Source organism: Manacus candei, unplaced genomic scaffold (assembly GCF_025592945.1).
Source record: "Manacus candei isolate 608988 ecotype Guabito, Panama unplaced genomic scaffold, ASM2559294v1 h1tg000043l, whole genome shotgun sequence".
Taxonomy (NCBI): Eukaryota; Metazoa; Chordata; class Aves; order Passeriformes; family Pipridae; genus Manacus; species Manacus candei.
In genome coordinates, this window is record NW_026138091.1 from 6,890,135 (window position 1) to 7,172,756 (window position 282,622).

Genomic DNA, 282,622 nt, shown 5'->3' on the forward strand with positions numbered 1-282,622 from the left:
GGGAGCAGCACATCATGGACCTGATCTTTTGATCTGTTGTTTACAAATAATCTAAAAAGCAGTACAGGCACTGAGTTTGCTTTCCCTCAAAACTTCTTGCACTTTTGCCTGGATAGGCCGCTCCTTCCCTCCTCCCACCCTCTCCATCCACATACATCATTTCCCATGCCACTACCACATCTGTCCACTTATTTGTGGTAAGACAGTGTGGTTTGATAAGGTTTTATCAGAAGAAGACTTGGAAACATTTGTGGTTCTTTTTAAATCTGTGGTGAGCCACTAAATGCTGTGTGCTGCTTGTAGGATGAAGCACAGTTGAAGCAGCATTCTGCAGGCTAGGGGAGGCTGGGCCTGGACATGGTCTGACACTGCAAACCACTTCTATGTCCTAAACCATGTTAAATATCTTGTGTCAGCCAAGTCAGCTTGTGCAAGCCCTGAAGGAAGGCTCTTCAATGGGGAAGGATGTGCAGAAGACACTCTTCACATAGGCACTTTCCTGCCGTGTGCTGGATCCACCCCTCCCACACATGACCCTCCCAGAGGAGTACACCTTCCCAAGGATGCTGTTAACAACACAGAGGGGGTCAAAGGTGTCCAAGCAGCTTCTGGCTGCCTGAGAAACCACCCACCTGGCCAGTGTCTGCTGGCTGATGACACATGGGCTGAAGGCACTAGTCTGGGATGACTGCACATCTCACATCACTTGCAGGACTCCACAACAACCCCCTGCCTTGAATGAATCTTTCACCAACAAAAGTGAGTAAAACTGGAGCAAAGAATTGACAAGGGTAGGGATGCATTACGATGAGTTTCTGTCTCTTCCTGCTTCAGTGGAGCTGGTGTAAGATGATATTGGTTCCCTGCCACTCAACCTGATGTAACTGGTGCCCATGGATGGGCACAAGGTAACTCATTGCAAAGAATGTCAAGGAAAACCACAGTATGGTGAAGCCACTCACCTTGTTTCTGTATTAACAATTTCACATCATTTAAAATACATGCTGTGGAGGTTTGAAACAGTTTTTTAAGTCTTGAATTTTGAACATGAACATCTACCTGAATTGGAAATATCAGTGTAAAGGGCTGCATTTTACTTTTGCTTGAAATAATGTTTTGTTGCTTTTCTAGCAATCATTTAGGATTTTTTGAATGGATTCAGGTGGGATTTTTGTTAAGCACATAAAATCGAATTTTTGCTATAGCTGCAGTTGAGGATGCATTCTCAACTGTTTGCTGACAGTAATTCTGAACAACTGATTTCTACCATATACTATTTTTACCACCCAAGTGCAGACAATTTCAAATAACCTCAGAATAGCTTTGGACCTGTTTCCACTTGGAGGACTGTTAAGTGTCCTCAAAATAGAATCAAATGCTCCTTCCTTGAAAGTATTCATGTGATGATGGTGAAACACATTCTCAGAAGGTCAATCTGATCCTAATACTTTCTCAAAAAAAAAAAAAAAAGTCATATGGAAGAGAGCATTAGCACAAGGAGGCCTCAAGGAGAACAAAATATTTATGGAGCAGTGGAGGAGAATCCCACCAACATGCTTCACAACATCCTCAGTTCACCATCAGACCTCATTTGCTGAAGGGAAAAATAAGGGAAACTTCTCTGGAGTTCCCTAGACCTCATCTTAATGTTCCATCTCAGTGCTAAGTGATGAAGCTGTCTTTGTTTTATGTTCAACAGGCAGATTTCAGAGGGAGAGTGAACATTCTTTGAGGTAATGAAATGTATCTTTGAGGTAGCTAAAATGAAATTCTATTTTCCCATCGAGCAGTACTTAAAGAAGATGTCCTGCAGCAAGCATCATCAAACTAATGCACTGAGTTGCTGTGGTTCCTTTGCCTCAATCCTAACATTCCAAGTACAGGGCCCTGAGTGCACACTCATCAATTATCAAATAGTTCTGAATCACTAAAATGTGTTCTGTTGGCTTTCTTTCCCAAGGTCTATATCCATGCAAAACTTGCTGCTTTTCCACTGCTTAATCACTACTTAACATGTTGAAAATTCATGTATGTATTTGCAACATTTCAGCGGTTTTTGCAGATTGACAGTCTTTTTATTTTTACTGGTTCAGCATACAGCTGCATGATACACTGAAGCTAAGAAAAACCGGGGAGGATGATTCACAGTAAAATTTTTGAGAAGTCCATTTCTTCTAAATCAATGCAGAAACAATTCACATACAGTTCATGATCAGGGACTAAATTCTACATTATTTTAAATTTACTTAGCGCTAAAAGTAATCATTAGTGACAACACTACTATAACCCGGAAATAAGGCAGGGGCAAGATCTGATCTACATCTGTTTTATATTTATAGTGTTCATTCTTGAATATTGTTTTATATGCACACGCTTGCATAAAACAGCAAAATTGTTGTCCCCACAACAATGAACAGGGTATATTGTACAGCTTATAAGTTATGGTATACAGTAAAATTGATATCACATCCTACAGGTTATGGGATACATTAATAAATACACAATAATAAATTAATTTTCAAATTTAACAAAGACTTTAAAAAAGGAAGTAAGATATTACATACAGTGGGGTTGATTCATCATCACAGCTTTTACTCCAGTTTCAAATTATGGCCCTTCCATGCTACAGAAAACTTGGAAGTAAGGTAATGAATCACAGTCAGTACACACAATTTAGCAGAGCTACAACATTTTAAGAGTAATCTGAATTTCTTGGAATTTGAGTGCTTGATTTTGCAACCCTGAAGTTGAATTATCCACATTTACTTTCTCTGCCTGCCTCTGTAATATATATACATACACACACACACATATATATATATGTATATATACACATACATAGTACTTGTCTTATGATATTCACCAGCTTTGCACTTTTTAATTTGGAAGTAAACATTCAGTTTATCACTTTGCCATTTCTCTTTCACACCAAAAAGGAACCAAGCCATGGAAGCCCATGGGTCCATCCCATTAACATACTGGCTGATGTGTTGGCTTCTAATGGGAAGTGGCACTCTAAGTATCTAATCACTCTATTTAAAGATTTTAAAACCCTAAACTACTTTGGAACATTCATATATTTTACCTACTGGTAAGCTGGCAATTATTATTTAACTACAAATCTAATCTAGATAATAGCTTTTAAATCCACTGAAGCCAAGATGTGCCATAATAATAATCATACAACTACACATATAGTTGTACCTAATTCCTAATTTTACAGTGCTGCAACTCTCCAGCAGTAAGTAACAGAAATTTATGTATGTATACATGTAACAGAAAAGGAGCAAATCAGTGTTGTGGATGGACTTATGTCTGCTATTCTCATGCTCACTGACTACATTTATATTAAAAACAGTATCAGCAGAGAATTGCTGTGGGAAGAGAAGCACAAAATGCTGCTTAAAGAACATCTGAAGCCAGATGTCATGAAGTGATACTTTTGATTGCTAGGATTGCTTGTGCTTCTGTTAAGTCATGGCTTCTTTGGCTCTCATGGAGCGTGAGGATGAGGTCTAATGGGGAAGCTGCGTAACAGTCACGAAAACTGTTACACCCGTCTGCTGCACTGGACAATTTGTCCTTCAAGCTCAGAAAGACAGGAGGCAGCCATGGGGGGCTGAAGGGCTAAAGGCAGCTGGTGATTTAATATCTGAGTTAGATTTAAAGAAACAGCATGCTTTGCACTGCAAATTAATGTTTATTTTACACAGGACCATCAGAATTGACAATAGGGTGCCAGAGCACATTTTCACTAATCCATCCCATAACAACACAGGAACACAATTTTCAAAGACACCTATTTATGCATCTGGTAACCACTTTTGTCTCCATTACTTAAAGATTAGAAACACTCTGGGATACACATACACATGCATACATTAAAAAAAAAAGGTAATACAATTTTTTTGTAGTTTTTGTATTCATCGTTTCCTGGTCCCACTGTTTCCACTGGTAGACTTATTGAAACTTCTGCTCATTTGTGGGAAGTGTACAGTTGGCGTTCTTTCAGTGGGGCCATACAGCCCTAAATTCCTGGCTGTAGCTGACTTTCGAAGAGGCTTGACACTGGGAAAAGGATTGAAGACTTGTGGCTTTGGGTTCCCAGGTTGGGGCAATTTAGCCAGGTTTCCACTGTCTCTGGATGAAGTGGAGGACTCTGATAAAGGTGGCTGGCTGGACTGACGGGGTGTTGACTCAGCGTCGGTTTTGCTATCTGAGGTGAGTTCAAGTGCTTCCAGTTTTAGCTGAATCACTGCCATGTTTGTACTGCTGTCCACAGAGAGCTGCTCAGACAACTGCTGATCAGCTTTCTGAGTAGTCCTGTTATCCAAAGCACTTCCTTCTCTTTCTCCAAAGTCAGAATGTTCGGAATTCTCCTCCTTTGCACCAGGACTATTTGTTTTACAGCTCTCACTCTGCTCATCTATCAGTCCTACGGTATCCCCATAGCCCAGCTGGCCTTTGGCCCTAGCAATATTCTTCCGATGAACTCTTATGTGAGTGCGCCATGGAGAGTTCAGTTTTGTTTTAAGATCTTCTTGGGGAATGGGAGACATCTTCCCTGTAGCATGACTTGGGATGTGAATAACAGCATTTTTGAGAGACCTGTTATTCAATTTCATCTTCTTTCCTAAAAGGAGGTGGTTTATCACCGGGGAATGGTTTACCTGAGAAGGGAGGAGGTTGGTAACTGGCCCCTTGTCTGAAAGAAAGCATTTAAAAGAAGCACAGTGTTGTTAAAGAACAAAACAAATTAGTGTTCTAAGGATTAACCACGAAATTTTAAGGTTTTCTTGAGATATAGCAAAGGTTTGTAGGACTAAGTGCTTACTTAAAAAAAAACAAACCCAAACTTAAAAATCATCACTGAATTTCACTAATGTCTTGGAGTTGAACACAAAGCTGTACCTTCTATGATAAAGATTTTCTGTTCTCCCTCCCTGCTTTGCACCTATGGGTAAGTCCTGAGCCAGAAAGACCATAAAAATAAATCATAAAAAAATTAGCTTCTTGATTTTTGGAATTGCACTTCTTCCAACTTTAAGAGGCAATTCAGTCTCCATACAAGGTCAATAAAATAAGCCTCTCCACGACGCTTGTGTGACTAGAGAATGAATCAAAGTACTTTTAATGGATAAACCATATCTTATTAAACCAGAGGAGTGGACTCAGAATTAGAAATTAGCTCAGAATTAGAAATTAGATGAAAGTTTGATTAAACTAAAAGCCCAGCCCTGCATCATGATTAGTAAGATTAGAAAGATTTGTATTTGGAAGGTAAGGGTTGGCAATCCTTGGGAATCAACATTTTACTGTTTGCACTGTTTCTGTTGGATATAGCCTTTGTTCAAAGCAAATACTTCATTAATATTTTTTAAAAATTCCTTACAAATTATGTTAATGAAAAATTGTAGCTCCATGTATTGCAATGCTTCTACTAGCACAGGTTTAGACAATCCAGAATAGAAATAAAAGTTCTCCACAGTGACCTATTTGCATGGTTGAATGCTGACTTAGAAAGATGACACCCAAGTGGGGTAGAATGAGTGGAGTGGGCTGTGTTCAGCTTGCAGGCCCACTGAAACCATCAGCTGTGCTGTTCATGCCAACCTCTGCACTGTTGAGTCTGCCAATAAGGGAAACAGAGTCTGCAACCTGGCTTGCTAAGTCCAGGTTGACATCCAGCTCAGCCCTCAGAACAGTATCATTATAGCTAGGTAAACTGCCAGCCACAATGGAACACCTAAGCCTGTTCCTTGAGCTGCATAATTTGCCAGGCCCAGATAAATTCAGAGTTCAGATAATACAGACCACATGGTCTGAAGCATCCTCATCTCTCCATTTACTTTTTTTCAGTGCTTCAGTATGTCAATTCCAAGAGTACCCAAGATTTAAAGTTTTTAATCAGAGAGATCAACACAATGCACCCAGATAGTAAAGACACTTTTAAATACCATTGTTCAGTTGGTCCCTGGGACCTAAAAAAATCCCAGGGTCATCATCTTCAGATCCTGACAAAAGAAGAAAAAACATCACCTTCTCATTTTCTGTCTGTATGAAGTCATACCCACTTTACTACTAATGTGCTATATATTCCATCAGTCTTTCTTGTTTTGTCTATTTGGTTAAATGTAAAAAACTATCATTTGCCTTGTCTCCACTGATGAAGCTAGCCTGCAATAAATCAGTAAATGAGGCATATTTCGATTATGTTACCTGCTCTGATATATACATGGTGAACCTGCTGTTGCTGCTTCTTCTTTATCCTGGAATATTGCTTTTTCAGTGCATTAATATCAGTGGTCATACGCTCCATCATCATGCTGTTAAAAGCAGCATGATAGTCGCTTCGGCAAGAGTCTATTGCTCCTGGACTTAACTCTGCAATGTTACTGGAACCGAGACTTTGTTCTTCATTCTGATCTGCACAAGGTGGGAATAAAGGGGAGGTGAGGAGTAAATTGGCCTACTCGAGAGTTCCAGATTATTTACAGGGGAATTCTGTATCTGATTCCTATCATCTTATTTACTGTATTCCTAAATTAAAAATTTATTATAATACGTACATTTAACTAAGCCGTGCTATTTACAATAAGTAGTATTACTACTGGTTAAGAATAGCAAGGGTTTGAGGGGAGGTTAAAGAGTACAAAAGTTGATTAACATGGCAATGCCAAGTTATAAGCACAGTTCTTCAAATATCCAAAAGTACATCAAACCATCACTGAAGTAATTCAGTAACTGATTATTAAAGACACTCAGCTGGTCAAAGAAGAGGTCAACAATGCAAGTTATAAAATACCTTACAGTCAAGCAGGCATGAGCTTAAACAACTGACCTAGTGATACCATCAAGAAGCATCAAGAAACAGTTACACCACCACAGGGTGAAAGCTGCTAGTAGTGACAAAAGGGATAGGTGCAGAGCAGCTGAGGGTCAGACAACTTCAGAGTGTCTCTAATCAACAGCTGCAGAGCAGCAGCAGCAGGGCAATTTATTTTCACAGCTGTTTCTGATGCACCACCAACCTGGCACTCCAGGGTCAGGGGGATAATTCTTTTCAAGGGATGTTTATTTGTCTTTGGTTTAGTTTGCAACAGCAGTTTGATGTTCTGACTAAGTGCTAGCTTGAAACAGCAGGTAGTCTTACAGTCCCTCCGGAAGGGAAAAACAAAACACCACAGCAATCAAGAGGAAAATTGCAGCTCACAGGTCTCAGCAAAACAAAGACACAGGAACAAGGAAGTGTAATCAGAAAACAGCAACTGCTACATCAGTCTGGGCTTTTTTTGGTGGTAAGGTGGAGGTGAGTTGAGGATAAGTAACAATGGCCTCCCCCAGGATATTGTGAAATCACTGTTAATCCAGTACCATTTCAGAAAGGTTGCTACAAGTTAACAAATCATCTTTGCTTTTCTTGTATGGATCAGAACTTTGTTCTCCTTGTAGAAGAGGTATGCACAGGTATACATACAATTCTGTCAAGAAACTTTATTTCAATGTGGAGGGATTGGAAAAGTAGTGGCATTTTGTCAGAACATCCTAAACCATACCATTTTTTTTAAAAAAATGTGAATATATCAAAAAACCAAAACAATCTAAAGGTTGGACAAAAGGGCAGTGAAATGACCTGCAGAATTCACTCACTGTGAATACTAATACTAATACTGAGGTTCCAGTATTAGCCATGCATATATGAAAAAAGGTCAAGATCATTTATTATATGTACACTCTTCAGAAAATGCTGACTACTTGACTTCTGTCTTGGAAATATGCATGGATTTAGGGTGGACTGTTTTCCATGCTTTGGTTTTCTGTCGGTGGGCAACATTATGGGGTTGTTTTGTTAACCATTACTGTAGCCAAATCCTTAATTCACACTGTCATTTACTGTATACCTACAGCCTTCCAACTCGACTTTGAGGACATCCTCAATGACTGCAGAGCATGTCATTTGGTACCTGCTGTAACCTCTATGTGCATATAAAACACATTTTCCATAGCAGCTTTCACAGAAGAAGGTACAGACAATTTCTGCAAGGCCATGCAGATTTAACCACATTTTCCAAAATTAACAAAATCACTTTTACCTTTCATCTGTTTTTGGTATTTTTGCAGCTCTGGTGCCAAAAACCCACTTAATGGTCCAAGACAGCCAATTGCATTTGCAATTGAGTCTTCATCATCTAAGTCATTCTCTTCATCACTGTCTCTGGTTCTGCCTAACCTTCTGTCAAATGAGAACATAAGAGAAGTTAAGAAAGAGACATTCTTAAATATGAACATTGCCAAACATCTTTATCTTCTTTAAGAGCATACAAGGGAGGGTGCCACGTGCCTTTTCAATTCTACATAAACAATAACCCTATATGACATAAGCAGTACATTTCAAACTTACCCTGAAAATGAAGTTGATTTTACTGCTGCAGGAAAAGGAGTAATGTTGTACGTGTATTTCTCCCTTAATTCTGCCAGTTGTGGGAAGGGAAACTGAGCCATGGTATAAACAGTCTGGGGGGGGGAAAAGCAGCTTTTAAAATTGTTGATTTAACAAACAGTCCCACAAAAGATTTCTCCATGAAAAGACTTTCAGAGTCTTGCAGGATTAAAGGATGCACATTCTTGCACATTCACGTGCTTAAGAAAACGGTCGGGTTTTATGATTCAGTCAGTACTTCCTGCAAGACTCACTCACTAGAAAAAACCCAGAGCATGAACTGAAGTTTTGCCACTCCATTAAACTACAGTGCTACTGTGAAAGAAAAATATTCTCTAGGGCCTGAACAGTGATAGCCTGCCAGTCTAACAGACAAAGGCATTTTATGATCTGGAGAAAGACCTACCTCTGGCCCAACACTTCTGCCTGTTCATTTGATCTCCACCATACTTTCCTGTTTGGTTTTTTTTTTCCATAAGTCTCAACTCTCTCCCTTCATAGAGAAGGAAGTTTGTATGGAATTTATTTCTACTCTTTATGCCTTTTCAGGTAACCTTTACAGAGGATAGTTACCCTCTAAGTGAAACCATTGACTCCGAGTCCTCCACTTACTCCTTGTACCTACTGTTTTAGACTATGTTTTAGCTTTTGCTTGTCTCCACTCAGTGTATCTTCTAGATCCTCTACAATTTCTTTCATTTAGCATACACATTTTTAGCTTAATTATTTGTTATCAGATTATAACTGTAGGCCTTGCTTGCCACCTGACTAAGAGATCCACAAAACAAATTTTATGCTGATGCAAGTTCCACTGGAAATTAAAAAAATATTGTCAATCAACACCTGGGATATCCTCCCAGCAACATTTCAGTGTCAAAGTATTCTGTTTCTAGTTTGTACACAGCCTTGGAAGCCACTTGGTTAATTCTGGGGAAAACTGCGTCAGAGGGAATTGGCCTATATACACAAAGCATGATGCAGCCAAGCTTAGTATCTTATTTATGGTGACAGGGGACAGATTCTGGGAATAAGAAAAGAGACAAGGAAAAAAACCTCTATTTTCACCTTGAATCATTTTACAATTCTCTGCCTTACTCTAAAAATTCAAAGGCATCTACACCCTCAGCAGCACACCATACAGTAGGCTGCAGCTTCCAAAAGAGAGTAAGCTGTTTTGCAGACAGCTCAAACACACTCATCTCAAGAGCTGACCAATGCTGGTTTAAGGCTCTTCTCTCTTTTCACTTTCATGAAAAAAACAAAACAAAAAGCAAATGTAAAAATAAGCCCAAAAGATAACACAAAAAGTGCTATTCAAGTAGGAAGTTAACAGTGAATACCACCAAATCAGGGTAACTATCTAGGGAGATAGTCTAAAATGCTAGAGTACCATAGAAGGATTAATTCCTGTTCCCCTCCATCCCAGTAAATACACAGGGATGCTTCTCTTTCTCCTGTTGGCTTCTCATCTCCTCTACACTTCAATGTTTCTGGGTGTACAAACTGAATTAGTTTAGCTGCTTATAAAAATGCTTGCTTTCTGAGAAGGCATGAAAGCATGGATTCAGTCTAGCACAGGCTGTTTAGAATATCTGCAGACACCTGGTGTACAGCCTTCTGTCTCCATTACAAACAGGCCAATAAAATTACATTACTGAATACTGTATTTAACTCCTACTCTTGAATAAATACGCTGTCTAGAATCTGATGTATAGCATTCACCTTTTATTTACCCAAACTGTTCAATCTGAAAAAAGAAGAAGCTGTAGGCTTGTCTCCTCCTCCAATCCCTCCACACTCTACTCAGTAAAACATTTTAATAACCCTTGCAACACAACGGCCAAATCTGCAAAAGCTTTAAGCCCTCAATCCAAGGTACATGTACTGCTTGCACAGGAGGGATAAACTTACAGCAACTATATATGCTGGTGGAGAGAATGAGGACAAGAGTCCTCTGACCTGCTTTAGACATCTGCTCTGTCAACACTTCCCTGGAAGGATCAGTTATCCCTCCCTCCTCTAACTCCCAAAGGAAACAAGCCTTTTAAAGCACAATTTGTTTCCCAGTGGTTGAGAAGTGCCTGTTAGTCTTCACTGGCTTAAGTGAGCCTGGACAAGTAGTTCAGATGCAAATGTAAGTATTATGCAAGTCTAAAGAAAAGCGAGATGATTGCCACTAGCAAGCTTTCCTGAAACACAAAGTGAAGGTAGAGCAGGATATTAGTCCTTTCCTGCAAGGCTATTAATCCTTGAGCCATCTTGTAAAAAGTATTAGATGTAAATTCATCATTCTGATTTTTATTAGAGGAAAAGAAAAAAAATGGAAAATAAAGCAGTCCAAACATTCGTCTCTGTCTGATTCTGCTGAAAAAGTTTAAAGAAATTTAAAAAGCAGTGTGTTCAAGCAGCCTAGGTGTTTTCATTAATGCAGTGATTCATATTTCTTAATTTTCTTCTCTAACCAGATAAATATGTGGTAGCATTCATCTACCCTGATGGGTAGAGAGTAAACTCTTGTAGTGCCTATTTCTCTCCACTTATGGTAAAGAGGGCCTAGAGTGAAGACCTCAGAGATGGCTACACTGCCAGTGTCTGCCTTTGACTTGAAGAATGTTATCAAATTATATTGTGGTCTCCTCAACTAAGAGGACACACAAAACCCAAACACATTTCTTCTCTATGGACAAAACTTCAACCTGCCACACCCTCCATATCAATGGCAATGCCTTCCTACCTTAGCATTCCTGTCGGTGTCACAAAATACATACATATGCTATGAATACACACATACTTTGCACCAAGTACTCATTTTTTGCTGAAGCACAAAAAGACTGCTAATTTAGTGTACCTGTAATTGCAACAGTTAAAAAACAAAAACGATCCTTCCGTCCCAACAACTAGTAAGTTCACTATGCCCTATTTTCTACTACACACAACTGCAAAGAAAGAAATCCACACTGAGCCACTGAAGTCCACTTTTCCCAAGAATATTCTTGGTCACAAATATCACATCTTGATTTTGTACCACACTGGAGACCAGGAACTGAAACACAATGAATATGAGAAGGCTTCAGCTTGTACTGCTCTTCTCACAGATCCTCAATATCTGAACCGCCTTGAGAGGAACCTGAACACTCCTTTTAAAAAGCATGTGAGTAGCTCTGACCAGCTGCATTTCCATTTTTGAAGCAAAACAAAGCCACAGCGCTCACCTCTCCCATTCCTAGAGCTTTCTCATCAGACAAAAGAACAATAACCAAAACAATAAATCTGAAAATAATCCTTTACACTTTGGGGCAGTACTTTACCAGACTAGGGAAGTGTATTATCCCAGACAGTAAGTTTTGCTTCCAATAACGGGTAACAGAAGTAACCTGCTAACTACTGTTATTAAACTCATGCAACTTCATAGGCCAACTTTTTTCCTTCCTCAAGGTAGGTACAAAATTTCAGGTTTATTATTTGCTCTGTACTTGCACCCATTAAATCACAATGCTCTAACTCATCAAAAGGAAAGTTCTAGGAGTGTAGCATGAAATCTTCATAAAACATCTAAGTAAACAACACCTTAAAGATATCACAAGAATAAGTGTAACCATGAATAAATAAATTTTATCTGCGATATTAAAGGCTCTTTATTTTTCCAGAACAATGTGGATCTTCATTCTCATACAATGATGTATGCTATGAAAACTCAGGGACTGCAATTATCTACAAATGTCTTTGTTTATAGTTCACTAATGACTGTTCATGGCCTTTCACTTTTTTTTAAATCATGAAGGATTTTTTATTCCCTTTTCACTGCATAAACTCTTGCTTCCCACAGTGTCTGCAGAATGAAAAGGACACAGTGTAATAAACAACTGACAAAAACATCAAAATAAGACAAAAGAACACCCTAAAAATGATGACTACTAAAAGATTCTATATCTCACTTTTGTAAATCAAATTTTATTGTACTTTATTGGATTTTTATAATTGGGCATTATAGCACAACAAACTTTCAGATGTCAACATAGAACCAATTTTTATCAAATGAAGTCTAGTGGTTCTCTATATTTAATGCATAAAATAAGAGCTTTAACTGCAGGTCATCTATTTGTTTCATTAGTGTGCCAGCTCAAACCAGTTATCTGAAACTTTTATTCTCGGGAGAGTTTAGGTTTCTGCAGTATCTGAACAAAAATGTAATTTGTTGGGAGTCAACATCTGAAGGATGACACAAAACCCACAAACTATAATTATATCACAATTACTCACCTGCATAAGTTCATTGCTGTCAATCAGACTGTCTTCAAGCATCTCCTGGGTCAGCTTGCCCATGGTACTGTAAAACTCATCTGCAGTTTCACAACACTCTATTTGCCTACATCAGAATACATGTTGGTTTTTATTTTACTTTTATATATGATTATATGTAAACCAAACCTGCTTTTTATCATTATAAAATACACATTTCCATTAGTCAGCCTAACTTTTAAGTTTATTTGCAATCCTGCTTAGACTTCCATATAATAAAATTGCACACATGACATTGGAAAAGCTGCTGCAGTAAAAAAAAAGGACGTACTGAGTACACCTTACTGTCCTGACTGCTCATGATAAGGTATTTATGTATGTCCAGACAGGCTATTCTTCTGTCCCTTTCACTTCTACAACACAAGAATCAGTAAATCCTGTCTCCTATTAGCACAAGGGCATTCTCTCATCGGCCCAAAAAGGGAGCATAAGGATTTCTTGACTGCCTCATCACCCATTCTTCACCATGCACCAGATGGCAAATTCACTGGTTGAACTGTCTTTTTGTCAGACAGGAACATATTCTCTGGCCAGAAACCATTCCTGTGGAATAAATTAAGTATAGGTGTGTATATATACATGTCATTGTGTTCAAAAAGAACTAATGCAGAATGAAGGAAAATTCCCTCATCATATTTGCAAATCCTATTTCTAAATTAAAGATGCCAAGTTTTTTGTTTTGCCTTTTTGTTTGTCTGCTTTCTAGTGTGTTTTTATTCGTCTTGGGGGTTTTTCTTGACAGGGAGAGGAGTCAATTGGTTGAGGTTTTTCCCCCAAAGTCTTCTTTAAATCTCTAAAAACACAGAATCACCCACAGTGTCTGCTAGAGGAAGAGAAATATGAGTAATATGCTTTCATGAGTTGGTGTTCTACATATGTTAAGGGTCAGCTGCTAAAAATCTCTCCTGTCAAGCGAAAAATTTGTTTTACTTCTATCCCAAAGAACTGCATTGATGGCTACATACCGTAGCTGCTCCTCTAAAATACAGCTACTGGAATGATGACAAAAATACAGTGCCATTTTTCTTGAGCTTTAGAAGAGGACGCTTCCTTGATCCTCAGCCTCTGTTCAGAACAACCATTGAACTGTGAAACTCCTACTGAAATCTTAACATGTTTTAGTTAAAATAATGATTACGTAGCTAAAAAAAAAATTAAAAAATTAATATGGTATGTAGCCAATTATCACAAACTTACTGCTTACCTTCCCCGATACCTTCTCTCTCTCATGACCTCCACATACTGCACCTATTCCCCTGCATCTATTTTTAACTTCCCTGTTCTTTCAGCCTCCCTCAAAACAGAAGTACAACTGAGCCACCAACATCTTTAAAATGCACTTCTCACTACATTTTCATTTCTAGAACCAGTCTTGAAAACTATGAACATCATGAGTCAACAATCATTATTTCAGGCCCCACTTCTTTAAATCTCCCCTGTTCTATTTCCAATGGTGGACAAAGAGAAACAAAAAACCCACAATCTTCTCCGAGCAAAAACATAATGCCCAGTTTTTCACCAGACCTTCTCCCATTCACCATAAACAACAGTTACAAAATGTGCAGTCTGATCAGCTTAGTCTTTTGGACATATTCTTATAGATTTCTTGATTGTTTTTATTTCCATTTTTTAAAACATGTTAAATTTTTCTTCAAGCTTTACAGTAAAATCTTCAAAGCAGTAACTTCCTTTTTTATCATGGGTTGTAACACTCACAGTTACAGCTTTTAAGTGCACAGAGACTCACTGCAATAGGACCTTTTGTCTAAAGCCCTATGTGACTACATACAGCTTAATCCTAAAGCAAATGATTTGTGCAAGTTTCATTTATGAACTCATTAAAAATGCTCTCAGGAAATTATTATTACAATTATTATTCTTCAGATTAAAAATTAAATGTACTAAGCAAAGCCTCTTACAATGCTACTGGCTTGCAGTGCTAATTTATTCAGTAAGAAAAATGAAGCAAAACCTCCAAGAACAGAGCCGAACATAAATCCCAGTGTTTCGGTCTCAGGGAAAAAAGGAAGGTGAGTGTTAAAAGGCATCATAAGGAAAATTTGAGGCAGTTGCTGATGCCAGCTGAAAAATGTTTCCAGCTGAACTAACATCTGCTTGACCTGTCAGAGCTCACACCTCCCACTGAAGCCAGCGACAAAACTCATTTCTCTGGGAGCACTGTAAACTCTCTGGAATGCAAATATTTGCTGTGACAACAGAGAAGTTTAGAAGAACTAACCATCTCTTGTGTTTTGGCCATGTGGTGAGTTTCCAAGACCTTAAAGGACTATGACAGAAACTTGGCTCAAACGTGCTTAAAAGCAGGGAATTTCAGGAAAATTTGTTTTCAGTCCTTAACAGAAAAGACCTGTGTCCCACTAAGTCATTCCCTTAGTAACACTGAACTGTTTTATTGGGCGTAGCAAATGGGTTCAAATCCCTATGTCTCCTTAAGTGAAAAAAAGAGAATTAACATCTCCAGGTACCCAACAAAGTTAGTTAGTCACCCTCAAGTCTCTGTGTGTGTTTTTCCAGAGAGTATTTACCAGTTCCTTCAGAAGTTTATGTTCTGGAAAGTCCAACTAACCTTTTAGCACAGCATGAAGACATTATACACAGACAACTCAAACAACTGGAGACATTTCCTGCAGCAAAGGTTGGTTATCATGCCCATTCTGATATGATGTCAGAATAATGTGTTTTTGGGAAACCATAGAGGTCCTTTGTGCAGCTTTTTCAAAACAAAATCATTCTCCTGAAAGATTCCATATTGTTTAGAATTGAGAACAGGCTCTTTGGGAAAATAAAAGTTACACGCGGCTCATACCAAAAAGAAAGATCACATAAAAATGACCACTTACTCTCCGAGCTTCGCCCAGATAGCCAAAGCTACTCTCAGGATAATTTCAGAGCCTTCAAAGAATACTGAATCCCAGATCTTCAGAACTGTATGGTTAGGCAGACAAGTGGCAAAGAGTGTCAGAAACCACTGCATTGTGAAAACATTTGTAAGTGGGGGTTCGTAGCCTCCTGAAGTTAAAAAAAAAACAAACAAACAAACAAAAAACTTGAAATACTACAATTTACTATTATTTTACAAGAAGTATAAACTGCACTCTCAAATCCACCAGACATTCTAGTACCTCTGTCATTACTCAAAACTTACTTAGTCTGCAGCTGTCCAAAGATAAGCTGAGAAAAGCAATGGAAAAATGACACAGTCACCTTTCATTCTGCTGCTGCAAAAACTAAGCAGCAACACTGGGTTTGGACTGTAAACCCTGGAATAAGCTACAACACTTTTTTTCCCTTGTATCAGAAAGATTGCTTGTCTTTCCCAGAAGCCATATGAAATAAAAACATTTATTAAAAAGAAAACTAAAAACTAAACAAACAAAACCAACCAAACAAGAAACCCAAAACAACAACAACAACAAAAAAAACCCCCATCAATTCCCCAATCCCCCCATCAATGCATCAAAAAAACATTTTCTGCATTTCTTCAGCAATTGACAGCATAAGTCTTTATCTACATGATGGTGAAGATGACTGTCTGTGTAAAGTCTTATGCATAATTTTAATATCCTCATGCACTTGTTAAGTTTCAAACAAGATGCAGTATTTCAGCCTGAAACTCTGAAGTTTTGCTTTCTTATTATGCTCAGAGTACCCTTTGTGCATCCCAGTATTAACTGGTGCGCTGAAGGACACAACCAGAGAGGCTGGCCTGTGAAAACACTTTCAAACAGCAAATACTTCCTTGATACCCTTTCTTTGTCTTTTATAGTTTGGACATAGCCACATGGAACATAGTAGCAGATCTTTTCTAAGATGTAACTCAGGGTGCACTTAGCTTCCTGACTGAAAAAGAAACCCAACCAATTAACAAAGAAACCAAAACATGATTCCCAAAACACTCCCAAATAAAAAAACTGAAAGTCTGGAGGGAATGCTACACCAGTAAAAAAAAAAATCACAGTGAAAAGCCAGTTTCCAGGTAGCAACCCAAGACATACTTCTCAGTTTTGCAGCTGTGTATTGCTAAGCATCTAGGTGAAGAAATACTAACCTACCCCCACTGGCTCTCCCACTGTAAATCTTCCCAGAATAGCTATGTAAGCCAGCAGCTACAAGGAGCAATAGTAGGACAGGTGTTTTGAGCTAAGGCAAGAAATTACCTTTTCAACATAGCCCTTGTACTAAACTATGTGTTAGTGTTGTCACTCCATGCATTATATAGTCTTATCAACACAATTCTGTTTGCATGTAGTGGTGGGACCAAATTATTTCCCCTTTTTTTTTTCCTGAAAGCACCACCTATTTATGTTAAGGTTATCAATAATTGAAACCATCATGTTTCACCTTAACAATTTAAAATATATTCTAAGCAATAAGCTCATGTAAACAAACTGTACTTTTAAACCAGTGCTCAGATGAAACAATAGCAAGACAGAGTTAATAGCATTTTCTGTTGAACATACCTCCACTTTCTCTGTTAGCAGCTCTTTGCAAGGTGTCTAAGTGCTGGGACAGTTCAGGAAGCTTCATTTGTAAAAGATCTCGGAAAACAGCCATATCCACCGAGAGAGCACGGAGATTATTGACAAAGTAGCTATCAGGAAGCACCTTATCAATCAGGTAAATCATGATCTGTGGGAAAATGAAAGATCATCATGTAAGACTTACAGAGCCAGTTATTTTCTAGGAATAACATAAAAATAAAACCAGAGAATTTGCAAGTTCTCTTCACTAAAGAATAGCTCAGAGCCAGTGACAATACATGCCTCTGGCACCTCCATTTATATGGGGAGAAAACATTATCATTTTAAGCATCTACAAGTACTCCTAAGTATTCACAAGCAATCAAAATGCAAAGGCCTCTAAAGGCTGCCCAGAATTTATGAACCGTGAATGACTGAAATCAGTGTCACACTAAGCTATGCCCAAATTGGCAGCATTAATTAAATCAAAGGCAACTTTTAGCACTTTTGATGTTGGATGTGTTTATGACATTCTCCACACTGTGGGACAGTTTCAGGGTCCCTTCTCTGGTTAACTGCCACAGCTAAAAGACTGATTGTCCAAATCACCTCTTTTCCCTCCCCAGAATGCAAGATACTGTTCTTTAAAAAGAGATTCTTCATATATTTTACTGTGATGTGTTACCATGCACTTGTAAAAATATGCTTTATTTTGTTCAGATATATTTCAACCAATGGAAGAATAATTTATTAAAGCAACATTAACTTACAACTATGCTATTTCTGCTTTCATTGACTACTTATGACATAAGCCATAAAGAAACCAATTTATAAAGGCTTTTGCCCCCTTCCCACTGAATCATATTACCTAACAGATCTCAGACATATGAAAGTATAGAAAAGAACAGAAATCTTTTTTTCAACACTTACTTCAACAGAACTTCATTCTGTTTCATCAACATGCAAATTGCTTTGAGAATGCTTTTTTAAAAAGCAGATTCATGTATTTCCCAGTTTGCAATAGATATTTTCTTCATTACACATCTCTACATATTTATTTTTATTATTTGACTCTGTAATATTTCCCCACAATAATGTGCAAGAAAAAATATTTTTTAAGTTTCAGTATCTATGAGACTCATATGCACACTTTGATAGCTTCTACACATGCAAGTTGTGATTTTCTTGCTTACCCTAATTTCTCTAGGCTAACTTTAAGGCAATTCCAGGGATTTAACTTAAACATGCTTACCTTAACTAGTGAAGGCTCAAGCATCACTGGCTCAAGCATCAAGCATTCACTGAAGCTACCACCTTGGGTCCTATGCTGTTAAAGCCTCATGGTGTCAGTAGTACCTGCCATTTCCCAGCCTCTGGAAGACGCTTCCCACAGAGCTTTTGTTTGTAATGTCCTTCCCAGAAATGGGACCTGACTGGCAAGCCCTGAGAATGCCCTTACTCCTTTAACTCCTAGACTCTACAATAATTCAAACATAGTTACTCCATAGCTCCAGTCCTGAGGGCACCTTTATAGGCAGCAGCATCTGTAGCTGTTCTGAAGTCGCTCATTGCTTGGTTTAGGTGGCAGTGACTACACCAAAACAGTCACATACTAACTCCCAATTATTTTCTACTCCTCCCCCCGCACCCCCAGTTCCTTCCTCCTTTTTCCCTCTCTCTTCTGGGAAAATTCCAATCCTGCAAAGCCCACACACTAAGTTTGGAGAAGAAACGACTATTTTTCATTCTTGTTTTTATCAGGTAAGACCTGTTTCGGTGCAAACAGCCTTCAGTGCTTTATATCCCTGGGGCAGTCTGGCACCATTCCATTGTCTCCTTCCCACAAGGAGCCCAATACCACTCACAATAAAAGACAATACAATAACATAAGGATGCACACAGTTCTTATAATGAATTGGGACTTCATAAACCTCAGGTGATCCTATTTCCTATATTACCGTAATGCGTTTTTGATATAAAGTAGGTGTATCATGGTATTTTCTTCCTATTACAGGCAGCTCTCTAGAATGCAGGAACAAATACCAGCTATCTGAACTCTACTACCACAAGCTTTAAATTTTAGGAGCTCTGAGTGAATTTAAATACTTATAAAATTTAAATCATTGCCTAAGGCAAACAGCTCAGTATCTCAAGACTCATAGTTATCTTTTACTAATCTGACCCCCAACTCACACACGAGTTTACTTCAGGAAATTTGCACATAACCTTGGCAAACCTTAAACCACTTCCTAGTTTAAAATAAACTGTACTTCCATTTTCTGACATACTATAAATCTCATAAAGTTTTCTTTTAATTAGAATAAAAATGGCCTAAGAAAATAAACCACTGTATGACTAAGATAGCCCAGAAATCAGTTTCAAGGTGATTTACTTGCCTTTTAGATATGTAATGTTTTCCTAGGATTTGCTTTAAAATATAGCAGATTTATTAACTGCCTCGCATGCCACACAAGAGGTTGATATTAGAATTTTAAAGTTTCAGCTACCTATGATGTCTGCAAGCAGACCTGGGAGTATGGAATAAGATATTTTGAAGCAAGTAGCAGTGTTGCCATTTATTTTTATTAATTATTATTTCATTAATTTTTATTATTTTATTACAGCCAAACCCTCATTTGTTTCTGTTGGAAAAAAAATTAACAGTGATAACATTCAAACTGTTCGTTTCAAATAGGATAAAAAAAACCTGCAGATACAAACTGGTTAACTCCTTCAAGTGCTGCTCTTTTAGGCTGACTACAAAATTCATCTACTGGCTTATTCTGAAGTTCACTAATTAAAAGCAATCTTCAACACTGAAAAAAACATTTTACTTACTTTCAGGGCATCCCCTTCATTGCCCTCCATTACTTCCAGAATAAGTGCAGCTAGTATGTTAAATCCTTGACAATAGCCAACAGATTTGTTCCACCTGGCATAAGCCAGCAAAACACGCTTTAATACCACTCGATCTTGCTCTGCCTCCTGGCCACAGTAAGAACTGCAACCAGTTCGGTGAAGGTCCTTTAAAGAAAAAACAAACAAACCAAACAAGGACAGACAAGATGTGTATTCCTTTAGTTCTGCTTATCCCAGTTTTCCTTCCACCTCTGCCCTCCCAATACCTACTCTCAAAGTTGATGGCAATGCTTCTTGTTTAATCTGTAAACCTTTAGCCAAGAGAAATAGTTTCAGCAAGCTCTGAAGTAAACAAGTTACCTAAAAGATGTTCATGCAAAGTTGTCACAGAAGATATTAACAGATCTCTGGGTTTCAAAGAGGCAAGACATAACAGCTGCTTAATTGAACAAAAAAGAGCAGCTGTTTTTATCAAAGTATAAAAGAAGTACTGGGTAACTAAGTTTTCAAAACAAAAATCAGAAATCGTGTCCTTGAGATTTAAGCGATTTATAAGTGAAAGGCAAAACACCTCCTACAATGTTTAATATTTAGTAAGTATTATCTATAAGTTTAAACTACCAAGTACAGACAACAACTGTAATAATCAGGAACAAAAAGTATCTTGCTTCATGTACTCTAATTAGGGCGACTGTAGAACACAATCTCTCCCAAACAGAGTAATACTCCCTAAATAGGTAAACAGACTAATATTTAAATCACTGCAGCAATAAAAGTCTCTTAAGCTCTTCCCTAAAACTGCCGTCTGCTTTAAATATTAAACATCCATTAGCTGAGAAATATATACGGACAAGCATGTTTCACTCCTGTAAGATAACTGAAAAACATTCAATTGCTATATTATGAAATACTATACTTTTGAATCTCAAATTTTTGTGTTTATTTAGCAAGAAAGAAAAAAACCATTTATGTTTCTTTGTCTCCATTAAACTCCAGTACCTCTTTCAAAATTAAAAAAAAGTAAAAATTGAGGAAAAAAGATCATTAATAGCCATTTTTTTCTCAGCTGACACTAACAAGACTAGTGCAGAAGGCCCAAAGCAGCCAAAAAAAAAATTTTTTTTGGTGGGCCAAAGGGAATTAAGATGTAATTTTTGCCAAAGCAGTTGCAGAGAAGAAAATAAAACCAAATTCAAATTTCAACTTTTCACTAAAAAAAACCACCAACAACAAATTAATTACTGGCTACCTTTACTATCTGGATGCCCATAGAGTCATCATCAGGATTACTTCTTTCATTGAATGTGAAACGCATGGTTTTGTCCCAGTCAATTGCTATACTGTGTAAGTACTGATCAGCTAGGGTCAGCCAAACCTAGAAATACACAAAGAAAGTCAACAAAATTAATTATTTCTTGGATTAAAATATAAAGTTTTGATATATATTGTTAGATTAACCTCATCAGCTTCACCCATATGTGATCTCCTTAAAATACACAGAAGATGACTATATCTACAACAATTTTTGCACCATTAAAATAATACCTTGATCCCTAAATCAGAAAGGAAGGAAAAGTTCAGCATTAAGTGTCCAGATCTGTGAACTGCTTACAAAGATGTAAGTCCACTGTCAGACACTGAAATCACAGGGGCCCTCTATGATGGAAGCACAAGGCAAGAACCCTCTTTTTCAGTTCAGCCTTTCTATCCTCATAACCTACAAGGAGTTTTACAAAAGGGTAACACTGCTGCTGGTTTTCCTCAAACTCAACCATGGATACATCTCCTGGAAACTCCACAAAAGAAATCTAAAGGTGCTAGTGCTTCTCTTTACCAGAATTCTCTTTTGATCAACTTTGCAGAAGAAACAGTATCTAATATTAACCATTGGGGATTGATCTAAAGGCATCACTTGGATCAGAGTAACTTACTCTTACAAGAGGGCTTCCTAACCTGTTGGTGCTACAGGGAATTCTGAAACAAACAATTTGACTATTTTGAAAGCCTAATAATTACCAGAACAGATTTATGCATGTGTACCTATGACAAAGGCTGGACCGTTATTAAAGATTTGAAAAATTCCTGAAACATGAAAGACACATGACAAATCATACAACGACAACAAGTAACAACAAAGGATCTTTCTCCAGGTAACTGAAAGATATCATGAAAGCAAATTGATCAAATTTTATATCAGCCATTAATTCACTCAAGTGAGAAAAGCAATTTAGACACTTCCCACAGATTTAAACACTTAGCTGCATGATGAAGGAATTTATAGACAGCTCCCAGAATCTCATGTTTTCTGCATTTAAATGTCCCTTCCCACACTTTTGCAAAGCCACCATGCAGAGGAATGCTGTTGTTCCGCCTCCCAGCAGCTTTAGCTCTGCTGACATCCTATGGTGTTGTTTGACTGGATTCTTTCTCTCTGCCAGCTCCAAAAAAATGAATGTCACATGCCACAGCAATAATGCAGATGTCATCCTGCTCCTTCTGCTGACAGCAAAGGAGGCAATCAGCATGCTGCCAACACAAAATCCTCCCTTTATTTTGGTATCTATCTTAAAATTGTTGGGAAACCAGGGAATGGCAATGAAAAGACCACATTCCTTTTCTTAAGGCTACTTCTTTGGGTAGAATCGTGTGGTCACATGTGAGCAAACACAGAGATGGGCAAGCAGAACAAGAAGGAAAGACAGATCCGAGTTGGATGATGTGGCAGACCATACCCTCAGCAAATCTGCTGATTACACTAAGCCCAAGGGCTCCTCAATAGGGTGCAGAAATTGTCTGAAAAGAGCCTCATGAAGTTCAACGAGGAGAAGTTCAACGAGTCTTGCATCTGGGGAAAAAAATCCCAGGTAGCAGTATATGCTGGGAACCACCCAGTTGCAAAGCATCTCTTCCAAGAGGAAAGGCTGAGAGCTGGGATCACTCAGACTGAAGGCGGCTCAGGGGGGATCCTAACAGCCTGGATAAGCACCTGAAGGGAGGGTGCAAGAAGGACAAAGCCAGGCTCTTCTCAACCGTGCCCAACGACAGGACCAGAGAAAATGAGCACAAATTGAAACACAGGAGGTTTTCTCCAAACATCAAGAAACACTTTTTCACTGTCAGGGTGACAGAGCACTGACACAGGTTTCCCAGAGAGGTTGTGGAGTCTCCTTCCTTGGTGCCCCTGATTGGGCAGAGTGCAACTAGGTGCCCCTGACTGGGCAGAGGGCTTAGACCAGATGATCTCCAAAGGTCCCTTCCAACCTCAGTCCTTCTGTGATTCTGCAACCTGTGCCACTCATGTACCACAGTAAAGTGTCTTGGACACTTTCTAGAGCATGGGAAAAGAATATTTCAGGAAAGAAAAAAGGCTGTTAGAAGGATATAACGATTCACTTTAGGTGTAGGTTAAAAATAAATTCATAGTGGTGTGAGGAAAACAATGCCACTAAGTCTTCTGCTTCCTTCTCCCTCGATTTGTAAGGAGATGCAGTTCAGGTTGGAAAGACAGCAAAAAGAAAACCGAAAAAGGAATTTAGGCTGATGCACCAAAGATGTATGGAACTACATATATTTTATAAAGCTTAAAAAATATTCTATTTATTAAAATAGTGTTTTTAAAGCTGAGACTGTGTGACTCAGTTTTAAAGAAAAGTTGAATAGACATGTCTCTTTTTATGCTAGGGAACTTCAAACATTGTTGAAGAAAGCAATAAAGTAAGTTTAGCAAATTCCCAATGGACCCTTTCCTACAACACTAACTCAGTGTAATTTCCCACTAATAGTGCACTCTGCCATTCTATATCACTCCTGACTCTGAACTTCCCTAATCTTCATTTTCTCCATCAAATGTTTCTATGAGCATTCTGCCAGCATTAGCATCTATCAACTTCACCTTCATAAGTGTGACAGCCTACACTGCAGATTTGTTCTCCTTTCAGTTATCTTCAGCTGTGGGGGCAGTTTCACCAGAGCGATTCCTTGAGACTGACAGAATGAAGTAATAATATCTGCACCAGATTAAGTTACCTAAGCCTCAAGTAGAAAGAACCTGACCATTGAAAACACCATCTTTAACTGTCACCTCCGTTTCTCCAGCTGTCCTGCAAGGTTATCACTGAAGAATGTAAACTAGGAAAAATCCTCAGTACAACTTAAAAGGTCCAAATATTTGTTAAAAAATATCCCAACAGATAATATTGATGTCATTCACCCGTCCTGAGAAACCTACAGGCAATATGGCCCACAAAGCATGCAGGTGTACCTACCCTTCTCCGCCACTCCTTTGGGATGCCTGTCGGCAGTCTGGCCACTGCTTTGAGCGCATCATGCCACTAAAAGCAAAAGCATCCAAAGATGTAGGAAATTCATCATTAGTTTAATGCAACAGTATATCAACATTTACAACCTTGCAGACATGCACATTCTTTTCATCTTACTGCACATATTTCAGAGTTTAACTGCTTAATCCACTCACAGGGAAAATATAGATTTATTTCTTAATGATGTAACAGAAGTATTACATTCTTGGACTCAAAGACTTATGAGATACTCGAGTAAACAATGAAAGCCTATTGCATTTTCTGAATATGAATGGAATAGTTTTTGATGCAATTGCAAATAATATGCTGACATTATGATGACAGGTGCACTTCTGAACTAGGGCAAGCACCTTGACTGCAGAGAACACCGTCCTTCACAAACTCAAGAGGAAAATGAATCAAATTACCTGCTGAAAACCATTCTGACCTAAAGATGGTTCAAGAGTGAATTTCAATTTTGTATCAACCCCTAGAAACAAATAGAAAAAAAAAAGGTCATTATTTTCATTTAGCTCAAAAGGGGAAAAAAACCAATACACACAAAAACCCCACAGGTGAAACAAGAAAACAAAATTCTGCTTCAACAATTACATTTCAACTGGTTTCTGTGAATTTTTGTCCTCACAGTGGATTCAAGGCACATATTAAGAAGTACATGGATGAAGTTTTTTAAAATGCAGTAATATCCTCTTTAATGATGTGGTTTGGCACAACTCATTTCAATAAAATTTGTGTAGTCCACTATTCTACAAACTATATGAGTACTCTACAATCTGTTATATGCATCCACAGAAAAATACATGTACAGAGACAGTTTCGTTTCATCTATGTCAACTTCTTGACATTAAGTCACTCAAAACTCATTTATAAGTTTGGGATGCTAAAATTATTGTTCAGGATGTAATTTTTTTAATAGTTCTTCAGAACATAAAGCACATTTTGTCAGTATTCTCATTTAAGCTTAGATTTTATTTTGTCACGTGAACAAATAATTGTAATTGTTATAAAGCAGGTCTACTAATAGTTCATAAAATATTACATAAAATACCAGGATCTCAAGTGGATCCCAACATGGCACCAGAGTATGCCATAACACAAAGAATAACACGTTTAATTTGCTTTCTATCCCACAATCTGAATGTACAATTCTTTGGTCCTTCAAATGCCGCTGTCCAGAGCTCAGGTGCTGAACACAGTGTTACACTGCATCCCCTCCCTCCAGTCTGCTGGCACAAAGAATAAAGCCTTGTTTTATTTTCCCTCCATAATTTAATAAAATGTATTGCTCCATATTTAAAAACATATTATGCATAGCTTCTCAGCTTTGCAGAATATGAAGCCAAACATTTTAAATATATAAATACCCATATATACATATATATACACACATATAGGCAAACCAAACTACAATCCTGCAAGGTTTTAAGTATATCAAATCCATGCTAACCAACTCACCAGTAATATTCAGTGCTTTAGAGGACTAAGCCTGCAAGTCTGACAGAAATCCAAACTGTAGTGGCATTTGCTAATTATGGAATGTAAAATGCCTTTCAGCATTTGCATACTGAAGTGATGGTAAGTAATTTTAAAGCCTTGCTGTTTGATAATTATATATTTGAAGACAAAGCTGCCTTCTTTAAGGTTTTCTTTTTTTCTTTGTTGGGCACGAGTGAAGAAAATAAAAAAATCACATGAACCCTGATATTGTTTAGAATTTTAGTGTTTTAGAATTGCATCACTGAGACCTGGGGATTGGTGCTCTCATCTCCCTGCTTCAGATCTAAAAGACATGTTTGTTAGATCTAAAAAAATAAAGGCTTATAACCATAATATATATGTCTTGAAAAACATTAAAGGATTAACAGCTAATCCTGGAAGTAACTGTTTATTAGTATTCCTTCCCATAACGCTAAGGCACTCAGCAGGGACTCCTAAAAGATAAATCTCTTCAAAGTAATTCAAAGCAATGCAACAATGCCAGTAACCCACTAAAAGTAAATTGTATCACGTTTGCTGAAATCGGAAAAAGTGAGTCTCATTCCCATGCAAAAAAAAAAAATGTAAGTACTGCAAAAGCCCCTAATACATTAAAAAAAGATACCATGGCAGGGAACTCCTTTTGTTAAGGAAACATATGCTGACATTATCTAACACTATCTTGTAGCAAAGAACTAACAGCCTTCCAAAATAGCCATGTATTTGTTTCCAACTCAGCAACCAAATATTAATCCCTTCACAGTTTTCTAAGACTTAAAGATCCCAGTAACAACTTCTCTCTTTGTCTTATAAGCTTCCTAAGAAAGATGCAAGCAGATACTGCCAGGTCTTCAAAAGATCAAGCACAGTAAGACAAAACCTCAGAGTAAGGAAAAATCTATCTATAATTACATGAACATCATGACCAGGGAGCTCACACTAGGGCCCAGGTAGCTGTCTCTCTTGATTAAATGAGACTAAAATGAGATTCTTGAACCTCCATCTACAAAAGTTTATTAAATTATGGCAGACAATTAAGACAGGTGTGAAAATTACAATAAATGAGAATAACATCACATGGTAACACTAAACTACACAGTACACTGTCTTCAGTATGGTAAGGAATATCTCAGTCGGGCCATGCACTGTGATGTCTTGCAGAAGCCATGGAATCTGTTTTCCCTTATTTGTTCCCTGTTAAAAATATTCTCAAAATCAAATTATAGGACAATTTTGTGACAGGAGAGGAGAATTGTCATGGGGAGTGAGCCACAGCCCATACAGGAGCGGTTCCTCATTCCCACCCATAAATTTCCTAAAACCAGAAAATTACAACCTTGTTCAATAAAAAAAATACAGCAAGTAAGCAAGTAAAAAAAGCTGGAACACAAACAGTACAGAGAGCAAGGCAAGGCTATGCCCACCCAGGGCATCTGCAGGACAGCAACCAGCAAACTGCAGGCAGCATCTCATTGTCTGTCACTTACTTCTGGCACAAGAACCCTCTCGCTACATGCAGTTCCTGCGCTCTTCTCAAGGAATTTGTCCTTGGACTTTAGAGCTTCAAGGAAATGAGAGCCTATCCCTATTCCAATCTCTCCTGGTTTCCTAAACCTCCTTTCTCCATCATTCCCCTTTTCCTAACAAATATCCTACCCCTGCACATACTACTTCATTTTTTTTGCACTGTTTTATCATTTTCATCCTGTCTACTTTTGCCTGGATCTTCGTCAGTCTTTTCCCAGAGGCTTCTTCCACAAAGTCTTCCATCATCTGCTACGTCTTACCAGCAACTCCCTTTAATTCTGCATTCAGTTGCCTTCTCTCCACAAACTAATTTAGATTCCCCAATAGCTTCCTTCCCCCTCAGCACCTCACATCCACAGAACCCTAGCTCAGGTCTGCACCCATTTTCACTGGATTTTCCCCTTTCTGACAATCCTCCATCTCTGGGTCACATTCCTCTCCATCATCTAAACATATGCTTTTTGCAGAAAAGACCCTTTAGGGCCTTAGGAAAACTTTTCTTCCCAGCTCCTTTACATGGACAGCCTGGCAGAAATGTACCACATACGCAGCAATAGTTCCTACTCTAAGCGCTGTCTGTACAACTCAGCCCTTTTACATCAAACCAGCCAGGCTATACTGTCATTTGACATATTAAACATCACCACCAGTTCATACACTTTCAACTGATTCTTCATACTGAGAAGCATATTAGCTCATGTAAGTAGGAATAGACTGGGAACACATTTGAATTATTAGCTCCACGAATACAAGCACACACAAAGGTAAATTTGGCACCAAATTTCTGAAAGGTAGGGGTATGTTAAAATAAGGCCTGTTCGCTGCTCTTGCAAGCAGGTCACCAGAAACCACTGCAGAAAAGTTATGTAAAAAATAAAAGAAAAAAAAAAAAAAAACAAGAAAAAGATAAAACCCCACAAAACCCAGTCCTATTAGCTTTTCCATGTAAAATATACAGTGACTCCTGGCAAGAAAAGGTTGTAAGAGGGAAGATTATCCCCCTAGGATTCCCAAACCCTAGCTGTCTTCCACTGCACGACCAAAATGTAGCACAGAACCACAAGAGGGGAGAAAAGCACCTGGGTGAAGGAATCAAATTCCCAGTTCTCCCGCAGCAACATTAAACAAAAGGATGAGGTAAACTCTGGGATTTTTTGAGAAATTTTAAACCAGAAGAAGTGTAGGAAGATGATCTGTTCTGATGCACATATGTGATCTATAAAGCCATAGCTTTAAACTAAACTTACAAAGTACACTACTATAGGTTCTTGGCTGTACTTCACAGCTGTTGAAACCTCTCCCACAGAAAGCCTATAAATATTTTATAAAAATATATATGAGGAAAAAGGCCTAAAGCAACTTTGTGTGCAGTGAGGGCCCATACATGGGGAAAGAAAAGTGACCATGTAAACTACCACCATACTGTTGCCTGTTATTTCAGGAAGATTCTTAGCCTTGCAATTTATCTCTAAATGTAGGTTTTCATCTGCAAAAAGAGAAAGAAAAGTAACATTCTGAGTAACTCTGCATGAAATCACTTCTATCAGGAGCCAGAGCTCACTGGGATGTATCAAAGCACATCTAAAACTTCCAGTCTACAGAAACTTCTCAATACAGACACTAAGTAAATCTGAAGGAAACTTCATCCAGCATATTTTTTAAGGGCTCATCAGGTGCCCCATCTCCATCACTCTATGGAAGCATGTATCCTGAATGTTACTGTCTTTACTTACATACGGAAAACCCAGTCAGTGGGATTTTTAAGACTATGGCGTTTGTGGTTATGCCTCTGATCACATCCCCTGGTCTTTGTGCAAGTGTAAATAAAAGAATGTCATTATAACCTGTACCAGAATTAATAACAGCCTCCGAAACTCATCTCAGTCACGGAAGTAGTCAGCTTTGTGTGTTTGATGCACACACAGGTAGCACAATGGAAAGTGATCCTCACATATTTCCATGTATTGCTCTATGTTTCAGTGGATCTCTGGCTTGCATGCTTTGTAAATGCTTGTGACTAGGCAACAGATCAACAACATTTTAGCTACAAGTGACAGCTCTAACACTGTAAATCGAATTTAAATTTCTAATATTTCATAAAAAAGAAAATCCAAAATTTTTATGGCAGGCAACTAGAATCTAGCATTCAGTAATGATCACCGATCAATGCTTCTGTTGAGAGCCCACCTCTCTGGAGCAAATATACTTTGTTGGCTGACCACCTGGTTCTTAAAAGATTTTAGTGCTGAAGCAAGATCCAGAAAAATAGCCGCACAGCTGATGCCCTTCCCTTGGGAAAGGCACGGTTGCGAATTTAGACAATACCCTACAGTAGACAAAGGCTGGGTGGGAGGAGGGCTCTTCGGCAGGTCAGGAGTTAGTAGGTTTATCTGGGGAGACTGAGGGGGACCACGGGGAGAGGCTGGCGGAAAGCTGCGGCACCGAGCCCGGGGGAGAAGAGAAGGGAGGGAGGCAGCAGGGAGAAACGACACAAAAGCGCTGCGAGGCGGCGACGCCGGGCGGGAGGAGCAGGGAAAGGAACGGGAGAGCTGGAGAGCGGATCCAGGATCCGCCGGCCGGGCGGGATGAGCCCCCGGCGCTGCCTCCCTGCAGGGCCCCGGCCGCCTCCGGCCTCCCGCCGGGGCCTCCTCGCACCCGCCGCGGTGGCTCCGCCGCTCCCCAGCCCGGGCCCCCCTCGCAGGCCCCGGAGTCCGCGCTCCGCGCACCCCGCCGGCCCCAGGCCGCGACCGCGGCGCCCCACGCCGGCCGGGCCCCGCCGGGGCCGCCGCACCTGCCCGGCCCGGGGCTGCCCCCGGGCGCTGCCCCCCGCCCCGCCGCGCCTACCCGCAGACCGCATCGCCCTCCGGCCGCCTGCCTCCTCTCCACGCCGCCTCCGCGGCCCCGGCCGCTCTCCCGCCCCGCTAAGCCGCTTACGGGGCGGCAGCCGCTGCCTCGCCCGGCCGGCGGGTACCTGGCTCCAAGGTGCACAGCAGGCGCGGCGCGGTCCGGGAGATGCAGCTGCGCTTCTTGAGCACGTTGCTGAGGATGGTGCCCACGCCGCCGCCCGAGCTCTGCCGCTTCAGGCATCGCCCCCCGCGCCGCAGCGAGCCCGTCAGCCTGTCCTGCCGCATGGTGCCCGGGGGCTCGCCCTAGGCCGGCGGGGCCGGGGGCATGGCAGGCGAGGATCTGCACTGCAGACAGCGAAGTCCAAGTGCGGGAGAGAAGAGGGAGGACAAGGAGAGGAGAAAGGAAAAAAGGGGAAAGAAAAAAAAAAAAGCTGTTCCCGCCCACAATCGTAGCATCACTGCCTGAGTAAAGCAGCAGCCTCTCCTCCTCCAGCACCACCTGGGATGCAGCGGGCAAAGGGAAACAGAGCTCTGGTTAGAAATCAAGGGAGCCCCGGCGGCGGTGGTGGGGCTCAGCGCTGGCAAAGGGCTGCAGGACAGCTGCACAGCCCCCCAGGCTGCATGGAGACACTCGACAGCAATACGGACACAGCTCACTTGACGCTTGTTAACAGGCGGCAATGCTGAAATTTCTCCAGAGATTGAAATTAGCTAAATATCCACCAAAGAGTCTTCTCGTGTAGTTCTCTGGGCTACAGCTGGACACATATAGATAGTCCTGCTGCCCCTTTCAAAAAGCTGTCCTGGGAAGGAATACCACAAGCACTACCAGACCATGGAACGGGGGGAGAGTGAAGAATATAACAGCATCTCAATGCCAGGGCAAGCTGGATCAGGTCCTGCAGCCAGAGCTGCTTATGGACAGCCTCAGCAGCAGCACAAGCAAGTGGGCTGTGCAGTATCTGTTTCTGACTCTCCAGCACAGAGCCTTTGGACATTCTCAGCTAAAATAACAGCCTTTTCTATGAATCTAAATTGCAACTGCACTTACAAGCAATGATGTGCCATGCACTAAATAGTTAAAAGAAGCTATTCAACAGCACTTTATTAGATGCATTTTGGTCTAACAGCATCTTAAAAGGGTTTAATACAGAATTTCAAACTAGTGGTTCGATTGACAAGAAGGAAGAACATTTGAAATAATCACAGCTTTTACAACCTAAACCATGCAGTGTTTCTGTGGAAGGAGAGCAGATTTATCACACCACATTAGTCAGGCTGAAAGACCAAACTACCAGAAGTATGAGTCTACCTTCCAATGACTGTAGCTTTGAAACAATTTGCTCCTTTCTTAAAAAGATGTTTTACTCAATCGCATTATAGAGAGGAGAAAACTGGCAACAGATAAGCAGTGAAGCCAATTACATAAAAGATACACAATATAAAACACAGAACCAAGCCTTTTTTAAGATCAGTTATAGCTATCTTTAGAAGTCACTGTTACGTTTTCAGAGAAGCGTGATTTTGATCACGACTCTTTAAATATCTGTTTCAGTTTTGGAGAAAAGTCACTACATTTCAGCTGCTAGCTTGCACTCTGAATAGATAATTAAGTCTGTGTGTCGGTGGTTCTTTTTTTATCAAAGGTGACACTTCCCTGCTGATGTAGATATGCAAATCACTTTCTTTCAGTGCCAGCTGGAGATGATGATTTAGTAGTTAAAGCATCAAATTTTAAATCAATTAGTCTCCCTAGGTGTACTGAATGGACCAACAGGACTGTACCGGCAACATTTAAATACAGAAATAGCCATATTATGTCTCTAATATTATTCTTCCCTTGCTTGAGCACCATCCACAAATAGCGCCATATCATTCTTGGATCATTTCAAGACTGACTAACTCAACACCACATGCCATGGCCCAAAGTCTCAGGAGCCATAGCCAAAGTTTCAGAAACCACTCCTTATCCATACAGTGAGAATCGGTCATCACACTAAACTGAACATAATCATACGTTACCTTCAATTTTTAAACAATTACCAATCAGCTCTAAGACATCAATATTTAACCAATAAGGATAATCAGCTCTCAAAATGAGAATTAGGTATCCCCATTACTGGTATTTCTCCTACTTGTCATCTTGTTGCTATAAGAATACTGGAAACAATCAGGACAATCATTCTGTGACTCGGGACATGGATACTTCCAAGTCTACCAGCATACCATTAAGGAGCTTTCCTGCATGCCAGCCAATAAACACAACATTGAAGAAAAAAAATGCAAAATTGAACTTCAGGAGACAAAATGAAGAAGCCAAACCATACTAATGGGTTTGATGACTCACTGGATCATTAGCACAGATGGATTTTAGAGACAGGGATAACCCTTCCATTAAGCATACATATACATATCTTAAGGGCTAGAGCCTAGTTTCTAGAAAAGTGGATGGCACTGGATTTTAACCACTGATCAGTCAAAGCCTCTAATTTGCCTTTGGCAAGACATGTTTGCCATCACGAATCTAGTTTGATACGCCAATGCACAGAAGTCTTCTCACATCCACAAGTCCTCACCTGCAGTTACTGACAAGACAGATGACATTCAGAAAAGATTTTGAGGGGGAAAAAAAAATATCAAAGCATTTGGCTAAGCAAGATATTTCAGCTCCAGTATTTCGTAATAATCAACCCAAGACTTTGTTTCTCCCCCCGCCCGGTAGTTCATGTATTCCCTCCCACACAATAGAGTCACTTTCTGAAAAACCTTACCTCCTCATTTAGTACCTCTTTGCAGTCTTACCACCATCTGCTACCCATGCCATTTTAAAGCCAGAGAACTTAAGAAATATTAGTTCGTATGTATAACTTGTTCCTTTCTTACAATCAACCTTATGGTGGTCAGTCCTATGATCACTGCCAGGATTTTACAAACTCCATGTACTTTAAACCTCTCCATTCCTCAGCCCTCTTCTGTCTTCACTGGGACAACAAGGTAAAGCAGAGGCAGCTAGAAAGGGAGAATGAGCACAAACAGATGGGGCAGTGACAGGAACAGTAGCAGAAATGGGGCCACAGATCAATCTTGCTTTTAAAGAACATATCTGTTTGCATGGAGCTTTAATACCAACCCCAGGATTAGTGGAAGCCATAGTTTACTGCTTCTCTTCTGATGTGTGCTAAGAAGACTACTGTAATCAAGACTAAAAATGGTAAGACCTTTTTTTAGCTGGGTGACTGTATTTCATTAAGTCCACATCCTCCCCTTCATTTCACAAAAAAGCATACAGATCTCCCTTAATTCTGATTTGCATCACAACATCCCAGTAAAACAGTCAAAATCTGGGGACAAAAAGCTTGTTTGCCACACTTCTGGACATGTATGTTGGCAAAAATGCTTAAAGCAACATGTACCCATGAAAAAATACATTATAGTAAATATATGGTCTGATAATATTGTAATATGTTTCGTCCAAACACATTTTAGAAATTACGCTTAGGCAGCATCACTACAGCAGCTGCCAATACAGCAAATATCAGGAAGAAATATCTATCAATAGGATGAAGGGGGAAAACGTATTGTAACCACAAGGGAAAACCTGTTATATTGACCAAATCATAGCCTCATACGCTACCTTTAAGAGCCCAAAAAATGTACCCAGAAAATGTGACCCCATTACCACTGGGTTTCAAATAGCTCTACAGAGTTAGCAAATAAAGACATTTTAAATCCAGCCAACACATTTTCTGATGTGTAGTGTAGTTCATCATGAGCTCAAAAGAAAAAAAGGATTTCACTTGCAAATTGTAATGTACAAGAGAAAACACGTGGAATGAAATATGTTCATGTTGGAAGGAAGAAAGGGTAAGGCAATTTAAGATTCTCCCAGGAGGCAAAACTATTTTAAATACATTTAGCCCATTAAACCATCTTCACCACTGGAGCACAAGATTCCTATCTTACCCAATTCTGTTTTCTATTAATAAATATCCCCTCTGTCAAAACCAGCCCTGCTTCCTTCTGCTTGATCCTAGAGGCCTAAAAACAAGTACGACCCATTTGGAGTTTCACAGTCCTCCAACGCACAAGATGGAGTCACCTCTGACAGCTTGAAAAGAGGTCTCTGGCTTGTTGGGTTTTTGACACTGCAGGGGCACAGGCACTACAGAGATGCTACAGCACGTGTCCCTTGACCACAAAAGTCTGTGAGGTGGCACAGCCCAGCACACCTCCCACTTCAGCCTGCAAGCAGAGCACGCCCTCCTGCACTGCCAGTACTTCTTTGTCTGCAGGCTGTGGTACTCATATGCTACCTTAGACAGTGCAGGTGAGTGGGTGCTGTGATCCATCACCTGCCTGTAGCTATTGTGTCAACCGCCAAGCACAGAGTCTGTAGCACTGTTTTGCATATCCACAGCATGAGCACCTGACAAGGGAGCCCATCAGTAAGACTGGACGGATTTGTGTTATACAGAAGGAGAAATGGGACTTTGGACTAACAGGTTCTGTTCTGCCACCAATCTGGTTACTGCTGTCAGACAAGTAATCCAGGGTTGTCTTTACTGCACAGAGGATGGTTCCAGAACCAATTAAAAAAATGAAGTTTTGCTACTGTACTTGTGCCTAGAGAAGGTTAATTCTATGCACTTTCAACAAGTAGGAATCGTGAAAATGGTACAAATTGTTGGCAAGCTACAGTCTCATCAACACAGCATTAATATTTTAAACTTTTCCATTGCGTTAGTCATCATTTGTATCACTTTGTATATAAAATGTCACAAAAAAGGTCAGGACCTCACTTGTCCTATACTAGATATCAGAGACAAAAAGCGCAGAGCCAATCCTTGCCTACAAAGACATTCAGTGCAAATTTAAGCTACACAATGGACAGGAAATAGCATCTGTGATTTCCAGAAACAGAGAGCTAAAATTTACATGATTTAGCCTCAGGAAGAGTGCAGCTAGTCAAATGTTTCCTCTTCCTTTAGACTTCAGGCACATAACCTCCTTACTTATTTCCCCCTTCAAAAACTGTCGCACAATAATTACTCTTTAACAGAGCCTTCTTTTGAAGGAAGCCCTAAAACAGCCCACTTGTTCTTGGAGAGTGTAAGACAGAGGATCCAGGGAATTCTCTCACTACAGAGTGATCTCTGGCCATGGGGCTTTGTTTATAGCTAAGATATCTGAAAAAGAATATTGCTTGCACGTTGTTTAGCCATATCTATTAAGGACTGATCCAGAGACCATCATTACAATAGTGCTGCTCACTATAGTATATATCTTTTAACAGGAAATTAATCTACAAGACTGTAACTCCTGTAAAAAGCTCACTACTGTATATGCACTATCCTTCAGCTTATCTTAATCAGGATTCAGCCAAGACAACTTCATACTCAAGATTCTTTGTTATGATCTTTGGTTGCGGTGGTCTGATTTGGTTTTTTTCTAATTCTCAGCCCTTCCTCCCATACATACTATCCACTCCTGCCTTTTGTACTACACACGTGCATACACTAGGACAGGACTGACGAGAAAAGAAAGTCCCCTCCATAGAGCCAGGTCTCCTTGACCCCAGCATCACTGGCCCACAAGTGCACGTTGTAATTTATCCTTCGGGAGTGATGGACAGTTACAACTAGTAAGTGTATTTACAAGTTTAATAATGTTCATAGTCATATCCCTTCTTGAAATTTTTGGCAGATATGCCCTGAGAAGTATGTCAAAATTTTCCAGCATTAGTGAAAACATTTGAAAATATAATACATCCATTAATCAGTTGTGAAAGCAGTTTCTGGCAGTTTACAGCACAATGGGGTGGACCTGTGATGACCAGTTTCCAGTCTAGGGAGGCACCACATTTGTAGGCAGTAAATCAGTGCAGGTAAGGCCATCTGCAGTCCCTTGATCCACTGGTTGTTCACAGAGTTGCACAAGATGCTTATGCAATTGGATCACGTAGGTGAAAATATGAAAGCCCTCAAAAGCACTGCAGGTTGCCAAAAGAGAAGTACACACATACCTGTAACCCCGTGAACCTGCCCATAACCCCTCTCCATTTGCAGTTATATAACTATTTAAATTAATGAAGGAGGTGCAGAAAGACTTGACATCTGTTACAGTACCAGGTCTAAGGGCAGCAACAGCAGAACTGCATGAACCCATCTCCCAGACCTATGCTAAATCCAGTAGAGCACAAAGCCCCTATTTTCCTGAGTTCTTTAGAAAATCACTCAGCAGTAAGCCAGAAGCTTGTCTTAAACCTGTCTACAAGATAATCACATCAACCTAACACTGAATATGTTAATATTCAAATGCTTTACATCACAAATTATTAACTCTCCTATGCCACCAACTCTCATCGCCACACAACTAATCAGCTAGTATTCTGTAGTATCTGGAGTTCCTATGTCAAACTGGTTCTAAGGATAGAAGAATTAAAATTGCTGATAATTCAGTAAGCATGAGCACACAAGTAACAGCAAACCGTGTCAATGTGCTGGGTAATAAGAAAGGGTGGCCTATTTCACTCTAGGCCCATCACTGAGAATTGGCTGTTCCCAGAGCTTAAAAGGAAAGAATTGAAAAACTTTCTGAAAAGTAGAAACTGACTCATGTTTTTTAAACATCGTGCACCACAGATCACAGGCACCTCAAATATTTCAGGGAAAAACAACAACCAGAAAACCCCCTACTGACATTACAAAACAGATGTGATGTGGAAATCTTTACCTTAATGTAAGGTTCAACAGCTGCATGGAAAGGACAAGGCAGAGATTTAACGCAGAACTATCCATGAGGGAAACAAAAAGGGGATTAAATATAATTTTGCTTGATCACAAGACAGAAGTAAGTTCACTTTATTATGCAAATAATAGAGGACAACAAACTTATACAATTGAGTATGCCTGATATTCCATAAAAGCTATCTGTGCTCACTGCAGTGCCCATGAATCCTAATTTTGGGCTGCAGCAGTATTGCAACGCACATCAGAAAAGCGCAGCAGAAAAGCGGACCGCCTGCTTTAAAAGAAAGTAAATAAGCGAAAAGAAAACACATTAGCTTATAGAGGAGCACAGTTAGACAGCCAGATGATATTGAAAAACATGGTGGGCAATAGTCTTAACAAAAGAGCCGCAATTGTTTCTGTAGACTTATGGCAAAGTTGAGTACCAGGGGACACCGTGAAGGCATAAGGTCAATAAGAAGGCTGAGAGATTAGGTTTTAATCATTAGCATGTTTAACATGGTTAAACATCTATAAGAAAATGCCAACATGGGGGGAAATTGAGAAGGTACTTGTTTTAAAACATGTGGGGTGGAGGTAGGAGGCACAAGCTAACCTTGAATACTAAGTAAGAAATTATAAGGATGGGACAAGAGAGAAAAGTAGGTTGTGAAGAGTTCTGGATATTAAAGCAATGAGAGGAAGACATAGAATAGATCTAAAATGATAATAAAGAAAGCATAGTCACAAGCACTCGTGAACACCTGTGATTAATCAAACACTGAAGTTCACCTCTGTGTTTAATTCTTTGTATGTTGTCTTCCAAAAGGACAAAAGGACACCTAACAAAAAAGAACTTCAGAAGCTTTCTATGTCCCAAATGCTCCCAATAAGCTCTTAATCAGAGAAAAATTATAGACAAGTAAGTGGATAGATCTTTCCACGTGGTGAAATTGGGTGTGTGTGCAATTCAACAACAGCATTTAGTTTTCTTACAATCTTTTTCCACTTTGCTTCAAATGCATAAATAAACTCTAAAGTTATAATTTCCACTTGAGGAGCAGTGATCTGTATTGTTCTGATAAAGAAAGTAAAAGGAGGGAGAGAATCAACTTATTTTACTTACTGCCTTCATGTGCCAGCTATAACAGTAAAGCAGATCATATGCAGCTACATTAAGCTGATAGTTGCATCTCATGAACAAGGTAAAAGTAACAATGTATTTTAACTGCTGCAGTAACCAGTAGCATAAAGTCTAGAGTTACCAACTGGAACAAAAGTCGCAGCAATACTTACACGATCGATAAAATATAGAGAAAACACTTTTTAAATTAAATACAAAGCAATGATTTGAAGTCTCAAAGAGCAAATTACCTTCTTTTTGTCAGAGAAATTATTTGACTCTACCAAAGCAGAGAATTAAAAATAATATGTTCCTTACCAAAATAGTAAGAAAAAAAATTGTTGAATAGGCTTATATAAAAAAAAAATTGAAAAGTATGATTATAAAAATTAAGAACTGTTCCTTAGCCTTGTTAAACAATATGAAGTAAATGCATATCCTGGCCAGTATTCACACCCCAGAATCTAGCTTAAATGCTATATTGTAATGCAAAAAAATAAATCACCAAGTCAGCAGAAAATCTAACCCAATACATGAAAAAAGAATTCTGACAGGTTTGATTTGTAGTTATGTTAAGATAATAGTTGCAGAAAAATGAAGGTCATTGCAGGTTCCCAGCTCTAAAACTGAACTGCTCTTCCTTTATTAGAATCTGATTATTTGCTTAGCACCTAGTATAGCAAATGAATTTTACAGTGTGAATTGCCAGCTTCATTGATCTGAACTGCTATTTCAGAAACAGCAAGATTCTAATCCCCCAACATAATGAAAGAAAACAAAACAATCCTATGTCCCCAAGACAAGATTTGTTCAGAGACTGAACACTTTGAAAGATTTTAGATTAAAGAGTAATTGCAAAAGTCAGAAAAATTATTAATGAATATTGCTAATATTTATAGTAATGTCTAGAGAGGTCTCTGTTTCCATATCTTGGAAACAGAAGCAACTAACAAAGAAAAAGAACTTCAAACTACCACCTCTTCTTCCTGAAAAAAGTACATACATTGGTCATTTAAGCAAGTTTGACACAGATGGTTTTTTTGCTGAAATTTGTGAGATGAAGAGGCAAAAATAGTTATCAGTTCCAACAACATTACTACTCCAAGCTTTTATACTCAACAGTTAAATGACAACATTTCAGTTCATAACCCACTCTTACAAGACAAGTTTATGGAACTGGATATGTATTTAGGATTAATCAAAGGCTCATTTAGTACTGAAGCCTTGAGCCATTAAAATTGATTTTGAGCATGTACAACACCATACAAGCACGAGTTTGCTAACAGCAAAGCTCTGTTCGTTTATTTACTACTGCGTATCTTTGGAAGACTTGCTTCACTTCTCTGACTATGTGCTTCTCCTACCAGCCTTCAAGTGGTCTTGTCCTGTTATGTTTTTCAAAGAGCCTTGTACCATGTGTTTGCCCAATGATGTCCAGTTTGTCCAGCTCAACAGGTTCCTGACTTCACTGGACCTCTCTAGACATTACTATAAATGTTAGTAATATTCAATTATTCATATTAGTATATGTTTTAAAAATATATCAGCTATGTACATTGATTACTCCCCCACTCTCACTTCCTTTAGCGCCACTGTATAATTATTTTTCCTTCAGGACCTAAGGCCCAGTACCTATTACTGCCAATGAATGCTGGACAAGACAAGAACTTGGCAGTAACATACTGGGGTGTCCTAGTTAGAACAGCTGGGACCAGCTCATCACTGAGTAGGTGTAACCCAAAACTGTGTATTCTACACCCTTCCATGCCATTTCCCAGAACTGTTATCAATAGACCACTTACAGCAGCTGCCCAGAGCACACCTGACCCCTCAGGCTATAAGCTGGGTGTTAAGAGGCCTGTGAGACAGGAGGATGTTCCTGTCCTCACACTCATTGTGGAACTCCCCGCTCTGAGGGAGGTACTGGGCATTCCTGCCTGAAGCTGAGGATATATAATCTTGGAGTCTTGGGACTTCTGTACCACCTGTGGGATCCAAAGAAGGACCGGAACTTGGACTGGACTGCGACCACCACTCTCAACCACACTGAGACCATCTTGACTGGACTGCGACTCCCACTCCCATCCGGACTGCAGTCACGACTCCCGACCAGACTGCAATCACCACTCTCACCAACAGGTTTTCCCTCTCCTTTTACTTTTGGACTCAGGGGGACCACGTGGGGCTCAGCACGGGAAGGGGGGCCCAACAAACACCACTCTGTTCATCCCCCAGGGTGCTGGGTTATACATATGGGTTTTGTGGGTTAAAACCAATTGTTTGTCTGTGTAATTGTATTTATTGTATTATTTTTATTAAATTGTTATTCTGACTTATAATCTCTTTTGAGTTGGGTTCATTTCCCCTGCCAGTTTACCTTTAAACCAGCACATGGGGGGGGAGGGGAGGACAACATAAAAAAACCAAACAACCAAAACCATACACAAAAAAACCCAGACCACATTAAAAAGTTAGCTAGCTATCAATCCAACCCAAGAACCAAAAACTGTTCATGCTCTGTAGTTTGGCCATATGTATTGTATGGATGGCAGGGAAAACACTGATCAGTACCAGGTTGCTGTGATTTTAGGAAGGTAATTTATAGAGAAATAAATTTAGAGGCCGTCTCACTGTTGGCAAAACATAGCAAGAAGTTTCCAATTTTTACTAAGAAATAAGATACAAATTATAGGTTTGTAAGTAAGATGATGTAACATGGAGATGGAACATAGACTTGACTTCCTTGGCAAATTCCAAGGATATATGAAGAGCACTCATTTACTGCTCAGTAAGTCACATTCAGGTTATTAACAGCTTCAAGCAGAAAAGCATTTTAAAATCTGAGGTTCTCATTTAACTCTTCCTCCAGAGATGCTCCAGCACTTAACTATAAGCAGGACTATTGATCCAAATAGACCAAGTTCACAGTCCATTTTTCTAGCACCTTGTTTTTAAATGTCAAGCTTATCTCACAAAGCTGCAGAAACATAGCTGCTGGTACTGCCTGATGCTCCATAAATCAGTCTGTTCCTAGCACTAATTATTCCAGGCAGCTGTTATCCTCCATTTGATCTTTAGTACTCAGGAAATCTTCTCTTCAAAGACTAACTCACCAAAGAATGTTTAGCATGTGCCACTTGGAGATGAAATGCATCTGTGTTACTTAAAGGCCATGTACCCTGTTGGGTATTTTCAGTGAAGCCCCATTAACCCTCCTACAAGTTCACAATGGTTTAAGAGAAAAAAAAAAACAGAAAAAAGGTTGTTTCAGTGGGAAAAAGAACAGTGCAGTTACTTGTACTGAAGTGTAACACCCAGTAGAATAAAAGAGGAAGTAGTGCTAAGCTAGGCAAGTGTCAAAGACTATGCATACAATCTAATCACACAACTTTTTCTCTCAGGCTGTTTCTACATCCAAATGTTTGTCAGAGGGAGATTAAAGACTGCAATGACATGGTATTGTAGTTATGGAGCTCACACAGCAACCCTTGCTGCGAGCTTATACACAAGAGCAATCTTAACATCCTGATTGTCCAACATTTGCCACAGATGCCATGGCTTTTCACTACCTGTAGGAACTGGAGCAGGATCTACATCAGTTCAAAAGTGTCTGAAGATCTGTGAAATATGAATACACTCGGGCGCACTTCTCGCGCAACTCTCCGTCCCACATGGCCTTTGGCACCACTGGTTGTGCAGCCAGCTTCCTCACAAATTCCCAGTTAACAAAATGAACTCCTAGGTTATACTGTGGATGCTGACAACGCCTCCCAGCAAAGCACACAAGCACTTTTCAGGCTGAGCCCTTTGCTCAGTGGGGGCCCTGCACCCCACTCCTCCCTCCATAGCCAACACTCACCCTGCCCAGACAGACATGCTGGGCTGCAGGATGGTGAGCTGTTTCACACTGTTCCTGAACCTATGTGGAAATTGGCACCTCCTCTCATTTAACCATAATAATCCCTGGGTGACTATATAAAAAGTCTTTTATAAAAGACTAACCAAACTTTACCACTGATCAGATATCCACAGCAGTGCCTGACAGTTAATTCTGATGTCATGACTGACTGACAGGGACTGTAGACAGAGAACAGGCTGTTCTGGCTGTTGTCAGCAAACAGCAGCATCCTCGCTCCAGATGACTGCATGCCTCTTCAGTTTGAGCTAATCAAATCCCACCTTCCAAAGTTACCGCAGTACTACAGAAATAAGACATCACTGTTTTGAGAACTACTTTGAGAACTACTAATACAGGCATATTAGTATATAAGTACTACAAATAGTACTTGATAAGTAATACAAAAAGCCCCACGCACAATAATCTATCACATTAATTCCTGTTTCTAATACTAAGGGAGCATTTTATGTAACAAGTACTGTCCCAATACATCAACTTCTCATGGCACAGCTGTTGTGAGAAGCGTAATTCAGTGAACTCAAAACTCTTCATTAATTACAAAACTAATCCTGTAAAGTTAGCTATGACTTTGCAACAGTGACAGGATTACTGTCACACAGAAGAATACAGAAAAGAAGTTAAGCAGTCAATGTCCAAGTTGTATGCATACCCAAAACAAACACAATCTCGGGTGTAGCACTAACTCAACCAATTTCACTGTTGTCACAGCTGCTAGCACACTGACCAAGAGTAGTTGCAACATCCTATACCAAATGTTGCAGAACAAGAATTTAATAGTGACTCTGCAATCTATACATCCTTATATTGAAGAATCTGCATTTTATGCTGCAAACTAGGCCTAGATTCAGCAGCCAGCCTAGTGCTTACAGCACGATTTACTGAATTTACTGTTTGGTTCCATGATAAGCAATGAAATATTTGTTCTGCACACAATGAAATATTTGTTCTGCAAGAATAATTTTTTATATTGTAACCACATTCAGCTATTACTATTCCATCAAGTTTCTACATTATTAAAAAATACTGCTGAACTATTTATTAGGGAGGGAGGGAAGAAATAAAACTAGTTGTAGTTAGGTAAGCAGTGATTGATTCTCTCACCACCTCAGGTGACTGTCACAGGGTGCCCCTTCACCCTAGCAGCTGGGGCCAGCTATAGAACACACCTACACAACACACTTCAGATGGGTCAATTTAGCCCCACTTCGCCCTCACCCCAGATGTCTGCCATTTCCCAGGACAAGCATTCAACGTGGGGCGAGATGGAAGGATGCAGGGTTATAGCTCTCCATTTCACAGGGCCCACAAGCTTATACAGAAGTGGGACACCACAGCTGTTTGACCAGTGTCTCCCAGATCTCACCAGGCTCCTTTGGGTGAAGGGCTGGTATGTCCCAAACAGTAAGTCACTGCAATCAACATCCACTTGCTTCTGTGTGAGGCACGTTTGGGGCCAAGTTTGATGCTCAATGGGCAGAAGTGAACAGGTAACTGAAAGCTCTCTCCTGTCAGAGGCAAGTGCCTGAGGTCAGATGCTCATTTGCTCAGCTTCCAACTAGTCCCAAACACCTTTCCCATGAAAATCTCACCTCTCCAGACACAGTGGCTTACTGGACTGGAAAAGGAACAGCAGCAGTGAGCCAGGAGGCAGCACATTCCTCAAGGACATAATGGTCTCTTAGTCAGCAGGCTCCACACTGTCTCCAGGAATTTACCAGCAGCAGTGACCCCAACTCCAATGCAGACAATTTCCTATTAATGGCAGCAGTGGAATGATACTTAGAAGAAAAAAAGCGTCAGTCAGGTATAGTCTTATACCCCCCATGCTGATACTGTAAGCACCTAGATCCTGAACAGACTCCCAGGGTTTGTAGCAAAGGCAATCCTATCTCTGGCTCCTGACACCAGCTGAAGCAGCCACCAGGACAGTTAGCTTAGTTAAATCCTGAAGAATGTAGCCAAAGGAGCCCATAATAAAAACCATTTTCAAGAACCGTTCAAATTTTAGTCAATGATGGAATATGACACTTGTTCTGGGGGAGCCAGGAGGTATTTTTCATGAAGGTAAAACATTTCAGTGGTGAGAGTTAGGAACAAAGAAGTTAGGAAAGTACATGACACAAAAAAGTAAGGATTCATATAATCCCTAAAGACTCAGAAGGAAAATATATGGCTTAGGAATGCATGTGGGGTCCTCAGCTCCATAATCAGCCTGGCAATCCCAGTGCTGAGCAGTCAGGGAGTGAGCTGCAGAGATGGCTGGCTGCACAATCCCAGGAAGATCTCTGTAACAAAGTTGGTTGGAACCACTTTAATGGAAAGCTCTGCCATAAAATAACAGCTTGTGGAAAGCTAAGTCCTTTTCAGCAAATTGTCATCTTTGATTAAAACATATTTTCAAATGCTAAAAGCATAATTTTGACTCTTTTTAGGATTAAACATTTTATCACCTAAGTTGAAAATGGCTCATTACCTAACATGAAATGAAAAAGGCATCTGAACAAAGCATGTTGGTTCTAAATATAAGCTTTCAGAATTTTGCTTCATAAGCAATTGACTTTTGTGAGTGGGTGTTTTATTTCATGCTGGAATAAGATATTTTAGTTGTTGTATCCTTAAAGCAAAATTTCCCTCAGAGTAAGGATTCCAGGTTCTGTAAGGGTCTAATCACTTAGTTCTTGACATCTTTTTAATCTGATATTCTACAGTGGCACAGACCACAAAAACTTTTCAGTTGAGATATGACCAAATTAGATAGCAAGCCAGCCTTTCTTTCCAGGAAAAAAAAAATCTTCTAGAGCCATTTGTCCTTGTGCACAGCCCATTCCAAGGGACCAGCAGGTGAACTTCACCACCCAGATCAAAAGAACTCCTGCCCACTGGCCCAATGCATCTTATGGACCAAGCACATAGCTACCATCCCCGCTGAGCCAAGCTTCAGCATTCCTGAATACAGGTTCTCTCCTTTTCTAACTGGTCCATAACTTCACTCTTTGCAAACCAGCACAGGACACAAAACAGATCAGAAAATCCTTGCTAACCAGTGCTCAGACCACTTCCACATCTGGAGTCATAAGAAATAGAGAAAGCCTTTGCTCTCTGCAGCACAACTAATAGTTTGATGAAAACAGCAATAACTAAAAATGAATAGCAATATTCTATTTATTTCCACATGTATTGCTACAAGTAGGCAAGTGACCATAAAGAAAATTCAGCCTATCTTTGGACACAGTTTAAACAAACAAGATGACTATGACATTTTCAAGCTCATGATTATGTTTCATTCCATTTCCCTTTCGCCACCAGAAGACTTCAAAGGACAAAAGATCAGGTAGAACTAAATTAACAACAATTCATTAGGAAAAAAAAAGAAGTAGCCACAAACAACATTTCTTAAGCATGCATTTCAGAAAGCCACAGCATCAATTTAAAGGATCAAATTCATTAGCACCCACAAAGGGTAGGCTAGTAATGTAGCCAAGCACACGAATACACATGAGGTAATAGGAAAGCTACTGAACTGAAACATGCAGCCAACTAAGTCATTTGAGAATGACTCACGTGAAATCAGACTCCATAAGAACTAAACCTCCTATGTTAACTGCATCAAAAGAGGAATGCACTTTTGATAGATCAATTAAATGGCTCTTGCTGTAAAAAGTTACTGAAGCAGATTCATCTGCCTTCAAACATCAGAGCTACTGAGTAAGATTTAAAATCTATTATATCAACACCTTGAAAATGACAAATGATTTTCTAAATGAATGACCTGTTTCACAGCCACTTGGAAATCTAAATTAGAGTTGGAGATCAGCACAGCACATGCATGATAGTCTCTCTTTTAATTGCAAATGCAACACTGGAAATCACACAGACATTAATATTTTTATTTTTTAATAGAGAACATCCTCCTCTTTAATATATATTTCAGATGTTAAAGTGAAGAACATGAAAAGCAAATATGAGCTAAAAAATAGCCCCCTAATTTATAACAGTGGAGATTCAGGGGAAGAAGGGTAGGTCAAAACTGCCATAGTAGCAACATTCATTGAGTAATGCAACTCCTCATAAAGAAATTAAAAAATTAAACCAGAGAAATTGAGGTGTTCCAGGTTAAAGCATATTTATACAACTGTGAAAGTACATCAAATTACTGGGAAACGAGTGAGAAAAGACAGATAAGCCACAGGCAAAATTTGATCTGCATGAATTATTACACATAAATAAAACCAAAACCCAGCCACAGAAACCCACTACACATATACACAAGTGCTTGTCCCATGTTAAGAGGCATCTGATCCAGAGCGAAATCAATCACAGAATACCAGGTTGAAAGAGACCTCAAGGATCATCTGGTCCAACCTTTCTCAGCAAAATCATGGTCTAGACAAGATGGCCCAGCATCTTGTCCAGCCGAATCTTAAAAGCATCCCTTTTTGAGGAATCCAACACTTCCCTGGGGAGGTTATTTCAATGGCTGATTGTTTTCATTGTGAAAAACTCTCCTCTCCTCCAAGAACCTTGTGAAGTTCATATTCAATCAAATCAGTATTAGCTGTGCCCACAGTATATTGTGTTAAAGTTGCTTTCACACCTTTAACCAAACTTTTACCCTACGAACTAAAATTTGTGAATTTCTGCCTTAGTTTTGTAACAAATGCTGAGGGAAGAGGAGGGATGGAGAAAATGTGTGAGTAGATAATTAGTGCATGCAGAAAAAAGACAAGGAAGAACACATGAAGACAACCAAGGAATAATGTGAAGAAAATTCAAGACTGGGGAGTCATCTGGGTAGGCACTGCAGGGTAGACAAGACACAGGGATGGGAAAAAATGGAACAGGGCCAAGAAGTCCAATATTTAAAGACTGAGTCAAGTAAGAAAAGCTAATAAAGAGTTTGGAAGGGAAAAAAAACATAGGACAAGACACAGATGTGGCAGGACTGCAGCTAAATGGAGGAAGGGAATGAGATAGAAAACAGAAGTTTAATCTAGATATGTGAGTACTTTAACATATCTAAATTACACTTTTCCAGAGACATGTGATCACGGTGACCTTGCACAGTTCTCTCCTAACCAAACAACAGCAGGCAATGCTTTCCCAGTTTCCTCTGAGTTCCATAGCCTGTGAGAAAAGTTGATGCTACAGAGACAGTAATTCATTCTCAGAAGTTGAGGAGGCTTCATAGTCCAATCTTCTACCAGGAAACTGTCCACCCCTCGAGGACATGCAGGGTACCAATCTGTGCCCAGATGGTGCAGTTCATGCTGGTTTTCTATGCAATTAAGATGCACTCAAAGAGACCACTAACAGGGCTAATAAGTATAAACATAACCTTCTAAATTTCTGTAGATGGACTCCAAAATATTCAGCTCACTCAAACAGGAGCTTCTAAATAACATTCACAACCACGTGGGAATGAATGACCTCAGTTATAATTAAAAATCCATTTGTCACCGTTTTTCAACCACTTCATATACGGAACCTAATACTTCCTTTGTGAATAACATTTATTTGACAGCCAGATGCTAAATCTTTTCATTCAATTCTTGCCTGACTACATTTGTAAAGCACTTCTCTTCATGTTTAAGGAAAGGATATGAAAGCCATCAACCTATGAAAACCAGAGATACACCTCTATTCCTGCACAAAATAAAATATTCTGTCTCCCTCTACTGGCTCTGCATTAAATCAAATCAGGAGGAGGAAAAGAAAAACTAGAAAGCTAATGCTTATTGTTATCTTAGAGAAATCTATACAGGACGCTATGCTGAAATAGCAGAAGAATAATACTTTAATCATAGTTTCTAAACAAGTATTACAACAGACAATACTAGGAGTCTTTCTGAACATGGCATGAAATCCATTTAAAGTTATTATAGGTACATAGCACCATAGCTATACAGCACCAAATTCATGACATGATGAATGATGTATTTTGGAAATCTTCTACTAAAATTATTTCTTCATTAAAAATACAAGAGAATATTAATTAACTTTCTGTTACTATAGCTTCAGTTTATTTTATATTGAATCATATTTAAGCATTCCTGCTTGCCTCCAGCCAGACTGAGTTACAATTGAGTTGGATTATTTTAATTCTGAATAATTTATAGATAATACATGTTTTTAGTTTGGGTTGTTGGGGTTTGTTTGTTTGTTTGTTTTAATTAAAATGACAGGCAAGGAAATTTTGTGATTCAAGGAACTTCTGGTTTGCAATTCAATCAGTCAAAATATATTTAGTAATGTAGGCAAGTTGGCACTATATAAAATACAGGGAGATAAAAGACAGAGATGCCTTTTGCATATTCTTTAGATGGCAACTGCAAAACCTGAATTTATTTTTTTACTGAATTCTGCTTTTCTCAAATGATATAATTAAGTACATAGAGCACTCTGCTTAGTTTTTAAGGCAGACTTGAAATAGTTCACAATGCTCCAGAACAAACTTATATCTTCTTACTCCAAATAAGTCAAAATCACAAGAGTAAGAGAAACATGTGCCATGTTTGTCATGAGGCCATGACTGTGATTTCTCTCTTACTGATTTTCTTCATTGGAGTATTTTATTTAAATTTGGGTAAAAAGTTATTATTGAAATGGAACTGGTGAGTCATATATCTTGCAAACTAGAAATACAGCACAGTGTACTGATTTTATCACATATCCAGCAGAACAATTTATCTTCCCTCAACAGAGCCGTAGCCATTCATGCATCTGACCAAAATGCATTTCACTCTGCAGTGAATTTTATCTTCTGTGGTAATACCTATTTGTATGCAAAATGCACATCACCTACCAGGGACAAGGGTCAACAGCATAATGAGAAACACAATAAGTTATGAAGTTGTTCCTGGCAACTGCTTGTTCCTCCACATTTACTCTATCCACTCAGGGGTTGAAATGCTGCAGGCCCTGTGCTGGGTATTGGTGGGTCTGAAGGACAAGCAAGTCAGATATGGGCTCCCAAAGCTGCCAGGGGGAGGATGGGGGCAGGCCTCTCCTGTGCACTCAGCAGAGACCAAGAGCCAGCAGAGGTCAAAGACTGAGCAGTGGATGCCTTCCTTTGTGGGCTGTAAAACTCACAGACCCTGAACTTTCGGACACTGAACACCGTTTTAAGCATACAGTTTTTTAAACAGTACCTGGTTTTTTTCTCTCTGTAAAAGCAGACTAAAGCACAATAGATATTTCATCAGAAAATAATCAAATTTATCAGCCCTGTAATTTCCAAACTAACTGAAGTTACTCTTAAGAGTTAATTTGTCAAGCAGTATTCAAAAAGGGTCTGACATAACTTCATGAAAAAGTATTGTTTGCAATGGGTCTGTACAGATTGCTTAAAGGTAGCACTCAAACATAAGGATGTGAACTTAAGGTTAATTGAAAACTAGAGTTCTAGCTCTACACAGTGATTTCACTATGTGGGGGAAAAAAATTCCCAGTGTGACAATAGTATAAACATACCATGAAACTCTATATAAATCAGGTGAAGAATCACTTGTATTTTGAAACATTAGAATTAATGATAATGCAACTTCAAGAAATTTTGTCACTTCTACAGAATGTCATACCGTTAATGCTCAACATGAAAGCACATTATAAAACTTTATAGCACATAACATTATGCTGCAAGTATTTACCTTCATCAGAAAAACCTAGAACAATGAAAACTTCAGGAAATTAATAATGCTTTGAATTTTTAAAAGTGAGAGGGCAGTCTATAGAATATTTAGTTTCCATGGGCTTTAGTGAAGAGAAAAATTACATTTTGAGGCAGAGGGGGAGGTATGCAATTTTTAATGTTCCATCACATTAAATGTTCGGGGGGTTTTTTATGGTTAAGAGATGAGAAAATAGATCTTTCCACTGTTAGCATAAGTTTTGCAGAAACTTTAGAACGTAATTACATATTCAAGCTACTCTAAGCAATCACTTCTCCCGTACAGCCACTTCCACCACCCCCTGAAGAAACTGGAAACAGGGAACTGCTACAGAAAAGAAATTAGTTTACCCAATCACCTCTCCAATTTGACTCATTATATTCCAATACAGGGGTTCCTACTGCTACACAGGAAACAGTACAAAGACAAGAATAAACAGTTGGAGGGAAGAAGATCAGTTGTGCTGGCCTTTGGACAGCTGTTATCAAACATTGCCTCAAAGGCAGGATTACCAGGAAATTTCAAGTTATACATCCTACAGCAAAAGCTTATTATACAGACAATGCAGGAATGTTAGCACATCTACACTGAGCAATAAAAACACAGTCTTGATCTATTCCAAAGCAACTGCAGTTATCAGAAGTTGTTCACCACATCCCAGTGGCTTTGAATTAGACATTAAGGCAAGAAAAAACTAAGTTTTTGGTGCCATGGAACACATGCATCCAGTTTTTGAGAAATATAAGCTGAAAATAACCACTAGGTAAATATTTTAATATAAATGTCCATTTTAATAATTAAAATATATCACTCAAAGAGATGTAATACGCAAATCTACACAGTCTTAAAAAACCTGCATGCATATGCATGGATATTAGGCAATAAAATACATTACTTCAGCTATCTCAGTCGTTACCAGCACACCATAAACATAATGCCCCATTAATTTCAGTGTAAAATGGTACCTGAAACTTGCAAAATCACATTCATATTTAGTATGAAATCCACATCCCTTTCAGTAACATCTTTTTACCTAACAAATGAGGCTCAGACCCCCAGAACTTACAGTCAAACCCTCTAAATACTTGAAACATACACAAAATTCAAGAAGTCTCATTTAACAGGAGACTACAGTATATGCTTACATGCTAATGGCACTGAGGACTTGGTTATCAAGCTGATGTTAATAAAAAAAAGTTTTCGAGAAGAAGAAATATGACTACACAGCACAAGATAGGCAAGAACTTGCGTGCCAGGTTTAAGTAAAACAAAAGAACTCTTTTAAATGCTTAAAAGTGAAGTTTCACATTAACAGACAAGCCCTTAACTAAACTACATTAGCACATGCCACTACAGTAAAATTCTTTTAACGAAATTTTTACATGCATCTCAAAGCTTCTGCAGACATTTTTATGAAAAGACCATGCTTTATTTACTGTACCTGAATATTTCTGTACCTGTCACGCTGCATGTTAATAAAAAAATAAGACAGGGAATATTAGGTTATTTTCACATGTCCTTTCTAAAGGCATAATTCCTATTTATTTTTACATATGACATTACATGCAGTTTTACTTTAGCGGAACTATCGAAAGCACTTCAGCCTATCTTAAGATGACAACTTTGCCAAGTCAAATAAAAAGGTTTCACTGTTCTGGAAAAAAAGGCTAAACAATTAAAGAGTAACTTCTCTCCTCTTTCCCATGCACTCTCGCAGAACCTCCCAAAACACTGGTACTGATAAAGGAGTTTGAGGGAAATAGGCTTGTTTTTATTAATACTCCTCGTCTTTGATCAACTTGACAGAAATGAGTTACACGCTATTAACAATGCTCTGGGAAGACAATTCCATATGCTGTCTATAGCTGCCAGTGAGAATAATTTCTATTTCTAGCATCTCCCTTATAACATATGAAAGCAGACAGCTCCACACAGCAAGCACACCAAACAAATTCAGCTCAGGTTGTCTGTTTAATTAAAGCTGAAAAAACCTGGCAGACAACCTACAGTGAGGGTGCCACAGCACTACACACAGCTGAGGCTATGGCAGCTTACCCAGCCGAGGTAGTTGAACTTTGACTGTTTCCAGGTGCCACTGACATCACTAAGAGCCAGTCATATCCAAGAAATAGCACAGCCTGGCCTCCTGACTTTAAATGAAGTGTGAAGGCTTGAATGAAATACTGCCCATGTTAATGAAATAAACTACTTACACTAGCACACAGAAAGTACTTACACCGTTTCTGGGAAACCGCCTGCAAACAAGCTGTAACAATGTCGCAATTCTTCTGGACTTTTTGTACAAGCCTGTCTTTCTGCTTCAGAAGACGAAGCAACTTTGCTGATTGAATAGAAATTCTGTAATTCAGTTCTTGCTTTATAGTTGTTAATTCATCAACATCTGCCAACAAACAGAGAAAACAACTTCAGTACAGGCCAAAACACTTACAAACAGCCCATTGTAGCTGACATACAAAGAGACGTGCCCCATGGACATTTATATACAAGCTTTCTATAAATTACAAGTTCTACTGACTGGGGTAATTCCCAATTATAAATATTTTCAGGATCTGAGCCAAAGTCTTTAATTTTCTTTTAAACTAAAATACTTCCATTTATTGCACAGCATATGAATCTTAATAATTATGCTATTATAAATTCATAGAATTGTGACAGATGTAGCCAGAATATCCAATAATAGTGCAACCGGGGGTAAATTTTAAATACAGTATCTTCAGAAAGCTGCCTGTGCATGGGGAAGACGTGCATTTGTAACAAAGGAACACATTCAAGAAGCTGCCTGCAAAGCTACAAATTCAAGTCCAGAATGAGTGCAAAGTGGGAATCTCCACAAAGACACAACTGGACAGCTTCAGTCCAGGCCTCAGCTATTTCCACTGGTCAGTCACAGTGTCACCAGACGCCTCTTAGTTCACCAAAATGTCTCAGCTTACTTCTGATATTCCTGTTGCCCCCTATGTGACGTGCTTCAGGTCCAGAAGAGGGAGCTGTTGGGGAGATATCTTAAGTCCATTTATTTTTCTGCGTCCTCTGCTCTGTTCTCAGAGGCTCACCCCACCAGTGAAATCCTGGATCTTGCCTATCACACGCTGACCTCTTCAGCTCTCCCCTGCAATAGCCTGGCACAGCTTGTCACCAGCATCTACACAGAGGTGTGCTCCCTGCAGCTAAGTTTTCAAATCCTATCACTTTCAATGCAACCATGCTCCCCTGATGCTAGAAGGAAAATCAGTGCAAGAAATCCATACTTTGGTAACCTGATCTAATGAGAAAAATATTTATGCACCCAGAAAAACCTACTATTAGTGGGATGGTAAACGGCTCAGCTCATGTGGCAAAACTTTTTCAGTAATTCTGGAGAGCTTAAAGAAAAGGACAAATTAGGCTGAAATGACCATCAATCATGGGCTAGTGAAGAGCAAAGTATGACTGCAAGGGGAGCGGAACCAGTGGTAAACCACACCTGTATTTTATAGACACTACCCTGTTTCAGCACCTGCTGCTAAGCTGAAACTCCCCATCACTTGTACCAGGCAAGGGGATTTAAAAATAAATCCATGGATTTTGAGAGCAAAAAAATTAATTTGCACTCCTATTGACTTCTACAGTTACCACACAAGCAGTGAGCTGAGTTTTCTTCTTTCTCACTCATGCCAGTTAGTTGTCCCTGTAAAAACAATTAACTTTGCAGCAAAAGTAATGAGTTGAAATACTACAAAATATATTCCTCAACAAGCAAGGGGTTTTTGAGTCCCAAGTTGCTATAGGACACACAGAAGAACGTGAGCTACGTCCTAGTAACATCAGATGGTGTCTCATCTCACTAAGAAGCCAAACACGGAAGCAGACAGCTGTTTGCACAGGTCTGAAAAACAGGTGCATTTATTCACCTCTTTTTTTTTTTTCCTCCTCATCAAAAGCAGGAATGATTAAACATCAGGAGACAAGAGGCCTTTGTGCCGCCCTCTTCATCTGATCAACTTGGAGTTGCAAGTCTTATTCCTTCAAAAACATGCCCTGTTGAGGTTCCTTAGCTTTCAGGAGAATTCTTTGAAAATTTCATTTAGATTTTGGTTAATTGACTACAGCATTTACACCTTTTATTACACTTATTTCTTTTCTGGAAGACATGCCAACCTACAAATAAGTCTTACAACTGACTGGTTTAGTTTAGGTTCACTAGAACTAAAAGGACCTGAAAAAACAACTACCTCTTATGACACCGTATGCCTAGCATGTCTGCTAGACTAAGAAAAAAAAAAAGAAAGAAATGAAACTTGGTCACTGATTCATTACTGTGAGGAAAAGCACTGAACTCGCAGAAACACAAAAGCTTGTGCAATCTGTCACAGAAACTAATAGCAGGTGACCCCATTTTTGCTCCTACAGCACCTGGAACAAAGAAGGAAGGAACAGCACGGGAGGCCCTGGTCTGAAGGAGCTCTCAGCTAACAGCGCACGGGAAGCTTCTGGGAGCCATGGCCATGCAGAAAGGCTGCTATAGCGAGCGGAGGGCACCCTTGGTCAGGACTTCCGAGCAGGCACAGAGGGAAAGCGAGGCGGCAGGGGCAGCTCCCAGCCCCGGCAGCGCAGGGCAGGGCAGGCGGGGCGGGCTGTACCTTTCAGCCGCAGGTACTTGACCTGGCTCGGCCGCTGCTGCAGCTCACGGAGGGCGCGGGAGCGGGCGCTGCCCGAAGGGGCGGCCGCCTCGGCGGCGCTGTACAGCTCGGTGAGCAGCCCGCTCACCAGCGACGAGGTGCGGCTGGACCGCCCGCTGCCGGGACCCCCCTCGTCGTCCTCCTCCTCCTCTTCCTCGGCCAGGCTGTCGGCGCTGCTCCCCGCCCTGCCACCCGGGCCGGCCTCCCCTGCATCCATCTTCCACACCGCCGCCGGGTTCCGGGCCCGGCCCGTTCCACAGCGACACGCCGGAGTGGGGCGGGCAGGGGAAAGGGGGGCGGACAGGAAAGCCCAGGCGGGTGGGACGCTCCCCCGCCCGCAGGAGCGCCGCGCCGGGCTCCGCCCCCTCCCCGCGCACCGCGGGCACACACGGCGGGGACACCCACACCGCGGGCAGCCACACACGACGGGCACACCACACCGCGGGCACACGCACACCTCGGGCATACACCCACACGGCGGGCACACCCACACACACACCGCGGGCACACACCGCGGGGAGAGGAGGGCGCTGCACCTGCGGAGGGGTGGGGGGCAAATGACCTCGCCCCGCCTCGGGGCGGTGACACTGGGCGCGGTGCCCGGGCACCATCGTCCTGCCCGTCGTCCTGCTCCTGCTCCCAGCTGGAGCGGCGGCCTGGTTCTGCGGCAGTTCAGTACCTGGGCTGCCGCCGGTCCCTGTAGCACAGCCCGCGGCCCAGAGCGCATGGCGGGATTCTCACGGCTCCGCCTGGGCTCGCTGGGCACCGATGGCGCTGCAGGCCGGCCACAGGCGGGGCAGCCGCGGTAATTCAGGTCAGAAATTTACAGAATCACAGAATGGGTCAGGTTGGAAGGGACCACAGTGGATCAAATGGTCCAACTTCCCTGCTCAAACAGGGCACACGGCACGGGAATGCGTCTAGGCGGTTTTGGAGTATCTCCAGTGAGGGAGACTCCATAACCTCTCTGGGCAACCTGTTCCAGTGCGCGCACAGTAAAGAAGTTCTTCCTCGTACTCAGGTGGCACTTCCTGTGCATCACTTTCTGCCCGTTGCCGCTTGTCCTATTGCCTGGCACCTGAGAAGAGCCTGGCTCCATCCCCCTCGCACCCGCTCTATAGACATTTACACACATCCCTGCAGTGGAGCGCGAGGGTCCCAGCTGGAAAAGGCCCCCGCGCGCAGAGCAGGGCGGGGCCGAGCCCGACGGGGCGGGGCCGGGGCTGTCCCCGGGCCACGTGACGCCGCCCCCCCTCGCGCTCCGGGGTCATATGCCGCGGGCGGGGCGGGCCCGCGCGCTGCTGCTCCGGGACCGGCGGCGCCGAGAGGCACCGACCCCCTCGTCCCGTCCCTCCGCCCGCCCGTCCCGCCGCGCTATGGCCCCTGCCGCGCTGCTCCGGGGGCTGGCGCTGGCCGCGCTGCTGGTGCTGAGCCCGGCGCGGGCAGCCCAGCAGGCGCGGAGGCCCAACGTGGTGCTCATCCTCACCGATGACCAGGATGTCTGCCTGGGCGGCATGGTAACCCCGCCGCGGCGGGCGCGGGGCCGGCGGCTGCGCGGCGAGAGAGAGGGGGACTCGCCGCCCGGCCGCCGAGGCGCATACGGGGCTGTCGGCCGGCGGGACCGGGCTCGGGGGCTGGGCAGGGCAGGGCGTGGGGCCGGGGTCGCTCTGGCCGCGAGGGGCGGTGGGCTGGGCCCGGCCCGACCCCGGGCATGGGCTCCCGCGGCCTCGGGCCGAACTGCCCTGCTGAAGGAGCGACACGGTGGGGCTTCCACGGGTGGGATGAGCTGCTCTGCAGAGCCATTGGAGCTCGATCGGGCTGGGGCGTCTCCAATGCAGCCGCTGCGAGTACCCCTGGAAACTCCCCGCACCTCTGCTCCCTTGGGCCCACCTTGCGCAACCGCTGTGGCCGCTCCAGGCCCCGGCGAGAAGGAAAGGACACTTAGTGTCTTGCCTGCGTGGTGCCTGAAAACTCTGATGGTGGGACTTCTTTCGCGTAGTCTGCTTCAAGTCCCCTGCTTTACCTGGCATCCTTGCCTTTTTAGCTGACACCCTTTGGGTATTTTTCTTCCAGACTCCCCTAAAGAAGACTAATGCTCTCATTGCACAGATGGGAATAACCTTCCTAAATGCAGTAAGTGTTTGCATTAACTCTCTGAGCTTCTGAGGTTGCATGCATTTGTGCACTCTGTATCTCAGGTCATCTGAGGTCTCAAAGCTGGTAATAGTTTTATGAAGCCTGTACCTGTGGTTGTAGGGGGTTTTTAAATTCAATCTCTAACTACTTTTAGGGCTCCAAATGAATATAACTTAAGGCCATGTTAAAATCTGTGAAGGAAAGTTTCACTTCCTGAAAACACTTGTGCTAACTTCCTTTAACTGTAAAGCCATGTAGTCTGAATATTTTTATTACAAACTGAGAAGCATTAAAAGTAGCTACTTGGAACTTTCATCAGCTTCATGCACGATGAAAATCCGTTTCACTCTTTTCATATTCTAGTATATCTCCATGGCTAAAATAGTGGAGTGAGTCAATGGGCAGTTGCTCCTGTGTAAGAACCACATCTAATCTTGCATTGAGGGGCTGAAGGGCGTGTGCTGCAGACCTGAAACTGGTTTCATGTGTAACTTTGCATTAGTGAAAATACTTGGAACGTAATTCTATCTGTCCAGAAAGAAGTAGGTTTTAATGTTGATGAACATTTTAATCAACTTGTTAGCTGATATTTAAAAACTACAAATTTTGAGATAAAATTGTTCTACTATGCCAGTCTTATCTCTCTTCATTCTGTTTTTCCCAGTATGTTCCCAGTGCACTTTGCTGTCCCAGTCGAGCTAGCATTTTAACAGGAAAATATCCACATAATCATCATGTTGTTAATAACACTCTGGAAGGGAACTGTAGCAGCAAGTTATGGCAGAAGATTCAAGAACCATACACCTTCCCAGCGCTGCTCAAATCTATGTGTGGTTATCAAACTTTCTTTGCTGGGAAGTATTTAAATGAGGTATTTTGTGCCTTTTTTTTTTTTTAAAGTTACAGTTTATTTGCATTTGTATATCTTTCTAAAACATTCCGTGATTTTTCTATTTGGTGGGTCCCCAAAATGTATAATATGATGTAACTTGGATGAATGCTTCCCTTTGCTCAGATGAGATAAATATGATGTAAAGTTCAGATCTCTAATTTGGTTAAATTCAGGTTCTGTATGATTCTGTATCAGAATGTTTTTAAAGTTGATTTTGAAAGAATGGTGGAATCCAAAAGCTTTTTTTTAGTATGTTCAAATGTGTTAATTTTTAGAGATGATGATTTTAATGACTGGAGGAAATGGATAGATGATTGGCCTGGGGTGCTGAAGAACCCATCAAACCAATGCCAGACCATGCATGATGTTAGAATAACATTTAAAAAATTGATTTGTCTCAGTATTCCTGACTGACATATCCTCTTCCATCAGAGGACTATTTTTTTTTAGCAGTCAATATGATATTTTAAAAATTAAGTGTCCACTGAGGTAAATTCATTGGGAGAACAGATATTTTCAGAGCTCTTTTCAGCAGTTACCCAACACTTTATCATTAAATCACTTTTATATGTTTGCTTTTGGCTTTTTCTCTTTTTAACTAGCCTATGGTTTCTAGTAGTTTATGGTAAGATGTAAAATTCAGCACTGAAAGCTCTAAAATTAGGTATTCCTCTTGTGTGATGGAATTGGATTTGAAGCTAGATGAGTTACAGGGTTCTTAACAGCATTATTTTCCTTGCATCTCTTGGTGGAAAATGCTGGTGGTATAATAGAATGATGGAACATGAATTTTCATAGCAATGCACGAATTTCTTTCTGCTGATGTTCCTGAGGCAGCAAGGGGAAGGGAAACTTAACTGTCTTCCTCTGAGCATCCCTTGACTCAGCAGTCTCCCATCATTGCAGTTAGGCAAGCCATGAAGATGGGAGAGGGCAGCCCTGAGAAAACCCGTTGTGTTGCTCTGAGGCACCCTCTGTTTTGAGTTTGGCACTGACTCAGCAGCTACTTTCCCTTTTTTGCTGTCTTAAAGGCTGCTTGTTGTAGATTATTTGGCACTGAGGTGATAAGAGGCTATGCCCCCATTTGTGGAGAATGAAGGAAGCTGTTGGTCTACATGAAATTTTCTCTGGTATCTTATGAACTGTTGTCACAAAGCCTAAGATTGTCATGTAGATGTTTTGATCACTTCTCATTACCTGATGGCATACCATATGTTCTCCAGGATTTCTGCATATTTTCACAAGAAAATAGAGAAGGGAATAACACTTAAATTTTTTTGTGATTACCAAGCTTTCAGTTACTGTCTTTCTAGTTATTGAACCCTAGTTTCTTTAACTGGCTCTACATGTGTTTTTATATGTGTATATATTTGTTTTTCCCCATTTTGAAACTGAGTTTGTCCTAACATGGTTTCTGACTAGTGTTGAATAAAGCACATGAATATGAAACATAATTTCTAGCTTTTATTCATCCTAATTGAAACTGTGAGTCATGGTCTGTCTTTTTGCAGTACGGAGCGGAGGATGCAGGGGGAGTAGGTCACGTCCCTCCTGGATGGAGTTTTTGGTATGCTTTGGTATGTGACTTTTTTTTTCTTTTTTAAATACTTAATTCTGCTTGTAATCCAATTTGGTTTTGTAATCCTAGTTGAATTCTAACTTTGCTGATCATGAAAGAGCAGGCAAAGAGCATCTAACAATGCAAATTTTCTTCCCTTTTTTCTTCTGTTGCACATCAGATCCTTGGCTTTCACAAAGGCTACTCCTACTGAGTGCCTGGTTGAAAACTCTGGTTTGTAAAGCCAAAGCAGTGTGAGATAGCACCAAAATAAGTTTTGGTGTTGGAAACTGCTGAGAATTCTTGCAGTATCCTTATGGCAAATGCTCATAGCCTTTTTGACAAATGCTTGTGGGCAGCTCACTTCAATTACTTCAAGTGATCAATGTACATGTTATTTTGTATAAAGATCCATATAACTTTTCTTTTCCACAGGAGAAAAATTCAAAGTACTACAACTATACTCTTTCAGTAAATGGCAAAGCACGAAGGCATGGCGAGAACTACAGTGTAGATTATCTGACAGATGTCCTGGTAAGAAATTTTGCAACGTTTGGTACAGAAGCTGCTTATGACCAGATAATGCCTCATGCTGAGGGCTTGGGGAAGGGTGGGATGATAATTTGTTAGGCTGTATTACTTCATACATGCACAATTATGCTGTCGTGATGATGGGTAGGCATTAATTAGCAGAGCAAGATTCTGAGTATATTTAGACGTGACAGGTTTGTGTTTGAGCTCTGGAGAGGAAAGGGATTCCAGCTGCCCATTTGCCAGCCGGTAGGCTAACTGAGAGGTTAATACTTACTGCTGGGGTGCATGAGGAACACATAGGCAGTGATTTAAATTACTTCATAAAAGGATATGTTTCATTATGTATATGCAACTTCTGTAACAGATTAACTGGGCCAAGATTTCAGTAGGAAGTTAAGCGTGTAAGAATAGCTTTACAGCATGTTTTGTTTCTTAGGTATTATGATGTGTTAGTGTATTGTAATCTCCAACTACATCAGGCTTATAACTTGGAATTATTAGAGACTAATCAGTCTTTCATAGTATGAGAGGGCAATGTGTAGCTGACCAAGGGAGTTTGTCACCTCTTTACCCTCCGAAAATAGAGAAGTAACAAAGGTTTCAAAGACTTAAAGGAAAGTTGGAAGAGTTACTTTAGCTCTCTTAAGGCCCTATTTGGCAAGTAGTGGTAGCTGGGGGGGAAAGGGAGGATGTTGCCCCTTCCTGCCAAGCTGGAGTCATAATCTGACTTGCTGTTACAGTGTATGGGTTGGTACTGCTGGGAGCTCACATGCAGCACTTGCAAAAGTTCTTCTCTGAGATGTCTCCTCGTGCAGTGTTGTAGTCTTTCACGGAGACCCTGAAGAGTTTCGTTCCAGTGGGTGCTAGAACAGGCAGCTGCTTACTAGCAACAGCACTGATTGATGTTTCCTAGGGTACTGAACAGCTGTCTGATTAAATTTAGATTTACATGCTCTAAAGCTAGATTGGAATTGATAGGCCAGAAGTGAGACTATCCTATTACTGGCATTGTACTGGGTTTTTTTGATCCTTCAGCAGCTCGTAAGCATTTTGTCCAACAGGTCATTGTTGCATAAACTGCTTACTTGTGGTATGTTACGTATTGACACAGCAGTGTATTATGATTTTCAGTGTATTGCATTCTGCTTTCTGCCTGTAGTTACCAAACATGTATTCAGCATTTCAGAGCTGTGTTCGAGTTTAATTCACTTGCTGGGCAGTGCACAGGAATAAATTGCTTGTGCAGAGTTCCTGTGTTGCTTGATGTGATGTACAAGCTTTCTGGTCCTGACTAAGGGCACCTGAATCTTTCTACTGCAGTCCTCACATGTTGCAGTTTAAGCTCCTAATGAAATCAAAGTTGGCTACCTCTATGAGTTTACCTACATCATACTGATTTCTGAATGGTTCTTATCCTTCCTTAACTCTGTTGTCATATAACTGAAGTCAAGCCCTACTTACTTAGATGTACAAGTTAGGAGGAAGGAAGAGCGAGAATTCCTAGTGTATTGTTTTTTTCTAGAGAAAGAAAAAGGATATCCAAAATGGGGTATACTAATCAGACAGGAAAGAAAAATGCTGTAAGATTTGAATACTGAAGAACTCATCTACGAGTAATATCTTTGAAGCTGTAATTTTAAAGGCTGACCAAGGGAAGACCAAAATGGAACTCAGTCTCTTCTAACTTGCTACTGGAAGTTGTGTATAGGCTGAAATGAAACTGAAAGTGCAGTGAAGTGGCACGAGCTAGTGGAGTTTGGCACTGTTCTTCACCAGACCTGCTGTCTTCACCCCTTGTGATCTAGGAGCTTGCTGTAGAATGAGCATATGCTATAAACAGTGGGGGTGACACTTTTATTTCCCAGAACTATTGCTATTTCTGAAGACAATTGAAGCTGCTGAACTGGTACCTGTCAAACAGCAAGTGGCATCTGAAAGCCTCAGAAGGATTCTGATTGTATTAAAGAAAGCTCTGATGTTACTTGATAAAACCTGTTTAGTGGATTCTGTTGATATTTGGAATAGGCACAAACTTCTGATGAGCTTTCCAAGTTTAAATAATGCAAAGTTCTGAAGCAGAAAGTTGTTTAGAGTTGTGGGAGAAATTATTTGTTTAACTTGAGCACTTGGGATTGGTTTTATTATGAGCTGCTGTTCTAGACATTTGTAGATGAGCAGACAGTAAGTTTTTGAAATAGTTTAAAAGTTCCCAGTATTACCAAGCTCTAAATGAGTTACAAATGTTTAGTTTGGATTTTTCAAATACTTCCTGTTTTCCTTTGAAGCATGACTTCTCTCCTCCAACAACACTTTGCAGGCCAACATGTCATTGGACTTCTTAGAGTACAAATCTAATTTCGAACCTTTCTTTATGATGATCTCAACCCCAGCACCACACTCCCCTTGGACACCTGCTCCACAGTATACGAAGAGCTTTCAGAATGTCAGTGCACCAAGAAACAGCAATTTTAATATTCATGGAAAGGTAAGCTAACTATTTTAATATTCATGGCAAGGTAAGCTAACTAGCAAGAATCTCTATAGGTTGTTCTACTTTGTGAGAGCAGTAAGCAGTGCCCTAACTTGATGGTTTAAACAGTGAGAATAGGCCAATACCATGACTACTGGTTTTTAATGATTCTGATCAATCTGTCAGGGTCAGATACATTTATTGTGATTTTTAAGATATTTGCATACCAATATCTTGTAAATAAAAAATGCAGTGACAAAGTTATATCGTAGTACAATGGAATTACAACTGATAAATGGAAAAAAGTGAATTCCTTGTCCAATTTCCAGATTCTTGTGAAGCTCTTAAAAAATTCTTTTCTTATTCCCAGGAGTTCAGGAGAACACGTAGGTAGTATGCTACTCAAAGGCTTGGGTGAAGAATGTTGAGAGTCTCGAATTCCTTATGCACATCTGCTGGTGTGGATGGGTGTTCCATTCCTTGAGCTCATGGCAAAGCTGCCCTGAGGTGACAAGCGTGTCAGACTAACCAGAGGACTTAGTGAAATCATGAACCACAGGCCCCAGGGTCACTAAGGACTTTGAGAACTTCCATTTGTTGAAATAACCTGCAAACAGAATTACTGAGCCTAATATTACAAACTCAGACATCCTTGGGACAGGGCAGTATCTTCCACTGCCAGCAAACTTGGCCAGCTGTGGTCTAGCTCACACTAATCTGCTGCAACTTACTCTGCCAATAAGTGAAATTCACAGTTCATCTGGTGAGATACCTAATTTACAGAAAGAAGTTCTGTATTTTTGATTCAAGTAGTTTGAAATAATTGAACAGTAGTGGGTTCTATATTTTACTTCAAGATTTGCTTCTAATCTCAAGACTGAGAGATAACATTGCTTAAATGCCTATCAGGAGCCCAGTCGTACTTTTTCTAAGGTCACTGTGACTCATGTGATACAGAATGAAACTTGTTTTTTGCTGTGGATTGTAGCTTGCAAAATGACCATGTACTTATCAGTATGATATAAAAACATGAATGAAAGGGGAGAAAAGGGCTGCAGGCAGTAATAAATACTTCAGCCGTACTTTTTAAGTTTCAAACCAGAGAGTAAGAATCAGACTGGGATCTTTTCCTTTGTAAAAGGATCCTGAACTTTGGCTTAGATTCCACTACTGTAATAATTGAGTGCTTTTAAAATAGTGACTTAGAAATAACTTGGTCAGTGAAGTCAGCAGCTAGTATACAGTGTGGAGCTCCCTTATGTGGTGCAAAAGCTCTGCATGTGCCTGTATCACACAAAGCAAAACAATAAACCTAATGTTTGGTAATTAATATCTGTGGAAACAGCAGTTTTCTTATAGGAACAGAGTAGCATTACCCTCCTTCCTAGACACAGTAGCTAAGGTCATTAACAATGTGCATTTCTGCAGTTGGCAGTGCTGTAGTCTTGAAGCCTAACTCTTCTTTGAGCTTCACTGTTTTCTAGGGCAAGCATGATTCCTGCAGTAGCAGTAAACATGTACATAGGCTCAGATCCTCACTGATGTTGTAATGCTTGCTGGACAGTCTTGCATTGTACAGTCTTGACTCCTAAATGAATATTGCCTCGCTTCCTTATGCAGTATATGGGCAAGGGCTACTAAAAGGAGCCATTTAGGCAGAATCTCTGCATGAAAAATAGGAGTTAAGCTCTTGCGTACATCACTGCTGAGAACCTGACTTGAATTTCTGCTTCGGATCCTCAGCTATGAACTGTAGGGAATGATGGGCACCTGTCTGGGTTCCCAAGCAGGACTGTTAAATATCCAAATGAGTGTTTTATCTAAGCTGTTCTGAGAGAGAAGTTAAGATATGTATTGGGTATTTCTCTTGCATGCATTGTTTTTCAGGCAAAATCAGAGCTGTGTTCAGATTCTGCTGGCAATATATGGTATACTGTCTCAATCTCCTAAAATTTCTCTGAGAATGGAACATAGAGAGGCAGCAGGACTGGTGGACAGCTTTGTATGTAAATGCTGAGACACTTGACAGGGAAGCATATTTGAGGACTCTGAGTCAGTGTGAAGTTTATTGAAATCCACAAAGGTGCTTAGGTTCTGTGTTAAGTTTTTGAAATTTCAGAGAAAGGTAGGAAAACCAAAATACTCAAGTGAAAGAGGAGGATTCTACTGCAGTTGGTGACTTTCCAGCCTTATGAAGCACCTATCCTAAGTACACCCCTTGTGAAAAGTGGCTGGTGCACAGGTGGTGTTGCCAGCTCCTCTGTTCTTGCAAGAACTTCTGCTGAGCTGGAGATAAGATTTGTGATGTATTCCCTTTTTCCTCTCTCAGCCAACATACAAGTCCCAGATGTTTGGTGTTGATTATGCTGTGTTTCTTGTTGAGATAGTGACATGTTGTCTCACCAGAAAATTGTTTTACAACTACTGTATAAGAGAATCTGAATACAACTGAATTAAAATAAAGTGGACGTGGCATTAAGTCTTTATGCCAAAAATCTCTCCTTTGATTGTCAAGAACAAAAAACAGGAACTGAATAGTTTCAGGAGATGAGTTGCTTTGTTGTGAGTCCCTAAAGGCTGAGCTCATTCAGAGTCATTTGCTTGTGACAGAAGGGAAATTGCATAACAAGAGGCTCGGAGAGGAGGGACCAGCTAAATACAGGCTCAAGCTGAGGATGATGTGTGGGTCATCTCTGACCTACTAAATGAAAAAGTGTAAAGCTTCATTGACATGACTTTCTTCTTTGTTTTGATTCCCACTAATATTAACTTTCAGGTTGTTCACAACAGACCTTCCCTTGTATTTGTACAGCAGCTGACCCAGTTCAGACTGGTGCTTCGATGTGGGAGTATCATGTTTTATATGAATTACATAGTCTTCATTACTTTGGGGGGGTGGATGAGGGGAGAAAGGGAGGAGCTGTTTCTGAAAGTTGGGGATCCAGCTAGAAGAATCGATGATGCTGCAGCTAAATAAATGCTCCTGTTTTGAAGTCAAAATCCAAATAAAATGGTAATGTTCTGCTCCTCTCCCTAGTATCCAGCCCTGAGTTCATAGGTTGCCAAGAATCTGATAGTGGCACTGTTACAGATATTTGTCCTCCCCTGTCTATGACTTAAGTAGTTCCAATTGCTTTTGATGCAGGAGTTTCTTCCCACCTCTCTACTCATTAGGGTACTCATTAATCTTAGTCGCAAAGGTCCATCACTGACAACCAAGTCCAATCTTACAAAGGTGCTCAATACTTTAGATTGTTTTCATCAGACCTGTCTCCTGCTATCACACTTTTACCTCTAGGAGAGCATTCCTAAATCCTTTCACAGTTTTCTTCCCTGAACTGCTTTGAAAAGATCCACAGCTATTTTCTTCTCATCGAGGGCTGAGCATAATGTAATACATTCTGCTCTTGAAACTTTGATCTTTCCTGTTGGTTCATGTAAAAACTGAGTCAGGTCAGTTTGGTAGCATTGCCTGGCTGTTTCACAGGAATAATTTCTATTTTAATTGGTCTAAGAAAGATTTAAAACCTGATATTTCTCTCCTACACTAATCTTTTCTGTTTTTTCCCTTTAGAACAAGCACTGGTTAATTCGACAAGCAAAGACTCCAATGACTAACTCTTCAATACAGTTTCTTGATGATGCTTATAGAAAGCGGTAAGAATTTTCTTGTTGTCAAAGGTTTCTGATCAGAACTTGTAATTTTTTTTTAAAAAGCGTGGGTTTTTAAAAATGTTGTAATAAGTCTGACAATCAAAATCATATTACCTCTAATAGTTCTCTGGCATCTGTCTCAGCCAATCTGACTTTGTTTACTTTTTGCAAATGAACTTGTCATTGACTTCAGAAATATTTTATTCACAAATGGTGCCACTATTTATCGCAAAAAAGACCAATCACACTTTGTTTTTCTATTACTTTTCTTTCAGTGCACTAGAGGTTTTTATTTGAAAAATGGCCTTACCTTCTACTTCACTTAATTCTGGATTCTTGCCTAATGTACATCAAATGTGATTGATCTGTCTGCCAGCTAATCTGATTTATTAACCTCGGCTTGTAGTCTTACATGGGAATACCTGCCTCGCCAAGGGCGGTGCTTGATTCCTTTTTATAAAAGGGGATGTGGAGAGTAATGTCTAGATATGACTTGTTTCCTTTTTTAATAGAAATGAAGAGCATTTGCTTTGACTGCAGTTGTATTTTCTTGAAAAGTTCTGAAATAAATGTTAGTTTAAGTGTTGAACTTCATTCTGAGCAGTTATCAGGGACTTCGGAGATGGAAAACCAAGATTTTTTAGGCTCTTGCTTTATAAAAGCTGAAGGTAAAATTATGCAACAAAATCTTAAATAAAGCCTGGAGAAAACAGCATCCGAGTATTGAATAGCTGTAGTTAATTCAGCATAATACTAGTCTGTGGAAGCTTATGGAAGCAGTCGCTTTTCTCAGTGGCAAACCCCATGACAAAGAAAAAAAGAACTTGTGGCTATTGAAGGCTTTAGATACCCTGAAATAGTGGACCCTGACATTACATGAGTAATACAAAATAGCTGTTATAGTTTTCAAACAGAAAGTATCTCTTATAGACAACTGAATTCATGGCAGTCTTGCATTTTAATATTAAACTACATATAAAGAACTAATAACAACTGACCTTGCAGGAGATAATTGTTGCTTCAAAGTTGGTCTTCACTGTCGCTAGATAAGAAGTAATCGGCATTTTGGTGTCTTTTGCAGACACTACAAAATAAAATTAACAAGAACTCAAGACAAACAATCTTATTTCTATCTTTAATTGCAGCCTCAAAAAGAACAGTGTAGTAGTCTATGAAGTTTGTTTTCAGAATTTGTAAGCAAAATAATTCAATTACAGTGCATACACTGTTAACTGGAAGCAGGATATGAATGGCCTACCTGCAGTCAGAGTTATTCTAAATTTTTCATACTCTAATATGAAGTATTTTTTCTGTATAGGTGGCAAACTCTGCTGTCAGTAGATGATCTGGTAGAGAAACTAGTGAAGAAACTGGAACTGAATGGAGAATTAGACAACACATATATCTTTTACACATCAGACAACGGCTTCCACACTGGTAAAATTTTTACTGCTTACTGAATATTTGTAGAAGATCCAGGAATCACGTAACATTTCACCCTCATGACCACTCCAGAAAATGGAAAAGCAGCTGTGGAAAACTGTAGACAGAAGAAGTACTGATTTGAGTTGCAAAACAATCTGGAGTTGCAGTGTGGGGTGTTTGGTGATTTTATAGTTTGGTTGGGTTTTGTTTGGTTGTGGTTTTCAGCATTAATCTCTACCAGTGTATCCTGGTATACATAAAATTAGAACAGAAATGGAGGAAGGGTCTTTATGTTCTGTAGGAAGAGTTGGCATAAGATAAAAATCTGTTGAAGACCTGTCTGTATCATGTTGTACAACTAAAAGTGCAGTATGTAAGCTCTTAAACTTTTTAACATATGGCTTATACTTTGGAGTTGTCTGTTCCTGTCCTCCAATTTGTTAATGCAGTTCAGGTTAAGAACCTCTTCTGACTTCTTTAAAAATTGGCTGCTGGCAATTATGTGCCCACAGCAGGGAGTTTGGAACTAGGTGATCTTTGAGGTCCCTTCCAACCCAAACCATTCTGTGATTCTATGTAACAGAAGACTTGTAAAATGTGAAACAAGAAGTCATTTAACTTTTTCCATTTTTCTATTGTATAGGCCAGTTTTCTTTGCCAATAGACAAACGGCAGCTTTATGAGTTTGATATCAAAGTTCCACTGCTAGTTCGAGGACCAGGGGTAAAACCAAATCAGACAAATACGGTAAGAAAGAAGTGAAATCAAGAGTATAGATTTATTTTTAATATTTCACAGTTATCAACTTCAGGTAATAGTTTATCCTCCTGCATATATATATATATATATATCAATGAAATTAAATACACAGTGGTAGAAAGTGCAGAGACCTCATTATAAAAAGCTATCTGTTCTTCCTTGAATCAGTGAAATTAAGCACTTGCAAGCTACAGAGTAAATGAATTTTGAACTCACTTTCCAAAGTACCTACCATTGCTTTTTGAATGTCACAGGGTCCATTAACCTATAAAGATGAAATTAAGTAGTGTTTAGATGTACCTAAATTCACAAATACTTGTAATACCAAAGTCCTATTATTACATCTGTTAGATACTGATCTTCTGAAGTTACGTTTTTCTCACTCTGCAGATGCTTGTTGCAAATATTGATTTGGGTCCCACTATTCTGGATATTGCGGGATATGACTTGAATAAAACCCAGATGGATGGGATGTCACTGTTGCCACTGTTGGTAAGTAGATGAACAGGGATAGTAACCGATAATTCTTGCAGGGGTAATTCTTCAAAGTGAATACTACTTCCTTTGATAGACTAGCTTAACTCATAACCCAGATTCTTCCCTTGATATAATTTTCACATGGGATGTTCATAGATTAGTGGAAAAAGTGCGTATGTTGTTTAAATGCAGATGTATTTTCATAAGCACTACAACTTTGCGATCATTTTATAATAGAAAGTTGTTTCATCCTTTGGCTAATCCTGCCATGTGTAGTAATTTCTATTTTGAAGCCTGTGAGTTGTTTCCACCTTGCATCCTCTTTCCCCTTTTCTTAGCATTTCTCTGCATAGACATAGGAGAACAGCAGACTGTTCTTATTAAATCTTTAGTTTGACTCCATTTTCAGTAGAACTAGTGTTTCCTGCCAAACTCTGGAAAAATGCATGTGGTTTTATAAAGTAAACCTGACCTTTCCAATAGGTGAGCAGAAGCCTATTTAAATAAAGCTGCTTGCAGTTGATCTGTTTAGTTTTAATTAAATTTAGTCTATAAATTGAAGGCAGCTTACTTGGAAAGTAAGCTTGGAAAGATCATCCAGATTTAAAACTGTGCTTTGCTTTAAAACCTTGTATCCAAAACCTTAAGCTGTTCTTTAGACAGAAGCAGGTAGAAAGCACCTCGTTTAAACTTCGATGGAATCAAAACTGCAATTCAGTGTTTTGCTGCATATGGCTGAGATGCTGCTGTATATTAAATTTACAGTTTCATCTCCTTTGTCTTTTAAAATGCAGCTACAAATTGACCAGCTTAAAACTTAATTGTTTCTTAAAGGTGTTTTTTTTTCTTATGGCTGGGGTATCTTTTTGCATCTGTTGTGGTAGTGTGATATAAATCAAAGAGAAACAGCCTTGTTTGCAGGGATATTGTCTGCAGGACTGTAATATCTGGCCATGTGGCTCCTACTTGGTATTACTGCATGATCCTTTATAAATTGAAGGTAGTATTTTTAAACCCTCACAAGAAGGTGTACTAATATTTTTGGAATTGAATTCTTGTCTTCCAGTTACACAAGACATTCTAACCCTAAAGTCAATTATTTAAGACTGACTTTGCCTTGTAAGCAGTGGAAGTGTTAGTGTTATACCAAGCATGGAGAACTTTTCTGTTTCACAGTGCAGCAGATACTAAGTTGTGTTAACCTCTTGTTGTAGAGAGGAGACAAAAATGTCACATGGAGATCAGACTTCCTGGTGGAGTACCAAGGAGAAGGATACAATGGCAGTGATCCTACCTGTCCTGGCCTAGGACCCGGAGTCACAGTAAGCAAGACAAGATCTGTTAATGTTAGGAAATAGCTGCTGAATTAAACCTGTTTGCTGTATGGGCTAACCTGGTTCTGTACATAATCCAAGTGTCTTGGTAAGTTGGAGCTCTGTAGGTCCTCTGCAGCATTTGAGAATTGGAGGGAGACATCCAGCCATGTGGAACTAACATCTCCATGTGACCATGGAGATCACAGCAACCCTTTCAACAGGAATCTATTGGGCCCCAGGGCTGGAGAAAGATGCAGGAAGGTGTGGGCTTAGCCAAGTGTGTGGCAGTGACAAAATGTTTTTTCTAAACTTGCAGTGACCTTGTTGCACAATTCTTGTCTGTGACTATTATTTAAGTCACTAGCTACTCTTTGAATCAAAGCAGGTTTGCTTTGCTTTACTTAAGTAAAGCATGTCTTTGGTGTTATCTTTAGTAGTGTGTTGTGCTGTTCTGTTCAGTGTATGTACATTAGCTTCCTGTACATAATGCACTTAATTATACTGGCTCTAATAACACTTTCTCAAATTCAGAAGAGCTGAGTTTTTGCTTAAAATCTGCAGTGGAGACTTGTGTGTATTAAATTAAGATCTGGGTCTTTGTCAGTTAACTGCTGTTGGCATGAGTATAGTATAGTCTCTAGGAAAAGGATTGCTAGTTCACCTTCTTCTCCTGCTCTGAAGTTTTTGTTCACTGCTCACTTCACAGCACTGCTTCCCAGACTGCGTCTGTGAAGATTCCTATAACAACACGTATGCTTGTGTAAGGACACTGTCAACTTCATGGGATCTGCAGTACTGTGAGTTTGATGACCGGGAGGTAAGTCTGTCTGACTAGCAGATGTCAGCTGTTCACAGCTGTGTGTCTGTCTTATCAGCTCTCAGGGTTTCTGTGAAGTACCCTGAAAAGCAGACTAGCATTGCTTGCAGGGTAAAGTTATCTCCTGGGTGAGATAACTACCAAAACTGTAGTGAGGTTCTGGGAAAAAGAAAAAAAAAAAAGAAAAGGGGGCTGTGTGGGAAGAAAGTGAGACCTAAACTCTGATTATCACCTTCTGGTATTACCTAACAGCCTCTCAGGGAGCTTTGCTGGACCGGGTTCAGTTCTCTCTCTTAGCTTAGTTCCGTATGGCAGTCTCTTCTCTACAAATATTTTCTGCTCCACTGTACCTCTGGTGTGTTTATGTTCAGCTGCAACTCTTTTACCTGTGAAGAATTGAAATTCCAGGCTAATAATTTGTCTTCTATTACTCATTTGTTTGGGTACTTAAGTTACAACTGTGCTTATCATAAGTTGTTTGGTTATAAAGGACCTAGTGTCCCCCCTTCAGAAACTGTACAGATCTCACTAGGGGAGCACACACTGTACACACAAAAGGTGGTGTGTTACACAGCTGATCATTACTTGTGCCCATTTGCACACAGCTGCTCTATTTCTAGAGCATGTTGGGTTTGAGGCAGCTGGGTCACAGATCTGCTGTATTGTCAGCAGATGTTTAATAACAGCATGAACAGCAGGTATCCCCAGTAATTGTGCACCACAAACACATTTTATGGTGGTCTACAATGAGCAACTTAAACCAGGGGAGTAAATCCCACAAGATGCTTTTGCAGTTAGATAGTGTGAAAAACTGTACAGGAGACCAAAATGCCAATTAGCTGACCCCGCCCTTTGTTTTTCTGCTTTCTGACAACTCATGATCAAGTTAAATAAGTTTTGCAGCTTTCTTGGTAAAAGTAGACTCCAAAGTTGATTCAATAATACACTTCATGTCATTTTGGTTTTTCTTCTACTGAGGAGGTGTGGCTGTGGCATTTTTGGGTCACTGCTTACCTGGGTTAGCTAAAGTAAGACCAACAGTACTGGGAAGGTGCAGCAATGTGACTTTTATGACCTTGCAGTGAACCTTGTAAAAGCCTGCAGCCAAAGTCTGTCCAGATATGTCTTTATCTATGTTAGACACAACTCGGCCAATTTTTATCAATGTCATCTGTGGTCAGGCCTCCTACTCTAGCACAGACAAAACAGCAGCTGAATTCTTGACATATGTCTGACCAGTATTTGTCCCACAGAATGGTCTAGAGATTTAATGTCCCCAAAACCAAATCTGCCCTAAAGTTCTCCAGACAAACCTCAAAGTACACACATACAGAATAAGCTTTTCTTTTTTGTGGCTATAGCATACTTGTGTTCAGCATATTTTGTACATGAAGTCAAGACACCTGTTTGGGTCTGACAGCTCTGAGTATCTGATGAACCTAGAATGGTGATGTGATGGTCATAAAAGTGTGTATTTTGAGATCCATTAGTGAAAAGACAGCCAGCTTAGCCTTGGTTTCTTACTGTGGTCTTACGGTCATAAGACAGGTTCCATTTATGTGTTGGAAAAGAATCTGCAGTGAAGCAGGTGAGTCCTTCATGTGAAAGTGAAAACTTTTCCAACAATACTGTGTTACTTCAACACTTCTGCTTTGCTTGCACACTGTCTTTGACCACTTAGCTGCATGGCTAAACATACCTTATGTGTGGGGCTGCTGCAGTGGAGCTCAAAATAACATTTGAGACTGTGCTGCCATAAAGCATTTTTCCCAAATAATATGACCAAATGTTAATTAGCATTCAGGACTTAATACAGTGCAAGAACTTTCTTCTACAGGTGTTTGTGGAAGTGTACAACTTGACTGCAGATCCACACCAGATCAATAACATTGCTAAAACAATTGATCAAGAAATCCTAGAAAAGATGAACTATCGATTAATGATGCTGCAGTCCTGTTCAGGAGCAACTTGCCGAACACCAGGTGTCTTTGATCCCGGGTAAACACTGCTCCACTTAATTATTATAATACTTTTAAATATAACTGTATATTTTTAAAATTAAGCTTTTATAGAGGGTATTTGTGATGGAATATATTATTGATGTAAGTACTGCTGTTTAATAGAGACGTTTTCTTGATGCTTCTATTTTTTTAATGCTTAATCTCTATTTTAATTTAACTTACCAAACATAACTTTGATGGTATGAATACTACTACTTTAATGTTGTCAGCCATTGTTGACTTAGAACAGCTGAAGAGTACAGCTGTGCTGAGTAGTCAGAGACAGTGACCTTGGGTTTGCCTGCAAACCAGGAAAAGCTCTGCTGGTTTCTACAGGCAGGCATTTTCCAAATACTTGCTCTGATTGGTCCTGGAGATGCTCTTAGCAAGAACATTTCCTGCAGGACTTAAGCTGTATGTATTAGTCAGTTGTTGTAAGTAAATAGCACTTCTTACCTCAAAACTCAGTCGGTTATCATTTACACCAAAGCTTTTTTAAGCACTATTTAAAATGTCCTTACAGTTGTGCTACAGAAGTTTGTAATTTGGGGCAGCAAAGCTCTGTTAGAATGCAGCTCCTCAGTGTTTGTTATACGTGCCTGTAGGCCGTTGGTACATTGTAGCTAGTATTTATTTCTTTGGAGACCATCCACTCCTTGGTTGCCTAAGACTCCTTACAGACAGAAATTGTTGCTACTGCATACAGTTGAGAAAGCAACTACTCATGTAGCCTTGTACCAGAGCTATTCTAGCAATAAGCTTTTTCTAGAAGTGCTGGTCACTGCAGGACAACTAGCTCAGGCTTGACTGTTCCTTCCTATAGGTACAGGTTTGACCCACGGCTCATGTTCAGCAATCATGGCATACGTGCTCGGAGGTTTTCTACACAGTCCTTATAAGACCATCAAGAGCCTCTTGCAATCAGCTCCTACTGACCAGTTTCTCCAGTGGCTGCAGCAGGTCTGTCTCCGTTAACTCTTGCTGATCACAGCTGGAAGACTTTTAATGGGCTTTTCAAACCTTGTTTGGAAGAAAACCCCTTGTCTTTAGCTGGTTGCCTTGTGCAATATGTATATTTTACAGCTGAACTCTAACTGTAAATCGTTAGACACAGCTAATCTGTCTTGCTCAAATAGTTGATTATCACCTTTGTCTTTCAAGTACCTTTTCATATCACAGGCACAGAGGTATACCTATGCCTATGAATCTGAACAGTTTATTTTGTTCTAAAAAATCAGTAAGCGTGTATTTGAGTCAGGTTAGATAGGCAGGTGCTATTGCACAGTAATGCTCACCCATATTCAGTGTCACAGACTTTATTATAGGTTTCCTGTTATCGAGCTCAAAGCTGTTAATGACAATAGCAAACTAGCCCAAAATAGAGTAGGAAGGCATTAGTCAAAACTGTAGGATCTGACTAGCAAGTGTCTTGTGCAGAATTAAGATCTGTTTGCTAAGTAGTCTCTTTCAGTGAGACAACTTCAAATGAGACCAATGAATTTTGTAGGACAGTTTTGGTAGCGTGCAAACAAGAATGTAATGTCAGGCTCCTTTTAGTTTGAAATGCTGGAATGGGGTACTGAAAAAACTCTTATTGTTTAAGATAGGCTTCCTAGTTAGTTTAAACAAGAGAGTGTTGAGGCTAGTAAGTATTCAAGTAAGTGTGCCTGTGCTTTGAGCTAACTCTTAAGTCTGTTTTTAATACACAAACAGAAGTAATACTAAAATAAACAAAATCCAACAACCAGGGCACCACAGTAGAGTTGATCTGTTTTTAACTTCCAAATGTCTTAAATTGTCTAACATCTTATGTTGATTAGATTCTTGAAGGTAATTTATTTTGAAAGCAAACTAGCTAAAAGTAAATCACAGAATCATTGCTCACTAGACATTAGGCTAAGAGAGCTATTTTAGGCAGTTTAAGTGCTTCATAGTGTTGCTTTTTGGTTGAGACATGACTACTCGGAACCTGCAATAAGTGGCCTTCACACCAAAGGTCTACACGTCAGAAATCACTTTGTTTCCTTCTGAAAGTATGCTGTCTTTTCAACCTTCTGATTAGGCTTATTTGAAATGCAGCTATCACATGTACCCAAACTTGAGTATCTTTCTAAATCTTGAAAAATACCCAAACTTCCATTACCATACTACTTTTGTAAAGATTCATTGGCAAAACACTGTCTGGAAACACTGAATTGTGGATCTTCTGCAAGACAAGTTCCTGTTGCTTGTGGGCAAATAAACTGTGTTATCAGCAAGATAATTGTTCCCTTGTCAAACAAAGTGTGGTGAAATTATTTAGTTTTCAGTTAGTTATTTCACATCTCTTACCCCGGTAGAGCATGATTATTTCAACTTCTGTCACATAATACCTTGTAGTAAGTAATCTTTAAGTAGGCAACAAAGTATGACTCTTTCAAAACTGTGAAGGTGCATACCCCAGTTGTCCTTCATGTAGCTTATAGCTGCAAACTTCTGTGGTGGTCTCCAGGTTAGATATTATAGACCTTTTATTTCAAATCTCTAAAAGTGACCAAATATTTTGAGGGGAAAAAAATTGCTTGAAAGGTAACTTTTCAGCTGGAGCATCTGTATGAACACAGAAGTTTTTTGATATGCAAACTACTTCCATGCTTTCAAATACTCAGGACTGGGGTTTTTTTTCCTTAACTACAACTATAGCTTTATCCTGGTTTTTTGTTTCTTAAACCTTAGCATTGCCCATTGGTATCCTTCATAAACTGTTTTGTCTTTAGAAAAAACCCCAAAGTTGTTTTCAAGTGTTCTCTTGCACACTGAGCTAAACCTAAAGCTCATGTATGTAGTGTTTTGCTCAGAGAATTCCAGCAACTTAGACTTGTTCTTTGTTTAAATTTTGTTTTGGTAGTGGTATGGAGGCTAGTGTGAAATAGCTGCACATTAAACCCTCAACAGTTCCAACAAATCTGGGTCATATGTCAAGTTTCTGCTTGAATTAAGTTTTAGTGCAAGTAATGTGCATTCTGTTGCTCCTTAATAGAAAACAACTTTGTTATGGGTACAGATGTGTAACTCATACAGTCTTTTCTTAAAGCAATCTTAAGCCATAAGAAGGAAACTTTCTTTTGAAATTTACTTTTTACCTAATAAGTAATATGAAAATTGACAGAATTGATGCAGATGTAGATTAGTCTGTATGAGTAACCAGATGTTTTACCCAAATTAATACTCTTGCTATCTGCACATACCTGTAAAGCATTTTATAATGAGGCTCAATAACTGTTGCCATAAAGCATAAGAGCCTCAAATGAACAGTGTTAATTCTTATCTTTGATTAAAAAACCACTATGAAGGAACTTTGACTCTTACTCAGATCTAATTTCCAACTAAGTTATTTTAAAACTAAATGGTCTTTTGGGATATTCCATTTCATGTGTTATTTGACTGTGGCTGTACCTGTACCTCGTTACCAAAGGCATTCATGTTAAATGTACAGTTTTAAATAAAGGGCCTTACTGGTACAGAGTTGGGTTTAGATAAAATGTGATTTTTTTTTTTTTTTTACTTTTTTAAAAATCATTATTAGTGAAAGTAAAGCTGTGAACTTTTAGTGATCTGATCTGGTAAGGTAGATACTATACAGGGAGAAATGCAGTTAATAACTTCATTATGTTACCCTAAACCAAAAAATATTATCATCACTTCAGCATAAGTGAATACAGCTAGTACATGCTTACCCAGCATCAGCCCAGTAAACCGGACTTCATTTTGAGGAATAAAGCTGTAACAGAGACATATATGGAAGCACACAGCCAAAGCAGGTTATAATACCTTTTCAATAAAGTTAAATTTGAGACTGATTCAACAAGCTGAATACAATATTTCAACATAATGAAACAGCTCTCATTTGTTGTGATTTGATTAAAATTAATTTTCTTTGTATTACTCTCTCTGTATGTGAGCATACTTTGCTGTAGCATGTTGTGAGCATATTTCTGCTGTTTTGAATGTCTGTTTAGAAAGTGCCCTTCCAGAGGACCCTGTTCACTGCTGCACTTTTGGAGAAGGAAAAAATAAACTGCCTCTCAAACTTCCTAACTTTGTTACTGAGCTTGAGTTAAACCTTTCCACAGGAATAAGCTGTGTCACATGTCTAAGGACTGAATTCCTGTTTTATAAGCCTGTTCTCTGCTTTACTGCCCTGCTGCCTAACAATGGCTACTTCATATGGTCACAGGGAAACATTTATACAGGACAACACTTGACTGCTTTGCACCAGGAAGAAACACTGAGGTGAGAGGACAAATTGAAATGCAACTGTACTTGCTCAGAGTTCCTTGGAAACTGATGTAGGTGAATAGATGGGAAACTTTAACAAAAAGCACAGTGGAGAAACTGCTGTTCATAATTAAGAGCAGTGTGTTCTGCCTCTGGGAAAGAGGAAGAATAAAATCACACATAAGGGCTTTTTCCAACATGGGAACTGTGAGCAATAGCAAGATAAATGCTACTTACTCACCTCAATCCCTGAGAGTTGAATTCCCTGAATGATTCTGTTTAAAAATATATACATAACTTTTCTGAACTACAGAGGAAGGTGATTTGGTACACCTTCAACCTATTTAAGTCTGATGCTTTCACAAGCTACTGAAACAAGTATTTCTGCATTGTATTTGCATTGCTGCATAACCATTTCTCCTTCAGCAAGGAAGGTAGCAGTCTTCCATTAATTAAGAACAAGCCATATTTGTGAAGAAAATTGCTGCTACAAGGCTAAAGGAGTCACCTGTTTTAGAAAAAGAAACCCAGTGTCAATACTTTATTCAAGGGGTGAGGCAGGGGAATTCCATGATTAGAAAGAAGGGCAGTGCTAATATATTGCTTTCCAGATGTTGCTGTAGTCAGATTCAGCTGTCACTTAATCTTTTGATAATACCCACTGGACTGTGTCTAAAACTGGAGTTCAGTAATTGCTCACAAATCTCAAAATATAGTCACTGCCTGCTTGCTCAAGGTATGGAAGTTGTCTGAACTTATTCCAGCTGCCAAAACCCAGCCATTTTCTAGAAACAGGAATTAGAGTGACTTGACGGAAGACAACTGAATCATCAACTTCAGCATTTTTCCTGTGCAAGTTCTGTGGAAAAGCCAGCTCCATGGCTCTTGCTTGGTAAGAATGGCTTTCCAGACTCCTCTGGGTTGGCAGTAAACAAATGTATCAAGGATGGAACTAAGGAGTCATAGAAATATTCTCAAAGCGTTGATGAAAATCAGTGAAAGCATAAGCAGAGCATAAATGCTCTGGTTTTTTGTTCTGAGGGTTCTGCCACATTATCAGCCAACTAAAATGTTCAGTAGATAAAAGGAAAACATTACAATGGAAAACAAAACAATCCAAACCAGGAAAGTAACCCTTCTCCTAGAGCATTGAAATCCTAAGCAAAAAAAAAAAAGTGTGGGGTTTTTTGAGCTGTGATGTTTTGCTTTGGTTTTGAACTACCAAAATAATACCAAAAATGTGTAAGTTTGCAATATTGCACTTGGCTACCTGCTTAGCAGTATTTTTAATCCTCTGCTTTTAAAGTGTTTAAAGTAACAAGGCAAAAACCTCCCAGAAGTATTCAAATCTTTTGACATGGTATTTGTAATTCCAAAAGCTTCTCTGGAATATCAAAGGAAAAACACAGGCAGTAAAAAATAGCATCCTCCTACCTTTTGGCTACTCCAGGCTTTGAAACAGTACAATGCACATGACCAATCCTAGACTTACTGTGCAACAAAATACACTTTTGGTGTAAAGTCTGTTAATTGTCTGGAAACATTTGTCTGATTTGTCTTTTATTTACATGGATTGAACTAAAGTAGACATTGTTTTTTAATGTGTGTCCTGCATTTTCAGTCAGCCTCGTTTACATTTAAAAATGAGTGCTCTCACTTGGCAGCAGGTGTTAAAAGATACTCTGCACAACTTCTGCCTTTCTGTGCCAGTGTTACTAAAAACCCAGAAGTTCTGACTGTGTCTAATGAGCACTTAAACCAGAGTAGATAAACAGATACAAAAATGTCTAACATTTGCTCACACACATCTATGGAAAAATGTTGTGAGCAAAGAGCAGAGATTTTGAAAATATCAGTTGACAGACCTAGAGTAGAACAGTCTAAGATTACTGGCATATGGAAAGCACCTGTTTATCTGAAGGGAGAACTTTGGAGCCGCTGTTCCAATACAACTACTTTGCTTGGTAAAAAAACAAGAGGCTGAACTTTGGTGTCATAAAATATACTGGTGTTCTAATACCTCCCAAGGCACATTGAAAACAGCTGAAATTTCTGACCACATACCAGATTCTGTATTTAAAGAGAGAAATCTTAGACTTGCTATTTTCTCTCATGCTATGCACAAGACTATGATGCTATTTTTAGGTTTATAGAGCTAGTGCAAAAGAAGGGGCTTTGCACTTGACTTCTCTCATGGGTAGTTGTAGTAAAGTGAAGGCAAAACAGAACTCCTCTATTTATCCATAATATCCTGTCTTATGGAAAACACACTCAAGAAAAACAGGACCAAGACAGTACTTTATACAGCATCATGAAAGATGTTAGATTTGACAGCACTGAGCATTTGCAGAATTAATCCTTGCAAAAAGACAATTTTAAAAAGCACCTTTGAGGAAAGCAGGAAAGAAACAGCTTTGATAAGTCATTTGCTAGTACTGGCTGCCTCAGTGCAAGGTGTTAAGCTGGGTCCCTTCCAGGCCTCCATTGTTGCAACTGAACGCACTTCTAATTTGTTTGCACAATGGCAAAAAAGAACATTACAGATGAGTAACTCTCACCTCAGTAGCGCACAACACAAGGTGTCCTTTCAAACACATCTTGGCCTATGCAATATTTCCTTGAAAAACACCACAAAACTAGCTCCCAGCAGAGGTGCTGGGTGTCTGAACTGCTTGGCTCAAACTGCTCTGGACTGGGAGTTGCCTACTAGCTACTGCAGGAATCTCTTTTATCTACTTACACATCAAGAGGAAAATAATTCCTCCAGAACAGGGTAGTCCTCAGTTCCCAGTACTAAACCTGTCTTCTGAACAGCAAAGCACAGTGTGTCTGTGATCTGTGTCAAGCCTCTAACTTTCAGCACAGTCTGTGCTTGCATCACACTCTGGGTAAGAGAGTTGTTGGGAAGATGTAAAACAATGGCCCTCTGCTTCCCACCATCTGTAAGGTTCCTGCACCTACCGTTTTGCCACCTCACTTCAGGCAACCAAGATGAACTACATGGATAGGTAAGGAGAGATTTTATATTACAGTGAAAAGTTCTTTCATATTCTGAGCTGCTCTAAAAATAGGTTTTTGAGAACTATGCAAATTTTAAAACAACTGCATTTGCCCTCTCTTTTTGCCCTCCATCTGGATGGATGATTCTGCTGCTGAACCAGCCAAAACACAGGAGATTTCTTTTGCCAAGTTGTACTTCTAGTAGCACGTAACTGCTGTAGGCAGAGACACGACGCAGTTACTTGTGTGGTCAGGAACTTGACTGACTCCGCTATCTTCAAAGGCCTTTGATCCATCTCACCCTGGCTAAGTGCTGGACTATTTGGTATTAACTTGGCATTGCCAAGTGCATACACAGCTGTAGTGTGGTTGTTGCACATACCAAGCTGCGAGGTCTCACATAAACCAGCCTTCAAAGCACTGGCTGAGCCACTACCTTCTCCTCTGCTGCAGGGCCGCAGTGCCCAGGGAAGCGCCACGAAGACCAAGGTGAGCAGCACAGCAGCTTCCTTCTACCAATTCAATTAGGGAGGATTAAACTGGTTTTGAAATCACAAAATAAGTACCAGAAAATTAAACACACGTTACTGGAGGAAACCACTAAAAAGTCATCAAAGATAAGAAGGAGTGAAATGCGTTTCCTGTGGAGCGCAGACCAGGGTATCACCTCCAGCCTTGCTGTATTTGCCTCGTGTTTCTGTGAGGTATTTTTTTTTTCTAGAAGGAAACTTCTGGCCTATGGGTTTTCCCACCCAGCACCACTATGTGCCCATGGCTGCATTCCTTCTGTGGTGGATTCGGCTCCATGAGGGGATCTGAAAATCCTGCCATTGTGAGACAAAACGTGGCGGCCCCATTGCCCTTGGCTCCCTTCCTCTTCTTCCAGGCAAACCTTCATTTACAGCTGTGTCTGCCCACAGCATTTATTGCTGCTGTACAAGGAAATCCATTTGGCTTCAAAGCAATCACAACACCAGCATCAGGTAAAGGAAAAACCAAACACGCCACGAAACTGAGTATTGCCAACTTCAACTTTAATAACTGAACCATCGCTTTTTTGCCATTTCAGTAATAACTTTAAGGGGAATAAAAACTTCCCTACAAAAATAAAACTAAGCTTGTCAAAATTATAAATAGTTTAAATGTTTGTATTTAAAGACATACATTTTAATGTTTCCCTGCATTCCCCCTCCCCCTATCATTTAATCATTCTGGTACCATCATACAATTATATGAAAACAGTTTTGCAACAAAAACTTTGATAGTTCAATTTGATGCTAAAATTAAAAAAAAAAAAAAGATAAAACTGACAAGGCATGACCATTTCTTTTAAATTAAAGCTGCTGTAATTGCCAGTGTGTAGAACAAAAATGAGAAAAGTTAACCCCACACATGGCATCTTACAATAATTAACTGTGGACTAAGACAAAATTAAAATATAAGTTTATTTTGGTCCCCCACCCCCATCCCCTCCACCCCAAATCAAGACTCATAGTGCATACAACACTGATTGAGGTTTTTGGCTAAAGTAAATGCAGATGTGCCTACTTAAAAAGACTGATCGTTTAGTTCAAGTAAAACCAAAAAATTCACATATTTTTATACTCCACTTTTAAACTCAAACAGTGTTTGAATCTGAGCAACAAATGATTCAATATTGACAGTGATTATGTAATAATTACATAGCTATGGGCAGATACATAAGTAGATGTTAACAATATCCACCGACATGCTGCTGCATTCCTAGAAAAACAAATTGTAACAAAACACAAAAACATTCCCTGAACCATTATAAAGTGTCTCACTTGAAGATAATGTTACTAACTCACACATGCACTACCATGTTACATGTGAAATTAAGAAAACAAGATATGCCTTATATATACTTTATCGTTAGTACTACTCTTAATTTCTCTTAACCCTTTAAAACATTATGATTGTCTCATAAGCTTGCAAATTCTTTTTACCAAAAAAAAAAAAAAAATCTGTGAAGAGTTTTTAAAAAATCTTACTAAGGAAAGGAAACAAAGGCACAATTACATCAAATTAAGGGGAAGAACAGAAGCATCCTGGAGTTTCACACAGTATCCATTAGATGTCACTAAAGTTTTAACAATTCCTTGGGAATTTAAAACAACTTCTGCTGCTCTTCAATCGTTAGCACTCCTCCACTCCCCCACCCCCCCGTATATAACTCATTTCCTCTCTGGCATGATAATGACTAAAGTATCAGTCACTCAAATCTGCCTCATGCTTCTATTGCACACCCACTTCTTTGGTTTCTTTTGAACATGCTTTTTTAGATAAATAACTCTGAAAGACCAACGATTATATTTACACTAAAGTAAAAAGTTTTCTTGCTACATTTTTCCTACTTTTAAATCAAGTAAATCAGCAGTCTGCAGAATTTGGTAATCAGTTTTTCAATTAAGAGCTTAAAAACTTTAAGGGAAAAACCTTCTGAATTACTAAAAGCATAATAAGCTCAGTCATCAACACAGACTTAAATAAATGTTAATTTTCTGCTGAGCTGGGAATATGAACAAGACATTTTACTTTCTTTGCCTGACTGAGCCTTTAACAAAGAAGCAGAGGAAATTATTTTTACCTTTCAGATATGATAATTCAAAATTATCCAGCCTAAAAATGGATTGCTGAGCCAGAGGAAAGATCTGACTTAAAATAAAGACCAAATGCATCTGTAGTTGTAGCTTATGTCTGAACACTCACTAGAGGGGTATTTCTCACAGAGTTATCTGAGACATGGACCGTTTTTCAGAATTCAAGTAAGCAGCTTTTTAGCTTGTCCACACTTTTCAAACCCCCACTATGCGTTTATGGAACCCGCTTCTCCCATAGTGACTTGTATGTGCAGCTTCATTTCCATTCTTACTTAGCTTTTGCTTCTCATTCCTTCCCACTATTTCTATTATCTTTATTTCTTTTCCAGTGTGGATTTACACAGTTAAAAACCATACACTTATTCACAATATTATAAGCATCCTAAACTTTAACCTTGTAGAATTAGTATTTTAACTTCCTCTGTGTAAATACTATTTCCATTTAAAACCAGCCTTCTCCTCTGTCAGCTTCTACAGTTCTCCTCCCTCAACTCTTACCTTCTTTCCAACTTTCTCTTTACCTTCTCCAGAAAGGCCACTTGAAAGCTTTCCACAAATTTCACAGTACAAACCACAAGATCTCGTGTGCCTTTCATCTATAATAGTTCTCTCACAAATTATACAGTAACTATCTGAAAACAGAAAGGTAGTGCAAATCAATTTCATCTGAAAGATAGTTCTCCAACTAATTCTCATTCAGATGGTTTTAATTTTTTTTAACCCATCAATTTGCACATCCTTACTTGTAAAGCTACCATTAAGCAAAGGAGAAAAAAAAAAATCTTATTTCATAGCATCCTAGAAAATTGCTTACAGTTTCACAGCTTGCACCAAGGTAACTTGGAAAACTCTCTAGGAACACAGAGGATTGCAAACTGATGTACAAACATGCAGAATCCCTTACTTGCGGGTGCAAGATGCTAAGTGACCTGGCTTATGGAACTAAGTCTATAGCAAAATTCAGGTACCCTGGCATCACAAAACAGTCTTCTGAATAAGGAAAACTACTCTCTGCTGCTCTTTGTACGTTGGGTTTGGCATGCTATACTGACATTTGGTAGCGTGCATTTTTCCTGAGTGTCCTTTGGCCCCCTTTTAGCCAGGTTTAAACACTCCTCGAAGGGCTTCTTCAAGTTTGCCTCTGTAAGCTGCGTAACGGTTCTTTAAGATCTGCAGTTGGTCGTTTTCCTCTTTGTCCAGTATACGCAAGAAGTTTTGCAGTTCAGGAATACTGAAAGCTTCCCACTGGAAAGACAAAAAGCGAAAAGAATGGATGAGATGAACAGGAAATACACAAGACACAGTATTTTTAAACAAAACACTCAAAAAAATTTCAAGCTGGAACAGTAATGGGCACCCTCCCTGCACCCCTTAGGGAATCGGAAAACATTTTACTCTTTTAAATATTTTTCTGTTCTGCAAGTAACAACACGTCAGTCTAACTACAAATGAAATGTTTGCAAAAGGCACCAAGTAAATTAACAAGAAAAAAACCCCTAAATCTGTTTCCAAGAAGTGGACTGCCTTGTCAGCACGGACCAAACAGACGCCCATCCATGAAATCACACAAGCCCACCGAACTAGCACGGGTGTTGACGTACCATGACTTCTCCAGTTTCATGCTCACGTAGAACAAAACTGAGCATTTCTGTTCTGGGGCCTGCCACCAAGCGCAGGTAGAGGGGATGTTCTCTGTCTGACAGCTTGCATGTATAAACTGCAGGAGAAGGAAATCACAGTAATTATCATCTTTACCAACCATGTTTCAAACAGTTTGAATGACTAACACTAGCTAATGTGAGAAAACTTCGGAGATATGCATGGGTAGCCACAAAATTTACACATTGTATGTGTTAAGTCTACATAACGGTTTTGAACAAATGAGTTTCAGGGAAGAGCTGAGCAGGTGATTGATGGTGACAGTGCAACACTGCATTCACATAGGAATGAAATGGCCTCCAGTCAACACAATACACCATCTGAATACATGCAGGGCAGGGGAAAAAAAAAAAAACAACACAAGAAAAAAATACAACACAGATCTGTTGCTATATCTAAGCTTTTAGACATCAGAGCTGCAGGAACATTATTCTGATACTTTTTTCTCTTAAAAATCTCACACACAAAGTCTAAAAGACAACTCCGCCTGCCTGACATGGTTGGTGTGACTTGACAGCCAGAAACATCTGGACTCCTGAAACTGCTCTCAATGTCCATGGAAGAAGGTGGATTCTAAGTGCAAGAAAACAATGTTGGCAAAACGCACCTTTCCCTAAAAACACCTATTCCATCTTCTTGTCTTCCCAGTAACAACATACAACGAACCCCTAACAGCAGCCAGTGAACTGGGAGAGCCACGTGCACTAACTGACGCTCAGCACCTCGAGAGCTGTCTGCCAGTGCAAGGATCTCAGGCTCCTCAGACACCAGGGTTTCTTTTTTTTAAAAATCTATCCTGTAATTTAATCTCACAACTCTGCAGTGTATAAGGCTAGCTGAAAGTTAGAGCCTTATAACGGGGCATAAAATAAAATGTATAAATGTTTTGACAGGTGACTTTGTCTCTTGGGAATTATCCTGCAACATCCCCAAATCATTTACTCTGTTACACATGCTACTTCTCATAAGGAAAAAAAGAGTGGGACTGTCACCTCCATTTATCTGAGTCCTTCCACCTGGCTTATTTCAAGTATTACTATAGCACAACTCCCTCACCAAGCCCCTCCACTACTGAAATGCCACAAGCTTGGCTTATACCTTGATCTTCCTTGTGACAGCGTTTATAAAGTGCAAACTTCGCGGGGTTGTCAGCCACAAAGAACTTTTTGAGCAAGGCCTCGATAACTTCGCGCACAGTGTTGGTGCTGCTGATGTGCAGGGTATTCACGCAGCCGTCCGGCAAGTAAAAAGCAGTTTCATTATTGCTGTGAGCACACCTCCCCTGGCTCTGGGAAGACTGCACAGTGATTGGTCTGCATAGTTCCATCTGGACTTTGATGAAGCCAGTGTAAATCCCATTTGCGTTCTGCAGCAGAAAGAAAGTACCCGACTGTTAAAATAAGCAATGACCAATTGTGACGTAACAGTGGAGCAGGCAGATTAAAAAACTCGTAGTGAAGAGAATTTAAATGCCACTGCAATACATGACATCTCACAGGAAAGGTATTGTTTCAATAATTCAGTTATTCTTTCTGGTTTATCTGCTGAATATTAATTTTTCTTACTGAATATTACTTTTTTTCTTATTAATAACTGTTGAATTCTAATAATATTAGGACCTCATCAAGCAAAAGATATGACAAACTAGTGGTAAGTTTTCACATTAGGAGAGAACTATGAAGTGAAAAAGACCATTAAACCCATCTTTAACAGATTTTGTGCAGAAATACAGAAATTATCTCCCATGTTTTAGCTGTGCTTGTCAACTTTAAAGCCTTTAACAGCTCAAATCCTGTTGCAATTGAAAAAAAAAACCAACCCAGAATAAATGCCAATCAACATGTGAAATTATTTATTCCAGTTGCTTCTGAAAGACAAAACTGATCAAACCTTACTGAGCCAGAAAGGTTTGGACAATCTGGTTTTAAGCATAGTAAGTCGTGATCCACATGGAAGCACATAACAAAAATTTATTTAGTTCATAGTCATATTTATATGGTTTAGGATATAACAGAATTTTAAAATTTCCATATACACCCACAGGAATACAGACAGTGTAACAACTGAGTAACAGCTTGTTAGGCAGATAGATGTGAGTTTTATTAGTATGGTCTTCAGTAGGCTTGACTGAGTATTTGACCTGGTTCACAATCCTTGGAAATGAGAAGTCTTATGTATTCCAGTCCATATTGTCTGTGTCCTGGGGGCAGGGGGAAAGTCTCCTCATGCTGAAAACCTCTATGACTACTCTGAAAATTAAGTCTCCTGTAATAAATAATGCATATTTCAACTTTCTTCATTGGTTGAGCATCTTGATCGGAGAGATACCAACAAAAATTTATCTACACAAACAAGATAAATGTATCTCTGTTTTTACCATCTGAGCATTTTCATCTAACAAATTTACTTCTTAGTGTCAACTGACAGTTTATTTCAAACACGTTTCAAATTACATCCATTTGTTTTTACTACAATTTGTTTTGATCCATATAAAAGAATTACATGAATAAGAACATTTCGGACATGAGATTTAATTTCCACAATCCAAGGGAACGTCTCTTACAAAATCACTAAAACAGAGACAGTTTGATATGTAAGATGCTGATACTAAAATGATTTACAATGTGCTACGAAGTTACAGCTGAATTGCTCCTATTAAAAATTACAGGAATTCTATGCAAAACTTACCAAGGTCATCTTTAATTTATCGGTGACAGATGAATTATAGCTTTGTATCTTCTCTTTAACTTCTTCTTTACTGAGATAAACATGAGGTTCCCTCTCCTTCTGAACATCCTTCAAAAACAAGAGGCAGCAGTTTTAGAAAACAAAATAAAAATAATTATTTTAAGATTTTGGATATGACCATTCTTAGTCCAAGTGGTAATTATTCCACAGAGGCTCAACATAACAGTAATTAGCCGTACAGCAACATAAAGGATTAACCCGTTAAGCAAATCAAACACAACACTTGGACTGAAGGGAGATGGTTAAATCAACACACCCAAAAGACACTTGTGCCCTTTTTTTGCCAGCTGTTTTCATTCAAATATTAGCAGCAGTGTACAAAACAGCTCAGCTCATTTTATGGCTTGATTTGTTCACGTCAATGCCATGCCATACTGTTAAGAACACTGCTACAATTTTCATGAGATATTAGTTGGTACATCTGAATCAGTAGCTATTTCTGAACAAATGAAGAGTACATATGAAAACAACAGCATAATGTATTAAATAAGTAACACCAACAATCCCAGCATGTGGCAACAACACCACAGCATCCCTGAATTCCAAGGCCACAGACAGTATGTTACAGGGTCACTACCTACAACATGAACCATCACAAGTAACTCTCCAGATACAAAATGTTACACCAATTTTATGTCTTTTCCATGGAGGGAAGGCCTATTGAGATTTTTCAACTGTTGCTTTTATGAGGTTGCTATGGATTTTACTTGCAGCATTAAAACAAATCCCTAGAATTGGATTTTTTCCAAACAAACATTTGTTCCCAATCCATACTCCTGCAGCAAACCAGTGTTATAAATACACTCCGGTTTGTACCACTAGCACAAATGCCATATATAGTATGAAAGAGTTTCAGCTCTCAGCTTTAATGATTTAAGACTTCACTTAGAAAAGGAGAAGCTTTGAAGAACCTTTACGCTTTCAAAAAGAACATCTGAATATTCATTCACTCTATGGACAAACAGCTGAGTCACAGTGTTCCATCTGTCCTCACAAGCACATCCCAGCAGAGCTTATCCTGAGAAAGGATTTCCCTGACTTCAGTGGCCAGTCTTGTATCACAGTCTACTGGACACTACTCGGCACACACCTTTGCAGGCACTTCAGTTTGCCAGCACGACCTCGAAGATGAGCACATCTGCTGTGGCACTGGAAGCTTCCATTTACCAGAAAGAATCTGCAGAACTTTTTATGTCTCCTAATTTAAAACCAGCTACTTTTAGCTCTTCTGGGTTTAGTTTTTCTTTTCCTATATGGCATTTCACTAAATGACATGCTGGAGCAGACTTTTTTCCCATAGCTATAAAAAGAAAGGTGTGGTCTGAATGGGGAACTGCAAGTCAGAAACCCTGAATTCTGATCTGAGCTCAGATACTGATTTCCTGCATGACACAGAGAACATACCTTTATTTCACAGGTAAGGAAACCAAGGCAAAAAAGAACACTAGTGAAATACAACTCTATTAGTTCCTTAAGCACAACTCTAAGATTGTGTAGCATCTTGCACAGTTGCCAGATCCCACCTAATATATTACAAATACCAGATTACTGAACGTATTCAAAATTCAAATCTCTATTCTTGGCAGAGAAATGAAGCCTTCTTGCTCTTTTATTTTTCACCTTCCCCCTCCCCAAAACTGCCGTAACAAGGACAGACACAGCTTCATCTAAACTGCCCACTTCATCTCTCCAAAGGCTATTATAGCTTTGTAGTATTTTATTCAGGGGGAAACAAAGCAGCCACAGAAGGAAAAAAAGAAGTGGATGCTAAAGGGACAGGAAACAGTCTGCAGGCCTCTGGCATTGGCATATGATGCATTTCAAGAACTGAAGCTTTAACTTGGAACGTTCCTAGTCTGTCTAACCGCAGACAAACCCCTCATATAGACACCAGCCAAGACTCACCTCTCAGAGACAAGCACATTGTGGAGTACATCCCTCTCCAATCTGTTAATACTACTGATATCGAACTTCCAATAATGGACACCTCAGTTTTAATATTTATTATTAATTCTGATATTTATTATTATTCTGATTGTTCAAGCAGGTACCTACCCTGTTGGAGCCGACTGTCACCATGCTTACTGAAGTCATCCACAACATCCACTATCATCAAGCAAAAACACTAACCAGGAAAGAAGAAAAAACTCACCTTTCCTGTGTTCAAATCTCAAACTTTGTATAAGAAATAATTAACAAATTAACAACCACTTCCATTAACTTCTGTGCACCTTGAAGTTTAATTTCTCAAAAAGGACTTTTATCAACTTAGATGACAAAAAGAATCTATTGCCTTTAATGGTAATGGCATAGGGTAAGTTCACAAGACTGACAGCTGGGTATTAAAACAAACAAACAAACAAACCCCCAAAAACCAAACAAACAATCCCACCTTGGTGAATTAGTAAGTACAAACAGATAGCAAGAAACTTTCTCCTGTTTTCATACAAGAGAGTTTTCAGGTACATTTCTGTTCTCCCAAGATGACATATTTTTCTAACAAAGTGACAGATATTTGGTCTGGTTGGAAAAGACACAAGCCCATGAGATCACTCCAGTCCTGGGCCTTGGCCATGGAACCAGCCATGACAGGCAAAACCCAAGCACAGCACCCAAGCAAGCTAATTTCCAACAGACTTGCTCTGGTGATGACTTGCAGTCAACCCTGTCAGGTGTGGCTCTGCCTATGGGTCGTGGGGCGTCACCGGTGCAGCCGTCATTCACTCACTCAACTGAGTTAGACATGATTCCATACTTGGACATACCACAGGAACTTCCGCCTTCTTGCAGTGGCACTAGAGGCTGGGCAATTTTGGCAAAGCTTAATTAAGCACGCAGAAAACACGTCTCTGTGTTTACACAAAAGCTGAGAGTACCTCCTTCTGAGCTATAACTCATTTTCTAAACAACCAAAGCCTGTGCCTCGACTAATTTTAACAGTATGTAGATTATATAAACATATGAACTAAATACAAAGAAGGGCTACAGGGATTAAAACAAATAAATAGAGCCAAAATCATTCAAGAAAAACACTATACATAATAGGCAGAAACGGTGTTTACCTTAATCATCATTTTCATCCCAGTCCACCATCTCTGACCATCAAGACCACTGACAGCAAACAGTGAAGCCACGTGTCCCAGGACACAAAACAGCTTGATGGCCACTGGAAACCTAAGCCTGAGATCTTCATTAATTAATTTGGAGATACCCTCCTGCTCCCAAACAAAAGCTCTAAACACTCCAACTGCTCACACATCAAGACACATAACTTCAAACAAGCAAAGAAAAACTCACCACTAGTTAGACAGCAGCACTTACAGAAAAATCACATTGCTGTCACACAGTTTACTGTCCCACATGACTGCTGTCAAGTGAAAGCCAACAAAAGAACACCTCACTAGGTTTATTATGATCAAGAGAGCCTCAGCCCACCATGATTCACTGGGTCAGCTGCTCTTAGTGGGTATTATTAAGCAGAACAAGCAGATTTGAGGCACCTGTGTATTCAAATTTTCCCCAATTATACTTAACCAACGTGCAAAGAGAAGCCGACAAGATGTTATACAGGTTTTTTTTCCTCCAACTTTCCTGGAGCTGAATTGCTCTCAGTATATGCTGGCACTTAAATTTTGACATACAGCTTTGTTTTAGCCATGTTAGAAGTTAAAATATGTAAGTCTTCTTCCACCAGCATACTTAGGTGGGTGGAAAAAGACTTGGCAACTCATTTTGAAATAACAGATCCTTCATATCAGGACCCACTAAAAGAAAAGTCATCCTCTGCTAACTTGCTTCTGTCTAACAGATTAAATTCCACTTTGTTATCTCAGCAGGTAAATGTATTACTTGTGAAGACCTTGAGTCATCCAATACAACAGCAGAGTAACAGCAGTAATTAATTAATCTCTACCATGCTTTACAATGTGCTTCTAACACCTTGCTCCTGAAATGGCTACCAAGCGGTTGAAGCCACACCTGCTCAGGGTGCAACTACAGGGAATGCCATTACTCACTCCAAAGTCAGCTGTTTGAAACAAAGGAGCCTGGGCATTTTGGAGGTGAGACATGGCACAGCTTCTTGAAGTCAGTTGCGCTGCTGAGGCGCGAGGGGAGCGCGATTCAGCTCCAGGCCGATTCAGATGCAGCTGATTCATCTCCAGCTCCCTACAAAACGCCCAGCACACGCCTCACAATGCCTGTATGCTGGGAATTGTGAAATGTCTTCCTTCAAAAGTTAGGCCTGGTGGTGAGTTTCCTAACCACAGATCCTTGCGTATGTCACAGCAGCAGAGTGAAGTATAAGCACAACCAGCAGAGCAGTTCACACTGTGTCTTCTGTCAGCCAAGACCTAGACACTGCTGGGATTAACAACAGCACTTCCGGGTGCTACTGTTCAAACAAGGAACTTACTCTATAAAACAATGCACAAATTTTTCAATGTTATTTTTGTAAAAATAAAATAAAATATATAGAACTGAAGCTAAGTGTGACACTTCTATCACTTAGACAAATTATACTCTCAGTAATGTCTGCCATGTTTCCCTTTCTCTACCAGGCCCAAGGAAGTGTTTTCCCCATCAGAACTCCCTAGTCTCCTTCCATTCCCCGCTCCTCATGTAATCTGCTACTTCCTCGGCCCAGCACAAATATAGAAGATAAAAACTAATCTCAAGGAGACAGTTGAATACATGAGAATCCATACAGATAAGGACCAACACAGTAATTCTAGTCCGAGCCACTAACTTTTACGAAAATCATGCTGTCCTTTCCAGCACTTAGAGTGTACACCACTGGCAGCCATTTGTATAAAAGCCATTTCTCAGGTCAACCAAAGCAGCATTTATTCTCAAATGAAATTCCTCACCAACAGCTGCCAGTAAGAGGGAAATGAGGCAAGTGCTTTCATTTTCCCAAGGGGAATAGCTGGTCTTTCATTAGAGCTCATGATGCAATGCCTCTTCACAGTTGAGCTTCCTCTCAACAAAAAGGGCAGAAAATGTTTTTTCTTTATCACCTCCACCCCCCATGCTCATCCCATTTATTGTAGCGCAGATGTTTAGAGAAGCAGCACTCTCTTTTCAAACATTTATGCTCACTGCAAAGGCCTAGCTGAGACTAGCTCAGCATGAATCCTCAAGAAACACAACTAAAACTGCACAAATTACAATTAAAGTGAAGTGCAAATCAACTTGTGGTCCCGAAAAAGAAGAATCATATCACATCAGGGACTTTATGAAAGTCCAAGTCTCACGGTTGCTGCCAAACCCTATTCCTTCAGGCAGTAAGAAAGGGCTAATAAACTCAACAGCTAGCAATCTGCTATGGGATGAGGCTGAGAAAAAGTTCCACAAACAAAGAAAACTCCAAAGCCATGAAGCCTGTTTCCCCTCAGGATCCTTGCCTTGAGAGTCAGATGCATGGCTTCCCCAAACTGCTACTGCAGTATTCTATTTATAGAGGGATACAAAAAAAGTCTCTCTCTTCTATCCAACATATTATTTTCAAAAAGCTTCAAGAAATTAGCATTTATTGAGGAATGGGGAACCAAATTCCTCCTAAATACTCTTAATATTTCAGCTTGGAAGACAAAGAAAAATTATAATGGATGAAAAGTTAAACCTATCCCTGGAACACATATAAAGTATTTTTATAAGAAATCTGAAGAACCAAAGACCTATGGGAACTCAAGCCAACTTTTAAGACATATCAGAGTTCCTATCTCCAGCTTTCCCATTTATCCCTCATATACAGTGACCATGATTCAGTCAGATGAGTGAAGATGCCCTGATCTTGCTATAAATTGTGGCCAGGAATAATTTTTGAAACAAAGCACTGAGGGTTTGACAAATGAGAAATGCAGCCTAATACACATTTTTTTAAAAAAGTCTTGTTTAGTCATAAAAATTTCAGCTAGTGCACCCTACTTATATCACGTTTATATCAGAGAAGGGATTTAACTAATGGTGCTATCATACAACAAAGAAAGCCCAACAGAGAATACAGGAAGGAAAATAGAGAAAGGGAATTCTGATCTCAGCTGTTGCTCCTTCTACAAGCAAGAACATTCTCTTTTCTACAGTCTGTCAGCATTCCCACAGGAAAGAAAGAAATTGAAACCTTGCAATTAAACTATTTTGAAACACATTTTGCTTCTCCCTCATCCTAACTTCTAAGAGCAGAGCAGCTTTGCCAGTGACAGCAATCTCTCCTTCCACCCTGGGGCAAGCCTGAACTTAGGATATGTGCTCTTCCTTCATCTGGAACCCAGGTAGAGACACTGGTCACATCCATCCACAAATAGCCAGTCAGAGACACTAGTAGCCAGAAAGGTATGGAGAAGACCAAATGGGGGCAGGGTAACCAGGGAGAAGCATTAACATCCAAACAGCTCCAAGCATTGCACCTCACCACACGGCTGCACCTTGAAATGTTTGCATCCTCCTGAATAGGGTGAGTTTGCTCTCTAGGTCAGGGCAAGGGGAATTTTTCTAACTGGATGGATGTGGGCAGAATAATCTCTGTATCTTCTTGTGATACGTTTGCTTTCTGCACTCAGTAAGATCCAGTTCCCCCAGTGGCACATAGGGCAAGGAAGCAGTCTCTTTTTTAGAAAAACATTTTGTTTTTCTAAGCAGGTTTGGCTGACCTGAATCTTAAACAATTATCCTGACAGTCAGAGAGAGTTCAAGAATATCCTGCATCATGTCCTCCTGAGGGAGCAAGAGAAGTGGCACCCTCCCAGGTGAGGGGTATGAGGGGTACGGTGCATCCACTCTGATATTCTGCCTTCAACAGCAGCAAAAACAAAGGCTATTTCAAGCAAGCACGTGAGCCTTTTCTGCAGCCTCTCTGCTGGCATCCACAAGTGTTGTAGCAGGAATTCAGAGGGCACCTCCCTTCCGAGTCTATTTAGTGTCCATTTATGGACATAGGCACTGATGCCTATGCATGCACATAAACCCTTTTTGAACCTGCCAACACTGCCTGTCCCTACACTTCCTGTGGCAGCAAGTTCCAGACATTCATGACTGCTGTGTGAAGAAGTACTGCCATCTGCTTTAAGCTGATCTTCTACTAAGACAACTTCTCTTAAACACATTGAGTACCCCTTAATCCTAATATGGCAGGACCTCGTGAACTCGAGTTTCACATTCGGTTTACACATTACCTTTGTGATTTGGTAAGCCACAATCACACACACTTCCTTTTTTTCTTCCCCAAAGTGAGGAGCCTTGAACTCCTTAATCTTTACTAAGATTAAGTAGCTCCATCCTCTCAATCATTTTACAGAGGGGTGAGCCCTTCCTGGGATGTGGGGACCAGAGCTGCATCACAACTTGTGACCTAAGTACACCAAAGCTTAGGTGCTCTTTGTTTACACATCTTGCATGCTACAGGTCTATAAAAATCTTTATCTGTGATGCAATGTGAAAAGTCTCCCTTCCAATGCTCTTCCATAGTGGTTAAAGAAATCTCCATGCAACTACCACAGCTTATAATTTTATCATAATTTTACAAGGTACAGGCATTACAGGTAATAAGTTACTTGCAGACTATTTTCAGTTTTTCCACCATGAGGCTAGGCATGCTAATGAAAGCACTGAATGACAAAGTAAAGTATTATGGCTCCTGGCTGACTCCCCTGATGTAAACACTCAGATGTTTACATGGTGAATATTTTTAAGCAGCAGAGAAACAAATTAAGAACTGTGACTTCCCTTTACTCCTTTTAAGAAATTATTTTCCTTCAGAGGCAATACAAACACAGTTCATATTCAGGAATTGTGAAAGGAAGGCTAGAAAAAGGAAACTATTTGTTAGTGACATTAACACTGCTGTTTAAGTTTCATTTAAGTTTATCATGACCTCACCTCTGAAAACCCCTAGTTACAAACCCTGTCATACCCTACATGGCTGTACTTCAACTATTGGGATGCAACCCAGTTCACAAAAAACCAGTCATCTGTTTAAAGTGAAAACCAACTACACAAATAATAGTAACTGAGGTTTAGCATTACATTTTGTCTGCAAAGACACTACAGATTTTACACGTATGTGTACATTTTTCCCCCCTCCATATTATGACATATTTTTAAAGAAATATATTACGTGATTTAAAAAAAATTCAACAGCTGTTTCAGTTTTGCACATTTCAGTAAAACTAGATGTAAGAAACATCACAAACAGTAAATCTCCTTCAGGTCTCCTCTCTAGAAAGTGTGAGTTTTATCTGCTGGCTAATTTAGCTCATAAGAGATTTAATGAACTAAAATGGATTACCAGCCTCTGTGAATTGTACAACAAAATCAAGCTTTTAACAGACAGTTAGGAAACCAGTTTATACAAAGTATTGTATTGAAAACTAATTAGTATATCTTGAAGGTTAAGTATGGTCTGGAACCCAGGCTATTAAAACAAGTAGCGATCAAACACTTAAGTGGTATTAGCGCTCTGGGTTGTTACACCACAGTATTTGCATGTGACCCTGCAATGCAAGAATACAACATGCTCCATATCCAACAGAAGGAAGGAAAGGGTTGTTTGCAACGACAACCTTCCCAGTCTTCAAATGTAGCTACCTACATTTTACATTAAAATTGGTACTGGAAACCAACCAGCCATTCCTGGGGAAGCACAAGCCCCATGCTCGGCCAAGGCATGCAGGCTTCTCCCTGTGCTTACTGCCAGCACTGTCCACTCTGAGGCAAGCTCAGTCATGGGCCTTGTCTCAGCAGAAGCTGGGCAACGTCCCAGCTTTTGCCAAGTGTGTCAGACACCATTTTATCTTTAGAGCAACATTCCCTTCCTGGGCTCGGTTGGGTAGTTCAAAGATTGTGTCACCAAATTATTTTTTAAGCCTCCTGACAAAATCTGCCCGTATCAAGGAAAGGCAACAACTTCATAACGAGGCCCAGCCTTAGGGCTGGTGTTAGACAGAAATGGTGAGTCTGCACATGGTCACAGTCCCACCAACCAAGTCATTTTTATTTGGATTTGTTCCACTTCAAAGCAATTAAAAAACACAAACCTCAGAAATGCACAGTAACCATTCTCATCGAGGAAACATCATGCAATGCACTCACTGGCTCTTCGGACATAGAGCAACCCTGACAGTTTTCCCTCACTGTGGACACTGCAGTGAAAACAATGTTCAGAAAGAGGTCCAGTCTTGTCAAGAAGATACTGGCCATGGGGAGGATGTAGGGGGGAGTATATTGTTTGAAGAACACACAGTCTTCAAATTCAAAAAGTTACTGTTACTGTCTTTATCAACCTGGCACTGATATCACATTTGAAACTTTTCTGAAAGGAAAAAGCCCTCCTCCACCACACATGCATCTCAAAACCCCACAAAATTAAGGAAGTACAACTCTCTCTTTTTCAAATGAAGTCTGCATTTGAAAGGCCCCAAAAGCCCATAACAATAATTTTGGGGAGGGGGGCTGGGAGACGTTCAAAGTTGTAAGCAATCACTGGTATCTTCAGTAAAATACACAACCTCTAAGCCAAAGTAGCAGAAGTATCTTCTTAGTAGGTTAAATATGATCACGATAAAACCACTGCATGCATTTAAAATCAAGTTATGTAACTGCTGCTTCATATATATACAAAACAGTAAGCTAAAAACTAACTCCATCTAAAATCCAATAAAGTTTACAGTGACTGTAGCTCTACTTCAAGTTAGGTTTTTATTAAGTAAGTCCATAAGAAATATTTTTACACCAATACTACATCTCTCACTGCACTCTACACAGTTTCCACAAAATATTAAAAAACCAGTCTCTTCAAAGAGGCATCCAAATTAGATATTTCACATAGAACAGACAAAAGGAGGCACTCCTGCAGTCTAGCCTGCATGAAAAATTTCTTTCACACTCCAGAGAATTTGTATCACCTGCCACATTTAATTAACCATTAAAACTGTAATGACTGCACCCTTCTGTAAGTCTTTATATTAGCATGTTTTATTAAAAATCTGATAGTATTGAAATGGTATTTCTAAAGCAGCAAACTACAATCATTAGCTTTACCTACTACTGCCTGATCTAATCTGGCAAAAATTCAAGAGAGAGAAGAGGAGAGGGGGCAAACTAGGCAACCATCTCAGTACTGCCACCTTGTACTACTGTAGTGTCAAATTAAGTTGACCTTAATGATAGGATTTTACCTCTCTTTTGTATCCCCAGCCTTGAGAGGTCAAATGCTTAAAAATAAAAACCAGAACCCCCTGGTCAAGTACCTATCTCAAGGCTGCACCCTTCGTTCAATTTGACCGGAGTTCCAGTTTGAACTTAGCAAAGCTTCAGAGCTCAGATTTGACTGCTCCTCCAGTAAGAAGGAAAATAAAAGGCTTGAACCAATCTTGGATTCAACTTTGCTGCAGCTCTCTGGTTAAAGTTATTCCTCTCACCTTGCAGACGATGAATGCAGCAGAGCATTCATGGCTCACACAAGAAGAAACTGGTAAGGGCAGTGGGGGCTGCTGGCCTTAGCCATTCAGCCCCATGCCACCACCCGAAGGCCATGTCCTGTTCACATTGATAAGGTGGTACTCGATCCTTAGATCTCTGTATTGTGAGGTAACCGACCAACTGATTCAGCAAGATTATGTCTTGAATAAACTCATCAGCGTGGTAATGCTAATCTGCTTCTGAGGGGTTTTCATCTCATTTTTCTATCACCTGTTTGTTTTTTTTTTACTACTCACTCGCACATTTAACAGGCTACCAAGCACTTCAGTTGCAAGCAGAGCAGGACTGACAAAGGGATAAGGTTTCCTTAAAACTCCTACATTCTCTAAAAAGACAGATGAGACATATTATTGGCATTACAAAAACTGAAAACTGCCACCAACTTATTTGTCTCAACCCTTTTTGCAAAAATATGCTTGCTGCCCAGTTTCAGTATGAATTTATTTTACAGAACACACACATTTATTTCTTACAAATGAATCTAGATGCCTTCCATGCTGGGACAATTTAAAAGATAACTGCTTTTAGCCATATGCCTGCTCCTCTGCTGGATGCTATCACTGTCTAAGAAACCAGTGTTAGCAGTCACAGTCCAGTAACAGACTCCTTTCTTAATTAGAATGAACATGGTAATTTTTTTCTTTTTACAGGTGAAAAAGAACAAGATAAACAAATTGAAAACAGAAGAATTAGCAAAGGTTTTATTTTTGTACAGGTTAAAAAGAAGCCACAGATACATAAACAAGCATTAACCAAGTCTGCAGCATAAGAGAACTACAGTGCAATAAACACTTCAGCCACAGGTCCCAGTTTACCCTAACACTGTGCTAGCCTGATACCATGTGTCAGCAGACAGTTTACACCATTAACATCTCCAGTGCTGATCTGAGTATGCTGCTCCCTCCTCATCAACTCACAATTTCTGTACCAGGGCAGACAATTCCATAGTAGCGAATCACTTCAGAATTACAGGACAATTGTTACACTCATTTTTTTTTTAATGACATCAATAAGAGTGGGGTGATACCAGTCCTAGTTAGATCAATGCTGACAGGATACAGTGGAGAGAGGAGAACAGTGTAGGAGGTCACAACGGGTAGGCATTCAAGGGAGGTGTGAACAGAAGACTTCAGAACACAGTTAACGAATATCCCACTGGAAAAGCTGGATAAACAAACTCTCCTTCTGAGGAAAGGTCTGGAGACCAGCAATTAGGCTGCACTGGAGATCAGGGCTTGCTTATAACCTGATGCTATGGCCCAATTCCAAACGCAAGTTATTTTGCCATCCTGGAGAATAGCCACCAGGAAAACAGAGAAGGGGGAAAAAAGTTTACATGCTTTGTTCTTAAGCAGCAATTGGGTGTTGACTTTACAACAAAAAGTTCAAAAGTCGTTCTTTTTTCCTTTCCAAACAGCTATTTCCCTGCTTTTATGGGCAGGATGTTACAGGCACAAGGAAGTGCTGCCTACTCCACCTTTCCTTAAGCCCGACTTCTGTTTCAGGAAATGTAATTATGAAGCTCATGAAGGTATGAGATCTGTTAGAGCTGATATTCATTTCAGGTGGAAGCAGAAGAGAGTCTGGTAGAATTTCTCATTAAAAAAACCTATCCTGATTAATGTTAAAGAGAATAGGGATAATCAGTACTCACCACACCCTCTGAGAAAACACTCTTAGAAGACAGGACACATTAAAAAGGATGGGCCACCTTATGGGCAAACATCAGCTAAGCAAACAGAATTTCCTCAAAAAAACAACAAATCCTGCAAAGAAAACTCACAAATTGCTTTTTAATAAAAGTACCTGAAATATTTTGTTAACATTTTCTGTACTTTAATGGAAAATAAGCACCTGCGATTTTAGAGGATAAAATAAAGCAAGCAACCTGATTTCAACTCCATTTTGACAGGGGATCAAAATTAAAGATTTTTTAAAAACCCAAACAAACCACTGCCCAACTGGAAACACTGCATTTGCCTATGACTATAAACTTAAACTTGTTAAGTTACTAAATTATACCACTATTTTATATTTTTAGACGTTTATCAATCTTAGGAGCCATTCTTGGCTTACAAATATCCACATGCATCCTTAAACTATATAGTCAAGGAGAGTCTTTTCAAGAGCTGGAAAAATTAGGAACATATCTGGAACTTCTGATGCACACAAAAGCATTAGTCCTGTAAATAGATCAGTCAGTTCACACCCACTCTTCCAGTGAGCATATATAATACAGGTGCACTAACAAGACCTTTCTAACTGCGGACTTCCCACATGTGAGTGAAGGGCCTCAGCTTTACACACCTCTACCAAACACGTAATGAATTACCGTTTTGGTTTTTGTTTCTGTTCCAAACCTGCACAGGCAATTTAGTCAGCACACTGAAATTCAGCCAAATTTCTACCAGTAGCTCCTTTGTATAACGTGACAGCAAAAACTTCTCAAATTAACAAATGCTACAAGTTCATGTAAGAAGTTCCCCTGTAATGCCTGGTTGCACAGCGCAGGGAAGCAGTAGAGGATCACGCTGCTGTTTCCTACGCAGCATCCGCGCCAGTCAGTACCATATTATAGTACAAGGAGCAGACCTGGACTCTGCAGACAACAGAACAGTGCAAAGAAACAATTCAGTTTTAAAAGGGGTTTAAAAGGCATTAATTTAGCATCCAAACAATCACTTCTGTTCCACATTATGAATGCTGAAAGTTACAGTAGCATAGTAATAAGTGTCACCTTTGCACATAAACTACAAGGCACCCCTGAACCTAAGAAAGTTCTCTCAAGATAGCAGAGCCTGGTCCTCGATTATCAGGACCATTCATCAGTAAGCCCTAATGAAATCAATAGGATTATTCATGCAGTCACTTATTAATCACTAAGTTTTAATGAACATCAGTGTAGTTACATAGGCTAAGGTGACACACATTGATGCCCACATATGCAGGAAAGATACGTTTTCAGAAAAAATAACATCACAACATCAAAGCGTGGAAACACAGGACTCTAAAGGAAGCTTACTATGTGCTTTTAATCAAATGATTTTTATTATGCAAGTGGGAGGAAGCCAGCCACAGCTTTTCAGCATTTCAGAAAAAGAGCAGAGGCAATCTAAACAAGCAAACTACAAAGCATGCAAGTGATCCTAAGAAAAGATAATGTTGTGAGGTGTACAACTTGAGGTGCCACCACACCTTCCATTTGTGCTTTAGTAAGTTGCATTTTGTTTGCAATTTCTCAATCTAGTAAATCTTACTAATTTACCTTATTGGAAAATTAACAAGACTCCCAAACACCTTATGGGCTTAACCAGACTAGGAAACACCACATTTCTAGTGAGTCATAAGAAGCTTAGTTCTATCCTAAGCAAAGACACTGATCAAAAGTGCTGTCCCCTCCTTTGTACTCCACAAAATTATACTAGAAATGAAGCACCCCTGCTCCCAGGCACCCTCCCACACAGGTGGTTCAGGTCACAGAGCCCATACACAGGAAAGCCAAGGAGCCTGCTCTGGGATGAGGCTTTCCAAAGCACTCTCTGCATCTGGAAGGAGGGCAGGCACTGCATAGACCCTGCATCATGTTCTCCTCCTGCTGCCAGAGTCCCAGCTCCATGCCCCAAACTGCAAAGAATGAAACTGGGCAAGAAATACCTATTTTTTCCAACAGAATTAACCACACTGAGCTGCCCTCCTTTCCTGCTTGGCATATCTCAGGAGACCATCAGCTACCACTATCTGTTTTTCCTGCCCACACAGGACACCTGAACCCAATCTGATTTCAAAGTGCTTTGAAAGAAATTCATGTGCACCTAAACAGGCAGGTGTAATGCTGCCAGGGGGTCATGCTCTTGTTTTAACAAGTTCAGGTGTTGTCAATAAAATGGGTTAACAGAACAATTTTCACCTCAGAAGCAGATTCTTTTATGTATGTTAATAATAGATGATAAGTAGATGACTGACTGCTCTACCTGGTGACACTCTCAAAGTCAGTGGGTGGAGAGAGGGTCTCCACTGGCAGGCACTGGAGTACAAGCCCTTTGTGCAATCTTGCCCATGAACTGGGGGGAAATATGCTCCTGTGTATTAGGACTGCTCTCATAACCTGCACTCCTACTCCCTCTGGGATCTCTTTGCAAACCACTACTGGTTAAGAGAACAGTTTGCCAGCACAACTGGAGATTCCTGGGAATATTTTGCAAATCAGCTGTAAACGGTAGGCTTAGAAAACCCTTTCTAAACATTACACAGAACAAGGAAACATGATCCCTGCACTCATAACCTCAGCACTCTTGCATTTCAGTTTACAGTGAGTCCCATAGATCTGTTTAACAGGACATTTTGGAATACCAAGTTATCAGGAATGCTGGCAACAGAACACTGATCTTCACGTTAACTCTTCTAACATTACAAGATCTGCTTCAGTTCAGAAAGAATAGTCCCACTGCAAGGGCTACTGCCACCCTCCACCACAACAGCTGTTTGCAGAACGTGATTTCTCTCTGCATCCAAACCCTCACTGATATTTGCTGTTGTGATCCAAGCTGTTTAAGTGACTGCATAGTTGTGAAGTAAAAAAAGCACTGAACAAACGCAGATTTTAAACAAAGAATTAACGTTAGAAAAAGGAGCCAAGAGAGCACAGCAATGCTCAATTAGGTTTATAAATAACAACGCGACTCCCCCCACATCCAGACTGACTTAGAAACTCCCAATCTCCCGCTTGCTTATTAGAAACAAGAGCCATCAAAATGCTGCCAAGGGACACCTGGCCCCTTAAGAGGCCTCCCATTTACTGTCTCTGCAGCTGGATAATGGGAAAAGTCACTATTTTTCACTCCAGCACTCAAACCAGGAATGAAGATCCAGTTCAAATTTTGCAATGAATCTACATGCAGTTTTAATACGAGGTTTAATCTAAAAGACTTTAATTGTGTGCCCCCTGAAAGTAAAGCGCTGAGCAAGTGTTGCCTATAAGTATTACTGTGAACTTGAACACAACAACTAAGTAACGGGTTTAAGTAATTTAACTGGAAATAAAGCTAGGGAAAGGTACTATAAATGCTTTCAGAAGACAAATAGAGCACACATCCAGGTTGCAAATTATTGTTGCAAATTTGACAACAGATTATTTAAAAAGAACACAAACCATTACCTCTATGAACACAAGCGTGTATTGACTGAAACTGCAGCAGATGGCAACAGCTATTTTTTAGTTGATTGCAACTGCAGCAAACGTTAAAAAGGTTGAGCCAGGGTTCAGAATACATTTATCCCCCTCTCAAAACTCCAGCCAGAATTGCTCCATTGCAGCAGAGGAAGAAGCTGCAGGGAAACAGTGGGTTAGTCCACAATAGAAATTCATCTGATTGTCCCTGAAGCAGTTGTGACTGCAAAGGGAAAGCTGTGGAGTCCAGGAGGATGACAGAGGGAACCAGCAGGGAAAGCTAGCACAGGCACAGTAAGTCAGGACTATGTACTGAAGGAGATGCACTTAGCACTGTTAGAATTTCTGCTCAATTCACAGACCACTATTCTTTAAATAAATGCATCCATCCTTTTGAGCTGCATCATTAGACTTTTTCTCATCAATAATTAAACAGAATCATAGAACAAACTAATTCATTTATAGTTTACCATCAGCATATTATTCTCTACACTCCATATAGCACCGTTTTCCTCACACACTTGCAAACACGTGTCTAGACAGATCTTGCTTTTGACTTCATACAAGTTTCTTCATCCACATTTCTTACGTTTCAGCATCCATATGGAATGGGAATATCACCACTGTGCAAGAAAGAAACAGCAGGTCCCAAACCAAGCCCTGGCTAACCAAGGTGACTGCCAGATGAGACCTGCATAGAGTCTGAGGTGAAACAGCAAGGGATCACCCAACTTAACCCCAACACAAAATGGGCTTTAAGTTAAAGCCAGAAACATGAGTAGTGGTGTACTTGCAGAAGGGAAGAAGTTGTTGTTCATATGTTGTTATTATTGGAAAGCACATTCACAAACATTTGTGAAATATCACAGGAAACAAAAATCCATGGTGAATTGATTAATTCTTCTTTTAGGGCAAGCTTTGAGTACCATGCAGGAAATTTATGACCTTATGCCACATATTCCACAATAAGGAGAAGGAGAAAGACTCATCAAGATTAGTATCATTTATTTAGTGTGCTGGATAAGGCACAGAGTCTGTGGGAGGGATGCTGGCAGGCAATAATGTAATTAAAAGCTGTAACCTAACCCAGGGAAACTGGGAAGAGTAATAATGCTAGCTTTTCCAAACTAGAGACAATTTGACTTAGCTATCAGGTGTTTTTAAAAGTACACACACACACACACACCCTTTAAAGTGGTCATTTATAAAGGAATTATTTTATTACCTAGAAAGCACAATCCAGAATTGGAATACCATGGAGCTAGGATTCATTAAGTATCTATAAAGACACTTGAACTTCTTGTTACTGATGCTCTCCTCTGTTCTGTCTCAGCACCATGTTAGTGCATTGTCCAGCCACCTGACAAGATGGGAGCTACCTCAAGTTTAGCAAGACCATAACGTTCCTCTCTCTCCTGTTCAAGTTGCATGAACAATTTGCAAGCACAAGTCTTGAATCTGAAGTCAGTGTTTTAGTACTAAAAACATCTTCAGCTTACTTCAGAGGTCTATTTGAAGCCCACAGAGAAAGCAAGTAATACAAGTTTTTTGCTGCCCTGACTGGAGAAAGTGCAGTCAACCCATCACACATACAGAAGATATTAAAGAGAGCAGCTGTTCCAAGGTCTCTGTTGAGGGAGGAGGAAGAAATCTCCCAAAGCAACTTCCACTCTCCCAAAGAAGTTCTGCTATTTGGAATGCCAGGCTAAGCTGTTGAGAAGCCAGCTCTTGTTTCAACCCACTAGACAGATATCAAATTGTTATAGCTGGCTTTCATTTTGACAGGTCAAGAGAAATCTGCAAATCCTACACACTTAAGGCACATGAAAACTAAGCTATATGGCCACAAAAAAATGAAAAGGCAAGAATTATCCCCTCTGTTTACAACATTCAAGGACAAAGACTATTTCATAACATCTATTTTTCAACTGCAGCAAGCATTAATAGCCTCCTATAAAAGACCAAAAAAAATTTAGAGGGGAAAAAAAAAAAGGGCACCATTTCTACCTGAATATAGGCAGAGAAAGAAATAAGTAGAAACATGGGAAGTTAAGCCCATAATACATATGACCTTATCTAAGTAGGGATACCAGTTAAAGAGTGATCTAAACGGAAAATCAGTTGAATTACCATTCATCTTGCTGCAAAGGATATTAAATAAAAATAAAAATAAATAAAAACACAACAACAACAAATCCACTTAAAAAGACATAGTATGAGCAGATAGGGTATCTGATCAAGAGTTCAAGACTGCATTCACATTTCATGGAGTAATTGGATACTGCACAGAAGCCAACATAACAGGATGCCCTCCCTGGACAAATGAAAAATTATCAGTCAGAAACTAACAGGGTGGTTTCTGTGTTCCTCAGTACTGGGGAGACCAAATCTCGAGTGCCAGGCAATCCTTAGCCAATTCAACATATACTGTATATATTAAAAATACATAGAAACAGCATAAAACCCCACTTGTACACTTGTTTACATTTCTCTCATCTGAGTAATATAGAGTGGTACAGGCAAGAGGCAAACAATTTATGTCTGGCACCACAGAAAAAAGAAACTAAAGGTCCTACAGTGTTTCCCTTGAAGCTGCAAAACAAAAAACCAAAGTCAACTTTCCCTTTTCAATTTCACACCTTTTCCAGAAACATGCATTGATAAAGAGGCTGGTAAGGGAAGAGTTGTTCGAATAAAAATCCACCTCAAAGAATCCCACCACCACCTCTTGCCATTTAAAGCACGGGTGTATTTTAAACCGTACAATCCCCTGAAGCACGCTGCTCCTCGCACTGGCCCCTCTTGTCAGAGTCAGAGAATCCTGCCCTGAGTAGCACCAACACAGCTACACCCCAAGAAATTAGAAGATAAAGATAAGTATCTTCCATTTTATCCAAAGTCAGTGAGTTTCCCTCAACACTTTGTAAATTCTGCTACTGCCCTGATTTTACAACCTTCTGTCAGAAAACCCTTGGGCTGAGGCATGCGTGGAGAGATACTGGATCACGAACTTTTCCTGAGATAAAGAGCAAGCTACACAGCAGGATAGTGATGCTCCAAACAGCTGCCAGCAGATCAGAACAGTAGTATATACTACCAGGGTAAACAGAAAAACCACCCCAGTCATGTCAGCTACAGAAAGACACGGATGAGGAATTCATAATACCTCTCCACTCCCATAGCAGGAAGGAGAGTGGAAGTCCCTTTGATAGCCTCCCTGCGGGAGAGGCTTCTCCTGTCACATTTTGTCTTTACCATCTGAAGGACTTCTCATAGCCACCCACAGAGTAATTGGCTCTGTGCCCACCTCCTCAGATCAGATCTGGGGAAGCCAGGAAGCCAAAGTGCAGGTGTCTGCCTATGATGTGGCTGAACTGACACAGGGAGCGAAGGCTCCTGCAAATACATCTGGTTGAAAAAACACAGTGGCCTCCTACACAGAGTTTCTGAAAGCCACAGACTTCATGAACATAAATCATCTGGTTATCACACACTAGGGCAGGTTAGGAAGAAAGGTCAGATGATCATCTGCACTATCCCATATGGATTAAAACAGAAATACTGGCATTTGACAGAAAGAAAGCAGTTAGAGAGAACAAATACTCAAGGCTGCAAGCACCTGCATGGAGAGCAGGTAAGTAGCTGTGTTATCTGACCAGGGAAAGAAATGCCTCTAGGAGGTACCAGAGATCAAAGAAACAGTAAGTAGTAGAGCAGGGAGGAGATTACAGGCTGGAGCTGCAGACACCCACCCAGGCTGAGTCATTACAACAGCTTGGAAAAGACCAGGGAGTGCTCAGGCCATGGTAGAAAAGGGAGTCCTGCTGCACCCAAGAGATGCGTGAGCAGAAATCATCACAGGGAGCAAAAAGGACCAGCTAAAGTAGGGTTAGGGAAGAGGAATCAAGAATACATCAAAGCCACTGGTGTAAGTGAAAGGCAAACACAGTCATTTTTCCTAGATCACAAGCATTTCCCAGCATCGCAAATGCCTCAGCATCAGGGTGCAACACATGTCACTGCAAAGAGTTACAGTGCAGGATCTAGTCCACACACTGCAAAACTCTCCACACGCCAATTAGCCCTCTCACATCCCAGGCATCTTGACTGGCAAGCTTAAAGCTCCAAACAGAGATATATTCTTTTCTGCTGGCACAGGTACTCAAATGGCCCCAACTGCCTCTTTTTTCCTAGATGAGTAATTGTACTGGAGTTCCCTGATCTCACATAATACATCCCCATCAAACACTGTATCAGTTTAAGTGAGGGATGGATGGAAGCAATGTTACAGTGGGCAACACAGCCATGTCATACTATATTCCTAATGGCTTTTATCTGCTGTGGAAAGCAAGCACTACAGCATTACCATCCAGACTTGGTCAAACATGAGTGTTAAGATATTCCCAGGTGTGACACAACCCAACGGCTTGCTGCTCTCAAGGACAAATGGGGGCCCCTTCACTATAGCTGTGAGGTCTCACCTCCTCTCAGCATTTATTCAAATCTTTGGTGAGGGAAATTTAGCTCACCTATCAAGAAACTAACTTTAGAAGAAAAGCTAAGCTAGCAAAACAAGGTGCAAGCAGTACAGGAGGCAGTACACAGACAGAGTGTCTAAGATTTTTCTTCAGCAGCTGTTCCGCTCAGTCAACAACTTCCTGACCCACTCGCACTGTGTGTGCCAAATGCCCTATAATAAGGTTTCTAGGGTTTGGGTTGGTTACTTCTTAATAGCAAGAAATTAAAGGTATTTCCACGCAAAACTGGAGATAACATGCTCTAGTCTTCACTGGAATCCTTTACATTGCTCTTTGAACCGTCTTCCCTCCCCCTACCCACTGGAGAAGAGTTCAAAATGCTATCTGAGCAAATCACTATGGCAAAAACTCAGTAGGTAAAAGTTTAAAATCTAAGGATGCGGACCCATTAGATCCATAAAGAAATCCAGACTTCAGACATATTAACATGGGTTTGGAAAGATTTGTTCACCACCACTGAAGCTATTTGAAAAATTGCATCAAATTGACTATACACACAGATTTTTTTTTCTTCCTATATTTATTCATTCTTAACTTCAGAGAGATCAAAGGCCTTCAAGAGCAGCTCTAGTAGCAAAGTACAACAGTCACCAGGACTGCAGCTGCTTGTCTTATCAAGAGAGAACCCAAGAGTCCAAATAATAATGAAAGACTATATCAACCACAACAGCCCCTGTGCATGGACAATCCAATCCTCGTCCAGATTTGCAAGCCTGAACTGCAGAACTTGTAATACTGAAGCCATTTGGCACACCTAAGCAGACAACAGACAGCCTTAGAAATTCACTATGTGAATTTCAAACTTGGCAAACCACCTATCCTCAGGTGATTTTTTTTTTACTGGGAGTTAAGGACCTAACAAGTTTCCTCTGCACCAGAGCAGAACCACACCTGTGCAGTTTTGCCCAGTCTGGACCATAATACTTCTTCAGTCAGATGATACATTTCCTCTGCATCCAGAATGAACTGTCAGCTCTCCAGCAAGGGACAGTTGTGAGGTTTATCAGATAAAGAACCATTCCAATTTTGACTTAGGGCCTGCAATGAAGAGAATTAGTATGGGAAAATGCTACTTGAAATGACACAAATCACCATGTGCCCATTAAAATACTACGGGATCACTGAGATAAGTTTCATGCATCCCAAGACTTTCACACACTCACTTAAAAAGATATACATTTAATTAATTTACATGCAAATCTCACATGTCTAGTAGTTAACTATTAACATAAAAAACAACTACTACTGGAAACAAATAATGAGAAAGGTTTATCCAGAAACTATTTTAAAATTACAGAACTGCAAATGTCACACTCCTCCTGCATTCAGAAGTGTTTCCTTATTAATATTTCTAATCGGACTTAATGTTTAAAAGTTTCCTACTGTGCTTCATGATTTGCCTATAAATCACTTGCTTATAATCCACCCTGCAGGATGAACCATCTTTCTTTAAAACACTGAAGTCATGTTATGCAGTTGCTGAGAAGTGACAATGAAGCAACACATTCTCAATGGGAAAGGAAGTATGTCTATAAAAGGCAGATACGCAGAACATACTGAAATTTAGCAATATGATAAACTTGAATATTCTGTTATTTTATTCAAAAACACTTTCCTGCTTTGAGGTATTTTTACTGAAACTACAAATACTCCAGCTTTCCTCAACAGCCTCTCAGTTTACTGACATCCCAGAGTACATTTAAAAGTAAGGTAAGACTTCAACATGTTTCCTATCCACTTGCTGCTAAGGACAGTCATTTGCATGATCCAGCTATAATGAGCTGCTTACAGTAACACAGAACTCAAAAGGAATGATGTTTTCCAAAGATGGAAGTGATAAAAGTAGCAAAGAGGATAAGAAAATACAGCATCCTCTGCTCTGACATATAATGCATATCACATAAGGCTAAATCCTACATCACACAAACTGCAAAATGAAAACCTTTTTCGCTTTCAAAATCCATTTGATGCAGTCTTTTGTAAGAACACTTTGCTTATAAAACACTGTGGGAGTTTTACCCCCACAAAAATCCAAGCTTCCCCCCACAATTTACCTTAACACCAAAAAAAATTTTTCAGACAGGCACATCTCAGTATGGGGGAATGGAATATATACAACTTATTACTATACACAATAGATACTATAGAACCTAAAGAGTAAACAAATACACAGTATTAATAATAATCCTATCACCCCTTGGCCCCTCCCACATCAGTTCAGGAGAGGTCTTCAGGGCGATAGTGGAAAAAAGTCTCTCTCTCATTGAGGTATGAGGGAAAGGGGTTCTTGTGCACCCCCACCAGCCCTCAGCTCCATGCTGAGGTCCTATCCTGAGCTGCAAGGGAAACAACTTGCATCATCAGGATCTTCATCACAAAAGGTCCAGGGAGTCAGCTGAGTCCTTCCCCCCTGGTTTGTGAAGGTTTCCTCCCAGAGAATAAGATGCTTCATTCTCATTCTCCAAGTCGCAGGCTCCTGGGTCTCTGCTCAGTCCTTTTTACCCCAAACAGTTTTCATCAAAAAGTCTTTACCCAGAAAAACCTGCTGGTTTGGCTCTCTCACTCTTCTTTAGTTGCTGCAGCTTTCAATTTCGGCAGCCCACGTCCAAACCCAACGTATGGCACCTCCGAGCCCCTCTGGCCCGTCTCCAATTCCTTCACTAGAGTTCTTCCAGCTTTTGCATATATCACAGCCACTTCTCCAGGCTCCGGACCCCTCTGGCCCATCTCTTGCCTGCTGGGGGGGGTCAGGTCAGATAGCTGCAACTGTCCTGGCTGGCCTCCGAGTCCACTCATCGCCTCTCCTGTGCAGTGGAGGGGGAGAACCGGCGAGGAGACCACCCCGGCCCTGGCTGAATCAAGGCCAAGGAGGCCTGGAAGCCCCCCCCCCAAGTTCGGGGGCACCCCTGGCCACCCCTCGTGTTTCCGATTCTCTCTTACACACAACACACACACACACTCCTACATGCTGCCTCCAGCTCTGGCCGAGCCAGGGCCGCAGGGGCACAGGGCCCCCCCCCAGGTTATGGAGGACCCCTGTCCACCCCTCTGGCTTCTCTCCCTCACGCACGACTAAAACTGCCAACAACTTCCGGCTGTTGTGAATACCTAATTTCACAGGACCAAAAAAGAACAGCTGCAATTAGTCCCTCAGCAGGAAACTCTCCTGGGACTAACCACCCTAGCTCCCCCAGGGGAGGAGCTGCTTAACCTATGACAAGGTTCTCAACCTTGTCCTTCTTACATCAAATGTTGAGGTAAACAAACAAACAAATAAACAAAAAAACCAAAGATGTGGTTGTAATGAAGACATATTTGATCTGTTTTTCCTAATAAAAGGTTTTCCAGGGTTTGCTTCAACTGGAGGAAACTAGCCTGTTGAAGAGCCCTCAAGTCTCTGCCATATGCCACAAAATGGACCTACAAGCAGAGTTTTCACAAAAGGTATCGTGGGTCATTTAGTGTAACAATGACAAATTAAGCTATTCAAGAAAATTAGTTCTGCAAAAACAAGTCACATCCGTTCTAAAAACCATTCCTGAATTCCATTCATCATAGGAAATCATCTCCAATACCTTGCAAAAAGTGAGTGAGGGGATGGAGCACACGGTAATTTTCAAGTAACGAATGAAGCCAAAGCACGGGATGGAAAGCCAGATGCCTGCTTTAAAAGAAAGCCAAATCCTTTGAGATTTATAAATTTGTTAAAGATGCATCTGTCCATTTTTTACCCATGTCTTGTGATAGAAATGATATGGGGAAAGCAGGCATTCATAATCCTTGCAGAATCCAGAACAGGTCTGCTGCTGAGGACAGCTAGCCCAGGAGCTTCACAGCTAAAAAAGCCTTTTGAAGAAGTCATGCAGCACTTCATACCAGAAGAGATGCAGAACTGGAGGATGGGAAGGAAGCTCGAGTATCCACTCCAAATGGAAAGGGGTAATGGGGTAACCTCTGTACTGCAATAAATACACAAAAGTCCAGGGAAAAGGTAATGTTAAGTCTCCTTTGCTGGGAGTATTCACAGCTCTCCACTCTTCTGAGACAAAAGCAGATAGCCTTCTCTAACGAGACAGCCCCTGGATTGTTTAGGGTAAGAACTGAACTATGCCAAAGAACTGTGTAAGAGAATAAGCACACTGACTTCTCCAGATAAACGCACAGAACTGACAACAGCACAGCCGCAGTCAGCAGCAGTGGACACCACACACTTCCCTTCCCTAGATGGAACACTCACAGGGTGCCACCAATCCCAGAGGGAAAGCCAGGACAGACATGTTGAACAATGTTCCTGTTATACTCTGCCATAAAGAGTCCAGGCTGCTGCAGGCCATACAAACACAGTCTTATTTACCCAACTTTTCAAAACTTCCAGGTCATCCTTTATTCTAAAAAAGCAAAGCTGTTCTCAAAACATTTTCTGACTCAAATGACCCAAGGTCAGAGACAGGTCCACTTAATATTGAAAATTCTATCAGTAGCCTCTGAAAGAGCAACAAGAAACTCCCAAATAGTTTGCTTGCAAAGGAACTAATGAAGACTGTTTTGCCACAGTCTTGCATACAACTTGTAAACTAAACTGCATGAGACTTTTACATGGTTGCCTCTAAAGAGGCAAGTTGAGATTGAAGTTCTTCTCCCTTGTATAAACTATATAGCTTCTCTTTTGAGCAGCTGCCCTAATGCCTCAAACTGTATCTCCTCCCACTGCTGCTCTTCTTTTAGCTAGAGCACCAGCAGGGTTTCTCTGCAAAACCTGCTCACATCTTAGGTAAATATCTGTAGAAGCTACAATACCTGCGTGTTTCCAGCCCTACATAAGTCAACATATTATCTAAGCTTAGGAGAGGGAATGAAAAGATTGCAGTAAGTGTCACTTTTGCAGGAAACAGAGCTAAAAATGGACAGTTTTGAAATCTTACCAGAAGCAGCAAGTCAGGAAAAGTTTTGTGTTAAGTGATACCTCTTCCACACCAACAACTGATTTCGAAACAGTTACACACACTGAGAGACAGCACAAAACCCACTCATCTTTCTGCCACCCGTGTTTCTACTTGTGCAGGCACGAAGAACTTTCAGCCTCCCCAGGCACCAGCTGAGGGCTCTGCGTGAATGCTACAGATCTGTTATACCAACATGACTCTCACAGTAATGAAAAGGGACTTCACAAGTTTCAGAAACACCACTCTCATAGCAGCTTCTTGCAAGAGGCTATTATTACATCAGTAACATGGATGCAAAAGCACAAAGCAAAAATTCTTCATGCACTTATGTAAACTGTGCAGCTATTCAAATAAAAACAGAAGACAACTTATTTTGCTCCAAGAATTAATTTTTCCTCTGGAGATGAATATAAGGTGACAAGTCACCTTGAAAACAAGCCGTAAGATTAACACAGAACATTTTCAATCTAAGAGAAAGAAAAAAAAATGACACCATCAAGGTTCAAGGCAAAAGAACAAACCAACTGAAGAACAAGACCTCCTTGAAAGGAGAGCTTTAAATGCATAGCCTTTGTGGGCAGGAGGAGAATTTGAAATGGGACACAGAGCTATAATTGCATGGGCATTTGCTAAGTAGGTCTGCATTAGCTAAGTAGGTCTGTGTACTCTGTTGTGCAAAGGAATAAGAAAAAAAAAATCAAGAGATAAGCACTTCAGCCTGCATAGGGCTTGGACACCTTCCCAGAATTCAGGTCATAAGCAAAGACTCTCACAAGCAACGAAGGGTGCCAGAGCAAACACTTCCACGCAACTGGTCTGTGTTTGCCTGTCTAGCCAAAAATTAAATTATGCACTTTTTAATTTTTACTGGCAAGCATGCAATACAAAAGTGCAATTAGTGGACAGCAGTTTTACAAATTTCAGTCTCTCACCCACTTTTACACAATATCACTGTATGTCAACACCCAAATTTTAAATACTGTTATATTTAGCTTATACTTCATTTATCTGTTGTGTTAACTCAGGGAAAAAAAATTCTGCTTTCTACATTTATTTTCAAATAAGTTCTCTGAAGAACAGCCAAAGCATCCTGAAGCCTGCTAGAGAAAGTCAGTTTGATTTCCAGCACAGTAACACTCTGACAGAAGGGGCTTCAAATTCACTATCAAACTACATCTAAACTCTACATACTTAATCCTGAAAAGGAAGTCAATGGACTGATATTAGGCTCTGGTTACTGAACTTCAGCATGCACAAGTATTTTAACCACCTGTCCGCTATCAGTAACCATCCTCAAACTTCAAGATGCAAAAGGGAGGGATTTACAATTAATTACTACCCAACATACCAGAGCTTACAAATAGGGTTGTGCTTAACAGATGTCTGGTAAGTGGTATTGATAAAAATCATCAGAAAAGCATTTGCATGCAAGGTATTGTTTTGTGACCTCTTCAGGCATCACAGCCACGAAGGAAGTGGTTTAAAAGAACACACACAAGTTAAGTTGATAGTATCAGCATAAAGCCAGTCCAGCCAGTCCTGACACACAACAAAATAAAACAGGCAGTGGAAGAAAAGATGCCAAAAAAAACCCCTCCACCCCTTTCCTCATACCTAAGCTGCTCTCATAAGCATCACTATATAGCACAAACTCATCGCTTCTTCCAGATCAGGTCACTTCATCTCCAGAGCTTCCACCAACCCAACACCTGCACTGCTGCAACATTTACGACCACCTCCACCTGGCCACCAGCCCCACTGATGTTACCCACAGCACCCAGTGCCTGTGCAAAGCTCTGCTCTAGTTCCCAGGAGGAGCTCCCTGGGCCATCCTTCTCCTTGATGTTCAGCTCCCTGGATTCCCCTTGCTTAGGAGAAGGGGCCCAGCATGCTGGCTTATCCAGCCTCCCACAGCGCTAACCAGAATGCACTGAACACTCAAACTACAGGGCTCACAACGTCCTCCCAACCCCAGCATCCCTCTCCCTGCAGAGAGGCTGACCCAGGGCTTGCCCCTTCTTTCCAGGCAGCTTAGTCACTCAGGTGCCTCATGCCCCATCCAGCTCATTGTGGAGCTCTCTGGAAAGCAGACAGAGTGGCCTTTTCCCTAAGGCTATGGCACGAACCCCAGTCCCAACCTCTCCCGCTGTTAAAGCTAGCACACTGCATTGGCACAGAGGCACAGCCTGTTGGGAGTGAAGACTGAGCTGCAGCCACACAGGTGGGCTGGAGCACTCAAGGGGGTTCTTACATCTGCTCCCATCAGCCTTGCACTCAGGGCAGATGTTCTAATTCTTCACATAGGTGCTACACAGAGAGAAGCTTTGAGCCAGGGAAGAAGGAAGAGACAGAGGCCATGCAACGTCCCCTGGCCTCCTCGCCCTGACTAGGACACACCATGTCCCCAGAGGGCTAGACATACACATGCTCTTCCAGTCTGATGGCTGCTGATGGTCACTGCTCCCTTTTCCAGCTCTTAATAAAATACAAAGAACTTTACAATTAACTCCTAAAAATTATTACTAATTGGCAGAACCAAAATTCATTGTGCATAAATGTAAGTTTACATAGACTTCTCAGCATCCCACTGCATTGCATTCATCTAAGTGCCGAGTTCAGAAACCATTACAAAATGAGATTGCCTTGAAATTGTGAAATGCTTTTAGGCCCTGGCAATGTCAGTCAGGTTTTGGTCCTTTTGCTCCTGCTGGTGCTCCCCAGTGCGCTGGTCGCTGTCCATACTTGTTCCTTGTTTACTTTAACAAAGTACCTGAAGCAGAATCACACATTTGTAAGAGAAAGATCTAAGAGAAAAAAGAAAGGAGGGAACGTTTTGTGCCTCATAGAATAAAAACAACCAAGGTAAAAAACTAGATCTAATCTGCCATATAATGAGACATCATTTTATGTATTTTTTAAACTTTATACTTTTCTTACATTAACAGCACACACAGCTCTGCTACTTACCATGATCCTGACAATACTAGTGCCGTACTCATTTGAGTCCTGTACTATTTGTTATCATCAGCCTTGTGGGAGAGATGAAAAAAGAAGAGAAAAAAAGAATAGTGGGGATGCCTTCCAGTTTGTCCAGAACCTTATCAGGTGATGTTCTCCCTCTTTGGAACAAGCAAATTAAATTACTGAACAGTCAAAAGTCAAAATGCTCAAATGTTGCCATTTTGTGAATCAAGAAAGGCAGAAGGAGTGCACAGATCAGTCTTCTCTTCTTCCAATGGTCCACCAGCAGAGCAAGATCTCCTGCCAAGAGCAGCTGCCTCTTCCCTTGCTATAGCCTCTTTTTCACCTGCATTTCTCTATGTCTTCCATCCAGTAAAAGATATTTCTTCCTCTCGAGCAGTTACAGTGTCCAAAAAGCTGCCTGTGTTTACACTTGTGAAAACAGCAGTAATTGTTCATGCTATAACCAATAAACCCAGAATAACAAGTAAAATCATTGGACAAGGTTGATTATGGCAATGATTACCACGGGCAACTGTGAAACTGTTTATGAAGTGGAATGAAAATAGATATTGATGATACACTTGTCAGATAGATTAATAAATCCCAACATTCTGTCAAAACTGGTAAGCAAGGCAACAAACGAAGGACTGAGACTCAATTTCCATTAACAGGCTCACACTTGCATTGAAAAAGTCTTCTAATGGTTGGAAACTGAAGCTGGTCTAAGCACAGAAAACAATGCAGTTACCTTTTGGTGTGGCATAACATTTAAAATACATTTCAATGTTTAAAGTAGTGCCCTCAACTTTATTCTCTAAAAGGATGAGCTGGCCTGTTAAACCTGTTACGGGGAACAATTAAGGGAAGATTCTAAAGCCACGGAAAATACAAAGAGCTAGAAATATGCAAATGCAAAATGCATTTTGAAAATCAAGAACCTGCAAGTAAATCCAAGGTTTATGTTGCAATCCTATATGCTCCTCTATTTTCTCTCGAATACTAAAGCATAAACCATTTTTTCCATTCAACAAGTTCTACTGCTTTATCCTTGTTTATTACCTTTCAGAAGCATTACTCATTTAAAAAACAAAACAAATCCAAAAATGCCAAACTTAAACTATACAAACCCAAAAAGCCCAGACTTTTCTACCTTCTGCTTACCTGCAGCATCTCTATCCACTTAAGAAATCTGTCCGAACACTCTAAAGCACATCTTCACTGTACCATCAACTGAGGCTTTCCCTCCCAAAGCTCAGCTCCACAAGCTAAGCCCAGCCTCTTGAGGTCCCACCCGCCCTGTCAGCCTCCCCATGCGCACATTCCTCCATCTGCTCTAGCACCAGAACTGCTCCTCTTGCAACCACAGACAGATCTGGTTCAAGGAAGGCATCTGAAAAAAAAACTAACTTAACTAGTTTAAACTGAAGCTGCAGTGGAACCACACCCTCTGCTCAAGCAATGACAGCCATGCTCTGAAACAGCCTCCAAGCTCCAACCTTGTAGGCGTGTGGCTGAGATGCAACAGGGCACAGCCAACAGAAGTAGGATGAACTGCTCTGTGATGATCTCTGTGTTCTACCTTGTGAGACATCACTTCCTCCTGGTTCACAGGATAAATCTAGGAGACTGGAAAACTGGCTGTACTTGGCACTCCCTACAAAATGTCTAAACAAAGAGTGCTGTGAGTTGCACCAGGCCTGTGTTTTAACCTGTTACATCCTGTGAACCAACTTATGTTTAACATTTAGTTTACCGTGTTTTCACCAGTGTTTTGCATACATCTGCTTTACCAGAAGTGAAGTATGAAGAAGTTATGAACCCAAAAGAAAATACTACCTACCTATTTACAGATAACCTGTGTGGATTAGCAATCCAATGCCTACTGCAGGTTAGAAGACCTCTTTGTGAGCATGCAGCCTTAAAACTGCACAGAGACCATGAGAATAACAAAGAGGGAACAGAGTGAGTGCTGCCCAGGGAAGTGTGCCCTGGTGTTACACATCTGGAAGAGAAAGGGATCCAATTCCAGCTCAGAGTTTCAGTATGGCATTCCCACCATATTTCACACTTTTTTGCTTATCTGTTGGGAACAGTCAGATCAAAGGTTTGGATTTCTCTGGAAGGGCAGTATTGATGCTCATTTGGCAGCACATAGCTAGGGAACAGGGAAGAATCACACAATGGGTAAGGTTAGAGAGGATCACTGGAGGTCATCCAGTCCAACCTCCCCGATCAAGTAGGGTTTCCCCTAGAGCACATAACTCAGGACTGTGTCCAGAATGAGAAAGGTTCTCTGGAAGTCCAGTTACTTCCCATATCCAGGGAATGGCACCACATTTCTGATGACTGCACTTAGTATACTGTAAAGCTCATACCTACAACATAAAGAAATAGCAATGCTACTACTAATAATGCAGCTTCTATAATCCTTTTAATAAATACTCCTCTCTGCTGCCTTTTGTTTCTGACACAATCGCTACCACATGTGAACTGCCTCCTGAAAGGCTTTTTTTCTTCCCCTATATCTTACAGATATATCTCTGAAGATGAAAACACACAGGTTAAGTCCAGACAAATAGCATGGAGCTCTCATCCTAAATCCTCCACACAACATCTTCATAACTACTTACTGCAGTAAAATCTGTATGACATAATACACAGTTTTTCCAGCATTGGTCATAAAGGTTGATTTAAAACCAAACTAATTTTAAAACAAGATCCTTCATTAAAATTCAAGGGCAGAGAAGGGGAGAAGAAAAAAGTGAAAAAGCAAGAGTGGCATGCTAGCATTCCTTACCATGCGCTTCACCAAGCTGCTTCAGGAGCTGGTTTGAGCTATAAATCACTAAAAAAAAGAAGTCTACCATTAACTGTGGCTGTTACAGCAAAAGTCACTAGGCTTGTAACTTTTTTGTTTGTTTTTTTTTTTTTTTTTGCAATACCAGGCTCTTTCCATAGAACATGTCATTTTACTGTCTTAGGATGCAAACACCTGCTGCACTAATGGTCTATTTACCATCGCAACCCAGAGCTACGTCTTTATATGCCAGCGGTAACTTAAAAAACGCCTCAGGGAGGAAATCACCAAATCATTAAAATCAAATATGCTTTGAAGAATATTTGGGGTCTGTATTCAGGGTGGGGAAAGATGTGCCTTTTAATTATTTTTTAATTAAATCAACTGTGAGATTTAAAGTTCAGAGCATTAGAAACTGCTTTGATGTTTCACTTCACATATCAGCCTTTTAGCACAATATAAAGTCATGTTCCCCCATCCTGAGATAAGCTTCCTACCATGTGAACATGTAACCGATTCAAAAGCAGCTGTCGATGTAGAAAAACCCACAAACTCTACCCATAAAACAAAACCTATGATATAACTCTATTAAACACTCTTGCTCATAAATGTGCAAATGCAGAACATATTTAGAAGGATACTTCTAAATATGTAACTTCTGTTTACTGAAATAATATGTAACTTATTTAAATCCTTCAACATTTGTATTAAGGCATATCTTATCCCCTCTCAGTCATAGGAGAGGCAATGGAACAACACTTTGGATACCCAAAATGCCAACTGCTATGACCATCAAAGCAAAGGTCTTTGCCAGAAGAGTACCTAAAGCCCTTGCAAGTGGAACGACCCCTTGCAGGGGAGAATATTAAGGGACAAAAATTAATTCTTTCCTAGGATTCAGCTTAGCAGGTGCAACACTCCTTCCAAAAGCTTCCATGCCCACTGCTGCCATTGGGGGACAGGGTAATGGCAACTGGAGAACCAAGGACACCCAACAGGAGTGAGCCAAATCAAGGGGGTGTTCCTATAACTTTGCCGGTTGAAAACACACTTCACAAGTTCATCTCAGGCACAGGTGAGCACAAAGTGGGTTTTCTGGTGACAAAACACAGGATTAAACTCCCAGGAACCTCACTGTGATTTGGTGATCAAAAAGAAGTCAAACCAATTTGCATTACACCACCTGCCATGTTTCAAGCCAACTTACTTGATTTTCTGACAGCTGGACACTTCTTTAGGGTTACTGTTTAACGGACAGTTCCATTCTTATTCAGAACTCAAGAAAGGTGTATATCAGGAATTACTTCTCCTGTATTTTATAATAAATCTTCCATCACAATATCAAGGCAACCACAAATGCCCTATGGTTTAACAAACCAAAGGAGAAATCCTGATGGAACACATCCCACTGGCAACAAAGCCACTAGGATTTACACAGCATCAGTGGTTCTCCTCCTTGCCTAAATACTTGGCATTTATTTGGGATAAAGTTACATATGCTGTGATCAGGTCTAAGATGTAGGAACTGTCCACACTTTGTAGTGTAGACAGTGGCTGGCTAATGAGCACCCAGCCTAATCTAGAATATAAAAATCTCATCATTCTAAGCATATGAGATGTCTGCTTCATTTTACAGATCAAAAATTCTGACTAAAGTGACAAAAAGTCAGAAATCCTACAACCAAATCTACTTCATGAAGGGGACATTGTTCACAGGTTTGAGCAAGCAATAAGGACATTCTTCTGATTATTATACTCTTCAATAACACAGTCTACTGAATATTTTCTCAAGAAAAAGTTTGCAATTTACAGCATGGAATTAGAAGTCTTATAGAAGATATTTTCTTTAGCATACTTTAATGAAAATGTGGTGGGTTTAGATAAGTTGAATTTTATTTTGCCAACACTATACTTTTTTAAAAGCAGTAAAAATAGCAAGGGACCAACAAAAGTTCAGAGTAGTGGATGACATGGTCAACTGAACACTAATACCATTTTTCAATTTCTGTGAAAACAAACTTGTTCCCAGGAAGCCCAAATCAGACCTCAAAGCAATACTTTGCAGAGAATGTTGAGAGAAGGTATTTAGATTTGTCAGCAATTCTGTTACAAACCACAGTAGTGCAAATCAGTCTCAGACTAAAAGGAGATGGGAAATTAATTGGTACCCAAAGAATAAAACAAGTTCTCGCTTGGCTAGGACCTTGAAGGAAAAATAAGGAGGGGAAAAAAAATTATTCAGGAATAATTCTTTACATAGTCATAGAGCCCAAAGGAAAAAAAAAAAACTTAAGAAAGGCAACTCTCTAGGTAAATTAATTCAATTTTATATTCATTGAGAGTAGAAAAACAAAGTTCAAAATAATGTGATGATTTGATTCAGAGGTTTATCTAATTGATGTCCAGAAGTACTTACTGTCTCCTCAGACAGCCATATGCACATGCAGTAGTCTCTTATCACTACAATGAATTAAAAGGTAACTAAAGCAATTCAATATTTTAAGAGTCACTTTCCCAGGAAAATAACTAAATTATATTAGCAAATACAAAAAAGATAGTCCAGTCTTTGAACTCTACAATGGCCCCACTCCATGAGACTGACTATCTTAACTTAGCTACTGTGACTTCATCCACTTAGACCCTGAGGTCCACTCACTTGGCTCTCTAAAAGCAGTTGAATTATTTTCATTACAGAAAGAGCTGATTAAGACTCCTGTCATTAGTCATCCCCCCATATTGCATATTCTTTGTTCCCTCAATTCAACAACTAAAGGACCCCTGAATATCAAGTTAAATATTCCCAATTCATCTTAAACTGAGCTGCTAACTCATGCAAAAAAGGCAAGTTCTCCTTAATATTAGATTTTACAACAAAATTAGCTCCAAAGATGTGGATACACTTCTAAATACAGAAAATAAGATTTTAGAGTTACAAGTTTGTGTAGACGCTGCATAAGAAAAGTAACACTGTGCTATTAGGCTTCATGAAAGCTATGACTACTATGACCAGAGAAAGATTTCTTTAATGAAAGATCAAGTTCTCCTTAATACAGTAGATTTCTCTTGTGCAGATTGCATAGGAGTCTGGTTACTGCTTGCATCAGGTTGCCTGCACAAGTGATGTTCCCCTGACTCTGCATCTGGTGTTCTTACACTGCCAGCACTTGTACGTGGGCACCTAACACAGCAGCTGTGTCACGTATGAACTTGTAACTGAACTGGACATTTTTCCACAGGACACGAGACATAGTTCCCTGGTGCAGAAATATGAACAGGCCATTCTTCAGCCTACACTTACAGCAGGACAGATATAATACTTTTCCTTCCTTTTTCATTCAGAACTCCTGAAAGACAAGCGAGTCACAAATCAACTCCCCATCTCAAATGAGACTTTTACCATGCCTCATATAGCAACCAGGATCATTTACTCCAATTTGCTCTCAGCAGTTTGTTAAGTGCTCATATTTATCATTCTGCAACAGATGGAACAAGTCTTCTACACAAAGATTCCTTCCTTCTCCTCCTCTTTCATTCCTCAACTATCAAATATAAAAGCTACACCTACTTCAAGCTTTCAGATGCCAGGTCAATGCCACATGTAGAGTAAGAGATTTCAGCAGTTTTCAGGAGCATTCCCTATCGCAGCATTTACCCCTATACTATACCACAGCCATCACATGGCTCTAATTTTTGGGTCACAGCTACTCCTGCTGCTGGAAATGGGGAGCCTGCATGTTTGGCAGGATTAAAAAGAACTACTCTCTTGCTCATATTTCTGTTCCTTAGTCTTCAACACTTAGGTTCAACAGCCTAGCCTGATGGATCCAGAAATGCTTCTGCAGAAACCCTCTCTCTCCACTGTTTTTTAAAGCATATGGTAACAAAATAGAGACAGATCAGTCTTTAAGGCATTAGTCTGGACAGCTGGGGGATCAGTGCCTGCAGCTGGTACAGCGTGTACCTGCTGTACACTTTAGGCACAGCCTAGGTCACTTACCACATGACAACTTCTCTACAACTAACAAACTAACCGGAGATGCAAAAAAACAGAAGTTTATTTTTTACTCTTTACATCATAAACGGTAACACAAGATACCTGTCTATGCCTACACTACATAACCTTTGCACACATCAATAACAACGTAATAAAAAAATTGTAATATAGTAGTTCAAATTACATCTATTGTGAAAAAACTGCACTGACTCTTATGCTGATCTCACAATAACACTGAACCTTGAACTTACTCATTTCAGACATTAGGACAAACAATGCAAGTCAATTCTCCCATTATGCAACACACAACCACCATATTCTTAATCTTTTAAGCACTGTCAAAGAATATGCTGGTTTCTGTACACATAATCACAATGGCTCATGCCAAAATCCCTAGTGCAGATGCTGGAGTTTATATGGCTTTACCAGATCCTTCTCAGATGAACCATGAAAATACTTTGCAATGAGATGAGTAACTCTGTACAAAAAGATTTTCATATCTCAGCTTATGTATCTAAGTGAACACACTAAATCAAGCTACTGGTGAACTGAACAGCAAGACAAGCAGGTTTTGTTTTTGAGGAGCATAATTCTTCAGAAGAGAGGAACCCGCTAAAAGAAAAGTAATGCTCTAAATGAAACACCTGAATTAAACTCTTTCAAGTTTACAGGCTAGTGTGATTTAGGCACAACTGACTATAAAAAGTTACTAATAACCTCTAAAACAGGTTATTAGCCATCAATAAAACTGTTAAGCTACTTGTGAAGTATAAACAAATTTGTTCTATTACAAACTTCAAGGGGGACAAGACAAATCATGAGATTCCTGCTTCAGCAGAAATAAAATTAAGTACTTAATTATTTGGCAAGCGATCATCTTCAACCAGAGCAGAACTTGATATTCAGTTTTTATTACAACTATTTAGGCTTTAGAGAGACCATACCGATTGTGTACTGCAAACAGAAGATACAAGGGTTGTGCACTACCAGGAAGAATTCAGCATGGTTAGACTGTGTATCCATGCACTCAACCACACCTCTGATCAATGAGGAGACAAAAAACAAGACAAGCAGTCCTAATTACGGACAACAGGGATACCTGTAAAAGATTAGAGACAACCGCCTTTGTAATTTGCCCCAATATATTATTTTATATAATTTCTAAAAGAAACACACTTGCAAACAGCATTTTCCACAATTATTTAGTGGGTAAAGAACAAGACAGAGAAGCTGACAATCAGCATGCCGAGTACTCCCACATTAACACTTGATGTATCCTCTGAGGCAGATGAGCCAGTGCTGCTTTTACTATTATTTTCAGCACAGCATAGGTTCCTCTGCATACACTACTACAAATTCCTCTCCAGAACACACACAGATGAGCAACTAGAAAGCAATCTTAATTGCTACATAAATCACATGTGGCTACTTAGCATAGCCAAATACACGTCTGCATAGGAAGCAGTCTCCTCAGAACTGTCTGCAGTATTTCATCAACATCTCAAGTGTGCCAAAATCAGAAGGAAGGCAGCAATGACTCACCCCAAGTCAATTCGCACCTGTCTATAGAGACGTACAGGCTTTGTTACAGGCACCTGAACCCATACAAAAGCTTGACAACACTGCAGTCAGGTACGTGTTGCACTGAAACTAAGGGATGACAGCATGCTGGGGTAGCTTCAATCCTACCAGGGCATGCCCAGAACACCTGTGGGACTGCTGGTTTTAAGACTTTTCCTGAATGTTGGTATCAAAAGGTACAAATCCGTGTGTGTATGCATATGCGTGTTACATTTAAATGTATTTTTTAAATATTTTTATATAAAATATATAATGTATATATTTGGTTTTTTTCAGTGTTTGTATATGTTTATTTTTTTAAAGTGTGAGTGTATCTATGCATGCATACATAACACCCCTACTATTTCTACCCAAGAGTGAAATGCAGGACATATTGAAGAGCCTAGCCTGACATGCTGTGTGCAGAAGTCCACAGGACTTTGTCTGTCCACGAGAAGAGGTGAACAGAGACCTGTCACTCTCATGTCTATCTTCCTGAAACTTATGCTGCTTGGCTCACTTGTATAGTGTCACAGGCAAATGCTGCACTACACATCTACAACTTCATCTAAAATTCTCTGCTAATCAGTTTATTTAAAATCATAGAATATTCTGAGTTGGAAGGGACCCATAGGGATCACTGAAGTCCAAGTCCTGGCCCTGTACACTAATCACACCAAGTGCCTGAGAATATTGTCCAAATGCTTCTTGAACTCTGTCAGGCTTGGTACTGTGACTACTGCCCTGGGGAGCCTATTCCAGTGCCCAACCACCCTCTGGATGAAAAACCTCTTTCTAATGTCTAACCAAAACCTCCTCTGACATGACTTCAGGCCATTCTTTTGGGTCCTGTCACTGGGCACCAGAAAGAACAGATCAGTGTCTGCCCTCCTCTTCCCCTCACAAGGAAGTTGTAGACTTTCATGAGGCCTCCCTTCAGTCTCCTCTTCTCCACCCTGAACAATTTAAGTGACCTCAGCTGCTTCTCATAAGTCTTCCCCTCCAGATCCTTCACCATCTTCACTGCCCTCCTTTGGATGCTAATAACTTTATATCCTTCTTATAATTGTGGCTCCAAAAACTGCACACAGCACTCGAGGTGAAGCTGCACCAGTGCAGAGCAGAGCGGGACAATCCCCTCCCTCGACCAGCTGGTGATGCTTTGCCTGATGCCCCCCAGCACACTGTTGGCCCTCCTGGTTGCCAGGGCACTGCTGACTCATATTCAACTTGCCATTGACCAGGACCCCCAGGTCCCTTTCCTTGACACTGCTTTCCAGCATCTCATTCCCCAGCCTGTACAAACATCCAGGGTTGCCCCATCCCAGGTGCAGAATCCGGCATTTCCCCTTGTTGAACGCCCTATGGTTGGTGACTGCCCAGTCCTCTGATTTGTCGAGGTCTCTCTGCAGGGCCTCCCTGCCTTCGAGGGAGTCAACAGCTCCTCCTTCGAGTCCTGTGTCCAAGTCATTAATGAAGATGTTGAAGAGAACTGGACCTAAGATGGAGCCCTGCAGAACCCCACTAGTGACAGGTTGCCAGTCTGATGTTACCCCATTCACTATAATCCTTTGTGCCTGACCCGTGAGCCAGTACTGTTTGCATGTATTAATCCAATAGTGATGCACTGGCTTTTTTACACAAGGGATAAACTGCAGTATCAGTTTCTACTTCAGTTTTTCTTCATAATTTTGCTCTTGCAGTGGCTAAATGTCAACCAGCAAGAACCTCCTCCAAAGTGGTCATTCTGATATTATTCTTATACACTAGTCTACAGTTGAAATAATAGATCTTGAAAATGGGATTCCAAATTCTCTACTTCCTTAAGTAACTGTTTATGCATTTTTTAAAATCTCTTTAGTGTATTCAGATGACCTTGAGCTCTGTTGTTCTGCAGAGCACTTTCCTGGATTCACCAGATTCTTCAGTTAAAACAAAACTCCTTGTGTCAGCAAGTCTACTCACATGTGTCTAAAGAAGTCTAAGTCTAAACATTTTGGACCATAAGGCCATAGGTGCCCAATACCTTCTGACTTCAGTGAAAGTCCAAAGCTCCAGCAGCTCTGCCCTTCTGCTTTGCACTTAAAGATGCAGGATTATCCCAACTCAATTACATCACTTAAATCACAAAACACCCGTACTTACTAAGTACTCCTGATCTTACCAACGTGAAGCCTAGCTACTGTACTCCAAGACTCAGACAGAAGAATCGAAGCCTTATTTTCTCCAAACAGAAGGAAAAAAAATCCATGTTTATCTGTTGATATTCAAATAAGTATCAATAACAAAGATAGTAACACATTGTCTGTGCTTCCAAAGCTTATGCTAACAGAGAAGTAACTGCCTGAGATGCATCTAATACAGTATTAATACAACAGACTAAAGAAAAAAGTAGAAATGTAAGAGTTTGTCACCTAGTCTGAATACTGCCTGCCGCTGGTGCTGCACTCATGACACTTAAACTGCTGAATGCAACAGCACTCAGTGACTTGAACTCTACTTGGGACAGTATGTTAATCCAGCTCATCTGAATTGTTTCTCAAATTTTTGTATGCTGGTAGTTACCATTTCATACAGTTAGGTCCCCAAAATTTAAACTGATGATTCCAAGAACCAACTGCGATGATAAAGCAGCATACAGCAACCAGCATCCTCTGCACAGAGCACAAATTTCATCTCGCCTCCAGAGGCTGTCAGATATCACAAGGGGACTCAAGAGTTCACCCCAAAATGGCCATCAAGCCCCTTCAAGCTACTGACACACACATGCCACATCAACTGCTCCAAGAGTGAGGCAGAAACACAAAATAAGGACCACTATTTTACTTTCACAGTAATGTGAGCTTAAAATAGACACAATCTCTACTCCGCTCATTCCTTCAATTCTTAACTTTCAAGCATTTTAGTTGCGACAATGTTTATCCCATAGTACTCACAGACTGCCAAATGGATTTAAAAAAGAGAAAAAAAAAGAAACATTACTGGATATTTTTAGGGGTTTTTTTTATTTTTTAAATAAGTTTTACAACTACTCGTCAAACAAAAACCTAAACTTTTTGGCTCCAAAGCAAGCCTATAATTAGAAACTCATTTTTTCTGGTAGTCAGGAGAGCCATTTTCCCTAGGGAATGTTGCGGAAAGGAAACCCAGGAAGAGTCGTAATGGTCAAACAACGTGAAACATTAATAACAGCCACTGGTAACACAAAGCCATCTTAACTAGATTTGAGCATTTACAAATTGCATTTTATTCCTAGAAACTGTTTTCTTCCCAAATAAAATGCCTTTTTTTAATCTGTCTTCCTCTCAATGAAATGCCTCAACCTACTGTGCACATTCATGTGTATCAGACCTAAAGAAAGGCTTCTGAACCCAGAAGTTTGTCCTACTTTTTCACACTTGCACGAGCTCGCCCATTAAAAAAAGTTTGCTACACCTTTCCCTGCAAACCTCCTCTTCCAACAGTGAAATGAGAGATGGCTGGTTACCTTGCCAGGACTAGTTAGGGATGTTACTTTCAACCTCTGCCTTTTGCCTTTCCCCTTCATACCTCCTCTGCTCTTCTCTATCCACTTTCCATTTCCAGCTTTCTTATGAATTTCCTTTCCCACCTCCACTACCACACCTGCAAATTCAGCTGATGGGCAGAAAAGACAGTCAGAAAGCCAATGTCATGGCAGGGGGCACTGGGTGAGGGTGCAGGGGAAGGAACTTAGACAGCGGGTCTGGAAGCCATGAAGACTGAGACCAGAAAGGGGAAGAGAGAGGGAGAAATCAGACCTCAGACAGAGAAGGACCAGTGTTGACAGCAAGGCATCGAGCACCTTCTTGAGTGCAGGAGGAAGGCATGCATTTCTGGAAACTGCCAACAGAAGCAATGTGCATTTTTCTTGCAAATACTTTTACGGAGCCCCCTGCAAAATGGTAGGACAGAGCATGAACACACAGTAGCATTTTTTTTTTCAAAGAGCAGAGCAGCATCCAAGCAACAAACTTCCTATATCCAAGCTATTTTGCATTAGACATCAAGCAGAACTCTCTCACATTTTGTGTGCAAACTATTCACAATTCAGATGATGAAGACGAGCTGCAGGATTGGCCCTCTTCTAACAGCTAGGATACACGACCTTCATAGCACTTGCCAGCTTCTGAAGCAAGGTTTCCCAAGGCACAGTGGTGTCCTCTGTCGCAGATCCCTCACATGAAAGGGCAGAGAGAGATCTTGACCACAGCCTCTTCTCATGTTTCTAACCCTTACAGTTACACTGGGAGGGGATGACAAATGCAGAGCAGGCAGAACCAAGTACACGGATATCCTCAAGCGTTTACAGGGATCCTCATGGAAGATATGAGCTCAGCAAGGCTGGGAACTAACTCAGACAGCAACTAAAATGCTTGAAAAGCTACTGTCCATCAAGACCCCTGAGAAAGGAAAGTATTGGAAGGATTTACATTAACCCAAAGTGGTTCAAAGTAGGAGAATTCAGGGAACTGGGTGTCGAAGGAAAGTGCAGAAAACACGCACGGGAAGATGTGCATCCTTCCAACATATGGTGGGGCTTTCAGCAGCAGGCATGACTGTTTTCAATTTTCCTGAAAGGATGGGGGTGGGTTGGAGAAAAGAGGGAGAGAAAGGGGTCAGCTTTCAGAAGTTTACCAAACATCTTATTTTGGTATTTTCTCTACAGGGAATGGACAATTTCCAAAGGCTTGATCATACAGAAGCACAGGTTTGATCTTGCAAAAGCCTATGTACATGGATAACTTTACCTCACATGAGCAGTCATACTGGCAGGACAAATATATTTACAGTTCCTCCTTCTTCATTTATGAAATGAGTCATTGCAAACACAAAACAGGGCCACAGTGAGCTTAATCTATATTTAAATTTTACAAGAGCCACAGAAGATAAGAAACCTTAAATAAAGCTAAAATTTCATGAGCAGCAACACTGCATAAAGCAACCTGCCTTTTATCTATATTGCCCTCAGACTGAAGTATTTCTTGCGCAAGAAAAAACTTTGGGGCCACAGCTCAACCCCAAACATCATGCTGCCTATCACATGCTGCAGTGGTTTTATGCTGCAAGTATTTTAGAAGTGGTACAGAGAGATGAAGAGACAAATCTTTAACAACTCTAGAGATTAGGTATCATAGGCAAAGACCAAAGGTATTATCACAAGATTGTTACATCATAATTGCTATCCTGTCTCAGCTGCAGATCTGAGGTATGTAAGCCCATCCTTGACCTATTAAATGGAAGACAAAACTTCACTACTTAAACCCGTGAATTTCCTTTTTTCTTTCTTTCTTTTCTTTGGAAATCCATACAAAACAAGGCTAAACACTAGTACTGAGTTTTTCTGCAGGCACAGCTGCAAGCCAAATGCTCTAACCCATTTCTTCCCAAGAAAGGGGGCAGAGGGAGCTAAGATAGAGGGATAAAAGTAATGGCCAGCATTTAAATCTTCTACAAAAAAAGAAACCCACACTGCAAAACTTAATATCTGTATAGTTGAGAAACACACAGAAACAATAACTAATAGCTCCCCTCTTTTCTGTTTGCTCAAGGGGACATAGTATGCATTTTTTGACTAAACCTCAAATACAAACCAAAAGTAACATCCTCTTCCCTACAAAGAGGCTTATTATGACTGTTATTGCTGGAAGGGGAAACTCACTCTTACTGGCCACATGACTGTTGAAATCTACATTCAGCATTGTTTGGGGATTTTTTTTTCTTTCCTCTATAAATCAGCAGCTCAGAGCAACTGGTAATAACTTTATGACTAGAAACATTAGCTGAGTATTTCTGATGCTGCAGAGTCAGCAACACGGATTAATTTATTCCAGCCTACTAAATACATACTTAAACATGTACCCTGCAACACCTCACTGCAGTATTCTCCTGGGAAACATTACTAGAACAGAATAACAAATTTTAGTTGCGATTTGGGGTTTTTTTCCAGTCCCTCTTGCTTGGAAACATCATCACATACTGCAATTTACACATTTGCACAATTTACTACTTATACAGCTAGTATTTTGTAAAACAACTCATACAATAGCATTATAAAGACACATGTATGCTTTTAGATCTGAATCAAGACCTGGGCCTTCTCACATGTCACAATATAGTAGCTACACCGAGCCTGACAGCAGTCAGGTATCTATTCACATAGTACTGTCACACCACGATTCTCCTCTGCAAGGGCCAGGTGGCAACCAGCACTGGCTAAATACGTTAGCAGATGAAGTTCAAGGACACTCTGCAGGACTCGCCAGTTTCCAGAGAATACCTGAGGTTAGTGGGAGGCAGAAACTCAAAATGGATGAGAAAAAGACAACCCCTGAAGAGAGGTGTTAAGAGGAGCACACTGCACAAGCAGCCACGACCTGATAAGCAGCTGGTCCCAGCCTATTTGCACCAAGTGCCCAAGCTCAGGTGTAGGGAGAGGGTGTGCCCAGGCTCCTTGCCAAACTTTGCAAAGGAAGTAAAAGCTCAAGAGAGCTCTGTGCACTTCCTCAAACAGGAGCAAGAGTTTCCCGAGGGGCAGCTAGAGGCTTTCAGTTTTAAGCAAATCAGAAACGGAGCATAACAGATGGACAACCTCAGAGAAACATAAACCAAGATTTGCTTTCTGCAGCAGAACACAGCCTACAGAAATGGCTGTGGGCAATGAATGATGGTTTTTGACATATGGCACGGGTGGACCAGAGGGCAGCTGTGGTACCCAGGCTTTGACAAGCAAGTTTATAACCAGGTCCCCACAGCAGCAGTAATACTGGAACCGAAATTCGGTGGGGAAAAACACCAAGAGTTGGTAGAAAGAAACAGACGCTGAACAGAAAGAAGCTATAGATGCTGGTAGGAGCAGGTGAAGAAGAACTAGTATAAACAAAACAGGTCGCTAGCTTCCAGTTTCCAAAGACACAAAACACCTCTACGAAAACGTCCTGCGCTTTAGGATGAGAGAAATGAGAGGGGATGGACTGCTCAGCTAAAGAAATGTGACGTTTACCCTATAAGGTTTAATGACTGCTCTGGATCAGACAGGTCCTCTACTGAAATTTCAACGCTGACCACAATAGGAGTTGGTTCGGGGTTTTTGCTTAGTTTTTAATCAGTTCTTCACTTCAAAGCCTACTTGCAGCTCATTGCCTGAGCCTGAATGCTTAAACCAAGACACTTAAACACTTCTGAGGGCCTTTTGCTGCCAACAAACCAGCTGAAGAGGCTGTCGTTCATCGCGGAATGAGCTCCGAGAGGAGCGAGGGGCAGCCCCTGCCGTGCCCCGGCGGAGCGCTGCCCGCCGAGCCGGCAGCGGGGCCGACAGCGCGGTTACCACAGACATGTGATCCCTCCTCACATCCCCTGCTCGCCGGGCGCTGGGGGTCCCTCAGCCCGGCCGCCGAGCGGGGCACGCCGGCGGGGGCCCCTCCAGAGACCCCTCCGGAGACCCCCGCCCGCGCGGGAGCCCTGCTGGAAGCCTGGCGAGGGAAGAAGCCCTGCCCGGCCGCCTGCTCCCCGCTCCGTCCCGGGTGCGGGCGGCTCCGCGGGTCCTTCCCCGTGGGGGAGGGGGCAGCGGACACGTGGAGGCCAAGCCGGAGGGAGCCGGCCCGGCCCGGCCGGCGGAGCTGCCCCGCGGGCGCAGCCGCCCCTCAGCCCCGCGCACGGCACTTACTTGCGGGGCGGCGCGGGACTTGCCCGGCGGCCTCCTGAAGAAGGAGGTGCGGGCGGTGAAAAAGAACTCTTCGGACTCCTCCTCCTCCAGGCTGCTGTACCCGCTGCTCATACTGCTGGTCCAGGTCATCGGCGGCGGCAGCGGCTGCTAGTGCTGGTGGGGCCGGGCGGCGGAGAGCGCCGTCCCGGCCGCCGCATGGGGCCCCGCCGCTGCCGCTCCTCGCCCAGCCCGGCGGGTCCGGGGCGCAAGAGACGGAGGAGGAGGAGGAGGAGGAGGAGGAGGAGCCGGGCTGTGGCTGCCGCGCTCCCGCCCTCGCTCCGTTCCCTTCCTGCCGCGCGAGTTCCCGCGGGCAGCGCCGTCTCCGCCCGCCCGGGCAGCAGGTGAGGGGCAGGGCTGGCCCCTTCCCGCCCCCGCGCTCCAAACACCCGCCAGGCCCGGGCAGGGGGGCGGCCGAGTGCCTGACCCCCTTTCCCGATGTCGTGTCCCCATGTTAGTTACTAGGAACGAGGCAGCTGAGGGGGAGGCTGTGCTGAAGAAATAAGTTCTCAAACTTTTCCCCCATAATTACCCGCTTTCACCTTCTATGCACTGTAAGAACAAAGTTATTAAAAAATAACCGACGGCAAAACAATGGCGAAAGCCTTTTCACCCAGCAATCCGTGAATTCAGGCTTCGCGCCCGGCGGCAGCCCCACCGCGCTGAGCAGTCACAGCCCCGAGTTTCGCAGCCGCGGCGGTGCCTGGCCCCGGCCGCGCCGGCACCATCAGCAGCCCACGGACTGTTAAATCGATGGAATTCATCGCCCCGGGAGGTAGCGAGGAGGGAGGCTTGTGAAGACTCAGCAGAGATTAGATATGTGTACAGATAGCAAGACTATCCGGAGCTGCAGCTGGAAAACATATTTAAAAGCACAAAAGTCCTGATAAGACACAGGGCAAACATCAGACTCATCACCAACGGGGGAAATGACGGACAATGCGTGAAGGCCAAGTTGCTCCGTAATTACCTGCTTCAGAGTTTCTCATGTCTTCCCTTAGTTTATCTAGGGCTGGTCACTGTCACCGACAGGATGCTGGGTTTAAGGTACCGCTTCCTAAAGCTTTGCAGCTGCCCATAAAAGCAGACTTGCCTTTCCTGCACACCCTTAGTCCAGCGTTCCCTCTGTCCCCTATGCCACAGCAGTGGCCCCAAGAGGGGAAATGAGTCACATCAGCCACTTGCTGCCAGAGCAAACCTCTGGAGACTTCGGGATCAGAGAGGAGAGCAGGCAACACCTTTCAGCAGCAGCACTGCCTTAGATTAAACAGAATTGGAGCTTTGTGTTTACCAAACTGCAATCTAAGCCAACACATCTAAGCCAGTTCCCATGGTCTCAGCACTCAGACAGAGATATATCAGGGACACCATTACACCATTAGCTGACACCTCCTTTCTCTCTTACTGATCCCCATTTCTCTGGCCCCTCACACACTCCTCATTTGCTGTGTGTGGCTGTTCCTATCCCCCACCTGAGTGGTGACTGGGTCTGTTTCTGCCACTAAGCTTCTCTTTCCACACCAGTATCCTTACATATTGATAAAGGCACATCAACACCAACAAAACAACTCACACTGAGAACTAAAACCAGTCAAATCAGTTTGAGAGGTGTCAAATCTTTACTTTCCCATCAACTCTGATTCTTCCAGATTTTTGTATGGAGTTTGGCATCTGGCAGATTAGAAGGTTGCACAGCTTTTGAAACAAATAATTGAGACTAATAGCGTAAATGCGGATGTGTCAGACCTTGAGCCTACTTGTCGGCACTGTAAAGCCCCATGGTATGCAAGATAGCTTTAAGTTGAATGCCAAGTTACTTGAATGCGACTAAAACATGTTAAAATGCTTGTTTTAGACAAACGAGCTTTGTGTTACCTGGCTCGCCAAGCCCAGCTCCATGCCAAAAGGAAGTCCCACCAGAGACCTGCTGGGCACGCCTCTGAACCTGCCCAAGACCCAGTAACTCCAGTTTACAAAGCTTTCGGAAAAAAAGCCCCTGACCATGATCATAATTAAGGTGAAGGATTTTAAGTGATTGAGATATGCTACAAAATGGGATTTGTGTTTTCAAACTACAAAGGTATTTTTAAATACTACCTGCTGGCACACTTGACAGACTCCCCAGCAAAAAAGGTACTGTTTGTAACTTGTTTGCTTGGCTGCAGCCTCAAGCCTGGTAGTGCGTGGGTGGACCATTAAGCTGGCAAAGATGATCATCAAGACAATAAGCTGCTGCAAGGGAGCTCCAGTCCATCTGTGCAAGATCAGTTGAAAGTCCTGGGCTGGAGTCTACATGTTCCCTGTCAGCAAGGCAAGGCATTCACCTTGTCTGTGAAGCATCATTTATATCGATAACACAGAAAGATTCACAGTACCGTTTTCTCCTGCTGCAACAAAGAATGAGGAAGAGAATACATCTTAGTTCTCTGTGCTATATCTTCCAGTATGAGTTCACTCCTCCATTATGGCTCTGTTTTTAAGCCTACTAATTTTGACAGAGATTTTTTTACTTTAATTTTTTTCAGACATGGCACTGAATCAAATAATTCACATGAAGGTACAAACAGATGTGATGCCTTTCAATTTTTATTTATTTAGTGCTGGCAAGGAACATAACCAAATCCTATCGAGTATTTTGCAAGGCTGATACTTAAAAATTAATTGGTACCCCTGTTGATTTCACTGTCTCCAGACTACTCTGTCCATATTTTTACAGTCTCTGTCCCCAGACAAGTACTCTTCCACCTTCTCAAATTGACTTTTTGATCTTACCTAGGTAAGACTCATTCAAGGCTCTTTGTTAGGTGCTGCATTTAAACATCTACACTACCAGACTTGCATTATTTTTGGTTCGCTCTGACAGGCCTCTTAAATAATCAAAAAACCCCCAAACAACACTGAATAATGAAAACAAAGACAGCCATGTCTCAAGATAAAGTTAGTAATAAGCTTTCTGAAAGCATACTTGTTCTTTGAAGCATACTAGGTAAAAAAAATAACTTAAAAGCCAAGGAATGTGGCAGAGGAGTGAGATCTACAACACAGACAAGCACTATGAGGCTCTCAAACAGTCCTTCCAAGAAATAATTCAATCCCGTGAGAAAATAAACTGGCAATCAGTTATCATATGATCGCACAGGCAGCTAGCAAGAAGAGGGAGATGCCTTTTTTTTTCAATTAATAATTAAGTTCTAGTAGCAAGTAGTGCTACAAATGCACCCGTGAAGAAAAGAAGAAAGAAGTTTTGGGAGAGGGTTAATTAAAGGTTGATGACGTAGATAGAATTTCAGAGTATTTTTAAACTGTAGCCAGTTAAAAGTGGTGGCTCAAGTAACAGAACCTAAAATAGTAATGGGCACTTTGTGTTTCAAAGCAAGAATCTCATTAATAAAATATTAATAAAAAGCAATCACAGGCAAAGATAACCTGTGTGATATACAGCTATTTGTTGTGGAGGGGGGGAAACAATGATTAAAATGACTGTTCATTTCAGGATAAAATTCAGCTTTAAATCACTTAGTGGTTTAGGAGAGTCAGTTCAGAGAAATGGAACATCAAGCATAGCTTCCAGAAAAGCGGAAATAAAAGCTGAACTTCCTAAATGGCAAAACAGGTGTGAATAATTTTATGAATCTGGCAAGAATTAGGACTTCGAACTACCATGACTGAAATAACCCTTAAAACCAGGCACAGAATTGCATAGAGGTGGACTGCTGCAAAAGGTCCTGCAGCTTCCTTACTTTATTTGTATTAAAATATCACTTTGTTGAAGTAATCACAATACCACAGGAAAATACAGTTGAACGGGATTACAAGAGGTAGTTCAGTACATTCATCTCCTGTTCTGAAGAAGAGCACCCAACTTTACACCATCCCTAAAAGACCTTTAGAAATCTGTTCTTAAAACACAGTACGGTGCTGTAGCACCTCCCCTGTAGGCCATCCCTTCTAGTGTTTAAGTTATTGATTGAGTTAGAAAGTTTTTCCTAACGTCTCGTTTTAAATCCTTAACCTTGCCCGTTTGCTTCTTAGCAAGAGAAATAGAGGGAGAACAGTCCATTGCTGGTTTTTTAGAGCAACTTTTTGGGTATTTGGGGACTCTTTGTTCTTCCCATTTTTCTGCTTCCCAGACTAAACAAAGGGACAACTGATAACACATCCTATAGAGTTTACATTAACTCCATCAGCAACTGCATGATGTTTACATGTATCAAAAACATCCTCTCCACCCTCTGACATAGACACTGGGAAGACTCATTCAAATGGGAAAGCCACTAAACATTCACTTGGCCAGTAATGTTGCTTTGAGCCCCAGGACCAAGACACTCACTTCTGCACACAAGCCTTGGTCTTCTCTCCAGACTTGTGGCAGACTACATCAAAAGGCACTGGGTCAAAGGATCAGGAAAGCTAAAAGCAAGATAGAGCACGGGTTTGGGTAGTCCTGTAGCATTTAAGACTATATTTCTATTACAATTAAAAAAATAATTTGGAGATCTCAAGAGAAGAATAGACAGATTCCTCCTTTTCTACCTCCCCTGACTTCAGTCCCCCAGGTGAAACCCTGCAAGGATGCTTACATTCTCTGGCAAGCAGGTCCCGCAGTTGCAGGCAGCAGCCTCTGGTGGGATGGGAGGAGTGAAAGGAAGCAGGACATGGGCTGTGCGAGGGAAAGGGTCATTGCAGACACTCAACTTTCTCACCCCGCTCTAAACCTGCATTACTATCCTCCCTGTTTCATCAGTGCTTTGCAGGAAGAGTTTCATTAATGACCCTAGCAGTATTTAATTCTAATTGCTATGAATTTGCAAGATGCCCCCAACCCCTGGCTGTTTTGGTCTTTTCTGGAGTACTGTGACTCTTTCTCTCCCCCTCTCATTTTCTGCCTTCACATGTCTTTGCAAACCCTGGTCCTGATCCTATAAAGGATTAACCGTGGACATAGCCTTATCGATATAAAGTATGCCTTTGACTTCCAACTATAGTTTTACTTTCTTTTATCATTTATCAGAGCTTCAGCACGACTGTGTCATTCTTCCCTTTTTTTTTTTTCTTTTTTCTCAATAAATTTTTTAGCTTTTCAAAAACTTAGGGACTTTCAAAATTTAGGGACACCTTAGGGCTGGTTGCTATCTGGTAGCAACAGATGTTTAATAAATTACTCCCTGTATTTAAAGAGTAATGATGTTCCTGGTCTAGGCACAGTATGGGCTGCATGATGTGAGGCTGGAAAAGAAAGGAGTAAAGGTAATCTGTTTCTGTGCCGGCACTGAGACAGTGCTGTAGCCAATACCTGCTTGAGTATACTGATTTTGAGATTTTTTGTGCAGACATTCGTCCAAGTGTGGATCAAAATCTTAAAGAACTAAAGAAAACCAGAAGTATAGAAGGGACTGCAAAAAAACTATGGAGTCAGCCCCTCTTCCCTAACCAAGAGCTGCTTCAGGTACAGTCCTATGGGACATACTAAATCTTAAGATATTCTTAGGATTGAAACCCATTATTTTAATTATTTAAATTATATGTGTATAGCAAAGACTAACTAAAAACAAGTTGCAGAGGAAAAGAGTTTGTAACTGTCCCTTTAAAATCTGAATAAATAATTCATTGTGTAGGTTTAGTTTTTTCTGCATTCCAGCTGAAAACAGTAGTAATTTCAGATGATCAAAGCAAAGCAATGAAGTTGAAATACAACCAACCCAGAATATCCACTCAGGCCTGTAGTTTCCTTACACCAGTAAACTTTGTGTTTACTCGTTTCTCCCATTTGTGTTGAATTAATAGCTCAGGTCTGTTTAGTACCACTGGCAGCAATGACAATTATCCTTTGATTCATACTCAGCAAATCGTTAATTCAAACAAGGTCATTCCAGCCACATAGGCACATGAGTGCAGACTGAAAACAAACAGGAGCCAGGTAAACAGCCTCTCCCCATATCCTGGGGAAGAAATGCCATGGAGACACGTACTTGTTATAGCAGATACAACCTTAGACAGCATTGTCAGGAATTCTTCTCTGCCTCTTAAAAGTCTTGATTCTGCCCAACCCTTAAGCCCCCTTGGTGCAGGTTGTTCATTCAAAATCCTCAAAAAGAAAGGGATAGCTGGAAATGAAAAATAACCCATGTAATCACTTTCTTACATGTTTGCACACTTGCAGTCATGCACCAAATCTGTGTTCTTCATCTACCATACTTGGATTGCTCAGAAGGTAGCAGAAATCAGAGCAAGTTCACCTTCCCTGTTGCAGGGGTTGTGGTTGGAGCAGTCAGACCTTCATTATTTTGAAGGGGGATAGCAAGCAGATGGAATGAGAAGTCTGTGCTTGTCTCCTTTCTTGCAATGCTGCAAACATGTGGCCACTTACCTACATGCACAGTTTGACTGAAGTCAGTAGAGCTACTCATAATTTTAAACATGCACATAGTTTGGAGGACTGGGGACTTGGTTGCTATGTAAAGCTATAAAGATAAAACTTTACCTTCCTGACAATTTTGGAATTACCATCATCCTTGTGTTAAGAGTCTGACAGTTTTCTAGAATATTCTATACCCCTGTTTATTGCAAAAAGATGTGTCATCAATTCAGCTTAGCAAGATGACTCAAAGTCAGCTAGTATAAGATGACAAATACAACCTTCACTAAGGGAATATTTCTGCAGTTTGAAGACACTGCCATGGAGTCTGGCCTCATCATGTGGTGTCAGCATGCACCTTCCTACATCCTGCCCCGCCCCAAAACCCACTGGGACTAACTGAAAGACTCTCATTGCCCTTGAAAGGATTTTGATAAAGCTCATAAAGCAATCTTCACCTGTACTTGCGTGCATTTTTCTATCAGTCTTTTCTTTTTGCATCCCAGTTAGGCAGAAGTGCTCTCCAAAACAGAAAGATTTGTTAGTAATTTTCCTTTTTTCCTCTCCTGTTGATTATAGACTAATAATATAGAATGCATTGCTAAACAAGTACTTTCTTGTCACAGATCTGAAAAGGTAGATTTTATAATATAAATGATGATCAGGTATTTTATATGTCTGTCATATGTTTAATCAGAGGGTTTCAGAGAGCTGCACAAATATACTGAAGTGAGTCTTGCCCTGCCTCTCACTCTCATTTCAAAGGCTGGATTTCTGTGGCACTGACAGATCAGTGCATATGTTGGTAGCAGTAAGAATTCAAAGCTGAGAGCCATGTTCCATGTGGCAATCTGTTCCCTGCAGCAATGGCCTTTTTAGCTTATGCTGTAGCCAGCCCCAGAAATTTCAGATAAAGTTTGTCAGTACCTAGATGTAGCCCAGAAGCCCTACCTCAATAAACAGGTGAATAAACATCCTTACTCACACAGTCCCATTGATGAGAATAGTCAGACATAAGTATAAGCGAAGGTTGGCATAAGGGAAGCTCAGAGGCCTGGTAGTGCTGTCATCCAATTCTCTGTAAGCACCCATGCCTTGCCAGAGTAAGCAGTAGAACTGCTATACAAGAAAATATAATCTTAAGGAAATATTCTGTAACAAAATGTACAGAAAACAGACCTTCTCCTACTTTTAATTCAGTTCCTAATTGCTAACAGTGTATAAAAATACTTGGGGCAGTAAAATTAACGAGGACCTTCTGTTTTAAGTATAGAAACCACAACTGTGGAAGCTCAGCATGCTTTGTAGATACCATGAAAATGTGAGCCCTAATGCACTGTAGCTGCAATCTGATTCCAAGCATCTGTCCTCAAACTGGTGAATTGATGGGGGAAGGGGCCTTCTGGTCTGAGAATCACTTTCCAATTGTCATTTCCTAGACAAAGAACATGAAATTGTCTTGTCATACTGTGTACGAGATGACATTTTGCTCTGTTTAATAAGTCTGACTGTGATATAGTACAAACTCCCTAGAAACTGTCCACATAAGTTTAGGACTTTGTAGGAAATCATCCTGACAACAGTACATGAAGATAAGTGTCCCAGAAAGACAGGGCTGTTTGACAGGACAACAGATCTGACAACTTGTTGCCTGATCCATCTAGTCCACCCTTAGGTGGAAAAATCTGAAAAAAATCGCCTGAAAGTGCAGTGCCCTCTGCCTGCAGATCCAGCCTGGTCAGCTGAAATGCTGGGGACTGCAGCAAGGCAGACCCCCTTGCCTGCTCGTGCCTGCCCACTCGCTTTCCAACTTGCAAGCCCAGCAGGCAGCGGAGGAGCTGCCAGCTGCTAATGCCAGGTACTTGCTTTCTGGCCCCTGTACTTTTGCAGCACTGCAAATGAACATTTTTCACATTTTCGGTAGGATGTGACCACCTTTGAAAATTTTGCCTTAAATCAAGCTTTCTTTTACCTAAATCTCGCTAACTCCTTCCATATTTGGTCTGCGACACATTCACTGGCCCAAGAGCTTTCTGATTCCCACCTTCACTGTCATGCTCTTCCTCCCTCACTGCAAGAATGCTGGTGCGGGGGGAGAAAAAAGTAAGACAGTTTGAAGAAAAGACAGGAGTGCAGGGAATGGAAAAAATCAGAAGTGAGAAATAGGCAAATCAGAAAAGTAAAACCCAAATAAAAAAGGTAATATTTTGGAATAAAAATAAGGTTTTTCTCACCAGAATTCCATAAAATTCCAAAACAAAATGTTCACGGAGATTTCTGGGTGGAAAAAAGGCATGTGTTTAGGAAAGCTGAGATGTGTGTTTGTAATTTGGAAGGAAGATTTAGAGAAAAAAACATACTGAAAAATTAGAAATGAAAATTACGGAAAAAGTACTTTGTGAAAAGGCGGCTAAGGAAAGCATATGTATCAGGGCTGAGAAGATACTGGAGAACTAAAAAAGAGAAAATAAAAAAAGGAAAATATGGTGCCTCTGTTTTTCTTTCAAAATTGTGGAATGCTGTACACATAGCATCTCAAATCCTCAATTTAGGAGATTTAAAGTCAGCCTCTTGGCTTCAAATATGGAGGGAAGAGAAAGGGAAGAAGTGGACACTTTATACAACAAGAAGTCCAGCAGAGCTGCAGACCACATGGGGCTGTATCCTGTCAGAGATGTCCTGCTTCAATACAGTTCTTGCTCTCTTCTACCTACAGTTTATCAATCAGATGCAGTGACAGCATTTTGGAGGAAAAAAGAGATGACCAGAGGGAAAAAAAACAACATATGCACTTAAGTTCAGCAGAAGCACCATCCCACCCCAAGGAAAAGAAGCTATTTATGTATCTGCTGACTGCCATGTCTGGTCCTGCAGTGGGTGAGGAGGTCACAGCCTGAGCCCTGGGCTGATGCAGGGAAGTTGACATCACTTATTTTTATCTGTTTCATTAACAACCTCCCCCACCAATGTTATAAAAAATAAACACAAAGGAGATATATTTGGGTCTCAAAGACATATACTTGTAAGGTGGGAAATGCCTCTTCAAGACTGACTGCCTCGAGCTTAACATGTGCCCCCAAGCCCCCCACATGCAGGGCATGACCAAGACCCTCATTACTTCTCTAGCCTGAAGCACAGGTCAGACATGGGTCAGTACTCAGGTCAGAAAGGAAACTGTAAATGTAGCAACTGATATACTTTTGTCAATTTGTTATAGATAACCTTTTATACATAACATGTATATGACCCAGAATTTATAGGACTTGGACCAATGAACACTGCCAAGCTCAGTCCCAGGTTCTGGTGTTCTCAAAGTCTTATTTCATGTTAGTTCATTTGTGGGCCCTATTTTATATCAAATTAGTATATATCCTTCAAAACAAAACCCAGAGGTGCTTCCAAGGGTAGTCAGCAACAGAAATCACATCATTATGGCAGTGTGGACCCCCCGGTCTTCCTCTGCACTTCACCATCCTCTTACACTGTCCCAGCCAGTGTCACCCACTCAGCCTCCCCTCATGTTTGAACTGATAAAACATGCATGCCATATCTTGAGTCCACACGTACAGGGCTGTAGGACACAGCCTGCTCTGAGAAATGTGGATCTGAGTTACTTTACAGTACCTGGCCTGAGGCCAGGGGTCACTCCCTGGAATGGAAGCCTTTGGCCACAGAGACAAGTAGTTGCGGCTGGCTCAGAAGCTGTGCTGCATCTACATATTATTTTTCAGACTTAATTTTAAAAGCAAGGTATTTAATTATTTTTATTTTACAGTCACTGCTTATGTTTACATTAAGACTGCTTTCTAAAAATGAGTTTCTAAAACAATTTTCTAAACTAATTTTCTAAAATCAGAAAAAACCCCAATCTGTTCTTACAAAATAAAATTATTTTCTTATTTTACTAAGCTTGCATGATTATTCTTCCCTGTGATCTGAAAAGGGAGCATCTGAGGTTTTAATGCTGTTATCATCTGGATGGACAGAAATGGTGGAAGAATGCGTAAAAAGAGGTTTTATAGTGCAGAGACATAGCTATTGTGGGACATAGCAAATTGTAGAGACATCCTACAGAAGCAATGTCTCTGGCATTGTCCAATGCAACAATGTCCAAGCTCTGATGCCATGGCTGTAGATGGATTTTTTTTAAGGCTTTAAAGAGGTGTAAACTCTGAGCTTCTGGAACCTGAACTAGCTGGAAAGTAAGATTTTTATAAAATCACTTGTAATTGCTATCCAATGCTTTCTCTTCAGACTTGGTGCACAGAAGCAGTACTTATGTACCCCTGTTGCAGAAGGCAGGTGAGTATCAGTCAGGCACGTGCAGAGGGCCTTATACCAGACCTGTCTGTATTTAAGCGCTGCCTCTCCAGTGCTTTATGAAATCTTGGTACAACTGAAGGAGAAGCTGGGGGAAGGGAAGCAGAGGAGGCAAAGCAGATGTGTCTAACTCAGGCTGTTCTACAAGCTATGACTCCAGCATTTGGTACCAAGCATATGCTGTATTTCCTACTTGAAAGCTGACTGCCACATCAAATGAAAATGGTTTTGTATGTGCTGCACCATAAAATTACACAGACACAGAGGGCCACACTAACTAGCTGTTTACCTCTGTGCTTCTACCAAAGCACGCAAGTATAATCGGAGGAAGGAAACTCCTAGGAGATGTGAAGGCTTTAATTGTTTCAGTGTGCAGATGGTTTGCATTACAGCAAATCGACACAGCTCAAGGTCAATTCATAGTTCAGCAATAGCTGTTTCAGCAAGTGAATTTAGTTTGTTTACGCCTCTTCTGGGAAAGTTTTAACTGCTATATTACTATTTTATAGATATTTCTAGGCTTAAGAAACACTGCAACAGGTGAAACTGGAGGAGCGTAGGATGCCACAGCCATTTCCTTCATGACTGATGCTGAGCAATTTTTAGAGCAGCTAAATATAGCTGTTTTCCTACAACATTTGAACACTTTGTTTCAACATGTTCTCTTTTGTGTCACTGACATAGAAATGCTCTGTTACAGACTCACAAAGACATGTCCTGCAACTCCAGTTTCCTTTACTATGTTGAAATGTGCCATGCAATCTCTGCACCTAGAGACTAAGGTATGACACAAGCAGTTACTTCTGCCCTTAACTATCAATCTGAGCTGTTCCTCTCTGAGAAGTTCCCAGTCCTTCTGCACAGGCAGCTCAGCTGTTCGTGAGACAGCTGCTGAACTGTCTTAATTTAGGGCTTAAATGGTTAGGATAAACTGGAACCATTTTTTTTTTTTTTTTTTTTTTTTGCTTAATAGCACCAGGCTGAAATCTGCCACAGTACCGCAGCTCGTCAACTGAGCCATCCCTCCAGGAGAAATGGAGCTCCTCAAGAGGAAAACAGGCTCAGCACCAGGGCAGGGGTGACTACTGTAGAAATACCAAGGTAAGATGTCACTAGTCAGAGTTTGGAGAGCTCCACATAGAAGAGGAACACAAAGTACTCTGGGACACAAAGTGTCAGACTGCAGGAGCCACAAGCACTTTCTTTTATGCCATTTTCCAACTAGATCTCGGATCTGTCGAGGTAGCTGCCATCAGAAAGGCAATCCCAAAACCAATGTCAACTGTTAAAAAACTGTATCCAGCATAAACAGTGCATGACTTTTGTTTTTAAAGGGATGGTCTTTGTTCCTTACACCTTGCCTTTGAGTTCTGCGGATCAGTGCTTATTCCCATCAATCATACGCTGTCTTTATCATTTATTCTCCACTCTTGTTCCACAGGGGCAGTACCAGATCCCCACATAATCATGGGGCAGCACCATGTCTTCATGACTGCAGTTGGTGTCTGGAGAGCAGACCTGGAGAACAAGGCATTGTCAAAGAGAGGTTATATTTGCATGACTCAACAGATGTACAGATGTATGTCCATATGTGCAGGTAATTTAACACTGTGGGTGCTCCTCCCCTCCCCTGACATGTGACCAAATTACCAGAGTCACAGGATAATTGAAAGATGGGTTCGCCCTCAAGGTCAGAACATGGTCAGTGAACTTGCAGTCTATTTGCAGACCTCAAAATATGTCAGAAAAGTCACTTATGATAGCAGCAGAACAGTGCTAAAAAGCTCATGCTCTTCGCTGTATGCACTAGGGCATCTACCTTTATTTTGTTCGGGTCTGAAAATCTTTTTAGAAAGATCTGCTTTTAAATTAAGAAAACTCTGCAAAACTTTTAAAAATAATTTTGTGGCAGGGCTGTGAGGATTTGAAACAGAGGGGCACACCAATACTGCAAGTTGTACCTAAGAATTTCACATCCATATCCTGGAAAAAATGTCTTGCCACAACCGCCCCACGCTGCACTGAGCAGTCCTCGATGTGGCCTTGACATCTGCTTCAGCATCTGGTCTTTTGGGAGGACCTGCCCCTGTGTGCTGGGCTGCTTTCAAAGGCCTCCTGCGATTGCTCAGGACGGCTGGCAGCATTCACCACCGCTCTGCACTCGGGCAGATATCCTTACAAGGCAATGCAATGATTCGCCCCCCTCCTTGGTGGAGCTCCAGCAGGCACATTCACCAGTGTACATCAGTAATCCAGCTTTACTGGGTGCATTTAAAATAACTTTGGGAGGCAAAAGGCAGCCCAAGCTTTAGGTCTAATTCTTCGTGTAGATGATAAGCTGAGGTGCACTTACAGGACAGTGTGTAAAATTTGTCTAGCTCCTAACTTGGACAAAAGGCTGCAGGCATCTGGGCCATAAACTGTGCAGCTGCCAAAATGAAGCAGGCAGGCTGGAAGCAGAGCAAACTGCCTGTAGCAGCCCTGCCAACAGATTCTGCAGGTCAGCTATTGAAATGATTTGCACATCAGCATATTTCAAATTTTGAATGCAGCCTTTTGTGAAAGATCACAGTGAGAGCATTTGTAAAGAAGGGGCTGTTCTTGGACCAAAGCAATTTCCTAAAGAATCCATTTCCTCACCCAGACATCAGAAAGGTGGAAGGTTTTCCTAAAACTGGCATGAAGAGCATATCTGTGACATGGAGATAATTGCTGGAAGTAACCAGTGAAACTGCCAAATCTGACTACAGCAGAACTGCCAGGTTTTTTTCCTTCTTAGTAGCAGCCAAAAGCCACAGGTGACATAAGAAATGAAAGCATGGAGAAGAGTGTAAAATAAGACTGCTCTTACACACAGTGCTTTAGCACAGTCTAGAGGACTTGTCTATGAAATGCTGCCATTGGACCATGGCCAGCTCATCTTAAAATTCAGGTAGCCTGAGAGTGTGTGGGATGGAGGCACATGTACTTTCCTCACATCAGAGGCCCCATGGCTTGGCATGCTTGGCAGTTTGGGCCCCAGCTCTGGGACATGTTGAGCTGACTCCCCATGAGGCAATCTCAGTCCAAAGAAGGCTCAAAACCACAAGTTGAGGACACTTAAAAGAAAAAAAGGAAATGGTTATTAGATATTTGCAAACCGTTAGTGAAACTGGATCTGTTGGGGCAAAACTGTGCTCTCGCTGACTCTGCTGGACCCTACATCTCCTTTTCACTGTCTAACCTAATGCCTTGATTCTCAAGAATCCCCAAGAGTGGGGCTGCTCTGGGAGGTCCAGACAACTTGATGGGACACAGAGGGAATCAAGGATAAAAAATCCAGATGGCTCATGTCAGACTCTCTTGTCCTTTTTCTGTTTCTCTCTTCCTCTTTCTCTAGAGACCTAGTCAAGGTCTCTCCTCTCTCTGGCCCCACCATGGGGGATGTACACATACGATGGGCTACTCCTGCATGGGGCAGAAGGATCTGGCAGCAAAGGGGTGAAACCCAGCAGCCTGGGGTGCAGGTTTATGGGGGGGAAGTTGTGGGAGCTGTGCAGCCTGGCACAGCTTGGGAGGTTCCTGCTGGGAGATGGAGCACGAGGTCTCGGAAAGATGGTCCACCCAAAGGAGAGGACTCCTGACCTACCCCTGAAGAGTAGCATTAGGAATAGTTCTCAAACAGTTCTCATTAGCAGCTGCCTAATGACAACTGGAAATATGGGTCCTATGTATTTCCAAAACATTTCCTATATTCATTCACTCCAATAAATTGTTCCTGTCTCTAGCTATATCTGCTAACTGTGGGGAAAATAATATGAAGAATGCAGTAAAATCATAGTTCACAAATGAAGCTGTCAGAGATTTTACTCCTTTCACTCTCTCATACTGAGTTACCTCGGAATTTACCTTATCTATAATCCTCAATTTTAAGAATTCAACTTTGCTTTTATTCCCCAGATGATAGATTCTTTAAAAAATTCAGGAATATTCATAACAATCTAGTTCTCAGAACATAACTCTGTGCCACATAGTGCATTCATTCACCAATAATACTTTGTAAGAAAGAGCTCATCTTCAGTGTGATGATAGGAAAGGAACATTATTTACCATGTTCCCATTTCCAAAAACAACTTCTACTTCTGACTCCCCAGACTGAGACATATCTTTATGTAAAATGAAAGAGCAGGTTTGCATACTGTGGGCATTTCCCTCCCCCCAAAAGAAGGAAGAAAAGAAAGCTGGAGGCAAAAGACTAAAAATTAAATCAGCACATCTGAAAACCAAGGCCAAATTCACTTGCTGAAGGCCATATCTAATCAGTCATTAGTAGAGCAAGGACTGCAAATCTGGCTTCCTTGATTCCAGTTTCATGCTCTAATTCCCACCTCCAACAAATTGCTTTATAATAATAAGACCTCACTGATTAGTCATATATGCAGATAAGGAAATCTTTCTTCAAGGTTACTGTAAAGGAAAATATTAGGATGGCAAAAGGAAGGTTGAGGGAAAAGAACAGTGCAAATGGAAAACTCGGAGTGGAGTGTAGACTGAGCAATCTTCCTTTAAACACAAGTGTAGGAGTACTGGGAAATGTAAAATAGTGTTCAGGCTTGTGATACACTGGTCTTCCTTCCCTAGACAGTAATTGTGATAGAAAAGCCTTGTGAAATTAAGACAACATAATTTTATCCTGAAGCCAGCTAGGTGAGGTCAGCCCCAGGCAGGATGCACAGTGCTGACCTCATCCCAATGCCCCATGGTAACTATCATCACTGCTTTGTTCTCACATAGGGTTGTAAAGCAAAATAATCAATGATGGTATTTATCTTGCTGAAAACAAACACTCTGTCAGAGAAGACAAAGCCTTAAAAGGAGATTTACCACGGTTACATGCACACTTGCAAGCATCAGCAGAGAAAGAGATGGAGAAGCATAAGATATGATTTAGGCAAAGCAAGTAATTGTATCCAGTTATCCATCTGACTGTAGCACATCAGAAGGCAAAATACCTGAAATGGGCATCTTCAGCTCTCCATTGGTTCACAAGACTAGTTGTAACATATGTGTCTGAAGATCTCTTGGGATTCCATGATGAATGTTTTCTTTTCAAATGTAAAGGGTAGGTGATTTTTTCCATTTTTCTCTAGGGGTTATCCACATGGGGCAGGCATGCAGAGACCAGCTGGGTTTATCTTCTTGGGGCACTGTCCAGCTTCCATGCAGCATGGCTCCAGAACATCTGGGCCAGGAGCTGATCCAAAACTCACCCATTGGAGGGGCTTTTTTATTAGGAACCAGGTCACAAGTCATAAGAAATCTAAAGGTCATAGGTGAAAGGTGATCAAGATGGAAAACTACTGTTGGATCAAAAATCTCATCTGAAATGTCACAACCATAATGTAAGGTGTATATCTTGAAAGAAGCAATTAAGGGATTTTATATAATTTTTGAAAGGGTTGTTACATAACTTGTGGAATAAACAGCCACAAAAAACAAACAAACAAACAAAAAAAACAAACCAAAAGAAAAAACCTCCACCCAACAAAAAAGCAATGACAGCTGATCATCAGCATATTATTTGTAGAACAAACCAGATCTAAAAATCTTCTAGGAGTCTACATAAATGTAGACTCCTGTGTTCAGAAGAAACAATACAACAGCCTTTTGAATCTAGGCAGCTTCCTTCACTTGGCAGTAAAGGAGCATGACATCTCAGGAACCAGAGGTGCTGGATCCTCACTGAGACCTATGCAGGAATTGAGGAATTGAGGTTTACAATAGCTTAAATAAAAAGAACCACCATGCAGCACACACACATAACTGGGGAGAAACTGAGCTTATGCAAACAGGTGGGCTCTTCTGCACTGAGGAAGAGTCTGGAGAGCAGCTTTTAGGCAGCGTCACCAGTTAGAGGAAGCCATGAATCAGTAAGAAAAAAATGATACTTGCTGTCGTTTGATTCCTGCTCTCTGGGAAACAAGGCTTTACATTCCCGTAAGATAAACAAACAGAACAAACAGAGCTCTGTTGCCTACCTGTTTTCCTAACAGCTGTCTGTGGGGTGGCTGGTTGGCAAGCTACTTGGATCAAAGTCTGGGAACAAATATTTTCATATCTTCACCCAGCAATGTTATCATTAAAAATAATCAAAAACCACTCCCCACCTTCCTTCCCCACCAGGGAAGCTTTTGCATCATGCCCTTCCTGCACTGAATCAAAAGGCAGAAGCAATCTCTTCTGTGTATATTTCCAACAGCTGCTAATGCCATAACTCAAACAAAAAAGGCTGAAACTGTAAGAAAAAAAAAAAAAGTGAAGCTCCATGAATATTTGAGAAAATGGGATATGGGTTTCACAACAGTCCTGACTTTCTCTTCTAATCGATTCTCACTGCCATCTTGTTATTTGCTCAGGGCAGGTCTACATGGGATGAATTAAGTAGTCTGCAGTCACATCACCAGCCCAGCTACTTTCCTAAACATTCAAATGCAGAATAAAATCAGCCTCTTGAATAAATGCACTAAAAAGTGTCTGATATTAAATATCTCTTCAGACCCTTGTTCTGTTTGGAAACCAGTCACCTCTGTGGATAAATAAATCGGACAGACCTGACATGGCTTCTGGTAATTCCATTTAGATTGGTGTTTTTAATGGATATAAAATAAATAATCAGCCCATGAAGGGTGGAATGAAAGCCACTGTCACTCTGTTTACCAGCCTGTCTCTAACTGAAAGGTGAAGTTCAGTCGTCCATCTGTCATCTACAGCCCATGGACTTTTAAGAAAAGTCAGTCTTAGGACTGCACTGGGATAGAGACTTGCAAGGGCCAGCATTTACCCCCTGCTCAACAATTTCCCAGCCAGTGCTCATTTTCTTTGCATGTTTTGAGGGCTGACTGAGGCACTCAAGATGCTATCATAGTCAGTGATTTATCAGCTAGCAAGTGGGCAACTTCCATGTACAATCATAATCTACAACATATAGCAGCAAAATACCCATCTTCAAGCACGCCAAATTTTGATGCAACATCCATTTGCCTACACACATCACATCAAAACATACTGTCCTGATCTGCATGTTGAAAATCTACCCTGAAGGTAAGACAGAAACTGTTCTCTGAGCCCTTTGCTGCAAACTATCACAAGCCCAACCCTCAGGATCCTGGCGTGTTGCCAGCCTCCCCTCTGCTTGCTCCAGCAAAGCCTGGCCACCCCTTACATCAGTCTGCAACTTATCACACTTTATAACTCACACAACACACAGAACTTAATGTTTTAGAGGATCAGTTCTCCTTGAACCTTTTCTCAGCATGATTAGGCAATGCTATTTGAATATCAGAGAACCACCTGGAACACACAGGACATGCAAGCCTGTATTACTTGTATTACATTTGTAATGTAATCATCTGTGCTCTGCTGAGCCTGCTGAGATACTGAGAAGATATTAAAAACTTTGAATTAGGAAGAAAACTCACACAATAAAAAAATACAGTTGGTATATTTTACATCCTTCAGCCAACAACACTGACAGCAGGAACCAGAAAGGATGGTGGAAAAATGTGTGTGGTAAGAATAGTCTGTATTAGAAATAAATAGTGGAAGAAAAACATTGATCTTACAATGAAAGCTGACAAAACAGCAGGTTGAAGCTGCCTACATTATTAGGGAAACATATCATTTTCTAGGAAGATGATACAAACCTCTTGAATATGAAAACACGCAGCTCTACAAAAATCAAAAACTCATTTTAAATGTTCCCCTCATCCTGTAATTTGATTTCCTGAAACAAATTTCCTGAATTTGACTTCTACAGGACTAGAAAATCAGAGCTGTTTGACTGGAGTTGATCTGGTTGCTAACCAACTGATAACTGATCTCTAGGTTTCAGCAATGTGTGCTTTAAGCAATGAGCTTGCTACCTTTCTGTTTGAAAGGTCAGGCCTGAATATTAACCATGTACTTAAAATGGAAAAAAGCCCCAACAACCCCAACTTAAGAAAAAAAGTTTAAAGATAGATTTACTGATCAAAATCTGTGGTTTTTAAAAAATGTTTAAAAAACGGTGGTGTAAGATCACAATTCAGATTGCTTCTATGGGCTGAAAATTTCCACCAGGTGCCAACAAGCTGAAGTTCATCCTGTCAAAAATATTAATTTTAAAATTAACACTATTTGGTGGTATGATGATACAAGTCCCCTCCCGACATGCCCCATCCAGTCTTTACTTACTGGACTTTGAAATCTATTCTTTGTTCTAAAAAGCCCTCCTCATTTAAATATGACTTTTGGATTCATCCTACCTGCAATATTCAACTGCTGCCTCAGTCACCATCAGCCTGAGCATTTCTTCAGTGTGCTCTAGCAAACCCAACAGACTATTCCATGAGGCTTATGCCAAAGAATACTAAAGAAGACCAAATAGCTGATATAGTAAATTAGACTCCATAGAATGTTGCAATTGATTTATGATTTAAAGATCTTAAGTCAGTATTGTACAAAGCCCATTTTAATAATATCTCTGTCAGAAAAGGCTGCAGACGGTAGTGCCCCAGGAACTCTTGTGGATACTTTCAAATTATTTTTTGAAAGCTTGGGAGTAATTTCCAGTTTGTATAGTCTATAAAGTTTTTTATTTTCAGCAAATAGATTTCCATAATAGTAACGTGAGCAATATACACAAGTAGAACTGAAATGAGCTTCACGTTTGGTTTAAGTTTTCAGTCACTGGCAAAAATTAAATCATACTCTGTCTGCCAAAACAAACATAATTCACTTTTCTTCTTTTCCTTTCAACTACTACCAAGCATGACCAAGCTTAATAGAGATTTGAAATACCACTACCAAGAGTTAGTAGACGAGAGCAATCAATAGCTCAATGGTAGCTTTCATTATTCATCTAGAGCTGTACACATCTAAATCATGATATTCTGCTCTGTGCTGTCAATTTTTTCTCAGTGTCTTCTTTTTGAAAAGAGATTTTCAGCTACTGCATCTCTGAAGGGTCAGAACTGAAACCCCTTTCAGTTCCAGTTACATTTAGGTGACAACCTCAGTGCCCTCCCAGGTCCAGAAGTTTCTATACTGACACTGTGAGTTCCTCTCAATGTTCTCCATGGCATTCAGGCAATTTAAAGCAATCTGTGGGGTGTTGTTGTCCAAATCATTTGGGACAGCCTATATCTCTTCCTATGCTTTACCAAATGCCTCAGGTCTTGTACAAACTTCATCTCTGACCACCCTCTGCCTTTGGGAAAATTTGAGTGCAGTGAGACCTCTTTCGGAAGGCTTGTCATCTTGAAGGAGAAAATAAATTCTATCTGTGGCTCATACATAAAAAATTGCAACATTTTGATCCATCCGGAGTGATAGAAAAATAGGAAAAAATTGAAGTCCACATAATGGCTTCAGTACTTCTTAGACTTTGAGAAGGCCTTGGCACTGTCAGTCAGAGGTGGTATGCCTGTAATGGGCAATGTGGTAGCTCAGGAGAGGGTTGCTGGAAGGGAGCTTTATTCATCCCACTCTGCTTTTTCCTGGAAGAAAATGGCAAGTCTTTCCCCAGTTCTTTCTGAGCTCTATTACAAGACCACAGAGAACCTATATCCATCATTTCCTCTTTAATCACTATAGGAAGTCTGTTCAGAAGGGAAATATTTAAGGCCACACAATTAGCAAAACACCATCCCCTTTTCATCTGAGCCATATATTTCTGCCACTGGGTACTTGCAGTATGTTTGACATTGTGACTTTCATTTTCAAGTATTTAACCTTGCAGCCTTAATGATCTCTAAGAACAGCTGCATCATGGAATTTTCTAGATCTTTTTGTAATTAAATATATATAGGTATACATATATATTTCCACACATAGAGAAAGGAGCTCAAAGTTCAGGTTTTTTGCTTCAATTACTTGTTAACAAAGTCAAGCAGATTCTGAGACTATCTGAACACTCGTGTGCACCAAAGTGCTCTAGTGGCTGGCAGAATTGCACAGGATGAAAATTCCTTGGAAATCTCTTAACTCCCTTTGCAAAATCAGTTAAGAGCCTGTATGGAATTCCTCTTCCCCACAAGGGAAATCCTAAACCCAGATTCTCAAACTCTGGCTCAACAAGATACTTGTTCAGGGTTATTTGGAGTTTAAGGTGTTCCAGCCACATCACAACACCCAGTCCCTGTTGTGCTGACAGCACTGTTCACAAGCTGTGTTGTGAACTGAAGAGCTGATCAAGCTTTGCAAGAGCGAATATCAGAAGCTACAACATTTTCCTGACCCATTTTAAAACAGCATTGTCCAAAAGCAGCAGTGCAGATGCCACTGGGAGTGAAAGGGCATGGGAAACATGCAAAAGTGTACAGGCATGAACGAGAATTCAGGACCGGAACTACAACCGAGCTGCAAGTTCTGCTGCACTCAGGGCACCACCAGGTCATGAAGTGCAGTTTATACCACTCGGAAAAAGCAGAATATATATTCACATTGCCTGAACCAGGCTAAAATGGTTTTAGGCCATATAGAGTTAGGGCTCAAAGCACTGTCTACCATCATATTCAAAGTAATAATCTACCCGTGTAGAGGAACTTATACAAATAAAGAGGTGCCATGTACCTTCACAAGAAGAGATCTAAATTGTACCAGCACAAGAATGCCAATATAATGACTTCAAACTAGTGCTTTGCCCACATAAACAAATTGCACTTCAAAACAAAATGGTTATCTCAGCAGGATGAAAAGGCACAAAGCCCAGGACTAAGGCTTGTTAGCAAGTAATTCCTCTCTATTAATACTATAAAGTTCGAGCAGTTCTGCAAAATCCCTTCACATTTTAAATTGACGCTCACTGTATGGATGAGACAATCCTAAATACATGTGTGATCTTTGAAGCTATGCATTTGACTAGCATAGCTCATGCAAAATTATCTGGGTTTGCATGCCATGTGATTTTCAAAGTCACGATGTAGATAAAGCAAAAGCGGGCATTGCTGGAACACATATCAGTTTGCTTCTCACTGGGGACTGTTCTGTGCCAAGAATCTAACACCTATGTTAGCAAATACAGTAGTGCAACACAAGCGGCTCTGTAAAGGAAAGTGAGTGGTGCTGAGAATCCAAAGTCCTAATTACAAACACTTCATAGGTTTTACTTAAGAAAATCTCTTCTTTGATCCTGCGGACCATGAGTGTTAGGTAGGTTCCTGGAGTGCTTCTTCTCAGAGGTTTCAGGAAACAGTTTAATTTTCACCTGAAGTGGAATTAATTTTATGTGCCCTAAGACTGCTCCCTGATATCAACCAAAACAAGGGAAGTGAAGATGACTGGATGATGTGCTTCAAAAGCACGATCCTGTGTCTAACTAAAACTCTGCAGACTAGACACCATCCACAGAATAAGAACGCAAGAATAAGTTTCTAAAGAAAATAGATTCAGTCTTTTTCCCATCCTCTGACCCCTTCACAATCATATACAAACCACCTGTTCAGTTTTATATATGAGATGTAGGTTCAAACTTTAAACAGAAAGGAAAAAATCACCTTAATGTTGGTAAGTCCAGGAAATGTTAGCATGGAAGGAAAGTAATTTTGAGAAGGCAACTGAGCTGGGAGTGTCTAATTAAATAGTAACCTGTAAATGCCGGCTTTTGCAACAGTGTTCCCATTTAGACATCTTAAAATTCTCCTAAAAAATTTTAATTCCTTTTTTACCTACAAGAAAGGTCCTTTCTAGGCAAGTCCTAGAAAGACAAAGAGGTACAAGCAGGTCAGTAGCAGAGGAAGGAGTGAATTCAAACCTTGCAGTTTCCAGGGATAGCTCTGCGCTGTGCATCAGGGACAGCTGTGTGCAAAGAAAATGACCCAACAGGAACCATTCCAGGTTTTCTGCACGTAAATGATTGCTGCTTCAAAAGCAACGGATGACGGATGCTGAAAACAGCACTAGAATCCTCATCTTACATGTATCAGTTGTCAGACATGCACTGACCCAAACAGCTAGTGAGGAAAGAGGAGATTTGCAACAACTGTCATCCACTGCAAGCAGCCAAAGTGTGACTTCTTCCAAGAGGAAGGAAATCAGTAGGAAAAAAACCAGTACTTCTTTGATGCGATCTTGTTGCACACAAACAAATGCACATGAAATTTGGCTTCCCTAAGTACTGTAAGCCTCAAAGAGCAAGAAACAGTTTCCTTGCTCAGTATTCATACCCAAGACAGCACTAGCTCTTTCTTAGATCTCTCACAGCCAAGCTGTATGAGTCTTTTCGAGTAAAAATCAGTTTTAATGCCCTTCTCTCTCTGCTCCAGTGGTATTGTCTTGCTGACAGTCACCTGCACTTTCAAAACCTATGTTGCCCTGTCCTTCCTTGTCCCCATCCCTGCTACTCTTGCTTTCAGCATCTGAGTTATTCCCCTCACTCTTTCCAACAGCAAGTCATGAGGAGCTCACAAGAGACACTCTGCCCTCAGTCACAGTTTGGGTGGCTGGAGCAGCATCTCTCCTACAAGATAAAACGTTGCACTTGCAGAGAAAATTCAGTGATGACCTGGAGGACACACAGAAAGCTCAGCAAGGGCTCCCAGAAATTTTAAAATCCTAGAGTCTTTAAGATTGGAAAAGACCTCCAAGATCGTCAAGTCTGACCTCTGATCAAATATACCACCACACCCACTAAACCATATCATTAAGTGCCATATCTACTTGTTTTTTGAACGTTTTCAGAATGGTGATTCCATCTCTTTCCTGGGCAGCCTGTTCCATGACTGTGCTGAACATTCTCTGTTCACTGGAAGTCATTACAATCTTTGTGTGACAAGATATGGTTTTTAATTACCTGGGTTGTTTTACTTTTTTGGTAGAATTAGGTTTTCATAAAAATTGTTTTTTACATGTCTGTAGCAAGTTCCATTTTCTTTTCCTGCTAAAAAAAATGAAATTGTAAAAATGCTTCCTGGAATTTGTCTGACATGCTTATGGCAAGGTCCGAGGATAAAGTCTAACTTTGTTTATCACACATGTTTTCTAGCCAGATTTTAGGCCTTCTATATATTCTGTAGAAATTTTGCTTAAGAGAAATCTGAGAAGGAAAAGTGCTGTGCTATTTTTTAATTTGGAATCCTCTGAGAAGGCACTTAAAATATTTTAGTTGATTTACTGGTGAGTATCATCACAGAGAAATTAAAGTCCTGGGGTTTATCTCAACTATATGTTAACATTTCTTGCTGCTTTTTCCATTAAGTTAAGTTTGCTTTGCTTTGTGTTTCCTCAGACTATTTCACTGAAATGGCAGTACATCATCTTTGGTTCACAATTGTGTAGCTGGACTTCGGAGCTGACTTAGAATAAACTTTTGTTATCTTCAAGGAGGATTCCCTTGTCCTCCCTGGTATTATTTAGTATCTGCCTTTAAATAAGGCTGTTACTACAATGAACTGTGACTGCATGTCAGACAAGTTGGTAAACTGGAGTAGGAAAACAGTAATGACTTTGAAGACAAGGGGCATCAGTTTGGTTCCTCAGATCAGACTGATTTCAGGAAACAAAAATTTTAAGCAGAAGTTACTGTCTAAAAATGGTACTTTTTGTAGTGTGGTAACATATTTATGGGACAGTCTTTCATGTACATAACTGGGCAGCTTGTAAAGGCAGTTATACTAAAAATTACCAATACTGCAAGAAAAAATACCCAAGAGTTCTAGTTTCTTGAGATACAGAATAGTCTTTTAAGGCCTCAACATAAAAATTTGTAAGATATCAAAATATGCTTAACTTAAATGGAAAAATTCTTATTCGGTACAATATTATTTAAAAAAAACCCAAACCCAAACAACCCACCCCACAAACCTGCTAACATGAGATCCTTTGGGTAGGAAAAGCCATATAGGGTGTACAGCTGGTGTGTTTTATGCATTTATGCATCTTACGGTGGGGCTGAAGTGAGAGGAGACTTCTTGGAGACAGGAGACTTTTGGGTGGGCACAAGTTCTACAGCTGATAGTTTGCAGGATGGTGCAGTCTGTGATTGGAAATTCTGTGGATAGTGAAAGCCAAGGTGGGTCTGACTGTTCTATGAATCACTTGATTCTTACAGTGAATAATATGAACATTCCCAACGATAGCTGGGTCTGGGATCGATTGGGATTTTTTCCCTCTCCCCCAGTAAGGACATTTCTTGAATATGAGTTCTAAAAACAGTATAAAGGCTAAACTGACCACTGTGAATATGCATATACCAACTTATTTTCACTAATTAGATTTTGAATAACACTTTCCAGTTAAACCAGTAAAAGTCTAAGTCTAGACCAGACCTTGGTTAATGAAGGGGTTTTTGGTGCCTAAATAAAAGGCTTGAAGAAAGAAACTTGCACACAAAAAACCCGATGCATTTTTTATCCTTCCTGCCCCCAAAAAATAAAAAAGGAGTGTGTCTCTATTTTATCACAGGTGCCCTCTCTGAAGTTTCTACTGGTTAGGTGTAAATGTTCAAGAGTGTAACATGTGATTAAGACTGGATGGACTTTTGTGGAGGACAAACAGTAAATGAGGAAATGAGGAAGCACACCAATGAGCCATTGAAGCCAGTGGGAATCCAGGCAAGGAAATTTGAAATTACCCTAACAGGGATTTGATAAGAACTGGGGAATTAACACTAAACAAGTAGGATCTCTAATGGTCACAAATAACCCCACCCTTAGTTTTAGTTGCCTCCCTATGACACTACACCCAGCAGCACAGGGCACCTGGGCCATCATGATCACTCTGTGAACTGCCTTGTGGTATGGACAAGTCTGTATGAAGAGGAGCTCTGTCCTCATGTTCTCATCCCTTGCTGTACATGCCTGCTTTGACCCCACAGTGACCCGAACCAACAGGAAAAACACAGTTTTGCTGGACTACTTTTCAGTCCAAAACTGAAAACTAATTGGAGCAGGAGTGACTCAGCTGGCAGCAGCCAGTTGCACCTTGACCCAGCGGTAATGTAAAATCACAGCACTGAGTGAGAAATCCAGGTTTGCTGGCCATGCCTAAGTGAGACATTCTTCCTGAGCATCTGGGTGAGGCAGGCAGACCACACTTCATTACAGAGCTGACAAGAGAAAGCAGTAATTACAAGAACACAAGATCTATTACCTGACCCTTGTTGCAAGATGAATCTAAGGCGTCATGCGGAGCGAGGCAGTCCATTAATTTTCCATTCCGCCGGCAGCCCAGGTGCACCAGGTCTTGGCAGTGAGCATGGCAGGTGTACTTGCAATCTTAAAAAAACCCACACAGACACACACACAAAAAAAAAAAACAAACAGAAGTGGTGTTTAGAAATGAGGTTGCTGCAGGCAGAACCTAGGAGTGAGACACATCCTCATTTGCTACGTGACCTCAGAGAAACTACCACCTCTCGACTGAATCTCCCCATCCGCACATAAAGATAATAATAGCTACATACTAGCGGAGATGTAAATTCACTGGAGCGAAGGTGACAGCACAGCACACCTCCCAGTGTCACACTGGCAGCGCTGCAGTTAAGCAGTTCTTTGGTTAGATCAGGGCTGCCTCACTTAGATGTTTTTTCAAAAGGTCCGTGCACAAACTAGGTATTAGCTGTTGTAATGTAAGCACAAAAGGGGCCATTCTCAGAAAAGATGCAATATTTTTGATTTACAGATAAAAAATTCTACACACATAGAATTACTGTTGGTTTTATGTGTTTTAAGCTCTAGCTTCTCTTAATATACAAATGAATATTGAAAACAGAATGAGTGGTTTATCTGAAGCCTAATTAAGCTGGTAAATCACAAAGTTGCCTTCAGTAACAATTCAGAAATTTCACTTCCTGGCTAGCGAAGTCAACTGAGATGGCTATTAGAAATGTAAATTCATTAAAACAGGGGCAGATGACCCCATCTCTAGTAAGAAATCAGGTGATTCATATGCCCTTTAATCTCAAAGAGAGAATCACTTCAAGAGTATTTACAAAAACAACCTGTATTTGCTTGGAAGCCTTGTTATATTTGCTAGTTTTCTATGTAAGTTGAGCAGAGTTCATGATGTCACTTTTGTCTAGCACTGAATGTCACTTTCTATTTTTAGGTTTTAAATTGCTTATAATTTTGCCAAAGAGCAACCACTTGTACTTCAAGTTACCATGCTGGGGAACATCATGCTGTTTGTTTTAGAACATTTCAGCTAAAACAATTCAGCCATTTCCAAGAATGACTTTTGGAGGAAATGCTTTCATTTTGTCTAACTAAACTACACTTAAATTTATTTTTTTTTCTGTTACAAAGCTTTACACTTTCCAGATTTATAGTAAAAGAGGAATTCTGGGTGGGCTTTTTGTTCCCTTATCAACCTCTCAAAAAGACCAGTTTCCCTAATGTTTGATTAGATTCCCATTACAGTGCCTGAAAAATAAATTCTTGAACATTCTCACTTCCAATTCATATTCATCAGTGGTGTTATGGGGCAAGACAGGACAGTGCTCTCTGAAATGCTGTTCCTCTGGCTGGGAACTGGATCTTTAATGTAAGATCCCTGTACCAGCAGATCATCCAAAAGTCAAAATTAAAATGTGGGTAATGCAATCACATTCCTTTGCCTGATACAGCATTTGTGCTACACGTGCACTAAGGCAAGTTTAATTATTTTGCTTGGGAAAGGACTCCCTAAAACACAGCTGAAAAGCTTCATCTTTACCTGACAGGAATAAATAAAATTCGGAGCCATTGTTCATTGGGTGAGGGAACAGGGTAGCTCCATGAGAAAACCAGGATGGGAGCACTTCATTAAAAATATAAGTAATATACCAATATAACTCATGCACAAGTAAAAAAAGGTCAAATGAAAGTAATCTTTGAATTTCTTTTTTTTCCCCTTATTTCTGAGTTCTTTACTTTGCAAGTTGAGTTACCTTCTTTTGTAGAAAAAATGCTTATGAGATCATACTGCATGTCTACCTTTCTGTTCTCCCCCTGTAACTCTGCAAGAGCTAACTATTTCAACTACACATGGCCTAAAAGCTAATTAAGTTCATACAAGTTTTATGAAAATTATCTCCTGGTTAAAGGAGGGAGACCCAAACTAATACCCACACTCAAGGCAAGGCTGGCAAAATTCACCTATTACACCATTGTCTGGCAATGTCTGGACAACTAGCTACTGCATATCACCTCCATGGTGAGGAGCTTATGGGGAATGGGGCACAAATCTGTAGGACACCAGCCTTTGCTAATTCCCCAACTTTCTATGATTACACAAACATATATACTGAGCATGCCCAATTCTAAAGACGCATTTTCACAAATAATATTAGGAAAAAGTCTGTCAGCTAAACAGTGTTCTGAAACATAATTACTTATTACATTAGGAAACATTAACTCTCAATGCTGTTTTGTTTGTCATTTATATTCATTTTAATTTGTGAGTCTCTAATATTATTTGTAAGACAAGCTCATAATTTCCACCTTGCTATTGTAGGCATAATTGCAAAAAATGTAAAAGCTTCATCTATAAAACATTCAATCATAAGCTAGATTTTACCATACTGATTATAAGTTCAGAAAGATCAGAAAAAGGATGATTTTTTCCTAGAACAGTAATACTTTAAATCTTTTTTTCATATTTGTTTTAGCTTTAAATAGATTATTTTATTCCAATCGTGTGGCATACAATGTTTCACAAAGGTCCAGGCAGCAGTAAATTAAAAAAAAATATGTCTTTCTGGTAATCCCTTACTGGAGCACTCCCAAAATTTCCATGAGTTCAAAAAGTAGCTATTATTCTGGAAAGACTGTTTTGGTCATCAGAGTGTGGATTGCCATAATATTTCTGCTTGAAAAGCAATCAGAACCAGGTGCTCTTTCCTGATGTGATCTGAAATGAATTCTGTTCTTTGAAATCAAAGATCTGGAGGCTTTAACTGGGCACAGCTGATAAAAGCATTCCCTGACATCTAGAAAAGCTAACAGGTTTATTTTACTAATGCTCAGACTGTCCTGTACACTGCATTTATTTATGAAACTGATGCATCAATGAACACTGCATATGCATAACTGTCCTGAATTGTTAGGAAATGCAAAGCAAGTGTCGATTTATTAAACATACAAATCTTATGCTTTAAAAGTTGCATTGTCAACTACTGAGACATAATAAAGAACCTTATTATTCTATTGCAACAGTGGTTTGACTAGATGTCTCAGTTTAAGGAGACTGAGGTGTTTTGCTAAGGAGGATGAGTTACCTTGCTATAAAGATTTTAACCGTTTCAGTCAATGCTATAATGGAACAAGAAACCTATTTGAATAAACAGCCCTTAGGAAGGTTTAAGCACGGCTGCTACAGGGTGGAGCCCTGCTGTAACACTGGTTTTATCTTTAAGGAATTCCCTTTATTTCTGATTATTTTTTATATCTTAGTCACACTTAACTTCAGCCTGAGATTAAAATAAAGTCCATGCCAACCATATTACCCAATTAGTGATTTTTAAGGGATCCCTATTATTACAGATAAGACAGTCTCCTTATGGCCATTCCAAGCTCCTTACGGCCATCCTTTCCCCCGAGGGATCTCTGTGTGTATTTTGTGCTCTTTCTCTGTTGTGGAGCTACATAAGCCTTACATCAGACTGTGATCCAGCAACGCCCACATTTTCCAAACCCCTGTAAACACGTGCCTATCCACAAGTACCACTTTGCCACGTAAGGTCTTCTGCTGTTTCTCTGTAGACTGCTTTCAGCAGGTACACTGGCCATTCATGGCCACAGGTCATAAAGCCCTCTATGGGGCACTTCCCACAGGGAGGATCCTCTATCACTTTCCCAAGCAGAGAAAGACCATAGAACTGGCTTAACTTGCTTCCTAGGGAAATTCTCCAAGAAGCCTGAACTTTAACTGCAACTTTATCTATAAGTGCCATGGCCCCATTCAGGGTCAGGAACCCTGGCCTGGGAACAGGATAAGCTCCTGTAACAGGCTACTCGTGGTGACTGAGATAGAGTGCCTATGGCACAGACCTGCAAAATCATGAGTTCATATATTTGGACCTCAGCAGAAGGCATGTGCTTTAACTCTAATAGAACAGTCCAGGATCCAACCCAAATACTCAGTTTTGTCTGCCTAGTGCCTTACCAAGCTCGAGTTTGGGTACCACACAAAAAAATGCTGTATGACTGACCCATTTAAGAATCAGAGTTTTTAGCTGTGTTTATCATTCTAGGCAGGCAACAACCTGACTTTGCCACATCCAAAGGACATTACATTTGCAAAGCCCAAGGGAGCAATCAGCCTTTTGCTGAGAAAACTCTTCCCTGAGTGAATCACTGACAGAGAACTCTAAGCGAGGTCCAAAGGAGAGGAAGAGGTATAAAAATCAGCAGCCTGCATGAGCCTGGGACTGTCTAACATCCCTGCTGCCTGGGAACACAGGGACCATACTTCTGATTGTATGCACCATATAGCAAATAATTGGTTAACAAATAAATTCAGCTACCCAACTGCAAAACAGGACGGAATGACAGATATTTTAGATTAAAGAGCCTAAAGTGAATTTTTTTCAGTTTCTGCTGCTGGTACCTCTAACAAACCTCTATAATCCTGTAGTCTATTTTAGAGCTTCTAAATACTTTTTTTTTTTTTTTGTACAAGCTTATCTTAACCTGGTTCGTGCCAGAGGGTTTGCTAGATAATGGCAAACACCAAGACACATGCGTTCTATGTCAAAGTCATCCTTAGCCCGGGGGGAGGGGCTGTGAGGCAGGCTGGCCAGGACTGGCATGCCAGGGCAGCTTACCAGCCTGTCCAAAGAGTGGAAGGAGACATTGCCACCTAGCTGCACACTGAAGAACTGGGATGTAGGTGTTAGAATAGATTAGGCATCTCCAAGAGACCACTGTTAGGCAGGTAAGCTTGCTGGCAGTTGCCACAGAGAAGGTCCCTGATTACTGAGGGAGGATTGTTCACTCTTGATGCCAGTGACTGTAAAAACCATTCATGAGGAAGGGCTTTTCAGCTCTTAAAATCCACCCTGGTTCTCAGGTGCTTAAACATCTCTGAGCACCTCAGCCTAAGTGACAGGCACAAACTCCTTTTATTTACTCTGAAGTATTAAAGAATTAATGTAAATTTAATCTGTTGGTAAAGCTCATTTGTATTTTTATCAATATGACAACAATCTAAAGTCTTCTCCCTCCTTCCAGTGCTTGCCAACAGGATCCAGCTAAGACTTGTCACAGGACACTCTTGCACAAACCTGGGATTCCACACAACCAGCCTATAAACAGGCTGCTGCTCCTGAATACTACTGCACCTCTTTTGGCTAGATAATGCTCTGCATACAGTCCTGTTTACAGTCACCACTCCCACAGAAACAGAACACCCACTGTTTGCCAGGCCACCCTGGCAAATAATCAGAAAATCTGTTTGCAAACAAGGCCGAAAACATTTATTTCATTCAACTGAGGTAAGGGTTAAAACATAAATTTGCAATAGTGGAAACACTTTAGAAAGAAAAGCACAAGACAAGAAAATACAAGTTTAGGTTATATTTACTTCTCACAGTCTCATTTATCTGTTTCAGTATCACAGCTAGCTAGAAAGCTGAAATACATACCCTCCTGAGACTGTTCCAGGGCTCTCATGATTTTGGGAGCTCTTAGATATGCCAGTCTCTGGGAGGCAAACTGAGGGGTACAGGGCTGAGCTCTCCCTCCCCAGCCTGAAATGCCTCCTCCCTGTAAGGGCTCCTCTGGAAGTACCTGGGCACAAGAACAAGAGGGAGAGGAGAGACCTCATTTCTCCTTAGTTCCTCTTGATACACACATATCTATGGCATTCTTTAGTTTTTTAACTTCCAGGCTACAACTTAAGAAACAACCTTCTTGGGCTGTGAGACTGAACAGCTCTGAGCTGTGAGACTGTGAGACTGAACATGAAACGATGAAACTGGGAAAAAGGGGTTTCAAGCAAGCAAGCTTCTCCTCCCATGTACCTAGCTAGTTTTCTGAGGTCCCCTTGTAGGGACACTGTCCCTCTCTGACAAAAACCTTAAGATAACCTTAAGATTTAGTTGATTTTTTTCAACACCCTGTAGCACTGCAGTTCCTGCTGTCTTCCAGAGCTCTACATGTGAAAATCGTGAGATCTGGTAAGACTCAGCCTGTTAATAAATTCAAAGGCTAATAAATCATACTCAAGCTTTGCATCAAAGGCAAAAGGAATGACTAAGTGCTCAGATTCTGTTGGCACCTTTCCAGGGACGAGACCCCAGAGAAACAACTGCTCATTAAGTCCAGCAGACAGAGCCTATGGCTCCCACTTCTCCATGCCAGATAGTGGTGGGGAGGCCAAATTCCTCTGTGCAGTAACTCCAAACAAGGAATTAGAGACAAAACTTGGCAGATAACTTGATGCATCACCTTGTCTATCCTTTCATGACAGACTTCAGAGAGTGCTTTTGTACTGCAGACACATTAAACCACACACCCTCACACACAGGCTAATGGGAGAAAATGACAGCGAAAATCTGATGAACCTGGAGAGTGACAGGTTTTATTGACCATGTCTAGCAGTGACAACACCAATGTACCACAAAGGAGCTGTATTTCTCCTTCAGTTCAAGAGCAAAACGATTGTGTTTCTGGCACAGAAAACAAACCTGATTCTCTGTTTCTGATGTTAAAACTGCAGTGAAGTTATGACACACAGACACACACAAAAGTGCCCTGTAGATAAAATTCTAGATTTGACCTTCCCTAGAAATCAATTTACAAGAATTTATTTACATTTGATCTCCCACAGAACTAGTAATACTTCCTTTTAAGCTTATATTGTGTAAGACTGCAGTAGTTGTTAGGTATCTTTACAAATCATTAAGCAGCACAGGAGAAGAGCAGAGGGCTGAGCCCCCCACCTGACGCAGCCCCAGAGTCAGGCTGGAAGCAGGCAGAGGGACAGCAGCTCCCCAACAAGTTCTGGATGCTTCTCTCCAACTTTTCCCACAGCCAGGCAGCCAGAACAGTGCCTTGGCATTGCACTGATCTATATTTGCAGCAGCAATGTGGCAGCAGAGTGGCTATGATGGTAAAATAGCAGCTATGGACCCTTTCCTCTGACAAACCTGTCCACAGGCATTTGAATCCCAACTCCCTACCTAATCCACCAGACCCAGTACATTCTACCAATAGCTTAAAAGCAGCCCTGGTTGTCTTTAAATTAAATTTTCATGTGGAAACCACAAAATGCAGCAGTCTAGAGCATATGCTGAATTCCCAACTTTTGAGAGAACAGAGCCTGAACAAGGATGGGGATGTGGGTGCACACAGATTCTCACACCTGGTTTTCCTTTTGGGGCAGCTTCATAAAATTCATTTGAAATACACCTTTGACAGAATTAAAGGCATCAGATTCTACATTCAATAAACACCTGGCTCAGGAACACATTGCTGCATACACTTCTGCACTGCAAATGTGATTGAAAGTAACAGAAGAATATCTGTTTAAGCAGTCAAAAATGGATCCAAAGTATTTACATAGTTCCACTACGTGTCATGCTGGTATCTTGGGACTTCCACTTGCTCTGGCTGTTATCCTCTTTCCGGTGTTAAAAACTAAACAAATGTGTAGAAAATCTCTTCCACATAAAAAACCGAAGTGAGCTCTCACTCTTGTACGCAAATCCAATTAAAACACTGCTTTTTGAAAGCGTTTACTCTAGTGCCCTCTATTGCCGAATCCCCAAAATAGCCAGCATAAAGCATACTCACAAATCAGCACTTCATTTTGTTTTCCCTTTAGGAGAAACACGACCAAAAAGGAAGAACTGGAAAGAAAAGTATAGTTTAGATCTATCTGTCTGTGCTGCCTAGGACACTCCCAGAACTGTGAGTTCCTGACAAGACCTGAGTTATCAAACTCCCTGTTCTTGATGGAATTAATAGCAAACAAGACATACCACTTCCAGTCCATGGAGAAGATGGGTCACAGAAAACCAGTCCTGAGAGCTCAGAAGAAATCTGATTTTCCTACCTTACCTCGCCACAATACTGGTGTTCATTCTGAATTGCTGCTGAAGGATTAATCATCAATCCATTAGAGGAGTTAAAACAGCAATTATATCCTAGCAGGATGGAAGCCAGACATTTAAGTGACAGATCACATGAAATTTAAAAGCTTGAACTTCCTGCCAAACAAAACCTTCAGTCTGTTATGTTTAAATGTGAAATGAGAAAAAAAGTTGAATCAAACCCATCAAATTAAATTAAGCTTAATACAAAAATAGTTGTGTTTGTGCACCTCTAATGCTGAGTACAGCTCAATTCTAAACATGCTACTGCAGACCGCATCCAAGCTTGGTCTATGTTTACATATTGGGCTCTAATGTTACATTATCTCTTTAAAACAGGTAATTCCACACTACTAATTTATTAATGTTACTCTTCATAAGTGACCAATCCATAGCTTTTATTTCAGATGTTATAGGTCATCTTCGCCAACCCCAATAGTGGACCTTGAGGCAGCTGTACTGGTGAGTTGCTTAGTTTAATGCACAACATTTGATCATCCTCTTTTTTTCTCTCATCTTCCTTCTAGCTCCCAGGGCAGCACAGGGATGCAGTGGAGAGAAACAGCATCTTTCAGCCTTTATTGCTTGACACTGACAAAGGAAACAAGAAATGTAGCAGCAGAAAAACAGAAAGTAAAATTAAATCTTCTGAAATACTTCAGAAGAGCAAGCCCACAATAGACATGAGGGGTACTAGCAATTCCTGGTGATACTGACATCTCTCGTGTGTTACAGACATTCACTTTGGTAACCCTCATCCAAGCAGTGATTGGGCCCATTAGATGAAATTCAGTCTCTGAACAGACTTTTTTTCTTACATTTATCACAGGCTTATGATAATCTGAATAAATCTCCAGGAACAAATCAGGATTTTCCTTTGGAAGGGGGGCAGATTAGACAAAGAGATTTCTCTTGTCTCATTTAAAACTGATAGAGCCAAAGAAAAAGAAATTTACTGGAAGGGCACATTCATCTCATCTAATTATCTGAGAAATGGAATAAAACAACACATGATGCAATTTGCAAAAGCCACATGACTGGCAAGAGCAATGAATGAAAACCACTACAGAGAATAACATGCCATGGACTATTTAGACACTGACAGAATGCATCTCTCTTGGAAAGATTCAGACTCACAAATAACAAAAAAGCCATCAGTTATTTAATGGGTGGGGAGTCACACAGAAAACAACAATAGTGAGAGAGGCTTTCGTATTCCCTGGCCTTTATCAGTATTGCACTTGAAAAACACAAGAACAGATGAACTGAGTTAGACCAAAGATCTATCTAGGCCAGTATCCTGTCTTGGGAAGAGCCTGCCAGAAGATGCTTAGGGAACACATATATGACAACAGAAGTGACTTTTGAGTGATATTTCCCCCTTATGCCTTTCTACTCTCCAACAATCTGCAACTTCAAACAAATAAATGATCCAGAGGTTGTATCTGCATCTTTTTATTTAATATCCCTTGATGGCTCTTTCTTCCATGAATTTATCTAATCCTTTCTTGAACAAATTTGAGTCTTCTAGTCTCCTAAACATCCCATGTCAGTCAGTTCCACTACTGAATTTATGTACATGCATATGTATTTGAAAGAGCCCCTTGCTTGGCCATTTCATGATGTGGCCCTAACTTTTACACTATGACAAACAGTAAACAACTCTTCTGTTTGCAATTCTCCACACTATTCTTATTAGTACAAACGTATATTCTCTTCAAGTTGCCTCTTACCAAGTGAAGAAGCCCTGGTCTGTAAGAGTTTACTAACCTCCTAGCTAATTCAAAATCTTTGGTTTTATCTTCAAATACTGCTATATGAGGGTAGGATGACTAAATTGCTTCATGCGACATGCAGGCACAGCACAGTTTTTCTGGGGTTTCACTTTATTTCTTGAACATTGAGATAAGTCTCTTCAGAGAACTGTCCACCTGATTAATTCTGTTTTCCAAGTGATAACAGCTAAATTAGAAGCCACTGCTCTATATGTGCATCCAGCATTTTTCCCATATGGTTTAGTTCATATTTATCCACACTGAGCTATGTTTTACTGTGCAGTCACTCAGTACGATGTGTTTCTTCTACAGTGTTCTACAATTAACTTTAAACTAGCCTGGTGACCCGGCAACACTAACATCCCACACTCATCTTCTTTTTCATTTTGTTAATAAATGCATTTTTCTTACAGATATAGGCACAGCTTCCTTTCTAACTAGGTAACTGCACTTTTAAGCACATCATACAAGGAAAATATTTTATATATTTACTTAAAATGAAAAGACATAGGAAAAGCATATGGAGAGAAGTTTTTGAAAAGGAGACTAGAAATAAAATCATGCTTTCACAACACAAAGGATCTTTAAATGGCACACTTACATCAATAATCCTTGTATTCTTCAATGAACATTGGACACAGGCTCTTAAAGGATGATTAAGAACATTCAAATCAAATGGGCTGAAATGTCCAAAGTAGATGCACAAAATAAATGGAAAAGTCTACACACCCTGATGGTCTGATGGTAAAATGCCATCATCTATCTGCTTCCAGTCTTCTGCAGTATCCTACCCATCTCCAGCACTATGTAAATCACAGCCATAGTTCAGGAAATAAACAGGTACAGCAGTCTGAAGAAGTTGGATCAGAAGTCTTGGTTACCCACCCCAGCAGGTCTCAACAAGATGTGACCTTTTTTCGTTGGATCCACGCTCCAGAACAGCCACCTGCAATCATAAACTCACCTTGTCTTCTACTACATTCGGTTGAAATATAACTGATTTATATCCTAGCTGGCTTCCACTGAGACAATCTCCTTCAGCTCCCTCTCCCAAACACAGCTAATTAATCCTTCAAATGATATTCCCTTGGAGGCAATCATCTTATCCACACGCACGAGCTTGAATGCTCCAGAGCCACAGTTCCCAAATGCCTCTGCACTCCATTTATCATGTGTTAGGCCAAAACTCTTTCCATCACTTCCACTCTCCTTCTGAGTACCCCTCTGCAAGCCCTGAAAGCTTGGCCTGCAAGAGCCTTGGTGAACCCAGATATGTAGGGGCCTCAGCGAACTGTGGGGATGACCAGGTGAACTTTTTTCAGCTAAAAACACAGGAGACTTATAGATGCTCACTGGACAGTTGCAGTATCTGTGCAGAAGACACAGATCTGATTGTAGAGACTGCAGAGGTGTGACATGCCACTGGTCTGAGGCAGCCAGGAGGCAATGGCTTTCACCAACTGGGTTTTGACAAGAACACAGAAATACAGTGGCATTATCTGTTTATTAATTTCCCAGCTATGTAGTCTCCCAAATGACAGGGATGCTACCTCTACATACCCAAACTATTCCCAGAATAACCCAGTTAAAGAGACCACATAAGGACACAGGTGCTTGCATCAAATGTTAGCAGGCCAAATATGAAAATAAAAAAGAGAATTTACAAATATTTTAAACTAAGACATTCTAAATTGACATATCACGCTAAAATTATATTCCCCCTTCCCATATGTGCTATAGATCTATTTTGCCATCTGGATATATTTTAGAGAGATAGCTCAAAGTTGACTTTTCTTATTGTATGATCAGTTAAAGCTTTATATGTTAATTCTTTTAAGAAGTAACAAGTTTAAAAGATATCATACCCATGTAAAGGTTTTCATTTATTTTCCATAATACATATTCTTATGTAAACGTGATTTTATATTGGATGCTTGACCATGCTGACCAAAAGTCCTTCAAAATCAATAAAAATACTCTAACATTAGAGGAAGACTAAAGGGGTAACTCCCTAGAGAAGGAAAGTTGCAAAAACACCAACCAACAGTAAAGGGTAAAAATCAAATTCCATTTGTGTGAAATACAGTTAGTTTAAGATTTTGTCAATAAATCCTCACTTTCTGCCCTCTGAAAGAGCCTTCCAAAGTACCTAGTAGAAATAGTAGCTCAAAATGACGAGAACTCTCCCCAGCTGAGACCTGAGAATAAAGCTCTTCATGAACCAGCAGGATTTGGTAAGAAACACAACAACACAAAATCACCCACCTCAGATCAACTTGATTTCTGTAGTTATTTATTTATTATAATGGCTTCAGAGCAAACAGGGTTTGCCCCTGGGGCAGTTTTGCAAAGTAAAACATAATGACAGCAAGCATTGTGCTTTTCATGTTTTCCACAGGATATTATGGGATTCTTTTATAAACAGGTTCAAAATCTGGTTTTCTCCTGTAGAAGCCTGAAAATTTTCATAACGGTTTAAATCAATGCAGATCATAAAATCATCTCTACCAAAAGATAGCATTAGTTGCTTCAGAAGAAACTGCAAGAAACAGTAACAGTTGTGGGATTTGAGCCACAAAATTATCTCAAATTAATCACTAATTGTTAAAAATTAGCTTAAACCCTGAAGCAAAAAGATGTATGTATTTCAAAGCTCTTATTGTAGCTTCAATTATCATAATATTGAATATTCTTATTCTTCCAGACCCTCTTTAAATCTTGTTACATTCCTGACCTCAGCAGCATCCTCTGGTAATGAGTCCTACAATTTAATTACATGCTGGATTTAAAATAATAAAAAATCCTTTTATCTCCTTTGTATTTGTCACCCCTCACCTTATTCCTCTGCTATAAGACAGAGAAAATAGGAGCTACTTGCCTATTTTGATTTTTTTTTGATCACTGCTTTCTATAGTCTTATCTTGGTCTTCCACATTTTTTCTAATTCTTTTGTCTTTCAATATATCTCCCTGTATGTATGTACTTTATCATGATAAAACTTCCAGACACATGATGTGTCAACACAAATTCTATTAAGATGTTGTAGGAAACATATTTCAAAGAAATAAAGGTTCCAGAAGCCTAACTACTACATCCCTCAGTTTAAGCCTCTTATAAAATTTTATGTACCCTTGATTAAACTAAATGCACTTAAAACATTATCAGCTACATTTAATATACTCTGAAGCATGTCTAGGATACTTTTTTAGTCCTTTAGTAAGCAATTTAATAAAAACCAGCTATTGAAGAGAACTCTCAAAATTTCTTTGTTCTTTTAGTACTTAGAAAAGAACATATTAGCTGTAGGCAAAAGTCCATGGTCAACAATCCCAAAGTATCCATCCAAGGACAGGCTGGAAAACTAAGGATTTTTAGGAACAGCTTCCTAATTATGCTTTGATAGCTCTTTCTAAAACTGCACCAAATGCAACTTCCCGAACACAATGACCTACAACAGTACTGAATTCATTGTCATGCTTAAAAACTAATGTTGTGCTTTGGCAGATTTTATTTCTGGGTCAAGCAGAGAGGACAAGGCATCCTGAGATATGAAAGGACAGAAGCAGAACAAAAGCAACAAGTCTGAGGGTACTATGCAGAGGCACAGTACCCACCTCTTGGTTCACATGATGAATGATATCACATAAAGTCTATGACAAAGCATATTAGAAAATGTAATCCCTGGTCTTCCTAACATGTCCAAATCATGAAAGTTTCTCTTTTGTTGTTGTTAAAATGTTAATTTTTCTATTAAAGCATAAGTAGCTAAAAACTATCAGTAAGGATCATTGAAAGCTTTAATTGTCAGCTGGATTATTCATCTGTGGAATAAGCCCAGTGATGCAGAATTGTTCTGCTGCCTCATCCTGGGTCCTGGCTCATCTTGAATAAAAAATTCTGTTAGTGCCAATCCTGGAGTAAAACCCACAAGAAAGACAGAGGCACAGAAAGACTTGAAGACTCTAGTGTGCCGGAGGTAAGAACAAATCTCTCTGTGTACCAAGGGATGGTCAATGCTGCTCAGACTAAGCTTATGTGTTGAAGAACTCTCTCAGAAGGACATAAGGACGGTTTGGTTAAGTGTTACAAAAACGTGGTGTTTCAGAGTTGAGGAAGCAGGTGAGTAATTTTGTAATTTGTCAAGAACCCAAGTGGAATTCTGGACACTTCAGAAAAAGGCAGAAATGTTCATGAACTTCAGGGTAGCTAAGGTTTCAGGCCCCTCGCTGTCTTTGTAAAGACTAAAGAGCAAACATCAGTGCAAGCAGGAGCTGTATGTCCTCCCCTGTGTGAGGAGCACCAGGCTTCAGCTTCCAGTTTATTACAGATGTCCTCAATGAGCTTGGTTTCTCTAAATTTATGTGAAGTTTGAGTCGAATTTTCACATTGAGATTTTTCTGCTCAGATGTAATTGTCTGTTAAAATACACTTTTCCATCAAACCCACAATTTTGTGGTAATCATCTCACTGCACAGGTAGAAAAGGATATATAGGGCACTTCAAACAGTACTCAGTTCAAAAGAGATGCTGATACTTACGTGAAAATAATAGTAAAAAGGCAAATTTTATTCTAACCAGTAGATGTAGAGGAAGATGGGAGAAAACCCAGAAAAAGTATTATTTTTAAAGAACTCAGAGTTCACATTGTTTCTTGTTACAAGTCATGGATGCAATTATTTTTTTGTACTACTGAGAGAAAAGATAATACATGCAAACATTTTCACGTGTGTAACTCTGCTAGCAATCAAAGCTCTCAGTAGCATTTATTGATACTTTTTACAGTAACAAAAGAGAAGCAGGAATGATCTGATGTGTTATGAGGACTCACGATGATTTTATGTATTAGGAGACTTGAGATGATTACCAGTATTCAAAGAGAGGTTAATCAAAACTTTAGCTTCATCAAGGAAAGTTTTGTACAGACTTTGATGAGCTGGAACTTCCCTCAATATTTGAAATCTGGGGTCTCCTTCCCAAGGGAAAAAGTCATGTCATTTAGACATGTGGCCCAACAATGTTTCTGTGACAGATTTCAGAAGTTACAACTTGTCCTTCCCATCTCAAGAGTCACAGATTGTTATCTGAAGGACAATACTAAATTGCTCAACTGTGGAAATGACACAAATTCCATCTCATACAAATAAAAATTTGCTACTAATGTTGAAATACTTGCAGAATTGACAAGTTCACCATTTTGGTCCAAAGAGTCACAATCAAAAGAAAACTGATCTTGTACCATTAGTCCCTTAAGAAGAACAGAAAGAACTCAGTTTCCTACACTATGGCAGTGCGTGTTCTGCCAACCCCCTGAGAATATGCCTCAGCACTGGCCTTAACAGACCATGCTAAGGGAACAAAACAGTATTTGAGCATGTTAATCTGACAAATGTAAACACTTTTCTGCCAGGACTGGACAAGGATCAGAGCACTGAATTGTCATGAGGAGCACTGCCTTTTACTAAGTGGTGAGCTGAGAGGCATTTCGGCTGATAAAATGGAAGTGAAGGCCAGTGCATCACTGCTGAACACAAGCCCTCTCAATGCTGCCCACTGCTTTGTGTCAACACTGGTACAATTAATGGAGGTCTTTAGTCAGTTCAGTCTTTACACAGCCTTCTGGATGAATTAACAGCTCAAGGCAATTCTAAATCATTTCAGGCAATTATTTGAGTCATATTAGAGCTCCTATATACATACCTAAGGGAGAAAAAAGGTCTACAAAAAACAGGACACCAAATATCACTGGCACGAATAAGAATAAATTATGCATCTGCAAGAGAATTCTTTATCTGAACAAGCCTCATGAACTTCTATTGCATTTCCAGAATATTTTTATGGTTTTGTCTAATGAGCCTCAAAGAATGGCAAAATGCAAACAATGCTGGACCAAAAAAGTTAACCAGTTGAATGGAAATTAATATTTTTTTCCCTTTGATTTTTTTTTTTTAAGCAGGAAAAGAAGGCTGAAGAAATAGAGCAGCAGACTTACCAGCAGATTTCCAGAGAAGTTTTACTGTCCTCCTCCTCGAACTGCTCAATGATTTAGGAAACCAGTAAAAAAACCGTGCTATCCTCCTGATAGTTTTGCTCAAGTCATTTCTTATTGCCATAGCTGAAAGGGCTCCACAGCTACACCAGGAACAACAGGCACATATATCCAGTTGGAGAGAGGAAAGCCCACGAATACCCACACAGAGTGTGCTCGCTCTGAGCTCAGCGTCAGCCAGCACGTCTCAGGACCACCTGTTAGTCCTAAATCCCCTCCCTCTCCGTCACTCCGCTCAGAGCCCTCCAGACCTCCCTCTTTATTACAAGAAGCAGCTATATTAATAGATGCTTTGGCTAAAGAAAGACCAATGCTTGGGAGTCTTAACCTGTTACTGTGTTTCCAATGATGTTAAAACATGTTTTCTGCAGAAAGGCTTTGAAGAGCTCCTTTGTTCAGCTCTAGCTACCTTTTCTAGGCTGTAAACAAGTAAATACCAAAACTGATAGGGACAAGTCCATTTCAAAATCCCTTGATTTAAATCATTGGGATTTTCTCTAGAGAGAGTGTTTCTCAAAGACCTGCTTCTGAAGGTTCTTAGCAGGAAATTTAACAGAGATACACAGGGTGTTAAAAATGCAACTTTACTCTTAATGCATTTTAAGGCAAACATAGGAGCCAAATCATTCACTGCCAAAGTTTACTTAAGAATTGAGCATCTATCAAAATATCACTACCCAAAGAAATTAAAAACATCTCAGTACATAGACTACACATGGTTCAAGCACAATACATATTAAATTATAAATACAGAGATGCTATGAACTAATATATGCCCCCTGTAACATTTATCAGGAATTCTAGCATACAATTTTTTAACAGCAAGACTATGTAACCATTTCCCAAGCTTGGTACGATTTCCTTGAGTATGTCAAGCTTCTCTTCAGCTTCTCACATTTGATTTTTTTCTTCTGCTAGATCTGAATGGTAGAAACCCCTGAAAAATCATGACTAATGTCATTACAAAACAAAGATCCTTTTGTATCAACCTTTGAACTACAGAAAGTAAGGGCTTTGTTACAGCAGCTACATTCACAGCACATAGTTAATAACTCTTGTAGAATTCACAATGTATTTTTCTACACTAAAATATTTGAAGTATTTAACCCCATTTTATACATCTGACTTTTTTAACATACTGCGGCTTCTAGGGAACAAGCTAGATAGATTGCATTTCCTGTTGTCCACATATCTCTGTAAACAAATAAACATTTCCATTTATACTGTATCTGCCATAATTCTTCAGCCAGTGTCAGTGGAAGAGCAGAAGGCAGGCGGGATTCAGGCCACTGGACTTTGTCTCTTGTTTCAGCTCCACTCCGTCATATCAGAAGGAATTTAGTAGCAAAGTGATGGTTTTAGCACAAGTAGGAGGTCTGTCACCCAATTCAGAACAGGCAAGGAGCACAGTTAAAGACCCAACAGCTAACTTGCTTCTCTCAGGAAATAGCACAGGTCTGAATGTTTAAGAGCATCTGCCAAATACCAGATGAAACAATTACTTTTTTCTGAAATTTATACATATAAAATTTCATGAAAATCAAAGTAGCATAAAAACCTTTACTATTTCAGACCATATATAAATATATAATAAGATGACTAGTTTTGTAATTTGATAAAGAATCCATTTAGATATATTGACCTTTAGCAGGCTATGAAGGGCACAGGAATTTTTTTTTTTTTCTTAACAGAAATACCAGTACAGTATTTTTGTTGTACTGGCATTTTCTGAGGCTTAAAAAAATACTTAGTAAGACATATCAGATTGTAACAATATAAGGGGATAAACTGTCTTTGCTAATGAGAATAACAAACCTGTGGAGGTTTATACCTTACAGGTATATATACCTGTGTATATATATATATATATATATATACACCTTACAGGAGGTTTATACCTTTAGTGCCTTACAGGAACAAAAAATAGGCAACAGCATAAAATACTCTATATTATTTAAAGGCAAACAGAACTTACTCCATACAAAAAAAGTCAGTGGGATGAATCTGACAATTATGCTATGCAACAAACCAACTAATACCAATGTGAATACGGACCTAAATTCAAGCTAAACTGAACAGCAGCAGTAATTAGCCTTCCAATAATTTCATAACTGCCCCATCACTTTACATTTCTAGGCCCTAGTTAAGCCAAAATGTAGAGCCAATGAACAATAACCTGTCCCCCACAGTTCATGAGGGGTCTGTGACGATGATGGGGGTTCCTCCCAACCTGAACTGTCATCTTTAGAATATGAGCTACTGTGCTCTGCACAGGAATGCACTGCTGTCAGCCAGCATCAACCAGGCTCAGGAAAGTCCACACAGCTCCTCCTAAGACAACTCTGATTCCTCACATTACACCAATGCCTTACTAAAGTTAAGAATTCACTGTATTAAAAAGGTACTACACAGGGCTACATGTGTACCTTTCAATCTACTCTGACAAAGAGACAGCACACAGAGATACTTTCCATGGAGGACAGAAGGACCTGAAATGTGAGCAGAGTCACGCTCATGATCCCTGACTCCCTTTAAGGAAAAAAGCCATGTAAGGCTTTTTCATGCAGCAGACTTCAACCCCCAGGTCATTCTCTGCTCATCTAAGCAGTGTCTGGAGTAGGGGAGGGAATGACTGCTGCCCACACTGCCATCCCACCTGCCTGGGAAGGGAGGTGAGCAGCTGTCCTCTCTGCTATGCAGGCAGCCTCTGACCTCCTACCTCCCCACACCAGTGCAAAGGTCAGATCTCAGCAGGCCCCTGAGAAGGGCAGAAATGGCACATGCAGGCTCCATGTGTGTGGTGCCTGAGATGTGTGGGGAGTCACCACCTTGGCAGGAGAGCCAGGCACACCATACTGCTCTCAGCATCTGCCCCATAACCCACTTTTTACATGGAAACCTGTGCACATCAGTTGGAAAGTAAAGAGGTGCTCATGAAACATCCAGCAGTTCAGACATGTCCCTTGACAGGCCAGCTCTGAACACAGATGGATACAGAGTGACCTGGTGGCTGCCTCACTGCAGCCCTCCCATGCCCACTGACAGAGCTGAGAAAACTAAATAACCCCCAAACAAACCTTTACTGTTGCATAAAATAGTCTGAAATGATGAACTGTAAAAAACCAGTGGTGTTTGACTGGGAATATTCTCTTGGAGTGTGTTGAGTTTATATAAAGCAAATTCTTTGCTGACAAGCATTTGTAGAGCAACACAGCAGTGCTGAGATACCACAGAAATGAAGTCTAACAATGAGGAGGAGCACAGACAGTTGTGCCAGATGTGGGGCAGATGTAGAAGTCTCTCTGTTCGGGGGCAGAAGAGCATTTTTCCTCAGTGAGGACTTATGGCCATTTCCACTCCCCCCACTTCTTAGGTAGCAAAAGGCTGGGATGAGCACAGGATTTCATTTGCTTTCAACTGGAACTTCTCCATTTAGTCTGGTTTCCCGAACAAAGATCACAAATACCTTTTCACAGTAAGAGCTCTGTGCAGGAAAAGCTAAATGTGTTAAGGAATATCTGTTTGTGTGCATTAGCAAATGGCCCCATTAACTGGGCTCAAAATGAGGTTTTGCTTTCTTTGTAGGCAATAAAGTATCTGGAAAATGAGGTGGTGTCTTTCCAACCTGTTTCCGTGTGGGTATGTATCACTATGCTATATGCCACACCAACAGTCATTGTTCAGTGTGGAGAAGTGTTCACAAGCCAGCCTTCACAAGGATGTTTTCCATATCAATGGACCTTGAACTTTCAGAGAAGAAAGAAGAGACTTCCAGACCTCCATGACCTGTTTTTCTTCACTTTTTGCCTGACAGAGATCTGAAATGGACTAAAAGATTTTAGCAATCCAGAACTGGGTTATGCAGAGAAACACTGTATCCATGCACTGAACAAAATGGAATGTGTGAAACATATTTATCTAGAAATTACAAACAAAACCCACTTCCTTCCTTAAAACCTGTTCAGCTGTGTGTCAGAGTAAATTTTATCCAACTGTCAAGAGAGGGGTTCTGCCTAACTAGTCCCTGGGCTTCAGCATTACTGCATTAGCCTGACACTGTCAAGACAGCATCATTGTTTTCATATTAAAACATAATTTATAATATCGTCATATGTGACAAAGCTATGCAGTTGCTAGGAAGGTTATAAAGAACACAACTACTAAAAGAAAAGAAACAAAAAACTGCTGCATTTTACCTTAGTTCAGCAAAACTAGAACAATACTTCCAATTTCCAGCTCAGCTGTTCATCCTTCCCTAATCCAAATACGCAGCTATATTTGTGAGCTTTCTAAAAAAAACCTTCAGTTCTCAGCAGCTGCACATACACAAAAAGAAATTACTAAAAATTAAACTGTGATTGGCAATCTGCAACTTCCAAAATCTTGCCTACTTTGAGGTGGAAATTGAAGAACTGTAGCATTCAAACTGATGTAAAACATCTGTTATCAGATTTAATGATCTACTACTGACAAAAGAGCATCGGAGAAGTGCTGAAAATCTTACAGAAGCACTATGGATGAGACAAAAATACCACAAAAAGATCACACAACCCAAACCTTGCTGCACATCAAACTGAATCACTACCAGATCTGTATCACAGTGTCACAGAATCTTAGAATGGTTGGGGTTGGGATGGGCCTCAATCATCATGTAGTTATGACCCCCTTGTCAGGGGCAGGGACACCTTTCACTAGACTGGGTTGCTCAGATCCACATCCAGCCTGGCCTCGAACACTTCCAGGGATGGAGCATCTACAAGTTCTCTGGACAAGCTGTTCCAGTGCCTCACCATCTCGCAGTACAGAATTTCTTTCTAATATCGAAAATAAACCTGTCCTCTTTCAGTTTAAAGCCATTCCCCCTTGTCCTGTCACTACTGCCCTTGTAAAAAGTCCCTCTCTGGCTCTCTTTAGTCCCCTTTAGGTACTGGAAGGCTGCTCTAAGGTCTCCTTGGAGTCTTTTCCAGGCTGAACAATCCCAGCTCTCTCAGCTTGTCTTCAAAGGAGAGGTGCTCCAGCCCTCTTGACCATCTTCATGGCTCTCCTCTGAATTTGCTCCAACAGTTCCATGTCCTTCTTGTGTTGGGGGCCCCACTTCAGGTGGGGTCTCATGAGAGCAGAGTAGAGGGGCAGAATCACATCCCTTGACCTGGTGGCCACACTACTTTTGATGCAGCCCAGGATGTGGTTGCTTTCTGTGCTGCACATGCACATTGCTGAGTCGTGTTGAGCTTCTCGTCAACCAGCACCCCCTAATCCTTCTCTTCAAGGCTCCTCTCAATCCATTTTCTGTCCAGCCTGTGTTTGTGCTTGGGTTTGCTGGAAAATTCTCATTTGACCTTTTTTTTCTGAAAAAAAAACCGCTTCTAGTCCAGACATATTCCTGATTGGAATGACTTTTTAAGTAAAATATAATGAGATTTGGATGAAACTGGAGAGGAAGCAAATGAGCATTAATGAGCATTAAACGAGCATGAGCAGCTTCAACCCTTTTTCATAGGCCTGTGGAAGTCTCTCTGTATGAGCAGGTAGTTAGGCTTTGTCTAGTGGAATACAGATGTCTGCAGCTGAGCTGTCGTCACGGCTCCCTTTGCAGTCAGTAGAGAAAGTCCAGTGCCTCTTGGGCATACTCATTCCCATCCTGCAGTAAAGCTGTAAAATCCATGAGATGAACTGTGCCCTGCACAGTTTCTGAAGAAGCCAGGATGCCATTGTAGAAAGCAGAACAGAGGCTGGGAGAGACCTTCTCATCACTTCCTCTGAGCAGCAGCACAGAAAAGAAGCAGTGCCCTGACTCTTCTGTGGCAGAGCATATAGAATCATAGAATCATAGACTCAGTCAGGTTGGAAAAGACCTCTGAGATCATGTCCAACCCTTGATCCAACACCACCGTGGTTACTAGACCACGGCACTAAGTGCCACATCCAGTCTCATCTTAAAAACCTCCAGGGACGGAGAATCCACCACTTCCCTGGGCAGTCCATTCCAATGCCTGATTACCCTCTCTGTAAAGAATTTCTTCCTAATATCCAACCTAAACCTCCCCTGGCAGAGCTTAAGACTGTCTTCAAAGAAAAATCCTGAGGTTTTTCAGGTATGCCATCTCTGTCAGAGAAGGCAACCAACAACTGCAGGTAACATTTCAAAACTGTGACACAAACACACGGAAGCACTCTCAAAAATGTAGTGGTATTTCAGTTAACTTTCTTCAAAATAAAATATGTAACACAAATTCAGCCTATCAATCACATCTCAAGGTCCTCTGAGATGAATTGCCTGCTTTTTCTACAGGCTATCTATTAGAGAATAAGTGGTTTACTCCCCTGAAGAGGTAAGGAGTAGGAAGGTTTCTTCTGGGCAATAGGTCCAATGAAACACATCCCCTGGATTCTGAGGAAGAAAATCACAGTGCTAAAGCACATTTGTTCACATCTAGTTAGCTCTCATTTCACTCTACAACACATTACACTGTAACTAAACATTTTCAAACATGCTTACCTGGAAAAGAATATCTCTCTGTATTTCAGCAATATGTCTGCTTGATTCTTTTCAGTATCATCCATTGTACTGTATGGTTTTCCTGGTTTCATTTAGAATACTTCAATCTGTAAAATTTGTTGTAATTTGTTTTATGTTCTTTTCCAGATGCTGGGAATATGCAGAGGCAGGTAGGACGGGCACAGTACTGTGATGGAAGTGAGTGTGTGGGAGAGGGCATTGCTGCCTTGATCCACCTGAGCATCGGGAAGATGATGCACTATCTCCTGGAGACTGCTGCTGGTACCATGCGCTGCACATTTTCATTTTAATGTAGTTTGGTTATGGGCTTACCGTATGTCTGCAGGTTTGTGCATCAAAATTAAAGTTGAATATAAGCTTAAAAAGCTAAATGCAGAGAATAGTAGTGCAATGTGAAAATAACAGATTACTGTTAATTTTAGTTTTGTAGTAGATATTATACTAGCTGCAGAAAATTCAGGGAAATTACTGAACAGTCTTTAGAAAAAACACTTTTGTACATAAACAGCTACACTTTAAGAGTACAAGAAAAATAAAACTCAAGGCTAAAACCAGAGAGAAGATACTGAGTTGCCTCGTAACACAGTTTGACACATAGGATTTGACTCAGCACATGACAGACCAACTTGCCTGTGGGCTTCGGGTGATTTTGTGCCAAAATTAGTAGACTTCTCAGTGAGAGCTTGCATGGAACTATCATTAAGAGAAATCAGATTCAGGCAGAAAAACTGAAATATATGTTAAATGTTGCTAAAACAGTTAAGGTTGATCATCCTAATCTGGTCTGATTAAAACCTGATCATTTTTGAGGGTACAAACTAGTCGTAACCATCCTTATTTAGATATCTGCATGTAGTATGAGTGAAGATGCTGTTTGCATTTGAGATTAACAAGGGTGCACCTTGTACATTTCTACTGTTTCTTACTTTAGCCATGGCAGCTCCTAGGTAATAGGTGAGTATTTAGAACAGGATTATAAGAGAAAAATATGCAAAAGAACTTTCAGTGTAGCCCTTCATCCTTTCTTCCGAGCTCCTACACTCACTGTCAGGCTATACCCAAGCTACTGTACACAATGTACTCCTCCCTTACTGAGCAAAATAAAAAAGGCATTCATCAGCACTCAGTACAGTGCAGATAAAACAGTCACGTCTAACAGCTCCAAATCCACACTGCTGACCTGCATTTAACTGTCTGGATAAAGAGAGCCTTCCAAGCAGGCTGGAGGTTTCTGGTCAACACTACTTAGCAACAGAAGGAACAGACGACCACAGTTCCTGAACAAGAGCTGAACTCTAATGCTGGCTTGGCCAGTGACCTCACAGGTAACACTGAAAAAGTCACTTCATATCTCTGTGCTTTCATCTGTTTGCTTTGCTCATAGCCCTTCTGAGTGGGGGTTGCTTCTTCCTGTACAAGCATACTCTCTATCGAGGACTTGTGTGACCAACTGATATTGCTATCAGTAAATGCAAAAAAAAAAAAAAAGCTATTGAAAAAACCCCTTTAGTAATGAACTGTATTGGTCATTTATCATAAAATACACTATTCAGAAAAACCTTCAATTCTACCAGTGTGTTAAAAGCACAGATACTAGCAATGCGTATATAGCATGCAGGCACATCATCATTTAAAAGGCACCTGTATAATTACCTCCTACAATGACCCAAACTCCTGGCCAAGTAGTGCTAACCATCTGTTGAACTTTGAGCATGGTATGATTGCATTAAACAGGCATCAAGACACAGGAAGCTCTTCAAAGCTTTCACGTGACAAGGTCAAGCTTCTCCTTGATTCCCCAAGGCTTTCTCAGCAAGCAGACCATCAGGAGTTATCATGCTGGTGAGCAATGGCAACATTTTTAGCACTAAGATCTTCTTTGCTTTTCTAAACACATCATTGCTTTGATATTTTATTACACATCTTGAATACATCCAAGGTTATGAACACTGCCTGCAGAAACACCTGTTTTATCACTTTTTCATTAGCAGACTCCTTTCTACTTCTGTATCATCTCTCAAATGCTCGTTTGTTCGAAACCAAGCCTTACAGCATCTGGTCTCCTTCCCCCCTGCATATGAAATGAAACACAGGGTATCTCCATGTCAAGATGCCCTGGGCAGAGGGGGCTTCTGCTCACTCAAAAAAGCCTCCACAAGAACTCCCTACAGAGCAGCTCCAAAGCGTATGAGGAAGACAAGTGGGAAAACCACACAGCATTTTCAGAGCCTTTCAGTGTTGGCATCTGAATGTTACAGGGTGATTTTGAAAATTTTTCTCTTCGCTGCTATGCAACCTGAAAACAAGTGCTGATATTCTCTGTAGTCTCTTAGGGTTGTATTTGGGACACCCAAACTCTGAAGAACACCATAATTAATAATAAACTGTTCATGAGATGGTGAAAACAACAAAGGAAGAGGTGCTCCAAAACAGGTGAAAGCTTCTACATATGAAAACGTATGGCTTAAGGGTGGAAGATGGACTCACATGGGAAAAGAAATGTCAGAGGCCAAGAAAACAGGACCCACACTAACCAAGGATCTTGGTGAGAAGTTACTGTTCTCTGCAAACAGTGGGGAAAACGGCTCAGCTTTCCAGCAGTGGAAACCTTGCTGTGGCTACAGAGACCACAGAAACGCCCCAGGATGTGGAGAGGCACCAAGAAGACAGCAAGCATTACTCTTGAAGAGCAAGCTCCACCAAAGCTGCTTCTTGCTTTCCATTTCCACACCTCTGCCTTCCTCTCTGCACCAGGAATGGTCCAATGCCTAGTGCAGAGCACAGTGCCCACTGCGCTGCACAGGGAATAATTTTTTTCTCCAGCTCCACCAGCTCCAGCAAATACCCCATTGGGACAGCAGACCATCCACCCTCCTTCAAATCCCACAAAGAGGAAAGTGGGACTTTTTCAAAGCTGAGCTCCACCAGCACAACGTAAACCCTACTACCTCCTGCTGTTCCAGCCCCTAAGGATTATGAGAAAATGTAGTAATTTTGGATTTAAAAGAAAATATATAGCATTGTGGCAACTGTGCATCATTAAACAACTCTCTGCAGAAAGAATGGGAAAGGGAAGCAGGCTCCTACCACCATTACTTTTAATCTGACTTTCAGTCCTCATTCTATAGATAAAAAGTTTAGGAGGCTCCTTTAACCCTGAACAGTTTTGGTAATTCAAGTTGTATCTGTAGTAGTTTTAGCATCTTAACTCCCTCATTACATGTAATTCAATACGGATGTACTCCTACTGCAGAGATACATGGTCAATGGCTATTCTTTTACTTAAGAATAATAAAAAATATGTTACAGAAATTTGATGGTCAAAAAAATATCCTCCTGAAGGAAAAAATCCTGCTAATCCCTGTGTTTGCTCCTTTCCTCTGCACTTTATGCTCTATAAGGGAATCTATTTCTTTGTCATTCTTGACAATTAGGAGGCATATAGATAATATACTCTACTTTTTTCCAGGGTTTTTGTTCTGAGCTTTGCTTGTTTTTACAGATATTTAAAAATCCCTGTAGTAGGAGAGCTATATCACACATTAAAACATAACACCTCTGTTCTTCAGCTGCACTAAACCAGGAGTCAGCTACGAAATATTCAGAGCCAATATAAAAACATGTTAGAAATTGAACAAGGCCCCCACCAAACTACCCATTTCAGCAGGGAAAAACCAACCAGAAGGGCCTGACAGACCCTGACACTAAGCTATATACTTCACAAGGGAAAGTCATTCAAAAAACAAAGTCCAAAAAATGCGTAAAAGAACGATGTAGAGAAGATTCAGTGAACAAAGCTGAAATGCCTGCCTGGTAGATTTGAGAGGAAGAGGACACTGCAGTCCTATCTGCTCCCATGGGCTTCTGCACCTCTGCAGAGCACCTTGCAACTGGAGAGGCTTCTCTCCTGGGACAGTGGCATCTGCCTGTGTGTGGATCACACAACGCCCAGGTACCATTACAGGCATAATGCTGCAGTAACGCTATAGGCAAGCAGGAAACAGGCTGGGGGACATCACTTCCAACTACTGCTTAAAGCATACCCACTGACTTGATGCTCATCAATTGCACTTTTATAAAGGACTCTAACCACCAGAAATCTGACAGAAATACTCTGTTTTTTCCAGTAGCAGGTAACCTTTTACAGGCCACTTAACAAATACTTGTGAGTCTCTGTTTGCTTCAGGTCCTTACAGTATTACAATGTCCTGGTCTTCTCACTCCTGCAGCCCCTCCAAGCTTGCCACACAAACCTAGAATGTACACCAATACATATGTTGTTGCATGGGCAATATACAGTTGGTAAGAGTAATAAATATCAGTTCACCAGTGCTTTTAATGAAATCCACGAATTCCCAACCATGTCTTATCACTAAATACAGGAAAGGAGCAATCTGGTTTCCATGGCACATCTAAACATCATCTGCTTAAATACCTTATAAAGTTTGAAATGAAAGTCATGTAGGACCTATAATATCTCTATATTCTCTTAAATGAAGAATAAAACTTCTGAAAAGGCCTAGCAACATTTCCATTTGGTTCAATGAAAAAGTGTAAAATATAAAGCAAAAGTTACAGAAATTAACTAGGGAGTAAGTAGTCCACAAAGTAATTCCTTTCACACTCCCACCACCTAGGTACACCCAGTCTGTTGACCAGACTATCGGGAAAGTAAGACTGTTCAGAAACTGAATTCCAAAGCCTGGAAGTACAGACTTCCATCTAAAATCATGAGAAATGCCTCATTTTTCAAATGCCAAATGACATGGCGAAACAACACAAGAACCCCAGTTCAACTACACTACCTAACATTACAGACCATCAATAAGATATAAGAAACCAAGATTTTTCACTCCAGACCACTCTTCAATTGAAAGAAAAACTGAATGCTGGAAAAGAAAAAACCCTCTTTACTGTACACCATTCCATTGTATAACATGGAATAATCCTGACTGCTTCTGTTTCAAATGACTTTGTGCAGAGAAGTCAGGCCAGGCAATGGAATTCTGCATCTGCACCAGATTTTTACCACAAATAATAGAGGTGAAAAGGTGAATAGCAGAGCAAGTCTGGACTGCTAAACCAATTAAGCCTCTCTTGAAAAGGAATCCAAAACAACAGCAAGAGGTCAGATACTACAAAGCATCCTTTTCAGAGGTATTTCATTACACTTGGCTTTCTTCCTGGGCTGGGGTCCAGAAATATCAGCACTGCCTTATTTTTTTTTCAAGAAATAAGTTGCTTGAATAATGTGCACCTTGTGCACTGCATTAGAACAGACAATCATTCATCTCCTTGACATTTTTTTTCTGTTCTGATCTCTCTTCCCTGAATTAAATGAAAGTATTTTTTCAATTTTTAGCAGAAGCCTGAAAACAAACTTGTGAATTACAAACAAAAATCTCACAAAAGGCAGAAAGACTTTTTTTCAGTAGTTCTTTATTCACTCCAGGGATCCCACCTCACTTTATGATGTGTACAAAACCCCAAAGACGACCACAGCCACACTGAAAAATGGTAAGAGTAAAGTCTAGTCTCTGCTGAAGTTCAGCTCAGTAATTTTTCCTATCACTGTAGGGAAGGCAGGACAGAGACACTCAAAGAAAACACCCATTCTCATAAAGAAGTCACAGATCTTTCCTTTTAGAAAAAAGGTCTGTATCTAAGTACTTTAAAATTACTCCTTTGATGTGCTCTTTGACTGCATCCCTATCCCAGAGGAAATTTCTCATGGCTTTTAATTCTTGTCACCAAATTCACCACCTTTGACTTTGATTATGTCTGACGGCAATGATCTAGTGAGGACTGACTTCAATCAATACTCAGAGACGGTAACTTAAATAAATATAATACTATGTCTTTGTGACTCAGAATCATGACAATTCAGTACGTTCCTCCCTCTTTATCAGCAGTGGGCCATCTGGAAGATGCTGTTGCTTTTTAAAGGATATAAAATTAACTTCTCTACCACTTGTGGCCTCTGGAAAACACAGGGTTATCTGGGAACCATCCAGCACTATGACACTTTGCCAGGCAAAGGTACTTACAATTTTAACCTCCATTGTAATCTCTGCTTCCCAAGGGATACCCAAAGGAGACAATGGCATTTTTATGGAGGCTACCACAAATTCAGCTGTAGTCTTGGATGTATCCAAATCAGCTCTCAAGGCCAGTTTAGACACACTTTAGATGTTGAGCACAACAGTGTCTGCCTGCTTCCCAAAGCAGGGGACATCTTCCTGTCCTATCTTTGCTTACAAAAGAGCCGGTGACTATGGGTGCAGACTGACTTTTGGTCACAGAGTGGATTTAGCAGCTCTGAGCCAGGAGGGCAGCCGGTCACATGCTCCTTCCAGCCACTGAGCTGCCCTGACTCAGTCACTCTTTTGTTGCCCTCAGCCAATTTTTCAGTCAGATCTGTTCATCAATCTGGCTTGCTGGTTGTACCTGCAAACTGGGCAAGAACAGAGGTTCTCACAGCAATTCTTGCTGCTTTAGTTGTTTCCTTTAATCTCCATAGCACTTTACAGCTTCTAAATACTATATTCATGCTAGATCATAAAAGTTGAATGTTTCCTCTGCTACTTAAAAAGCAATTTAAGAGAGCAGCTTGAAATAATATGCCTCATAAAAATGGAGTTTGTCACAGAGGAGAAGGGAAAAGCATTGTAAACTGTAATTGTTCTGAGAAAATGTTGCTGGAAGATACATAATCCAGTGTGACACTTGAAGTCCTTGTCATGGAGCATTTGATCATAAAAGAAAAAATATTACTTCTAAGGTCTATTTTCACATCAGTGCACTACACATCCTGTCAGAACAAACAGTGCACTAATGCAAATGATAAATAAAAAATATTTTATTTTCACAGCCAAAGTATTTCCATTCCCAGAGTAACTGTAAAAATAGAGCTGTTGAAAGTGAATGTAACTGTGAGAACAGTCTCATAACAGAAATTTTATATATCAGCAGAAGACATATGACGTTACTACATCTCCTTAAGACAGAAAAAAATAAAAGATTGACCTCTCTTTCCCACCTTGTGTTTCAAATATCAGCTGTTAAACAAGGAGTGACATAAATCAAAACAAACCACACACCTTAACGTGTCACTCCACTAGGGAAAGCACTAGATTGTCCTAGAAAGTGCAGCAGCACTGCAGCCATGGGTGAGGAACAGCCAGTGAAGTGAGCACGTCAATGGGGTTCCGTGCTGGAATAACTCTTGGGGTCACCATGAAACCCAACAAGGTGGCCAAAGCCTTTTCAAATCAAAGGATGGCAAAAGAGGACTTTTCACCAGCACTAGATTATGTATGTTCTCCTACTGTAAAGGACAGGAGCTAGCAGGTGAACAAAATTACTCTATTTTAGAGCATAGCAGTGGTAATGAAAGGGATGGAAAGCAGAAAAGTTGCTTTCTATGAGTCAGAGCCCAGAGAGCAAAAGGACATGTACGTGGTGTGTACATGGGACGTGGGACACCACAGGAAACAGCCTCCTCCTCCTTCCACCTCACGGACAGGGAGCAGACCGCATGGATTTTGCCAGGGGTGGGAGCGCACACGAACCCTTCGGAGCAGCACTACCCACACCTTGTAATACGCGTTACCTTCCTGTCGGGTGGGGACGGACCACTTTTACCTGGATCACACTGCATCCACCCCCAGGCCGGCCCGTACTCCCGGCCATACAGCTCCCGCTCGGCACCCCTCGTGCTCCAGCGCTTCACGTGGGGAAACAGCGGCCCCCGTCCGGGCCGGCCGAGGAACACGTTTTCTGGCGCGGATCGGAAGACGCCCGCCCTGGCCCCGCGTCTTTCGGCTTTGTGAACCCCGAGGTCTCCCGGCCCCGCCGCTCCCGGCCCCGCTCCCCACGGAGCCGCTCACCCGCGCAGCGCAGGCCCTGCGAGAGGACGAAGCGGCAGCACAGGTCGCACCACGCTCCCGCCGCCGCCGGCCCGAACCGGTGCGGGGGCTCTGGCGGCTGCGCCGCGTCGAAGATGGTGCGGACGTGGCGGGGCCGCGGCGGCGCCGGGCGGCGGCGGCCGCCGAACGCGGGGCCCGGGGCGCCGGCGGGCGCGTCGGGCGGCGGGAGCAGCGGCGGCGGGAGCAGCACCACCCGGCCCCGCCGCGGCTTCTCCCGCCGGTCCATGCGGAGCGGGGCGCGCCGGCCGCCGCCGCCTCTCCCCGCTTCACGCACGACACCCGCGGGCGAGGGGAGCGGGGAGGCGGCGGAGGGGAAAGAGGCACTGCCCCCGCGTCCTCCCTCGACCTGGCGGCCGTCGCGTCGCTTCCCGAGTCCTCTCGCCGTGAAACGTCTCGCCGGTCTGCCGGCCCCGCGCCCGGGAGGGACAAACTCCGCGTTATTCGGCATAGACGCACTCGGGGATGCTGAAGCAGCCCCTGGCACAGGGGGAGCTGGCAGGAGCTGGCGATGCGCTTCAGTAGATTCCCATTAAAATGATATGCCTCAGTGCCTTAAAGCAGCTACTAGGGGAAATGTTTCCCAGGGCTGGACAGTGGTGACATAACCCACACCTGGATGGGGAGGGTAGCCTGGGTGGAAGCCTGGGTAGTCAAAGCGCTCCTTCAACACTTGTGTCCGTTTCCAGGAGCAGACCACAACTTGGAACAAGCGCAGCGTGCCCCTGTTTGCAACGCATCAGCAGCTCAACCTGCCGCTGCCGACCTTACTTGCCAACAAGCAGCGAAGTTCTCCAAAAGATGTACATCTACAACTACTGCAGACTGGGCAGGTACCAGTGTCAAAATAGCAAACGCCACTGAGGGATACTACCCCTAACCACATTTTTTTTTTTAATGATCGATGGAACAAATAACAACCCCCCAAACAAAGCTGTTAAGAGCACAGAAGATTAGGTCGTGAGGCAGCCTTGCCACTGCCAGAACCGGCTACAGGAGCTCCCAACAGTTAACCTGTTCCTATAACCCCTCTTCAAACGATATTGCTTGGTTCCCAGGATAATCTGTTCTGGCACCTGGCCTATCTTCACTAGTAGAAAGATTTTTCCAAACTTGTAAGCTGGATTTTTTTTGTTTCAGGCATTACAGTTTATATTAATAATCCATAATCCTTTCACTGCAGACATGGTAAATGCTGATCTTCTGTAACAGCCTTTAGATTGATTACCAAAGACTTTTGCTTTCTCCTTCCAATATTCCCTTCTTTCAGCCAACAACTCCCATTTTTTTCCCAGTCCCACTCAGGTGAGTTTTCCAGACCCCAGCCATCCTTTTCTTTTCTCTCCTAAATTATCTTTAAGTGGCCAGTATTTCTTTTAATTTTGAAAGTGTTTTAAAAGGTTAATTTTTAAGTTTAAAAGTGCTCATCATCAGGCTGGTCACAGGCAACCAAGTTTTCCTCTGCACAGACGGGGGTGGGCATGAATCCCACCGTTTTTCAGGTCCTTAGCTAGAAGCCAGCACAGGTGTAGCTAACCAAATGTGGCTACTCAGACCCATTACTGTGCCCTCTCTGGAAGGGATTTCAGAATAACAGCAGGCTGTGCAACTACTTAAGAATAGCTCTGGCTTTAGTTTTACTCAAACAAGTTTATGCAACTGCAGCTTATTCATCTTCTAGCCTTCAAGCATAAAAACCCACAAAAAGTAATCTTTCCCTTTCAGCTTTTTCAATCCTTGCCATACTATTAGATCCAAAACTATTCTATAATTACCGTTTCTACTGTGATTAACCAAATTGGTACTGATTGAGCTCCTCCAGTGGACTGTTTCACACTGAGAAGAGATTAGAATTTTTGCCACCATTACAGAGAACTAATATTGTTCAGAACATATATCAACAAAGTAGTTTAAAAAAAAATTAAAGTAAAAATGATTAGTCACTCTACCATATCACCTATACTAGTGATTCTGTTGTGCAGGGCACATTTTCTGGACAGCTGCTGCAATTTGCTACTTCAGATTTCAGGCTTTGTATTGTGCTTACAAGGAAATAAAACTCTCCAGGCAATACTGAAATTACCAGAAGGTGAAATTATGGAAGGGCAGAAGAACACACTGTACAATAAGTGGTTGACAATGTATTTATGCCATTAAATCATTTGCTCATGCATTTTCACAGTTCATATGAAGACACGTTTGTTCAAGTAACGATAATTAATATATTCAGCTAAACCCCCACAAACCAGTAAACCAGCTTCAGGAGGAAGAACCATATATTATTTTCTATTACTTTTTTTGACAAATCAGTAGCATGACTCATAGCATCAGGACACTTTGAGCAAAAAGTTGATGGTACTGTACACTACACTTTGACTTGAAAAATTATTTGCTTCATAATAATGTAATCAGTAGATTATGAACTGATTACTTCAAGTTCCTTAGCTACTGCTTCATTAAAATTGCTTTAGAAAAAGAAATTTTAACCAGATTAAGATTGCTGATATATTCAGCAACACTAAACCCAGCAATGTTTAAAATGAACGTAAAATATAACGAAATGTTTTCAACCATATAAAAGAATGCTGCACATATTTCAATATACAGACTATACTGTTACTACAATTAACTTTCTTTTTCAGACTGCTTCAGTATAGATAAGTTAAAATTATATATTCCAACAAACATTTGATTTCTTTCAGGATTAAGAACTTTGAAACAACAAAGTATTACAGACATAATATTGGAAAAAATAAAATTTATGCACAGAGAGTCTAATTCTTGTAATATTTATTCATGTGTTTTACTGACATTCAGTGAAACCGTGTATGTGAATGAACAAATGTACAAGCAGGCACTAAAATATTCCAGTTAGACATGATTCCAGTATTTTAGAACAAAAAATTAAGAATGCCATGGCTAATCAAGGACAGATGAGTGACAAACTGCTGCACTCCTTTTGCATAGCTAGGTTTTTTGGGAGATAAAGCTTGCAGAGAAAGAAGCTGCTCATATGGGTATAAAAATCTCCGAATTCCCTTTTAATATTTGATTCTCACCAAGAACACTGGAAAGCAAGTCTGGGACATCAAGGCAGTGAATTTCTTCTTCTTTTAGCAATGAAACGCTCGATTATAAATTTTGTTAAGTTTCTATCAAAATATTTAAAAAAAATTAAATGGAAATGTTTTGTATTCTGACCTGGACAGATATGCAGGGAACAAGCATCACAAAACTATTGAATGCTATCACAGGTCAGTGTGTTTAGTTTATACCTAAATGTTTCACCATTAATTATAGAAAATTCTAAATATATTTGGTCCAGCTCTACTTACAGATGTATTATACCAAAGAGAAGTACTATTGGACACCACTGAACACTTATGGCCAGGTTTCCAAAAGGAATGAATGAGTCCTGTAATATTTGCATGTTCTTCATCTGAAACAAGTAAGTACACCTGTAAGATCCAAACAAAGGGATGTTTTCTGAGATTTTGCTTGTTTTTCTCTTCTCTTTTTCCTTTCCTACATATTTGGAAGCAGAATCATAGAATCAGCCAGGTTGGAAAAGATCTCTGAGATCATCAAGTCCAACTCCTTATCCGCTGCCACCGCGGTTACTAGACCATGGCACTAAGTGCCACGTCCAGTCTCATCTTAAAAACCTCATGGGACCTCCACCACCTCCGTGGGCAGCCCATTCCAATGCCTGATTACCCTCTCTGTAAAGAATTTCTTCCTAATATCCAGCCTAAACCTCCCCTGGCACAGCTTAAGACCATGCCCTCTTGTCTTACTGATAGCTTCCTGGGAGAAGAGACCAACCCCCACCTGGCTACAACCTCCTTTCAGGGAGTCGTAGAGTGATGAGGTCTCCCCTGAGCCTCCTCTTCTCCAGGCTGAACAACCCCAGCTCCCTCAGCCTCTCCTCTTAGGACTTGTGCTCGAGTCCCTTCACCAGCCTTGTTGCCCTTCTCTGGACCTGCTCCAGCACCTCAATATCCTTCCGGAACTGAGGGGCCCAGAACTGGACACAGTACTCCAGGTGTGGCCTCACCAGCACTGAGTACAGGGGAAGGATCACTTCCCTGGATTGTGTTGGCCACACTGTTCCTGATACTGAAAGTACTAACTACTCATGCTGGAAAATAAATACAGAGTCTTACTAAATTTTCCATCTGAGTTTGATATCTCAGTCATAACTCAGCAGTGGGGGTGATCCCTTTTCAAGATCTAGACCAGTAATTTATTTTTCCAATTTTCAGTTACTACTGAAGCATGATGCTATCCAGTCTACTGACTACCCACAAATTCTCCTCCTATAAATTTTTAACCTTTTTTTAAAAATTATACCTGCAAACAAGATCCTGAAAAAGCTATTTTAAGAACCCGCTTCTCTTGTGGTGAGCAATAAGATTACAGGGAAATTCTTAAAGTGCTGTACTCCAAAAAAGGAATTTTGACATTCAGTCTGACATGCTGGACTGCAAAACTTCCATATAGAGAGCAGTCAAATGATTACAGACAACATGGCACTAAATATGGAGAGAGCTTAAAAAAATATTTTGAGTTTTCTTTCTCAAGTAGAAGTGAACTAACAGTTTAGATGTGACGGAAAGAGAAATGCATTTCCGCTCTGTCCTATGCGCTTTTAGTCCCTATTCTCACACTCATTTAAAAACATCTCATTTAAAACATTTGTCATGTTCTGTGATGATCAAAGTCATTCAGCTAGACTAGTAGTTGTTAAAGGAAATCTAAAACACCTTTTATACAAGGGTGTTCTGGAGTTCTCCAAGTCCTCTTGCAGCGAAGACCAAACTGCATTCTGAAAAAAAAGGCAATATTCAAAGCAGACAAAGGTCAATTTCATCAACAACACCTTTTCCTTTAGGATTTTCTCAGAAATCCTCCAAGGGGCTCAATTCCGTGCCAGAAGTAATTCTATCCTAAAAGTGACCAAGAAAAGATATATATTTCTTTTATATTTACATCTTATACATATTTACATTTTTTTTAATATTACAGTTGTCGAAGGAAAAAACCCTAGATACAGATTTATTATCTGCCTTTAAATGTCCCAACAGTACTTTTTTCCCTTTGAAAAAATTTACAAGTCCTCTTCCGGTCCTTTGAAAGCTAGATACAGTCCACGTTCCGCAGGCCACCATCCGTAGTCAAAGCACCAAATCTAAACCAAAAAAATAGTATTTTTTTAGGTGGTTGACTAGATTATAGAATCAACCTTTAATTCATTAGTGGGGTATCCTTTCCCTTGCCACATGCCAACAGAGGCATTTGTACCTAACTTTTGTACATGCAAAGAGAGAAGAGAGGATGCTTTGGTCCAAGTATGGGACTGGGGGCGGGGAACAAAATATAACTAATTCATCTTGAAGCTAAACTCTGCTCTACCAGCAACTTACCATGGAGCTTTCAGGAGATGGTTATTTTTATATATTTTATCATCATCACAGAAAAAAAGCAAAGTCAATCTGTATGTGATAACAACAACACCCTCTCACAGGATTATAAGAAATGTTTGCCTCTTCGCTTTATTTAAGCAATCTGAAAACTGCAAAATCATTCATTCAGATTGGTAGAATTCCACAGTTGTTAAAAATAATGTCTAAAAGCCAGGAGTTAAAAGACATCACTGGATTGCTGCAACAGTGTTCAAATTCAGGACTGATCTGTCTATGCAACAGATATTTTTATTAGTTAAACCTAAGTAACATGAAACAAAAATGCCACAAAAATGGCTATGTCAGAATGATTTCACAGCAATGTTCCAAGGGTTTGAATAATTTTTTTTTGTTACACCTCATTTCAATAGTTCAAAATATATTCACAGTTAAAGACATTATAGAATTGTCCCTCAGTTTAAATTCTGGATCTACAAAATGTACCAAATTAAGCCTGTTTTAGTATCAGCCCCAAAAGGGATAACAATTGCTTGCCTTTCCAAAATGTGATTGTTCTCAGCCAGCTCTTTAACAACACCTTCCACCTCCTCCTTTAGTTTCTTCATACTGTAGTAACCAGAAGCAAAAGAGAGGTTACAGTTTTTATATGGAGTTACCTGCTCTGATCACTCACCACCACGCAGCTTTCAGCAACTTGCCATTACATACAAAATAAGGACAGATAACAGTTGGTTATTTACCAAAAGATAAACTAGTGCTGTCCCTTACTCACTTGCAAATCTGTACCACCACTTCAGCAATATAAAATTCTTGATCTTAATACAGCAATCACTAAGTCACCTATTTTTTTTTCTATTTCCCTGCATAGAAGGTATACAATATTACATCAATGCCATTAAGAAATTCTTACCCAAGGGTCATTTCCACTAATGTGTTTGAGCTTGGATAGACTGTATTTATTGTATGTTTCATCCCACTGGAAGCTGCAAACATTTTCTGTGGCAGAGCATCTTGTAACTGTAACAGATAAACAGGAAATTTAAGTTACAATATAAGTTGTCATGTATATCTTGATGCCCACCTTAAAATCCTTCTTTAAATTCTCCATTGCTATGATACCTGATAAAATCATTACAGTACTAAGGTGGCTGATATTCTCAAGCTGAGATGATCATGGCAAGTTTTGTATTGACACAACTTATAGTTCCCTGATTTGTTCCATCTTCTTGTCTAAAACTCTCACAATAAACTCTCAAAAGGAAGTATTATATATTTGTTATGTTTGTAAATATCCTAAGGCAGCAGGATCATAACAGTGACTTTGGTGGTGCTACTAAAATACAAATAAGAAGTAAAATGCTGCTCTTCACCATTACTTACCTGATTTTAAACTTATCCAGTGCTTTTCTTTCATTTATCTTACCTCTCTAAAAAATAATTTTACCACATGAAAATACTCTAATTCTCTCAGTTTTGAGGTAATTCTGTTAAGCTTGCATCCTGCAGAGTCAATGCCCAAATTTTAACAAAACAGTTTCTTTCATGTCACCAGCAGCATTAGTATAACCTATATCCTTTAGCATATATCCCCTAAATCTTAATTATGGAAGTAGTGTTTTTATGCTCCATAAGAGTATTAAGATAATCCTCTAGGTCCTCAGATAATGTTATGGTAACAGTTGCACAGAACATTTCTCAATGAAACCACATCCATTTGCACAGATTTTTTTGGGGAGAAATGCCAGCATTACCAAAAAAAACCCCAACACAAATCAGCAAAAAACCACAAACCCTGCCAAACTCCCGCCCCAAATCCACCCCCCCCTAAACTCCAAAACTGTCATGATTCAAAAAATAACACCACTCTCTAGTCCACTCTGACATCAGCAATGAAGTTACTAGAGACCACACACTGCATCCATGAAGCCCTGTATTTTAATACAACTGCATTAATATAAGACTCACTATAAACACTATTGACATTAAAATATGTGCAAGTCTTTTATCTATGCAAATACTTCACATAACTTTGAAGCATTCTACCTCATTTATATAGTCCTGGTATTTGGACACCTCTTCTTCAATACCAAAACACTGGTTGGTGAGAGCCAGTAACTGTTTCCTTGTGTGAAGCATTTTCCTAAGGGAAAAAAAGTTTGCTTTAAAGAGCTGCCTGTATAACAGTGCTACAGTGAATAATACCAAGTATTAAAGAAATCAATAGCTTGCCTTGTCCAGTCCTCAGCTTTGTCCAAAAACGTATCATACTTGCTGACACATTCATCTTTGAAAAGAGATATGGCTTTTGTAGCATGCAAATACAGCTTCTGCCTGCAACACAGAAACAACCAAAACAGTGTTGTACTGCATTGAGAACCCATTCTTCTAACCTACTTTCTGAAATTTGGAAAAGAGATTTGTGAACTAAAAATCTGTTCAGCCACCTTTATTCATCCTGTGGCAATGTGTAAGAACTCAACATCCTATAGGAACTGACAGTTTATGTCTCAAAAACATTCCCTAGCAGGGAGAATTATTTGAAGCATTTAGTTGCAATTATTTGTTAAGAACAAATAGTCAGATGTCTTCTTGGAGTTAGTATTTACCCAAGCTGGTATATTTAAGGAAAAGGGATTCTAAATAGAAAGGACAGAAATCCTCATTATTTCTTATTTGCCTACTGCAGATACTTGGAACTTCCAGTATATATGAATAATCCTTTGCACTGAGTAACATATATGCAAGAAAAAGAACAGGAGTTTTGTTTCAGTCTAAATTTATGACAAGAGAAAAACACAGGCGGAAAAGGACAGGAAAGCAAAACAAAACCCAGTTCTGGTTAGTGCAGCAGACAGTAATCCCAGTGTAACTGCCTTGCCATGCTGTGCATTGAACCAGTAAGTGAAACTAAGGGATACTGGGACACTACAGTCTGTTTCTAGTATTTCATTAAGTCTTGCATGATAGCTACTGGTTAATTAAATTCTTGCTAGAGTGTAGCTGGACTGTTATCAGGAATGCATACCTATCATTTAACTAGAAAAAAAAATTCTAATTGAGTGCTGCTCTCTTGTCTGCTTAGAGGTAAATATTACAAAGGCCAGCTCCTGCTGCTAATAGGGCACAGTCCTTAACAAAAACTACTGCCATTTCTCTCTGAGGTGAATCAAGTAAAGTAAGAGGTACCTAGGATCTCAAATAAACTTGAACAATCAATCTCAAGGAGACACTTGTAGTAGAAAATATACCAGTATTCAAACCCATGAAAATGAAGTCTATTTATTTGAAGTATGCAAGGACATGGTTTGAGTAGTAGAAAAATCTCTCTTCTGCTTCCAGTTAAACAATTTAGCTTTCACTGTGGGAAAATCAAGGGGCATGCTTGTGAGAAAACAGTGCCCTCCGCATAGCAGCTTTCTATCTGTAGTCATTAGTGAAGCCACACTCATGGTAGCAAGAGCAAGACATTTTAGAGAATTACAGAAGTGGTATCTAAATTCATATAGCACTAGAAAAGTCTAGGGAACCACTCAACTGACCAGCCACTAGAAGAATAATTATATATAAGCATCTAGCACAATTTGAGATGGAATCATAGAACGGCTTAAGTTGGAAGAGACCATAAAGATCACCAATGTCCCTCTCATGGAACACTGCCAGGGATGTGGCAGCCACAACTTCTCTGGGCAACCTGTTCCAGTGCCTCGCCACCCTCACAGTAAAGAATTTCTTCAATATATCTAACCTGAATTTCCCCTCTTTCCGTATGAAGCCATTATTCCTTGTCCTATCACTACAGTTTCTGATGAAGACTCCCTTTCTGTCTTCCTTGTAGGCCTCCCTTCAGCTACTGGAAGGCTGCCATGAGGGTCTCCATGCAACCCTCTCTTCTCCAAAAAGGATACCCCGCCCTGCTTATGACCATCTGTCCAGAAAGGTTTAGATTACCCATTTGACTTGTGTCCTACCTGCCTGTCTCAAATACCTTAGGGCAACTTAAATGGCATAGGGAAACTGTGTATGAGGAACCAAATCGTTCCTGAGACCAAGTGTAGCAGTATAGAGTCAGTGGAGCCTAATGGGAGTCTAGACACTCAGGTTACACAAAGACACTTAATGTGGCCACTTCTCATAAGTGACAATTTTAAACAGGCATGGAAAACTGCATTAAAATTTATTTTTCAAGCTATATTTCCTGGAAGATTAAATCATGCTAGAATTTCATTCAGCTAGTACTACATTTTTTATCTGCAGAAAATTATCTCTTTGTAACTTTAATTACTGAGGGCTGTTTCCTCCCTGAAAAAAACCAGGAAAAAAAGTGTACTTCCTATATAACAGTTATGCCCAGATAATGAACAGGTATTTCACATTTAGAAGGCCTATCAGTGAAGAAATGCCACAGCTAAAAAGCACCTCATATCATATCCTGGCACCTCTATGTTTTAGGATAGTTAAAATAAGTCTTTTACAAAGCAATCCTAAAGAGGTTATAATTTACAATAAAAATCAGCGGAAGAGGTTACTGGCAAGAGTACCTGAAGGACCTGAAAGTAATCATGGTATTTCCCAAAGTTAACTTCAAAACTTACTTGTCAAACTTGTGAATTTGTTCTTCATTATAGGGAAGCCCTAGGATCAGAGCAGACGACAGACATTACCAGTTCAATTCTGTTAGCTGTATTTATGCAAAAGTCAACTGAGTTTACCCATTTCCTATACAGTTTCCTTCTCCTGATAGGTAAAAGTGGTCACTTACTTTTTTTCCTCCTCTCCAGTCTTGCAATTGAAATTTATGATATTAATAGAGGTGTTTCATTCATACGGGCTTTAAGATGATATCACACAAAGAAAGACCAACAGACATATTCACTGTGGCTAACTCTCCATACCTACCACAAATATCCTAGTCAAACAAAGACTGATCTGTCCTTTACATTACATTTTTTGTTAAAGTGAGTCAAATAAGTTACTTACTTCGTTCTGCTTTGTCTTTTTTGAACTGATAATAAATGTCTGTGATGGAAGATAGCAGCGCCTGCAGCCTTTCTGGACTAGAGTGACAAAAGAAGAAAATGAGACTTAACACATAAACTCAAGTACCTATTAATGAGTTTTATGAACCTCAACTCAATGTAACCAATAAATACAGTTACTCACTTTCTGTCTTTTGGATGCATGCCTTCCTGATTTGCCCAGCCATCAGCTAGTAAACCACCAGGAGAGAGTTTGGCTTTGATATCTTGAAGACTAGTTTCTATTGTGCCCTGAGAGCTGGAGAGCTACATAAGAGCAAGAAAATTCAATCTTACCACTAGATAAAGTGAAAAATTACTCAAGGATTACTTGAGTCCAAACACATTAATACTATAGACCCATTCATTTCAATGATCTCCATTAAAGAAATATGTCCAATTATCTGCCTAGGCTTTTCTAAAAGCAAATAAAGCATGGTATTATTAAAGAAAGAATCTTATCTGATGGTGGCATTTCTGTTAATTTAGTTAAATTTTATTATCTTTCAACAGTAAGTTTCAACCTTTCATATATCCCTGATTTACTTCTACACTTGTTCTTTTGGTTCCTTAAGAATTCATATATGGACTATCCACATAATTCATACCTTCCTTTCTCTGCAGTTCATACAACATTCAAAATAAAAATGCACTCATCACCTTTTGCTTTTACAATGAAGAACTTTATACCTGCTCCCAGGACACCAGTGTGTAAAATTATTTTCAATTTTTCCTTACTTGTCTGGAAACATCATGCGCATTTCAAATCAGATCACTCTGATGTGTGTTTGTCTATGTAACATTTTAGAAAGCCAACAAAGTAGTTAAGAATTTCTTAAGGAAAGGGAAAATAACAGCAAAGTAAAATATATTTCCAGGTTATAATTCTTTACTTGGGTATTTTAGAAAACGAGACTGTATTTTCAGGAACTTATTTTCACTATACTGAGCTAATATAAAAGGTTTTACCCTGTTTTCAGAAAGATATTCACATTACTGTGGACATTTTAACAACAACTGGGCAGTCTAGAAATTACATTGAAAATTCAGAGTTGTTTTTCACAGAAACCTGTGTTATCATGTATTTGGCTTTTTCTTTAGAAACACCATTTTCAGAATGACACAGAATCTTTGTAAGATACTTACACGCAACAGCTTTGTGTGTATCTCTGAAATTTCATCCACTTCTGATGCTTCCAAGTTGATCTGCATCAAATTCTCATATCTGACCACCAAAAAAACCACAGTTAGAGAAAAAAGACAAGCAGTGAACACACTCAAATACTTTTTGAATCCAGGCTGTAACAATAACCGCCTTTTCTTGTCTATAAAATACAGACTCTGTGAAACAACAACCATGAAACACTGACAATGTTATGCAGCCCTTAATAATAGAAATATTTTAGTTTTGAAAAAAATATTCCTTGAGTTTTTTCCTATGTTGGAACTGTAAAAAAGAAATTTGCAGCTTCCATTCCTGAATTCTTTAGTCTAGTCTCATTACTTGTACTTCACAGGAAGTGGAGGACTACTTCCTTTAATCAAATAACTTTTGAAATGTTACCAAACTAAAGTTACTTAAAGTAGTCAATGACACATAAACTAATACTTCAGTGCACCAAAATGCTTTTCTAAGGAAACTTACTGGAAAGGCTGTGCTACTGAAAGTTTAAAGGATGGGATAGTAAGACCATCTGTTCATACTGATGCTTTCCATATGACCATAGCTTAAGTGCCAACTTATTCAGGACAATATTTTTCCTGTTGAGTCTCAGGTACCTTTTATTTTTAAAAATACAGTAACAACCAGTTCAACTGCTTTCAAAAATACATACTTTGCTCAAGTTCAATACTTCATTTATCTTTTAAAATAAAAACTTTGCATTGTCATGCTTCAAAGCATAGCCTTGAAAAGGAAGGACAAACAAGAGGACATGTCCTTTGCTAGCCCCATAAGTCTTCTGAAGTCAAAAACCTGAAAATCCTGCCCTTTCTTGAGGCCAAAAGATGAATGCAAACACATTCCTGTTCAACATGAGAACTACTCCCGTTCATAAATGAACAATTTTTTTCACATTGCTGCACTAGAGTTACAAATGAGAACCTACACTGTTTCTTCTGAGCTCTAAGGGGCTTCCTTCTGGCACAATGAAGGAAAAAACTACATGAACCAAACACAGAGTTCAACAAAAACCAGCCCTGCCAACTAGTGGAAACTGGCTTGAAGAGGCATTTGGATTACCACCTTAATGATTTGTAACTAGGCTACACAGGTATACTGTTACCTTGCTAGCTACCAACTTCACTAGTTTCACTGTTGTGTTTTTGGTTTTTTTTCTGAAGCAAATATAAACCGACACAGTTGGGTTTTAAGGTATGTTTGGCACACACAGAGCAAATCTGTCAAATCCTTGGGTATCCATAATTACTACGTACAAGGTGTTCAATTTGCACATGCATTAGCAGCTCCAACAGGCTTAAGTCTATTCTTAAGTCTACTCTGAAAACCCACTGGCTATAGATGTGTGCACTAATCATCCTATGACCAAGACAGCGTTTGGGCAAGACTGCCACTAGGTTGCATAGGATAACTACACCCATAGGAGAATCCTAAGAAGGGATGGTGTTTGAAGTTCATATCAGACTGCATAAAACACCTCAAAGACAGAGCTACTGCTAGTTTGTGGAAAGACTGAACAAAACACTGTGAGGATTCTTTAAAAGTGGAAAAGAATGTGACTGTAAAGTGGACATTGAGTGGAATTTGAAGACTAAACAAAAGTAAGAGGAGAGAAAAAATGATACTTGGAGAGAGAACTGAACAGTGAAATCCTATCTCCTTCAACTAGGACCTGACTGAGAGAGGTAGGGCAGAACGGTCTGACCAATGGAAAACATTTGCTTCCTCAACATGAAAGACAAGAGAAATAAGTGTCTTCTCTGATCTTTTGAAACCTGGAGGTCTCTTATGCTAAAAGACAATTCTTTAGTTGCCTAATTATAAATTGTGTCAGTTTTACAGGAAGAGCTCTAAAAATCTTTCTGCTATAGAGACATAAATGGGTCCATATGGGCAACATTAAGATTCTGTGATAAAGACCTCTCCATTTGAATTAGCCAAAATAGGTAGAAATAATGGTCAAGCACTTAAAATAACGACAGATGTAGAATTTCCTGTGCAGTTTATTTCTGGTGTGCTACAAGCATGCACCGTGATCTAGTGATATCCTAATGCAGCTTTGTCTTCTGGGGGTGTTTACCTTTTTCTTTCTAAATTGGGTGAGGGGTGGGTTTGGTTTCATTTGCAGCTGCTCTATGTTATATTTCAACAATAAAACTTCTTCCATGCAGAACATGCTATGGTCTTAAAGCTGTGAAAGGGGCAGTATTTAATGTCATACACAACCAAACTCCGTGACAAAAGCACTAGTGAAAGGAAAGCTACTCAATTCTTTGTCCAGGCTTTACTATAGCTTCTAGAGTCAACAACAGCAAATGAGCTGAGTCAGAGAAGAAAAGAGAAAAAGAACACACACAATTACTACTCAATAGTAATTATTTGTTCTCACTAGGTTAAGCAGCAAAATTAATACTCTGAGTAAAAGCATACAACTAAATTTGCTTAAGTCATTGCCATCAGAAAATCCATGCTGATTCAAATTTAATTTTTATACGCAAAACCCCTGCAAATAACCATAACTTGAAATACTATTGTCACTAAAAATGATAATGCAAAAATCAATGAATTTGGTGTAGTGCTTCTACTCACATTTTCTCAGCTTTTTCAATGTTTCTGCTGCAGAAATCCAGCCTGATGACAACCTCTGTCTTTTTATGAGCCATTTCGTTGTAATCATCCTTGATTACTTCACTAAAAAAGTGAAGCATTAGTCCATAACAAAAGCATTCAACTGCCATCCTACTAGCAATCAGTAATAGAACAATATACCTGCAGTAATAACTATCACTAGGAATTGCTTTCAGTTAGAAATGCATTACATAATCCTCATATAAAGATACCTTGTGCAAGTTGTTCAATTGTCCCTGCATGTTACCAGAGGTTAAACTTAACTTATCCACAGAAGAAAGTGAATTTGCAAAGAGCTTAACCTTATTGTCAGAAAAAAAATATTTTTGTTTCCCTAATAACTGCAAGAAGGAAAAAAATTCAGAAAGCCTATTCATATTCAGGGAGTAAGGAAAACCTCCCAAGACAGAGAGATCACAGAATTATGTTTTGATAATAAAGGCATACCTCAATTAAAAAAAAAAAGGCACAATGAAATGCAATCAATTGCTTACATTAGCCATCGTATTCCTTTTCGCATCAGCTCCTGGTAAAGTAGCAAAGAACTGGCAACTCTACAGGCATAACATACAATACCTGTCACGGACTGAAGAAAAAATAAGCAACATAAGAACTAATCTGGCATTCTCTTTACTATTGCTTCAAGTCAATACATCACAACAAAGCAAAACAGATTAATAAAAGAAAGAGCAACATAAGGATGGTGCTTTAAAATGCATAATTTGGCCTAAACCTTAGTCAGAGACAACTCATTATGGAGGCAGAGCTAAACATGGTAGTGAGTTTTTCCAGTTCAGGAGTTTTACGAAAATGACCAAAAGAATGAAACATGCTCTACTTGTCCCCCACAGATTCTGAAAATTTCTAAGAGGTAACAGAAATTCCACCCTTTTGCAGAGTCCTAGAGACTCCTCTCTATTGAGAGAAAATGACAGTTATTTTTCTAACATTAAATTTTGCATCATCACAGCTGATGTTATGAATCTTCTAGCTACTTCAGGACTCCACAGTGTCAGGCTCCTTTTCCCCTAACACTGAATTATGCAATAACAGAGCACTTGAAATTTAGAAGACTGGACTTTGGGTTTGTTGTTTGTTTTTTTTTTAAATATACAACCATACTTTGTACGCAAAGTAAGGCTTTAATACGCTTTTAGATCCTTTGTTAACACATATATTTCTGTCAATCAGAAATCCTCATTAGCATATTAAAATAGTTTTATTAACATTATTCATCTGAAAATTGAGTAGCTTTCATCTCAGTATCATTATCTGAGTCAGGTATATAAAATCAAATCAAAATTACTCACTTTAGCCATACTGGCATCCCCATCCAAATCATAACGTTGATGTACTTTTGGAAGTAAAACTGAAATATAAAACACGTATCTGTAATTTTTTGTTTTCCATAAGACTTCAAAAGTTCAGATTGTTTTTCCTCCCCACCCTGTACACTGTTTTTATGCGTATCTACATGGATTTTAATCTAATCTGTTACTGCAATGCCTTTTAATGTCATGTGGTTCTCATGCCTTTGTCTTAAATGCTTTTAATAACTTGGTATCTTCAGCAAACTGACCTTCACTTCCTTTTACAGACTCACTTTTGAACTTGCTGCACAGCACAAATCTCATGCAGGTCTCCACTAGCAATCTCTCTCCGTTGAGAAAGCCAACTGTTTAGTTCTGTGCTTCAGCCTTTTGTTTGCCTGCATGAGAGACCATTCTCTTTTTATCTCATGGCTGCTCAGTTTCACTGAGACTCTTCAGGGCAGGACTTCACCAAAGAGCTTTTTTAAACTTCTGGTAGCCTCTGTCAGCTGAATCTCCTTTGTTCTCATGCTCAGAGCCCTCAGAAGGCTCTGACAAAATATAAAGGCCCTGTTGATCCTTCCACAAACAGCTCACCTACCCACACTTTTCAGCACTTCTGTGTGAGTGCCAGCTGGCCTGAGCAGTCAGTATTTAGGACATATTGACAAAAGCAACACTGATCTCTCAACTGAAGCCATGGCCTCCACCTCATCACATACAAAAAAGGGCTCTGGCATAGGTTCCTCTATAAGCCTCTCAATGTTAAACAGAAATTCAAAACCTTGATTTCTTTTTTTTCCTGTTATAGCATTACCTTATCTTCTGAGCAAATGTAAATTATTAAAACCTTCTCTGGGAACTGAAAGGCTAACCATAGCCATGACAAATATAAACAAAACCTGATTTTCCACTTAGTGAGTAATGGAACAAAAGAACCATCTTTGAATTACCTTCTATAATGTTCCTTTCTACTTGTTAAAAGTGCTATGCTTCAAAAAAAACCTCAGAACTTAATATGCACGACTACATCTCAACACACAAATGCTCAGGTTCAAAGCCCTTGGAACATTACAAGTACCTGCTGTTTCTGTTCAAATGTTCTGGATACTTAGAAGTTTTGAAAAACATTGGATCACTTTCTTAGAACTTCAGGTATCAACAAAGAAAAATTTCCAATGCTATTTCTAAGACATAACGGACATAAAACGATTAAATTAAATAACCCAAACGATTACAAAAGATAGCTATAAGAAAGGGGAAACTGCTTTCATATATATACCTTCTTCATAGATTAATCCAACAATGTTGACAGGTTCCCTGCTCAATACAAAGATAGGATTCTCCTCAGTTGTTCTGGGGAAGTGCTGTGCCAATCTGCCAGGCTCTAGTATTAAACGCCGACCTTCATATATCAGTTCTTGATTCTGAGATGGAATTTTTGTCTGTTTGTAGACCAATTCATGAAATATAGCAGCTCTGGAATACAAACAATATATTCAGTAGTAGTTAGACTTACTATAGTTCAACAATTCAGATTCTGAGTTTAAATAAAAACTGCTTTTACTTCTGATTAATTAAGAACTGGTTTTACACATAAAGCATTTGACTTGTAACTAGAAAAAAAGCAGCATGCTGCCTAAGGCTCCAGGTTGCTCTGTTACAAAAATAAATGCTATTTCCTGCAAAATATCAAACTTCCTTTCTACCTCTGATTTTCCAAAGCACGTCTGTGTAAACAAACTTGCTCTGGTTTGAAGGTCAGTAAAAACAGGCAACAGCAGATGAGGGGAAGGAAGCATACTTAGGTTTTATCAGGCATACCCTTTTCTTCAGAGGAGACGGATGGTCCCTCCAAAAGAAAAGTCTGGTGTTTTACATGTTAAAAAAATTTTAAAAATTAAATTCATCCTGTAAGCTAGCAGACAACCAGATTGTTTCCTAAAGCAACAGTGATAAGGAAGACCGAAGACACTCTGGAATTCTATTTCCAGCAATCAGTGGATACAAGGCATAAGAATGTGTAACACTATACCCCCCTCCCCCCCCAAAAAAAACCCACAAAAACCCACCACAGGAAGGACCAGTTTGCCTCCTGTGCAGCAGCAGTACGCTACCACTTCTTAATACTACAGCTAGGTCATACATAATCATAAAAGTAAATAATAATAATAAAATAAATTTTAAAAAATAAAGTAAAAGGAGCAGCTTGAGCTACAAGCAAGATTTCTCCGCAAAAACAATATATGGGCTTTCTCAAAATACAAAAGACAGAACAGAAAACTTGAAAAAAACCAGAACTGTATTTATACATTTGATGAAATAACAGTATTTGTGTTCGTGTATTAGAGAATAAGATATGGTCTGTATTATCTGTAATAAGGCAGAGAAAAGGCATTTATATTTGTACACTTTAAACCTTTTAACATCAGCACTTAATGGCCATAAAGTGAACCCCATATAACTTAAGATCCTAAACTGTACCAATTATCACTTCAGAACCCCTGTGAGAGTTTTGCATCAGATAGAGATGATGTGTGCCTTTTGTGTTCTTGAGAACAAGATAAGAAAAGCGAGATCTGAACACAGTCTGTAGAAAATTACTTTGTAGATAAGTAACATATACAAATGTGGGATGAGTTGGTCTTCATTGTGAAAACAGACACATTGCTAACAGGTCAAGGATTAAGTCTCTGTTCTGTCAATAAATAAGACCAAGTTTAAGATCCATTGATTCAATTACTTTATTTTTATTTTTGGTCAACATGCTTCTATGCACTGTGACCACACAGAATAATTGCATCCTTTCACTTCCTCAGATAAACTGCCAAGGAAAGGCTACTGAACTTGTAACACCAGTGATCTGAGGTCACAGTGCTGTTAGCCTGAATAAGAGCACAGTAATGAAAACAGAGAGAGAGAACACTTACGTATTATAGTTGTGAATATAAACTTTGTGCAAGGTCATCTGCTGTAACGAAAATATGTGGATTATTATTCGGTGCAGTATGTCACTTGTCTCTGCAAAAAACTGGTCAAATCCCCAGCATTTTTCCTGGTCTGCTTCAAGAATATTCGCAAGGACAGGTGTGAGGAGAACTTGCAGACCCCTAGAGGACACCAGGCAGAGATAAGACAACTTGGATCTACTTGGAACTTTTCACCTTGTAACCTATTGCAACACTTTATTTGGCTTGTCTCATGAATGCAAATCTCTTATCCCTCCCTTGAAGGCCAGTGCCTTTTTCCCCCCTCTACTGAGCAACAAAATGTTCAGCAGTAATGTCCATCGTTTTTCATTACTACACAAACTCTCTCTTTCCTTTTTAGGCTCAACTATCACATGTTTTTTCTTTATATTTGGCAAATTTCACAGACACTGCAAAAATGACATGCAATTAAAGAAGTCTAGACTGCAGAGCCAAGGTCACCTTTTATCACTGCTGTAGCCTTTTACCCAGCTCATCCCACATGTGCACTTACCGCAGTGTATCACTTTGAAGGAAGCTACTGCCATTTATGGTTTGCTGGCAGAGCTGCTTGTGTGAGCACACTATGTTGTTTTCAGTCAAAATCAGCTGGGTTAGCAAAGACTCATTATTTAAATGAGTCAACACTAAGAATTCATCCTGATTGAGATGGGACTAAGTAAGTACTCCACACATGCAGCTCACATGCCACAAAGAAAAATGAGCATACTATTGCCTTACAGTCGGTACTATTCTAAGAGAAAGGTCAGCTTAAATTTCTTGCATTTCTACTTTGAGTATCTGAATTCCAAGGAACTTTATGCATCCTACTCTGGTGTTACCACGAACAACTTCCCCCAAGTTCTAACATTATGTACATATCAAACCTGAAACCGGTGGTAAAACTGGTAACATTTTGAGGCAAGCTCCAGTGGCTTGCAAGCACACTGACGACCCCTTTAGAGGCCAGCGGATGCTGTGCTCAAACTCACTTTAGTACTAAACTTATAACAGTAAATACTGTTTAAATCCTACTTAAAAATATTACTGTGAACAGATGTTTAATGAAAAAATCTGCTTTATTATTTCAAGCAGTTCAATTATATGGAATAAACAGAGGAAACAACTGAGCAGTATCATGAAAAATACATACAAATTGCAAGTTCTGTACACTGTAAACTAATGAATTGATAAAAACCAGACTTTGACTCTTACACCTCTTACAGAACTACATATTTGGCTTTCAGAAAAGTTTGTTTCTAGAGTCGGTTCACAGACGAATTTATTTTCCTCCTTACCATGAAAGAGTAGTAACTTTAAAATACTGAAGAAGTCTCAGGAAGATAAAGAGGTTAAAGGGTTATGGGAGGTGTTTTTAAGGTCATACTGAGATTAGATGTTCCATGGCTCTTCCTACTGAATATTATGAAGCAAAAATATGATGATAAAATTTAAGATACTAAAGGTTAAAAAATGTGCTGATGTGACTTTTTCCTAGCAAAAAGTAAGCCTCCGAACTGTCTTTTATTATCATTTCCTTCCTACTGCCTAATCTTTGTCATGTCTTAAGCCACATTCTTGCAAGAAGGGAGAGCCATCAGTTATTGGTTCTTCATATTCATTCCTGAAGGTGGAGAAAATACAGTAATAATCTTTCTTCTACTCATACCACTTCAAATTCTCAGGTGCCAATTTGTAAATTAGCAATCATAAAACTATTTGAACAGATTGGAAGAAAAGACACTTGATAACCTAATATCAGACTGTACTGATGTACCGAAGAGTTTGAAGAAAAAAGGTGCATCAGATCTCTGTTCCAAAGACACAATCCGGAGAAAATAATTCAACAAACGCAATCAATTAGCACTGAAACATTTTGTGAACAGTTCAAACTTACTTTGAGAGACTACAAGAAATAGGCATCTCCCAACTCCACTCAATTGGTCCATTTTCTGCTTTCTGTATTCCAGAAATAGCTCCTGAAGGTTTTCCAGTGATTATTTTATACCTGCAAAACATTACAAAAATAATAGACTTCAACTACTACCTCTTACACATATATAGCTCTAGTAACTTATCCTCAAAGGGCCAGCAATTATATAAATCTAAACAACAGGATGGCCTAAATTTGTAGATGATGCAGTAATTGAAGTTTTGCTTACAAGCTGACAGAACAGTGCTAAAAGAGCAAAGAGTGAAAAGTTATGCTGGAGAAACAAATTTGTCTACCTCGGGCTTGGGGATGAATCTGGGAGATATTTCCAGCATACTGAAGAAAATCAAAGTTTTTCACAAGTGTTAATTAATCAAAGTCAATTTAGTTCAACTTAGACATTAACATAACTAAATTCTAGCATGTTCCACAGCAAGAGATGAAGTTTAGCCACCACCAAGTGGTTTGGGGATAAAGAAGAAACATCTAGAAATCTGGATACAATTCAGTATTGTCTAATTTTGTACTGCACAGGCCAGTATTTCTCAAACTTCTCATTAAATGAATCAGGAGCAACAGGCTTTTTGCAACAGAAAATTTCAGCTGTGCTTTGTCTTTTTGGAGGACAAGGTACATACAAAAGATATGTTCCTTGCTTATCTCTCAAGCAGCAGCAATGACAAGGGTGCCTGCAGGAAAATCACAAGATGGGAAATTTCTTCAACTAAGAAAACTGGAGTCAGCTTTACAAGGAATACTGTAACAGAGATGTTATTGGTGTGTTAGAGCTCCCAAGTACCACCTTGTTTTATTTTTCAAATGCAACACACAGAACAACAAAATAGAACTAGACTAAGATGAAATAGGAATCAATGCAGTCATCATGCCATAGACATAGCTTCTGTTTCCCATTCAGAAGCTATCCCTGTTATCTTCAGCCACAGTCCACAACTGTACTAAAATGTTAGTCTCATGGGTAATGCATGCATTTCAAGACTGCCTGGGAAGACAATCATTTAAAGGACAACAAAAATTTACAGCACTGAAAGCCAATTTCAGAATACCATAATTTTGCCCGAATATCCAAGTTATATACACCACACTGTATTTCTTTCCCTTTGAGGAAATGTGTCTGACTGCCTAAAGAAAAGTGAGGGGCAGATCAAGAATCCCCACTAAGAAACTTGTCTTCAGATTAACTTTTCAAAATGCCCCTTGAATTGTTCTGCTCTCTTTGGCTATGTTTACTCTAGTTAATTGTGGCACCTGAGTGTATTACTGTGCACTAAACTCAGTTGCCTCTACTATTAAACTCTCCTATGCTATTAGACTGTCACCTTGTGTGCCTTTCCAGTCCAATTTGGGGGAGTGGAAGGGGGTCCAGTGGGCCATGGGGACCCCAGACGGGCGGGAGGGTGGACAGGGCAGTCCTGCTTGGAGGGTCGGGGATGGGCAGTGCGAGAGAAGTCCTGTAGTAAAATATGTCCATGGGCAGGATGGGCTCACTAGCCTTCTGGCAGTCATCCTAGGAGAAGGACAACTCTGATTCCAAAGCCGGGCAGATGGAGCTCGCTTAGCCCTGTAAGGCCACCCATCTAAGGACACGCTAATTAAACCTGCATCCTGAGGACCTCGCTGCCACCATCCAAGCTCGCTCGGCCCTGGCAGATGAACCTTAGGATTAAAGGGTGGGTCCAGTTTGCACATGCTGCGTCTCACCTAAAAAATCCATTACGCAGGCCCAAAGGTTATACCCACATTTGTAAAGCCCTGTAGCAACAGGTGAGGGATGAAACAGCAGGTGAAAGGTGCACTGGAAGCTGCAGACCCAACTCTGCATGCAGGTAGTTCAGGACATTGGTCACCTGAGACTGACCCCAGAGATGACAGTCTCCTTCAGCAGCATCCTGAATGACCAAGCAGCCTTTTTCAAGGAGAGCACTGCTTGCTCCACTCAGAGAGGGGCCTAGAAAAGGTGGCCTAACCAAAGCTCATCTCCACCCTTCACCCCGTTGGTTAACCACGGCCAACGGGCATATCTCGCATTGGCCTCTTCAGCCACCAGCACGCTTGTAGCAAATGTGGGTAGAGCCCTTCCCAAATCTTTGTACACAAAGCCTAACCATGATACACCACACTGCAACAGACCAGCCTAGTGCCATGCTGAAGGAAAGATGTGTGAAAAAACATCAGTCTTTTGGGGAAGCTCTGATACTTAATTCAGGTCTTAAGTTGCCACACAGTAAAATCCTTGTTGAAGCAGAATGTTCGTACTGATTTTGGCTGAGATGGAGTTAATTTTCTTCATAGTGTATGGTACTGTGTTTTGGCTTTGTAACCAAAACAGTGTTATTAACACAGGCATGTTTTTAGTCATTGTTGAGCAGCACTTACAAAGTGTCAAGGCCTTTTCTACTTCTTTACTGCCTCACCAGTGAGTAGGCTGGTGTTAGGCAAGAAGCTGGAAGGAGACAAAGGAGAACAGCTGAGTCCAAGGGATATTCCACACTATATTGCTCTGCAATAGAAGCTGAGGCCAGGGGTTGGAATTTGCCAGGGTAGCATTTGTTCAGGGACTGACTGGGCATCAGTTGGCTGGCCGTGAGGAACTGGGGGTTTTCTGCGTTACTTGTTTTTCTTGGTTTTGTTTTGGGTTTAAGGGGCAAGGGTTGCTGTTTGTTTTGGGATTTTTTTACTTATTAAACTGTCTTTAACTCAACCTGCTAGTTTTTGCACTTTTACTCTTCCAATTCTCTTCTCCATTCCACTACAGAGGAGTGACCGAACAGCTGTGTGGGGCTCAGCTCCTACTGGGGCTATATCACAAATTTAAAGAACATTTTTTCTTAATTATTTTCACTGTTTCAATTATTACTATATATGTGTAGGATTTATTGCTAAAAAGTATTTCACAGATTGATTTTATTTACCAACAGATAAAATTTTCCTTCTAAATTACCTACATCACTTCCTTGTTTCTACGAGGTCCTTCAAAAGGTCGGAAAGGCAAACTCCCTGTTGCAGCATGGTAAAAGGTCACCCCTATGCTCCACAGATCAACTGTTGCTCCGTACTTTTTCTGATGCTCTTTTCTCAAGACTGCTCGCTCATACATATCAGGATGCTAAAGACAAAAGAAAAAAAAAAGTTAGAACTGCTTTATGAACAATATAAAGAACAAACCCCCAGTCTATCCTTTCACAGCAGGATAAACTGTCATTCTAAACTTTCAGCTCTTCAATCAAAAGGCAAAGTTAGCTTGTATCACAGAATTTGCTTAAGCTATTCTGACAGATTATCACTAGTGTTCTAGGTATGACAGTCACTTTTACTGAAAAGTTTGCAAAAAATATTTTAAAGTTCAGCTAAACAGTGACTACTAGTATGAAACACCACTAAAGAAGAGGAGAAAGTCAGTATTCCTCTAAATGATATTGAAACAACAGAAATCAAACTGAAAAAAGATCCATAGCAGAGGAGAATATCTGTTACAGTGCACATGTGGGAAAACATGGCAGGAAGAAAATAATGCCTAAGGTTCTTGATGCTTCTCTGCCTGCCTCTCTTTGGTTAACTAAGGTGTCAAGTGAATCATAACTCCATCTAATGTCATCCAAGTAGTTCAACCACAAACTAAAAACTATCTACAGAGATGAAAGCAAAGATGCTCATAACTAGAATATTGTTGTTCCTCCTTTCACACAAAGCAACATTTTAAGTTGGACCTGGAAATTAATTCAAGGCTAATGTATTCAGAGTAGCGAAGATGGCATGACTCAAGGTGAACAACTCCAGCAGAAAGCTATAGAAACAATTATAATACAAAGGTTTAAACACTAATTCCCAACAGCCTGACCTTCACCTATTCAACTCTTATCACAAAGGACCCCAGAGTTCAAACATTTCTTCAAGAGAAAATGAAATCATAAGGGCTTACTAAATACTCTTCTGTGCCATAGAGAGAAACAAATTGTTCATCATCTTCAAGTTCTCTTGCAGCACCAAAGTCTGTAAGTTTATAAACAGACTGACCATCTTCACCTATAACACGCATTATATTGCCTGGTTTGATGTCACGGTGCACTATTCCATTCTCACGGAGATGATTCATTCCAGCCACTTCAATTAAAAAGAAAATACAGAATTCATGTACACATTTTGACACTGACTGTGCGAACACTGAATTGTAACTGATGCTAGGAAGACACACAAGTTCTCTTTGGGAAATGGGAATGAGAAGGGACACTCAATTAACAAAAAGACCATGACCAGAGATTGGGGTTTTTTCCCCTTCAAACATCTAAATTACAGTATTTCTTGCTCTCAGTAATATCTTTCCCATAAAGTAACAGAGGAAAGTTTTGTAAGAGGTAAACACAGGTAAACTATATTTTTTTAATTTACTCTTCTGAAATTAATTATCACTAGAAGTCAGTTCAATGTGTGAAAAATAATCTTGAAACAAAGAAAGAAAAAAGAACTATATCAATGCTTTAAACAGAAATGGCTTCTTAATGCAGTTACTTATACAAACACAGACAAAAATAAAAGATGTGATTCCATATGACCATATTAATTTGTTCAATTAGTTGACAGTCATGTAAATTTATCTCTTGCTGTTTCAAGATAAACAAAACAAGTATGAGTTTGTTTCGATCAAAAAATTAAAGAGCAAAGTCTACATACCCACATCTCTCAAAACAATCAAGAACTCAGACTCTGGCAAACCAAAGGCATTAGATGGCTCCTCTAAAACTGTGTACAAACTCCCACAGGGACAAAATTCCATAACTAGTACTTTGTGTCTAGTCGTTGTCTGGAAAAAAATTTAAAAATATTAAGTCTCTGACTACTGTGACACCAATATTAGAAATTACATATAACCACAAGATCTTACTTTCAAAAAAGAAAGGAAAAAGAAAGTCTGTAGCTATATCAAAAATCTCATTCTGGTGATCATCTTCAAAAGAAGTGCAGGTGGATTTTTATATTTTTTCATGTATTCCACCTTGGAGAGGGGAAAAAACTAAGAAAGCCTCAAGTTCTAGGCACTTAGCAGGTTGACAGCAGTATTGATAGGTGGACAAATGAGAAACTACACACTAGAAAAGCTGAGAGAACCAACTGTCCTTCTTTACTCTTTACTAATCTCAGCATTCTCAGTTTTAGATCAACTACTGCAATTTATACTGTTATACAGTTTTACATGTCCTATGTCATTGTTCTAGTTGGTTGAAAAGCAAAAGTGTAAAATTGCCAGGATTACTGAAACACCTTAAACTACCACTATGTATTAAATATTCATAGGCATATATAGCTTACAAATCCTAATTCAAGATAAAGCTTAGGACAGCGGCTTCTTGAGATGAAGAATCATAACCTTTGCCTAAACACTGAAGGTGTTTCACCAACAGAAATCAAGTGTATTCTTTCAACAGCAACAACAACAAAAAAGAAAGAAAAGAAGAAAATGGTGGTGGTTGGGTTGGAGTATTTAAATCATCATGTATGTTACCATTCCTTAAAAATTTAACTATATGCTCTACAGGTTAGGATAAAACAAAGAGTTACTGTGGTTATGTCCATGCATTTCAGATCACAACTACAACAATTCATTACCTCTTCTTCGATGGCAAATAGTTTAACAATGTTCTTATGATTTAGTTTCTTCAATACTTCAAACTCTCGCATCTGAACATCCACAGGACGAAGGAAACTTATACTGTTAAATACTTTTACAGCATACAAATCCCCAGTTTTCTGTTCAAAACAAACAAACAACTCATCAAACAGAAGTAAAATATTGTATAATATAAATATTGGATAAATATAAATACAATATAAATATTGTATAATGTAAAATATTGGATAATGTCACATAGACATTATCCAATCGCTTTGAGATCTTCTGCATATGAGCATAACCAGACTAGAAATATTTCAAAATATTATTCTGTTTGAAGGTGAAAATTAGGATTCTACTACAAAAATCATGTATACATTGGTTTAGTTTAATATAGACTAGAAGCAAACTGACTAGTAGAATGGAAACTCGTTAGCTCAAAAAAATCTAAGTGCTTTTAAAAAAAGAACAGTTAGCACAAGAAAGGCTACGCATTTAAGAATTACCCATAAACTTAGCTGAAAAATATTTTTTGAGCAAGAGGTAAGTTATTTAGACAAATCAATGAGAGGCAAGCACATATTACAGTTGAGGATCTTGACTTGCTTAAGTTAAGAGACAATTTCCAGTAGTTGAATGTTGTTCTCTTCTTCTTTACTGTTCTGTTTATAGTGATAAATTAGTATTTTGTCTCTTCAAAGAAGGCAGTTTCAAGCACTACGTACCATTCATGCAAAATCCTGAAGCAGTTCAAACCCACATAATAAGTGTCAGAAGCAGAGTCATGAGCTTAATCAAACTTAAGTTCTCAAGTGGGACTAAGTCCCAACCTGCTCAGCCACCCACAGCACCAGCTGAAGATGCAACTCCTGTTGCTCTTAGGGCAAAGTCCCTCCCTGTGCCATCTCTAGGAATAAGCTTACATTAGAGTCTTGTGCAACAGACTCTTTCTAAGGACAAAGCCTTCCTGTGCTTAGATGAGGTGTGTTGTACAGCACACTTACATGCACTATGGGTGCCCAGGTAAAAGCTTGCTCCTGCTGACAATAAGCCACAGGTCACAGGCTCAGACTAGTGAGGGTGATGAGAGGTGCAACCATGAAACCAACTTTACAGGAGAATCATTCTGCCTTGAAATTCACTCACCAAGGAAAGCACATTAACTGCTAAATTATTGCTTATGTTGTTTCACACTTAAATGTGGAAGACAGAAACACTGTAGCTTATAAATCACTTCGTACTGACTCCACACAGACTATCGTTAGAATCAGGAAACACACTTTCACAACCCTCTTCGCTTTGTGAGACACACTGTGAAATTTGTAGAAATAGAATGACCTACACAAGCAAGGTCATTGTAGTCCCTCAGTAAGGCTGCAACATACACATCAGTACATCATTTACGTGGCAAAAATAATGTACTGCTTTGCGCTGATTACTCAAGGCATGTCACCAAGAACATGGTGTCCTAGACATCAAATCACTGACTTACAGACAAGGACTAACAATTTCATCCAATACCGTAAGAATATTTCACTTATGGTACAAAATCATAAAAATCACCATAACAGGTTTTAAAAGAACAGGGAAAAACAATAAAAAGACAATTTAACAAAGATATAAATCATAGACTCATGTCATATAAAAACTGGTAGGTCTTTTATTCCTATTTAAATTCTTGGGCAAGGATTATTTTTTCCATAAAACTGAAAAATAAAGGAATGAAGAATTAATCACAGTAGTATTTTACAAGGACACATAATTCAATATTAAAAACAAATCCTCAGAAATGATGACAGAACTCTAATTCAATGGACGAATATTAAAAATTAAAAACTATGTATGAATAATTACACAGATACATCTGCTTTAGGCCTAAGTCTTGAACTTTTTTTGTTGATTTTGTGAAGCTACTCACATACAAAAAAATTCAAAGTTTACATGTTACTTAGATTAGTAATTCCTCACATACCTTCTGTCGCCCTCGGAAAACATTTGCAGTAGCTCCCTGTCCTAGAATGTCAGACAACAGCCAGAGGTAATTTGAAGTGCTCTGCATCTCTGCTCTTTGATTAGACAGTTTTCTTTTTCACCTTAAAAACAAAGCATTCAATACAGTGAATTACAATTTAGTAAAATACATGAAAGGGACTTATTTTAATTAGAAGGCAAAATAAAAAACCAAATCCCAACCGTAACTGCAAAGACATGTAGAATTAAGAACAACCAAGCAGAAGAATAAGAGGTGAAACATGGAAACAAAACCAAACCCAACAATCAAAACTAATGTGATAGACACAACACCTCTCTGCATTTAAGGTCTGTACTCCCCCAACTTTGAAAAATCAACTGGAAGAGTGAAAGCTTTATAATCCCTTTCCTCTTGTACACAGTAAAGTTTAAACAATAAAGTAACAAAAACTACAGAAAAGAGTCAAAAAAATGTGCACAAGGTCTTCTAAAGATAATCAAGACCTGTAACTGAATTCCATTATTCTGTACATATGCCAAAGAATGGACATGGCAGATCTGTATACAGATCTTTTAAATCCTTTTGGCTCTGGAAGTTGCATTTCAGTACAACTGTAAAGGAACTGGACTAACTACTCACAAATAGCTATTTTTACATGAGCTAGATAAAAGTCACAATTGATGCAAGTATTTTCAGTTACTTGCTAGAACCACCAATTACTACTGCAAGAAATTAAGGAACATTTTTCTCATTTCTAAAATTTCACATTAGACAGTCACATCATTTCTAGAGAGACAGCCTGGTTTCCCTACCTTTCCTGAAATGTAAACTGTCAGATACTCAGGTTTTCACAGATTCAAAAGAAGGAGAAAAAAAAAGTTTTATTAAATTAAAATGACTGAAACAAAACAAAACATTAGAACTGCCAGATTTTCCCGTTTGCCAAAACAGCAGGAGCTGCAGGTGAATACCCTTACCTTTTTCATTTAATTAAAGCACTGATTTTGACATTAAATTTAGCAAATGGCTCTAAAATCAAAGACGCAGCTTCCCAAATCTAAAGAATCTCATGAGCAAAATGGCAACTGGATCAGGGGACTGTCCTACAGCAGCAGTCTTTCCTCAGCTTGGCCGGGGACACTGCATGTGCCTGTGTTAATAGACAGGAAACTGCTGATACTCAAACAAAGAAGCCTTTCCTGTAACTACTGAGGAAGAGGTATGACAATTGCCTGCGCACGTTTCTTACCAGAAGGTGGCCGGCACTTTCTGAGAGCTCCCTGGTGCATAAGGTGACAGCACCAGGAGCCTCACGGTGTGCACCGCAGCAGCGCGGAGACAGCCGCACAGCAGCCACCGCAGCGCCACTGGCCCATCCTGCTCCAGCAGCCAGCTGGAGCATCCACCTCTGCACTGTTCCTGATCCCACCCATGCTACGCTGTAGACACACACATATTCTCATGACTTTGGACACATTTCTCCAACTGCAGATTTCATACTTTCATTTAGCTATTCACCCATGGGAGATGCAAAGCTTCTTCCAAAGCAGTCCCAGGATATCCAGGCAATAACATGTGCCCTACAGAATGCAATGACACAATGCAAAGCCCTGACATTACTCTAAAATAAATTCAGTCATGCAGCAACACCACATGTAAAATCCAGATAAAGTTCTCAATGCCTCTAGAAGGGATGAAAAGTTTCATGTCAAATCTGAACCAGAAAAACCCCACACCACCACCACACCCCAAACCCTTACAATTCCTGGTTAACTCTGACAAGACAATTTGTAATAATAGAATAAGATAACTTCTCCCAGCTGGCAATTACTGTAAATGCCAAAGAACTATCTATGATGCAGACACAAAAAGTAAGGAAAAGGTGATGCAAAGAAATAACACATAGCCTGCTCTGTAAATAATTTGTAAAATCTTCAAATTAAAAAAAATCCTCATAATTAAAACCCTGCTTGTAAGAAGCCAGTTTGCACTTTACCAGTAAACCTGTATTTTGTCATTTACTTCAAAGCAACATGTGTTAGATTCCTACCAGGACAAAGAAACATAATTAATCTTTTCTAAGCAGACAAAGTGTGGAGAATTTCTTCATCAATGTCTATTCAAATACAAAAAAAATTAGCAGCCTAATAAGAGACTGAGTTATTAAATTTCCCAAAGTGATAAAGATGAGGTAGCTTATGCACATGATCTCTTTTCCTTTACCTTCTTACTTTCTAATTAAATTTGCAGGAAGGTCAAGATACAAGTCTGTGACAGATGAGCCTCAATAACTTTCAGTGGATATTAAGAAAAACCCCAAACCAGCAAGGTTTTAATGGATTATCAAGGTCTGGGTTTTTTCACTCTCAAAAATACATACATAAATATGCCAATACTAATTCCAGGGTACATATTCAGCAGCAAAACAAAGTCAGTATTGTATTACATTTTATTTGTCAAAATAATATTTTTATAATAATAACAAAGTCTACATTATTTTCAGCAGTCTTCACTTTTAAGGCATAAAGTCTCATTCAGATTTAATCTTCAAATTATCATAATTTGATTGAATAACTTTTCTAATGTTAGACCTCCTTCAATTTAATAGCTTTCCATTCTCTGACAGATTCAGAACTGATCTTTGCTAAACACTTAGCATGGCAAGTTTTCTTTTCATATCTTCCTAGAGCTTCTTATTAAAAAAAAATAGCTCTAACTGTATGACTGGTCCTGTCATGAGACTTAATGCTGAACTTTCTATTTCTTCACATCTCACTTATGGTCATTAACTCTGTGATGAGATGAGTCGAAAGTTCCTCACACGTATCTAAAGAAATCTCTCCTGCCACAAGTTTGATTTATTGTCCCCCGTGACTCATTAGCATTTCAAGAGCTTGGGGACTGCTTTTTTATTGAATATTTTTCTGCTTCTGGTCATGCTACTACTTTTTAACTTATCAGCAGAGGGGATTGTAATAGAAAACATCTGAATTGCTTATGTGGGTTTTTTTTAACTGCAATGCTTTGAAGCAGGAGTGCTGACTTCTGATTAATAAAAGAAGTTTGCTGTACCTCAGGCACGCAGGATAAGCACACAAAGCAGGTACAGTTCCCCTGTTAACAGCTGCAACGTAAAATTTCACCATCAAGGAGAGACGGATGATGAAGTTACAGTGAAGGCTCTTTCTGTTTACAGACAAGACCTTATACACCATCAAAGCCAAGAGACAGGGTGCTGAGGTTCCAAATAAATGTTATGTTAGCATTTACTGTCTGGTAACTATAAAGGTTTTATACTTCCCTGCACGCCGTTTCTTAAGGCCTAGAAAAAAAGCTTCTCCCCCTGAAGCTCCTGATTCCTACCCCTGCTTTCTTCAGCTATAACCTCCTTACGAGAGTTTCCAGTCCAACAGCTGGTATCTAAATCATGGAAATCCCCTGCCCTTGGCCACACAACGTGATGCTTGAATCCGTACAAAGCAGCACATTCTTCCAAAGGCACACAAAACCAGTGGCAAGCCTGGCTCCACTGCTGCTCATCCCTGCTCTCGGAATTTCCAGTCCGTAACGGGGGAAGAGCACTCGGCCTGTCTGGGACTGCAGCTCCTGGAAAACCATGGAGGGCCACGAGCTCGCCCGATCGACCCACCAGCCCCTCTTCCAGGGCCGTGGGGTACGGCAGGCACGGCACCGGGGCTCATCCCCACGACAGGAAGTCCTTCCCGAGGTAAAACTTCAGCAACTCCTACAGCCACGAAGACGACACCACTTCCTGAGGCACATTCACGGGGATGAAAATCACCGACACCGAGGCCACAGGCCGGCCGCGCCTCGTCCCTCCCGGGCTGCAGGGCCGGGCCAGCCGCCGCCTCGGGCAGAGCCGCTGCCGGCCGCGACCCGCCTCGGGAGCCGCCAGCCCCCGGCGAGGCCCCGCCGCCGCCCCAGGGAACCGAAACCACCGCGCTCGGCGACGGCCACGTCCCCTCGGTAACACCACGGCGGCGGTGAGAGTAAGCGGCCGGCTCAGCCCACCTCGGCTCGGCCCTCCGAGGACGCGGACACCGCCACGCCACGCCACGCCCTGCCCTGCCCTGCCCCGACCCGACCCACCCTGCTCTGCCCGCCGGCCCCACGCACCAGCCGTCTCCCGCCGACCTGCCCAGCGCCCCGGCCGCTTCCGGCTTCCTGCCGGCGCGGGGAGGCGGAGCGGCCGAGGCACCGCCCGGGCGGCAGAGCCGCCGCGCCCGGCCCGCACAGCCACCGGGCCCCGCCCGCAGGGCCCACGGGGCGCGTCAGGGGGAAACCAGGTCTCTGGAGGGCGAGGCTGTGGCGCCCGCCCCGGAGCGAGTGTAGGAAGAGTCAAGGAAACCACCTGGGAAACATGGGATAGTGGCAGTCGGATGTTCTGTAAAAGCGGTCGCTCCGGGTATTTTCGCTGGCGAGATGTTCCCAGCGGGCTCGGAGCGATTCCGGTCAAGGTGTCCGTGATGATTTTTTTGCTGCGTTACAGCTCTCACCTGGTATAAGCCCTGACAGGACATTATGCTGATTGAACACGATCAAAGCATACAAAAGTCAACAATCCCTTTTGAATTCTTTGGGAGAAACCAACTTACACTCTGAAGATCTGGACTACTCATCCTACAGGATACTCTCAGTTATGGATAGGAGGGCAGGGTAGGTGGGCCAATGGGTACCACACACAGCTCACCCTTACACTCAGCACACTCTGCTCTATATCCATTCTCACCTGACACCACCATAGCAGGCAAGATGCTGTGAAGGAGAAGTGTTTCTGCTACTTCAGCTTCCTGGATAGGTTTGATTATGGGGATAGACAAGCAGATTTAGCTCAGAGGGAGGGGTGACAATGGTGGGGATGAGGAAATAGAGCAGTCTCTTGTGGCAGCGGCCAGTTTTTCTCATGAGGGTGTAATTTGATAATAGCTAAGTCATGCTTTTCGACCAACTACACAGTCAATTATCATCATCATCATGGCTGGGCTTTGCGAACGAAGATTAGGGAAAGGTCTCTACCCACGTTTGTTACAAGCGCGCTGGTGGCTAAAAAGGCCAGGCATGTCTGATTGCAAAAGGCACAGCAGAAAAACTCCTTAGGTAGTAAATTCTGCAAGGCACAATTCTTTCTGCGTTGTCTTTTCTCCTCAAGAGTGATCCTGCGTGCGTTCTCAAAGGAAGCAGCAGCGTTATAGATGGTGTGTCTCCAGGCCTCCCGACTGAAGGCCAGAGTAGATCAGTTATGTTGATCAATATGGCCAAGGCTGAGATGTTGTTTCGGGGAGTCCTTGTATCTTCTCTTTGGGGCTCCTGTCTTGTGGCAGCCAGTGGCAAGTTCACCATAAAGCAGGATCTGAGGGAGGTGGTGGTCCTTCATCCTTGAGATGTGTCCTGCCCAGCACAGCTGTGTTCTCAGCAACATGGCCTCAATACATGTGACAGCTGCTTGTTCTAGAACAGATGTATTGGTTACATAATCTGACCAGTGGATGTTTAGGATTGTACGAAGGCAGCATTGATGGAAACGTTCCAGGAGTCGCAGGTGGTGGCAGTAGATGACCCATGATTCAGATCCATATAAGAGAGTAGACAGCACTATGGCTCTGTAAACACTGATCTTGGTACTTTTCTTCAAGTGTTTATTTCGCCAAACTCTTTTATGAAGCTTTCTGAAAGCACTATATGCCTTTGCTAACCTGTTGTCTATCTCTCTGTCAATCTTACCGTCCGAGGAGATGAGGCTACCTAGGTAATTGAATTGCTGGACTGATTTGAGCACTGATTTGCCAGTCAATTATACTAATGGAATTAATAGGCGTAGGCTTTTTCCCTGCTTGGACGCAGAACTAAAGGCAGCAGTACTGCCCTTACCTCAAAAGGCAAAAGTCTAAATCATATATGAAGACTAAGAGTGACTCCATTACACTGTAACTTAAACCCAAAAAACTTTGCTAAAGACAAAAGCTTTATTGTTCACTGTGTAATCTGCCTCTGTGTCGTAAAGTTTCCATAACTGCAGGGGAAGATGGACAGCAAACACTCAGCTATAGCTGCAGTGTCAGGGGTGCAGCCCCTTGTGCTGGGGAGGGGCAGCCAGGAGGTGGGGGAGCGCAGCAACACACACAAAGCACCAAGTCAGATAGGGAAAGCTTCTGGTGCTATGGGAGAAAATGAAAGAGGTTGGAGCCATGGGACCTCTAGCACTGGTATGGCAGCCAAGGGAAGCAAAACAGGACTGTGAGACCAGAAAATATGAAAAGCACCACAAGCACTTACCTCTGTGATACAACAAATCAAGTAACAAGAAACTTTTATTAAATACATATAAATCAGGAACAAAATCTTACAGAAGTGATACTGTCCAACTGAAGAGTAGTAAAGATAAGTGTCCTCTACTTTCTGCCCTCAGGGAAAAGGGAGGGAATGGAAGTGAGAATCCTCAAAACATTACCACACTCCAATCCTGGCTGCTGTTTCTGATTCACTAAAAATGATTTATTTTCCATTTAAATTGGATGAAGAACCTAACACGAGAAATGCTCATCTGATTATGCTAGAGGTAAGTCAGGTTTTTACTGTGGACATCAGTTCTCAAGGAAAGTATTAAAGCCCAGGCACAGCAATACTCAAGCTTCACCCTGCCCCTATGAAATAGCTAAAAAACTGTAATGTTATAGAATTGAAAAAAAAAAGTAGCAGTGTGTATAGACCATTGCAGGGTGCAATACGATTTATTATCTAAGCATAAGAAAAATTGCCAGGTTCAACTCAAATGTAACAGCCAGAAGGTTCAAAAATGCTGTAGCTTTGAAAGATTCAGCTAAAATGATTCAGAGAGACTAAATGTTTCACTGGATAAAATTTTATTTTTTTATAAAAAAAGATAGAACCAGATGCTACTTTTAAGTGAAATCATTTATTACACCAATCTGTTTTATAGGAGGTATATATATATTTTATCATTAAGACAAATTCAATAAAATGACTATCTACAAGAATGACTTTGATTGTTTTATTTTCATGTCACCATACATGAACAAATGAATTTTATGTCTTATTAAAACATTTTACTCCGTATCAAAAATGTACACATTTTAATAACCATTGCTATGGTCTGAAGGGATTTTTACATTTAATTCATTTAATTTAAAAAATAAGTGTCATTTCATTGCTTTACATGGTACAGGTGTAAGCTTAAATCAGCCTATATATAATAAAAGTTTGTGTAGGTATACAGGTAATTTTTCATGTTGTCACATACCTTCATGTTTGAGACACTGGTGGGGAAATTGCATTTCTTTTTTGCAAAAGGTTGAAGTATGTACTGATGTGAGCACAAAGCAACATTTCTTAAAAACAAAACCAGTTTGAATGGCACAAGAGTTAGCATTTTTATAAATTAACAACTAGAGTTCTGGATTATGGAAACAGGTACATGAGATTCCAGTACTTTCCTTAGGGCTTGGCTCTCTGGAAGAATACCTGTGAAAAATTATTTAAAAAAAATTAAAACAAAGGAAATACAAGACATGGAATGGTTGATGTATAAGGTAAGTTAGTTTGACAGAGCTCATTTTCATGTTCAGCATATTGGTTAACACATCAGGTACAAGGATGTGACTTGTGCTATTTGATTACACTCACACCCTCAAAAATGATGCATTCTGACATTCTCTACAATTATAGCATAACCTTTTTGCTATTTCAGCTATTAAATAAAAGCCACAAGAACATCAAGATATTGAGGAGATGGCAAGGTGCTAAGAATAAGTGACAACTTTATAGATATAGGTTTTTTGTTTTTCCCAAGTAACTAGTTTTAATATTTGGAGATTCCCTATAGCTAAAAACCACTAAATAATTTAATACTTTGATTTTACTTCAAGTCACTACTATGATTGAATTGCATGACAAAGTTCAAGTGGAACTAAAAGCTATTTAAAGAAAAAAATCTTTATACCTTTAAGTAATTTTTAAAAACTTTAGCATCAGGCTGCTGAAGTGCTTGACAGAATTCCTGTAAGAGAGAATAAAGAAATATTAACTAAATGAAGCAACGAGACAACCTGAGATACATTAGGAGCATATAAATACCTCGTACGTAAAGCCATTGATATTAGTTTGCATTTTCTCTAATGCACAACCAAAGAAAAGCATGTTATGGATAAAAACTTGTAAAAGGCTATGACAGTCCAAGTGCATTCTGGGGTGAAAAACTGTTTTTGCTTTTTTCAAATACAGGATATCAGATCCATTTTTAGCTGAGTAGACAAACAGGACCATCTACAAGGATATCCTCAAGTTAAAATTTGAATTCAAGTAGGAAGATTGCTTAGACAGTCACATGCACTGGACTTTCTTTTTTTTTTTTGCAAGGTATGCTTACAGTAACTTTACTCCTTATGCTAAATTAATCCTATTCTGATATGCAATAACTGAATAAGTTTTATTGCTGGGGGAGGTTAACTTTGTAAGTACTCATTTTTTCCCCCATTTAACATTTATGGTTGTTAGAGTTTTCCAAATGTTCTTTTAGGAATTCCCACCTGGATTATCTCAGGAGCTACTTGCAAAGAAGGCAAATACTCTTGCTGAAGATACTGAATGCACTCAGGACCCTAGAGAAAAGCAGTACACAATTTTTCAAAGTATATTTTTTTACAAATGGAAAATCAGTCTGATACTGTATGGTACAGAAAATTGAAAACAGGTGGTTTATATGACTATTATAGAGAAGTAATAGCATATCAAATGCTTATGTTATTCTCAGCTGTTAGCAAATAAAAAGATTTGTCAACCGTGGCATTAAGGATTCTACTGCAATTTGGTATCTTTTGTTACACAGCAAAAGAATGCACAGAAAATTGCAGTGAATAAGAATTACAATAGAACCAATCAGTTTGTTACATGTCAACTGTAAAAAATGGCTTTTAGTATCTGCCTACTGTTTTACCACACTACTCCCACTGCAAAATTTAGTAGCCAAGTGCAGCTAAACACAGTATTTCTCTTCTTGTAACTTTGACTGTTATCTGCAGTGGACTAAGCAGTAATTATATGGAACTTCCAAACCTTTGAGCAGTGCAAACATTTTGATTAATGCATCAGTTTTTGTTTCCTTTACTGTATTTATCAGATAACTCTCATCACAGGAGGGATTACTCTACACTGTCAGAATACAAACATGACTCAATACATCTACCTGGGGAAAGTGAATCAACTTTATTAATTCACATAAGTTACCCTAGAACTAGAACATGGTATACAGTACACATGAGGGGAAAAGATTTCAGATAATTTTCCCATATTTGTCTTGATTTGTCCTGGTTCCTGCCAGGCCAGGGTAATTTTTGCAGGAGGAGTAGTTATTCTGTACCAACTGTTGGGTGGTTCCATGGTGCTCTGAGTAGTACTGGTTTCTGTGTGGTGAGCTTTTTTATCACGTGTAAGTCATTCGCTTTTCTTGTACCTCCTTTTATTATTATTGTTACTGTTTGTTTCTAATTTCATTGCTGTTTCCAGGAAACTGTTCTTATGTCAACCCACAATCTTTACCTTTCATGCCTCCAGTTCTCCTCTCCAGCCACCCTCACAGGGAGGGAGAGGTGGGAGTGAGTGAGCAGGACATGGTTTCAAGTGTTGCAGTGGGAATTAGGGAACAGTATTCCTAAGCCACAACAGTGTAAAAAGAAACTGTATTCATAATAACAAGTTATTTCCTTTACCAAAGCTTGATTTCCTATGGATTTCTCTCTTCATTGCATTTCGGTAGAAAAGGAACAAACTCAGAAGGTCTCTTCAATTAAAACACAATTCCTTTTCTGCCAGTTTGTAACTTCTTACAATTTTTGTGTAGTTGTGACTTTAACTTGCATTTGACAGAAAAGTTAGCCTGTAAGGTAAATGATGTAGCAAGAAACTAACATGAACATAGAAAGGGTTTCATTTCCCATTAAAAATGGGAATACACTACACTGTTTTAAGCATTAGACAATGCAAAATTTATTTTTTCCATGTTTTTCAATCTAGTCTCCTACACATCAAAATACACACTTATTTTTCACACAGAAGTGCTCTACAGTACATCACTAATGATCTTTTATGTCAGTTTAATTACTACACTGAAAAGTGAAAGAATGCCAATTGATCAATTAAACACAGTACCAACCAAGTGAGCAGATTTTTCTTCTTGATGAAGAGTCAATATTTTGCAGTAATTTATCAAGAAGTGGAAGTACTGGATCCTGTATCCCTGTGCAGCATTATGGTCATCTTGTTATTTTATATAACAGTACAGCAGGAATTCAGCATAGTAAGTATCTAACTTTTAGAAACTGATAAAAGCACTAGAAAGAAACCTGCAACAGTTATTCCCTGTAAAGTATGATGAAGCTTACCCTTTTGAGATGAATTGTTTTTAACGTCACTGCACACTCTGATAAAGCCTGAAATGAAATATATAACATTAGACTGTTGCATTGGTCTATTGGTTAAGTATTCAAAGCTAAAGAACTTAATAAAGACCAAAACAAGGGCTAATTCATGCTATTATTCCCTCATTTACCTGTCACATAATTCAGAGTCTTGACCTTCCAGGTTTTGTTCCACTCTAATCAGAAAAATTTCTGCACAGCTGAATCCAAAATGAACTAAAGAACAGTCAACTGTGTATGTTCACTTTCAGTGAACATACAGGTCAATGTTAAATACTCAGATCTGCAACTGATTTCGAATGTAGGGAAACTACAGAATACACTACTACTATGATATTCAATAATTAATCATTCAGGTATCCACAATTAAAAAAAAAACCCAAGGGGTGAGATGACAGTCTTTAATACCACATGGCCATTGTAGGTTTCTTAGCTTGACTCTGCCCCATAAGAATGAATGGAAAAAAAAAAGTCCATAATACACACCAGTACTGTCTGGGCATCTGCTAAGTCAAATGTTTGCTTCAAAGGTGCTAAGAAACATGCAGGAACAATGTGCTTGTAGACAAAGTCTGCAAAACCTACTGGTCCATCTTTACCTCCTGAAAAGAAAAATAACATTCCAAGTTCTACTATTGCTTCACAGATAATAGCAACTGCAAAGGAATTCTGGAAAGGCAGTCTTACCCCAAAGCTCCACCAACTTAGAAAGAATAATAAAACAAGTCTTCTGTGCAATAGGATCTGGGTAATCCACTGCTCCTTGAATGACAGTGAACATCACACGCTCCACATTCTCTGCACCTTAAACACATTAAAATGAGCTTGTCATTTCAACTTGCAGCCTAAAATGTTTTGATACTGTTACACTATTTTATATAAATACTGACCTGGAAGACATGCTTCAACTTCAAAATAGCTCTTTTTTGCACAAATCTCAAATATTTTTGGGAAGTTTCCCCTACGATGCAAGACAACTCTTATTTAGGTTATAATTTTTTTTTACGTTTGGAGATTTAAATTGTTCTTCTGGCCTTTAATACACACAAAGGTGAGAAGGGTATTTTGACCTGCTTACAAACACAAATTTTCTCCTCTTTACCTAAACCTGGTAGACTTAATTAAAACTCAGTGGCACTGAAGCAGTTAGCCTATCTTGCAACATATGGCAAGATATTTTTTACACATTTAAAATTTCTGTGCTTCATCTATGCTTATTTGTTTGATTCCTTTAAAAATTTCTTGGCATATTGCAACTACCAAGAGCCTCTTTCAAGAAAGCTTTCCTTTCCCACTGGTATTACCACCATTTGGTAAGTGGAAGGAACTCTGAGCTCCAACCAGCTGAGTCAGTTTAAAGAATCAGGCAACTAGATATCTGACTCGAAATTCCTGCCATGAAAAGAAGTAACCTCCACCTGGCCACTAAGGGTGAGGAAAACCTGGTAACTACATATATAGTAAGTCACATGATGCCTTCCACCACCACAGATAACAAGATCAGGTGGTAGTGATAAAAATTTGCAAAAGTTACTGATGTGCCTCTCCTTCAGAAAATGAACACAATGAATACTGGCAGCTGTGAGTGGTCTTGCCCAACAGTCTGAACACTGTTGGATGTATGATCTCTGATTCACCAGACAAATACAATGATGCATGAGGATGGATATACCATTCTTGTCCTTACAGACACAGTGATCACATTAAGCTGAAAAGATCAATAAGGAGAATATGCCTATTACAGATGGATTTCACAAACCCAAATTCCTGTACAACAGGTAATTTGAATCAGGCAAATTGAATACTGTATTTACATGAATCCATTCTACCTTACCATAGTTAATGGTACTTGACAGGAACTAGGCTAATGATTTTAGTAGATAAAACCTAGCTGAGATTAACCATAGTGTTATCTTTTGAGCAACTGAACTCATTACCTTGATTAGCTATGACTTCACTCATTCCACTACCAGTTACTGTCTGCAAAAAAGCAAAGTAACTCCTCCGTAACATTTGTTTTTCTAAAGCAGCAGACTGGTCATTTTCTTCTGCTGGAAGGAGCAACACCTCAAAAATAGCATGAAGTAGTGGCATAAACATCTGTTGCAGAAAAGGTGAAACCTGTGTCTGTGGAGATCAGAAGAGAGTGTCAACTCAAACAGAGAAATCAAACATTTAGAAGTTAAAACTTACGGGCTTATTACAATTCTGAGCTTGGATTCACTTTTAATATTAGTAATATCATGTACCAACTACTTAAAGCAAGCTGCATCAGGGTCATCATGAACATTCCTGGATCTTGACTTACACACCAACTATTTCAAGCTTCTGAACAAAAAAAACTAGCCCTGCCTAGTCTCATTCTAAGTAGGAACAGAAGCTTTTTCAGGATTTTTCATCCTTCTGTTCAGACAGACCATTTCAAATTTCCTGAAATACCATCCCTAAGATGCTGAGGCCATCTTTTGTAGAATTTTTCTTTAAGGATTACTGAAGAAGCACAAACGCTTCTGATGTTACAGAATAAACTTGTCACTTACAAGCAAGTGAGAAATATATGGAAGGGCACTAAATTAATTGAACACATATGAATTGAAAAACTGAAGGTGTGTGTTATTCAGTCATGCCTTATAATTCTATAAAGAGGCAACTCAGATGTTTATTTCCTAATGCTTAAGCAAGATTTTATCTTTAATCTTCTCTTTATTATACCTTGAAAGTATTCAAGACTATAAGATGGAATCTTTGCTTCCCCTAGTTATAATAATAATAGTAGTGTATAATACAAAGTTAAATATTTCACACAAACATGGTATTTGTCCAGTCTTGCTCCTGTGACTGTTTTGCTTTTACTTTCCTCACCTTTCACTGACTATTTTTAATTATCTTCTGTTATCTTGGATTCCTTTTAGCACAGCTTGCTAAAAGGACTAAAGTAGTAAGAGTCTTCCTCCCTAATCTCTTAAATACTCGATTTTTCAAAAATCCCTCTCTGCTCTGAAGATGGGATACTCCAAACAGCAGTCCATCCACATGCCAGATTCACACACGTATATTATAGCTCTGTTCCACTGCTCACAAAATGCGCCTCTCTCTTCACTTGCAGTAATTTTAATTTTGCATTCTGCTGGAAAATTTATTTAAGTCTTTTTAGAGGCTTCTTAACCTTCTCATACAGCCATGAATTTCCCATACCATTCATAACAGTTTGATGTTCCTGTGGCAGCTCCAGGGAATTAAAAGAGGTAACAGGTTAGCAACTTCATCTATTTCACTGACTTAACATTTGAATTGTTTGAAACTAGGAAGCTCTCAAAGATTACACTTTAAGAGCTTTTGCCAGATTATTAGTTGACAGTCCTACTCCTGTTTATTACATATCTCATGTGTGCCATTTCCAAACCTCCATATTTGTCCATGTATTTTTAATTGCAATGCATTAAGCCTCGGTGTACATTTTATGCAACGCCACTAGATAGAGATCTCGTACATCATTATTCCTCCCTATACCTGCATCTGATATTTCTGTATCTCTGTCTTCTGGAAATCTCATTATAAGAAATGAGAAAACTCACTTCAGAGCTTGCATAGTTTGTAACATTAGCTTAACACTTCAGGGAGGGCATGAAGCTAACTGTGTCAATCAAAAAAAAATCTGCAAGTACTATTTTAAAATATTAAACTCAAAAAATAAACACAATATAAATATAATCAAAGAAAAAACACTCATTCAATCACTGTGAATCCAGCAATGAAGGACCGTGATGGAAGACAATGTTTCCCAGTAGCAGCCTGAAAAATACACTGATTTATAAATTCTAAGGTAAGGTTCTAACAGATACCTATTTTTCTGTAATGAGAAAAGAGAAGATACCAGCAACACTTTGACCCTGAAAAGCTTAAGCAATATCATACCTTAAACTTAGCTGTTATTTGGTTTATAAGAGGAATGAATTCTTGAAGATCTTTTGCTTCACAATCTTTAAGCATGTGTTCAGAGGCAGAAGGAATGAATGGAAGAACTTCTTCCTCTAGGCAAATAATCATGCGGTGAAGGAAAGTGCGGACACCACTTCTCAGAACTTCCTTTTGTAATGGACAACTGAGAGCTGGCAGAAATGTTTGTAGACAGTCCAGATAAACCTCTGAGCATCCACATTGCTTTACAGTTTGCTTATTGCTGAAAGCCTTGCTGGTTCGACTGTAAAAGCAGTACATCAAGTTTTATATAAGCTCACGTTCAATATAATGAAGAAGCAGTAACACTGAGAACAACAAATGCTTTAAAACCCATGCACTAAACTAGAATATTCCATTTCATGAAATTAGAGTCAAACAGTGGAAGTAATGAACAGAATTATTTGATATGAAGTAGAATTGCTTTGGCAGTTTTTGAGAATTAAATTCTAACAATTTACAAACAACATATGATTAGAATAGCTCCATACAATTCTTTGAGCAGCGGAATAGATGCTGATTCATTATAAACTTGCTCAATATTCTCTGTATCTACATCCATAGCAGCCTTTTCTAAAGGACTTAACTCATTTTCTGGGCTGCCATAAATTCTACAACCACTGATGATTTTCTAGGTCAATGAAGGTAGAAAACTCAGCTCCTCCTCCCAATAAATCCTTTGTATTTTCCTTTTACTCAAACCAGAAATGTACACAGAGTCACTGTGTTGTACCTACCTAGCAAACCCAACAGCATGATTGAGGCAGTCAGCCAGTGCCATCTGTCTGTCCTCATCTTGTGCCATCATCAGTTTTTCTAACAATACTTTGAACTTCTCCATCAGCGGAGTCAACAAATTTCTCATTAGAACCTGTTTTCGTTCTGCAGAGTATTCGCTGTTAACTATTAACACTCCAGCTGTTTCATAAATGAAAAGTTGATCATCACTGCTTAACAGTGCCTGGTAACCATTTTCCTAAAATTGAAGATAACAAGTGTAATTCACTAAGCGTTCTTTATCAAGGCTGTCTTCTCAAAGTTTATAGCCTTCTATATATACCCATCTCTATCCTATGCTCCCAGAAACCCACATAAGCAAGATTATTAAAATTAAGTACAAAAGGTACATGCAAGTGATCTCAGACCAAAAAAATCAGGATTACTATTTGTGTTTAAATGTTTGCATGCTAAGCTTACAATTCAGCAAGTACTCAGACACACAGATGAGTTAAGTGCAAGCCTTATTCATTACTAAAATCTGCTGCAAATACTCACAGGAGGAGAAAGTTCCATCAGGTCTTGTATTCTATTCAGAACATCTTCAATAAAGGGATTCATTTGCTTACTGAAGTAAAACACAAAGTACATAACACTATTTAGAAGCACGTGCATTTTTACAAGTTTCTTGATATTTTATTTAAGCTGTAAAGCCAGACACCACTTCTCAATGTAGAAATCCCCGTTAACTATCAAAGCCCTGCGGCAGAAAAATCTGGCTTAAGGATATGGTGCTCGTGGTAGGCCAAATAGATACATGGCATAGTAGGAAATAAACATTTCTTTCTTTCCCTCATTTTTTCAAAAACATGGACCATCTAAGCAAAATAGTTTCAATAACAGTTGAAAAATAGGATCATGTTGAAATCTGAGCCATTTCTGAGCTTCTTCTACCTCTACATTAAATACAAGCCTATGAAATAAGACCAACAAGACAGGACTGTTTGAAGGGTTCTAATACAATGAGTAAACTTCATCAGTATAAATACCATAAATACTCAAAATTTGGTTAGGGATAGGGAAGAGTTACTTCTTGTGAATCTCCAGTTCCACTCACACTCAGCTCTGCTCACTGAGGAAAAGCAGAACAGACGGACATTGTTGATCAGCTTTGACATCTAATCAAAATAAACTAAGCATATGTATTTACACTTCTGTTACAAATTTTTCCACTGCTACCTTAGCATTATACAACAGGACAACCCTGCTAGAGCACTGTTTACTACATCACTGCAGTGCACTTGAAGCCCAGCCTGTTTCAATGACAACTGTGACTTACAGAAGGGCTGTGTATGGTAAATTCAGTGCCATTTGGACGCATTTTACTCACTTGAGAGACTTGACAAATCTGGAAAAGAGGTAAGCTGTTCGACTTCGTACTTTGGGACTTGTATGGCGAAGACCACGGTGATCTAAAAATGCCATCTGCAATCAAGAAAAGCATCTCAGAATCCCTAAACAAAGCTGGGGGAATCTAATCCAACAGTTTAAGAAATCCAGCTTCTTTAGTGACCTTCAGAAAATAGGAAAATTTCCTAAGTCTAAAGAACTTCCCTAGTCTTACCTAGTAAAAATGTAAATGAGGTGAAACTTACCAGAACAGTTGGAATGTGCTGAGGTTCAACAGCAAAGAATTTTTCATATCTAACCACTGTTTCAAAGAATTCCAGGGTCACAGATGTATGCTGGTAGGCACTAACACCAGAAGTCACCAGCTACAAATAAAAGCATTAGCATTTTAGCTGTTTATAAAACTAACTGCAATGTAAGTGACATGCTGGTAATTAACGTGAGCCATTTAAACTGAAATGTTCCAGTCTTTACTGCCATTTTTAAATAGCTCTCAACACATACTTACTGTTCTCATCATGTCTTGTAAAGCTGTAGCTTTAGTAACATCACCAGAGAAGTGAGCACCATGAGATACAGGAAGAGCTTCAGCCAACATATACAGCAGCCTTATTGCTACTTCTACTTCCATAAATCGCGTAGTCTGCCAGTTCCTAGAGAAAGAATATGAACATGTTAGTCTTTAGTACCCTAAATAGGCTCAAAAGAACATATTTATACTACGAAAAACACCAGTAAGGCCCAGGCAGTATTTCAGGATGCTTCTGAAAGACTTTATCCACTAACACACCACCTCTTCATCAGAGCACTACCAATTTTCTTTTACCAGTTTCAACTTGAAAGCTACAGATTTCTTAAAGTGCTTACTTCAGTACAAAACCACCTACTATGATGTGTGGACAAGCCATTCAGCCTCACACAAACAGAGGCTTACTAAAGAACAAGGTACAATTGTTTATACACAATACTGGATTTCTATTTGTATACACATAATTGTCCTCACAGTCAGGCAATTAGTAATCATATTTCTTTACTTACATGCAGTTTCCACGATTGGATCTATAGTTTGTTTTTTAACAAAAATACTTCACTTACATTTTTTAACCCTATCCAACACTTGTTTTTCTGATAAAAGTAATGCATAATATTTACACCTCAAGGAAACTCTTATGAGATGTGGCAAAGTGAACACCTGTCCAAATGGCTGTTGGTGTGTAGGTAAGTGACAAATATCAAGAACACCTCTAGGAAAGAAGCACTATCATTTAAGGTTACAAAAAGCAAGCTTTTTCATTCTAAAGAGTTGAGTAAAAGATTATACAAAGTCACATTTATCATTAAGTTGTAACAAGCTCATTCTATCAATTGGTTTCATATTGTTGCATCACACTTAAATTCATTACTAACTCTGACAGTTTACAAAAGGCAAAAAACTCCCAAAGAGCATCGTGCAAAACAAGTCAAAAACCCCAACTTACTGAAGTGTAGTGTTAAAAACTCTGCGGACAGACGCCAACAGTAATTCTGGTGAAACCTGGGCAAGTCTGTCCAGCAACAATTTTAATTGTTTTCTGTACTCCACAAACATTGCTTCATCTTCACCCTACAAAACATTCACATCAGTAAAGTCCATATTTTCACGTTTAAATTCATCCACAACCATTTTAGACAATTACACCTAAACCAAAAAACATGTATATACAAAACCAGTCTAGCATGCTCAGAGAATTCAATAATGCTCACCCTATACTCTTGCAACATAACAGCAGGCTCCTTTTATGGCTAGTTGTAATATGTTGAGATACACTGCATTCAGTCCAGAAGCATATTAAAAAGGCTTTCCAAACTGAAAACTGGCCAAAAGTACAAGAAAGAAAATGCTCTTGGCAAAGTCTTATTGACCCAATTCTTGAAAATTGACTCACTCCCCAAAAATGTTTTTTCTCAGCATCTGTCTTAATTTTAAAATTGGACCTCATAGCAACATTTATGATGGACTGCATACAGTTTAGGTTAACCTTTTTAAGACTACAACTCTCCAAACAGCCTGGAGCAAAAGTAAATCTGTCTAACAAACTCAATCATTACTGTTGGCTGATAAAGATGTAGGCATGAAAGGAGAACTCACTCCACCTTTATCTTGGTTTTGCAGAGGTTTGACCACCTCTAGTAGCTCAAGCAGCATCTCTTAAAGAGTTTCATTACACATTTCTCAAGTCTTTTTGCAAGATAGAAGTGATGTGCAGAAACACACCAATTTGCACTTGAACAAGCCACCTTAACAGCCATGTTTAGGTATCAGCACAGCTGTGTTTGTCTAGGAATATCTTTGCACAAACACAGCCAGAAACACTCTTAACTGAACTGGCTTGGATATTCCTTTACTATGTTGTTTTGTCCTATGCAGACATATCCAGAAGTTAAAAAAGCTTTCCATGTAAGAAAAAAAAAAAATCAGGCTACAGACCTTTGCTTCCCACCTTTAAATCTCTAGTTTAAGAAAAACATGGATTTTCAAAGTGTGAGCAAGTTTAAGTACATATAATTAAATGGCATTTGTCTGTTTATTCCTATAACAAAATACCTCATTTTCAAAATTATATTCTTCATCATATGTCAACTTCTTCATTACAGCCAACATGATTGCCTAAGATAAAAACACAACTGTAAGCATAGAAGCAGACAAGTTATAAGAACCAACAGTTAAAATTACTACAGTAAAGAAAATATGAAAGCAAGCATTATGTGTTTACATATATTTTTAATCCCATTTGAACTATTATTTTCAGAGGTTTAGCAGAAGTTAACGGTCCAAATCAGAACAGATGGATTATATCCAAACAATACACAGATGCTATTCCAGATACACAGCATAGATGATTTGGAGCTCTCAGTCTCTGACAGTACTATCTGGCCTTATTCCCAGCTTGTGATCTGTGTTCAGTTCACAGTGAAAACAATCAAGATGACTGAACTAGGCAGAGGAAGCTAAACAGTTGTCCAAGATACTATTTTAAAGGGACGGGTCAGCTCAGCGGTAACATCAACGTCTCTAATAGCTCACAGTCATTGGGATGGGTGAGTAACATCAATCTCTACTCACTGTTTCAATATTGCTTCAAGAAACAGTGCACTATACTCTAGTAGCTATAACTATCTGTAGCACATAGTCAATACTATTGATTGAAGTATTTTAGTCTAATCATTATCATCACCATAATCAATAAAATAGAATAAATCATTTATATATTTGGTTTGCCACCCTTAATCCTGCAGGACAAAGTAGCACAAAGATTCAATTATACCTATACAATCTTTTATACATGAACATAGACTAAATCTGGGACTAGGACTGGATCCAACCACATCTAGACTCCTCTCTGAGAAGGAGTCTAGAAAGCAAGGGTGTCCTTTCTGCACCTCGTGACTCAACAGGAGGGTCTCTCTAATAAACCTTGTCCACAGCTGAAGCACAATTCCACCTAAGTAGGGACTGTTGGTATGTCTTAAAGCAGCAATAAAGGCCTGATCTTAGCTCTACTTAAGTCTGAAACTCTAAATATGTCACTTTGATATTACTCAGTATTTACTAGTTCAGGTTTTCATAACTCTAATTTAATGTTTGAAATACATAGAGTATTTAATTCCATTCATACTTGACAGAATGGACAGATGTTGGACTAACACACACAGTGAGCTAAAAAAAGTATGTAAAAATCTACTATATTTTAGTTCTGGGGAACCTACAAAAACTTGTATTATGCCAAATGGACAGAAACCTATTCTGAATTCCTCTGAGTCAGAGGAAGACCATTTTTATATCTATGACAACAATAAAGTGTTAGAAGTCGTGAGAATATGAAGTAGCAACAAGTAATAGGGCAGGACGTATCCATATACCTATTACAAGGAATGAGTTCACTGAATGTTGGAGAATACTCAGTAGAATTTTAACAGGTATTTAAATCAGCATTACAGAACGCCTCATGCTTATACCTACTACCAGGTGAAGACACAAACTTGTGTCGTTTTTTCTTCATATTGGTTAAATTTAATAGCCAACAGCTGATCATATCAGCAAGACCTTGATTAGCATTTTGTGATTTCCTTTCAATATGGAAGGTTTCAGAATGTAGATAGCCACGAATTTCAGATAAATAATAAAGGAACAAAGCACATAAAAACCCCCAAGAAAACCAAACAAAAACATCAAACCACCAAAAAACCCTCACAAACAAAAAACCAACAACAAGCAACAAAAAAACCTTTTGACAAATGAACCATCATTCTTCATTTTAACTGCAAAACCTGAAATTCCCTAACACTAAAATGGACCAATGAATTAAACTTTGGTTTCTGAGGTGAAATTTAGTGATACTGCAGAAATAGATACTTTGACACCAAGTGTCAGCATGACCTGTGAGAAGTCTCTGCTTCTGTGTAAAAAGTGATATTAAAGAATTGAAATAACTGCAAAACATTAATGCAATATGCTTGTAGCCAAAGATATTTAGAAGGACCTGTCATTCTAAGAATTAGAAATGTGATTTTGCTGATGAGAAAAAACTTTGGAACTTTAAAGGCAAAATAAACAAGACCCCCCCCGTTTTCCTGTTCAAATAACAAACAAGTTAAAAGGGAGAACTTAGGTGCAAAACTTTAAAGGAATGCTGCTAAGCCCACAATTTGAAGCTTAAGACACACAACAATAAGTTTTAGACTATTTCCCATTAATTTCTTATTATGAGATGGATGAAAGAAAAAAAAAAACATTGGTACAACTGCTTCTCAGTTTAACACAAATCCTCACAAAGTGCTCAGTAAAATTAAAAAATAATTGCAACATGAGGATCTTCAGCATGACAGTAGTTTTAGCAAACTTATTTCAGTAACAAAAATAAAAAGATTCAGTGATAGTATCAAAGTTCACCTTAGACAGGTACATAATTCAGTTTTCTTTGTAAAGGAATCACACCTGTCAGCTGTATCAACTTACAAAACACCTGCAGCAATCTAACCAGTTCAACATCCAAATTAGGACATCTACATAGATGTCCTATAGAGAAAAGAAATTAAAAGGACTGGGCTGAAGAATTCAAATAAAAGTTTACTACTTCCAAAATGGAACATAAACCTTACTTATTAAACTTTATGCTTTAAATATAAACTGAAGTTTATCTCCACTCAAGCATATAAACTTGATCTGAATGTATATTTAACATAATGTTTAATATATAGCTGCTTATAATTACAACTGTTACAGCTGAATTGCTGCTTCTTTCATAAGTTTAACTTATATTATCATGGAGTTCTTTTTATGACAACCCTTCCTAGACTTCTTCCAATCCTTTGGAATTATTTGTAAAAATACAAAACTTCAAGAAAACAATTCTTCTGTACTGATTTAAGAATATTCTGTAAACAGTACAGCCTGTACAGGATCTTACCAACACATGCTTAAGGGTTGTTTGGGAAGACCAGCTCTAAAATAGCTTTCATCTTTATACACAATTCAATATGGGTTTACTATTTAAGAAACAACTGTAGTTACTTAGCAGAAGATGGAACACACTGACCTTAAAACTTTTAAGTCTTCCCTTTTGATTACTGTCACACACATATTTCAAGGCACATATAGGAAACGTGATCTGTTTCAGCAAAATGAAACATTCTGATTCAATGTGTTCTTGAAGAACAGAATTTGTAGTAAAAAGAAAATACTTACCTCTACATTAGCTTTTTGTTGGTCTGAAAGTGCAGAAAGCTGTAAAATAAAATTTAAGTGTTATTTTTTTTGTATACTTTTTTATTAGTAATGGAAAAAGACAGTCTTGGTTTTTAACAGCCATATGATTTGCAAGCCTTCTTTCCACTTAACACAAGATTTAACCAAACTCCTTCAGATCTCTAAACACTACAGAAATAGCACAACCATAGGCGTTAAAGATATCGAATGCTATTAGTAAAAACCTATTTTGCAAGTCAGTTTGCACATAGTATGAGATCTATATATTCACAAAAATATCAAATGAAATCATATGTTAAACTGAAGTCAGACATACTTGTTTCAGGATGTGAAGGTAATCATAACAAAAGCCAATGATGTTAGAGGAGATGTCATCGTCTTCGTGAATTAGCAGTTGCAACATAAGGGCCACTTTTGCTTCAATAGCTTGTAGAGTGTCTTGAGCACTCTTCATATCACCATTTTTTATCAGTTTAGTCCAACTAGCTATTAATGCTTGCCCCATCCCATTGACCAGCTTAGAAAATCTGGCCAGAAAATCCACATCATCTTCCTGCAAGGAAAGACACCCAATTAAAAGTACTATCAGAGCTTAAGTTTAAATGGCATGAGCTCACAGATTGTACTGCACATCTAATATGTTGAAGTAATCCCAACATTTGTCTCCTAGACAGAAAGTACAATTGCCTGGTTCCTTTTCCCCTGGGAATGGAAAGAGAAAAAAATTAAAACAATGTCAGATTTGGCTGTCCTCCATTACACAACAGTAGCTTGCTTCATCTCTTCAGATTAGTTTTTTCTCTTTTTACTTTACAGAAAGAAGCAGATTCAAAATAAAAGCAGCAGCACATACCTACCATAAATTTTAGGCTGTATGAGAGGAAAATCTTTTTATGGGAATACTTCAAAGAATTAACAGCTGTAGCTCACTTATAAAATACTGATAACAAGTAACTTTCAGTACTGCCTGTAAGAGTGAGTTAATATTAAATATTTATGGCTTGCTTTTGCTGAAATACATTGATCAGAATTGAGAAATAATCCTAGACCAGTCACCCCAACAGATGATTTGCTCCCTGCCATAACTGTGCAAAAGCTAAATAATGACAAGTCTACCTCAGAAAGACTGAGGTAGGAGTTTTTAGAGGAACACCTTCTGAATTCGTGAATGCACATGTTCTGCATTTTAGTAGGAATAAAAATTTGACAAAGGCTTAAAAATTAAGAGATAACTGCCTTGCAATCTAAGGACTACACCTCCATAAGAACTGGTTGCTCTTTCTCCACAGCAGGTAGCAAACAGCTGTTCCTTAAACACTGCAACTGCCAGGGAATATCTGTTTAGTTAGTAGGTATACTTTTCCATCTTATCTATAAGCATTTCAAGCCTGACACTTGATGGTACCAACAAGCAAACCAGCATACATGTCCTTAAGAAAGCTCTTTCCCCGACCTAATTATGCATAGCTGATCTAATGTCTTGCCCTAAAAAATTCTACCTTGGCTACAAGACCTATTACAGAACCATTCAGAAGAGAAGATTCGAGACAAGGAAACACAGAAGCAGCATTAAGAGTAAGCACAACATGCTTTAGGAGAGGAACAGAGGAGTTATATAATACCTTGCTTCTAAAATGAAGTGCTGCGTTTAAGTTAGTAATTAACATTAATAACACACTGTTAGTTTAAGTATGAGAAAACTGTAAGAAGCATTTAGCTTTGATGCAGAAGCATAAGTACTTCTCCCTAATCTGTGGACTGTTTTATAGTTTTCTGCCCATTTTCTTATTTAAGAACTGTTGGAAACCTGTGACTTGTTCCTATTGTTAAAAATCAATACACAAACCTGATCAATACTGAAGAGGCCAGCAGACTGCAATACTTGACATAAAGATTCAACCAATTTTGTTTTATCAATTGGGTCCATTCCCTTATTTACAATTTCAAACAAACAATCACAGGCTTCTTCTCGGAGAACTTCCACAGACATGTGACCTAGCAGCATATTTATAAACCTTCGGAGAAAAAAAAAGTTTATTTTCATATGTACAAAGTAGCATTGCATAGAAGCTTTATATTGTGTTTCTTTTTATAAAATAGTTTTAAAGTCTATTGTACTGACTAAACCCAGCACTTGACACATTTTAAGGAGAACACAGCAACTGAGTAGTGTTTAGTTTGGCCATTGTATCAGCTTGGCTTGCAAAGACAATCACTCTACTGAAATTCCCCAAACTGCAAAGATCTATATATAGAAGTCCTTCTTCCGAGATGAGTTTTGATTCTGTTTCATAGAAATACAGTCAGCACACTATCACAGTTGTTTTTGCAAATTTTTTCCGTCAAAACCCCCTTACCTTTCATTGGCTATCAGGTTCAAATCTATCCAGGATACATAAGCTCCAACTACTTCAAGGCACTGGCATGTCAGCTCTGAGTTATTATACTGATAGTTTTGTAAGATTTGGTACCACGATTCCACCAAACTTGGAATGCACTGTTCCCTCATAGTATCTTTTAATAAGGTGTTCCTACGAGCCTCCTGTCAATACAGAAAATAGATAAGTCAGTGTTGTTGTGGATTAGCATCTTGTTAAATTAGTAGCAGTTCTGTATCCACTACCACACACCAGTTGTCCTAGCAAGATATGTAAGTCAAATCAGAAACCCAAAGTGAATACTTTTTTTATTTTCCAAGAAATAAAACAAAAATATCCTAGGTTTGTTTTTAGTTTGTTTGTTGGTCTGGGTTTTTTTACCTCAATGCCCAAACACTGAAAAATGGCCCTGCCGATCATTAAACGGACTTCTGATGTTAGGACTCTTTGAAACACACACTAGAAGAAATTAACATTTTAAAATTAGTCAGTCTAGTATTAAATTGGCTAACTCAGTCCATTAGTTTTTGTTTGCTAGCTTTTCAAGCAAAAAATAACTCATTAGGTGAAAAGTATGAAGTCATAAAAGGCATTAAACAACATATGGCTTTTGGATTTAAACCACCCAATGTTTCTAAGGAACAGCTGCCACAGAAAAAGACCATATCTGCAAACTTTCTGCTCTAATGAAAAAGAATTTTTTTGAAATTTAAAACAAATAATGCAAAACAATAACTTGCCTCTGATGTATGAACAACATCTCGGTCCACCAGCTCAGCATCAACAGCCATCAGGATTCTGAGGTACATATCCACACCTCGTGGATTAAGGTCAACTACTGATAGAATGTCAAAAAAAAACTTGGGCCATTTTGTGAGATATTCAGTAACAAAAAGCAATGCAAAGACTTGTGCTGCTTTGTTGCGAATAAAGGTCTTCTCAGGCTGGGGATTCAGCATCTGGTAGAAACAAGACATTTTATTCGTATATTAAATTATACTACATTAGAGAAGAGTCTCATGTGTCTGTTGATTTCTCTATAGTGATTAATGTACTACCTCTCTTCCCAGTTGAGACCAATAAAAAGTCTCACTTTTCCAAGGATTTTGCAGAAAATTTGGCTAAATCATCATGTAACAAGGAAAACATTCTCTCTGAGTGATACAGTCCTAAGCCCTTCATTCAGTACCAAGACATTAAGTGTACTATTCAAAGACTAAAACGTCATTTGTCAGCTTGGTGACAGGAGTAAACAAGAACTTCCAGAAACAAGTTACAGTCCTCTTGTAGCTAGCTTGTGCCTGTATTAGATGTTAGCCTTAAGAATAGTAAAGGATGTTCCTAAATCTAAGATCATAAGGGAAAAAAATCTGTCACTACCAATCTCCACCTCTCTCCTTCCTCTTTTATAAACCCCTAAATGGAACAGTTTGCCATAAAGAGAAAAGCAACTTAATCCACTTCACAATAATCTGTTCTTTTTAAAGAGTTGTATTATATTCCATTTCCTACTATTAAGTTCTCTACACAGCAACCACGTTATTCTCCAGTGCAGAAGTGGAATGACAACTAGATAATGGCAGGTATAGAAAAAGACTTGTGTAAGCCCACTTGATGGTTCTGCTCACTGCAAACTCCTGGGTCGGACTGATATGACATGTTCAGCTTTGTTAACTAATTCCACAAGAAAGAATAGTCCATCCTCTGTCACAATACTAACAGAGGGGTGATGCTGTTGATTCATAAACATCTGCTAGCATTTTAAATCGATAGGAGTTTGCTCAGGAGGGTCTTAGAATTTCTGTTCCTCCTCCAGGCACTCAGGAACATTAGGAATCTGTAATATAATTCTTTGAAGGGAAATTTTAATACTCATTTCGCACACAACTGACTAAACCACAGTCATTATCTAATGCAAGAGTTTTATATTTAAATTCAAGCACAGACTTCTTTACAACATTTGATTTAAACAATTTTTCACAAATCTTTAACCACTGGATACCGAATACCTTCATGAATCCATCTTTAAACTCAAATAACAGATTAAACGTTTAGCCCACGCTCAATGCCTTAGGCTAGCCTACTAAAAGCCTACTCTGTAACACTGCTGTGAAGGACAGACTTACCTGTGCTTGCAGCCATGTTATGAGCGTTTCCCTAATTAGCTGCTGCTGGACTTCAGTAAGTTCAGAGTATCTGAAATAAAACATATTGAGATCAAAATACAACAGCTTCATGACAAGTGCCAAGTAAGGCAAAAACTCTCAATAGGGCACATAATGTTGCATATCAACATAAACGGAGGGTTCCTAGAAAATGAATTTACAAAGCTATTTGCATGTTAAAATTTTGAATCAAAGACAAAAATAAGGAAAAAATTTATTTTTTATTTTATTGCATTTATTCTATAAATCCATATTAATGGATTACATTTTGAGGTACTACTGCCTCCTATATTGGAGTAGGAGTTTGAAGCTTTACAGGAAGGGTGCTCTATCAGCTCTAAACAGGACTTATGACCCTGACAAAAATACACATTTGACCATATGCTATGGGGAGAAGGAAGAGACATCTGTATATGCTCAAATTTGTTTACTACACGTGGAAGACTGTCAACAGTGAAAAGGAAGTCCTTCACTGATTTGACCTACAGTACATTTATTATTAGACATATGTCAAAAACCCAAGCAAACAAGTAATTCTGCTTCATTTTGGGAAATTTTGACATTATATCCAGCCCACCTCAAATACTACCCATACAACACCTTCCTAACACAAGCGAAGCTGAGAACACTCTCTTTGCAATACAGCTAGTTATAGGTCTGTAATTCCTTAGCAGGAATGACTGCTGAATGGGACTCCATGTTCCTGTCACAGCTAACTATTCATTAAAGAGAAGAAAAAAGCAACCCCACTGAAACTGCTCAAAGAAAATAAGCAGCAGGAAAACAAGAAAAAACATACTGCAGGAAGTAGATGACAAGAATGGAACAAGCAGAGGAAGGTGGACAGTAAGGTAAAATAAGGTAAATAAAATCACAGAAAATTAAGTCTTTAGTATTTGCACTCAAACAGAACTGTAAAAAGCAGTTTACAAAACGCATCTTATTCCTATCTAAACCCGACCCACATGTTTGGTGTATTGCAACCAGTCACGGTGATATTCCAAGATGCCATGATGCTCCAGTCCAGATGAAAGGAGTCCAAAGTGAAAAAAAAAATATATAGTTCCATGCAATGACACTGATATTCTTTCAAAGTATTTTTCCCTAAAATTACAATTCTATGAAAATACCACTCAGTGAAAAGACTATTTTCTCTTAACATCTCTGCCATGGTTATTGAATGAATAAGGCTTTGTCTGAAGTCCAGGAGTCTGTACTGAGCAAGACTGCTGCTTGCAGGACTGTCTTCTGCAAAAATCAGTGAGAGTACAGAATAAGGCCTGAAATTCCAGAAAGGAACGGCTAAGTAAGTCTCAAGAAATCCTTTGTGACTGGGTCTGTGTTGGGCCACACACAGGTGTTAGACTAGCTAAGAGTAGCGTGTGCTGCTTAAAACCTCTCTCAGGAAAAGGTGAAGAAATACAAGAAAGTCCTCTGGACCAGATTACAGCCACCTCATCAAGCGTGGCAAGACAACAGCCACCACTTAATTTGCAAGCAGAATAAAAAGGGAAAATTAAATGGACGTATATAGGTGGTATCAAGAAAGATTACTCACTTGAACTTAATTTGATGTTCCAGGACTTGAAAACAGAAGAACTTGATGTGATCATCACTAGAAAAGAAAATTCCGTTACTGGCAACAATATGGTACACTTTCCTGGGAAGAAAAACATTCCTCAAATATTACAATAAGATTGCCCCTTTGGCAAATCAAGAATAACTGTGCACCAAAAAAAAAAAAAAAAGTTGCTGCTGTTGTTACTTCAGAGCAAAAATGAAAAATCTTAAGCAGTTAATTTGATAGAAATGAGCAACTGTTAAACTAATATTTATGCTTGATATTAGCCTTTTCTTTTCTACAGCCACCTATTTGTTATGCTTTGATTTTGGTAATGAACATACAAAACTACAGTACGGCTTGTATCCTGCCTTTATAAAAATAATCTGCCAGGCTTCAATACTATGTTTGAGGTCCACTAGTACACCAAGTGCAAGTTGTACACTGCATCTCAAAAATCAAAGGTGAAGACAAACTGAGGCATACATTAGGAAGGTACATTACATATGCTATGTAATCTATATGACTTTATCTTATTATCTAAACATTTTAACAACCATAACGTATTTTTTTAAAAGATTATAAAATCCTGTTTTCTAATATTGTGTCATTTTACTTACTGCACTGTTGGAATCAGAAGTTTTGATGAATCATTTACAAAAAAGTATTCACTATAAATTACTGCTGTTATTCAGGAGATATTCACCCCTCATTTTCCTTCCAACCTGAATTATTCCGTAATACATCTACAACCTAGTATTTTTTATGTAAATACACAGCTTTGTGCAAAACTAACTGAGACTACACACTCTTTGCATCTCGAAAAATGGGATGGCCTACTCCATAGAACAGGGACAAGAACTACTTATGGGATTACTACATATAAAACCTATGGTCTCCCAGTGGGCAATTTTCAGCACTCCTTCTTATGGGGATAAGATAGCACACTCTTTTCCCCTGGATTTCATAAAGCAGTAGTCTTTAGGTTACTAGATTAATATGGAGTTTAATTTATACACTGTCCTTCCTTGAAAGGCATTATACAAAGGCCACAGATCAACTATGATACTAAAAATAGTATGAAGACCATATTAACTTTTAACAATTTACAGTTTGCCTAATATGCTGCACAGCTAAATCTCAGCCACATATATTAGTAAGAAAATAAGAAATTATTAACTACATTACCTGTATATACTCTGAGCTAATGCTTCTGCACAGACTTGCCAAGCATCCTGAGATATCTTAAGCTGCTCAAAGTAGGCTAGTGCCTGCAAAAAATTATCTTTAAGTTTCATTTAAAAAAAGAACAAAGCACACAGCAAGACAATTAATTTACACCTGGCCTCATATTTAAACAGCTCTTCTTCAAAAAAACAGCACTATTTGGATACATTCAAGTATTTATATGGCTCCCTAATTACTTTAATACTGATTTTTTCACCTAATATGACAGGTACTCATTTTCACTTCACATTCAATACAAATATTTTTGTTACTTAAATAGAGAAGTCGTAGAATCAGAAACGCTGAGGTGTGATGGAACCTCCAAAGACAGTTGACTAGAGAAACTTGCTCAGGGCCTTTCTATTTAGGTGGAAGTTCACATCCAAATTAAAATTCCTTCCAAAAATTATAAAGAGAAGGTGATTTAGATTTTTCACTGAAAACAATTATTTTTGTTATACCACTTTGCCTGTATCCAACACCCCAAGCTTAAGAAACATTCAAACACTGGCCACTCGGACAACTGTCAGTTTAGAAATCTACTACAAAAATCAGAAAAAAATTTCTACTAAATTTCAGATAATCAAGTTGCTTATCAAAACTTCTAAATAGCTTTTGACAACAGTTAATTTGATTCAATTGCTTTGGCATTTAGTGTGCCTTGTAATACAAAATAGTAAAGTAAGTTATGAAACAGAGATTATAATTATTCAGAAATAAGTTCTAAAATAAGAATTCACTTCCTGTAGTTAGTACTTGTGATTTTCCTAAACTTAACAGTTTTACTAGAAATGGTTTGATACTTCCTTTATGTTACATCTTACATGATGAGTGAAAAGGTAAGTCCCCTTCTGCTATGAAATATTTCAAAACTGGGCAGACTGCATAGTTATAACATCAATAAATCTATAAGCTTCAAATTTTAGTGATATTCTACTAACAGAACACTAAAGATTAGCTATATCTATCCTTCCAAAAAGGACAAATACTCAGAATGAACACATGTAATAGGCTGCTTAGTAATACTGCATCAAACCACATTTGTAACTTTCTTATATGTTCTAGAATTTCTTTTATGAACACAAACCCATGGTATTAATATCCCCATTTCTGAAAGATTTTACTGGAGATTCTCTTGTAGACTGTTGAATCAACTTGGTGATCAGTAAGCAGAGATAATTACTCAATAGTTATATAAATAGTAACGTCTTTTCATAGTAAGTAACTGTTACCCACACACCATGACTTTCTTAAACTACGACAATACAAGTTGCACTACAGCTGAAACCACACATTAATTAAAAAGACACTAAAGCTAGGTAATCCATCAAAATAATAATTAAAAAACACATATAAGAATCAAAAGGGCAACTTCAAGCAATCTGTTTTCTGTAGCTGCTTTTCATTCAATGAGAACCTACATAAGGAGCTGAGCAACAAGTATAAAGAATTGAAATGACTTAAAAAGTCAGAGTCCAGAAAAATAAACTCTATGCATGTTAAGTGTAACTTCACTGAACTGATAATACATGACTGTCAGCTTACATGTTTGCAACATGACTTTGTGTTATACTTGCCACCACAAACCCTATGCGCTGGTTAACAGGAAAAAAAAAACCACAACCCCCCCCAACCAAGAAAACATGAAACTTTTGCACAGGAACAGCACCTCCAGTTACTAGAGAGAAAAGGAAGTTAATTACATACTCTTTGCCTGAAGTCTGCATCAGCATTTGGGTTTAGCCCTAAAAGGGCTTGTTCATCCATTTCTACTGCTATACTCTTTGTTTCCTGCTCCTAACTGGTTTGCCCACTTCTTCCAGAGGGGAAACTACAATCATCTGCAAATAGAGAAAGAAAAATTTTATTTACTCAGCAAAACAGGAACAATTAAAAGCAGGACAGCAACAACCGCAAGTTTTCCCACAAACATCAAGCACACAGTATGTACTCCAACTGAACATGAATGGACGTACTTCTGATACAGATATCAGAATTTTAAGTCCTTCAATCAACTTTTCACAGTACTATATTTCTTACTGAATAAGGCGATTTTTAAGTTTCCATATATTTCAGTTCTCTTGAAAAGAGTTAACATCATCTGAATTAACAGAGAAATGGCATGATGTGTATTACTCAACTGAAAGGCTTAAACTCAAATTCCAAGCATGCAGAGGTTTCAGCAAGCTACGACAGAAACATAAATCTGCTACTTTTTTTCTGCTGTATTTTTTTCCCCCCACTACAAATTTAACTGCGAAAAAAATCTCTACTCATCTCTAATATTGTTAAGATGCCTCATAATCCCCTAGAGGGGCAAAGCTGTTAGGAGGTCTTTCTTCTAAAGTAAGCACACATAACAGAAGTGTCTTAGAAATTAACCACAAAATACACCATACTGAGTTGTTAACAAAGTTTTCTGTTCCTACTAATGAGTGCTGATTTACTAGCAATGATTTTTATTTAGAAAATTCAGTGTAAAATTAACAAGCGAGCTAGGCAAATGCTCTAAAGACGACATGCCTCTTCAGGCTGTTCTGCAATGCTCTGGTAAAATGCAGATAATTAAAAAAAAATTAAAATAACCTCTGTCAAATTGTAGGATGTCGTTAGACAACAAGAGGGGACAAAAACTCATCTATTCTTCAAATCCCTGCCCCACCTCCCCCCCATGGTACCACAGTTAATTAGGCCTGAAATCAGGCCTTGTTATGTAAGTATGTAGGAGGTAGGGGAAAGGAAGAGACAAGAGGAAGAGATGAAATACAAAAGAGCTGTGGTTTGAAGCTGCCTACATACCGATAGGTAGTACTTCTAATTTCTTAGTATTGCGTGTCTTCTGCACGCTCTCTCTACTGTTCACCCTCCCCCACGGGAAGAAAGGTGGCAGTGACAACTCACAGCAAGCAGGACTGAAAAGGAGAGCCCCAAATTTAATGTGGTGATAGACCTTTCTATAAAACTCAAGACAGAATACACTATACCAAAGTGCATAATGAAAAGCAACTTAATAAGTAAAACTGAGTTCATACAAAAAAATAAATTGCAAGTTTCAGCAGCATAGAAACCAGAAAGTCTGGAACAAAGAGATGACTCGTGGCAAAAGAAGCCTCACACACTGCCTTAGACAGTGATTCCCCTCGGGCAGAACCTTCAGGGATTAAAGTTGCTTTGCCAAGCCTTCTCCCTCTGCATCCCCAGCCCCCAATCTGTTTTCCACATAATCAACATCCAGACCAGCCAGATTAAAATAAAGGAAAAACGATTTTTTTTTCAACAGCAACTCATCAATAATGACACAAGTAAAACTATTTAATATACAGAAGCATTTTTTCCATATTTACCTGCTGATATCACTACATTACTACCTTTTGGACAGATGATCTATCAAACACGTATTCTCTTCACCTGTTATTACTAACAGCAATACCAATCAGTTCTACTAATTTTATAAGTGCTACATGAGCATATTTAAAATTTCGACTTCGACCATATAGCCTTTTCTAAAGAGTTTCATCCTGATGACCCACCTCTGAAAGACAATTGAGATAAACTATCTGAATGAGCCTTTTAAGAAAGCTAATAAAATAACTTTTTATGCCTCTGGTTTTACTTAAGCAGACAGCCTTTCACCACAGCCTACACTTTGAAAGCAAACTGAATTGTGATTTTAATAGTACTCACAATTCACAGAATCCATTACAAAATGCACTCAGCTATAACATCAAGTATGTCATTAAAGCAAGTTTTATTTATAAAAACAATCAATAACATTAATACTTAATATGCAGCTGTGTAGATAGTATTGTCTTTTTTACTTAGAGATGATTTTTTTGTTAAGCAGTACACCCATGTTAGGTGGCAAATTCATCTTACTACAATTAAGAGGGTGCAGTTCCTTAACAAGGAAGTCATACAGGTATGTCTCATCAGGATAGTTCATTCCCTTTCACTTATTAAATACTGAAAAATGCATTTGCTAGTAGAGATTGTTTTCATATCGGAAAGCAGGGGAAAAAAAGAAAAAAGGCAACTCACTTTGCCCAGTTAATAATGCAAACATGGTCAAGGTGCGTAACTTCGGTCCAGATATGCCCCAATAATAAAAGCATTCAGAGCATTTTAACTACAGGTGCTAAGCACAGGAGCAATTAAAGCATACTTCATTTGCAGCACTCATTTTAGGTATTTACAAGAGTGTAATAGCACAGGGGGAGTCTGTGACATGCCTCATTTGAATTCCCTCAGTTTTCTCTCTAATGAAATAAAGACAACAAAATTAATCTTTCACAATTTTTTGGCTGTTTTGCTTGCGGCAAACCTTGAGCGTATTTACAGACTCTTAGGGTTCTAGAGCCTTCACGCTGACCTAACACGCGGTTAGAGCGAACAGCTGTGTAGCTATTGCTGCTTCGAGAACTTTTCAACCGGTCTAGAAACTTTTTCCTTCTGTAAGTGACATATTAGGTCTTCATTTCAGGCACGTTCTTATTGACAGAATCCGCTGTGAGGAGCGAGGCCTCCTTGCCCCCGCCCCAAATTCGGTCAGGAGCCCGGTCTCCCGCGGCTGGAGAGCCAAACGCGGCTCCGCAGCCCGGCCGGGGAGGGCGATCGCGGCATCCAGCTCCGCGACGCGGACGCCGGGGCCGCATCAACCGCTCCAGCCCCGTCCCGGGGCCGCTGCGAGTGACCAAGCACTCGGCTCTCCCGCGGCGGGGAACACCGCTCCCACCACGCCGGGACGGGCGGAACGTGGAAGTGCGGGGAGGTCCCTCCCTCCCATCTCGCTGCGGTCCTACGATTTCTTCCTTCCCCCACCAGAGCTACAGCAGAGGGACGGCCACGGAGGCGGCAGCTCCCGCGAACAGAACCGCACCGCAAGCTACTGCGCATATTAGCAGAGAAAAACACCGATATTGTTTCGCGGCTCCCGGAGGGTGGGCCCGGCGGGGAACAGTCGGCTGCGCCCCCGCCGCCCCCCAGCAGCAGGGCTGGGTGAGCACGGAGGCGGCGGTGCCTCCCCCCCCCGCCCCTGAGCCTCTTGGCCAAGGGGGAGGCGGCGCCGGGCTGAGGGAGCCGGCCGGGGGACTCGCAGGAGCCCGCGGGCGCCACCAGCTCAGCCCACACCGCCCCTTCCCCGCCGCCGCCGGGCTGAGTCACCCGCGCCGCGTGTCGCGTCCTGCCCGCGCCCCCCGCCCGTACCTTCCTGGTCAGTGCTCCATCACCGCCGGCTCCCGCCCACCTCTGCAGCTCCACGGCCGCCACGAGCACAGGGAGCGGGCCGAGCCGGGCCGCGCCGCCTCAGCTAGCGGCGGGAGGAGGAGGAGCGAGACCGCCCCTGTCGCCAAACCGGCTGGGCGCGGCGCACGCCGGGATGCGCCCCCGCCCCGGCCCCGCCGCTCCCTGGGAGTCGTAGTCCCACCTCCCCCTTCGGTACCGCCAGCACTGCTGTAAAACCGACCGCACCGATGGAATAAACCGGGGCTGCCCTGCAAATCGTGCTGTGTCAGCAGCAGCAGTGAGGCCGGGCCTAGCCGCCGGTGCGAGCTCCGCACCGACTTATTCGGGGACGCGCACGGGGAAGGGCCCGGGCTGGCGCAGGCTTGTCCGCGAGGAGCGATCCAGCAGCTGTCTGCACATGTGGCACTGGGCTCCTGCGCTAAGGGCTCAGCAACGACGCGGCGCGAGTGGGACTTGGCGTGATCAGGCGCCCGCATGTCCGTAAGGACCCGGTTTAAACGGCCGGGACCTAAATGGGAACAACTGCAGCAATACGCTGCAGTCATTTACAAGCCGTCCCAGCACTGCTGCTATTACAGTATCTTTCAACAGTATCAAAACCCACTCTCGCCCCGCGGCTACGGCAGCGCAGCTCCCGAAACCGTGAGGCGCACAGCGCTCGAAGACCCTCGCTCGTCCCCCCAGCAGAGCGGCTGCCCGCGCACGGTGCGTTGGGGACCGAGCGCCCGGCGGGACCAGCCGCGAAACAGATCCCATAGAACTGAGTGCGGGGAGGGATCCGCAGGGGTCAGCCCTGCGCACCCGGCTACCGGCTCGAGAGGAGCGCGGTGCCTCCGCCTGCAGCATGCCTGCCACGTCCCCCGCGGCAACGCGAGCAGAACCAGCGAGAGAAGGAGTCACGCACAGCCAGGCCGCCCATTCGGGTCCGCGGGCACGGTGCCGGGAGAAGGGCCCGGGGCACCGCAGGCCGCACGGCAGAACGAGCGCGGGCCGGGCCGGGCCACGTGGATCCGCTGGCCCAGAACCCACCGCCACCAGCGGAGACTGACAGCTGCGCCCTCCAATCGTGCTCTGCTCCCAGCCAATGGGCAGCGCGCATGGCCGGGGGCGGGCCCGGAGGCAGGTGAGTGACGTGAGGCGGCGGCGCACGCGGCCGTCCCTTTCCTTTCGTGCGGGCTGCGGCGGAGGAGCGCCATGAAGGCGTCGGGCACTGTGAGTGTGGGTCGGGGCGCGGAGGGCACCGCCGGCACGGGGGTGGCGGCCGGCACCGACACTGAGGCAGCCGCGGGGAGGGCGGCGGCGCCGAGTTGCGGCGCTTGAGAGCGACGCGTGCTTGCCCGAGCGGCGCTGCCCGGCCCGTGAAGCGACGCGCGGCCCAACATGGCGGCGGCGCCGCTCCCGCCCGGCGCGGGCCCGGATCGCCGGCGGCACCGGGGGCAGATCCACGGGGAGATGTGTCCATCCCTGCTGCGGGCTCTCTGTGCTCCTGGATTGAGCTGTTCTCGGCGCGCTGTTCTTCTGTAGAGCCGCGGATCCCGCCGCGGGGTCGGCGCAGGGCGGGCAGGGTGTGGCGGGCGCGGCGGTGGCTCCGCGGCTCACTCACTCTGCGGGCTGCCTGTGTTTCGTGTCCCCCCAGCTGCGGGAGTACAAGGTGGTTGGGCGGTGTCTGCCCACGCCGAAATGCACGACCCCTCCTCTGTACCGCATGCGGATCTTTGCTCCGAACCACGTCGTCGCCAAGTCCCGATTCTGGTACTTCGTTTCTCAGCTGAAGAAGATGAAGAAGTCTTCTGGAGAGATTGTGTACTGTGGCCAGGTGCGTGTTTCCAGCTGGTGTACTTGAAAGGAATTTTTAGGAATTGCTGTTATTGGGACTGAGACTGAAATTCACTCATCCGTCAGTTGCTGTAAAAAGAAGTGAGAAATTTCTTTTTTGAAAGTGGTGGTATATGTCCTGTAAACTAAATAGAAACTTCCCAACATTTCAAAATTATGAACCATGTCACTAGTCAGCACTGCTGTCTTATTGTTGGATTTGCTTTATTGGCCAGTATACCTTTTATGAGACATCTGGACATTCATAATAGTGGGAGAGTGGACGTTTATATGCTTATACTCCTCTGCCTTGATTGTTCTTACTTCAAGAACATTCTTTAGAGCTGAAGTTTTGTATTTTTCTTTCCATGATGAATTACTAAAACTCTACAGTCTGAATTACCCAGATGTAAATCCACTTATGCTGTTAGAGGTAAAGAGAGCAAAGAGTTGTTTTTGACAGTAAAACTTAGAACAGTGATTTCATTAGAGCTCTAAAATATTTATTCTTAAAAGTGTAAAGTGGCGATAGCGCATTGTCTCTAACCATTTTCATGCTCTTCTGTTATTCCAGGTGTATGAGAAGTCCCCTCTGCGGGTAAAAAATTTTGGTATCTGGTTGCGCTATGATTCTCGTAGTGGAACCCACAACATGTACAGGGAGTACAGAGATTTGACCACAGCTGGTGCTGTCACTCAGTGCTGTAAGTATCTGTAAATGAGGTATAAATGATAGCATCAATATATAACAGAAGATTGAATCTCAAACTGAGCATGAAGTGTGCTGACTTAATCCATGGTAAGATAACTAAAACACTGGAAAAATAAAGTAGGGGGTTGCCAGATAATTCCTTGGTTGTTTATGTATGTATATGTGGAGTCTTATTTGTTACCAGTCTTTATACAGTGTCACTGACTGAAAATATTCCCACTTCATCCCAGTGTGACTTTCTACAATTCTAGTAATGAGTTCTACCCTACAAACTGAGAGTATAATGATCAGTATAATGATCTTTTAGGTGCTGTATGTATTTCTTGCACTAAATTTATTGTTTTATGATAATTGAATATATATTGCCAAGTCTTGTGGAGAGAATATTTCAGATATCATGTGGAAAATACTAGCATCTGTCCTGTGGAGAGCAAGTAAAAAAAAAAAATCACAGGAAAAAACCTATAGTCTTTGTTACTCCAAGATCTCATTGTCTCAGTTCAGGGAGCATTAAAGGTTGACCTGATTTCAGTCTGTTTTGTGAAGTACTTGAGAGATAAACCATTTGTATAGCTGATGCTGTTGACATTTGACTCCACAGTGTTATAAACACTACAGAATGCACATAAAAACCCAAAGAATATTGTTCTTAATAATGATATTCTTGTCATGTGTGCAAATATTAAATGTATCTTGTCGCCTTTCAAAAGCTGAAGTGCTGTTGAAAGTGAAATTTAAGGTTCTACATTACCTTACAATCATCCCCGTTATTTAACATACTGAAGGACTGCTTAAGAGACCAAGAACCTTATTTATCATGATACAGTGACTGATACTTTTATGTTCAAGAATACTTGTGACAGGTAAGTTTTTAATAGGTATGTTAGGTCTTCGTGGGAAACATTATAAGCACAATAGTATTTCAACAGGCATATCTTGTGAAACTGGCTATGGACGTCTTGATTTGAAGGCAGCGATTTGCGCTGCTGTAGGGAGGAACTTTCAGGTAGCCCATGCACAGATGGCTTCCTCTTGTTCTGAAAGCCTGAGCATGTGGGCTGAATATCAGATTCCATCAGTGGTCAGTTTCAAGAAAAGTAAAGATATCCTCAGGTCCTACCTTTACTTTCACCTCCCAGTAATCGTACTTCAGGGTTAATTCTGAATCACAGGAATTTTTTCTTGTGCAAAAAATGAAATAGTCTCACATATATTTCTTCTATACATGTGTGCCTTCTTGAAATCAGGCAAGAATAATAAGATGGCACTTTCTGAGAGGAGTTTGGTAATGAGTTACTGGAAGAATTTGCTGCTGCCTGTTGGTTCCGTGATATTTGTACCATCACTTTACATATTAAATCCAGTATGATTTTAACTAGGGTTGATCAGAAATTTAGAAAGTTGTAGATGGCACTATGAACATTTCCTGAAAAGGCGTTTATAAGATTTTTGAACTAAAAAATGTCCTTAAGATTCAGTTTTAATGAGTTCTCTTGTTCCAGACCGTGATATGGGAGCCCGTCACCGTGCCCGTGCTCACTCTATTCAGATCATGAAGGTTGAGGAAATCGCTGCCAGCAAGTGCCGCAGACCAGCTGTCAAGCAGTTCCATGTAAGTGAACCAGCACTGCAGTGGCTGGTGGGTCCTGATCCAACACTGGACTGGAAGAGGGGAGCTATCTTGTCTGGTACAGGTTTGCTTTGCAGCCAGAAATAGGGAGGGAACCAAACTTGTATGCAGAGGTTTACAATTTTGGTATATTATGATGAAGGCTTCTAAAGCTAGAATTGTTTGGAAGAAAGTCACAATGAAGTGAATATGTGTTACAGTGCAGAAAACGTGCCTCATTTCTTTTAAAAAATGCAAAATTAAGGCATCCCTGAAGGCCTATGAAGTATATCTAATTTGTGGATGCATTACTTCTCTGTGTAAGTTATTCATGGAATACGGCTTGGCTATTTATTGCAAACTGTTTTCTGTTATTTATCTAATACTCTATTAACGAAGAAACATTTTTTCTTGCAGGATTCTAAAATCAAGTTCCCTCTGCCACACAGAGTTCTGCGTCGCCAGCACAAACCACGTTTCACCACCAAGAGACCAAATACTTTTTATTAAATACAAAAACATGCTGTCAACTCTGTGTTGCAATAAAGGTCTTACTTGAACCTTTGACTCCCAGTTGTCTTTTGGAGACAGTATCCTGACTCTTTAGGAGTCATCCCCCTCCTACTCTTTATTTTCTGTAAATCATTGGCAGCTTGCAGTTTACAGCTGTGATTGTCTTGAACAGGTGAATGTTTCACATGCTGATTTATATTACTAAAATATCCCATCAATAAACCAAATTTTAATAACCAACTTACCACATCAGAGAAGTCTTACTGAGCATGTACAATCCTACATGCATTTTGTCTCTTCGGCACACTAAGTAAACAGTTGAATTCAGGAAGAAGGCAGCTTTTGGTGCATGCAGAATTCAGACTTGTCAACTTCACTTAAGCTGCTTCCAATTTTAAGCATTTAAAGCCAAAATCGTAGTTCTAACCTGAACTTTTTCAAGGATGTTACACACCACACCACTCAGAATTAACTCAAGTATGCATACAGAGGTGCTTGGAAATGAAAAGTGATGGAGGGCTAGGCAGACTTACCTTTGTTATTAGATGAATGAATGAAAACTATGAAAATTAATTTTTACATCCAAACCCAATCCTTAATGTATAATGCCATAGTAAAAAACTTGCAGGCTCTGTGTAGTTAAGGTTAATTAAGGCTGTTTCACACTGAAAGCTGGCGTTTGCATCTGATACCTGCTTTCAATGATGGTGTGTTTGGAGTATTTTCTGAACAAGAGGCAGTCAGCTGCCTAAGTTCGTACTTGGATCTTGCTGTTGTTAGAGAACTGATGCTGTGCTTTAGGTGTTTGCTTAAAGACAAATGCTGGCACCAGTAGAGTGCAGGGAAGTACTGTGCTGAGGGGAGCCTGGGAACGTTTCTATTCTGAGTTAGCTGGAGGGGAACTGTCTGTGTAAGGGCTGGTGGTTGTTCTGCAGAACTTGGACCCGTCAGTGCTGCCACAGCAGCCCCCCTTCCACAGCCTCACAGCCCTCTGGCTCAGCTTTGCACCTTTTGTCCCCTCCACAGGGAATCAGTTCAGGCAGCTCATCTGTCCAAAACATGAATGAAAAAAAATGGCATTAATTTGGGCAATCCACTACCTCCCAGTCATGAGGGAGGGGGGAACTATAAACCCAAAGTAGCTGGAGGGTCCTGTGGGACTCAAAGAGTGGGAATAAGGGCATCAGAACGACGTTGGTTTTTAGAACGTTTCAACTGAAAGAACGAAGCCCATGGAAACGGGCTTCAGAGTTAAGTTAAAGCACAAAATGTAACAGGCAGGGTGGAGGAGACCTCAGCAGGAACCAGCGCCGGCGTGTCCAGCCCGCAAACATCAACGCGCAGTATGTACGGGCGGATCTCTGGGGCTTCCGGCTCTTCCGAAGGCGGACGGCGCTGGAATACCGCCGAGCTCGGCGCTCCCGGTCTTTCCAAGCGCGGACACGGCTGGAACTCCGCCGAGCTCGGCGCTCCCGGTCTTTCCAAGCGCGGACACGGCTGGAACTCCCCCGAGCTCGGCGCTCCCGGTCTTTCCAAGCGCGGACACGGCTGGAACTCCGCCGGGCTCGGCGCTCCCGGTTTTCCCGTTGCCCCGCCCACGAGCACAGCGCGCCTCGCCCGGTCACGTGACCCCGACCCGTCACGTGCAGAGGGGCGGGCGCGAGCGCGGTCCCTCGCGCGCGCGGTCCCCGGCCCCGGAAGTGGCGGCCGCTGCGGAGGCGCCGGGCGGGATGGGGGAGTCGATCCCGCTGGGTGCGCCCGTGCCGGTGGAGCAGGCCGTGCTGGAGACCTTTTTCTCCCACCTGGGCATCTTCTCCTACGACAAGGCCAAGGACAACGTGGAGAAGGAGCGGGAGGCCAACAAGAGCGCGGGGTCCAGCTGGCTGGCGCTGCTGGCCGGGCTGGCGCACCTGGCGGCGGCCGAGAAGGCCTATCACAGCATGACCTTCCTGGGACAGAAGCTAGGTACCTTTCCGGGGGAGGAGGGACTGGCCCCGCCGTCTCAGGCTGTGGCTCTCTCTCCCCGCTCCGGGCCCGCCCGAGCCGGGGGCCTGCCCCGGGTGCGGCTCCGCGGGGAAAGCGGGCGGTGTGAGGCCATGTCAGCCCGTGGGTACACAGAGCTGAGTACCTGAGGGACTTGAGGTCTGTGCCTCGGCCTGGTGCATCTGAAAGACAAGTGCTGGGTCAGCAAGTGTCCCTGGGCCCGGGGAGAAATCGGCTGTGCTGTTTGGGCTGCGGCTAAAGAATAAACAAGAGTGCATGCAGGTGCAGTGCAGGTGGCACGGTGGCTCCTGTGCCAATCGATGCAGCTCTTCGCTGGCCGGCAGGCTACCTGCTTCCCCTTCCCAAAATTTAGCTAGAGATATTTCTGTGCTGAGATTCTCTGGCTGAGATCTGGGCAAAGGTGAGCTCAGTGGGGTGACGAAAGGATTAAAGCTGATGTTAGATCTGCGTATGTGCAAGTACTTGGGGCTGGAGATAGCATCCTACAGACTCTGCAGGATCTCAAGAAGCTTTGGCCACAATCTTGGCTGCTTCTTGCTTTCTTAGTGCATAAATAGAAAAATCCCAAACTGGCACAGGATGAGCTGTCATCATGTTTCCCTCTGGACAAGGCTGCTTGTTTTCTCTTTGAACTGCAGACAAGCATGGAAAATGGATCAAGGGATATGGGTCTGATGTGTAACACAGTAAAGCATCAAGAAAATTCTGCTTTGGTGTTTAAGTGGTGACTTGGAACTATTTTATATATTTACAGACAACACTGTCTATAAGACTGACTTTAAAAGTTAATTTGGTGCTTGCAGAAAGGATGAAATTGAGAACAGAAAGGACAAAGTTTTGTTTGTTTATATACTTCATGGGCAACTACAATAGACGATTCTTCATCCTGCCCATGACATGAGGGCTACTCATGGCTTAGGAAGGGAGCTGTTTCACAATGATATCCAGTTCTCTGTCTTTCTGCCTCAAATTGCTAAGGTCACCTTTGAACATTATATATGTAAAATGGATCCACCCTTACAAAATTTATAAGCAGTTTCAACGTGGAACCTAAATTTGGAATTTTTAAAAGTTCCACCAACCCAATCCCTGTGATCCTTGCTCTGCTGCAGCTGTTGAGTGCCACAGTGGCACATAAGTTCTTCTGTAAATAGAAAGTGTGAAATAGGGTTAGTACATTTGTGCAGTCTTTTGGTAGTGTCAAAGTTAAATATCCTTTCCTTTGACCCTCTACTTCTGTCTTTTTTTCTTTTTTAAATTTCTCATAGTGTTGAGCAGGTAGAAGGAAGCACAGACAACTTCTTCCCCCTTGTCCCCCTCACCCCAGGTTTTAGTTATGGATTAACCTGCACTGTGGTCTCACTGAGATAAAGTGTGATTGTTTTTCCTTTGAATTTTGCTTTATATTAAGACCGTGTAGGGACTAGGAACGTTTGACTGGTAAACACAGATGTCACATGGTTCTGGCTTAAAGGTTGCTTTGCAAATTTGAGCGCTTTGTGATTGAAGAGGGGTTGCTAGGGGAATTCTCCCCAAAAGATCTAGAATTAATTAATTTGATGGAGGCTATTAAAGTTTGATTAGTCACATTAAGATGACTTGATTCTTCTGATTCCCATAGATGACAGTATTTGCAGGTCACGTATCATAGTAGCAAATTTAACTGAACCCTTGTTTTCTGAAAAGTCACACCATAACTGAGGGAGTTGAAGTTTTGCAGCAGTCATTGGCTGCTGAGATATAAACTGGACAAGAGTGGCTTGTGTGAAATTACATAAAGTGCTTCTGAGCATATGCTCTGTGTAATTCAGTGACAAAATAACATAGTGAATTTTGTTTCTTGGTTAAAAGAAATACTGTGATCAAACAACACTTAGGAACAGCTAGAAGAGAACAAGCATGGTTATGTAGAATTTTCCAGTGTTGCTGTCTATCTTTGCTGTCCCTGAATTTTGGTAATACCTCCATATTTATCTGAACAGGTGGTCAGTCATTCTTCAGCCGAAAGGACTCCATCCGAACCATCTACACATCTCTGCATAATGAGCTGAAGAAGGTGGTGGCGACGGGTCACAATGCACTAGGAGGAACAGCTCCTCACTTGGAAGAGCTGCTTTCTCACCTGTCTGAACAGCTCTGTTTTTTTGTTCAGGCTCGGATGGAAATTGCTGACTTCTATGAAAAAATGTACACGCTCAGCACCCAAAAGTTCATTAACTCTGAGGAACTGGTAAACATTTTGGAATCCATCTTAAAGAAATACAGCTCAAGGTCAGTGCTTGTTTGCTGGCAGTACATACTCAGACGTGATCTGTAACAACTGATGTTGAAGTTCAAAGCAAGCCTAAAGACTTTGCTGTCCTTTGACTGCTGAGCAGCACGGCTTCTTCACGAATGCATAAGTCTGTGTTGGCCAGCAGCATCATGTTTCAAAATATGAGTCCTCCAAAGAAGAAAAATAACAAAAGGAGAGTGTTTCTGCTTATGGTGTTCTAGGACCCTTCCTCCCTATTCCTTAATACTCAGCATATTTGTTTTCAGCAGAGAGGATGAGTGATTTTCGTTATATATAAGGTGCAAGGCTTCTTGCGCTTTTTCTTTGGGAGGGGAGAGGAAACAAGTCTTAATTCTATATGGACTTCAGTAAAAGTGACATATAAATAAAACAAGATACTTGTGCGACAGTTTTACTTTTCAGGCTAGAATATACGTCTGCTTAATTCTAAGAGCTGCACCACAGCTATCTGGCCTACCTGGAAGGGTTTTATGGTGCTCTGTTAACCACTTCTCTTGAGAGGTCTTGGAGCCAGGAGAAGAAGCACCTCTGAGCCTTCAGTCCCATTATTGTGTGTTGAAGTTAAGATCTAATAGTTCCTGTTAAAAGAATCCCAGAATGTTTCTAAGTGATGCTGGGGTGGGTATTGCACATCTGACATATGTGAGCCTTGAAAGTGATGGCAGTTTAAAAACGAGAGAATTTTTGAATGCTTGTCAACACACTCAAATTCTACCTCTTTATTTTAAACCAAAGCAAATCTTCATGAGTGAAATAGTGTCTAAGATGTTTGGGGAGAATATTCTTAGGTCTTACTTTTTTCAGTTATGATTTTTAAAGGGTTCACCTAGGAAAAATAAAAATAACTCAGTGCCGCTTTCTGATATTCCAAATTTGAACACTGCAGGTGACTTCCTTATTTTTTAGGAATAACCTTAGCAAATTGCTACATAATTTTGCAATCTGAAAATCAAAACTACTTTAATATGATCTTACTAGTGATGTTTTGGAGTTCTTGGCTTGTGAACCCATACAGTGGGTCAGGGCTGTTAGCCCAATAAAAAGCTGAAACTTATATATGATTTCCTTGGTGTGATAAACATTAAGGAGGAAAGGGAAGTACGTTTGGGGGGGCTTTTTTGAAAAGTTGAGTTATGTTGTACACGAACCATTGCCATCTGTTCTGAGCATGTGCTGAATCAACAGCACTGTTAAAAATCTGAAAACCAAAACTCATACTTTGATGAATTGATTGGAGATTGTTGCATACAAAATGTTTTACTATCCTATTTAAATAGATTTCACCTCTGTACTTCTAAGGCATTGTTATATATTATATAATGTGTTTATATAACATACATTATATAATTATATGTATAATAACATCTTAAAAGAAAATAAGTAGTGTCTCCCTGGGAAAAATGCTGATGTTTTTGCTTTGAGTTAACAAGCAATTCCAAGATGGAGACAATATAAGATGCTGTTAGAGCTGATTCAGTAGCTGCAGTGTGGTCCTCCCCAGTCACATAGTGAATATTTCTGAAAAAAAGTGGGCATAATGATATCTTCCTTTTGTCCTTTCTTTCAGTTTCTTCATATGTCAGATCAGTTTCTGGGAGCTGTTATGTTGATGTGTACTGGCTGGAAGGCATTTCTGATTTACAGTCTCTTATCCACTCAGACGAAAAGTCAAATAAACTCATCCTTACCCAGTCTCTTTCCTCTGTCAGTATATTCCTCACTTGTCGTTGAGGATGTGTGCCATTATTTCAGTCAGCTGTGCTAAGGCCAGACAGGGCATGTGTTTTCTAGATAAGTTCTGGCCTTGGTTTCTTTCCTTTACATGCGAAAATAGCTGTTCAGATGGTGTAGATGGTGTAGAAATGCTTACTGGTAAAGGAACAGTTGAATTAATTTACTGTTAACAAGTCATATTGTCTGTATCTGAAAAATCATTAGTTATTAAGTAGTTTAAAGCTATTTTGTTACTTTTTTTTTGTTACTACTTATTGCTGACTTGTACACAGCCAATACTAGACATTTTCCTCTCCATTTCTCTTTAGAATACAGCTGGAGAAGCAACTTTTCATGAAATTTTTTACTGTTGGTTTTGAGTGGGATCTTAACTGAAATAATTAAAACAGCATCAGGAACGGGTTCCTTTAAAAGCTTAGTATAAAATGAATTAGTAACTAGAAAACCTATTTGTATGTAATAATTTTTAAGTGTTGAATGTTCCTCATCCAGTCAGCATTTTGTAAATACATGTGTGAATGTGTGATATATGGATGGAAATAGAAAGAAAAGTGTGACTTCTTCATAGTCTGCAAAACAAAACTCTACTATCCCTCCACTTCCAAGAATGAATGGGGGGGGGGAATTTTCCAATGTCTTTTTAAGTTTTTAGCACTCTGGCTTATTAAAATATCATAAAAACATGTCTGTTTTGCACAGAAGCTCAGATGCTTCTGTGTTACAAAACTCAATTATATATCAGCAGATATATTTAGTAGATAACTTGTTAGCTTACTCTGCAACCGTATTAGCATACTCTGCAAGCTTCTCAGCTGTGGCTGAGGTGTGTATTTTTGGATTAAAACAGTTTAGCAAGTCCCGCTGTGCAGTGAAACATTAAGAAAACCATGAAGCAAAGTAGAGGTGGGAAGCTGTACATCATACTGTTAATGCAGGAGACTTTAGCAGTACTGAGTTAGTTTAGATTTTTAAACTGCTTTGAAGAATAACCTTCTTGGTCTGACTGCAAGTGTGTTGAAACCACTGTGCTGTAATAGGGACTGTCTGGAACAAATAATCTTGTATAATGCTTTTTTACACTCTCATAATACACAGCAACAAAACTGGTTTGTTTGGTGAATACCAAAACCATTGGAGATCTTCAATGTTGACTGTTAGCAGAATATTATTTTTGATTGACTCTTGTTCAGTTTCTCGAAGAAATGTAAGTGTGCTCTGGACTTCTCAGAGTGGCCAGTAAGCACTTATCTCTGCTATAGCAGGTTGAGCTGGCAGTTGCTGATGTGTACTGTGTACAGAAGGTGGCTGGTCACCCAGCCTGACCTGTTTGCACAACGTGGTGCATCAGGTTTATGATATTCATATTTCATTTTCTTCAAATAAATTTGGACTTGCGTCTTAATAACAAATCCTTTCAAGACTCAAATTGTGGCTTTCAAAAAATGAGCTGCTTAAAAATAGTGACAGAATTGTCAGACTATTTTCACAAGCCTAAGAATTAATGTTTTGACAAGAACCCGATAGAAAGTCAAATTAAAAATAATGAAGGGAGAGGGGAAGAAAAGCACGCAATTTTCGTTCTCTCTTCTGCTCCATAACAAAATGAAGTGTTTTGGTTTTGAACCAACTATGTCCAAAATGGGTTGTATGTATTGTGTCCTGAAAGCTGAAGGGAATAATGGCATTGCTTTAGCTTTGTCTGAAGATCAGCTGTTAAAAGTTGAAAAAAATCAGTATGAACTTCTTTGTTTTAAACCAAAACAAGACCCAAGATATTTTTCTGAAGTGAGAGGATAAATCTGTCTTTACTTAAATGGAAACCTCATCAAGTCTTATCTTTGAACTATTGGTTGTTCTTTGTTGAAGACCTCTTAAAGAGTCCTAAATGCTAATGAGGGAACACATTTACCAAAAAGGCCACTTCTGTCTTTGCTGAAGGCTCATTCCTTCAAAGTTGCATATTTTACATTACAGTTTTTCCATTTCAATTAAGTATGTTATTATCAATAATTTTATAAGTTCACAAGTAATGTAAGTATCATGGGAAGAGAGGTAGGCTGTATCTGTTTTCTTTTCCTCCTGATACTTAGAAAAAATAAAATGAGAAGAGAAAGCTGTAGAATGGATTTTTAAAATTCCATTTCATCGAGATTTGTTCTAATAGCAGGATCACTCCTGTGAATAAGATGTGCATTGAGGTGTTGATTTTGTTTGGTTTTTTTTAACATCTTTTAAATTGAGAGCTGATTTTTGACCTGAGTTTTAGTAAGATAAATTGGTTGTTTCACCATCTTCGTTGTGATATGACAAAATCCTGCCAAATGTTTTTTCCACTCATTGCTTTTAGTACACCAAGGTTTGAAGTTTGAGATTTGGTTAATTGGTAAATACAGTTAATTATGGTTCCATTGACTAATTTTCTGTTACAATTTTAGTGTGACTTTAACCAAAAAAAAAAAAAAGAAAAGAAAAGCTCAACTTGGCTTCCTCATAGCTTTCCTGTACAGATTTATAATCCCCTTGATTTAACTTAACATCTTACTGCTATTCCAGAACTATCAAGACGTATTTTCTTGCAAGAAGGGATTTAAAATTGGAACAAGACCACCTGGATTTAAAGAGAAATGGTGTTATAGTAGTTAATGGATCAAGATAAACAGTGATTGATCTTGAACTGATGAAATATAACTCCCTTACTTTGATAGAGAAATGTCTGATGGCTGTTTTTTGTCAAATGTGAAGTGCTGTTTGTTCATGAAAATATTTACCCTAATTACGTAAAAAGAACTTTTTAAAAAATTAACAGTATTGTTGTTTAGTTTATACTTTGTTCTGCTTTCATATTTTATCTTCTGTCTGTTAACTGGCAAATGCTGTCTGATTATTTCATTGTTGTGTACAGCAGTTCTCATGTCTTGACTAAAATTATGTTTTCTAGATTTCATCATCCAATCCTCAGTCCTCTTGAAAGCAGTTTCCAGCTGGAAGTAGATGTGCTTGCTCATCTCTTAAAGGCTCAGACTCAGATCTCAGAGTGGAAGTTCCTTCCGTCCCTGGTCAACTTGCACAGTGCTCACACAAAACTACAGACTTGGGGTCAAATTTTTGAGAAACAACGAGAGACCAAGAAGCACCTGTTTGGAGGGCAGTCTCAGAAGGCTGTACAACCTCCACACCTCTTCCTCTGGCTGATGAAGCTCAAAAACATTCTCCTTGCCAAGTTTAGCTTTTACTTTCATGAGGCCCTTAGTCGACAGACAACAGCATCTGAAATGAAAACTTTGACTGCTAAAACAAATCCTGATTACTTTGGGAAAATTTCCAGCTTCATCCGGAAGTATGATGCCATCAATGTTTCCTTAATTTTTGACAATCGTGGATCGGAGAGTTTCCAGGGACATGGTTATCACCATCCCCATTCATACAGGGAAGCCCCCAAAGGAGTGGATCAGTACCCTGCGGTGGTGTCTCTGCCCAGTGACAGGCCTGTCATGCACTGGCCCAATGTGATCATGATTATGACTGATAGAACCTCTGACCTCAACAGCTTGGAGAAGGTTGTTCACTTCTATGATGACAAAGTCCAAAGCACGTACTTTCTGACGCGCCCTGAACCTCACTTTACCATTGTAGTTATTTTTGAATCCAAGAAGTCGGAAAGGGACTATCATTTTATTTCTTTTCTCAATGAAATTTCACATTCCCTTAAGAACTCCAAAGCTTTTGCGAGCTTGAAGCCTGGATCCAAAGGGTGAAATACAGACTGTTTACAAGTTGTCAAGGCAGTATGTCAGCCTTGAGGGAGCTGTAGCTTTCAAGAGTTACATAAATTTGTGATTCTCAGAGTCTAATTGAAAAGGAACTTTTTTTTTAATGTTATAAGTTCCTTTCTTTTAAGCTAGCAGACACTTGAAAAGTATTTTTGGGCAGTACTCAGTGGGGCAATTTAATTGTGGGGTGCTAAATAGCCACAGTGGGATTTTTTCGGTGTGGTTTTCAGTATTCAGTATGATTTATTTTTTCAGTCCAACAATTTTGTTGCCTGTATCAGAAAGGAATATATGCACTTTATCTTAGTCTGATCACTGACTGTCTTCTACAGAGTTTATTGAAAATGTCGTAAGGATGTATCTTTTCAGAAAACTGCATTGCCTGACAGGAATGATTTCTGGGAACTAAATGCTGATGCAAGGGAATATTAGAAAAAGTGAACCTGCAAGGATACATTTTAAATAAAAATATGAGAATCAGGAAAAGCACTATTGTTAGTTATAATTTAGTTTTCAAAGGGTTTAAAATGATAATTGAGGTCCCTGACACTGTCTGTTAAGCACCAGTCTCAGTTATAAATGCCCTGTGTCACAAAACTTGGTCATTGCTCCAGAACTTGGACTGGGGCAAGAAAAACTGCAGCATGGGCTGGAAGGCCAGTATTCACCGGAGTGCTGTGACAGTGTGGGTACAGGAATAGTCTTGGCTCAGACTAACTGAAGGAGACAAGCTGAAGTTGCACAGGTGTTCTAGAAGGAACAGCTCCACAGAAAAAGCAGCAAAGCTGTTTTCAAATTGTGCTTTTGTCTGGCTAACTTAAAAGAGAAGCAAAGAAAGGCAGTAGGAAATGCCCTTTGTAAATAATTTATTTTCTAGTTTGCTGTTCATCTCAACCTGGATTTGTTTTCAGATTTTTATAAATGCATAGTTTTTTCAATCTGTTCAGTTTTAAATAATTTAATAATTAAGCCAAAACACTGGGGATTTGGATTTAAATATATAGCCTATGCAGTGTGTTTACCTCATTCTAAAATGTCTCTTTCACCACTTCTAGACTGCAAGTTTGGAAAAAGTATATTTTCTAGTTACCCCGAAAGTGCTTTAATTTGGAAATCAGTATTTCCAAATACAATAAAAGGGTCAATTTGGCTGTACCTGTAGCCTTACATTGCAGGGTTCTAACTGTTAGCTATGCAGTTGTGCACATGCTTTTATGGGAATTCAGGAACACTTATATACATATGTAAGTGTAGTAAAATTAAGTCATTAGTTGACACTTGGTAAGGTGTAACATCAGGTTTAATTTAAAAGGGAGTTTAGGTCAAAATGTTGGTTTCTGTTAAGACTGAAATATGAAAGGTACCATTGCAAACGTGTCTTTTAATGATTCCCTTTCTCTCCCACTTAAAGTTCTGGTAACTTGTTTTGCCTGGCTGCAAGTGCTGATTTTTTAACAATCATATAAGCACATTCTGTTCTCAAAATGCAAGCTCTGACTTGCCACTTTGTGCCAAAAGGAGCCTTCTGTGCTTTGCTATAACTGTTGTGAATATCTGTGCTATTGCCTTTCACCTGAAGTCTCGGTCTGACTTCAGCATCACTCTCAAAAGCTCAGTCTGCTCTTTGTTGCTGGAAAATAACCAGAGTTGCAAATATACCAGAAACTGGAGGGTACCTGTTTGTAACAGCATTACACTTTGCAGCTTGAATTGCTCTTAACAGCACAAAGTTGCAAATGACAGTATTGAGAGAGTTTGAGTGCTTCCCTCTGTGGGACAGTGACCTTGTAATAACATTGTAATTTTGACTTCCTCAGCCTGAGTAATAAGAATCTGTTGCTAGAACTGATTCCCAGTCTTCAGCAGTGTAATAAAGTGTTGTACAAAGTCTGTCTGCCTGTACAATATTTCCCTGTCATATTAACTATCTATAGAAAAGAGGAAAGAAAACAGGAAAGAGACTATGTGTGGTACAGGCACCTTCTTGTTCATTTCTGAGTTGCTGGGGATGAGTTGGAAGAAGTGAAGGAGAAATCTGATGCCCTTTGGAGCAGCTTTTAACGGTTGTTGAAATGGCTACAGGCTGTTCTCAATGGTTTTTATGGGGAGAGGAAAAGGAGATGACTGTTCAGCAGACCTGGTAGTTCACTGCCCATACTCCTGCCACTGTGTTTGGCAAGTGGTGTCTCAGAATAGGGAAGGGATGTTAGGTGATGTTTCTGTGCAGGAGGAGGTGAGACCTGCTTTGCCTCTTATAAATTCTAAGGTGGTTTGCTGCAGTTTTCTTCACAGAATCTTGGAGAAGCAGCCAGAGGGGCCTTCTGACTCATGGGTAAGAAGTTCTGAATATTTTGGTTGATGAAGAAACAAAGGGAGCCATAACCATTACCCTCATGGTGTGGGAAGGGAGGGAATGGGAGAGATGTGCAGGCGGTGGAGAGAACTGGGTGCTGGAGAAACTTCTGTGGAGCTGTCTGGGTTTCAGAGTCCTGTCCCTGATACTCTCCTTGTTAAGATCTCAGCCTTAAATTAATACAAGATGGGAAGCAGAAAATTGAGACTGTAGGAAGTAGCTTGGATGAGAACAGGTGAAGCTGAAGAGAGGTGACGCTAGAATCAGTATCAAATAGTTTTGCAGAGTTGAGGTGTGCTATACCAAAAACTGTGTGTGCGGTGTGAGTGTGTGTGATGAATGAATATAGATTTGTTAAACCCATGAAAAATTCTGGCACAGTTCTTATTTCTTGCTTTGAGGAGTTTGTTTTAAATTACAAATAAGGTAGTTGGGAGTCTGAGTTGGGTTCAAACTGAAAGAGGGGAAATTTAGGTTAGATATATGGAAGAAATTCTTTGCTTTGAGGGTGGTGAGGCACTGGAACAGGTTGTCTAGAGAAGTTATGGACACCATACTTGAACTGGTGTTCAAGGTCAGGTTGGATGGAGGTTTTAGCAACCTAGTCTAGTTCAAGGTGTCCCTGCTCATGGCAAAGGGGTTGGAACTAGATGATCTTGAAGGTCCCTTCCAATCCAAACCATTCTATGATTCTATATCGATGATGTAAAATTGGCTAGACCAGTAATGAAAACCTGCGTAATTAAGCGAGGAGGAGAAAATGTCTGTGGAGTAAGTAAAGGAACCAGAAACTCAGTAACTGGAAAAAAAAATATATTCGTTACTAACTTCAGTACTGGAAAGATTGATCAGTCTCTTTACTGTAAGAACTGGAAAAGAAATACACTTTTGCTGAGCTGGGTGATATCCTGTCTGGCAGCTTTTCCTCTGCACCAGTGTAGCTAAGCAAGATTAAATGTACTAATGTGCTTTAAAAGTCTCATATAAATTACTACTTTAAGTGCAAGATATAAAGATGTTTGTGATGGTGTACTGAAAGCCATCACTTCCAGACATATTTAAACATTTTTAAAACAGGTACTGAGATTTGATATTCCAAGTGCCACTCAGATTGCTTATAATAGCAGTGTGGAAGCTTATCTTGCAGTAAATTGCATGTACCTCATCACTTACTTCAGTCCATGAGGATTTTGGCAGAATATTTAATTTAGTAACCTTTTGCCTGCAGTGTGATTTTTGACAGCAAATGTATTCTAAGAACTCCTAGGTGTTTTATATTTCTGTCTTGTAAGCTGTTTTCTTCAACATGTGTTGTTCAGGTTTTTTTCTTGAATAAAATATCTTTCCTTTTCTCCTGCCTTTGCATGAAGAGAGTGCAGGGAAACTATTAATATATTTGGTATTGTGCTGCAAAGGACCGCAACATATGCATAATATTCAGGTTTTAATGATCTATAAGTAATGTAAGTTCCTGGTACCTATTTGAATACTAACACTTATTATTTATCTAATTGACTTTAAAAAAAAAAAAAAAGTCTGCACTATAACTGGAAGCAATTTTATGGCACTCACACAGTTGATTATTGCTCTGACCTGCTCTTCATATATGAACCTTTTGAAACATTTGTGATCATTCTAGTGGTAGTTCTTTGATATCATTTATCTGAGGATTCCTTGTGTAGGTCAGTCTGCTGCTGCCTTTGACTGCACTGGGTCCTGATCTTCTCATAACCAAGCTTTGCTTAAGAAAATCAGCAGTGTGCTGTACTTCATTCCTCAAGTCCTGTTTTTTGGCCCAGTGCCTACAACCCCTCCTCTTGCAGTAAGCACAGCTTGGCTCATCCTGGGCTTGTGGTCAGCTTTGTGGTTGCTTCCAGAAGTGCTGGTACTAAGCTTAGTTGGCTGGAAAATTTGGTGTTTCTGCCCTGTTTTCTCCATCAGTCCTTACATCTGAAAGATATAAGCCAGCCCTGCCAAGGTGGATGCAGCTGAGGCCAAGCACTGCTTATTTGCTGGGGCTCTGCCTGAGCCTCAAGAGCGGTAGGTCAGCGTCCTGCCTGCTGGGGACAGCTGTTGTGTGGCTCAGCAGGGATGGCCTTCGGGCTGCGATTGTGCAAAGGCAGGAGCCGTTATGGGAAGAGCGGGAGAGGCTCTGGAAATGAGAATGCTGACAAAGGACAGCAACAGCATAATGCTTTGCAGAGCAGGCAGAAAATATAGAAGTCAAATGTAAGATGGAATTGGACTTTGATTTCCTGTTAGCAAAGGACTGATTTAAAGATTAAGTCTCCTTTGGAGAATAAAGGTATCAGATTTTTGCCATGAAATTGCTTTAGGTATTCAATCATTTTCTTCCAGGAACTGCCTCTTTCCCTCTCTTGTGCATGAACGCATTCAACATATTGCCTGACTTATTTTGCAATTGTTATGGGGCTTTTCTGGCAGAGTTTGCAGGCCTGAGTTCAGTTCTCTCCTAACTTTCAACATGGCGTTGCAGTTGCTGGTTTGTGGTTGGATAACAAAGTTCTCCACCTTGCAGCTGGGACCTGGCTGTGCCCTGGCCTCGTGTAGCAGCATGAGAATAGCAAAATAAGGGAGGAGAGAAGTCACTGCAAGATGAGCTGAAGCAGGTGACAGCTCTGGGACAGACAGGCAGGGAGAAAACAGATGCTGAAGGACTGCATTGCAGATGGACTGTGAGCAGAAGGTTTTTGTTGGCCCCTCTGTGTTGTGGCCTAATTTCACAGAAATCCGTATAGATTTTATGTCCTGAAAAAGCTATGCTAGACCCCGCCTGCAGTTGCAGCTGCTTGTTTTATGTGACTTCTTTGAAATAACTATACTGTTTCCAGGATGGTGGTGTTTAATCTTTAGATACCAACAATCTTGGCAAAGCAGCTATTTTTGGGCAGGTGATTAAGGCAGCCTTTGTGGTATCCCATTGTTAGATGGGATATGCTGCTACTGTGCTATAAGCGAACATCTGAAGCTTCAGAGCAATGCAATGTTGTGCTTTATTTGTGCAGGTCACTGCTGATAAGATAGAATATGTAGTGGCACTAAACTTTTTGCTCTGTGGTGTATGCTTCATTTGGTACAAAGGTACTGAGAGGTTTTTTAGTGTGTAAAAGTTGAATTGTTCAGAGCCAAAAAGAGCCAGCATCACCATGATCCTGTACTGGGATGCACAACATGGAACCAAGAATTGTAAATTTCCTGGGGAAAGGATGATGAGATCTTGAGCAAAATGAGGGCCAGCAAGAGATGCTAAGGGAGGCTGGAGGTGTCTAATTCCCAGCCTTTGATTTTGTCTTGGAGTTAGTTCTTTCTGGGAACAAGCAGAGGGCATTGTCTCCTGTAGTACAGAATGGCCTGATGGTCTCTTAAGCATTTACTTCAACCAAGTTCAATGTTGTCTTTCACCAGAGGATTCCAAGTCAACCTCTCACTTTTCTGTGTGGTTGTGCAGATGTTCAGCAGAGTCTCCGGGTATTTCTGCTACTTTCTCAGGTGAGGAGCAAACTTCCTCTCCCTGGATCATTCTCTTGTCAAATGGGGGATGAGAGGTTAAATTGTCTGAAGAGGAGAAACTCATCTGCTTTGTGGGTGGGTGCAGTCATCACTGTGTGAACAGTGAACAATAGCAAAAGGACCACCCTGCTTTCAGGAGGATCCAGGGTAGTGACTGCACCCTGGAGTTGCACATTCTCCCAGTGTGCTTGGGTCTGGTTCTTCAGGGACTGGAAGTGATGCTTCCCCAAGGACTGCCTGTGACTGCCTGAGACCTCCATATCACCTAGAGGTAAAACTCCAGGAATGTACAAGGCTTAAAGAATGAAAACTTGGGTTATGGTACCATGCGTTTAATGTGAGGGATCAACATTAGACTTGTAGTGGGAGAGCTGAGGCTGCTTTTGCCTCCAGCAGTACAGCTGGCTCATGTCCCCACTCCGAGAGATGCCAGCTCTTATCAGAGGGAATGGGGTGGGGGATTGGGAGTACTAACAGGTTTAGCCTTCTGTGTTTAATCTGATGATGCAAAGCTGTCCAAACTGTTTAAAAAAGTTGGTGGATTAATTCCCATTCTAGGTGTAGAGCTTGCCTCTGAGTAAAGTGCCTGGAGCTCTGCTGAAGGCAAGATGTGTAAGCTGAATAAAAGCTATCTTTCCCTTTTCTTCATGCATCCCTGTCCAGAGAGAGAAAGAGCAAATTACTTTGAACTGTCATTGGATAATAGCTTTTTGGAAAAAACCTTATCCTCATTTATCGTTACAGAAGCAAGGACTTACTGCAATGAATCAAGTTTTCACCCCACCCTCCTAAGAAATTTATCTACAATTTCACCTGCAAATTCAATACAGTGGGATGTATCTGATGAGCTGTCTCCACAGTGAAGTTATACTCTGCACTCAGGCTAGCTTTGCTTGGAGGACTCCAAAATTTTGTACACTGAGTTTTCCCAATACAGCAGTTGCCTCAAGCTGGCTGACCTGCTGACTGTACCTCACGGTGAGAAAAGTGGGAGGCAAATTTCCAAAGCTGTGCATTACTCGCTCTCAGGTATAAAAATAGATGAGTGTAAATCTTGGTCCAGCCTAGTGGGATTTGTGGCACTATCTAATTTTTCTTGGTGTCCCTGTAGACTGAAATACCCCTTAGACGTAATGCTCTCAATATCTAAATATACTGTGGATGCCTCAGGCTCATCTGTACTTGGGAATGATTTGTTAAAACAATGGCTGCTACATTAGGAATGGTTCATTCTAGTTGTTTCTGACTGAAATTATAGGAGAATGGTGAAAAAAATCCCACCACCACCTTACTGTTGAGTTTGTAGTATGTCCAAGAAGGAGGTGCAAGTTCAGAGACAGAATAATCACAAGCTCTTGCCATATCTACCTTTAAAGCTGTCGACCAAAGTATCTTCAGGGGGCTGATAAGATAATAATATATTGAAAGTGTAAGGCTCATGCTTCAGAGTGTAATTTGCTCATCAAGCACTGAGGGACTCGTCTGTCTGGAAGGTTATTCTGCAACTGTGCATTAAAGGGACTATTGTTTTATGCTTTTCATGTTAGCATTTTCTTAAGCACTTACAAAAATAAGGTATGCTTGAAAAGAGCCAGATACAGCTTTTTCAAAAGCTGCGAGTTTCACAGACTGCAGAGTGTGGGCACTTAATTCAGCGCAGGTAAACAAATTCCTATTTGCAATTTTTGTGCCATTTCTTAATGCATATGATCAATATGTTAAATTACATTTTTGCCTCAGTAAAGCCAGACAACTGCCACTAGAGGGTAGTGTTAATACAGAAAGAAAAAAGTAATTTGTAATCTCTTTCCAGAATAAAATTATTTATACTCTCCTATGCATGTATAAATATGAGATAGATTTTACTGCTCTAGTGAGATTTGTTTGAATCTTTTTGTCTTTCTTCCCCATAGAGTGATTTATGTAGTTCTGTTTCAGCTGTAAACAGCAATAGCGGGTATCTTGTTTCATACCTTAATGTATATATGAATACTAAAATGATGTTGTTTCCTCTTCTTTGTGAGAAACTTTTCTATTGAATTACAAAGAAAAAGCTATAAAAGAGCTTTTGTGATTTTTTTGTGATTTTTGAAAACTGCCCTTCATTTAAAATTGAATTTTATTTTAGAAAAGAGGGAGTGTTTTTTTTCCTTCCTTGCCTTTTTCTTCCTAAACAGTGGGAGAACTACATAATTATTGTTTACCAAGGCAGGGCTGTATGACCTGTTAAAGGCCACGTAGGGAGCATCAAGCTAGGGTTTAAGCCTAATGCAAAGTAATAGGATTTTGATAGTCTAATGTGGGCAGAGCTACTGTGGTATATAATTATATATATATATACATATGGTATAACAGTGTGTGTTTGTGTATATATATATACACATATATATATGTATGTATGTATATATATATGTATATGTATGGTATCACCATATATGTCTGATATATGGTTATACTGTACTAGCCAAAGTGGGGTTATACCACACCAACCCTGAGCATTAGAGGCTGAGGTGCAGGGATGGGGCAGTGCAAGGAATGGGTGGCTCAGACCCTGGGGCCAATGTTGTGCTGCTTTGGGTCATCATAAAACAATAGAACGGTTTGTGTTGGAAGGGACCTTAAAGATAATCTAGTTCGAACCCCCTGCTGTGGGCAGAAACATCTTCCACCTTTCACAGGCCCCACAAGATGCTGCTGCGTGTGCTTGGGCATGAGGGCTGTGGGCAGGTGCCTGTGCCACTCCACCGCTTCCCTTTGGCATGGAGATGGGGAGTTTTGCCAGTGCTAGCTACAACCTGCATAAACCCCAAGGAGAACCTGCAGGAGGCAGAGGAGGGGTGTGAGAAATGAAGGGAAAGTGGAGGGGACACAAGGGTCAAAGAAGGAGCAGCCAACAGGGACCTTGTCTTCTCCCATCTGTTCTCCAAGAGAGGCACTTTCAGCATGATTTATACACACAGCGTGTACCTGCAGCATTTGGTGCAGGCATGGGCTTGCTGTGCCAGGGAGTCATGTCAGGGCAGTGCCCCCAGACCGCCACAAACTGCTCCAAACCTGTTGCATCCTTTTGTGATGGCAGCCAAGCTTGTGCTTCACCCTCTGCCCCCAGACCGGGTAGAAACTCAGTAATAATTGTATTTATTTTTCCTTCTTCCATGTTGGAAGGTAGCTGGATAAAAGACATTATCTAGCTGCAAACTTCTGAGCTTTGATGTGATCTGAAAAGCACTAGTGTTCCCTGTTGCTGTTTTACATCACTGCACACAATGACTACGCTGCCAGGGAGGCAGTGTCCCAGCCTGAGCTGGAGTATTAAAATGATAATCACGTGGGTTTTGGTGGTGCACAGTAAACACATTCTTGCACCATGACGATGTTGAAATCACGGCTCTTCAGGGGACAGGACGGTGCCTTTCAACTGATACTGTGACTGCGTGCGTGGGATGCAAATACAGCGTGTAAAGCCACCCCATGGTGAGCTGGATTAATGGAACAGATTTTCAATGATTCATTGGGAAGATGAAATTTTCTACTTGCATTTAATCTTAGCCTGATAAATCACTCAGGGGAAAAAAAAACCAAAACCAACAGTAAAATGCATGAAATTAGTGTTCTGATTTTGAGACAGACTTGGGTTTGGAGAACTGGCAGTAGTGGGGAGCTTGGCTGACAGTGTGGGGCTGAGGGAACATGGAAGGAGGTTGGATTAAACTGCAAAGATAGGTTGGGGTGGGAGCGGCTGCAGGGCAGAGATGAGTGTTCTAGTGGCTCCTCCTCCTTTGCATGTTGGCCACTGTGTATGGTTAAAAACTAATGATGTTCAGCCAGTTACTATAGCAATGGTGTGGCATGAGTTGTCATGGTGATGGAGCAGAATTTTTCATCACGTTCCTGCAGGAGGGTGATGGATGCCATTTTGGGGGCTCTGAACTTGACCATTTGCCTCATCTTTTTCCTTGGTAGAAACACTTGCATCTGCTGCAGCCAGTGAACATGTCCTCCCAGTACCATTACCTGATTTTCCATGTCCTGGTGCTAAATTCTTCTTTCACATTTATAAAGTTAAGAACACTGTTAAACCATGAATTGCTAAGTTTAACCTAATTATGTGCACTATTATTATACAAGATGTGTTAATAAAACATACTTCTGCTACTAAGGCTGTTTCTGGACACTTAATCTTGTGTGTGTTCTTCACCTCTCTATCTGCCCATGATACAACTCAATAGGACATTGGTGCCCATATGAACAAATATAATTTTAAGCTGGTCTGAAGTAAATTTGCTTCAAATATACCCATTTAGGACAGAATAACCACAGAATCAGAGAATATGCTGAGTTGGAAGGGACCCACAAGAATCATCAAGTCGAACTCTTAACCCTGCACAGGACCATCCCCAAGAGTCCCACCATGTTCCTGAGAGTATCATCCAGACGCTTCTTGAACTCTGTCAGGCTTCATGCTGTGATTACTGCACTGGGGAGCCTGTTCCAGCACCCAACCACCCCTTGAGTGAAGAATCTCTTTCTGATATCCAACCTAAACCTCCCCTGACACAACTTCAGGCCATTCTCTCAGGTTCTGTCACTGGTCACCACAGAGAAGAGATCAGTGCCTGCCCCTCCTCTTCCGCTCATGAGGAAGTTGTAGACTGCAATGAGGTCTCCCCTCAGTCTCCTCCAGGCTGAACAGACCAAGTGACCTCAGCTGCTCCTCATATGGCTTCTCCTCAAGGCCTTTCACCGTCTTCATTGCCCTCCTTTGGACACTCTCTAGCAGCTTAATTTCTTTCTTGTATTGTAGTGCCCAAAACTACACACAATATTCAAGGTGAGGCCACACCAGTGCAGAGCAGAGCAGAACATCCCCTCCCTTGACTGGCTGGAGATGCTTTGCCTGATGCCCCCAGGACACGGTTGGCCCTCCTGGCTGCCAGGGCACTGCTGACTCATGTTCAGCTTGCCATCAACCAGGACCCCCGCCCCAGATCCCTTTCCATGGCACTGCTTTCCAGCATCACATTCCCCAGTCTGTGCAAACATCCAGGGTTACCCCACCCCAGGTGCAGAATCTGGCACTTCCCCTTGTTGAACTTTGTATAGTTCAACATGATGTATGTGCTGCCTTGGAAATGCATCTATTTCAATTGCCTTTGATTTCTCTTCCTTCTTGGGCTTTAAGAGCAGTACATTATCTTTTTCCCTTACTTATGAGCTATATATCAGTTCCTCCTTGTCAGGACTTTTTTAATATAGGTGATCAACTGGACTAGTGCACTCTATGTAAATGATATTACTTTGAGTGGTTCTTTCATTAGAAGAGCAGGTGTAATGCCTACTTTATGCCTATAGAAACCAACTGTTTCTTCAGTTGTGCAAGAAAGTAACCTAGACTGCAGAGCACATTCAGCAATTTGGTCTTGTAAGGATAGAAATGTATTCAGCTTGACTCAAGCTGATGGCTATTTTAAAAGAACACAACGTTCTGCTCATCAGCTGCTTTTAAAAATCCCTAAACCCTTCACTACATGTAAGTTTCTGTGCTAAACCATACACCTCAAAATGAAGCCTGATAAATGGCAGTAGTGGTGCTTCACAAGGGGGCTTACATGCTGCTTTCATAAACGCTCATTTGCAGTCACCAGGAAGTCCAGGAAAGGGAAAGCCTGAATTTGAGTTGTACAACTTAATAGCACTGATATTTCATCAGTGTCCTCAAGTTCATTTTGTCCTGTGCTTTTTAACAGGTAAATTTGTGGTGCACCAGCAGAACTGTGTTAATTGCCAGGGAGCATAGGAACAGTACTGGCTCAGAGACATCTTGAGATTTGGACCTGTATGGTGCTGGGTAGGAATCTGGGTTATGTTCGAGGCTGCATCACTTTGGATTTAGGAAAGTAATCGCAGTGATATGTTTTAAGTCCTTTTTGTTTTAAAAAGCTCTGATTGCTGCATGCTTCAACATATGACTAATGTGAGGAGCTCCTGTTCACTACGTGCTCTGGAGTGCTTGTTCTCTAAACTAATCCCAGATCTTACAGCATCACTGTTGACATCTACCAAAGCTAGGGGTTTTTTTTCTTTAACTTTCCCCCTTCTTTGGAGCTTTATAATTACCCCAATAAATTATGTTAAACTCATTAATCTAAGAAACTAAGTTTTCAGAAATTTGCTGAACTGTGTGGTTTCCATGTACTAATTTAAAAAAAAAAAAAAAAGGGATGCCTTGGGGAGAGTAAACTCTCAGCTGCAGGTTGCTGAGCTACCACTGTGGGCTGGTTCTGGTTTTCCAAACATGGGTCTCTCTTAGAAATTAGGTACAGAGTTAAGTGGACCTGTAATCGAACCTGGTGCAGCCCTTCTCGTTTGGCTTCTTAACAGGCTTCTCAGAGCCATTACTTTTACAAGAAGTTGTGTGAAATATTGGGAAAATATTGTTCCATCTCATTAAAGATCTGGCAGGTGTAACACCTCTGTTGTATTATCTCATTGTCCTACCATTTGTTGCTTTTCATGCAAAATATTCTGAGCTTTTGCTTGCTTGAATCTTTCAAGTACTGGACTTAAATCCACAGTGTCTTTGCATTGTCCCATTGACACAAAAACATGATTGCAAAGTGGGAGGCCTGTGCAGTGCCCATCTTATTCTTCAGGTGTTACATCAGCCCTGGAAGCCATTCAAAATCTCCTCAGATTGTCCCTGCTCTCCACTGGGATCTGCTCAGTTTACTTTTGTTTGGGTTAATACAAGTCTGTGGTCATGGGGCAATTGCAAATAAATGAAGTATGAAAGACTTCATAGGATCTTTATTTGGAGATTTATTCAGGCATAAACTGTGATGTAAATGCAGCTGGGTTCTAGATCAGGTGATGCCAGCAAATAAAGATTTGTAAACTGTGCTATTGTTCTACAGGTATATTATTGTGTGTGATTTTTGGAGAGTAACCTCAAGAAAGCTCATACCCATGGTGGGGTTTTTTTCTATCTTATCAGTCTTTCTGATGATAAAAGAAAACTGACTTTTGAAATCATGAGTAAGCTCTGGCATTACACTGGTACAGATTAGAAGATTATGCCCAGACTTGTTGAGTTCTCCCACCCCTCTCTCTCCCAAATGAAAGACATGGTTTCTGTCCCTGTATCTTGAGAGAGGTGGATTTAACTACGTTCAGCTGCTGAAAAATTTTGAAGGTTGATGAGATGAAGGATACTCTTTGAAGTCACATTAGTGACTTCTTACAGCAGAGGCTGCTCACAAGATTAGAGGATATGCAAGTATGCTAATAAGTAAATTTGTGTTTTATGAGCTCTGAGGGAACTTTTCAATGATGTTAAACTAACTCTACTGGATACAGTAAAACCTCTCATCTCTGGGAAAAGTGTTTATTTACAGGGACAGCATTGGTTCAGAAACTTGTTCTCTTGCTAGGAGGAGAGTTTATGAAATTGCTGCAAATATTTTAATAGGAAGCTCTGATGAGGGAATGTTTGTCCTATCGATTTTTCCAAGATGTTCAACAATTACAGTTAGTAGATGTGTGGACACAGCTTTAAACAGCAGTGAAACTCATCTGATATGTTTATGACTTCCGAGACCACATCAAGTCTGACCCTTGATTCAACATCGATGGGGTTAGTAAGTGCCACATCCAGTCTCATCTTAAAAACCTCCAGGGATGGAGAATCCACCACTTCCCTGGGCAGCCCATTCCAATGTCTGATTACTCTATCTCTAAAAAATTTCTTCCTAATATCTAACCTAAACCTCTCCTGGCACAGCTTGAGATCGTACCCTATTGTCCTACTGCTGGTTGCCTGGGAGAAGAGACTGACTGGCTACAACCTTCTTTCAGGTTGTTGTAGAGAGTGATGAGGACTCCTCTGAGCCTCCTCTTCTCCAACAACAAACAACCCCAGCTCCCTCAGCCTCTCCTCATAGGACTTGTGCTCGAGTCCCTTCACCAGCCTCATTGCTCTTCTCTGGACCTGCTCCATCAGCTCAATATCCTCCCTGAACTGAACTGTGGTGCTCACAACTGAAGGAAAGAAGATAGGAAGGAGCTTTAGGTAGCTAAGATCTGAGACTCTTGATTTTGAGGAAAGACGCTGCTAATCCGAATATTAGGAAAATCTCAGTTTATGTGACTTATAAATATACATGAACTTCTCCTTGGGGTCCTGCTGAGCTATGGGCAGCATGTGCTGCTGAAGGGAGGGAGAGCAGTTGGGTTTTGGTGTCCTCAGATCGCTGAGCTGAACTCCCTAAATAAACACAAGGCTGCTAAATTTTTCATCTGTCTTTCTCAAATAGAAGTTCTTAGTCTGACAGCTTTTCCTTTGCATTCTTAGGTATTACTACTTTAATAGCAATATTTGCTCCCCAGTGCCCTGACTTGGAGTTTAGGTTTCTCTGTGTACCCCTGGGGCTTTCTCTGCATGAGGGAACCGAGACATCCCAAAGCTGTTGGCCAAAACCAACCTGTAATTTTCCTGTAAGTCGTTCTTCCATCACAAAATATTGTGTTGTAAAACCCAGGGTATTTCCTGAAGACATACTTCTCAGCAATATTTCATTCTAGAAAGAGTAAAACAAACAAACAAAAAATATTTACTTATGTTAAAACAGAGTTGGTTTCTATAAGATGTTACAATGAAATGCATTTATCCTATAAGGATGAAAAATGCAGCAAAGCATTTCAATAAAAGGTTCATTTAGGAACAAGTTACAGAGATTCTTTTGTCCACCTTTATTATGGAAAATATATTTAAGCTTGCAGAATTTGCTGTGAAGGGGGAAATCTTATTACAAGCCAGCTTTGTTTTCTCTCTCTGTGCTGCTTTGCTTTGTTTTATGCCTTGTATTAATGAGGTGTTCAGCTGTGGAAGAATTAATGTTTTCTCTGTTTGTGGTTGGCTTTTCGACTGCTTAAACTTATTTGCTGTGTGATATCTTTTCAGTCCAGCCTTCTGAAATGTATAACTTAGTTATACAATAATTCATAAAGATGCAATGTAGAGTTAATATCGAATATATAGAATGAGAGATGCAGTTGACTTTAGCTCTGGAGTCTCTTAAAAGACTGAGGAACTCACTGGCTTGGTGTTTGTCTGGAAGAGAACATGTCACTTGTAAAATAGCCAGATTTAAACAGAAGCTACTCAGGGACTGGTGGACAGTTTGTTTAGGCCTTTTGGAGGATTTTTCCTTTAAAAATTTTGAACAGCATATTTTGTAGCACAAGCCAATAGAATAAGTCCTATGTTTCTGTGCAGGTTTGCTTGCTGGTGACTGGGCTCTTGCTCGAGGGTCACAGGCCAAATGCCAATGCTCCCACCATGAAATGTGCATTCAGTTCCCCTTAAAATGTAAACCCCATGGAAAATTCACACAAATTATGAGAAACTGCTATGAACTCAACCATGAATTTTTAATATTCAGTTAACCTAAGGTACAAGCTGAGCTTAAAATAAATTGCTTTATATTTTATACTCTGAGTAGTGCATGTAGTGATACATGAAGGGAAATAAAATTTCCAAAGAACTCTCTGCTTTGGGTTAAATAGGAGAGTACTACAAACAGTCATCTGGGAGGCAGAATTGTACCAGATCTGTGTTTGGGCAGAAAATCTGGTGGTGCCTTTCATTGCCTGTCCATGTCTGGTGTATCGCCTCCTGCTTGATCCAGATTCCTTGCACAGCCTCGGTGGCCAGTTGCAGCATGGGCTGCCACTCCTGCCTTCAGCAACAAGGTAGCAGACAAAAACTACTTATGGGGGATAGGAAGCTTGATAGGAATTCAAGCATCACTTCTCACCTGAATTACAGTGACCTTTTTCTTTCCTCCCTGATCTTTTAAGAGTTGAAATGTCAGAGAAAACAGTGCTTGAAGTGGCCTGTAATTTCCCCCAGGCTCTGCTGCTTCCCCTCCACACCGTATCCTGACAGGGAGGATAGCCTGCAGCAAAATATCTCCTAGCACTTGGGTACATGAGAGTAAATTGGTTCATTGCCTCTTTGGTTGATTGTTTTGTCCCATATTTTTGCCACTCCAACACAGAATAGTCTCCTGACCAGTTTAAGAGCATTCTGCACTCAAGTCCTTCCCCTGTCCAACCTCTGCCTCCAGTGGAGTGGGATCCCTGCCCTTAAGAGTGCAGCATCTGGGGCGGAGCTACCTGGCACCTCCTCACCAGGGCTAGTGGCTGCACAGCCAGGAAACATTCTGAGCAACATTTCCAGGAGATCAGGTCTGAATTACAAATGATCAGGGAGAGAAAGGCACAGATCTCTCATCAGCGCTATCTTGACAGAAGTTATGAACAAACCTGACTATCCCTGACTTTTACTCAGGGTACTGAGAGCAACACTGAAAAATATTCCTGCACAGAAGCACAAACCCAAAGTGATATGTATTTCCTTTCACAGAAATGCAGCACTTAATTTTTGGAGTGTTTCTGCCACATATAAATATGTTTTTTCTGCCTGATATGATTCATTTGATGCAGGGATCCTTCTTTAGTCAGATGAGATACGACCGTTCCCAGTGCTTTGAAAAAGCAGGTGCCTTGGATACAGTGGAGAATCTGAGCCACCATAGGCACTGCTTGTGTTGGCTTTAGCAAAGAGGGCAAAGAGCCTTAGGGATGATGTCTGACACTCGGTAGCTTTGTAGGGATGGCACAGGTGACACATTTGCCTCCAGTCCTCCTCCAAGTGAGCAAGGTGTGGACTATCGCCTACAGCATTTGAATGCTGCTTTACTTTGTCCATGACACATGGGATTCAGAGTATAGTAGGAGAGATGTATAGATTTGAACACTCCCATGCATAGTCTTATTCAGGTTAACTGAGGGCAAAATGTCCCACTGATGTTGTGATGACCAGGGGTGAACCCTGGAGGTCGCAGTGCAGGGACCAGGGAAACGCTGCCACGCAGCACGGGCGCCCTCAAACAGGGCTCCTTCCTCAACTGATGCCTGGGGCAGTCGGCAGCTGCTGGGAAATTTGTAAGGCCTGAGCAATACTCTCTATTTTTTCACCAAGAAAGGGAAATACTGGGGAAAAGTTAAATTCTCTGCAGGAATTGCCTTCCCATTGATTTTATTTAACTAAGAATGAAAAGCACATTAAGCATAACTGGATTATTCTATGACTAGCATTGCTAATGGATCTCTGGAAAAACTGAGTTTACCTTAGGGTAATAATAAATGTACCTGGTACTGGAGATGGAACTGCAGTGCACAGAAAACTTGCACTGAAATACCAGAACCTGCTCGTATGCCTCCAAAATAGGAAAAAGTAAAAACAATGAAACAGAAAACACCCAAACTCACGGCACCTAAACAGAAAATCAAGTTATTTTTATAGAGGCCAAACCAGAGACCCAATATTACAATGCAGGTACAGAAGAAATTCAAGTTTCTACATAAAAGCTTGTAAGTCAGCTGCTGCTGCTAAGGTACAAGAAAAACCCATCATGTGCGCAACTCATGGATGTAGAGAGATACAAATGGCACTTCGACCTAGAGTACATAAGAAATTATATTATTCCTAAACTTCCAGTGTTTGAAAAAGTTAACTTTTAATACTGGGAACATTTCGAAGGACTGAGGTGTAATGAAAGCACCAAGGCACACCTTGCCCAGGGTCTGGCTGGAGAAAGGGCAGGACCTGCTGTGCTGCCAGCCTGGGGGTGCACAAGGGTGGTCCTGTGGGTGTGTGAAAATGGGGGTCCCTCCAACGGGGCTTCCCATCACTGTGCGGGGCGGGACAGCTTTCCCCTCCAACACAGACCACATTACTGTGTTTTCTTAACCAGAAATAAAACATGCGGCAGGAATTCTGCAATCTACCCAGCTCACTGCTTTCAAAAAATGATATGTGCATACATGTTTTTAATTTGTAATTTTGGAAGGGAAAGGGAGGAGAATTCAGAATTAACTATGTGATTTGGCAGCCCCAGATTAGCCATGTTTCTATTCCCAATTGTAACCTTGTACGTGAATCAATTTTATTCAGAACAGCTTTGACTTAGCTATAAAATAACCCTTGTGATGTATATGACAAATTAAAAAATGGTCTGAAATTAATTTTTGACACATTCCTGTGGTAGCATTCAGGAAAAACACCCTGCTTAAAGAGCTGAGAAATTTGTCCAAGTGAAATTCTGCTTAAACCTGTGATTGTTGGTTGGTAATCCTGTTGTATTCAGGTAACTGTGCTGGTTACCATGGGTGCTGGTGTGCCACTGTAAAGTATCTCTCTGAAAACACTGTAGGCAGGAAAAATCCCAATTAAAATATGTGTTGCAGTGAGTTGTTTCAAGGTACTCAGCAGTTCTAGGTCAAAGTTGTGAAGGATTTTAGGCCTTTTCCACTGTTAGCAGATTTAAATTCTCTATTCATGACTCTGGTAACAACCTCCATGTTAATGCCATTTCATTGCAAGGAAAAAGTCACTGCCAAAAACCTGACCATTTCAATGAGTGTCTCATTCCCCTTCAGAGCAGCGCTGGGGTCAGTGATTTCTCCCTCCTGGAGCATAATTCATTCAAATAAATG

The 282,622-nt window shown here is 40.3% G+C and overlaps 7 protein-coding genes and 1 non-coding gene across 26 annotated transcripts; 4 read left to right on the forward strand and 4 right to left on the reverse strand.

Annotated features, from left to right (window-relative positions):
• Positions 1-2,053: 2,053 nt before the first annotated feature.
• Positions 2,054-54,714, reverse strand: TBC1D30 (TBC1 domain family member 30). 6 transcript variants are annotated; one of them, XM_051795783.1, is made up of 14 exons: positions 54,325-54,714; positions 51,921-52,085; positions 24,806-24,867; positions 24,345-24,410; positions 21,329-21,454; positions 20,059-20,244; positions 17,221-17,389; positions 15,601-15,769; positions 12,701-12,806; positions 8,402-8,514; positions 8,094-8,233; positions 6,220-6,426; positions 5,958-6,014; positions 2,054-4,705 (listed from the first exon to the last, which is right to left on the reverse strand). In XM_051795783.1, the coding sequence occupies exons 1-14, from the start codon at positions 54,578-54,580 to the stop codon at positions 3,924-3,926; spliced, it is 2,604 nt and encodes an 867-aa protein (XP_051651743.1). In that variant the 5' UTR covers positions 54,581-54,714; the 3' UTR covers positions 2,054-3,923. The 6 variants fall into 6 exon arrangements, with proteins under 6 accessions (XP_051651743.1, XP_051651744.1, XP_051651745.1 ...); XM_051795784.1 differs by lacking the exon at positions 5,958-6,014 and having other exon boundaries at positions 54,325-54,713; XM_051795785.1 differs by lacking the exon at positions 6,220-6,426 and having other exon boundaries at positions 54,325-54,698.
• An 883-nt stretch (positions 54,715-55,597) lies between these two features.
• Positions 55,598-76,474, forward strand: GNS (glucosamine (N-acetyl)-6-sulfatase). 2 transcript variants are annotated; one of them, XM_051795803.1, is made up of 14 exons: positions 55,598-55,880; positions 56,437-56,496; positions 57,164-57,370; positions 58,903-58,968; positions 59,385-59,483; positions 61,801-61,968; positions 65,528-65,610; positions 66,926-67,044; positions 67,676-67,779; positions 68,182-68,283; positions 69,483-69,590; positions 70,291-70,401; positions 72,239-72,399; positions 73,225-76,474. In XM_051795803.1, the coding sequence occupies exons 1-14, from the start codon at positions 55,635-55,637 to the stop codon at positions 73,298-73,300; spliced, it is 1,710 nt and encodes a 569-aa protein (XP_051651763.1). In that variant the 5' UTR covers positions 55,598-55,634; the 3' UTR covers positions 73,301-76,474. The 2 variants fall into 2 exon arrangements, with proteins under 2 accessions (XP_051651763.1, XP_051651764.1); XM_051795804.1 differs by lacking the exon at positions 55,598-55,880 and adding an exon at positions 56,130-56,342.
• Positions 76,475-80,671: 4,197 nt separating this feature from the next.
• Positions 80,672-186,844, reverse strand: RASSF3 (Ras association domain family member 3). 6 transcript variants are annotated; one of them, XM_051795853.1, is made up of 6 exons: positions 186,780-186,844; positions 156,626-156,750; positions 86,627-86,734; positions 85,037-85,304; positions 83,881-83,996; positions 80,672-83,524 (listed from the first exon to the last, which is right to left on the reverse strand). In XM_051795853.1, exons 2-6 carry the CDS (start codon positions 156,677-156,679, stop codon positions 83,375-83,377), a joined length of 696 nt encoding a protein of 231 aa, XP_051651813.1. In that variant the 5' UTR covers positions 156,680-156,750; positions 186,780-186,844; the 3' UTR covers positions 80,672-83,374. The 6 variants fall into 6 exon arrangements, with proteins under 6 accessions (XP_051651813.1, XP_051651809.1, XP_051651807.1 ...); XM_051795849.1 differs by lacking the exon at positions 186,780-186,844 and adding an exon at positions 186,535-186,672; XM_051795847.1 differs by lacking the exon at positions 186,780-186,844 and adding an exon at positions 172,314-172,604.
• Positions 186,845-188,936: 2,092 nt separating this feature from the next.
• On the reverse strand, positions 188,937-219,091 carry TBK1 (TANK binding kinase 1). 3 transcript variants are annotated; one of them, XM_051795793.1, is made up of 21 exons: positions 219,009-219,091; positions 214,872-214,992; positions 212,896-213,036; positions 211,963-212,092; positions 211,214-211,395; positions 210,240-210,400; positions 207,241-207,351; positions 205,305-205,484; positions 203,657-203,853; positions 202,375-202,433; positions 201,559-201,650; positions 201,026-201,127; positions 198,403-198,481; positions 197,402-197,523; positions 197,219-197,295; positions 196,834-196,873; positions 194,471-194,572; positions 194,285-194,381; positions 193,152-193,258; positions 192,776-192,847; positions 188,937-192,006 (listed from the first exon to the last, which is right to left on the reverse strand). In XM_051795793.1, exons 2-21 carry the CDS (start codon positions 214,956-214,958, stop codon positions 191,955-191,957), a joined length of 2,190 nt encoding a protein of 729 aa, XP_051651753.1. In that variant the 5' UTR covers positions 214,959-214,992; positions 219,009-219,091; the 3' UTR covers positions 188,937-191,954. The 3 variants fall into 3 exon arrangements, with proteins under 3 accessions (XP_051651753.1, XP_051651754.1, XP_051651755.1); XM_051795794.1 differs by having other exon boundaries at positions 218,982-219,084; XM_051795795.1 differs by lacking the exon at positions 219,009-219,091 and adding an exon at positions 215,849-215,980.
• Positions 219,092-221,765: 2,674 nt separating this feature from the next.
• On the reverse strand, positions 221,766-250,797 carry XPOT (exportin for tRNA). 4 transcript variants are annotated; one of them, XM_051795771.1, is made up of 26 exons: positions 249,686-249,814; positions 247,283-247,395; positions 246,191-246,324; positions 244,445-244,527; positions 243,254-243,310; positions 241,657-241,726; positions 240,271-240,489; positions 239,510-239,694; positions 238,999-239,167; positions 237,469-237,705; positions 237,132-237,170; positions 233,991-234,053; positions 232,885-233,009; positions 231,915-232,059; positions 231,652-231,771; positions 231,387-231,481; positions 230,555-230,624; positions 230,017-230,255; positions 229,238-229,523; positions 227,260-227,449; positions 226,010-226,126; positions 225,809-225,924; positions 225,287-225,334; positions 223,436-223,507; positions 222,850-222,906; positions 221,766-222,371 (listed from the first exon to the last, which is right to left on the reverse strand). In XM_051795771.1, exons 3-26 carry the CDS (start codon positions 246,248-246,250, stop codon positions 222,345-222,347), a joined length of 2,889 nt encoding a protein of 962 aa, XP_051651731.1. In that variant the 5' UTR covers positions 246,251-246,324; positions 247,283-247,395; positions 249,686-249,814; the 3' UTR covers positions 221,766-222,344. The 4 variants fall into 4 exon arrangements, with proteins under 4 accessions (XP_051651731.1, XP_051651732.1, XP_051651730.1 ...); XM_051795772.1 differs by lacking the exons at positions 247,283-247,395; positions 249,686-249,814 and adding an exon at positions 250,754-250,797; XM_051795770.1 differs by lacking the exons at positions 247,283-247,395; positions 249,686-249,814 and adding an exon at positions 250,629-250,767.
• A 10-nt stretch (positions 250,798-250,807) lies between these two features.
• RPL18A (ribosomal protein L18a) lies at positions 250,808-254,425 on the forward strand. The gene is made up of 5 exons (XM_051795864.1): positions 250,808-250,936; positions 251,361-251,540; positions 252,114-252,243; positions 253,754-253,863; positions 254,278-254,425. Exons 1-5 carry the CDS (start codon positions 250,919-250,921, stop codon positions 254,368-254,370), a joined length of 531 nt encoding a protein of 176 aa, XP_051651824.1. The 5' UTR covers positions 250,808-250,918; the 3' UTR covers positions 254,371-254,425.
• On the forward strand, positions 252,870-253,001 carry LOC127474757 (small nucleolar RNA SNORA68). Its single transcript, XR_007905973.1, has one exon. It is a non-coding gene; the product is annotated as a small nucleolar RNA SNORA68 (small nucleolar RNA).
• Positions 254,426-256,051: 1,626 nt separating the features above from the next.
• On the forward strand, positions 256,052-264,663 carry KICS2 (KICSTOR subunit 2). Of its 3 annotated transcripts, none has more exons than XM_051795826.1 (4): positions 256,052-256,338; positions 258,360-258,433; positions 258,512-258,648; positions 263,346-264,663. In XM_051795826.1, the coding sequence occupies exons 1-4, from the start codon at positions 256,104-256,106 to the stop codon at positions 264,160-264,162; spliced, it is 1,263 nt and encodes a 420-aa protein (XP_051651786.1). In that variant the 5' UTR covers positions 256,052-256,103; the 3' UTR covers positions 264,163-264,663. The 3 variants fall into 3 exon arrangements, with proteins under 3 accessions (XP_051651786.1, XP_051651788.1, XP_051651785.1); XM_051795828.1 differs by having other exon boundaries at positions 258,530-258,648; XM_051795825.1 differs by having other exon boundaries at positions 258,360-258,648.
• The last annotated feature ends 17,959 nt before the right edge of the window (positions 264,664-282,622 follow it).

What these genes read in the sequence shown, in the direction of transcription:
- RASSF3 (XM_051795847.1), bottom strand. Translation starts at nt 172,434, where the DNA reads ATGGCAATAAGAAATGACTTGAGCAAAACTATCAGGAGGATAGCACGG. An exon ending in CTGTCACAAGGAAGATCAAG is followed by an intron (nt 83,997 to 85,036) that starts GTATAAGCCAAG and finishes CTTCTCCTGCAG; the next exon opens with TTTATACATGCAAGCTGTCA. An exon ending in ATGAAACTGGAGAAGTCATG is followed by an intron (nt 83,525 to 83,880) that starts GTACGTCAACAC and finishes TTGTCTTTCCAG; the next exon opens with TGGGAAGCTTTCAGTATTCC.
- XPOT (XM_051795772.1), bottom strand. Translation starts at nt 246,250, where the DNA reads ATGGATGAACAAGCCCTTTTAGGGCTAAACCCAAATGCTGATGCAGAC. An exon ending in AGCACATTCCAACTGTTCTG is followed by an intron (nt 231,482 to 231,651) that starts GTAAGTTTCACC and finishes TCTTGATTGCAG; the next exon opens with ATGGCATTTTTAGATCACCG. An exon ending in TGAAGTCATAGCTAATCAAG is followed by an intron (nt 226,127 to 227,259) that starts GTAATGAGTTCA and finishes AATGTGTTTAAG; the next exon opens with GTGCAGAGAATGTGGAGCGT.
- RPL18A (XM_051795864.1), top strand. An exon ending in AGATTGTGTACTGTGGCCAG is followed by an intron (nt 251,541 to 252,113) that starts GTGCGTGTTTCC and finishes CTGTTATTCCAG; the next exon opens with GTGTATGAGAAGTCCCCTCT. An exon ending in TGGTGCTGTCACTCAGTGCT is followed by an intron (nt 252,244 to 253,753) that starts GTAAGTATCTGT and finishes CTCTTGTTCCAG; the next exon opens with ACCGTGATATGGGAGCCCGT.
- TBK1 (XM_051795793.1), bottom strand. Translation starts at nt 214,958, where the DNA reads ATGCAGAGCACTTCAAATTACCTCTGGCTGTTGTCTGACATTCTAGGA. An exon ending in ATTTCTTGTAGTCTCTCAAA is followed by an intron (nt 205,485 to 207,240) that starts GTAAGTTTGAAC and finishes GGTGTCCTCTAG; the next exon opens with GGGTCTGCAAGTTCTCCTCA. An exon ending in AAAGCTGAGGACTGGACAAG is followed by an intron (nt 194,382 to 194,470) that starts GCAAGCTATTGA and finishes TTTTTCCCTTAG; the next exon opens with GAAAATGCTTCACACAAGGA.
- KICS2 (XM_051795825.1), top strand. Translation starts at nt 256,104, where the DNA reads ATGGGGGAGTCGATCCCGCTGGGTGCGCCCGTGCCGGTGGAGCAGGCC. An exon ending in CTTCCTGGGACAGAAGCTAG is followed by an intron (nt 256,339 to 258,359) that starts GTACCTTTCCGG and finishes TTATCTGAACAG; the next exon opens with GTGGTCAGTCATTCTTCAGC. An exon ending in TTAAAGAAATACAGCTCAAG is followed by an intron (nt 258,649 to 263,345) that starts GTCAGTGCTTGT and finishes TATGTTTTCTAG; the next exon opens with ATTTCATCATCCAATCCTCA.
- GNS (XM_051795803.1), top strand. Translation starts at nt 55,635, where the DNA reads ATGCCGCGGGCGGGGCGGGCCCGCGCGCTGCTGCTCCGGGACCGGCGG. An exon ending in GCCTAGGACCCGGAGTCACA is followed by an intron (nt 69,591 to 70,290) that starts GTAAGCAAGACA and finishes CTCACTTCACAG; the next exon opens with CACTGCTTCCCAGACTGCGT. An exon ending in GTGAGTTTGATGACCGGGAG is followed by an intron (nt 70,402 to 72,238) that starts GTAAGTCTGTCT and finishes TTTCTTCTACAG; the next exon opens with GTGTTTGTGGAAGTGTACAA.
- TBC1D30 (XM_051795783.1), bottom strand. Translation starts at nt 54,580, where the DNA reads ATGGATGCAGGGGAGGCCGGCCCGGGTGGCAGGGCGGGGAGCAGCGCC. An exon ending in CAAAGGAGTGGCGGAGAAGG is followed by an intron (nt 21,455 to 24,344) that starts GTAGGTACACCT and finishes GTGTATTTCTAG; the next exon opens with GTTTGGCTGACCCTAGCTGA. An exon ending in AAATCAACTTCATTTTCAGG is followed by an intron (nt 8,234 to 8,401) that starts GTAAGTTTGAAA and finishes CTCATTTGACAG; the next exon opens with AAGGTTAGGCAGAACCAGAG.